The 205000-nt window shown below is 44.2% G+C and overlaps 4 protein-coding genes across 15 annotated transcripts in view; all 4 read right to left on the minus strand.

Annotated features, from left to right (window-relative positions):
• The window catches only part of LOC139556022 (coiled-coil domain-containing protein 85C-A-like), a 107528-nt gene extending 99073 nt beyond the window's left edge, over window positions 1–8455 (minus strand). For both annotated transcript variants that reach the window (XM_071369489.1, XM_071369488.1), the window contains exon 1: window positions 7118–8455. In XM_071369489.1, the coding sequence (XP_071225590.1) occupies window positions 7118–7847 (730 nt within the window). In that variant the 5' untranslated portion in view covers window positions 7848–8455. The remainder of the gene's footprint in view (window positions 1–7117) is intronic.
• Window positions 8456–9976: 1521 nt separating this feature from the next.
• LOC139556019 (cholesterol 24-hydroxylase-like) lies at window positions 9977–25116 on the minus strand. 5 transcript variants are annotated; one of them, XM_071369482.1, is made up of 16 exons: window positions 24813–25116; window positions 24250–24373; window positions 23810–23887; window positions 23614–23695; window positions 23334–23407; window positions 23035–23121; window positions 22782–22920; window positions 22390–22503; window positions 21664–21826; window positions 17836–17901; window positions 17639–17711; window positions 16916–17000; window positions 16169–16279; window positions 11744–11832; window positions 11040–11106; window positions 9977–10865 (listed from the first exon to the last, which is right to left on the minus strand). In XM_071369482.1, exons 1-16 carry the CDS (start codon window positions 24847–24849, stop codon window positions 10710–10712), a joined length of 1545 nt encoding a protein of 514 aa, XP_071225583.1. In that variant the 5' UTR covers window positions 24850–25116; the 3' UTR covers window positions 9977–10709. The 5 variants fall into 5 exon arrangements, 4 of the variants coding, with proteins under 4 accessions (XP_071225583.1, XP_071225582.1, XP_071225585.1 ...); XM_071369481.1 differs by having other exon boundaries at window positions 16916–17036; XR_011671056.1 differs by lacking the exon at window positions 9977–10865 and adding an exon at window positions 12646–12745 and having other exon boundaries at window positions 11075–11106; window positions 16916–17036.
• Window positions 25117–35432: 10316 nt separating this feature from the next.
• On the minus strand, window positions 35433–60774 carry LOC139556021 (cholesterol 24-hydroxylase-like). 2 transcript variants are annotated; one of them, XM_071369486.1, is made up of 15 exons: window positions 60341–60774; window positions 57001–57078; window positions 56823–56904; window positions 56538–56611; window positions 56232–56318; window positions 55995–56133; window positions 55601–55714; window positions 55158–55320; window positions 54825–54890; window positions 52676–52748; window positions 52496–52580; window positions 49946–50056; window positions 41487–41575; window positions 36248–36314; window positions 35433–36059 (listed from the first exon to the last, which is right to left on the minus strand). In XM_071369486.1, the coding sequence occupies exons 2-15, from the start codon at window positions 57051–57053 to the stop codon at window positions 35904–35906; spliced, it is 1359 nt and encodes a 452-aa protein (XP_071225587.1). In that variant the 5' UTR covers window positions 57054–57078; window positions 60341–60774; the 3' UTR covers window positions 35433–35903. The 2 variants fall into 2 exon arrangements, with proteins under 2 accessions (XP_071225587.1, XP_071225586.1); XM_071369485.1 differs by lacking the exon at window positions 60341–60774 and adding an exon at window positions 57325–57777.
• A 3707-nt stretch (window positions 60775–64481) lies between these two features.
• Window positions 64482–201526, minus strand: LOC139555993 (serine/threonine-protein kinase MRCK beta-like). 6 transcript variants are annotated; one of them, XM_071369434.1, is made up of 40 exons: window positions 200740–201526; window positions 159693–159784; window positions 144395–144478; window positions 138160–138255; window positions 137921–138069; window positions 129941–130034; window positions 124589–124789; window positions 120357–120605; window positions 119199–119457; window positions 118960–119079; window positions 117744–117877; window positions 115837–116079; window positions 113371–113481; window positions 109371–109624; window positions 108685–108790; window positions 107983–108107; window positions 107676–107781; window positions 105942–106004; window positions 103714–103862; window positions 100407–100504; window positions 99156–99235; window positions 97928–97978; window positions 95971–96054; window positions 94633–94713; window positions 94306–94411; window positions 93462–93598; window positions 92984–93123; window positions 84876–84957; window positions 84208–84424; window positions 81246–81308; window positions 80158–80399; window positions 79198–79552; window positions 78311–78408; window positions 77867–77951; window positions 73230–73347; window positions 72637–72754; window positions 71582–71824; window positions 69047–69155; window positions 68838–68908; window positions 64482–66227 (listed from the first exon to the last, which is right to left on the minus strand). In XM_071369434.1, exons 1-40 carry the CDS (start codon window positions 200912–200914, stop codon window positions 66099–66101), a joined length of 5517 nt encoding a protein of 1838 aa, XP_071225535.1. In that variant the 5' UTR covers window positions 200915–201526; the 3' UTR covers window positions 64482–66098. The 6 variants fall into 6 exon arrangements, with proteins under 6 accessions (XP_071225535.1, XP_071225537.1, XP_071225536.1 ...); XM_071369436.1 differs by lacking the exon at window positions 105942–106004; XM_071369435.1 differs by lacking the exon at window positions 97928–97978.
• Window positions 201527–205000: the final 3474 nt, after the last annotated feature.

Genomic DNA, 205000 nt, shown 5'->3' on the forward strand with positions numbered 1-205000 from the left:
GCATGCAGAGCAGAATTAGGCCGATACCCGCTAATCATCCAAATCCAGAAAATATCTGTTAAATTCTACAACCACCTAAAAGGAAGATTCCCAAACCTTCCATAACAAAGCCATCACCTACAGAGAGATGAACCTGGAGAAGAGCCCCAGGACAGCAACACAATTAGAGCCAACCAAATCATGAGAAAACAAAAAGATAATTACTTGACACAATGAAAAGAATTCTCAAAAAAACTGAGCAAACTAAAATGCTATTTGGCTCTAAACAGAGACTACACAGTGGCAGAATACATGACCACTGTGACTGACCCAAACTTAAGGAAAGCTTTGACTACGTACAGACTCAGTGAGCATAGCCGTGCTATTGAGAAAGGCCCATGTAGGCAGACCTGGCTCTCAAGAGAAGACAGGCTATGTGAACACTGCCCACAAAATGAGGTGTAAACTGAGCTTGCACTTCCTGAACCTCCTGCCCAATGTATGACCATATTAGAGACACATATTTGTGACATCACAGCAGCAAGATTTGTGACCTGTTGCCACAAGAAAAGGTCAACCAGTGAAGAACAAACACCATTGTAAATACAACCGATATGTACATAAATGTATTTTCCCTTTTGTACTTTAACTATTTGCACATCGTTACAACAGTGTATATAGACATAATATGACATTTGACATGTCTTTATTCTTGTGGAACTTCTGTGAGTGTAATGTTTACTGTTAATTGTTATTCTTTATTTCACTTTTTGTTTATTATCTACTTAACTTGCTTTGGCAATGTTAACATATGTTTCCCATGCCAATAAGGCCCTTAAATTGAAATTGAATTGAGAGAGAGAGAGAGATTTGATTCTTATTATTTTCATATTGTAAACATGAGCTTGGCAATATGTACATTGTTACGTCATGCCAATAAAGCAAATTAAATGAAATTGAATTGAATTGAGAGAGAGAGAGAGAGAGAGAGAGAAAGAGAGAGAGAGAGTGAGAGACAGAGAGAGAGACAGAGAGAGAGAGTGAGAGAGGTCTTTGTAGGGTCAGGAATAGGGCTGGGCGGTATACCTTATTTTACTATATACCGGTATTGATGCACAGACCGGAGTTTTTACTTTACCTTCTATAGCGGTATTTCAATGTTTGGTTTGTTAAATGTGATACGCACATAGTCACGTAGTCAGATTGAACAGTGTAAATGAAGAAAGTCCCTTTGAAATCACTCATAATTTATGTTGACACCCTAGGGTCATGAACTACACTAGGGTCATGAACCACCCAGAAAGCCTACTTAGAACATGTATTATTCAGAAACATCAAATACTGTTAAATACCATCAAATATGTGACAAATATCATGATATGATATTTTGTCCATTTCGCCCAGTCCTAGTCAGGAGGCGTGGCCTGTGAAGGGACCATCCGTATTTGCATATCTGTGCTATTTCAACCCAGCAGCACTAAGACACAGAGACAGACAGGTTTAGAGAAATGTATTGGTCTCATCAGGTCTGGAGCCTTACAAAAATACAAACCAGACCTCAGGACAGAACTGTAGACACACACACACACACACGTACGCACACAGACACGCACACACACACAAAGTCAAGTCACCACAATGCACTGCAAGTCTTACTGTACATGTGCAACTCAACTGCATCATATTTCAGAGCCTTGGGTGGAATCCCATTCCAGATTCCAGACCACCAATGATATAAGTGAATGCAGACAGTGGCTCCTGGAAACAGAACACAAGTGACTGCTGTACTATACACACAGAGCCACGCAATATAACATCCATAAAGGCTACATAGTTTCTGTTCAGGCTCCACTCAATGCTCGGTGTCATCACCGAACCTAGCCAGCACACGCTGAAATCAGCATGTAGCCTATATGGATGGAAGGTTAGCCTAATGCAGGCACTGACTCCTGGACATAAAACAAAAGTCACGCACGGTTGTATACATAGGCACACGCAATGTACAGGCAGTATAGTTCCAGGCATAGTTTTAGTTCAGGCTTCAATCAATCAAAGATCTGCAATAACCTATCCCAGCAAAGATCTGTAATAACCCATCCCAGCAAAGATCTGTAATAACCCATCCCAGCAAAGACCTTTAATAACCCATCCCATCAAAGACCTTTAATAACCCATCCCATCAAAGACCTTTAATAACCCATCCCATCAAAGACCTTTAATAACCCATCCCATCAAAGACCTTTAATAACCCATCCCATCAAAGACCTTTAATAACCCATCCCATCAAAGATCTTTAATAACCCATCCCATCAAAGATCTTTAATAACCCATCCCATCATTTACAACCCATCCCAGCAAAGATCTTTAATAACCCATCCCAGCAAAGATCTTTAATAACCCATCCCATCATTTACAACCCATCCTATCAAAGATCTTTAATAACCCATTCCATCAAAGATCTGTAATAACCCATTCCATCAAAGATCTTTAATAACCCATCCCATCAAAGACCTTTAATAACCCATCCCATCAAAGACCTTTAATAACCCATCCCATCAAAGACCTTTAATAACCCATCCCATCAAAGATCTTTAATAACCCATCCCATCAAAGATCTTTAATAACCCATCCCATCATTTACAACCCATCCCAGCAAAGATCTTTAATAACCCATCCCATCATTTACAACCCATCCTATCAAAGATCTTTAATAACCCATTCCATCAAAGATCTGTAATAACCCATTCCATCAAAGATCTTTAATAACCCATCCCAGCAAAGACCTTTAATAACCCATTCCATCAAAGACCTTTAATAACCCATTCCATCAAAGATCTTTAATAACCCATCCCATCAAAGATCTGTAATAACCCATCACATCATTTACAACCCATTCCATCAAAGATCTTTAATAACCCATCCCAGCAAACAGAAGTCTGGAAAAAGAAGTTGCATGTAAAGCATCCATTGGTGTTTCAATACTTGTAGGCTAACCTCCATCTCTCCAGGTTAAGAAAGCTCAACTTTAGATGTGTGTGTATAGAGCTAGTTATCCCCAAGAGGAGAGAGGGAGTGTCACCAGACTCAAACTCACTAAAAAATGCAATTACACTGACACCCCCCCCCCCCCCCCCACTACTACCAAGCCTACCCACAACTTCACCCCAGCAATACCGCCACCTCTCCCTAGCCTAACCCCCCACCACCTCCCAGCCAACCCCCCACTACCAAGCCTCTTTGAAGGCCTTTTGTTTGCTTGCCTGTCTCGCGCCCCTTGCTTGCTCTCTCTCCCTCCTCTTTCTTATTAAGGGGTAGAGGAGCCAGAAATGTGGCGAGGGCTATGTGGGGGATCTTTTTGAGTGGAGACCAGGCAGAACAATAGTATTCTGTAGTTGTTGGTTGGATTCATTCTTTAAGAGGATGCCAGCTCTAGAATTCCCACTCCTCCCCTTCTTCCATCCATCTGCCCATCCTCCCACTCTGGCACAGTGGTCTCTCATTTAGCACCTCGGTAATGGTTTTAATGTTTGTCTGCTAAAGTCCCCAAGGCTTCCTTGGCATCTGGATGCCCTGACTGAAGCTACAGAACTCAGCATCCAGTCAGCAACTAACAACTGTTCCCCTTGGACTTCAAACAACAGATCTACACATCCCCTCCTCTCCTCATCCATCAGCTTGGCTCTGACTGACTGACTGGTTGACTGAGTCAGTCAGACTGACTGACTCTGACTGACACTGACTGAGTGAGGAGAGAGCTGGGATAGTGGAGAGAATGTCCCCATCAAAAAAGATGTCAGATTTAATTGAAAATATATATACATATTTTTGCATGTACAGATAGAGTAATCATTCCCTACAGTGAGTCTTGTGTTGACACACAGTCCATGCCAGTCATGGAGACAAGCTATGGAGATCCAGATTGTCTGACAGTGATGAGCATAGGGTTGTACAGTACAGTGTCAGCCCAGGGCATAGACGGACGGTTTGGTTCAGGGGCTTCGCAAGAACATCACTTAGCATAACATCAGCTTAGAGAGGCTAGAGAGGTGAGCCCTGCCCAGCCCCATTCCGCCACAGGCAGACAAGCACACACAATATTGCTGTTACGCAATGATGCACAAACATGGCCAAAAAATGTGTTTGTGTGCAGATTAAAAACAGCTCCGCTTGCTAACATGCTGCTAGGATACGGTATATCTACCTTCAGGGTTTTAAGATTCTAGAATTCCTGGAATCTCAAAAGACACCAGCTGTGGAATCCGAACATAGAAGGATATTTCCTTGAGGAAGTGCACCCGTGTAGCGTTCCTAAAACAAACGAATCAGAGGCTGGATTTAGGCGGCCTGTCTGTTTGTATGCTACAGCCAGAAACAGACTGTATTTATCCTAAAGAACAAATCATTGTGGTGTGTTTGTGAGTGAGTGAGTGAGTGAGTGAGTGAGTGAGTGAGTGAGTGAGTGAGTGAGTGAGTGAGTGAGTGAGTGAGTGAGTGAGTGCGTACGTACGTGAGCGTGGGTGGGGTAATGGTGGTGATGTGCAGATTAAACTCGGCTTAGCATCCTATTTCATTATGGTATTTCATCCAACACTCTGCTAAAGCCTGGGTATTTAGGTCTTAGAACAGCGCATTGATTTCTAGTCCGCTTGATGCATTTCAAATGTCCCCTAAGCAGAGAGACAGAGACCCTTAGCAGAGAGAGAGAGACCCTTAGCAGAGAGAGAGACCCTTAGCAGAGAGACAGAGACCCTTAGCAGAGAGACAGAGACCCTTAGCAGAGAGAGAGACCCTTAGCAGAGAGACAGAGACCCTTAGCAGAGAGCCAGAGACCCTTAGCAGAGAGGGAGACCCTTAGCAGAGAGAGAGACCCTTAGCAGAGACAGAGACCCTTAGCAGAGAGGGAGACCCTTAGCAGAGAGAGAGACCCTTAGCAGAGAGAGAGACCCTTAGCAGAGAGAGAGACCCTTAGCAGAGAGAGGAAGAGAGCGAGTACAGAGGCACAGAGAGAGAGACAAACATCCAATCGAAATACTGCATACAGAGTTTTGCAAGACTGTATTGCAAGTGCAAAGAAAAACTCATGTAGATCAGAATTGGGCCAATACCCCCTCCATATTTGAATAGAAAAAAAGAGCCATCAAATTGTACAACCATCTAAAAACAAGGGACCCCAAAACATTTCATCACACAGCCCTACAATGTCAAGAGATGGAACAAGAGAACAGTCCCCTCAGCCAGCTGGTTTTGAAGCTCACTTCACTAACCAAACCAACCACAAAGAGCCTCAGGACAGCACTCAGAAAATCTGGCCCAACCAAATCATCACAAAGCAAAAAGAAAAATATATCACCTATTGGAAAGACACCACAAGAAATCTAAGTAAACTTCAATGCTATTTGTCTCTAAACAGACAGTACATGGTGGCAGATTATCTGACCACTGTGACTGATAGAAAACTGAGGAAAACACTGACTAGGTACAGACTCAGTGAGAACAGTCTGGCTATAGAAACCGGTCGTCACAGACAAACCTGGCTGCCCAGAGAGGACAGGTTGTGCTCACTCTGCTCCAGGGGAGAGGTAGAGACAGAGCTGCATTTCCTATTACACTGTGACAAATACTCAGACATAAGATAATCTTTCTTTCCCCAAATTTTAATTAATTACAAAAAATGTGAAACTATAACAGCTGAAGAGAAAGAGAGAGAGAGAGAGAGAGAGTATAATATGACATTTGTAATGTCTTTGTTGTTTTGAAACTTCTGTATGTGTAATGTTTCCTGTTAATTTTTATTGTTTATTTCACATTTGTATATTATCTACCTCACTTGCTTTGGCAATGTTAACACATGTTTCCCATGCCAATAAAGCCCCTTGAATTGAATTGAATTGAATTGAGAGAGAGAGAGAGAGAGAGAGAGAGAGAGAGAGAGAGAGAGAGAGAGAGAGAGAGAGAGAGAGAGAGAGAGAGAGAGAGAGAGAGAGAGAGAGAGAGAGAGAGAGAGAGAGAGGGAGAGGGAGAGGGAGAGGGAGAGAGAGAGAGAGAGAGAGAGAGAGAGAGAGAGAGAGAGAGAGAGAGAGAGAGAGAGAGAGAGAGAGAGAGAGAGAGAGAGAGAGAGAGAGAGAGAGAGAGAGACAGAGAGAGAGAGAGAGCTCCTCAAGAGCCAAAGACAACAGTGATAATCAGTGAACTCATCCAAAATCAATTTGCCTGAGACCTTCTAAAAGCGATTAAAATAGTCTGCTCTTCTTCCTTCAGGGCCGTGATACTCAGTGACCTAATTCACCACACATCAATCTGATGGTAGGACACTGAAGAGGCTACTTAGGCATCCATTGTGTGTGTGTGTGTGTGTGTGTGTGTGTGTGTGTGTGTGTGTGTGTGTGTGTGTGTGTGTGTGTGTGTGTGTGTGTGTGTGTGTGTGTGTGTGTGTGTGTGTGTGTGTGTGTGTGTGTGTGCGAGCGTGCGTGTGTGCGTGCGCACATTACCTGTGTTACAATAAGCATCCCAATCATGACTTCATCTCAGGATGAGAAGAGGATTTAAACACAGCAACAGTGAGGTAATCACAACAATAATAATAGTTTAGTCCAACACATATGGTGCTGGCTGTCTGTCGGGGAGAAAAAAAACAGTCAGTCAGACTGTCATATGGCAGGTTGATCCAGTGCTGCCTTGACTGGATCCGTCTGGAGGAGGGAGGGGGACTCAGGCCTGGGCAGCATCACTGTCCAACGTCTCTGTGTTATGAAGTAGGTCTGTCTGTCTGAATGGTCAGTCTGTCTCAGAGTCAAATAGTGATGGCTCTGCTTCTTTAGTCCCTACTGCTGGTGGAACGTCTAATTCAACATTTAAAAAGTACTTAGTTTACAGCAGGTATTCAGTGCAGCGAAATGCTTACTTGCAAGCTCCCTCAACAATGCAGTACAAATATCAATACTGATCAATCCCCCCTTCTCCTATGCATTTAACATCCCAGCTCACGCCCGGCTGGTATGGACCATTGAGATGAGATGGCCTATGGACAGGTGTGTACAGGTGCATACAGATGTGTGGACCGATGTAGGCCATGACAAGTGTATGGCAGGTGTGTATGGCAGGTGTATATTACAGGTGTATTACAGGTGTACAAACTTACCATTGAGTCCATTAGGGATGCTCCTGTGATGGTGTGGCGCTGACAGGTCATCCATGGACCTCCTCTGGAAGGTGCTGCCCAGCTTGCCCTCCCTCTCTGCGGGCAGCTTGTGTATGTGGTTGTGGCTGTGGTGGTGGTCGGGGCTACCTGCGCTCCCCGTGCTGGAGGTACTACTGCCATCCCCGAAGTCCCGAACTATCCCTGTCCCGCCGTTCAGGTTGGTGAGGCTGGACTGAGAGTCTATGGAGCTCCGGGAACCGGCTCCGTTCCTCTCCTCATCCAGCATGAAGATGATCTCCTTCAGGTCCGTGTTCTCGCGCACCACTGTCTCCTGGTTGGCCTCGAGCTCTTTGAGCTTTAGCTGGTAGGTGCCCACCTCCTTCCACATGGCGTTCGCGGAGTACCGGCCAAACCGCTGCCACTCCCGGGACAGCTTCTTGCCCTTCTGCCGGTCGTCGTCCAGGAAGCAGCAGAGCTCGCGGAGCTCGTTGTTGTCGTCCTGGAGCTTCTGGTTGATCTCCTTCAGGTTGCGGATCTCGTGCAGGTGCACTTGCAGCCTCCGGTTAATGTCTTTCATCATGTTTCCGTGCTCGATCATCAGGTATAACTTCTCGCTGTCCACTCTCCTTAGCCTGTTGACCAGCTGCTCCTTGCCCCATTGCAGCAGCTCTTCGTCCGGTAGCTGATTCAGATCTGGCTCATTGGGTCCCTCGGACGGGTTTTTAGCCATGTCTCCGTCTGTGCTCTCTCCTCGGTCCAATAACGGTACGGAAATAAGCTGGATATTTAGGCTAAACTATCCGAGTCTCAATTGCGGAATTGTATTGAAATGTGAATACATGACAAGGAAATGATGCAAACAGTGGCACTTCGGATGGAAAAGTTCAATTAAACAAATTAAAATGGCAATGAGATGTTGGCTATTGCAACCATGCAGAAGACTGCACGCACAACTCTTTCAAAAAAATATCACTGTCGAATCTTTGCAGTGCTTCTTGGTATTTTTTCATTCGTTCATAAATTGTGTATATATTGTGCAAAAACAAAACATGCGAATGTTTACTGATCAAATCTCCATCACTCATCTGAGAACTGTCAGGAGACCCATGAGCATCCCACCGCATGTGCACATCGTGCTCCGCACGTTCCACAGTGGAAGAAAATAACGAAAATATCCACGAAAATAAATAATTATTCAGATAAAAATCCAACAGAAATGTTCGCTTGGAAGGAATAAAAAAACAACTATTAGCCCTATATTTACTATACCAGCATGTTGCTTTTCCGAGACAACGGAAACGAACGAATTTTACAACAGACACAGTGCTCGACCTATTTCAAAGATAAGCCTTTTTTCCCCGAAGTGGTGACTGGTTAGTGCCTTGGCAGCGGATTGAATCCCCGAGCTCGTTGGGAATTTGCACGGTCCTCCCCCGCTTCCGCAGACTGTAGAGTAGTGCAGACTCGGGTTTGAAATGGTACAGTAGAATCTCGGTCAAGACGGCCAATCAAGACGCAGGCAGATAGCGAGATGGAGAGCGTGCCAACTCCATGCAATGAATGGGCCAGGAAGGAACTTCACACGTTATGAGAGGTGAAAATACATGAATTATCAATAGAATTAATAAAATGGGTCTGTTTTAAAAACAGCAATCTGCAATTGAAATGGTCAGTTCCAGGTGATTTGAGACAGGAATAGAAATTCAACAGAATAATTATGAAAATAGACCACTAGCTATTATTTTGTATTTTTTTTCTAAAACAACATTGTCAGTGGTTCATTCTGAAAACTACATCATGATTATTTCAATGATTTTTATATGATCTGCTATAACCATGTCATAAACATGATGATACCAGAAACCGTAGTCATAGACTGTTCTCTCTGCTACCGCACCGCAAGTGGTACCGGAGCGCCAAGTCTAGGTCCAAGAGGCTTCTAAACAACTTCTACCCCCAAGCCATAAGACTCCTGAACAGGTAATCAAATGGCTACCCAGACTACTTGCATGATCTATTATCTATGCATAGTCACTTTAATAACTCTACCTACATGTACATATTACCCCAATTACCTCGACACCGTTGCCCACCCACATTGGCCCGCTATTGTTATTTACCGCTGCTCTTTAATTATTTGTTATTCTTATCTCTTACTTTTCTTTGGTATTTTCTTAAAACTGCATTGTTGGTTGCCTATAAACATGTTATTAAAGTAACACAATGAAGCACTCTCTTGCTTTTAGTCAACTGAATGGTATAGCCCTCTTAATTGCTATTCGCAAATGTTAGCTTTAGTCTACACATCCTTGCACTGGCATGTTGACCCAATTCCAACAATGGATACACCATTTCCAAACTTTGGACTAATTAATAAAGAAACATCAAAGCTGAGGCTACAGAGAAAAATAAATATCACACTTGAGATTGACTTTTCACAATGTCACCCATCATAAAAATCTAAGTAGAGCCCTTCCACTTGCTATTCAGTCAACAGGTGTCTAAAATGAGGTCATATGGGGCTGCAGGTAGCCTAGTGGTTAGAGCGTTGTACCAGTAACCGAAAGGTTGCAAGATCGAATCCCTGATCTGACAAGGTAAAAATCTGTCATTCTGCCCCTAAACAAGGCAGTTAACCCACTGTTCCTAGGTCATCATTGAAAGTAAGAATTTGTTTTGAACTGACTTGCCTAGTTAAATAAAGGTTAAATAAATATAAAAATGCATGTAAACAAGAAAGATACAAAACATGAGAATGAATGTTCTTGGTTTGTCTGCAGGTTCACAGCGACACCTTGTGGATAAAAGTATTCTAACCTTCAGGAGCTCAGTGATGTTTGGTCAATTATTTTATTAAAATACAGTAAATTCACCCCAACAGAGGCACTGTGGTAATGTTGGTTAGGAAGTTCATCAAAGTTAATATACTTTATAAAGCTCTTTATATTATGTGATAAATGGTATACTGCATAGTAACCTTTATATGATGTGATAAATGGTATACTGCATAGTAACAACATGATAAGGGTGTATTAAGCAACAAGGAATCAGTACAATAACAAACACTCCTATGTCAAGTCTGTCCTAGTAACTCTCTTCAACACATAGAACCGTTATATTTAAGATATTATAAACTGGGTGGTTCAAGCCCTTATGCTGATTGGCTGAAAGCTGTGGTATATCAGACCATATACCACGGGTCCGACAAAACATTTATCTTCACTGCTCTAATTACGTTGGTAACCAGTTTATAATAACAATAAGGCACCTCGGGGATTTGTGGTATATGGCCAATATACCACAGCTAAGGGCTGTATCCAGGCACTCCGTGTTACGTTGTGCATAAGAACGGCCCTTAGCCGTGGTATATTAGCCATATACCACACCCCGTCGGGCCTTATTGCTTGATTATATTATTTCACCATTGATACAAAAAATAAACAATTGTTCAAAATCGATTTATTAAAAATAGCTAGATATTTGAATAAGGTGCTTCATTGAAAGAAAGAGGTAATTTGCTCCACTAGGAGGTGTAAGGAATAAGACAAGTAAGTTATAGAGAAGTGCTAGTCATGTTCAGGCCCCAGTCAGGTCAGGCTGCGGGTGTCTGTCCTCTGTGTCTGATGTTACACACCACTCCACTCTTTGGTCTCAAAGACCCAGTGTCCAGGATGTCAAAGGACTGGCCAGGCAGCAGGCTGACGTCAAACCTCTGGAGCAGCTTGGCCATCACTACCTTGGCCTCCATCTGTGAACAACAGATCTCTTTAAAGGATGACAAATCTGGTGTGCTCAACTATAAAGAAGTCTATATTGGAGGCAGAAGTCCAGGAGTAATCTAACTAGAATGGATAATAGGATCCGCAGAGAATACTCCCAAATAAAGTTGTTTCAATGTATTTCATATGGACAGTCTGCTCACCTGTGCGAAGCTCTGTCCCAGACATGAGCGTGGTCCCAGGGAGAAAGGGTAGTAGCAGTAATAGGGTCTTCAGGACAGAAACAAACACAACATGTCTGGTAGCTCTTAAAGAGTGACTGAATGCACAGATTCCAAATGTGTTTTTCTGTTGCTCATTAAGAGAAATTAGGGGGGTGTATCCTCAAAATAGTCAGAATGAATCTAAGATAACTCAAGAAAGCTGTTATTAATTAGGGCATTTTTGTCGACAAGGTTTTAGTCGCGCAATTTTACATCTAGCTAAGGTGTTTGGTGCAGTATAAAATGCATAACTTGTTGTCTTATGTAAACAAAATCCGGTCCGCTGTGCTGCTGGGCAGGTCTGTCTCACTGTCTGTGTGTTGTGCCGTACCATTGGATGGAGCACAATCACCGCAGCTGTTTATCTCGTGTTAGTGGGAAATGTTGAAATCAAAACCCAACACACATGTAAGTAATGATGAACTCTTGTACACAAATCTCACAAAACTTATTTTTGGACGATACGGACTTAAATTAACCTACTTGCACTTTTTAGTCAATTTTGGTACTGGAAGAAATGTTTCTGGCTAATATCGATGTCACATATGCCGTTTTCAACGAGAGAAGTTGATTCTCGAGTTCAGTTCTGCCTTAATCAATTCAAATGTTGTAAAGAAACAATAAAAACTAATCTTGTGACTTACTTGGCAGCGTCTGGATGGAACCTCTCTGGGTCAAACTTCAGCGGGTCCTCAAAGAACTTATCCAACCTTCCACAGACATACGAATTGAACTGTAAACAGACAAGATAGGGGCAAACTGTCACCTTAGAGAGCCTTTTTATTTCTCTATTTGGTTAGGTCAGGGTGTGATTTGGGTGGGCATTCTAGTTTTCTATTTCTTTGTTGGCCGGGTATGGTTCCCCATCAGAGGCAGCTGTCTATCGTTGTCTCTGATTGGGAATCATACTTAGGCAGCCTGTTTTTCCCACCCTAGTTTGTGGGAAGTTGTTTTTGCACAGTAGCCGAGAGCCCTGCAGAACTTTACGTTCGTTTATATTGTTTTGTTGTTTTGACGGTGTTTCATTATTAAATTATCATGAACACTTTCCACGCTGCGCTTTGGTCTCACTCATTCAACGACGGACGTAACACAAACAAAAGATTTAAGACAGTTTAGTAAATAAAATGAGTGCTGAGGTGTTGACTACACTGTTAAAATGAAGGGAATTGTAACACCTAAACTAGTGGCAACTGAGCTACCACCAACTTGAAGGAGACAAAACCATATCTTTGCTGGAGTATTTAAACAAATCATCCTGAGATGTTTTGAAACATGACATGGTGTGTTGTAACAGCACTAAATCAAATATTGTGCAACACCTTGCCAGGGACTGGGAGCACTAACACTATTTTGGTGTTTCGAGTTCTGTCTAGTGCAGAACTAGATCCCTTTATCTGGTGTCTTAATGTTTAACATTGTGTTATGTATTTGATCATTTACCATGATACTGTATACCATTTTGGCATGCATTGTCAAGCACAGTGTTCAAACCACGAGCAGTAACTGGAGGTTGAACTGCAAGCACCGAGGACTCTGCAGTTACCTCTTCCTCTGAAACTCATGAATGTGGGAATGGGTGCTGTCCTCACTGAACGTCAAATTGTCTGGTTGGTTTCGATATCCGTTCATCATGATCCATTACACTGCACGGCACAACAAACTGCTTAATACCAATATAGAAATACAGTCTTCTTTCTTTAAACATGTAAACAACATTGTGTGAAAGAATCATAGTCTAAAAATGTTGAATTACCCACAATCCTCTAAAAACAGTCACGCTTCAAGATAAATGAAAGGTGATCAAAGCCAAAGACTTCCAATGGGTTCAATCAATATATTGTCTCTCACTTTGGTTATCCTCATAAAAGATAATTACATTTTGAGTAACATTAAATCAAATTTGTCACATGCGCCGAATACAACAGGTGTCACGTTCCTGACCTTATTTCCTTTGTTCAGTCTTGTTTAGTTGGTCAGGACGTGAGCTGGGTGTGCATTCTATGTTATGTGTTTCTATGTTTGGTTTAGGGTTGTCAACTAGCCTGATATGGTTCTCAATCAGGGGCAGGTGTTTTACGTTTCCTCTGATTGGGAACCATATTTAGGTAGGCTGTTCTCACTGTTTGTTTGTGGGTGATTGTTCCTGTTCATTGCGTTCTTCGTTGTCTGTATGTTCACATGTTCAAGTCTGTAGCGTCGTTAGTTTAATTTTCTGTTTATTGTTTTGTTCGTGTTGTTAAGTGTTTCCAATAAATATGGAAATGTACCACGCTGCGCTTTGGTCTTCCTCTCTTCCACCTAACGACGAGCGTTACAACAGGTGTAGTCCTTACCGTGAAATGCTTACTTACAAGCCCTTAACCAACAATGCAGTTAAGAAATAGAGTTATTTACTAATTAAAGTAAAATGAATCAAATCAATCTAAAAGTAACACACTATGAAAAGCCAACTGACATTTACTCCTGAGGTGCCGACTTGCTGCACCCTCGACAACTACTGTGATTATTATTATTTGACCATGTTGGTCATTTATGAACATTTGAACATCTTGGCCATGTTCTGTTATAATCTCCACCCAGCACAGCCAGAAGAGGACTGGCCACCCCTCATAGCCTGGTTCCTCTAGGTTTCTTCCTAGGTTCTGGCCTTTCTAGGGAGTTTTTCCTAGCCACCGTGCTTCTACACCTGCATTGCTTGCTGTTTTAGGCTGGGTTTCTGTACAGCACTTTGAGATATCAGTTGATGTAAGAAGGGCTATATACAGGGGTTAAGGTAGGGCTACTGAGTCAATGTGCGGGGGTACAGGTTAGTCAAGGTCATTTCTAAGTGATTATGCATAGATAGTAAACAGCAAGGAGCAGTGTAAAAACAAAGGGGGGATCAATGTTAATAGTCCAGGTATATTAATTGTTCATTAAATTGGATTTACATTGGTGAAATGAAATGAACAAATCCTTGAAAAAACTTGGGGGTATTTTTACTTTATTGAGACGGTTCTGAAATTACAGAGGGGATACAGACAATTGGGAGAAACAGATTGAAGGGTTGGGGTGGGGAATTGAACCCTGGTCTACAGTGGGGAAGGAGTGACCTGTCTTAACCAGGTGTGTTACCTCTAGATTACAGGCTCTGCATTACTTATATTCATTTTTATTAAATATATGTTGGCAGTTTTTTAGTTTCAATTTCAGTTCAGCCCAGAATAATTTTTACAGTGTGGCCGAGTGGTTAAAATTTCAACTAAATGTACCATGTATTTTTATTTATTATTAACTTTTTACCCCTTTTTCTCCCCAATTGGTAGTTACAGCCTTGTCCCATCGCTGCAACTCCTGTACAGACTCGGGAGAGGCGAAGATCGAGACCCATCAGTCCTCCGAAACACGACCCTGCCAAGCCACACTGCTTGCTTAACCCGGAAGCCAGCCGCACCAATGTGTCTGAGGAAACACCGTCCAACTGGCGACCGTGTCAGCTTGCAGGCGCCCGGCCCGCCACAGTAGTCGCTAGAGCGCGATGGGACAAGGACATACCGGCCGGCGAAACCCTCCCCTGACGACGCTGGGCCAATTATGCGCCGCCTCATGGGTCTCCCGGTCACGGCTGGCTGCGACACAGCCCGGGATCAAACCCGGGTCTGTAGTGACGCCTCAAGCACTCCACTCTGGAGCGCAAAATGTGCCATGTTACTGCCCCTCCTGTTTCTAACCTGTCTAAGTAAAGCATTAAAAGAAAAGAGGTGGAATGCCACCCCAAAAAATTATCCATAGGCCCTTATCATCAATCAATATTTAGGCTATAAACCATTTGTATTACTAAACCATTGATTGTATGAGAAACACAGTTTTTGAGTTTTGATGCTGCCTTTCACATGAAACCACAAAAAGTGTTTCACACCAATATTCAAGTTGAAAAACCACTTTGGTTGTTTCAGAGTTCCTACAATTCTGTTTTAAAACACATTCTGTGTATTAAAACATTTACATTGGGTTCACATTCAAAACACACAGATCTCAGATTAGGTGCTCTACCTGTCATAGTTCCATTACACAATCAGGGTGTTTTGAGACATTTTATGTTTACAGTGTAACAGAAGAAAAGTCAATGATAGAAAAGTTCTAAATCTATCCATTAAATAAATGGGAGCCATACTGGCTTAGAGAAGGCTACTTCATTCCTTTACTACATTGAGGTATGAGCCATACTGGCTTAGACAAGGCTACTTCATTCCTTTACTACATTGAGGTATGAGCCATACTGGCTTAGACAAGGCTACTTCATTCCTTTACTACATTGAGGTATGAGCCATACTGGCTTTGACAAGGCTACTTCATTCCTTTACTACATTGATGTATGAGCCATACTGGCTTTGACAAGGACACTTCATTCCTATGCTACATTGAGGTATGAGCCATACTGGCTTTGACAAGGATACTTCATTCCTTTACTACATTGAGGTATGAGCCATACTGGCTTTGACAAGGATACTTCATTCCTTTACTACATTGAGGTATGAGCCATACTGGCTTTGACAAGGCTACTTAATTTACTACATTGAGGTATGAGCCATACTGGCTTAGACCAGGCTTGTCACGGCTGTTGAAAGATGAGGACCAAGGTGCAGCGTGGTGAGCGTACATTTTCTTTTCTTTTAAAAAATTACGCCGAACAAAACAATAAACACTACAAAAACAAACCGTGAAGCTTAAGGCTAAGTGCCATCAAACAAAGTCAACTTCCCACAAAGACAGGTGGAAAAAAGAGCTACCTAAGTATTGTTCTCAATCAGAGACAACGACAGACAGTTGCCTCCGATTGAGAACCACACCCGGCCAAACACAAAGAAATAGAAAAACAAAACATAGAATGCCCACCCCAAATCACACCCTGACCAAACCAAAAAGAGACATAAAAAGGATCTCTAAGGTCAGGGCGTGACAAGGCTACTTCATTCCTTTACCACATTGAGGTACCACAGCGTATCACATGTTAACACCACAACTAAACTTAGAGATATTATCATACAACAACACTCATCCACATTGTTTTTGAGGTGACTACTCACGAAGCATGAGACTCCTGCTGGGATGGGGATGCCGTTGATGACGATGTCGTTGGGGATGAAGCGAGAAGTGCCTGGTGCTGTAGGGTACAACCTTAGAGTCTCCTTCAAAACCTGACGTGGGGAGATGATATGAATCAAACACAACATGCTGATTAATTAACGATGTGAAGAGTTACCTGACCCGAGACTTGAACACTTGCGTTAGCTCCCTGAGGTACATTCCACTGGGCACAGACGTCAATTCAACGTCTAGTTTCGATTTATATTTGATTTAGTTGTAAACATGAATTAAACGTGAAATCAACAAAACATTTCACCATGTCATTGGATTTGAGTTAAAAGTTGGGTGCAAAAAGACGAAATGGCCTTATGTCTTTTTGCAAATCCAATCGGTTTTCCACGTTGATTCAGCGTCATCGCATAGATGTTTTTTAGTTGAAATGACGTGGAAACAATGTCGACTGAACCAGTTGTTGCCCAGTGGGATGTAATAGGCTTTAGTTCAGCCGGCTAAAACAGTCTTGTAGCATTCAAACGAACCGGGTTAACATCCAGTTGGTCACACAGTTAACTGCAGTTAATATAGTACAAGTATAGTTGAGATGGCACCGACAGAAATGGCAGCTCTGCTTCTAGCTCCTAAGCAACTTTGCAGAATTGCTTTTTTGTACAGTATGAAATAGTATACTACATAATTAGTAATGACAAGACAACACAAAATTGACATGGGACAGGTAGATAATTTACCTGACACAGGTAGGTCATTTCCCCCAGGTCGTCGAAGTTGATTTCCTGTTTCATCCCGAGGACGTCATCCACTTCCTGCCTCACCCTGGAGAGGGCAGAGACACTCACAAACTCAACCAACCTGTTTTTATTACAGAAATGATCAATAACCAAAATATAAATTATGAAAACAAGTCCTACTGTCACGCCCTGATCTGTTTCACCTGTCCTTGTGATTGTCTCCACCCCCTCCAGGTGTCGCTTATTTTCCCCAGTGTATTTATCCCTGCGTTTCGTGTCTCTCTGTGCCAGTTCGTCTTGTATGTTTCCAAGTCAACCAGCGGTTTTCCTGTTCTCCTGCTTTTTGCATTTTCCTTTTTCTAGTCCTCCCGGTTTTGACCCTTGCCTGTTTCTGGACTTTGTACCCGCCTGCCTCATCATTCTGCCTGCCTTGACCACGAGCCTGTCTGCCACTCTGTACCTCCTGGACTCTGATCTGGTTTTGACCTTTTTGCCTGTCCACAACCATTCTCTTGCCTACCCCTTTGGATTAATTACCATTTGTAAGACTCCAACCATCTGCCTCCTGTGTCTGCATTTTGGTCTCGCCTTGATAGTACGAACTAGCACGGAGAGACAGGAAACACAGGGATAAATACACTGGGGAAAATAAGCGACACCTGGAGGGGGTGGAGACAATCACAAGGACAGGTGAAATAGACAGGGCGTGGGCGTGACACCTACTTCGTCAATATCTCTGGCAGCCTTCCCAGTTCCATGACGGCAAAAGCTAGTTGATTGGCTGTTGTCTCTTGCCCTGTCAAGATTAAAACAACAAAAACACTGTCACTTTTGTTTCTTCAAACTTCAATTGTGCGGGAAAAACTATATTAGTAAGATGGAATAAAAGAAAGAATAGCGCTTATTTCAGGTAGACGTACCAGCAATGAAGAACGTCACAAAGTTGTCCAGCATAAGCTCCTCATCATCGTTTGCTATGTTTTCCTCTGAAATGATGGAAATATATCAGTTTACAGCATTGAGACAATAGTGCTACTCAGGGCCCGATTAAGAACTCATAGGCACCGTGCCAAACACACTTTTAAGACAATACGTTGGTGTTTCCTTTATTTTGGCAATTTCTTGTTTTTGCCTTATGTATGGGCTTAGGCTTGCAGCTTATTTCATTTTCTTTGTATTAATCAGTTATCCAATCAAGGCAGTTAATCCAATTAATCACGGTACTCCATTTTGTTTATCTGTCAGCCCCAGCCTCGAACTCAGGCCCTGTGTGTAGTTAACTGACCCTCTCTGCCCATTCATCGCCATTTTACCTGTTGTTGTTGTCTTAGCTGATTAGCTGTTGTCTTACCCGTTGTTGTCTTAGCTAGCTCTCCCAATCAACACCTGTGATTGCTTAATGCCTCGCTTTATGTCTCTCTCTGATGTCAAAATGCCTTGTATACTGTTGTTTAGGGTAGTTATCATTGTTTTATTTTACTACGGAGCCCCTAGCCCCACTCAACATGCCGCAGATACCTCTTTTGTTCCACCTCCCACACATGCGGCGACCTCACCTAGCATAACTAGTGCCTCCAGAGATGCAACCTCTCTCGTCACTCAATGCCTGGGTTTACTTCCACTGTACCCGCACCCCACCATACCCGTCTGTACATTATGCCCTGAATGTATTCTACCACGCCCAGAAATCTGCTCCTTTTATTCTCTGTCCCAACGCACTAGACGACCAGTTTTGATAGTCTTTAGCCATACCCTCATCCTACTCCTCCTCTGTTCCTCGGGTGATGTGGAGGTTAACCCAGGCCCTGTGTGTCCTCAGGCGCTCTCATTTTTTGACTTCTGTAACCGTAAAAGCCTTGGTTTCATGCATGTTATCATCAGAAGCCTTATTTTACTCACTGCTTTAGCACACTCCGCCAACCCCGATGTCCTTTCCGTGTCTTGAATCCTGGCTTAGGAAGGCCACCAAAAATTCTGAGATTTCCATACCCAACTACAGACATTTTCCGTTGAGATAGAACTGCCAAAGGGGGAGGAGTTGCAATCTACTGCAGAGATAGCCTGCCAAGTTCTGTCATACTTTCCAGGTCTATGCCCAAACAGTTCAAGCTTCTAATTTAAAAAATGTATCTCTCCAGAAATAAGTCTCTCACTGTTGCCACCTGTTATAGACCCCCCTCAGCTCCCAGCTGTGCCCTGGACACCATATGTGAATTGATTGCCCCCCATTTATCTTCAGAGTTCGTTCTGCTAGGTGACCTAAATTGGGATATGCTTAACACGCCGGCCGTCCTACAATCTAAGCTAGATGCCCTTAATCTCACACAAATTATCAAGGAACCCACCAGGTACAACACTAAATCCGTAAACATGGACACCCTCCTAGTTATATCCTGACCAACTTGCCCTCCAAATATACATCTGATGTTTTCAATCAGGATCTCAGCGATCCCTGCCTCATTGCCTGCATCCATTATGGGTCCGTGGTCAAACGACCACCCCTCACTACTGTCAAACGCTCCCTAAAACACTTCTGCGAACAGGCCTTTCTAATCAACCTGGCCCAGCTATCCTGGAAGGATATTGACCTCATCCCGTCAGTAGAGGGTGCCTGGTTGTTCTTTAAAAGTAATTTCCTCACCATCTTAAATAAGCATGCCCCTTTCAAAAAAATTGAACTAAGAAGAGATATAGTCCTTGGTTCACTCCAGACTTGACTAACCTTGACCAACACAAAAACACCCTGTGGCGTACTGCACTAGCATCGAATAGTCCCCACGATATGCAACTATTCAGGGAAGTCAGGAACCAATACACAGTCAGTTAGGAAAGCAAAGGCTAGCTTTTTCAAACAGAAATTTGCATCCTGCAGCTCTAACTCCCAAAAGTTCTGGGACACTGTAAAGTCCATGGAGAATAAGAGCACCTCCTCCCAGCTGCCCAGTGCACTGAGGCTAGGAAACACTGTCACCACCAATAAATCTACGATAATTGAGAATTTCAATAAGCACTGGCTACCCCAACCCCGGCCAACAGCTCAGCACCCCCCGCAGCTACTTGCCCAAGACTCCCCAGCATCTCCTTCACCCAAATCCAGATAGCAGATGTTCTGAAAGAGCTGCAAAACCTGGACCCGTACAAATCAACTGGGCTAGACAATCTGGACCCTCTCTTTCTAAAATGAAATGCCTCCATTGTTGCAACCCCTATTACTAGTCTGTTTAACCCGTTCTCTGATTCTTTGATCCACCTCTACGCAGATGACACCATTCTGTATACATCTGGCCCTTCTTTGGCCACTGTGTTAACAATCCTCCAAACGAGCGTCAATGCCATACAACACTCCTTTCGTGGCCTCCAACTGCTCTTAAATGCAAGCAAAACTAAATGCGTGCTCTTCAACCGATCGCTGTATATATATTTTTCTATTGTTATTGACTGTACTTTTGTTAATTCCATGTGTAACTCTGTGTTGTTTTTTGTCGCACTGCTTTGCTTTATCTTGGCCAGGTCGCAGTTGTAAATGAGAACTTGTTCTCAACTGTCCTACCTGGTTAAATAAAGGTGAAATATATATATATTTTTTTTCATCTGTGGAGATGGGAGAACCTTCCAGAAGGACAGTCATCTCTGCAGCACTCCACCAATAAGGCCTTTAAGGTAGAGTGGCCAGAACGAAGCCACTCCTCAGTAAAAGGCACATGACAGCCCGCTTGGAGTTTTCCAAAAGCCACCTAAAGACTCTCAGACCATGAGAAACAAGATTCCCTGGTCAGATGAAACCAAGACTGGACTATTTGGCCTGAATGTCTAGCGTCACGTCTGGAGGAAACCTGGCACCATCCCTATGGTGAAGCATGGTGGTGGCAGCATGTTTTTCAGCGGCAGGGACTGGGAGACTAGTCAGGATCGAGGCAAAGATGAACGGAGCAAAGTACAGAGATATCCTTGATGAAAACCTGATACAGAGTGCTCAGGACCTCAGACTGGAGCGAAGGTTCACCTTCCAACAGGATAACGACCCTAAGCACACAGCCAAGACAACGCAGGAGTGACTTCGGGACAAGTCTCTGAATGTCCTTGAGTGGCCCAGCCAGAGTCCAGACTTGAACCCGATCTAACATCTCTGGAGAGACCTGAAAATAGCTGTGGAATGACGCTCCCCATCTAACCTGACAGAGCTGGAGAGGATCTGCAGAGAAGAATGGGAGAAACTCCCCAAATACAGATGTGCCAAGCTTGTAGCATCATACCCAAGAAGACTTGATGCTGTAATTGCTGCCAAAGGTGCTTCAACAAAGTACTGAGTAAAGGGTCTGAATACTTATGTAAATGTGATTATTTAAATTTTTTAAATTAGCAAACATTTCTAAAAACCTGTTTATGCTTCATCATTATGGGGTATTGTGTGTAGAATGATGAGGGGAAAAAACGATGTAATCAATTTTAGAATAAGACTGTAACGTAACAAAATGTGGAAAAAGTCAAGGGGTCTAAATAATATATAGTGTATATATTTTTTGTTGAAAATATAATTAATTTTTTATTTTGCTGCCTCTTGGGCCCCCCATGGGCCTGGGCCCAGGGCCTTAAGCCCCAGTAAGTCCCTGCATTAACCTGGTGCTACTGAACCTCATCAATAACATCACTGTTTTAGCAAGTCACATGCAGAGTCACAGGTAAAAGGTCTCCAATGTTAGCCTGGTCCCAGATCTGTACAGATCTAGGATCAGGCTACTACAACATGCCTTTGCCAGCCGTCTTGAGGATCTGTGTGAGGATGTCTTTTGGAACGTCTGCTCCGTTTTGGATGGCCATTTTCCTCTCGTTGATCCACTGTCTGCCTGTCAAACGCAGCAGCTGACAAGACTTCTTCACCTCGTTGATGAACTTCTTGTTCTTTGGGTAGAACTACATATGTAGGATCTTAATTTGATTACTCCTTTTAAATTATGTGAATTTTCCTGCACAGCAGGAAATGCAAATGTGTGTATTGAATGTTTAAAGAGGCTTGTAAAGTTTGTAATTTCCACTTAAAAATGTCAGACTTGATATGCCCTGATGTAAAATGTATCAACCCCTACAAAAACAAAAAATGTCCATTAATTATAATCCACATAATAATTCACATTTCTGTTGCTGCAGGATTATTTTCCTGCTGTAGCAAACGGGCTCAAAATAAAATCCTACATCTTTAGAGATATGACATCCGACCATTTATTTAAATCCCATCTAGGGACTGTGACGCTGTAAAACGCATTATGGTGCATTTAGCCACATCTTACAGGCTTCCTACATGGAAGGATGACAACAAGAGACTAGAACAAACTGTTCATGAGTGTCAATGTTTTCACTGTATTTGTTTCCTATAAAATAGGACTGTATCTGATGAAACTGTAGGATTTCAAATAGATAAATTCAATAAGCCATCGTTCTGGAGAAGCATCACTAACATACTTGATGTCATTATTTACCTGGAAGGTGAAGTCTCTGAGATAGTGGATCGCTCCCTTCAGACACATCTCTATAGCGTTGGGGAACGGAGAGTCCCTCTCCTTCAACAGATCCAGCTCCACTCCAAACGCCACCTACAGATGATATAAAAACAGAGGATTGACAACATCTTACAACATGATAAGGTAAAACTCCTGGTTCTAGTTATGATAATTATAGCTAGCACATTGGCTTGGTGAGACTAAATTGTATATAGCTTAGGTAATGAGTGTGTTATCAGTTGTCATAAGCAAAAAACTGCCTGTTATGACAATTTTACTGTCAGATATACAAACAAATGTAGCTTTATAAAATAAAGAATAAAGCATAAAGGCAGTGTGGTGATCTGAGGGGAACAGGAAGTGACCGTTACCTTAGTGATGACATCCAGTGTCACACAGTTGAACATGTGTTGCATGTTGGCAGCTGTGTTGGTGTCAGCCATGTCTGCCAGTTTATCCATCAGCTTCTCTGCCCTCTCGTTGAACGCACCCATCTGACCCCGCAGGTACCTAACAATACACAGCAATGATGGATGGATGAACAGATGGGTGGCTGGATGGAGTGATCAATGAGTCGATTGATCAATTGATTATTACACCATGTGAAATGGATAAGTGACTTACAGACTGCTAAAGGCAGGGTCCATTATTCTTCGCTGTTTGTACCACTCATCATGATTCTGTGCTGTGACCAGGCCACTTCCCAAAAACCTATGAAGAAGAAGGACAACAGAGTATTTACCCTAAGACTGAATTAACTGACCAAGTTGTCCCGGTTGAATGTCTATATGCTCTGTAGGCTACACATGCGATAACCAGCATTAGAAGGGATTGTGTTGAGAGTTTGTACCAACCAAAACATTGACACAATAAGTAGTAGTAGGAAGTATATTTAGATAACATTAATTATACAGAGGACTCACCTCTGTCCAAACAGGTTGAAGAGACGCTTGTAGAACAGTGGGGCTTTGGGGTACTTAGGTGACATCAGGACTTCCTGTGGAGACAAAGCAAAGTGTCAGATTGAAGGGGAATTGGGGTAATGGGTTATTTTACAGCACTTTAAGTTCAGAAATTAACATGGTAAAATGTATGATTACACTAATCTTGGTTAACCCAGAACTAAAATCTTGCTTAATTTGGTCAGGTGTTTACGTAGTCAGTCCATCAGAGATTATAATTATAGTAATCTCACAGGTTTACCTTGGTGGTATCAGGACAGGTCACACACAACATCACAACATGCATACCGTTGATACGGTACACCGGTCCATATGTCTCAGCCCTGTCAAAGATAGAATAGATCTTTATTGTCAATGGGAAAAACAACACCTGATCATGTGTATGTGTGTGCGTGCGTGCATGTATGTCGACTGCTGCTCAATAGCATTCAACTCACCATTCCAGGAATTTGTCGTGGATAACTCGATCATTGCTCATCTCCCTCTGAATGGTTGGTAAATGTCCAAATAAAAAACTGGGGAGAACAAGAGACGAATTAATCCATAAATGAAAAATAAGGGGGATTGGAAATGATGCAGACAATTACATTGATGGAAGCAACATTCTTTCCGCAATAATAAACTCATCCACCCCCCAAAAATTGTATTTTATTTTTATTTTTTATAAATAAAATTAAATAAGTACTTTATGACATGAGTGATACCTTCACCTAGTGAAAATGAAAATGCAGGTGAAACAGCGACCCTGACTGTTGAGGTTAACTTTCACCTAGTTCCTTATCAACAAATCCGATGCGTTGTCACTCGATATAGTTGAAAATAACTTTTAGGTACAGCATTTTAAAATAAATATTAAAGTTACATCATACTGACTCACCTATCCCTTGGTGGTCCCGGTATGTGATCATATTTCAGATGAATATATTTTATGTAAAGACAAAAACAGAGAAATCCGATTAAAATCAATCCAAGCAGGCAAATAAGCAAATAACCGATCCAACCTGCAAAGAAAGAGAAAAGTGCCATATTACCAAAGACTAGATAGCTCGCGGTGACCCTGCAAACCAGTTATGTGGTCGTTTTTTTTTTTTACGGAATTTGGTCACCCGTAGTACTAGTAGTAGAGAGGCATATGTGAAGCGAGATGGTTTACTCTGCATAAAATATGTCCACGTTAAGCAGATCGTTAATTATTCATTAGTTTTGGAGTGGCTGCGGTTCCGCATTTTCTGGAACCCCACTTGTATGGAGCAAGATAGCTGCCAAAAGGTTGAATATACATATCGTTAGGAATGTAAGAAAATCCATATGTAAATTGTTAGGATTGTAAGAAAAGCCATGCATGAAACATGAAATGTATACGTTTACATATCTGTTTTAACGTTCAAAACCCTATGTTCCGACTATGAATTAACATTTACACGTTACATTCTTACTTACCCTTCACTCGGTAATAGATCTTATAAATACAGTGCATTCGGGAAAGTATTCAGACCCCTTCCCTTTTTCCACATTTGTGACCCGTTTCAGGAAACTAGGCATATGTCGCAGGTCACTACTTAACAGGAGAGCCGTTTGAACGTAAACTTTTAATCAAAATGCGTTTTGGGGCAGAAATGCCTTCTTGAATATGTGAACTTTCATGTGCCTTACAAACAAACTTGTATGCCATCTGTAAATACGAATAAAATTGTTAAATTACGAGCCTAGTTGGTTTAGCCACAGAAAAAGTTGACAAGCTTCCCGCAAGCCATGATAGGCTGAGATAATGAGTGGGCTGGACATGCCGAGAGATGAGTTTGGATTGGTCTGCCAAATAGCTCACTTCTGTCTATTTGAGCTGGTCAGCATGTCTAGGTAATCCTGTCTAACGCAGCTTTTTTACATCTATACATCTATTGTGTAATAAAACTGCTTACGTGTTGCTCTCCACTTTCTGGAGTACCATGTTTTGAAATTAGTGATAATCAAGCATGATAGCTAAAGAGTTGGAGAAAACACCTGTCTCCATATTCCATCTTCAAACTAAGGGTAACCATGGCATCTGACAGGAGATGTGTCCATCCATGAATGATGTGCACGGGTAAGATAGTCTAGCTAGCTACATTTTCAGATATTACACGTTTCTAATTTTGACAGAAAGTGGTTTCATTTCAAGTTAAAGTGTACTGTTAGCTAGCTAGCTAACGTTAACTGGCTGGCTCGCTAGATAACGTTACATGTATGATCGTATTATTTGTATCTCAGAGCCATTTGCTTGGCTAGCTGTAGCCTAATGTTAGCTAGCTAACATTGAACCTGGTTGTTAGCTACCTGCAGATTCATGCAGGGTAGTAACATCATGAGTTGGGATTACTCTCGTCTGAGTGTGCCAGAGCACAGAGTAACTGTTGAATTTATGAACACTCAACACACGTTCAATATGGCCGGTGTCAGTAAACGTCGGCAAAAAGCGTAATTCAATTGTTGCCAGCAGCACAGTTACAGGCACCAATGCTCTGGTGTGTTCTCTCATTTGTGTCAGGAAGTAGTTAGCCAGTTAGCTTGAGTGCTGTTATGAGGTCAGAACGTTTGGTGTACGGTGTGCGCTCTGAACGCTCCGAGAGCTAAACGCTCTGAATTTACGAACGGATAATCTGACAGCACACTTGCAGTCACCAACGTTCTGGATAACATAACAGTTTAACCAGCTCTGCTGGGGCGAGTTATGTTCATTGAGCTGTTGTCTCATTTGTGTCTGGAAGTAGCTATCAAGTTCGCTTGGGTGCTTAACTGCTGTTGTTAGTACAGAATGCCCAGAACAACCCTTAAAGAGATGGGTGGGGCTAAATCTTAAGAGGGTGTGAACGATTTTGTAGCTCTGAGTCTACTTTTATCCAATGTAAAAAACACAATTTAATTTGAGCCGGTTGGTCACATTTTGTTACGTTACAGCCTTATTCTAAAATGTATTAAATTAAATGTTTTCCTCATCTATCTATACACAATACCCCATAATGATGAAACGAAAACAGTTTTTTAATGTAAAAAACCCCAGAAATACCTTATTTACATATAACTGAGCTCAGGTGCATCCTGTTTCCATATGCCATGCTGTTGTGTTATTTAATGACCATATCATTTCATAATATATTTTTATAGCCGTGTAGGGATACTGTGGTGATCATGTAAACTAATGAATCACACACTTTGTCCAATATTTGGGAGCACGGACTGTTGGCCTTATATTAGGCCTTTTAGACTGTTGTATTAGTGAATTCCACTCTGTATGTAGGCTCGTTATAGCCATTTGCGTTACACAACCCCATCACAAAGAGGCTATATCCATATCAATAAATGAGACAAAACTAAATATCAATTAAGTCTTGGCTATAACCTGTCCTGAGCCAAATAGCCAAGTGGTCCCAAATGGTCAAGACTATCTACAGCCTATTCTTATTGCCAGATTAGTTTCCCCTATCAGCCACTGCACGTACGTCTTTCACTATTTTGTTAAAAATGTATTTAGAGGCAATATTTAGAGGCCTGTGAGCTAGGGTCTCTTTTTAAAGAGAGCCCTATAATAAAAACACAAATAGAGTTCTAAAATTGTTCCTCAATACACCAGTCCCCAAAATGATAGCCTAAATTGCAATGCCTACAAGTTCAAGGCCTATTTTTTTTATTTGGATAGGCCTAAATTGAACATTAAATTATTAAAGTTATAGGCTAAAGAAATTTGGGGAATTTAGATAATTTTGAATACGCACATGGATTTCAATAAACACATGGATGCATGTCTTCAGAAGGACATCTTCTGAGACTGAGGGGTGCTTTTCCAAAGGCGCATGGTGCTGTGGTGCTGCATGGAGATCACAAGCTCTTCAACTGGACAGCGATGGAGGGAATAGCCTATATATGGAGACTACCTAAGACCACTGCAACAGAGTTAATGTAAGCTTATGCCAGACTTAGCCAACGTTTAACCTCTCCCTTATGTTCATGACCCAATTAATATAAATCATGTCAAATAATTTTTTAAGTAATTTGAACCCACCTACAGATTATGCTTTGGCAAGATTTTGAGTGATGAAATTATATTAAAATATTCTGTAAAAAAATATTAAGAGTGACAGACTCCAGGGGTCATACATAATTAGTAGATTCACTAAACATTTATTATAATTCTGTTTCATTATTCCTGGTAGATACTACTTGTTATGATTAATTATTCCTGGTAGATACAGTTGAAGTCGGAAGTTTACATACACCTTAGCCAAATACATTTAAACTCAGTTTTTCACAATTCCTGACATTCAATCCTAGTAAAAAATCCCTGTTTTAGGTCAGTTAGGATCACCACTTTATTTTCAGAATGTGAAATGTCAGAATAATAGTAGAGAGAATGATTTATTTCAGCTTTCATTTCTTTCATCACATTCCCAGTGGGTCAGAAGTTTACATACACTCAATTAGTATTTGGTAGCATTGCCTTAAAATTGTTAAACTTGGGTCAAGTTGGGTGAATTTTGTCCCATTCCTCCTGACAGAGCTGGTGTAACTGAGTCAGATTTTTCGCACACGCTTTTTCAGTTCTGCCAACAAATTTTCTATAGGATAGAGGTCAGGGCTTTGTGATGGCCACTCCAATACCTTGACTTGGTTGTCCTTAAGCCATTTTGCAACAACTTTGGAAGTATGCTTGGGGTCATTGTCCATTTGGAAGACCCATTTGCGACCAAGCTTTAACTTCCTGACTGATGTCTTGAGATGTTGCTTCAATATATCCACATACTTTTCCTACCTCATTGCGGTTGCGAACCGTAGTCTGGCTTTTTTATGGCGGTTTTGGAGCAGTGGCTTCTTCCTTGCTGAGCGGCCTTTCAGGTTATGTTGATATCGGACTCGTTTTACTGTGGATATAGATACTTTTGTACCCGTTTCCTCCAGCATCTTCACAAGGTCTTTTGCTGTTGTTCTAGGATTGATTTGCACTTTTTGCACCAAAGTATGTCGATCTCTAGGAGACAGAACGCGTCTCCTTCCTGAGCGGTATGACAGCTGCGTGGTCCCTTGGTGTTTATACTTGCGTACTATTGTTTGTACAGATGAACGTGGTACCTTCAGGTGTTTGGAAATTACTCCCAAGGATGAATCAGATTTGTGGAGGTCTACAATTTGTTTTCTGAGGTCTTGGCTGATTTCTTTAGATTTTCGCATGATGTCAAGCAAAGAGGCACTGAGTTTGAAGGTAGGCCTTAAAATACATCCACAGGTACACCTCTAATTGACTCAAATGATGTCAATTAGCCTATCAGAAGCTTCTAAAGCCATGACATAATTTTCTGGAATTTCCCAAGCTGTTTAAAGGCACAGTCAACTTAGTGTTTGTAAACGTCTTACCCACTGGAATTGTGATACAGTGAATTATAAGTAAAATAAATTGTTTAAGTGGTTGAAAAACAAGTTTTAATGACTCCAACCTAAGTGTATGTAAACGTCCGACTTCAACTGTACCTCCTAGATGGGTAATTTTAGACAATGAGAATGACAGATCTATAACTCACATTTCTATGTGAATTTGGTCGAGTCGCCGAAAAAGTGACATATTGCAGCTTTAAAAGTGGACAAGTAGACTTCTAGCACAGATACTGGATATAATGATGAGATGCTTGCCTCTCCGGTCTAACAATGGGATTCGTTGTCCTTAGGGCGGAACGGAGGGCTGTGAAGCTCCCTCCTATTCCTATCTTTGGATTGGTGGATACATCTCGTTATTTTAATACATTTTTAAATATCCGACCAGCAGGCCACAAATGTGCATGTGTCTGCTCAAAGGTTCAGAAACAGACTCCATGAGGGCCCGACGTCCACAGGTGGGGGTTGTGCTTACAGCCCAACACCGTGCAGGACGTTTGGCATTTGCCAGAGAACACCAAGAGTGGCAAATTCGCCACTGGCGCCCTGTGCTCTTCACAGACGAAAGCAGGTATACACTGAGCACATGAGCACATGTGACAGACGTGACAGAGTCTGGAGACGCCGTGGAGAACGTTCTGCTGCCTGCAACATCCTCCAGCATGACCGGTTTGGCGGTGGGTCAGTCATGGTGTGGGGTGGCATTTCTTTGTGGGGCCGCACAGCCTTCCATGTGCTCGCCAGAGGTAGCCTGACTGTCATTAGGTACCGAGATGAGATCCTCAGACCCCTTGTGAGACCATATGCTGACACATGCACATTTGTGGCCTGCTGGAGGTCATTTTGCAGGGCTCTGGCAGTGCTCCTCCTTGCACAAAGGCGGAGGTAGCGGTCCTGCTGCTGGGTTGTTGCCCTCCTACGGCCTCCTCCACGTCTCCTGATGTACTGGCCTGTCTCCTGGTAGCGCCTCCATGCTCTGGACACTACGCTGACAGACACAGCAAACCTTCTTGCCACAGCTCGCATTGATGTGCCATCCTGGATGAGCTGCACTACCTGAGCCACTTGTGTGGGTTGTAGACTCAATCTCATGCTACCACTAGAGTGAAAGCACCGCCAGCATTCAAAAGTGACCAAAACATCAGCCAGGAAGCATAGGAACTGAGAAGTGGTCTGTGGTCACCACCTGCAGAACCACTCCTTTATTGGGGGTGTCTTGCTAATTGCCTATAATTTCCACCTTTTGTCTATTCCATTTGCACAACAGCATGTGAAATTTATTGTCAATCAGTGTTGCTTCCTAAGTGGACAGTTTGATTTCACAGAAGTGTGATTGACTTGGAGTTACATTGTGTTGTTTAAGTGTTCCATTTACATTTACATTTAAGTCATTTAGCAGACGCTCTTATCCAGAGCGACTTACAAATTGGTGCATTCACCTTATGATATCCCTTTATTTGTGTTCCCTTTATTTTTTTGAGCAGTGTGTATATAGATATATATATATATATATAATGAGGTGAGTAATGTAGGATATGTAAACATTATTAAAGTGGCGTTATTTAAAGTGACTCGTGATACCTTTAAGTCAGTTTATTTGAGTCTGTATGTTGGTAGTACATTTACATTTACATTTTAGTCATTTAGCAGACGCTCTTATCCAGAGCGACTTACAGTAGAGTGCATACATTTTATTTAAAAAAAAATTACATACTGAGACAAGGATATCCCTACCGGCCAAGAGCAGACGCTCTTATCCAGAGCGACTTACAGTAGAGTGCATACATTTTATTACATTTTTACATACTGAGACAAGGATATCCCTACCGGCCAAACCCTCCCTACCGGCCAAACCCTCCCTAACCCGGACGACGCTATGCCAATTGTGCGTCGCCCCACGGATCTCCCGGTTGCAGCCGGCTGCGACAGAGCCTGGGCGCGAACCCAGAGACTCTGGTGGCGCAGCTAGCACTGCGATGCAGTGCCCTAGACCACTGCGCCACCCGGGAGACAGTAGCCTCTCTATGTTAGTGATGGCTGTTTAACAGTCTGATGGCCTTGAGATAGAAGCTGTTTTTCAGTCTCTTGGTCCCAGCTTTGATGCACCTGTACTGACCTCGCCTTCTGGATGATAGCGGTGTGAACAGGCAGTGGCTCGGGCGATTGTTGTCCTTGATGATATTTTTGGCTTTCCTGTGACATTGGGTGCTGTAGGTGTGCTGGAGGGCAGGTAGTTAGTGATGCGTTGTGCAGAACCCACTACCCTCTGGAGAGCCTTGCAGAAATTCTTGGTTTGTGCAAACCCACTGTTGCATCAGCAGTCTGAGTGGCTGGACTCAGACGATCCTGCAGGTGAAGAAGCCGGATGTGGAGATCCTGGACTGGCGTGGTTACACGTTGTGAGGCCAGTTGGACGTATTCTCTAAAATGATGTTGGAGGCGGCTTATGGTAGAGAAATTAACATTACATTCTCTGGCAACAGCTCTCGCGGAAATTCCTGCAGTCAGCATGGCAATTGCATGCTCCCTCTAAACTTGAGACATCTGTGCCATTGTGTTGTGTGACAAAATAACACATTTTAGTAGCCTCTTGTCCCGGGCACAAGGTGCACCTTCGTAATTATCATGCTGTTTAATCAGCTTCTTGATATACCACACCTGTCAGGTGGATGGATTATCTTGGCAAAGGAGAAATGCTCACTAACAGGGATGTAAAGAAATTTGTGGACAAAATTTCTGCGAAATAAGCTTTTTTTACATATGGAAACTTTCTGTGGGATCTTTTTATTTCAGCTCATGAAACATGGGACCAACACTTTACATGTTGCATTTATATTTTTGTTCAGTATAGATCAAATAAACATCACCTATCAAATTGCAATACTTTTTTATATTGACTAAATTCGACACTCATTGTCACCCATACAAAAACCCATCACTTGCTTAATAATTTGCGCGTGGCTACAAAGACTGAGTTTTCGCCCCCGCCCTGACCCCTCCCGCCCCTAGAGGAAACCTCTTTTCTCAAAGCTAAGAATCCAGATCTTGGGAAAATATGAGGTGGGAAAATATGTTTTGAAAAGTCATCCAACTCAGAATTCCAAGTCGGGAACTCGGACCTCCTTTCTAAAGCTCCGACCTGAAGATCAATGACGTCATGATTCAACAGTTCCCAGTTGTCTTGAAAGCACCATACATCCAGAGAATGCCAGACTTTGATGACAAAATTTGCCCACGAAGGACCGTCACACCACCTTCCTGTTCAAGTGAGCACAGCACAACAAGGTGAGTCCAGAAATGTATTGTATGCTGCTGCATAAATGATGTAATATGACAGGGAGATATGTATACTGTAGCTAAGAAAGTAATACTAAGTGTATGTTAGTAGCCCATGTGCCTCACCCTAATAATTTGGTCCCTTTTCTCCTCATAACTTAACCTATTGTTCTGACTTGGTGGTGCACATTTAGCCTATAGCCTGTTTTAGAGAAATGTCATCGAATATTGTAAGAGCTTTCATTGTCTGCTTATATGCCCCCTTTATTTATCCTACCGCTCTGACTTGGTGTACAGGGAGAAAACTGTAAGAATGGCCCATGTTCTGAATTCTGTCACTGTACATTTCAAAAGTGCTGAAGAAATATTTATATTGACTACGTCCCTCCTAGCTCGCTCAATATTGTCTTAATTGAAATTGCCTCTTATCCGTTCGTCGTCCCTTATGCCATAGTTTGCACCTCTGAATTGTCAGTCGAAACCACATTTGTTTTAAGCAAGTCAGTCATATCTGCTATGTTACTGTATTTGTATTTATTATGGATCCCCATTAGCTGCTGCCAAAGCACCAGCTACTCTTCCTGGGGTCCAGCAAAATGAAGGCAGTTTATACAATTTTAAAACATTACAATACATTCACAGGTTTCACATCACACTGTGTGCCTTCAGGCCCCTACTCCACCACTACCACATACAGTGGGGCAAAAAAGTATTTAATCAGCCACCAATTGTGCAAGTTCTCCCACTTAAAAAGATGAGGCCTGTAATTTTCATCATAGGTACACTTCAACTATGACAGACAAAATGAGGGGAAAAAATCCAGAAAATCACATTGTAGGATTTTTAATGAATTTATTTGCAAATTATGGTGGAAAATAAGTATTTGGTCAATAACAAAAGTTTATCTCAATACTTTGTTATATACCCTTTGTTGGCAATGACAGAGGTCAAACGTTTTCTGTAAGTCTTCACAAGGTTTTCACACACTGTTGCTGGTATTTTGGCCCATTCCTCCATGCAGATCTCCTCTAGAGCAGTGATGTTTTGGGGCTGTTGCTGGGCAACACGGACTTTCAACTCCCTCCAAAGATTTTCTATGGGGTTGTGATCTGGAGACTGGCTAGGCCACTCCAGGACCTTGAAATGCTTCTTACGAAGCCACTCCTTCGTTGCCCGGGCGGTGTGTTTGGGATCATTGTCATGCTGAAAGACCCAGCCACGTTTCATCTTCAATGCCCTTGCTGATGGAAGGAGGTTTTCACTCAAAATCTCACGATACATGGCCCCATTCATTCTTTCCTTTACACGGATCAGTCGTCCTGGTCCCTTTGCAGAAAAACAGCCCCAAAGCATGATGTTTCCACCCCCATGCTTCACAGTAGGTATGGTGTTCTTTGGATGCAACTCAGCATTCTTTGTCCTCCAAACACGACGAGTTGAGTTTTTACCAAAAAGTTATATTTTGGTTTCATCTGACCATATGACATTCTTCCAATCTTCTGGATCATCCAAATGCTCTCTAGCAAACTTCAGACGGGCCTGAACATGTACTGGCTTAAGCAGGGGGACACCTCTGTCACTGCAGGATTTGAGTCCCTGGCGGCGTAGTGTGTTACTGATGGTAGGCTTTGTTACTTTGGTCCCAGCTCTCTGCAGGTCATTTACTAGGTCCCCCCGTGTGGTTCTGGGATTTTTGCTCACCGTTCTTGTGATCATTTTGACCCCACGGGGTGAGATCTTGCGTGGAGCCCCAGATCGAGGGAGATTATCAGTGGTCTTGTATGTCTTCCATTTCCTAATAATTGCTCCCACAGTTGATTTCTTCAAACCAAGCTGCCTACCTATTGCAGATTCAGTCTTCCCAGCCTGGTGCAGGTCTACAATTTTGTTTCTGGTGTCCTTTGACAGCTCTTTGGTCTTGGCCATAGTGGAGTTTGGAGTGTGACTGTTTGAGGTTGTGGACAGGTGTCTTTTATGCTGATAACAAGTTCAAACAGGTGCCATTAATACAGGTAACGAGTGGAGGACAGAGGAGCCTCTTAAAGAAGAGGTCTGTGAGAGACAGAAATCTTGCTTGTTTGTAGGTGACCAAATACTTATTTTCCACCATAATTTGCAAATAAATTCATAAAAAATCCTACAATGTGATTTTCTGGATTTTTTTTTCTCATTTTGTCTGTCATAGTTGAAGTGTACCTATGATGAAAATTACAGGCCTCATCTTTTTAAGTGGGAGAACTTGCACAATTGGTGGCTGACTAAATACTTTTTTGCCCCACTGTATCTACAGTACTAAATCCATGTGCATGTAAGTGCGTATGTTATCGTGTGTGTGTGTGTGTGTGTATGCATGTCTGTGCCAATGTTTGTGTTGCTTCACAGTCCCCGCTGTTCCATTTATCTGTTTTTTAAATCTAATTTGACTGCTTGCGTCAGTTACTTGATGTGGAATAGAGTTCCATGTAGTCATGGCTCTATGTAGTACTGTGTACCTTCCATAGTCTGTTCTGGATTTGGGGACTGTGAAGAGACCTCTTGTGGCATGTCTTGTGGGATATGCATGTGTGTCTGAGCTGTGTGCCAGTAGTTTAGACAGACAGCTCGGTGCATTCAACATGTCAATACCTCTCATAAATAAAAGTAGGGATGAAGTCAATCTGTCCTCCACTTTCAGCCAGGAGAGATTGACATGCATATCATTAATATTAGCTCTCTGTGTACATCCAAATGCCAGCCATGCTGCTCTGTTCTGAGCCAATTGTAATTTTCTTAAGTCCTTTTTTGTGGCACCTGACCACACGACTGAACAGTAGTCAAGGTGTGACAAAACTAGGGCCTTTAGGACCTGCCTTGTTGATAGTGTTGTTAAGAAGGCAGAGCATCGCTTAATTACAGACAGACTTCTCCCCATCTTAGCTACTACTGCATCAATATGTTTTGACCAAGACAGTTTACAGTCTAGGGTTACTCCAAGCAGTTTAGTCATCTCAACATGCTCAATATCCACATTATTTATTACAAGATTTAGTTGAGGTTTAGGGTTTAGTGTTTAGTGAGTGTTTTGTCCCAAATACAATGCTTTTAGTTTTAGAAATATTTAGGGCTAACTTATTCCTTGCCACCCACTCTGAAACTAACTGTAGCACTTTGTTGAGTGTTGCAGTCATTTCAGTCGCTGTAGTAGCTGACGTGTTGAGTCAAACGCATACATAGACACACTGGCTTTACTCAAAGTCTGAGACATGTCGTTAGTAAAAATTGAAAAAAGCAAGGTCTTATGGGTGTAAACAAGAAAGATACAAAACATGAGAATGAATGTTCTTGGTTTGTCTGCAGGTTCACAGCGACACCTTGTGGATAAAAGTATTCTAACCTTCAGGAGCTCAGTGATGTTTGGTCAATTATTTTATTAAAATACAGTAAATTCACCCCAACAGAGGCACTGTGGTAATGTTGGTTAGGAAGTTCATCAAAGTTAATATACTTTATAAAGCTCTTTATATTATGTGATAAATGGTATACTGCATAGTAACCTTTATATGATGTGATAAATGGTATACTGCATAGTAACAACATGATAAGGGTGTATTAAGCAACAAGGAATCGGTACAATAACAAACACTCCTATGTCAAGTCTGTCCTATTAACACTCTTCATCACATAGAAACGTTATATTTAAGATATTATTTCACCATTGATACAAAAAATAAACATAATTAATCGATTTATTCAAAATTGCTAGATATTTGAATAAGGTGCTTCATTGAAAGAAAGAGGTAATTTGCTCCACTAGGAAGTGTAAGGAATAAGACAAGTAAGCTATAGAGAAGTGCTAGTCATGTTCAGGCCCCAGTCAGGTCAGGCTGCGGGTGTCTGTCCTCTGTGTCTGATGTTACACACCACTCCACTCTTTGGTCTCAAAGTCCCAGTGTCCAGGATGTCAAAGGACTGGCCAGGCAGCAGGCTGACGTCAAACCTCTGGAGCAGCTTGGCCATCACTACCTTGGCCTCCATCTGTGAACAACAGATCTCTATAAAGGATGACAAATCTGGTGTGCTCAACTATAAAAAAAAAAATTAAAAAAAGTCTATATTGGAGGCAGAAGTCCAGGAGTAATCTAACTAGGATGGATAATAGGATCCGCAGAGAATACTCCCAAATAAAGTTGTTTCAATGTATTTCATATGGACAGTCTGCTCACCTGTGCGAAGCTCTGTCCCAGACATGAGCGTGGTCCCAGGGCGAAGGGGTAGTAGCAGTAATAGGGTCTTCAGGACAGAAACAAACATAACATGTCTGTTAGTTCCACATGTCTGTTAGTTCCACATGTGTTTTTCTGTTGCTCATTATGAAAAACAAGATTTCAGTTTTGTGGGTGTGATTCGATGTGACAGTTACTGATGTTTGTCCCCCATGAGACCAGGTGGTGTAAAGTACTTAAATACATCCCTACTGCCTCTGATTGGGTAGACTCACTAAACACAAATGCTTCGATTGTAAGTTACGTCTGAGTGTTGAACTGTGACCCTGGCTATCCGTAAATAAAAAAAATAAAAAATAATAATTGTCGTCTGGTTTGATTAATATAAGACATTTTATATGATATAAACTTTTACTTTTGATACTTTAGGACACTTAAAACCAAATACTTTTAGACTTTTACTCAAGTAGTATTTTACTGGGTGAATTTACTTGAGTCATTTTCTTTTAAAGTATCTTTACTTTTACTCAAGTATGAAAATTGGGTACTTTTTCCACCACTGCACAAAGCTAGTAGGGTACCAAAAAAATGTCTGCAGCATTGAAGGCACCCCAAGCCAGTATCACTTCCTCAAAATAATCCAAGTTAACTCAAGAAATCTGTAATTGTGTTTTTTGTCGACAAGGTTTTAGTCACGCAATTTAACATCTAGTTAAGGTGTTTAGTGCAGTATTTCTTAAGTAAAAAATGCGCGACATGTTGTCCGATCTACTGCGCTATTGGGCAGGTTTGTCTCACTGTCTCTGTGTTCTGCCATCGGATAGAGCGCAATCACCACAGCTGTTTATCCCGTGTTAGTGGGCGAAATCAAAACCCAACCCCCATGTATGTCATGACGAACTTTGACTTCATGACCAAAAGTAGCCCTTTCCTTCAATCACTGATCAAAAGTGCCATCTTTGGCCTCATGGGTGGAATATTATGAATATGTTTAATAATTTTATAATTAATATACACTACTGCTCAAAAGTTTGGGGTCACTTAGAAATGTCCTTGTTTTTGAAAGAAAATCTAATTTGTCCATTTAAAAGAACATAAAACTGATCAGAAATGCAGTGTAGACATTGTTAATGTTGTAAATGACTATTGTAGCTGGAAACGGCAGATCTTTTATGTAATATCTACATAGGCGTACAGAGGCCCATTATCAGCAACCATCACTCCTGTGTTCCAATGGCACGTTGTGTTAGCTAATCCAAGTTTACCATTTTAAAAAGCTAATTGATCATTAGAAAACCCTTTTGCAATTATGTTAGCACAGCTGAAAACTGTTGTTCTGATTAAAGACGCAAAAAAACTGGCCTTCTTTAGACTAGTTGAGTATCTGGAGCATCAGCATTTGTGGGTTCGATTACAGGCTCAAAATGGCCAGAAACAAAGAACTTTCTTCTGAAACTCATCAGTCTATTCTTGTTCTGAGAAATTAAATCTATTCCATGTGAGAAATTCCCAAGAAACTGAAGATCTCGTACAACGCTGTGTACTACTCCCTTTACAGAACAGCGCAAACTGTCTCTAACCAGAATAGAAAGAGGAGTGGGAGGACCCGGTCCACAACTGAGCAAGAAGACAAGTACATTAGAGTGTCTAGTTTGAGAAACAGACGCCTCACAAGTCCTCAACTGGCAGCTTCATTAAATAGTACCCACAAAACACCAGTCTCAACGTCAACAGTGAAGAGTCGACTCCGGGATGCTGGCCTTCTAGGCAGAGTTGCAAAGAAAAAGCCATATCTCAGACTGGCCCATAAAAAGAAAAGATTAAGATGGGCAAAAGAACACAGAGACTGGACAGAGGAACTCTGCCTAGAAGGCCAGCATCCCGGAGTCGCCTCTTCACTGTTGACGTTGAGACTGGTGTTTTTTTTAATGAAAATCTGGTGTCTCTGTTTTGTTATATTTCAGTCTTCTGTGATGTATATGCAGTGCAATATTGGGATGCAAACTTAAAATGTAATACACTTCAACTCTATATCTGATATGGTATAGGTGTCTTATTTTTATAAGCCCATAACCATGTGTGTGAGGTGTATACATTTGTTTTAAAGTACATTTGTTTGTTACTATCAAGAACCATTCTGTGTGACCCTGATTTAGCCAACTGCAGTAAAAGGTTAACCAACTTGCACTTTTTAGTTAATTTTGGCAATGGAATAAATGTTTCTGACTAATATCGATGTCACATACAGTGCATTTGGAAAGTATTTAGACCCCTTCGCCTTTTATAAATTTTGTTACATTACAGCCTTATTTTAAAATGGATTAATTCATTGTCTCCCATCAATGTACACACAATACCCCAAAATTACAAAGGAAAAAAAGCAAAGGTTTTTAGAAAGTTTTGCAAATATTACATTTAAATAAGTATTCAGACCCTTTACTCAGTACTTTGTTTAACTTTTACTTGGTACTCATCCCGGATCCGGGAGCACCCCCCACAGTAAAAAAGCTGACTAGCATAGCCTAGCATAGCGTCACAAGTAAATACTAGCATCTAAATATCATTAAATCACAAGTCCAAGACACCAGATGAAAGATACACATCTTGTGAATCCAGACAATATTTCAGATTTTCTAAGTGTTTTACAGCGAAAACACAATATATCGTTATATTAGCATACCACATGAGCTAACATCACCCCAGCATTGATTCAAGGCAAAAAGAGCGATAACGTTATCACCACCAAAATATATAAATTTTTTCACTAACCTTCTCAGAATTCTTCAGATGACAGTCCTGTAACATCATATTACACAATGCATATAGAGTTTGTTCGAAAATGTGCATATTTAGCATCACAAATCGTGGTTATGCAATGTAATCTGTCAAAACATGGCATGCATTCTGGCCGGCGCCATCTTGGAAAGGCACCTAAGTTTACGATTATTTATCGACTAGATTGACTAAAAAAATACAGGTTGGACAGCTAATGAAAGATGCATTAGTTATTAATGCAACCGCTGAGTTAGATTTTTTAAATTAACGTTACTAGACATACAGTGTGCGTTACAGCCAGACTAGTGCCGCAACAATGGCCGACAAATGCGTTTAAATTTTTCCACATAAATACGGAATAAAATCATAAATAGCTCTTACTTTTGGACGAGCTTCCATCAGTATCTTGGGCAAGGTGTCCTTTGTCCAAAAGAATCGTTGCTTTGTTGTAAAACGTCCTCTTCAACTTCGGAACTAGCAGCTAACAATAGCTACGTGGCACACACATGTCCAAATCCTCAAAGCGCAATACTACGAAAATTCCGAAAATAGCAATATACTCGCATAAACTGATATAAATCGGTTTAAAATAACTTCGTTATGATGTTTCTAACACCTATATCGAATTAAATCACAGACGGATATATCTTATCCCGATAACGAGAGCTTTTGAGCATGCCATTCTGATGTCCTCTCTTGCGCCTTGACGAGCGTCCAAAAGAACGTACATGTCACTCCATGGCGTTTTGTAACTCTGAGAAATACGTAGAGACTCCATTCCACTTCTCATTGGTTACTAACATCCAGGGGAAGGCGGGTGCAGTTAATTTCGACCCATAGGGCACATACAGAGTTTTAAACTGATCTCAGAACAGAGCCTAGTTTTCAGACCTTCGCATGTCCTGTCATGATTTTCGCTGTAGAAAGAGTTCTGGTTCACCCACAGACATAATTCAAACGGTTTTAGAAACTAGATATTTTTTTCTATCCAATAGTAATAATAATATGCATATTGTACGAGCAAGAATTGAGTATGAGGCAGTTTAATTTGGAGACGATATTTTCCAAAGTGGAAACAGCACCCCCTGTATTGAGAAAAGGTTATTAAGCACCTTTGGCAGTGATTACAGCCTTGAGTCTTTTTGGGTATAAGCTTGGCACATCTGTATTTGGGTAGTTTCTCCCATTCTTCTCTGGAGATCCTCTCAAGCTCTGTCAGGTTGGATGGGGAGCGTCATTCCACAGCTATTTTCAGGTCTCTCCAGAGATGTTAGATCGGGTTCTAGTCCAGGCTCTGGCTGGGCTACTCAAGGACATCAAGTCACTCCTGCGTTGTCTTGGCTGTGTGCATAGGGTCGTTGTCCTGTTGGAAGGTGAACCTTCGCTCCAGTCTGAGGCCCTGAGAGCTCTGGAGCAGGTTTTAATCAAGGATCTCTCTGTACTTTGCTCTGTTCATCTTTGCCTCGATCCTGACTAGTCTCCCAGTCTCTGCCGCTGAAAAACATCCCCACAGCATGATGGTGCCATCACCATGCTTCACCGTAGGGACGGTGTCAGGTTTCCTCCAGACGTGACACTTGGCATTCAGGCCAATGGGTTCAATCTTGGTTTCATCAGACCTGAGAATCTTGTTTCTCATGGTCTGAGTTTTTTAGGTGCCTTTTGGCAAACTCCAAGTGCGCTGTCATGTGCCTTTTACTGAGGAGTGGCTTCCGTCTGGCCACTCTACCATAAAGGCCTGATTGGTGCAGTGCTGCAGAGACGGTTGTCCTTCTGGAAGGTTCTCCCATCTCCACAGAGGAACTCTGGAGCTCTGTCAGAGTGACCATTGAGTTCTTGGTCACCTCCCTGACCAAGCCCCTTCTCCCCCGATTGCTCAGTTTGGCCGGGTGGTCAGCTCTAGGAAGAGTCTTGGTGGTTCCAAACTTCTTCCATTTAAGAATGATGGAGGCCACTGTGTTCTTGGGGTGCCTTCAATGCTGCAGACATTTATTTGGTACCCTACCCTACCCTAGATCTGTGCATTGACAGAATCCTGTCTCGGAGCTCTATGGACAATTGCGTCAACCACATGGCTTGGTTTTTTCTATGACATGTACTGTCAACAGTGGGACCTTTTATATACAGGTGTGTGTCTTCCTAAATCATGTCCAATCAATTTAATTTACCACAGGTGGACTCCAATCAAGTTGTAGAAACATCTCAAGGATGATCAATGGAAACAGGATGCACCTGAGCTCAATTTTGCAAAAATGTCTAAAAACCTTTTTTTCCTTCGTCATTATGGGGTATTGTGTTTAGATTGAAGAGAGAAAGTGTTTTTTTAAATACATTTTAGAAAAAGTGAAGTGGTCTGAATATTTTCTGAATGCAATGTATGCCAGTTTCAACGAGAGAAGTTCTGCTTTAATCAATTCAAATGTAAAGAAACAATAAAACAATAAAAACTAATCTTGTGACTTACTTGGCAGCGTCTGGATGGAACCTCTCTGGGTCAAACTTCAGCGGGTCCTCAAAGAACTTATCCAACCTTCCACAGACATATGAACTGAACTGTAAACAGACAAGATAGGGGCAAACATAAAAGATTTAAGACAGTTTAGTAAATAAAATAAGTACACCCACACCCAAAATAGTTAATGAGGTGTGGACTACACTGTTAAAATTAAGTGCATTGTAACACCAAAACTGTTTCAAAATGCTTTGTGTTGTAGTCACGACAGACAAAGATATATAGTTAAGCAAACTTTACTAGGCATGTTGTCAACCAGCACATTAATAAAGTAAGTAAAAACTGGTTTCCGTTTCCTGTGTAACATCAATATTGCTACACAAACTAGTGCCAACTGAGCTGCCACCAACTTGAAGGAGACAAAACCTTATCTTTGCTGGAGTATTGACACACATGACATGGTGTGTTGTAACACCACTAAATCAAATATTGTGCAACACCTTGCCAGGGACTGGGAGCACTAACACTATTTTGGTGTTTCGAGTTCTGTTTAGAGCAGAATTAGATCCCTTCTCTTTTGTTGTCATTTCCTTTGTCTGTGGGAATGGGTGTTGTCCTCATTGAATGTCAAATTGCCTTACAGTTTTGATATCCGTTCATCATGATCCATTACACAACAAACTGCTTAATACCAATATAGAAATGTAGTATTCCTTCTTCAAACATGTAAACAACATTGTGTGAAAGAATCATAGTCTAAAAATGTTGAATTACCCACAATCCTCTAAAAACAGAGTCATGCGTCAAGATAAGAAATGCAATGTGATTAAAACCAAAGACTTCCAATGAGTTCAATCAATCTATTGTCTCTCACTTTGGTTATCCTCATAAAAGATAATTACATTTGGAGTAACATATTAAGTTGGATTTACGTTACTTTGTTAAAATTAAATTAACAAATCATTGAAATGACTTGCATTTGTAAACCATTGATTGTATGAGAAACACAGTTTTTGAGTTTTGATGCAGCCTTTTACATTCACTGAACCCCCAAAAACAGGTTTTCACAACGCTCTCTTAACACCCATATTCAGGTTGAAGAACCACTTTGGGTGTTTCAGAGTTCCTACACTTCTGTTTTAAAACACATTCTGTGTATTAACATTTTACATTCAAACACCCAGATCTCAGCTTAGGTGCACTACCTGTCATGGTTTCATTACACATTCATGGTGTTTTGAGACATTCTATGTTTACAGTGTAACAGAGAAAAAGTCAATGATACTACATTGAGGTATGAGCCATACTGGCTTAGACAAGGCTACTTCATTACTACATTGAGGTATGAGCCATACTGGCTTAGACAAGGCTACTTCATTCCTTTACTACATTGAGGTACCACAGCGTATCACATTTTAACACCACAACTAGAGATATTAAAGGATACTTTCCTCCAGAGTCAGATGAACTCGTGGATACCATTTGTATGTCTCTGTGTCCAGTATGAAGGAAGATAGAGGTAGTTTCCCGAGCAAATGCTAACTAGCGTTAGCGCAATGACGAAGTCTATAGGTATCTGCTAGCATGTATCATTTTAACATATGTTAGGATTTATGTTTATGCACTATAGCCTGCTACCATATTGTATAAAGATGAATATTGTTTTGTTACACACACAAACAATGCAGATGTATTCCTGGTATTCCAAGATGGCGTAGCAGTCGGACGTGTGTTTGTCTTGTCCCGTGTAAATAGTCCTCGTTTTTTTTTCGTATGCATTTCGTATATATTTTAATTTCACTTTCCATTTAGGAACTGAATATACATTCCGCCTCACCCAATGTGGTACGGATCTGCTATTTCTTTTATACTTTAGAACCGTAACCCAATCAGAAGCTAGCCAGATAACTAGCTACTAGCTAGTTTTTTCTTCTACTTCATCACCGGATTTCAGCCGCAGGCTCTGGACATTTCACCTTGATTTCGCAGCTAGCTAGCTGCAAACCGTGTGTCTATTGGCTTACGTCGATCCCGGAGCAAACGTAATTTATTCCGGAGCTAGCTGAGGAGCTCCATCAGCCATTCCTGGGCTACAGTCACCTATCCGGACCCGTTTTTTTTGTTATTTTTTTGTTTGTTGTTGCTGCAGATACGGAGCCCCACCGGGCCTTCACGACTGACTGCCGACGTTATCTGCCCGAGGGAGTTATCCAACTGGCACCCCCGTCCCGACGTTACCTGAACGCTCATCTGGGGCCCGCTAATCGTTAGCTGTCTTATCGGCTGCTATCTGAATAAGTATATCGGACAATTATTATTATTATTATTATTTATTTTATTTTTTTCTTGGGCCACTATATCTATTTTGCCAATTTGGATTGATCCCCTCTACCACACGGAACCCCACTAACCTACCGACGGAAACGCACGAGGTATCTACAATTAGACCTCCATCCTATGCTATCTTGCTACCGATAGCCTCTACCCGGCCTACTGTCTGGATCGCCGTGACCCCAACCAACCTCTACTCACTGGACCCTTATTGATCACTCGATTAAGCATGCCTCTCCTTAATGTAAATATGCCTTGTCCATTGTTGTTCTGGTTAGTGTTTATTGGCTTATTTCACTGTAGAGACTCTAGCCCTGCTCACTATACCATATCCAACCTCTCAGTTCCACCACCCACATATGCGATGACATCACCTGGTTTCAATGATGTTTCTAGAGACAATATCTCTCTCATCATCACTCAATACCTAGGTTTACCTCCACTGTATTCACATCCTACCATACCTTTGTCTGTACATTATTCCTTTAAGCTATTTTATCGCCCCCAGAAACGTCCTTTTACTCTCTGCTCTAGTAGCTCTAGATGACCAATTCTCATAGCTTTTAGCCGTACCCTTATCCTACTCCTCCTCTGTTCCTCTGGTGATGTAGAGGTGAATCCAGGCCCTGCAGTACCTAGCTCCACTCCTATTCCCCAGGCGCTCTCTTTTGATGACTTCTGTAACCGTAATAGCCTTGGCTTCATGCATGTTAACATTAGAAGCCTCCTCCCTAAGTTTGTTTTGTTCACTGCTTTAGCACACTCTGCCAACCCGGATGTTTTAGCCGTGTCTGAATCCTGGCTTAGAAAGACCACCAAAAATTCAGACATTTTCATCCCCAATTACAAGATTTTCAGACAAGATAGAACGGCCAAAGGGGGCGGTGTTGCAATCTACTGCAAAGATTGCCTGCAGAGTTCTGTTTTACTATCCAGGTCTGTTCCCAAACAATTTGAACTTCTACTTTTAAAAATCCACCTCTCTAAAAACAAGTCTCTCACCGTTGCCGCCTGCTATAGACCACCCTCTGCCCCCAGCTGTGCTCTGGACACTATATGTGAACTGATTGCCCCCCATCTATCTTCAGAGCTCGTGCTGCTAGGCGACCTAAATTTGAACATGCTCAACACCCCAGCCACCCTACAATCTAAGCTTGATGCCCTCAATCTCACACAAATTATCAATGAACCTACCAGGTACCACCCCAATTCCGTAAATACGGGTACCCTCATAGATATCATCCTAACAAACTTGCCCTCCAAATACACCTCTGCTGTTTTCAACCAAGATCTCAGCGATCACTGCCTCATTGCCTGCATCCGTAATGGGTCAGCGGTCAAACGACCTCCACTCATCACTGTCAAACGCTCCCTGAAACACTTCAGCGAGCAGGCCTTTCTAATCGACCTGGCCGGGGTATCCTGGAAGGATATTGATCTCATCCCGTCAGTAGAGGATGCCTGGACATTTTTTTTAAATGCCTTCCTCACCATCTTGAATAAGCATGCCCCATTCAAGAAATTTAGAACCAGGAACAGATATAGCCCTTGGTTCTCTCCTGACCTGACTGCCCTTAACCAACAGAAAAACATCCTATGGCGTTCTGCATTAGCATCGAACAGCCCCCGTGATATGCAACTTTTCAGGGAAGCCAGAAACCAATATACACAGGCAGTTAGAACAGCCAAGGCTAGCTTTTTCAAGCAGAAATTTGCTTCCTGCAACACAAATTCAAAAAAGTTCTGGGACACCGTAAAGTCCATGGAGAATAAGAACACCTCCTCCCAGCTTCCAACCGCTCTGAAGATAGGAAACACTGTCACCACCGACAAATCCACTATAATTGAGAATTTCAATAAGCATTTTTCTACGGCTGGCCATGCTTTCCACCTGGCTACCCCTACCCCGGACAACAGCACTGCCCTCCCCTCTGCTACTCGCCCAAGCCTTCCCCATTTCTCTTTCTCCCAAATACAGTCAGCTGATGTTCTAAAAGAGCTGCAAAATCTGGACCCTTACAAATCAGCCGGGCTAGATAATCTGGACCCTTTCTTTCTAAAACTATCTGCTGAAATTGTGGCCACCCCTATTACTAGCCTCTTCAACCTCTCTTTCGTGTCGTCTGAGATTCCCAAAGATTGGAAAGCAGCTGCGGTTATCCCCCTCTTCAAAGGGGGGGACACTCTTGACCCTAACAGCTACAGACCTATATCTATCCTACCCTGCCTTTCTAGGGTCTTCGAAAGCCAAGTCAACAAACAGATTACCGACCATTTCGAATCCCACCATACCTTCTCCGCTATGCAATCTGGTTTCATAGCTGGTCATGGGTGCACCTCAGCCACGCTCAAGGTCATAAACGATATCTTAACCGCCATCGATAGGAAACAATACTGTGCAGCCGTATTCATTGACCTGGCCAAGGCTTTTGACTCTGTCAATCACCACATCCTCATCGGCAGACTCGACAGCCTTGGTTTCTCTAATGATTGCCTCGCCTGGTTCACCAACTACTTCTCTGATCGAGTTCAGTGTGTCAAATCGGAGGGTCTGTTGTCCGGGCCTCTGGCAGTCTCTATGGGGGTGCCACAGGGTTCAATTCTTGGACCGACTCTCTTCTCTGTATACATCAATGATGTCGCTCTTGCTGCTGGTGATTCTCTGATCCACCTCTACGCAGACGACACTATTCTGTATACTTCTGGCCCTTCTTTTGACACTGTGTTAACAACCCTCCAGGCGAGCTTCAATGCCATACAACTCTCCTTCCGTGGCCTCCAATTGCTCTTAAATACAAGTAAAACTAAATGCATGCTCTTCAACCGATCGCTGCCTGCACCTGCCCGCCTGTCCAACATCACTACTCTGGACGGCTCTGACTTAGAATATGTGGACAACTACAAATACCTAGGTGTCTGGTTAGACTGTGAACTCTCCTTCCAGACTCACATCAAACATCTCCAATCCAAAGTCAAATCTAGAATTGGCTTCCTATTCCGCAACAAAGCATCCTTTACTCATGCTGCCAAACATACCCTTGTAAAACTGACCATCCTACCAATCCTCGACTTCGGTGATGTCATTTACAAAATAGCCTCCAAAACCCTACTCAATAAATTGGATGCAGTCTATCACAGTGCCATCCGTTTTGTCACCAAAGCCCCATATACTACCCACCACTGCGACCTGTACACTCTCGTTGGCTGGCCCTCGCTTCATACTCGTCGCCAAACCCACTGGTTCCAGGTCATCTACAAGACCCTGCTAGGTAAAGTCCCCCCTTATCTCAGCTCGCTGGTCACCATAGCAGCACCTACCTGTAGCACGCGCTCCAGCAGGTATATCTCTCTAGTCACCCCCAAAACCAATTCTTCCTTTGGACGCCTCTCCTTCCAGTTCTCTGCTGCCAATGACTGGAACGAACTACAAAAATCTCTGAAACTGGAAACACTTATCTCCCTCACTAGCTTTAAGCACCAGCTGTCAGAGCAGCTCATAGATTACTGCACCTGTACATAGCCCATCTATAATTTAGCCCAAACAACTACCTCTTTACCTACTGTATTTATTTATTTATTTATTTTGCTCCTTTGCACCCCATTATTTCTGTCTCTACTTTGCGCTTTCTTCTACTGCAAACCAACCATTCCAGTGTTTTTATTTTTTATTTTACTTGCTGTGTTGTATTCACTTCGCCTCCATGGCCTTTTTATATTTTTATTTATTTATACATATATTTGTTTGCCTTCACCTCCCTTATCTCACCTCACTTGCTCACATTGTATATAGACTTATTTTTTTCACTGTATTATTGACTATATGTTTGTTTTACTCCATGTGTAACTACAGTGGGGAGAACAAGTATTTGATACACTGCCGATTTTGCAGGTTTTCCTACTTACAAAGCATGTAGAGGTCTGTCATTTTTATCATAGGTACACTTCAACTGTGAGAGACGGAATCTAAAACAAAAATCCAGAAAATCACATTGTATGATTTTTAAGTAATTAATTTGCATTTTATTGCATGACATAAGTATTTGATCACCTACCAACCAGTAAGAATTCCGGCTCTCACAGACCTGTTAGTTTTTCTTTAAGAAGCCCTCCTGTTCTCCACTCATTACCTGTATTAACTGCACCTGTTTGAACTCGTTACCTGTATAAAAGACACCTGTCCACACACTCAATCAAACAGACTCCAACCTCTCCACAATGGCCAAGACCAGAGAGCTGTGTAAGGACATCAGGGATAAATTGTAGACCTGTACAAGGCTGGGATGGGCTACAGGACAATAGCCAAGCAGCTTGGTGAGAAGGCAACAACTGTTGGCACAATTATTAGAAAATGGAAGAAGTTCAAGATGACGGTCAATCACCCTCGGTCTGGGGCTCCATGCAAGATCTCACCTCGTGGGGCATCAATGATCATGAGGAATGTGAGGGATCAGCCCAGAACTACACGGCAGGACCTGGTCAATGACCTGAAGAGAGCTGGGACCACAGTCTCAAAGAAAACCATTAGTAACACACTACGCCGTCATGGATTAAAATCCTGCAGCGCACGCAAGGTCCCCCTGCTCAAGCCAGCGCATGTCCAGGCCCGTCTGAAGTTTGCCAATGACCATCTGGATGATCCAGAGGAGGAATGGGAGAAGGTCATGTGGTCTGATGAGACAAAAATAGAGCTTTTTGCTCTAAACTCCACTCGCCGTGTTTGGAGGAATAGAAGGATGAGTACAACCCCAAGAACACCATCCCAACCGTGAAGCATGGAGGTGGAAACATCATTCTTTGGGGATGCTTTTCTGCAAAGGGGACAGGACGACTGCACCGTATTGAGGGGAGGATGGATGGGGCCATGTATCGCGAGATCTTGACCAACAACCTCCTTCCCTCAGTAAGAGCATTGAAGATGGGTCGTGGCTGGGTCTTCCAGCATGACAACGACCCGAAACACACAGCCAGGGCAACTAAGGAGTGGCTCCGTAAGAAGCATCTCAAGGTCCTGGAGTGGCCTAGCCAGTCTCCAGACCTGAACCCAATATAAAATCTTTGGAGGGAGCTGAAAGTCCGTATTGCCCAGCGACAGCCCCGAAACCTGAAGGATCTTCAGAAGGTCTGTATGGAGGAGTGGGCCAAAATCCCTGCTGCAGTGTGTGCAAACCTGGTCAAGAACTACAGGAAACGTATGATCTCTGTAATTGCAAACTAAGGTTTCTGTACCAAATATTCAGTTCTGCTTTTCTGATGTATCAAATACTTATGTCATGCAATAAAATGCAAATTAATTACTTAAAAATCATACAATGTGATTTTCTGGATTTTTGTTTTAGATTCCTTCTCTCACAGTTGAAGTGTACCTATGATAAAAATTACAGACCTCTACATGCTTTGTAAGTAGGAAAACCTGCAAAATTGTCAGTGTATCAAATACTTGTTCTCCCCACTGTATGTGTTGTTGTATGTGTCGAACTGCTTTGCTTTATCTTGGCCAGGTCGCAATTGTAAATGAGAACGTGTTCTCAATTTGCCTACCTGGTTAAATAAAGGTTAAATAAATAAATAAAAATAAAAAATGTGTGTGTGTGTAAAGACTGAGCAACAGAGTGACTTGCTACAAAAGCTGTGGTCAATCTGGAGAGGGGAGGGGTGCACATCTCTAAGCCAACCAGGGAGGGTAGGGCACTGGACAATACCATATTAGGAACTGTTTGAGTGTAGAATCGACGGGGAGACACAAGACGGATCTAATCTACCCAACAACCAGATGTGGACAGATGTGAGCACCAAGGGACTTGGACAAGTCTGAGTGCCAGCGATAGGCTGAGCAAAGTTTAAACCGCGCTCAGCCTCTACTATGATAGGCCAACGGACGGGTTGGAACTAAAGCTGTCATAGTATAAAAACTGTTGTTTGAGCACATTCCACAGTTCTCTGATCTATCCTGCGCAGTGATACAGTGAACCCGTATATACGAAAATTGCATTTACCATTTATCGCTTGAGTTTAATTAAAATACTTAAAGTATATTCGGTGACTCTGAATCACATTTTGTCCTGATACCAGATTTGAACAGACGCAAATCTCTTTCACATACAACAACACTCATCCACATTGTTTTTGAGGTGACTACTCACGAAGCATGAGACTCCTGCTGGGATGGGGATGCCGTTGATGACGATGTCGTTGGGGATGAAGCGAGAAGTGCCTGGTGCTGTAGGGTACAACCTTAGAGTCTCCTTCAAAACCTGACGGGGGGGAGATGATATGAATCAAACATAACATGCTGATTAATTAACGATGTGAAGAGTTACCTGACCCGAGACTTAAACACTTGCGTTAGCTCCCTGAGGTACATTCCACTGGGCACAGACGTCAATTCAACGTCTAGTTTCGATTTATATTTGATTTAGTTGTAAACGTAAATTCAACTTGAAATCAATAAAAATTGTCACCATGTCATTGGAGTTAGGTTAAAAGGATTTGTGCAACTCCGATCTGTTTTCCAAGTCATAACATAGATTTTTTTTGGGTTGAAATGAAGTGGAAACCTACGTTGATAATGGGATGCAATGCCTAGGCTTTAGCTCAGCCGGCTAATACAGTCTTGCAGCATGCAGACGAACCGAGTTAACATCCAGTTGGTCACACAACTGCTTTTAATATAGTACAAGTATTGTATAAAATAGTATATTAGTATACTAGTAATAAGTATCAAATAAAAAATTTCACATGCGCCGAATACAACCGCTTACCTTGAAATGCTTACTTACAAGTCTTTAACCAACAATTTAGTTTCAAGAAAAATATGAGTTGAGAAAATATTTACTAAATAAACTAGTAAAAAAAATAAAAGAGTAACAATAAGTTAATGAGGCTATATACAGGGGTTACCAGTGTAACAGTATAACTTTATGGCGTCCCCTCGCCCCAACACGGGCGCGAACAAGGGACCCTCTGCACACATCAACAACAGTCACCCACGAAGCATCGTTACCCATCGCTCCACAAAAGCCGCGGCCCTTGCAGAGCAAGGGGCAACACTACTTCTAGGTTTCAGAGCAAGTGACGTAACTGATTGAAACGCTATTAGCGCGTACCCGCTAACTAGCTAGCCATTTCACATCCGTTACACTCACCCCCCTTTCAACCTCCTCCTTTTCCGCAGCAACCAGTGATCCGGGTCAACAGCATCAATGTAACAGTATAACTTTAAACCGTCCCCTCGCCCCGACCTCGGGCGCGAACCAGGGACCCTCTGCACACATCAACAACGGTCGCCCACGAAGCATCGTTACCCATCGCTCCACAAAGGCCACGGCCCTTGCAGAGCAAGGGGAAACACTACTTCTAGGTTTCAGAGCAAGTGACGTAACTGATTGAAACGCTATTAGCGCGTACCCGCTAACTAGCTAGCCATTTCACATCCGTTACACCAGTACAGAGGCAATGTGTGGGGGTAAAGGTTAGTCAAGGTAATTGTGGTAACATGTACATGTAGATAGGGGTAAAGTGACTATGCATAGATAATAAACAGCGGGTCAAAGTAAATAGTCCGGGTGGCCATTTGATTAGTTTAGTAGTTCAGCAGTCTTATGGCTTGTGGTTAGAAGCTGTTAAGGAGCCTTTTGGTCCTGAGCTTGGTTCTCTGGTACAGTTTGCCGTGCGGTAGCAGAGAGAACAGTTTACGACTTGGGTGACTGGAGTCTTTGACAATTTTTTGGGCCTTCCTCTGACACTGCCTAGTATATAGGTCCTGGATGTCAGGAAGCTTGGCCCTAGTGATGTACTGGGCCGTACACACTACCCTCTGTAGCGCCTTCTGGTCAGATGCCGAGAAATTGCCATACCAAGCGGTAATGCAACCGCGGTAATGCAAATGCAAGCGGTAATGTAGAACTTTTTGAGGATCTAGGGACCCATGCCAAATATTTTCAGTTTCTTGAGGGGGAAAAGGTGTTGTCGTGCCCTCTTCACAACTGTCTTGGTGTGTTTGGACCATAATAGTTTGTTGGTGATGTGGACACCAAGGAACTTGACACTCAGGACCCGCTCTACTTCAGTCTAGTCAATGTTTGTGTGGCCTGTACGGCCCTCCTTTTCCTATAGTCCACGATCAGCTCCTTTGTCTTGCTCACATTGAGAGAGAGGTTGTTGTCTCTGACCTCCTCCCTATAGGCTGTCTCATCGTTGTCAGTGACCAGGCCTACCACTGTTTTGTCGTCAGCAAACGTAATAATGGTATTGGAGCGGTGGGTGAACAAGGAGTACAGGAGGGGACTAAGCACACACCCCTGAGAGGCCTCAGTGTTGAGTATCAGCATTATATCCTTTGAGTCCATCTCTTTAAAGAAAAAATCTTCATCCAGTTCGAGGGGAGTAATCGCTGTTCTAATATCCAGAAGCTCTTTTCAGTCATAAGAGACGGTGGTGGAAACATTATGTACAAAATAAGTTACAAAGTGAAAAAACACACAAAGTAGCACAATTGGTTGGGAGCCTGTAAAACGGCAGCCATTTCCTCCAGCGCCAATCTATCAGCCATCGTACAACATCGTATAACGTACAATATGGTTTCTGTTTATAGATGTCATAGAGACCTGGATCTGGTTTGTAGCTCCATTGCTGTCGCTGTCAGGCCAATGACAAGACAGCACAAACGGACCTGGGACAGGTAGATCATTTACCTGAGACAGGTAGGTCATCTTCCCCAGGTCGTCAAAGCTGATTTCCTGTTTCATCCCGATGACGTCATCCACTTCCTGCTTCACCCTGGAGAGGGCAGAGACATTCACAAAATTAACCAACCTGTTTTTATTACAGAAATGATCAATAACGAAAATAGAAATGATGAAAACAAGTCCTACTTCGTCAATATCTCTGGCAGCCTTCCCAGTTCCATGACGGCAAAAGCTAGTTGATTGGCTGTTGTCTCTTGCCCTGTCAAGATTAAAACAACAAAAGTACTGCCACTGTTGTTTCTTCAAATTTCAATTGTGCGGGAAAAACTAGATTACTAAAATGGATTTATATATATACAGTTGAAGTTGGAAGTTTACGTACACTTAGGTTGGAGTCATTAAAACTAGTTTTTCAACCACTCCACAAATGTCTTAACAAACTATAGTTTTGGCAAGTCGGTTAGGACATCTACTTTGTGCATGAAACACATTTTTCCAACAATTGTTTACAGACAGATTATTTCACTGTATCACAATTCCAGTGGGTCAGAAGTTTACATACACTAAGTTGACTGTGCCTTTAAACAGCTTGGAAAATTCCAGAAAATGACGTTATGGCTTTAGAAGCTTCTGATAGGCTAATTGACATCATTTGAGTCAATTGGAGGTGTAACTGTGGATGTATTTCAAGGCCTACCTTCAAACTCAGTGCCTCATTGTTTGACATCATGGGAAAATCATAAAGACATCAGCCAAGACCAAAGAAAAAAAATCGTAGACCTCCACAAGTCTGGTTCATCCTTGGGAGCAATTTCTAAATGCCTGAAGGTACCACTTTCATCTGTACAAACAATAGTACGCAAGTATAAACACCATGGGACCACGCAGCCGTCATACCGCTCAGGAAGGAGACGCGTTCTGTCTCCTAGAGATGAACGTACTTGGTGCGAAAAGTGCAAATCAATCCCAGAACAACAGCAAAGGACCTTGTGAAGATGCTGGAGGAAACAGGTACAAAAGGATCTATATCCACAGTAACACGAGGCCTATATCGACATAACCTGAAAGGCCGCTCTGCAAGGAAGAAGCCATTGCTCCAAAACCGCCATTAAAAAAAAGCCAGCATACGGTTTGCAACTGCACATGGTGACAAAGATCATACTTTTTGTAGAAATGTCCTCTGGTCTGATGAAACAAAAATAGAACTGTTGGCCATAATGACCATCGTTATGTTTGGAGGAAAAAGAGGGAGGCTTGCAAGCCGTAGAACACCATCCCAACCGTGAAGCAGGAGGTGGCAGCATCATGTTGTGGGGGTGCTTTGCTGCAGGAGGGACTGGTGCACTTCACAAAATAGATGGCATCAGGAGGCAGGAAAATTATGTGGATATATTGAAGCAACATCTCAAGACATCAGTCAGGAAGTTAAAGCTTGGTCGCAAATGGGTCTTCCAAATGGACAACGACCCCAAGCATACTTCCAAAGTTGTGGCAAAATGGCTTAAGGACAACAAAGTCAAGGTATTGGAGTGGCCATCACAAAGCCCTGATCTCAATCCCATAAAAACTTTGTGGGCAAAACTGAAAAAGTGTGTGCGAGCAAGGAGGCCTACAAACCCGACTCAGTTACACCAGCTCTGTCAGGAGGAATGGGCCAAAATTCACCCAACTTATTGTGGGAAGCTTGTGGAAGGCTACCCGAAACGTTTGACCCAAGTTAAACAATTTAAAGGCAATGCTACCAAATACTAATTGAGTATATGTAAACTTCTGAGCCACTGGAAATGTGATGAAAAAAATAAAAGCTGAAATAAATCTTTCTCTCTACTATCATTCTGACATTTCACATTCTTAAAATAAAGTGGGGATCCTAACTGACCTAAAACAGGGAATTGTTACTAGGATTAAATGTCAGGAATTGTGAAAACTGAGTTGAAATGTATTTGGCTAAGGTGTATGTAAGTTTCCAACTTACATTTACATTTAACATTTAAGTCATTTAGCAGACGCTCTTATCCAGAGCGACTTACAAATTGGAAAGTTCATACATATTCATCCTGGTCCCCCCGTGGGGAATGAACCCACAACCCTGGCGTTGCAAGCGCCATGCTCTACCAACTGAGCCACACGGGACCACTTCAACTGTGTATATATATATATATATATATATATATATATATATATATATATATATATATATATATATATATATATATATATATATATATATATATATATATATATATATATATATATATATATATATATATATATATATATATATATATATATATATATATATAAAAGGTATAGGACTTGTTTCAGGGAGACGTACCCGCAATGAAGAACGTCACAAAGTTGTCCAGCATGAGCTCCTCATCATCGTTTGCTATGTTTTCCTCTGAAATGATGGATATATATCAGTTTACAGCGTTGAGACAATAGTGCTACTCAGGGCCCGATTAAGAACTCATAGTGCTACTGAACCTCATCAATAACATGACTGTTTTAGCAAACACTTGTCTCACAATGTCACATGCAGAGTCACAGGTAAAAGGTTTCCAATGTTAGCCTGGTCCCAGATCTGTTTGTGCCGTCTTGTCTTGAACAGTGGCAGGAGTTGTCAAGACAGCACAAACAGATCTAGGATCAGGCTACTACAACATGCCTTTGCCAGCCGTCTTGAGGATCTGTGTGAGGATGTCTTTTGGAACGTCTGCTCCGTTTTGGACGGCTATTTTCCTCTCGTTGATCCACTGTCTGCCTGTCGAACGCAGCAGTTGACAAGACTTCTTAACCTCGTTGATGAACTTCTTGTTCTTTGGGTAGAGCTAGAAATATGACAGCCGACCATTTATTTAAATCCCATCTAGGGACTGTGACGCTGTAAAACGCATTATGGTGCATTTAGCCACATCTTACAGGCTTCCTACATGGAAGGATGACAACAAGAGACTAGAACAAACTGTTCATGAGTGTCAATGTTTTCACTGTATTTGTTTCCTATAAAATAGGACTGTATCTGATGAAACTGTAGGATTTCAAATAGATAAATTCAATAAGCCATCGTTCTGGAGAAGCATCACTAACATACTTGATGTCATTATTTACCTGGAAGGTGAAGTCTCTGAGATAGTGGACCATTCCCTTCAGACACATCTCTATAGCGTTGGGGAACGGAGAGTCCCTCTCCTTCAACAGATCCAGCTCCACTCCAAACGCCACCTACAGATTATATAAAAACAGAGGATTGACAACATCTTACAACACGGTAAGGTAAAACTCCTGGTTCTAGTTATGCTAATTATAGCTAGCACATTGGCTTGGTGAGACTAAATTGTATATAGCTTAGGTAATGAGTGTGTTATCAGTTGTCATAAGCAGAAAACTGCCTGTTATGACAATTTTTTACTGTCAGATATACAAACAAATGTAGCTTTATAAGAGAAAGAATAAAGCATAAGGGCAGTGTGGGGATCTGAGGGGAACAGGAAGTGACCGTTACCTTAGTGATGACATCCAGTGTCACACAGTTGAACATGTGGTGCATGTTGGCAGCTGTGTTGGTGTCAGCCATGTCTGCCAGTTTATCCATCAGCTTCTCTGCCCTCTCGTTGAACGCACCCATCTGACCCCGCAGGTACCTAACAATACACAGCAATGATGGATGGATGAACAGATGGATGGCTGGATGGATTGATCAATTGATTATTACACCATGTGAAATGGATAAGTAACTTACAGACTGCTAAAGGCAGGGTCCATTATTCTTCGCTGTTTGTACCACTCATCATGATTCTGTGCAGTGACCAGGCCACTTCCCAAAAACCTATGAAGAAGAAGGACAACAGAGTATTTACCCTAAGACTGAATTAACTGACCAGTGACCAAGTTGTCCCGGTTGAATGTCTATATGCTCTGTAGGCTACGCATGCGATAACCAGCATTAGGAGGGATTGTGTTGAGAGTTTGTACCAACCAAAACATTGACACAATAAATAGTAGTAGGAAGTATATTTAGATAACATTAATTATACAGAGGACTCACCTCTGTCCAAACAGGTTGAAGAGACGCTTGTAGACCAGTGAGTCTTTAGGGTACTTAGGTGACATCAGGACTTCCTGTGGAGACAAAGAAAAGTGTCAGTTTGGTTTGAAGGGGGAATTGGGGTAATGGGTTATTTTACAGCACTTTAAGTTCAGAAATTAACATGGTAAAATGTATAATTACACTAATCTTGGTTAACCCAGAACTAAAATCTTGCTTATTTGGCCAGATGTTTACATTGTCAGTCCATCAGAGATTATAATTACAGTAATCTCACAGGTTTACCTTGGTGGTATCAGGACAGGTCACACACAACATCACAACATGCATACCGTTGATACGGTACACCGGTCCATATGTCTCAGCCCTGTCAAAGATAGAATATATCTTTATTTATTGTCCCAGGATAAACAACATCTGACTCAATGTGTGTGTGTGTAGCATTCAATAGCATTCAACAAACCATTCCAGAAATTTGTCGTGGACAACTCGACCATTGCTCATCTCCCTCAGCATGGTTGGGGAATGACCAAATATAAAACTGGGGGAGAACAAGACACGGTTTAATAACTGAAAAGTAAGAACGTTATGACATGAGTGATACTTTCCCCAAGTGAAAAGTTAAAGAAAAAGACAGGTGAAACAGCGGCTGTTGAGGTCAACTTTCACCTACTGTAGTTCCTTAACAACAAATCTGATGCGTTATGTCGTCACTCCATATAGTTGAAACTAACATTTAGCTAAAGCATTTTAAAATAAATATTCAAGTTACATAATACTGACTCACCTATCCCTTGGTGGTCCCGGTATGTGATCATATTTCAGATGAATATATTTTATGTAAAGACAAAAAATTAGAAACGCGATCAAAATCAAACCAAGCAGGCACATAAGCAAATAACCGATCCAACCTGCAATCAAATGAAAAAGTGCCATATTTCCGAAGACTAGATAGCTCGCGGTGACCCTGCAAACCAGTTATGTGGTCGTTGTTTTGGACGGAATTCGGCCACCTGTAGTACTAGAAGCAGAGAGGAAGAGACGAAGCGAGAGGGTTTACTACGCCTAAAATGTGATCATAAATTATTATGGAGTGGCTGCTTGACAAGATTTTCTGGAACCTGATTTTCAGTGGCTATTGATACGGAGATTTCTGCGCATGAGCGTTATGTTTTTTTGTATGTACTGTAGCTGCTGTCCACTCTGCTGTTTAGGTAGCTTCTGTTCAGTGCTCCCAGAGTTCGGCTGCCCAGAGGTTGAACTGGTTGAACTCGTGCGGTACTTGCATGATCATTGAGTGGTTAAAGCGCATATTGTTTTTTTTGCCCCTTTGCAAAACTTTTTGCAGGAATTCATGCTAGTGGTTACGATATGGCGGCAACTATAATGAGTAGCCTACATCATCACACAAAATTCTATTTTGCCCTGTTCTATCAAACGTGTTGTAAAAACTTGTCAATAATCATTTGGCTTTCTTGATGTCTATAGTATTCTCTCTGGTATGCAATCAGGTTTCAGCTCCAGGTCATGGATGTGTCCCTGCAACCTTAAAGGTCATAAATGATGTCAACATTGCCCTTGATTCTAAGCAATGATGTGCTGCTATTTTTCGTGACTTGGCCAAAGTTTTTGATACAGTAGACCATTCCATTCCTGTTGGCCGGCTAAGGAGTATTGGTGTCTCTGAAGGGGGGCTTTGGCCTGGATTGCTAACAACCTCTCTCTCTCAAAGAGTGCAGTGCATAAAGTCAGAACATCTGCTGTCTCAGCCACTGCCTGTCACCAAGGGAGTACCCCAATGCTCAATCCTAGGCCCCAGGTTCTTCTCAATTTACATCAACAACATAGCTCAGGCAGTAGGAAGCTCTCTCATCCATTTATATGCAGATGATACAGTCTTATACTCAGCTGGCCCCTCCCTGGAATTTGTGTTAAAAGCTCTACAACAAATCTTTCTTAGTGTCTAACAAGCTTTCTCTGCCCTTAACCTTGTTACGAACATCTCCAAAACAAAGGTAATGTGGTTTGGTAAGAAGAATGCCTACTTGTGTGATTACTACCTCTGAGGGTTCAGAACTTGGGAGTATGGCTAGATGGTACACTGTCCTTCTTAGTACATATCAAAGCTGCAGGCTAAAGTTAAATCTAGACTTGGTTTCCTCTATCGTAATTGCTCCTCTTTCACCCCAGCTGTCAAATTAACCCTGATTCAGATGACCATCCTACCCATGCTAGATTGCTAGATACGTGCTAGATACGTAATTTATAGATCTGTAGGTGTGTGCCTTCGAGCGGCTAGATGTTCTTTACCATTCGGCCATCAGATTTGCCACCAATGCTCCCTATAGGACACATCACTGCACTCTATACTCCTCTGTAAACTGGTCATCTCTGTATACCCGTCGCAAGACCCACTGGTTGATGCTTATTTATAAAACCCTCTTAGGCCTCACTCCCCCCTATCTGAGATACCAACTGCAGCCCTCATCCTCCACATACAACACCGTTCTGCCAGTCACATTCTGTGAAAGGTCCCCAAAGCACACACATCCCTGGGTCGCTCCTTTTTTCAGTTCGCTGCAGCTAGCGACTGGAACGAGCAGCAAAAAACACTCAAACTGTACAGTTTTATCTCCATCTCTTCATTCAAAGACTCAATCATGGACACTCTTACTGACAGTTGTGGCTGCTTTGCGTGATGTATTGCTGTCTCTACCTTCTTGCCCTTTGTGCTGTTGTCTGTGCCCAACAATGTTTGTACCGTGTTTTGTGCTGCTACCATGTTGTTGTCATGTTGTGCTGTTGTCATGTTGTGTTGCTAGCATGTTGTTGTCATGTTGTGCTGCTGCCATGTTGTGTTTCTGCCACCATGTTGTGTTGCGAGCATGTTGTGTTGCTTGCATGTTGTTGTCATGTTGTGTTTTTACCATGCTCTGCCCCACCTGCACGGAATAATGGGTCGCCAATGATAGGCACGAAGATTATATTTACGACAATATCTAGCCTAATAAAAATAAACACTCAACCTTTGCACAGTGACCAGACTGTACAAATGTACCTAGGTAGTACAAATGTACCTAGGTAGGTAGGTAGACAGTATCTACCTACAGCCATGTCTATCAGGCATGCTTAGGCACATATTTTGTATAGTAAAATCAGTGTCAGTTTGAGATTTACATCAGTAAATAGTTGTATTAATGTTTCTCCTCACTGTTTTTTGTAAACTTAGCTAGCTTGCTGGATGTGCAATACTTGTTATTGACATCTGTTTGGAATCTTATCTTGCATCACGCCTATAATTTAGTGAGATTGGAATGCATCCCAGGTCATAATCATAACTAATGTCAATCCTCGTAAATTATGTTACATAGCTAACCAGTAAAATTATTTACAGTTGCTGAAGTTACACGTTTGCTAACAAGTTACAAATGTGAGGCGTGGCACATAACATGTTAGCAGACTAGCTAGCCAACTCCAGTCATGTGCTAACGTTTGCTGGTAAACCTAGCTTTAGGTGGCTGGTTGTAATGTTGTAGCTTGCTGTTTAGTAGCCATATCTATGACTAAAAAGAAAACAGGTTTTACAATCAAGATACAAAAGATCTCTGATTGTAAAACCTCTTCCATTTTTAGTTAGCTAGCTACATAGTTAACCAGCTAAGTTAGCAAACAGAACAATTATTTGATTTCCCCCACTGTAACACAGTAATATATTAGCCAGCAATACACAATATGGGTTTCAGTAAATAAGCTGAAGTTAGCTAGCTAGCTAACGTAGGTGGCTTGCAGGAAAAATAACTTACTTAGCTAGGCACCGTATTTGTCATCTGCCCTCTTAGTGCTGGCATCGGCTTTAGCTGAGTTTCTAACGTTAGCTAAATCCTACTAGGGTTCCAGAGTGGAGCAGCGGTCTAAGATACTACATCTCAGTGCTAGAGGCGTCACTACAGACCCTGGTTCAAATCCAGGCTATATCACAACCGGCCGTGATTGGGAGTCCCATAAGGCGGTGCACAATTGGCCCAGCGTCGTCTGGATTTGGCCCGTGTAGGCCGTCATTGTAAATAAGAATTTGTTCTTAACTGACTTGCCTAGTTAAATAAAGGTAAAAAAAACATTTGTTTTGAATCCTCTTAGCTATATTCTGGTTGAAACATGTATGGAGGAATGTCACCATTTAGCTAATAGAGCATCAGTAAAATGCTCCATGGTCGAATTCGTGTTGATGAGAGGAATCATTTGAAGCCATTGTTGTTAATGTCCGCCTGCTTTTCAAAAAAGCCTGCCTTCGGGGAGGGACGGGGGCCAGAGCAAAAAGCACCTCCGACACAAGTTGTAGTCTTTCGGAGACTGAAACAAATGTGTCTGTTTGAATATTTAGCAATGAATCCACCAAAAAGAACACAGCTAAAAGACGTCCAATGGCTCTATCGAACAAGGACAACCATATCGACACCCACAAAAACGTGTTTTGCGATCAGTATTTAACATAGTGCCTTCCCGAAATGCCCCATCACACCGGAAGCCGTCATAGGGTGTATCATTCAGTGTGCAAAACTCTGACCCACCTTCCTCCTGGGCAATTATGTGTGAACCACATTTCACTGTCCTAGAAATACCTCAGACCTGATGAAGACAAGCCCAGATTTCCCCCAGGGTGAAATTCCCCTTTAAGAATAGCAGTAGGTGTTAAGCTTGGAGCTGTGTAGATTAATTAAATACTACAAAACTAGTAGTTCAATTCAGTGTTCGAATTCAAGTGAATTCCTTGGTGTCCATAAGACAATGAATCTGAAACACTGGTAACGTGCATTATGTTTCTGTAGATATGGCCTTCCTGTGTGTCTCCACTGTAAAATGAATGGTTACACACAAAATCAATGAACATAGTCACTTTATTTTTAAATAACAGGCATAGTAAATTAAACCAAGTTAAACCAGTGTATCACACCAGTATGTGTGTGAATTGTAAATGCAGTCTCAGCAGTGGGAGAACATGACAAAGTGCATGTGCGGTCTAAGTCGTACCGTTGGGCCTGGTACAGGTGGGAGCACTTTGAGGCTGTAGGAGGTCAGCTCCTGGTGGGAGCACATTGAGGCTGTAGGAGGTCAGCTCCTGGTGGGAGCACATTGAGGCTGTAGGAGGTCAGCTCCTGGTGGGAGCACATTGAGGCTGTAGGAGGTCAGCTCCTGGTGGGAGCACATTGAGGCTGTAGGTCAGCTCCTGGTGGGAGCACATTGAGGCTGTAGGTCAGCTCCTGGTGGGAGCACATTGAGGCTGTAGGTCAGCTCCTGGTGGGAGCACATTGAAGCTGTAGGTCAGCTCCTGGTGGGAGCACATTGAGGCTGTAGGAGGTCAGCTCCTGGTGGGAGCACATTGAGGCTGTAGGTCAGCTCCTGGTGGGAGCACATTCAGGGGCTCAGCCTCATCACTCTCTGTCTGGACTGCTAGATGGACCTGGTGGCTGGGTGGGAGCTGCTGGTTGTCTAGGTGGTAGCATATCGCCTGTCGTTAGCCTGTTCTCAAGTAAGGGTGTGAGGAACCTCATGACAGCCAAGAATTTCCCGGGCCGATGGTCTGGCACGTGACCCTCTCCTACTCCTCTTTTTTAAAAGTGACCCTCAGGTTCTTCTATTTCTTTTGGCAAGTGTTAGCTAATGAAAATAAGCAAAACAATTCACAACATTTCATTGAATCACACAATATATGTCAAAGCCACAATGTATTTTACCCAGAGTACCCATTCATGTGAATTACAGTCCTATGTACACTGCATTCGGGAAGTATTCAGACCCCTTGACTTTTTCCACATTTTGTTACATTACATCCCTATTCTAAAATGGATTAAATAAAAAAAATTCCTCAATCTACACACAATACCTCAATGATAAAGCGAAAACAGGTATTTAGAAATTGTTGCAAATGTATTAAAAACAAATGTTTTTGCAGACCCTTTGCTATGAGACTCGAAATTGAGCTCAGGTGAATCTTGTTTCCATTGGATTCAGGTATTAAATAAGGTATTTCTTTTTTATAAAACCTGTTTTCGCTTTGTCATGTGTACAGTCGTGGCCAAAAGTTTTGAGAATTACACAAATATTAATTTTCACCAAGTCTGCTGCCTCAGTTTGTATGATGGCAATTTGCATATACTCCAGAATGTTATGAAGAGTGATCAAATGAATTGCAATTAATTGCAAAGTCCCTCTTTGCCATGCAAATTAACTGAATCCCCCAAAAACATTTCCACTGCATTTCAGCCCTGCCACAAAAGGATCAGCTGACATGTCAGTGATTCTCTCGTTAACACAGGTGTGAGTGTTGACGAAGACAAGGCTGGAGATCACTCTGTCATGCTGATTGAGTTTGAATAACAGACTGGAAGCTTCAAAAGGAGGGTGGTGCTTGGAATCATTGTTCTTCCTCTGTCAACCATGGTTACCTGCAAGGAAACACGTGCCGTCATCATTGCTTTGCACAAAAAGGGCTTCACAGGCAAGGATGTTGCTGTAAGATTGCACCTAAATCAACCATTTATTGGATCATCAAGAACTTCAAGGAGAGCGGTTCAATTGTTGTGAAGAAGGCTTCAGGGCGCCCTAGAAAGTCCAGCAAGCGCCAGAACCGTCTCCTCAAGTTGATTCAGCTGCGGGATCGGTGCACCACCAGTACAGAGCTTGCTCAGGAATGGCAGCAGGCAGGTGTGAGTGCATCTCCACGCACAGTGAGGCAAAGACTTTTGGAGGATGGCCTGGTGTCAAGGGCAGCAAAGAAGCCACTTCTCTCCAGGAAAAACATCAGGAACAGACTGATATTCTGCAAAAGGTACAGGGATTGGACTGCTGAGGACTGGGGTAAAGTCATTTTCTCTGATGAATCCCCTTTCCGATTGTTTGGGGCATCCGGAAAAAAGCTTGTCCAGGGAAGGTGAGCGCTACCATCAGTCCTGTGTCATGCCAACAGTAAAGCATCCTGAGACCATTCATGTGTGGGGTTGCTTCTCAGTCAAGGGAGTGGGCTCACTCACAATTTTGCCTAAGAACACAGCCATGAATAAAGAATGGTACCAACAAATCCTCCGAGAGCAACTTCTCCCAACCATCCAGGAACAGTTTGGTGACAAACAATGCCTTGTCCAGCATGATGGAGCACCTTGCCATAAGGCAAAAGGGATAACTAAGTGGCTCGGGGAACAAAACATTGATATTTTGGGTCCATGGCCAGGAAACTCCCCAGAACTTAATCCCATTGAGAACTTGTGGTCAATCCTCAAGAGACGGGTGGACAAACAGAAACCCACAAACTCCAAGCATTGATAATGCTAGAATGTGCTGGCATCAGTCAGGATGTGGCCCAGAAGTTAATTGACAGCATGCCACGGCCGATTGCAGAGGTCTTGAAAAAGAAGGGTCAACACCGCAAATATTGACTCTTTGCATCAACTTCATGTAATTGTCAATAAAAGCCTTTGACACTTATGAAATGCTTGTCAGTATTCCATAGTAACATCTGACAAAAATATATAAAGACACTGAGGCAACAGACTTTGTGAAAATTAATATTTGTGTCATTCTCAAAACTTTGATTGATGATGCATTTTTTTAAATAAGGCTGTAAAAGTAACAAAATGTGGAAAAAGGTACAGGGGTCTGAATACTTTCCGAATGCACTGTAAGTCATCAATTTCGGCATCAGGCGTGACTATAGTCTCTCCCTGCAAAATTACATGAATCGCACTATCAGCAGAATTCTTGTTTTTCAATACCATTCCATTTTCCTAGCAAGGTTCTTGCATTCAATTCTCCTTAACTTTTCACAATATTTCTTTCTTTACTTGATGCATCACAAAAACAAAATCTACATTCATAGCATCAACATTGTGTGTTCTGAGCTGATAACAATACTGTATATAAAAACAACACACAAAGCACACAGAGACAAGAGAAGCACAACAGATACTCTTTTATTGTCTGTTCAAATGTTTGTTGCTAACAATTCAATAATTACAAAGATTCCAACTGGTGATTTTTTTTTTTTTAAGAGGAAAAAAAAGCAGTAGTGTTTCGAAGAGAGAAAAAAAAAGTCCCGTCTTCGGAGAGCTGAACAGAAGTCCGGGAAGAATAAAAGGAACGAGAACGATCACTGACACAAAATCAAAAGATGATATTCCTTGGACTAAAACATGTGCAAGTTTAATACAGTGTTTCTGAAAAAAAAACCCTCTCACCGATAGCCTGCAGGTTTAAAATCACTTCGGGAATTGATCTGAACGAGGTGCTATAAAACAAAATGGCACTGAAGGCACACTAGAGTGATTAAACTGGATATGCCACACATGCCTGTACTGTATCTCATACTTCTGTACAATGAAACATCCCACACTGGAGGAAAAACTATTCAGACACCCCCCTGTGGCGGTACGGCGCAATGACTGTACACCACCGCTAATGCTTCCCACTCTCATGATTGAACGATTTAAAATGCGAGGGCCTTGGCCAGGGGGGTTCTCTCTATAGTGAGCAGGCCTTCACACACATACCTATTTATTTATTTAAACATAGCACACGAAAGCAGCAGCAGCTTGTGAAGGACTCTTATTAATAATCCTATGAGTAATGTGGTCCTTTTCGCTATGTTCAGATTCCCACCACTTATCAACTTAAAACCGCATATCGAGAAATTAAAGTCTCATGATTCTGTTTTTATTTCTTCTTCCATTTCTGGTTGCTATGGCGCCAACTATACGTTTTCTGGCAAAAGATCCAAGTTAAAAACAACGCATCTTACAAAGGCTGGCAGGAGATGTAAAAGCTATAAAATATGCCCACTAATTTAGCTTTACACTAAAACCCCTGCAGTCAGTTGAGTTGAATGGCAGCTCGTCCCCTAGGAAGGTACAGCTCTCAAAATGGTCCGGGAACAGCTTAATAGGATTACAACGCCAGTACAGAAGGGGCTGGGAAGTGTGTGTGTGTGTGTGTGTGTGGGGGTTATGGTTCTTGAAAAAAGTCTGCCATTTCTTTCACCGTTCTGTTTTGTGTCCGCAAAGTCGAGCTCAACATGTCCGTGTAAAATACTATACGCTTTAAAAACAACAGTTATTTCCCTCTCGTCTTTGTTAAAAAAAAAAAAAAAACGTATACCTATGATTAGGACAGTTCATCATTAATGCTTTTTCTGTGAGTCCCCCATCAGTAATCTCTGTTTTTAATTCAGCCCCATCTCACCTCTATGTATTGATCATTTCAACTAAGTAATAATAACCTTAACTCGTAGGAAACATTTATGGCCTGAAATGAATAAAAACAAAAACAAATCTATACTGGCTGATTTGTTGTTGTTTTTTTAGCGTTAGCTTCAAATACCATGTGCCCCTCCCTTTTTGAGGGTCTATGCTCGTCACACGCAGAAAAGGCTTCAGCGGTGGCATTTTGTCCACAAAGTCTGTTCTTGGCACTTTGCAGCGATACCCAAGTTCTATGTCGAATGTAGGTGTTGAGTGATTAAGCACGCATTATATGTGTGTGTGTGTGTAAGGTGTGTGGGTGGGGGGGTGGTCCTCAGCCGTCCAGGGTGTGCTCCAGGCCGTCCAGTGTTAGCTGGCTGCGGTGGGGGGAGTTGGGGCTGGGGGGGCTGCTGGGATCGGAGCTGTTGGAGAGGGTGGAGTGCTTGGTGGAGTCGGAGTCCGGCTGAGGGAATACAGAGTGTTTTTATATATCAAAGCTCTATTAAAGAAGTTCAGTTGCTAATTCTTTGGCTCAACTGTTGGCTGGGTGGTTCATATACATATAAAATAAAAATATGAATCTCAGTTTTTAAATCATGAAACCACACATATCCTTAGTTTTAAATAGACAATATAACATTTTGCTCATCGGTGTTGAGAGATGTATCCATTTCTATCAAACATTTTTAGACGATATTTCTGTCTATTTAGGGGACGTTTTGGATAAAGAGCACCCCTGAGGTAAAAGTTCCATTTAGCCTCTTTAATGATAAACAAACTTTAATTATTAATGTTTGCTTTGGCAATGTAAGACAACTTATCATACCCAGGAAGCGAGTTGCATTAAATTGTATTGAGAGAAATTGATTGAATGTGTGTGTACAATCAGTATGGCTGGGACGATACTACGGTCACGATACTTGTTAGTAGTGTGGCAAGAACACAAAGCGGATTTAACTTCTTCAGGAAAACAGCCCTAATGTTGGAAACAAACATCATTATGTCGTCATCCAGAGTCACATGGATTTATTTTCCAAACTACAGCACAACATATGTTACATACAGCAGGTTTTTAAAGGACCAAAGAGTTCTGTCTGCTTCGTGTTCTCATTTTTGCCCTGGAAAAAAACATTACGATACTGCTATCGTCACAACCCCAACAGTCAGTGTGTGTGTCAGGGTTTCCGTTAGCTGGTAATTAACAGCTTTTGGTCGATAAATAAAATGGGAGACGATTTCAACATCCTCTCACTACTTGTGCCTGATGCTGAGGAGAGAGCGAGAGAGGAGCCTAGGCTACTGTCGATTACAAAAATTGAGACCTTTTTCATTGACATAATACTAAAGTTAGAGAACATGCCTCTAAGTGAAAAGGGGAAAGTCCTACTTATGGACAAGTTTTTATATTGTATTGGACAAAGATGAGAAGAAAGTTGGCCCGGCCAAATGCAGGCTACTGTGCAACTTGTTATTGAGGTAGGATGCAATTTTGGATTTTTTTTTCTTTTTTTCTCGCATTTATAATAATTTGTTTTATCATTATTATTATTATTGTATATCATTATTATTATTATAGACCTATTTATTAATCTAAACTATTATTTTTTTTTTTAAATATGCAAAACATTTTCATTGGATACATGAAGTTTGATCTGTGCGCTTTAGTTTAAGATAGGTCTTTTGAAAAATATATAATTAGCCTATAGCTGTCATCTGTTTGGTACAGTAGGCACTAATCTTTAGTTTTGTTTTTTCCTAACCTTTTCTGAAGGTTTAAACCAGTTCGCAGTGTTTTGTTTTATTCTGTTACAACTGTAATGTTGTGTTTGTATCTTGCTCGTATCTTCCCTATAAACAACGGCTTGACTTACTTTATATATTACACTAATAAAGTTTAGAAACTTTTGTGAAGGTTTGGTGTTGCTACTAACCCTTTATTATTACTATTAACCTATTACACTGCAGGCCTATGTAACAGTATAACTTTAGACCGTCCCCTCTAACTAGCTAGCCATTTCACATCCGTTACACCTATGCACTGGCCATCCAACTGACTCCGAAGTTGAACTTGAGGTGAGGAAAAATGTTTTAGGCTTACCAGAGTTACTCCTATAATATCTAACAACATAATGCTTATCATTCAACAACAAAAAATTCACATATAAAATGTACAAATTAGCCTCCTTCTGTATGCCTATATGGGTATAGCAGGCGATGTAGCCTACCTTAAAAGAAAATGACTGAAGTAAAAGTGAAAGTTACCCAGTAAAATACAAAAAAAGTCTAAAAGTATTTGGTTTTAAATATACTTAAGTATCAAAAGTAAATGGAATTGGTAAAATATACTTACGTATCAAAAGTATTCATCATTTCAAATTCCTCATATTATGCAAACCAGATGGCACAATTATATTGTGTTTATTGGCACAATTATATATATATATATATATTTTTTTTTACATTTACGGATAGCCAGAGGCACACTCCAACACTTAGACATTAATTTACAAACAAAGCATTTGTGTTTAGTGAGTCCTCCAGTTTAGAGGCAGTAGATGACCAGGGATGTTCTCTTGATAAGTGCGTGAATGACCATATTTCTGTCATAATATAATGAGTACTTTTGGGTGTCAGGGAAAATGTATGGAGTAAAAAAGTACATTATTTTCTTTAGGAATGTAGTGAAGTAAAAGTTGTCAAAAATATAAATAGTAAAGTACAGATACCCCCAAAAACAACTTAAGTAAAAATACTTTAAACTGCCATTTTGAGAATTTGATTCTCCCTGACTGTTTAGTTTTTATTTTGGTGACTGTTAGTTCTTAAAGATGATCTAATTTTAAACTACATAGAACCATGATCTTTTATATCTAGTTTTAGTCGTTCAAGTTCACATTGAAAACGTTTTACCATTCTGATTAATTTTTGTAAAAAAAAGTGGCGGATATAGGGGAAACACCGGCACCCAAAGCATACGGACCACCGGTACATTTCTTAAATGTCCGATAAAATCTTCCCGGTCACTTTCCTAACGGAAACCCTGGTGTGTGTGCACTGTGTTGGGGTTCTTTACCTCTCTCTCAAAGTCCCCGTCTGGGTCGGAGATGTTCCGAGACGATCCTGCTCCTCCAAAGTCTGCACCTCCTTCATGACACAACACACACAGAAACACACACACAGAGCATAGCATCAATGACAGAGAGAGAGATAATGGATTTACTAAAGTGTGTTTGTTGAAATCAGTGTTCACATGCAGAAGGTGTGTGCTCGGGGTCCTCTCACCAGAGGCCGTGCGAGTGATGTGGGTCATGCTCCTCTGTTGCCGGGAGATACTGGAGAGTGGGCGGGGCTTGTCCTTGGCCGGGTCATCCTGAGAAGAATGCATCACACTCTGTACCCCCACGCAGTCGCCAAGACACACACACACACACACACACACACACACAGTAAGACAATGACACATATGTGACTATATGGGTGAACAGGTTTGTGTTCATTAGGACACACAACAGAAAACATTTGTAAACATTTTGCTACGAAAATGAGCGTTTCTTATTGGACAAGTCCCAGTTTGGACATAGCCATTTCGTTGAGTTTAATTTCATTGGTTGCCTAATGAACACAACCCCAGGTACATGATTGGACACGGTCAAGACATTTAGATGGATGCTTATGCACACACATGAAACCAACAGCCTTGTACACGCACAGTGATAAACTCCACAGCAAGTCACTCGTTTGACTGAAAAAAGTCACACTCACGCTGGTATGTTTTTGCAAAATTCAATGGGAGAACAGTCACGGAGAAGTCTCTACATTACTTTGGTGGCCGTCTACTAATAGAATAAACCTTCTAGGGAGCTTTTCCAATTTGCTGTGCCCCATTTTTAAAAAGCACTCTCTCTCCATTGAACCCTATGCGAAGCTTATCAAGCGTGTTGCCCTGTTTTAACATGACAAATAAGCAGAGATCACACAAAGCATAACCACACTGCAGCCAGTACAGAAAAACACTCACTATGACGTCAGCCGAAATAAAACCACCCCAGCTTCTGAAAAACTCACTGCACTCGAGAAAACTTAAAAAAGGAACCGTGAGGAAGAATGGGAAGGAGAGAAAAAGGGGTGAGGGGGGTGGGGGGCCTGGAAATATGACCGATCCCAAGTCGACCCAAGCACCTGCTCCCTATTCACTGGTGGAGATGGAGTAACGGTTAAATATAGACACCTCCATTATTATTGGCACCCTTGATAAAGATGAGCAAAAAATAATATAACATTTATACAAATACTGAGCTATAATTTTACAACATTTTTTTGGGGGGGGGGGGGTTGTTTTATACAATTGCTTAGAGTTTAAACAAGTAATTATTTATTTTCTCCAAACGAATAGCACTGTTTCTAATACTTTTTGCATCTTCTCCTTGCTAGGATAATGGCACCTAGCCTTTATCCTGAGTGTTCTATGAGATTAGAGAACACATCTGGAGGGATCTTAGACCATTCCTTTGTCCAGATAATTGATATCCTTTGGTCTGATCTGACTGCCATCTTCAAATCAAACCACAGGTTTTGAATGGGGTTCAAATCCGGAAAACTGACGTGGCCATTGCAACACTTGTATTTTGTGGTCAATTAACCATTTCATTGTCTTTCTGGAAGATCTACAGTTCATTCGGAAAGTATTCAGACCCCTTGACTTTTCCCACATTTTGTTAAGTTACAGCCTTACTCAAATGGATTCGTTTTTTCCCCTCATCAATCTACACACAATAACCCATAATGACAAAACAAAAACAGATTTTTTGATTTCTTTGCCAATTTATATATTCTTTTTAACACGAAAATATTGCATTTACATAAGTATTCAGACCCTTTACTCAGTACGTTGTTGAAGCAGCGATTACAGCCTTGAGTCTTCTTGGGTATGACGCTACAACCTTGGCACACCTGTATTTGGGAAGCTTCTCCCGTTCTTCTCTGCAGATCCTCTCAAGCGCCATCAGGTTGGATGGGGAGTGTCGCTGCACAGCTATTTTCAGATCTCTCCAGAGATGTTTGATTGGGTTCAAGTCTAGGCTCTGGCTAGGCCACTGAAGGACATTGAGACTTGTCCCGAAGTCACTCCTGCGTTGTCTTCATGCACCTTCGCCCCAGTCTGAGGTCCTGAGCGCCCTGGAGCAGGTTTTCATCAAGGATCTCTCTGTACTTTGCTCCGTTCATCTTTGCCTCGATCCTGACTAGTCTCCCAGTCCCTGCCACTGAAAAACATTCCCACAGCATGATGCTGCCACCACCATGCTTTACCGTAAGGATGGTGCCAGGTTTCCTCCAGACGTGACACTTTGCATTCAGGCCAAAGAGTTAAATCTTGGTTCATCAGACGAGAGAATCTTGTTTCTCATGGTCTGAAAGTCTTTAGCGGGCTGTCATGTGCCTTTTAGAGTGGCTTCCATCTGGCCACTCTACCATAAAGGCCTGATTGGCAGAGTGCTGTTTATAGACATCTCAAGGATGATCAATGGAAACAACTGAGCTCAATTTCGAATCTCATAGCAAAGGGTCTGAATACATAAAAATGTATGTACAGTAGTAGTATCCCAGACCTCCAGGCTCGGATTCAACAACCAGTACTCCAGACCTCCAGGCTCAGATTGAACAACCAGTACCCCAGGAATAGAGGCTAGATCACTAGGTGACAAGGGCTACTGCGGGTGTCGATTTGGGATTGTGCAAAAGAGGTGGTGGTGGTGTCAAAAGGAGGAGAGTGGGGGAAGGGGGGGAGAGGGAGGAGGGGAAGCGTCAGGTCAGGCCTACCCTTCCTAGGGAGGAGGTGGAGGGAGAGGAGGAGGAGGAGGATGAGAGCTGGGGCATGCTGCAGTGCTGCAGCGAGGAGGTGGAGGAGGAGGTGGCGGAGGAAGAGGCGGGCTCTTTCTGCAGGTAGAGGCCGGCCGACACAAGGCTCATGTGATAGACGTGCTCAAAGTTGCTCGGTGGGGAGATCAGGGCGTGGTGGCGGGAGGATGAGGGGGAGGGGGTGGTGGCGGCGCTCTCGCTCTGCTGCTGGGCCGGGCGGGGAGGGGGGTGAGAGAAGGAAAGAGAGAGCGGAAACAAAGGACACGAACAAGACAGATGGAAAAAAAGAGAGGGAGGGGAGGAGAAAGTGAAAGAGGGCGTGAGGGAGGGACTACAGGTCATTCTCAAAAAAGAGTAGGAAGAGGGGCAGAGGTGATAAATAGGTAGAGAAAGGTGACATCTAGAAGGTAGGATAGCAGTGCTATTCTGTGGAGTTAGGATGGTAGGATAGCAGTGCTATTCTGTGGAGTTGGTAGTGGGAGCTGCTAGTGTCAGAAAATGCAAGGAGACACCATTTTGGCTCCAGCAGGTGTCTTGCGATCGTTAAAAAACAGCTGTTATGGCTCCTGTTTTGATATGTTTTAAGGAAGGTTAACACAGGGTGGACATTTTGGTTCCTGCGATATCAGTTAGGTTATTTGCAGTAGCTGTCCTGGGTACAGCAAATGTCAGTTAATTTGCAATAGACAGCCACTTTGGCTGCTACAATATCAGTCAGGTTATCATGGGGTTGGGAAGCCATTTTCCTTCCTATAACGTAAGTTGGGTTATGACAGAGATGGAAAGAGGTCCTATCTTTGTATCTGTGCCATTAAGGCGTCTGTGACAGCATGGGCAGCGCCATTAAGGCTATCTCCATTTTAAAGTACATTTTCTTCTCCTTTTGATGTTTGAAAATGTGCCTCAATGACAATGTCCATGCTAAAACGGGTTATATCCAAGTTGAGTCCTTTAACTATCTCCTATGGGTTATGAATACAGTATGAGGCAGCCATTTTGGCACTAGCTGTGCTTACCAGAGGCAAATCCATGAGGACCTGCTTGCCGTCGCCGGGGCCCATGTGTGCCACGTGGTTAAAGTTGATTGGGTTGGAGATCAACTTGGACCTCAGCTCAGGGTCCCTCAGCATCTCTCTGTCAACACAACACACATGGTTACAATGGTCAGTGTGTATTATTGTGAATAGTTACATTTTAGTCATTTTTGCAACATCTTATTCAGAGCAACTTTGGGTTAAGTGCCTTGCTCAAGGGCACATTGACAGATTCTTCACCTAGTCGGCCCGGGGATTCGAACCAGCGACATTTTGGTTACTGGCCCAACCACTAGGCTACCTGAAGTTGTACTGGGTGAGTGTACTTACAATGGTAGTAAACAGACTAAATTCTGACAATCATCTCTTTATTTAAGTCAAACGTATAGTTATAGTGATGTCACCTCCACTGGAGTCTGATCGAGTGATGCCCCCCTGGCAACGAGGGTTCAAGCCCCGACTCAGACTCCCTTATCTAAACACCTATATTCTGTCTCCCCTCGCTACATTACTGCTGTACAGTCCAAAAGTCAAGAAAAGTATAAATGGGGATTGTGGGGGGAAAAAAAGGTTACCTCCTCTGCTGCAGTCTCTCCTCTTCCGGGACCTTGAAGAGGAACTTCCTCTTGCTGCGCGTTCTCACCATCAGCTTCTTACTGTTGTCAGATGTCTCAGGGATGGCCAGGTCACCTTCTGCAGGACGGACAGAGAGAGAGAAAAATTTGAGATATAGGTAAGTGTATTGGGGTAAATATATGTAGTGAGTATATTGAGATATACACTACCGTTCAAAAGTTTGGGGTCACTTAGAAATGTCCTTGTTTTCCATGAAAACATACATGAAATGAGTTGCAAAATGAATAGGAAATATAGTCAAGACGTTGACAAGCTTATAAATAATGATTTGTAATTGAAATAATAATTGTGTCCTTCAAAAAAACTTTGCTTTCGTCAAAGAATCTTCCATTTGCAGCAATTACAGCCTTGCAGACCTTTGGCATTCTAGTTGTCAATTTGTTGAGGTAATCTGAAGAGATTTCACCACATGCTTCCTGAAGCACCTCCCATAAATTGGATTGGCTTGATGGGCACTTCTTATGTACCATACGGTCAAGCTGCTCCCACAACAGCTCAATAGGGTTAAGATCCGGTGACTGTGCTGGTCACTCCATTATAGACAGAATACCAGCTGACTGCTTCTTCCCTAAATATGTATTGCATAGTTTGGTGCTGTGCTTTGGGTCATTGTCCGGTTGTAGGAGGAAATTGGCTCCAATTAAGCGCCGTCCACAGAGTATGGCATGGCGTTACAAAATGGAGTGATAGCCTTCCTTCAAGATCCCTTTAACCCTGTACAAATCTCTCACTTTACCACCAAAGCACCTCCAGACCATCACATTGACTCCACCAGGCTTGACAGATGGCGTCAAGCACTCCTCCAGCATCTTTTCTGCGTCTCACAAATGTTATATTTTTTGATGTGAACACCTCAAACTTAGATTCATCTGTCCATAACACCTTTTTTCAATCTACCTCTGTCTAGTGTCTGTTCTTTTTCCCATCATCTTTTATTTTTGTTGGGCCAGTCAGGTATGGCTTTTACATTTGCAACTCTGCCTAGAAGGCCAGTATCCTGGAGTAGCCTCTTCACTGTTGACGTTGAGACTGGTGTTTTGCGTGTACTATTTAATGAAGCTGCCAGTTGAGGACTTGTGAGGTGTCTGTCTAGTTAGAGAAACTTTCTAATGTACTTGTCCTCTTGCTCAGTTGTGCACCGGGGCCTCCCACTCTTTCTATTCTGGTTAAAGCCAGTTTGCGCTGTTCTGTGAAGGGAGTAGTACACGGCGTTGTACAAAATCTTCAGTTTCTTGGCAACTTCTCACATGAAATAGCCTTCATTTCTCAGAACAAGAATAGACTGACGAGTTTCAGAAGAAAGTTCTTTGTTTCTGGCCATTTTGAGCCTGTAATCGAACCCACAAATGCTGATGCTCCAGATACTCAACTAGTCTAAAGAAGGCCAGTTTTATTGCTTCTTTAATCAGAACAACAGTTTTCAGCTGTGCTAACATAATTGCAAAAGGGTTTTCTAATGATCAATTAGTCTTTTAAAATGATAAACTTGGATTAGCTAACACAACGTGCCATTGGAACACAGGAGTGATGGTTGCTGATAATGGGCCTCTGTACGCCTATGTAGATATTCCATTAAACAATCATCCGTTTCCAGCTACAATAGTCATTTACAACATTAACAATGTCTACACTGCATTTCTGATCAATTTGATGTTATTTTAACGGACAAAAAATTTCCTTTTCTTTCAAAAACAAGGACATTTCTAAGTGACCCCAAACGTTTGAACGGTTGTGTATGTAGTGAGTTTATTGTGGTATAGGTGAGTGTATAGTGTATTGGGGTATATGTAGTCAGTATAGTGTTGTATAGGTGAGTGTATTGGGGTATATGTAGTCAGTATATTGTGGTATAGGTGAGTGTATTGGGGTATATGTAGTCAGTATAGTGTGGTATAGGTGTGTATAGTGTATTGGGGTATATGTAGTCAGTATATTGTGGTATAGGTGAGTGTATTGGGGTATATGTAGTCAGTATAGTGTGGTATAGGTGAGTGTATAGTGTATTGGGGTATATGTAGTCAGTATATTGTGGTATAGGTGAGTGTATTGGGGTATATGTAGTCAGTATAGTGTGGTATAGGTGAGTGTATAGTGTATTGGGGTATATGTAGTCGGTACAGTGTGGTATAGGTGAGTGTATTGGGGTATATGTAGTCAGTATATTGTGGTATAGGTGAGTGTATTGGGGTATATGTATTTTTTTTAATTTTTTATTTAACCTTTATTTAACCAGGTAGGCAAATTGAGAACACGTTCTCATTTACAATTGCGACCTGGCCAAGATAAAGCAAAGCAGTTCGACACATACAACAACACATAGTTACACATGGAGTAAAACAAACATATAGTCAATAATACAGTGAAAAAAATAAGTCTATATACAATGTGAGCAAGTGAGGTGAGATAAGGGAGGTGAAGGCAAACAAATATATGTATAAATAAATAAAAATATAAAAAGGCCATGGAGGCGAAGTGAATACAACACAGCAAGTAAAATAAAAACTAAAAACACTGGAATGGTTGGTTTGCAGTGGAAGAAAGCGCAAAGTAGAGACAGAAATAATGGGGTGCAAAGGAGCAAAATAAATAAATAAATAAATACAGTAGGTAAAGAGGTAGTTGTTTGGGCTAAATTATAGATGGGCTATGTACAGGTGCAGTAATCTATGAGCTGCTCTGACAGCTGGTGCTTAAAGCTAGTGAGGGAGATAAGTGTTTCCAGTTTCAGAGATTTTTGTAGTTCGTTCCAGTCATTGGCAGCAGAGAACTGGAAGGAGAGGCGTCCAAAGGAAGAATTGGTTTTGGGGGTGACTAGAGAGATATACCTGCTGGAGCGCGTGCTACAGGTAGGTGCTGCTATGGTGACCAGCGAGCTGAGATAAGGGGGGACTTTACCTAGCAGGGTCTTGTAGATGACCTGGAACCAGTGGGTTTGGCGACGAGTATGAAGCGAGGGCCAGCCAACGAGAGTGTACAGGTCGCAGTGGTGGGTAGTATATGGGGCTTTGGTGACAAAACGGATGGCACTGTGATAGACTGCATCCAATTTATTGAGTAGGGTTTTGGAGGCTATTTTGTAAATGACATCACCGAAGTCGAGGATTGGTAGGATGGTCAGTTTTACAAGGGTATGTTTGGCAGCATGAGTAAAGGATGCTTTGTTGCGGAATAGGAAGCCAATTCTAGATTTGACTTTGGATTGGAGATGTTTGATGTGAGTCTGGAAGGAGAGTTTACAGTCTAACCAGACACCTAGGTATTTGTAGTTGTCCACATATTCTAAGTCAGAGCCGTCCAGAGTAGTGATGTTGGACAGGCGGGCAGGTGCAGGCAGCGATCGGTTGAAGAGCATGCATTTAGTTTTACTTGTATTTAAGAGCAATTGGAGGCCACGGAAGGAAAGTTGTATGGCATTGAAGCTCGCCTGGAGGGTTGTTAACACAGTGTCAAAAGAAGGGCCAGAAGTATACAGAATAGTGTCGTCTGCGTAGAGGTGGATCAGAGAATCACCAGCAGCAAGAGCGACATCATTGATGTATACAGAGAAGAGAGTCGGTCCAAGAATTGAACCCTGTGGCACCCCCATAGAGACTGCCAGAGGCCCGGACAACAGACCCTCCGATTTGACACACTGAACTCGATCAGAGAAGTAGTTGGTGAACCAGGCGAGGCAATCATTAGAGAAACCAACCAATGTAGTCAGTATAGTGTGGTATAGGTGAGTGTATTGGGGTATATGTAGTCAGTATAGTGTGGTATAGGTGAGTGTATTGGGGTATATGTAGTCAGTATAGTGTGGTATAGGTGAGTGTATTGGGGTATATGTAGTCAGTATAGTGTGGTATAGGTGAGTGTATAGTGTATTGGGATATATGTAGTCGGTACAGTGTGGTATAGGTGAGTGTATTGGGGTATATGTAGTCAGTATATTGTGGTATAGGTGAGTGTATTGGGGTATATGTAGTCAGTATAGTGTGGTATAGGTGAGTGTATTGGGGTATATGTAGTCAGTATAGTGTGGTATAGGTGAGTGTATAGTGTATTGGGGTATATGTAGTCGGTACAGTGTGGTATAGGTGAGTGTATTGGGGTATATGTCGTCAGTATAGTGTGGTATAGGTGAGTGTATAGTGTATTGGGGTATATGTAGTCGGTACAGTGTGGTATAGGTGAGTATTGGGGTATATGTAGTCAGTATAGTGTGGTATATGTGAGTGTATTGGGGTATATGTAGTCAGTATAGTGTGGTATAGGTGAGTGTATAGTGTATTGGGGTATATGTAGTCAGTATATTGTGGTATAGGTGAGTGTATAGTGTAGTGGGGTATATGTAGTCAGTATAGTGTGGTATAGGTGAGTGTGTAGTGGGGTATATGTAGTCAGTATAGTGTGGTATAGGTGAGTGTATTGGGGTATATGTAGTCAGTACAGTGTGGTATATGTGAGTGTATTGGGGTATATGTAGTCGGTATAGTGTGGTATAGGTGAGTGTAGTGGGGTATATGTAGTCAGTACAGTGTGGTATAGGTGAGTGTAGTGGGGTATATGTAGTCAGTATAGTGAGGTGTATTTGCACCTGTGGAGTTGTTGCTGAAGTAGATGAGGCGCGGTTGTTCAGAGCCCAGCAGGTTCAGACTGCCCTCCACATTCAGAGGCCTTAACTGAGGGGCAGAGACATGGGTTACACCAATCCACTCTATAGATCAGGGTCATATATACACACATGCACACAGACACTCCTTTCATTTATTCATACACATTCACTCACCCCCACACACACGAGATTAGAACATGCATCCTCACATTCACCAAGACACCCCATTATGGTTTGTTAGACTGAACCCAGACTGTTGTCCCAAGACACCCCATTATGGTTTGTTAGACTGAACCCAGACTGTTGTCCCAAGACACCCCATTATGGTTTGTTAGACTGAACCCAGACTGTTGTCCCAAGACACCCCATTATGGCTTGTTAGACTGAACCCAGACTGTTATATGGGCAGGACAGCCCTGCTTTTACCTTCCTCAGTGAAATTGTCTGGATCCACTCAGTGGTGTGTATGTCAAACACATCCACCCCATACTCGCTGTACACCGTAAGGTAGGAGGAGTTGGAGCCTGGCGGACACACAGGAAAGACATGCTGAGGATTCACAGAGGCCTCCACAGCTTGATACATTTGTAGGACACAATATACTAGATACAGTTTATGTTAGCTTCTTTTATAAAGTGAACAATATTTAATTTGTGTCTCAGTGTCCCTTCAAAAGAATATTGTGCATGCAGCACTTACCAGGAGGCCTTCGGAGTTGGATAGCTAACAGTTTCTGGGTGTAAAGTAGCCTAGTGGGGCGGCAGGTAGCCTAGTGGTTAGAGCGTTGGGTCAGTAACCGAAAGGTTGCTGGATTGAATCCTTGAGCTGACAATGTAAAAATGTGTCGTTCTGCCCCTGAACAAGGCAGTTTAACACGCTGTTCCCCGGTAGGCCGTCATTGTAATAAGAATTTGTTCTTAACTGACTTGCCTAGTTCAATAAAGGTAAAAAAAATTAATATATATGTTTTTTGAAACGTATTGTGAATGTATTCACTTCCAATGATAGAGATTGTTAGGGTTGGGCAGTATGCAGATTTTCATACCGTCATACCGGGGTATACGGTATTACTTGAAGTGCACACAAGGGGCGCTATTCAAACAACAATAACAACAAAAACCCACACAGACCATGCAAGTCAGGGGTCCCAACCTATGAAAGACAGAGAGATGTTGTGTCCAAGGACAGTAGGCTGGATTCCAACCTATTCAGACATGTGCCGGAGATTTCGGCATTACCGCTAGACCAGCCGCATTTCTTCTCCAAAACTTTCATAACTCAACCACTCAAAACAAAACCAAAGCGTGACGTACTGCAAGCAAGCGGCGTGGCGGGCCACATCAGCTCCTGGGCCCTGCTCCTCTTCCCAGTGGGGTCCACATAGATACCCAGCTGGCTGAAGCAGAGTAACAGCTCGGTCGTGCCCACCTCCAGGGCGTGCAGCGCGTCCAGGGGCTGCTGGGCCAGGAAGGCTAGCGACGGGTCCCCGGGGCTCACCAGGCTGACGGGCGACGACTCGCCTTGGAGGGCCAGCAGGGCAAAACCTGAGGGGTAGCCCACGCACAGTCGCTCGCGCACCATGCCCAGCCACTGGGCCACCCCCGGGGCTTGCACCTCCCACAGCTTGCGGTGGTGCGGCTTGGCCCGGGTGATCTCATAACACAGAACCTGGTGAAGGGGGAGAGAGGAGACGTTACTACTGACATTCTGGCAAAGCAGCAAACGGAAAGGACCTTTTAAAATCAGCCTTGATGTAACTAGCAGGGGTTTGAAAGGACCTTTTAAAATCAGCCTTGATGTAACTAGCAGGGGTTTGAAAGGACCTTTTTAAATCAGCCTTGATGTAGCTAGCAGGAGTTTGCTTGGGCTCCCGAGTGGCACAGCATCTCAGTACTAGAGGCGTCACTACAGACACCCTGGTTCGAATCCAGGCTGTATCACAACTGGCCGTGATTGGGAGTCCCATAGGGTGGTACACAATTGGCCCAGCGTTGTCCGGGTTTGACCGGTGTAGGCCGTCATTGTAAATAAGAATTGTTAACTGACTTGCCTAGTTAATTAAAGGTTACAGTGCTTATGAAGACTTAATGAATGCTCCCTTTATAAGTTGTTTGTTTTGAAATGGGGTCAATATGAGATTTATTCGGATTTAAGTCACAAAACTTCAACTACACGCGTCATGTGACATGTATTGTATTGGAACTCTTATTTTTGTGTTTGGCATCGTTTTTCACTGCATGTGTAAATAGGTAAATCAATAAATGAATAGTGACCTGGCGCTTGACGGCGGCCAGCAGGCAGGCGGGTCCCCCGGGGCGTAGCACGCCCGTGGTCAGTGCCTGGCAACCCTTGGTCTCTGTCAGCTTGATGTCGAAGGCCGCCTCGGCCCCCTCCAGCACCCCCCAGGGGTGCAGGTGCACGTGTCGGTTGCGTCCACACAGCAGGGCCACCATCTTCTCTTTGGGGATCAGCTCCATCTGGTGCACCTTCTTGCAGTCGGCCGCCCGCACGATCACTGAAGGGGGGGAAGAGAAGGAGGAGTCAACAGGGGCAAATGACACAGAGAATCGTAGTGTTTTGAAAGAAATCACAAATTATGATTTGTGAGTCGATATGTAAGATAGTTGCTTTCCGATTGGTCGAAACGCTTTCTCTCCTTGATTTCAACCCCCCCTTTTGAAAAACCAAATGGAGGAGAAGGTACAATGAAAGGGACCTTGGATTCTCCTCCAATGCATTTTTAGAAGGAACCGAAGAGAGAGGAAGCGAGGAGAGAGGAGGCGAGGAATCGAGGAAAGACCATGGAGAAATAGTCTTAGGATGAAGAAAGAAATCGGAGACAATATACCACAAAATAAAATATGACATGTTGACATCACGTGATCACACATAAGAAACATGTTGGAAATGACAGAAATCTAAAAACTTGACCTTTGTTCTGCATGGAGGAGTCTGCATGTTGTTATCTATCATATGAGCCTCTATGGGGGGTGTCACATATCCCTGTATGATCCAGATCCTGGAGCATTTGGTACCCTGATGATCTACACTATAGAGCATTTGTGAAACGTAAACGAACCCTGGCTGTAACAAATCTTGGACCCTGGCCAGGTGGTGGGTCTAAGATCCAGTACCAGAGTACCATGTATTGTGACAATTCAGCGCAAGTCGCATGGAACTTTCTCACCCCGTTTTAAAAAAGTTAGTTGGCTAACGTCATGTGGAAAGTGAATATTAGATTTTTTTTTTAAGGCAAAATATATTTGTTTGAATTTTCAGAACCATACCAGGGTACCGAATGTCATATGTGAAAACGCCCTATGAGTGGATATGACCAGACGTGGGATAGGTGTGTTCTTACCATCTCTGGTGACCTCCACCACAAACAGGCCTTCCTCTGTTCCCAGGGCGATACGCTCTCGATCTGCAGGGAGACAAAGGAGCAGTCAACACAGTCTTCTCTCTCTCACTGCCATCCTCCACACACAACAACAACACCTATCGCAAACACACACACACTTTGAGTAAACGCACCATAACATTTGAAATAATTGGAGATCTCAAACAGCAATTTGCAATTGCATTCTGTGTTTCGCGTGTATCCACTACAAAAACAACAAAACTTCCTCCTCACGGAAATTGTCACAGAAAAGTTACAACATTACTTACACCGCAGATGATAATTCCCCTCATCCAGTACAGATGATAATTCCCCTCATCCAGTACAGATGATAATTCCCCTCATCCAGTACAGATGATAATTCCCCTCATCCAGTACAGATGATAATTCCCCTCATCCAGTACAGATGATAATTCCCCTCATCCAGTACAGATGATAATTCCCCTCATCCAGTACAGGTGATAATTCCCCTCATCCAGTACAGGTGATAATTCCCCTCATCCAGTACAGGTGATAATCCCCCTCATCCAGTACAGATTATAATTCCCCTCATCCAGTACAGGTGATAATTCCCCTCATCCAGTACAGGTGATAATTCCCCTCATCCAGTACAGGTGATAATTCCCCTCATCCAGTACAGATGATAATTCCCCTCATCCAGTACAGATGATAATTCCCCTCATCCAGTACAGATGATAATTCCCCTCATCCAGTACAGATGATAATTCCCCTCATCCAGTACAGATGATAATTCCCCTCATCCAGTACAGATGATAATTCCCCTCATCCAGTACAGATGATAATTCCCCTCATCCAGTACAGATGATAATTCCCCTCATCCAGTACAGATGATAATCCCCCTCATCCAGTACAGGTGATAATTCCCCTCATCCAGTACAGGTGATAATTCCCCTCATCCAGTACAGGTGATAATCCCCCTCATCCAGTACAGATTATAATTCCCCTCATCCAGTACAGGTGATAATTCCCCTCATCCAGTACAGGTGATAATTCCCCTCATCCAGTACAGATGATAATTCCCCTCATCCAGTACAGGTGATAATTCCCCTCATCCAGTACAGGTGATAATTCCCCTCATCCAGTACAGGTGATAATTCCCCTCATCCAGTACAGGTGATAATTCCCCTCATCCAGTACAGGTGATAATTCCCCTCATCCAGTACAGATGATAATTCCCCTCATCCAGTACAGATGATAATCCCCCTCATCCAGTACAGGTGATAATTCCCCTCATCCAGTACAGGTGATAATTCCCCTCATCCAGTACAGGTGATAATCCCCCTCATCCAGTACAGATGATAATTCCCCTCATCCAGTACAGATGATAATCCCCCTCATCCAGTACAGATGATAATCCCCCTCATCCAGTACAGGTGATAATCCCCCTCATCCAGTACAGATGATAATTCCCCTCATCCAGTACAGATGATAATCCCCCTCATCCAGTACAGATGATAATCCCCCTCATCCAGTACAGGTGATAATCCCCCTCATCCAGTACAGGTGATAATTCCCCCTCATCCAGTACAGATGATAATTCCCCTCATCCAGTACAGATGATAATTCCCCTCATCCAGTACAGGTGATAATTCCCCTCATCCAGTACAGGTGATAATTCCCCTCATCCAGTACAGGTGATAATTCCCCTCATCCAGTACAGATGATAATTCCCCTCATCCAGTACAGATGATAATCCCCCTCATCCAGTACAGGTGATAATCCCCCTCATCCAGTACAGATGATAATTCCCCTCATCCAGTACAGATGATAATCCCCCTCATCCAGTACAGGTGATAATCCCCCTCATCCAGTACAGATGATAATTCCCCCTCATCCAGTACAGATGATAATTCCCCCTCATCCAGTACAGATGATAATTCCCCTCATCCAGTACTAATGATAATTCCCCTCATCCAGTACAGGTGATAATTCCCCTCATCCAGTACAGATGATAATTCCCCTCATCCAGTACAGATGATAATTCCCCTCATCCAGTACAGATGATAATTCCCCTCATCCAGTACAGGTGATAATTCCCCTCATCCAGTACAGGTGATAATTCCCCTCATCCAGTACAGATGATAATTCCCCTCATCCAGTACAGATGATAATTCCCCTCATCCAGTACAGGTGATAATTCCCCTCATCCAGTACAGATGATAATTCCCCTCATCCAGTACAGATGATAATTCCCCTCATCCAGTACAGATGATAATTCCCCTCATCCAGTACAGGTGATAATTCCCCTCATCCAGTACAGATGATAATTCCCCTCATCCAGTACAGATGATAATTCCCCTCATCCAGTACAGGTGATAATTCCCCTCATCCAGTACAGGTGATAATTCCCCCTCATCCAGTACAGGTGATAATTCCCCCTCATCCAGTACAGGTGATAATTCCCCTCATCCAGTACAGGTGATAATTCCCCTCATCCAGTACAGGTGATAATTCCCCTCATCCAGTACAGATGATAATTCCCCTCATCCAGTACAGATGATAATTCCCCTCATCCAGTACAGGTGATAATTCCCCTCATCCAGTACAGGTGATAATTCCCCCTCATCCAGTACAGGTGATAATTCCCCCTCATCCAGTACAGGTGATAATTCCCCTCATCCAGTACAGGTGATAATTCCCCTCATCCAGTACAGGTGATAATTCCCCTCATCCAGTACAGATGATAATTCCCCTCATCCAGTACAGGTGATAATTCCCCTCATCCAGTACAGATGATAATTCCCCTCATCCAGTACAGATGATAATTCCCCTCATCCAGTACAGATGATAATTTCCCTCATTCGGTCTATCTGAAATGTTACGATGCGTTTGCTGACAGCACAGGTGTGTGTTTGCGAGAGGGAAAACAGCCCACAATTTCTTCAGTAGTTCCCCAACTCACCGACGATGGCGGCGCAGAGCGTGGTCTTGATGGCGGGCAGCGAGGAGTCGTAGGCCTCGTGCAGGACGTGCACCACGCGGTTCCTCAAGCGGTTCTTGGCCAGGATGCTCTGCAGGCTCTCCAGGATGCCCATCCACTTCTTCTTCTCTACCTCGCTCTCAGCCAGCACCAGCAGGGAGACGGCACCGGCCGGCGAGCTCAGCAGGGACGACGTCACCTGACGGAGGTTTATAATGCGTTATGATTCGTTTCTGTGTCGTTACTCGATCCTTGTCGATCCTTGGGTTAATAATAATAATAGCAACTTTATTAAGTCTCTTTGGGTCCTTGAAAAGTGCTATATAAAACCCATGTAGAGTTACTATTTCACGTTTCTCACATAGGAAACATCATCCCATAGTAGCAATAGACTGTAATAAAAAACGACAGTAATCAATATAACGTTTTTCACATAAAGGGTTATAATGCGTTACGATACACCATAACCGTACGTAGTAACTCACAAATATTATTTACATCCATTAGATGTAACTTAATTTCAAGATCATTTATTAGGTTCTCTCACATCAGAAAGATCATATTAGGAATAGATACCAATTAAATAATACATGGGTCAATATCCTAACTTTAGTCAGATGGTATTTTTCACACAGCAGTTGAAAGCTTACCCTGAATATGCAGGGGACGTCTTTGCGGGTGGCGTGGATGACGTCCGAGGCCAGGACAGAGCTGACGGAAAACTCCTCATCTCTGTGGACATACACAGAGCACAGTGTTACAAACACACACACCCCAAACACACCCCCCCACCCCAAACACCCTCACCTCAAACACACACACACCCCAAACACACACCCACCCCAAACACACACATCCCCACCCCCACCCCAAACATACACACACACACACATCCCCACCCCAAACACCCTCACCCCAAACACCCTCACCCCAAACACCCTCACCCCAAACACCCTCACCCCAAACACACACACCCCCACAAGGGCTGCAACGTTATGGAATTTTGGGTAACCGTTATTTGTCAGGCAAATGTCCATGGCCATCAAATAGCAAAATGAAGCCATGATGATTTTCTCCTTTACTCTCAGTCTGCTTTGCAGCAGCACATAGTCAAATATTTGGATAACTAACTCAAGATAGACCAGAACCTGTCATTTCTAATGGGAGCCAATTAATCATAGTGGGCAGAGCAAGAGAACAGTGGGCAGAGCCAAGCACGAGCTAGTGAGATCCTATTGGCGCGTTCTAGCATATATTTGCATATTTCCCTTAGGGAACGCCTACTGTGTGAAGGGGGGCCACTGGGCTTCCTCTCATCACCATATTTGGTATTGAGTGTAAACACCAACCGGATGCTTCACATTTATAAATCTGGTGAAATATCTAGCTCATTGTTCTCTCTCTTAGTGTTCCGTTGCCTAGCAACCACAGTAAACAACCATCAGGCAGTGGTCACGCAGCGGCGGCAACGCATTATATGCTCCCTTAGCCTAGCATGGATCTCAAATCGGGTATATCATCGCTGTCTCGGATTCACATTCACTTTAGATGTCCACGCTCACCAAGAATTACATTTTGTAGTTCATTTCAAGAGAGATGACGGCTTTTAACATAATTTTAACATCTTTGTAAACCGGATCAAACGTATCGCCAGAACACTCTGTATAGTAGGATACAGATCATGCTAACTCCACAGCATCAAAGGGAGTGTATTTTTAAAGGAGAGCGTTGAAGGAGGCAGCAGATGGGAGTCACGGATTAAAACAATTGTTTATAATAATCATTCATTTACACTACTGCTATTGTGTCGGTATGGGATATATTAACTTAAAAATAAAGTTGATACAAAAATAATCTAAACTGAATGCATTAGAGCGGTAAGGAAAATCATTTTATTCACGTCTTCATCCATAATTGTCAGTTACATGGTTATGCCATTATCGTGCCAGCCCTCCCACACACCCTTTCACCTACCACTCCCACACACCCTTTCACCTACCACTCCCACACACCCTTTCACCTACCACTCCCACACACCCTTTCACCTACCACTCCCAAACACCCTTTCACCTACCACTCCCAAACACCCTTTCACCTACCACTCCCAAACACCCTTTCACCTACCACTCCCAAACAACCTTTCACCTACCACTCCCAAACACCCTTCACCTACCACTCCCTAACACCCTTCACCTACCACACCCTCCACCTACCACACCCTCCACCTACCACACCCTTCACCTACCACACCCTTCACCTACCACACCCTTCACCTACCACTCCCTTCACCTACCACTCCCTAACACCCGTCACCTACCACTCCCTAACACCCGTCACCTACCACTCCCTAACACCCGTCACCTACCACCCCCTAACACCCGTCACCTACCACCCCCTAACACCCGTCACCTACCACCCCCTAACACCCTTCACCTACCACCCGTCACCTACCACTCCCTACCACCCTTTCACCTACCACTCCCTACCACCCTTTCACCTACCACTCCCTACCACCCTTTCACCTACCACTCCCTAACACCCTTTCACCTACCACTCCCTAACACCCTTTCACCTACCACTCACTAACACCCTTCACCTACCACTCCCTAACACCCTTCACCTACCACTCCCTAACACCCTTCACCTACCACTCCCTAACACCCTTCACCTACCACTCCCTAACACCCTTTCACCTACCACTCCCAAACACCCTTTCACCTACCACTCCCAAACACCCTTTCACCTACCACTCCCAAACACCCTTTCACCTACCACTCCCAAACACCCTTCACCTACCACACCCTTCACCTACCACACCCTCCACCTACCACACCCTTCACCTACCACTCACTAACACCCTTCACCTACCACTCCCTAACACCCTTCACCTACCACTCCCTAACACCCTTCACCTACCACTCCCTAACACCCTTCACCTACCACTCCCTAACACCCTTCACCTACCACTCCCTAACACCCTTCACCTACCACTCCCTAACATCCTTCAACTACCACTCCCTAACCTACCACTCCCAAACACCCTTTCACCTACCACTCCCTAACACCCGTCACCTACCACCCCCTAACACCCGTCACCTACCACCCCCTAACACCCTTCACCTACCACTCCCTACCACCCGTCACCTACCACTCCCTACCACCCTTTCACCTACCACTCCCTACCACCCTTTCACCTACCACTCCCTAACACCCTTTCACCTACCACTCCCTAACACCCTTTCACCTACCACTCCCTAACACCCTTTCACCTACCACTCCCTAACACCCTTTCACCTACCACTCCCTAACACCCTTTCACCTACCACTCCCTAACACCCTTTCACCTACCACTCCCTAACACCCTTTCACCTACCACTCCCTAACACCCTTTCACCTACCACTCCCTAACACCCTTCACCTACCACTCCCTAACACCCTTTCACCTACCACTCCCTACCACCCTTTTCACCTACCACTCCCAAACACCCTTCACCTACCACACCCTTCACCTACCACACCCTTCACCTACCACACCCTCCACCTACCACACCCTCCACCTACCACACCCTTCACCTACCACTCACTAACACCCTTCATCTACCACTCCCTAACACCCTTCACCTACCACTCCCTAACACCCTTCACCTACCACTCCCTAACACCCTTCACCTACCACTCCCTAACACCCTTCACCTACCACTCCCTAACATCCTTCACCTACCACTCCCTAACCTACCACTCCCAAACACCCTTTCACCTACCACTCCCTAACACCCGTCACCTACCACCCGTCACCTACCACTCGTCACCTACCACTCCCTACCACCCTTTCACCTACCACTCCCTAACACCCTTTCACCTACCACTCCCTAACACCCTTTCACCTACCACTCCCAAACACCCTTCACCTACCACACCCTTCACCTACCACACCCTTCACCTACCACACCCTTCACCTACCACACCCTTCACCTACCACACCCTTCACCTACCACACCCTCCACCTACCACACCCTCCACCTACCACACCCTTCACCTACCACTCACTAACACCCTTCATCTACCACTCCCTAACACCCTTCACCTACCACTCCCTAACACCCTTCACCTACCACTCCCTAACACCCTTCACCTACCACTCCCTAACACCCTTCACCTACCACTCCCTAACATCCTTCACCTACCACTCCCTAACCTACCACTCCCAAACACCCTTTCACCTACCACTCCCTAACACCCGTCACCTACCACCCCCTACCACCCGTCACCTACCACTCCCTACCACCCGTCACCTACCACTCCCTACCACCCTTTCACCTACCACTCCCTACCACCCTTTCACCTACCACTCCCAAACACCCTTTCACCTACCACTCCCAAACACCCTTCACCTACCACCCACCACCCTTCACCTACCACACCCTTCACCTACCACACCCTCCACCTACCACACCCTCCACCTACCACACCCTCCACCTACCACTCACTAACACCCTTCATCTACCACTCCCTAACACCCTTCACCTACCACTCCCTAACACCCTTCACCTACCACTCCCTAACACCCTTCACCTACCACTCCCTAACACCCTTCACCTACCACTCCCTAACACCCTTCACCTACCACTCCCTAACACCCGTCACCTACCACTCCCTAACACCCGTCACCTACCACCCCCTAACACCCTTCACCTACCACTCCCTAACACCCGTCACCTACCACCCCCTACCACCCGTCACCTACCACTCCCTACCACCCGTCACCTACCACTCCCTACCACCCTTTCACCTACCACTCCCTACCACCCTTTCACCTACCACTCCCAAACACCCTTTCACCTACCACTCCCAAACACCCTTCACCTACCACTCCCTAACACCCTTCACCTACCACACCCTTCACCTACCACACCCTCCACCTACCACACCCTCCACCTACCACTCACTAACACCCTTCATCTACCACTCCCTAACACCCTTCACCTACCACTCCCTAACACCCTTCACCTACCACTCCCTAACACCCTTCACCTACCACTCCCTAACACCCTTCACCTACCACTCCCTAACACCCTTCACCTACCACTCCCTAACACCCTTCACCTACCACTCCCTAACACCCTTCACCTACCACTCCCTAACACCCTTCACCTACCACTCCCTAACACCCTTCACCTACCACTCCCTAACACCCTTTCACCTACCACTCCCTAACACCCGTCACCTACCACTCCCTAACACCCGTCACCTACCACCCCCTAACACCCTTCACCTACCACTCCCTACCACCCGTCACCTACCACTCCCTACCACCCTTTCACCTACCACTCCCTAACACCCTTTCACCTACCACTCCCTAACACCCTTTCACCTACCACTCCCTAACACCCTTTCACCTACCACTCCCTAACACCCTTTCACCTACCACTCCCGAACACCCTTTCACCTACCACTCCCTAACACCCTTTCACCTACCACTCCCTAACACCCTTTCACCTACCACTCCCTAACACCCTTTCACCTACCACTCCCTAACACCCTTTCACCTACCACTCCCTAACACCCTTTCACCTACCACTCCCTAACACCCTTCACCTACCACTCCCTAACACCCTTCACCTACCACTCCCTAACACCCTTCACCTACCACTCCCTAACATCCTTCACCTACCACTCCCTAACCTACCACTCCCTTCACCTACCACTCACTAACACCCTTCATCTACCACTCACTAACACCCTTCATCTACCACTCCCTAACACCCTTCACCTACCACTCCCTAACACCCGTCACCTACCACCCCCTACCACCCGTCACCTACCACACCTACCACTCCCTACCACCCGTCACCTACCACTCCCTACCACCCTTTCACCTACCACTCCCTAACACCCTTTCACCTACCACTCCCTAACACCCTTTCACCTACCACTCCCTACCACCCTTTCACCTACCACTCCCTAACACCCTTTCACCTACCACTCCCTAACACCCTTTCACCTACCACTCCCTAACACCCTTTCACCTACCACTCCCTAACACCCTTTCACCTACCACTCCCTACCACCCTTTCACCTACCACTCCCTACCACCTACCACCCCAAACACCCTTCACCTACCACACCCTTCACCTACCACACCCTTCACCTACCACACCCTCCACCTACCACACCCTCCACCTACCACACCCTTCACCTACCACTCCCTAACACCCTTCACCTACCACTCCCTAACACCCTTCACCTACCACTCCCTAACACCCTTCACCTACCACTCCCTAACACCCTTCACCTACCACTCCCTAACACCCTTCACCTACCACTCCCTAACATCCTACACCTACCACTCCCTAACCTACCACTCCCAAACACCCTTTCTCCCAAACACCCTTTTTCCTACCACTCCCTAACACCCGTCACCTACCACTCCCTAACACCCGTCACCTACCACCCCCTACCACCCGTCACCTACCACTCCCTACCACCCGTCACCTACCACCCCCTACCACCCGTCACCTACCACTCCCTACCACCCGTCACCTACCACTCCCTACCACCCTTTCACCTACCACTCCCTAACACCCTTTCACCTACCACTCCCTAACACCCTTTCACCTACCACTCCCTACCACCCTTTCACCTACCACTCCCTAACACCCTTTCACCTACCACTCCCTAACACCCTTTCACCTACCACTCCCTAACACCCTTTCACCTACCACTCCCTACCACCCTTTCACCTACCACTCCCTACCACCTACCACTCCCAAACACCCTTCACCTACCACACCCTTCACCTACCACACCCTTCACCTACCACACCCTCCACCTACCACACCCTCCACCTACCACACCCTTCACCTACCACTCACTAACACCCTTCACCTACCACTCCCTAACACCCTTCACCTACCACTCCCTAACACCCTTCACCTACCACTCCCTAACACCCTTCACCTACCACTCCCTAACACCCTTCACCTACCACTCCCTAACATCCTACACCTACCACTCCCTAACCTACCACTCCCAAACACCCTTTTTCCTACCACTCCCTACCACCCGTCACCTACCACTCCCTAACACCCGTCACCTACCACTCCCTACCACCCTTTCACCTACCACTCCCTAACACCCTTTCACCTACCACTCCCTAACACCCTTTCACCTACCACTCCCTAACACCCTTTCACCTACCACTCCCTAACACCCCTTCACCTACCACTCCCTAACACCCTTTCACCTACCACTCCCTAACACCCTTTCACCTACCACACCCTTCACCTACCACACCCTTCACCTACCACACCCTTCACCTACCACACCCTTCACCTACCACACCCTTCACCTACCACTCACTAACACCCTTCATCTACCACTCCCTAACACCCTTCACCTACCACTCCCTAACACCCTTCACCTACCACTCCCTAACCTACCACTCCCAAACACCCTTTTTCCTACCACTCCCTAACACCCGTCACCTACCACTCCCTAACACCCGTCACCTACCACCCCCTACCACCCGTCACCTACCACTCCCTACCACCCGTCACCTACCACTCCCTACCACCCGTCACCTACCACTCCCTACCACCCTTTCACCTACCACTCCCTAACACCCTTTCACCTACCACTCCCTAACACCCTTTCACCTACCACTCCCTAACACCCTTTCACCTACCACTCCCTAACACCCCTTCACCTACCACTCCCTAACACCCTTTCACCTACCACTCCCTAACACCCTTTCACCTACCACTCCCTAACACCCTTTCACCTACCACTCCCTAACACCCTTTCACCTACCACACCCTTCACCTACCACACCCTTCACCTACCACACCCTTCACCTACCACACCCTTCACCTACCACACCCTTCACCTACCACTCACTAACACCCTTCATCTACCACTCCCTAACACCCTTCACCTACCACTCCCTAACACCCTTCACCTACCACTCCCTAACACCCTTCACCTACCACTCCCTAACACCCTTCACCTACCACTCCCTAACACCCTTCACCTACCACTCCCTAACACCCTTCACCTACCACTCCCTAACACCCTTCACCTACCACTCCCTAACACCCTTCACCTACCACTCCCTAACATCCTTCACCTACCACTCCCTAACCTACCACTCCCAAACACCCGTCACCTACCACCCCCTACCACCCGTCACCTACCACCCGTCACCTACCACTCCCTACCACCCTTTCACCTACCACTCCCTACCACCCTTTCACCTACCACTCCCTAACACCCTTTCACCTACCACTCCCTAACACCCTTTCACCTACCACTCCCTAACACCCTTTCACCTACCACTCCCTAACACCCTTTCACCTACCACTCCCTAACACCCTTCACCTACCACTCCCTAACACCCTTTCACCTACCACTCCCTAACACCCTTTCACCTACCACTCCCTAACACCCTTTCACCTACCACTCCCTACCACCCTTTCACCTACCACTCCCTACCACCCTTTCACCTACCACTCCCTACCACCCTTTCACCTACCACTCCCTAACACCCTTCACCTACCAATCCCTAACACCTACCACTCCCTGACACCCTTTGACCTACCACTCCCTAACACCCTTTCACCTACCACTCCCTAACACCCTTTCACCTACCACTCCCTGACACCCTTCACCTACCACTCCCTGACACCCTTCACCTACCACTCCCTAACACACTTCACCTACCACTCCCTAACACCCTTTCACCCCAACATAGTGGTCTTACCTCAGGTCCAGGACCTGACTGGTCACCACACCTGGCTGGGTGGACTTGCCCTCAGGCACCTCGTACAGGAAGAGTTTACAATCACACACCACGGCGTACGCCCGCTGCCAGCCCTTCTTCACCCCCGTGGGCTTGGGGATCTGACGGAGAGGGCAGAGCAGCAACTTTTCAATTGAGAGGTCTGTTCTTGTTGTTAATATCCAATCAACTGGACATCACACGTTCCTATCTTGTTAAGCTGAACAGAATTGCAATGTCTTGATTACGTCAAAGCAACAACATTCAAGGAAGATATTAGCGTATCACCATGAAAAGACCATGATGTAATCATAGAACTAGAATGACTAGAATGGGGGGAGGGGGAAACAAAAAGACCTGGCGGCACACTTAAGGGTACACTCAATATGGCCGCAGGAACGCAAACTGTAGTCATTCTATTTCCACGGTGATAACTGGTTACTAAGTGCGCGGTGCTCACCCTGACGAAGCCCTTGTAGGCGGTGCCGATGCCCCTCTGTACGTCGATGCCCAGAGGCCTCTTGGCCTGCTCAGGGGGGATGGGGCACACCTGGGGGGCATTGTCCTTACAGGATACATGGCAGATGAAGGAGCACACTGGAGAGAGGGGAGGGGAGAGAGAAAGAGGGAGAGAGTACTCGTATACACAAGGATACATGCAGTCCAATCATAAGTGGTGTGTCTGCGGGATGAAAATGCTGCACCCAATCTCCCCAGTCCCCCCAACTAGCCGGCACAATCTCCCCAGTCCCCCCAACTAGCCGGCACAATCTCCCCAGTCCCCCCAACTAGCCGGCACAATCTCCCCAGTCCCCCCAACTAGCCGGCATAATCTCCCCAGTCCCCCCAACTAGCCGGCATAATCTCCCCAGTCCCCCCAACTAGCCGGCACAATCTCCCCAGTCCCCCCAACTAGCCGGCACAATCTCCCCAGTCCCCCCAACTAGCCGGCATAATCTCCCCAGTCCCCCCAACTAGCCGGCATAATCTCCCCAGTCCCCCCAACTAGCCGGCATAATCTCCCCAGTCCCCCCAACTAGCCGGCATAATCTCCCCAGTCCCCCCAACTAGCCGGCACAATCTCCCCAGTCCCCCCAACTAGCCGGCACAATCTCCCCAGTCCCCCCAACTAGCCGGCATAATCTCCCCAGTCCCCCCAACTAGCCGGCACAATCTCCCCAGTCCCTCCCAACTAGCCGGCACAATCTCCCCAGTCCCCCAAACTAGCCGGCACAATCTCCCCAGTCCCCCCAACTAACTGACACCGGTGACAGAGAGCGTGGTCGTGTGTGTCTGACGCTCACCTTCGCAGGCGTAGCCCTGGCGGATGAGACCCACCATCAAGGAGGTGCAGTGCGTGCACTGGTGTGGGCTGGAGAAGGTCTTGATGCTCAGCTGGTGAGCTTTGGGCTGAAAACACACACACAAGAAGAGAGAGATAAGAACACTTAGCCAAGTGTTAGAGACTAGCTGACGGCGTGTGTGTGTGTCAAATTATTCTATGAGTATGAGTGGTAGCACATATGCGGGAGCATGTTGTTTTCATTGTGTGAGAGCGGTGTGTGTGTGAGTGAGAGAGCGCTGTGTGTGTGTGAGAGAGAGCGCTGTGTGTGTGTGGGGCCAGGCGGTACCTTTGGTGTGGTCAGCAGCGATGTTGGATAGACAAGGGAGGGGACGGTAGGGGTAACAGCAGGGGGCTTGGGGACTGGCTCCTGTGGGAGAGGGGTCAAAGTCAAAAGGTCAACAGGTCAGACTGGGGAGAGGACAGCGCTGGGTTCATTAGGTACCAAATGGAAGAACATTTACTAAAGCAGGGAGGGACTACATTGAGTTACCCAATAAGAAACAAATAGTTTTCCGTTGCAAAACGTTTTCCCTTGCGTACCTTAATGAACGTGACCCTGGTTCTATAATGTGAAAACATGCACTATGCTTTACTGGGGATAAGAGTCATTAAATTAGCTAACAATCAGGAAGGGGGTCAAGAGAGTATTTTAATTAGCTAACAATCAGGAAGGAGGTCAATTGTTACTTCTGAAGATACATTTAATTAATTCGTTGTAAAAATTGCCCTGCATTTCATCTCTTCTCCTATATTGACAGTGAGTTTCAACCAATGATGTGTATAAACCCTGGATTGCTGATGCTATGTATTGGCCATTGAGAGGTTTTCAATTAAATGTTTCAAGGACCATATTACATCTATTTGTGTTGTAGTGAGGACAGTAACATTCGTAATCTTAAAAAATGATACTTTAAGGAAATATGATTGTTAAGTGTTTATGTTGAGTTCACATTAGGGGCGGCAGGTAGGTTAGTGGTTAGAGTGTTGATCTAGTAACCGAAAGGTTGCTAGATCGAATCCCCGAGCTAACAAGGTACAAATCTGTCGTTCTGCCCCCTGAACAAGGCAGTTAACCCACTGTTCCTAGGCCGTCATTGTAAATAAGAATTTGTTCTTAACTCACTTGCCTAGTTAAATAAAGGTTAAAAAAAAATCATATAATTTAAGTGTGCATTAAGATGTCAGTAATAGAATAAATATGGGAAAAATATATATTTTTCTACAATGGTGGGGGAGGTAGTGCCAAAATGGAAAGGACCGTGACTTCAACACGTGACTTCAACCAGTTATCTAGTGTATATATAAATCATTGGTTACAATGCACCTAAACCCTGTTAAAATGAACAATAGCCCTTGTGGATCATAGTATACATTAAAATATTAAATTGTACAATGGTGACCAATAATTTATTATTATTTATTACTTTTCTATTATTTCTCTATTTTCTCTCTCTCTTACATTGTAAGTTAGCATTTCACTGTTAGTCTACACCTGTTGTTTACCAAGCATGTGACAAATAAAATGTGAACCGGGATGAGACATAGGGAACCGTCTGGAGAAAGGATGTCTGGGAGGGATGTGCGAAATGGACGGACGTGTGTGTGTGCGCGATGGAACACTCACATCCTGCTCAGAGGCCACGGAGGGCGACGAGGAAGGGACGTCTGACTTCTGGGGCGTGGCATCTATCTCGCTGACAGAGCTTGTCTGGAGGAGGGAGAGGGATGACGGGACAAATGAGTTTGTGTGTACTGGGCGGAAATGTTTGCGTTTGCTATAGGCTGAGACATATACACTAGGGTCACCAGAACTGACAACTATAGCACTAGGTGGCATGCTTGAGGTTGCACTTATCCACAGCTCTAGAATCAGACTAGCCAATCTCCAATCCATTAGGGAGTTAAAATATAGCTGACCCTGTATCAGTGATTCATTTCTATCTGAAGGGCTGAAAGGAGCATTAGGCAGCCAGTAGGTGGTGCTAAGTGCACATCTCTCGATGCCTCCTTGAATATTTGCGTTCCCCATGTACAAAATTGTGTTTTGATAAAATTGAAGGGAACACATCTCAACAACACCTGCATCAACTCATACACATTGGAACTGCCTATGCTATATTTAAGCAATAAGGCACGGGGGGGTGGGGGGGGCTATATGGCCAATATACCACAGGGCTAAGGGCTGTTCTTGGACATATACCACAAACCCACGAGGTGCCTTATTGCTATTATAAACTGGTTACCAACATAATTAGAGCAGTAAAAATACATGTTTTGTCATACCCGTGGTATACGATCTGATATACCACGACTATCAGCAAATCAGCATTCAGGGCTTGAACCCTCCAGTTTATAATAATAATATATATGCCATTTTGCAGACTCATAGTATTTCACCATCATGAAGGCATACTCGGAACAGGTATCGAGCTGAAGTGGTTTTGTGAATAAAACCAAAATACAAAACAAGCCCACTTTTAACATGTCACAATCCTAATACGAGCAGTATACTGTTTTACACACAAATCATTTAATCATTCAGTATTTTCATGGTCTACTAGACTGTTGTAAGAAACCTTCAGTGTACGGTCCACTTAAGAGTTTAACAATGAGATAACTGATGACACATTGAAATTATAAACAATACTTACCATATAAACAGTTATTTTAAATGTGATTCTTTACATCGACTCAAATGTTATGTAGCCTACATCAAACACTTATAGCCTAACAATATTACTGATAAGGTTTTTACTTAAAAAAATACAACAAAAAAGATTGACAAAATTAGGAGAAATCATGGAGGTAATTTGGGATCCTACGCTAATCATCTTTTAATTAAACTAAAATGAAGGCAGGTTCTACATCCTCCCAACCAATCACTGGCTAAAGACACACACACTGAAAAGGTCTAGATCATCAATATTCTCAGTGTGCTGTCGTAGGGTTAGTATGTTTTGTTTCTCCGTTAGTTGTGTAGGCAGCTAACAAATATGCTAATGGTTAACAGGGTTTTGTGAGGTGACTGGTTATACTACTGAGGAATTCTGACGGACGTTAGCAGTATTGGCGGTTAGAGGGGGGGGGGTTAACGCTAACATTGGGGATGCTAATGCAGAAGCACGTTCCAGAGGAGATGCTCGCAAACCTTTTAGCGCCCAACATAAGCTAATGCTAACATAGGGGAAGGTTAACTACAGGAGGAGAGTGCCACCAGCTGTGAAAAGGTCTATTTTAGCATAACTTTAATCCTTCTAGCTAAATTAGCATTAGCTACAACCTGTGCTACTCACAGTCATGTTATTCAACTAAACGTGTAGCAGCTAGCCTGTTCACAATAGTAACAATAGAAATACTAGGAAAAGTTTAAACGATCATGCACACTACCATAAGAGACAAGAAGCTAAAGTATTAGCCCGTATTAGCATGCTAATGGGTAACTGCTAATTGCTAAAAACAGGGCAACACACCTGGCGAAACCTCTATTTTCTCCCAACCTTTTTGTATGCTGGCAGCACAACCCCCCTGGGTTAGGGATTAACTGAGAAAATGGGGGAAGGAGCTCTGAGGAAACCACTTACTTCATCCCAAAACGCTAGCAGAGAGGACGCGGACGAGGAAGAGACCGATTCCTTTTTTGGAAGGGTGACACACGTGGGGGACAAAAAAAGCACAGGTTTTTGGGGGTTTATGGTTTATCTTTCGGGGTTTATGGGGTTCTTTTGCAGAATAAGAACACAATGGGGGCCAGAGTTGATAAGGTCATTCAACAGGGTTTACTGCGAGGACATGCTTAGACCACCGCTTCCGATGGTTTATCGTGTGCCAATTTATGGCCCTGAGAAAATTGAGGGAACTAAGACAAAATGGCCCCTTCACCACAAGCCGTTTCCTCTGAAACAACACTGAATCAGGTCTTCTGGGGCCTTTATGCTGACCTAGCGGCTTCAATGCTGACTAATCCCTATTTTTACAACCTTGAGGTAGCCAGGTGGTGAAAAAAAAACAGGTTCACGGTTGCGCTGAGCAGCAAGATCTTTCGACCACAAAGCAGCGTGCGCTAGTGGTGTTGAAAGTGAGAAGCAGTTAGCAGCTGATAGTTTTGTCCATCTTCTCCCTCTCATTAAGTTCAGGTCATGACAAGCTTTCTTGTACCTCTGCTTACTCCGTTGCAGTTCCTTTGCGGCCTTGAGCCCTTCTCATAACGTTGTCCCATTAGCTGCAGATCCTGTCCAAACCTTGGCAGCTGCATCAGGTTACCGTGTGCGGATGGGTAAAATTACCCCAATTTATTCCATGGGTTGGAGGGTCAGGAGGTATTTTTCTGCTTGCTCCCCCCTCTCCGTACCTTTGAAGTTCTTTGTGGTGATGACCTGATTGAGTACATCAGAGGACATGGTGATATAAACTCCGGAGCTTGGCCCTTTCGCACTTTGAACTGTGTGTACCTCAATCCGGGTCTCTCTTTTTAAGGATTTCAGTGTAAGTGTGTATAAATGTGTGCATGTCTGTTTATAAATTGTGTGACTATGCGAGTGTGACAAAAGCGCTAGCCAGCCAGTCTGTGTGTGTGTGTCTGTATGCATTTAACCCCAGCGGTGCCGTCTGCAATGCCGTCTCCATTCTGACTCCTGTCTAGCAGGGTGCTCTATGGGACACCAGCCATGCCAAGTCCTCCACCCTCTATATATTTATCAACTCCCACCGGCCTGTCACCACCGATACACACAGAGACTGCGAGAGAGTGGCTGTTAAAGTTTGTTACGGACATGTGACGGGGGAGAGAAAGACGTGCAGAGAGACACTCACTCTGAACGTCAGGTCGTGGGCCAGTGGAGAGGTGTTGAAGTACTCGAAAATGGAGTCCTGGAAATCGGGCAGTTTCAGACCTGTATTTAGAAGACAAGGACAGTCTGAGCATAGCCTGCATTTATACTATTCTAAAGAGGAATACTCCTTCACATAAGTACAGTTGAAGGGAAACATGTAACTGACAATACTAGAGAATGAAATGAAATGTTTCTCTATGAGAGGTAATCATTAATAGTTATGGATGAATGGACCAAAAGGCTAATCAACAGCTTCTACCCCCAAGCCATAAGACTGCGGAACAATTCATAAAATCGCCACCGGACAATTTACATTGACCCCCCCTCTCTTTTGTACACTGCTGCTACTCGCTGTTTATTATCTATGCATAGTCACTTCACCCCCACCTACATGTACAAATTACCTCAACTAGCCTGTACCCCAGCACACTGACTCGGTACCGGTGCCCCCTGTATATAGCCTCCACACTGACTCGGTACCGGTGCCCCCTGTATATAGCCTCCACACTGACTCGGTACCGGTGCCCCCTGTATATAGCCTCGTCATTGTTATTGTGTTACTTTTTATTATTACTTTATATTTGAATCTACTTGATAAATATTTCCTTACCTCTAGTTGAACCGCACTGTTGGTTAATGCCTTGTAAGTAAGCATTTCATGGTAAAGTCTACACATGTTGTATTTGGCGCATGTGACAAATAAAGTTTGATTTGATGAATGTGTATCTCCAATGATCAAATAAAACCAAAAACAAACGTTTCGTATCCGTACGAACAAAACCAATTATACATTTGTGTTAGGTAGAGAAACGAACAACCTATTTCTGTACTTTGACATTTGCCAGGGACAGTTGAGAGCAGGGATAATCAACTAGATTCAGCCGAGGGACGATTTCTTCTTGAGCGGATGGGTCAGGGAGCCGGAAGATAACTACAAATAATTTGCAAATTGACCGCAAGATGCCCGAACATATATATCTGACTAAAACATAACAATTTCAAACCTTGTATGTAAATATATACAACTTTAAACATCTGCTTCTATTATGCAAATGGGAATACTTTTTAAAAAATGACTTCGAGCTGATTAGCTGTTTTTTTTTACAGTCTTATGTGAAGAAGAAGAAAAAATTGTGGGACAAATAAAATCACCCGCGGGGAAAGTTCATCTCGCCAGCTGTGGTACCCTGTTTTAGGGTAAGAACAAGGGTTAAGAGTATGGCCGACCAACCTTTGTCTGAGCGGGAACGGCTCTCTTCCAAGTCCTTCTTCATGACCTCCAGCTGCTCCACCATATCCCTGCTCCTGGACTCTGAATCCTTCAGTTTGCTGTGTGTGTGTCAAGGAAAGAGAGAGGGGAAAAAGTGGGTTATGATTCATTCTCTTCCCTCTTTCCCATTTATGCCCACTTAAAACTGAAATAAAACTTCACCTTTGCGTCAATCAGCATGTAGCTAGCTACCTAACCTGCACAAGCTCTTTCACGCTAGGGGCCAACCGTGTGGGGTGGTGAATGTCTGTGTCTAGGTATGTGGGGTTAGGGTCAGGGTCTAGGTATGTGGGGGTTAGGTCACTGGGCAGCTCGCGGCTGGGTTTCCCTTACCGATTACAAGCATACCCATAACATGATGCAACCACCATGCTTGAAAATATGGAGTGTGTTTGAATTTGGTTGTATTGGCACCAAACATAACACTTTGTATTTAGGACAAAAAGTGAATTGCTTTGACACATTTTTTGCAGTATTACTTTAGTGACTTGTTGCAAACAGGACACATGTTTTGGAATATTTTTTTTCTTCTCCTTTTCACTCTGTCAATTAGGTTAGTATTGTGGAGTAACTACAATGGTGTTGATCTATCCTCAGTTGTCTCCTATCACAGCCATTAAACTCGGTTTCCTCCCTCTCCGGCAACGGCGTTAAGCAGGATACCTGTATCTTTGTGGTGACTGGGTGTATTGATACACCATCCAAATGTAATTATTAACTTCACCATGCTCAAACGGATATACAATATATATTTATTTACCCATCTACCAACAGGTGCCCTTCATTTCGAGGCATTGGAAAACCTCCCTGGTCTTTGTGGTTGAATCATTGTTTGAAATGTACTGCTCGACTGAGGGACCTTACAGATAATTGTAATGTGTGGGGTACAGAGATGAGGTAGTCATTCAAAATTCATGTTAAACACTATTATTGCACACCGAGTGAGTCCATGCAACTTATTATATCATTTGTTAAATTTAAATTTGAACTCCTGAACTTATTTAGGCTTGCCATTACAAAGGGGTTGAATACTTTTTGACTCAAGACATTTCATCTTCTCATTTCTAATTGATTTGTAAGAATATATATTTTTTTTTAAACAATTCCACTTTGAAATTGAGGTATTGCGTGTAGGTCAGTGACAAAATAATCGCTATTTAATCTATTTTAAAATCAGACTAACACAACAAAATGTGGATAAAGTCGAGGGGTTTGAATACTTTCTGAAGGTACTGTATGTATGTATGTATGTATGTATATACACACACACACACACATACATACAGTGGGGAGAACAAGTATTTGATACACTGCCGATTTTGCAGGTTTTCCTACTTACAAAGCATGTAGAGGTCTGTCATTTTTATCATAGGTACACTTCAACTGTGAGAGACGGAATCTAAAACAAAAATCCAGAAAATCACATTGTATGATTTTTAAGTAATTAATTTGCATTTTATTGCATGACATAAGTATTTGATCACCTACCAACCAGTAAGAATTCCGGCTCTCACAGACCTGTTAGTTTTTCTTTAAGAAGCCCTCCTGTTCTCCACTCATTACCTGTATTAACTGCACCTGTTTGAACTCGTTACCTGTATAAAAGACACCTGTCCACACACTCAATCAAACAGACTCCAACCTCTCCACAATGGCCAAGACCAGAGAGCTGTGTAAGGACATCAGGGATAAATTGTAGACCTGTACAAGGCTGGGATGGGCTACAGGACAATAGCCAAGCAGCTTGGTGAGAAGGCAACAACTGTTGGCACAATTATTAGAAAATGGAAGAAGTTCAAGATGACGGTCAATCACCCTCGGTCTGGGGCTCCATGCAAGATCTCACCTCGTGGGGCATCAATGATCATGAGGAATGTGAGGGATCAGCCCAGAACTACACAGCAGGACCTGAAGAGAGCTGGGACCACAGTCTCAAAGAAAACCATTAGTAACACACTACGCCGTCATGGATTAAAATCCTGCAGCGCACGCAAGGTCCCCCTGCTCAAGCCAGCGCATGTCCAGGCCCGTCTGAAGTTTGCCAATGACCATCTGGATGATCCAGAGGAGGAATGGGAGAAGGTCATGTGGTCTGATGAGACAAAAATAGAGCTTTTTGCTCTAAACTCCACTCGCCGTGTTTGGAGGAATAGAAGGATGAGTACAACCCCAAGAACACCATCCCAACCGTGAAGCATGGAGGTGGAAACATCATTCTTTGGGGATGCTTTTCTGCAAAGGGGACAGGACGACTGCACCGTATTGAAGGGAGGATGGATGGGGCCATGTATCGCGAGATCTTGACCAACAACCTCCTTCCCTCAGTAAGAGCATTGAAGATGGGTCGTGGCTGGGTCTTCCAGCATGACAACGACCCGAAACACACAGCCAGGGCAACTAAGGAGTGGCTCCGTAAGAAGCATCTCAAGGTCCTGGAGTGGCCTAGCCAGTCTCCAGACCTGAACCCAATAGAAAATCTTTGGAGGGAGCCGAAAGTCCGTATTGCCCAGCGACAGCCCCGAAACCTGAAGGATCTGGAGAAGGTCTGTATGGAGGAGTGGGCCAAAATCCCTGCTGCAGTGTGTGCAAACCTGGTCAAGAACTACAGGAAACGTATGATCTCTGTAATTGCAAACTAAGGTTTCTGTACCAAATATTCAGTTCTGCTTTTCTGATGTATCAAATACTTATGTCATGCAATAAAATGCAAATTAATTAATTAAAAATCATACAATGTGATTTTCTGGATTTTTGTTTTAGATTCCTTCTCTCACAGTTGAAGTGTACGTATGATAAAAATTACAGACCTCTACATGCTTTGTAAGTAGGAAAACCTGCAAAATTGTCAGTGTATCAAATACTTGTTCTCCCCACTGTATATATATATATATATATATACATACACACACACAATATATATATATATATATATATATATACATATATATATATATATATATATACATACACACACACACACAATATATATATATATATATATATATATATATATATATATATATATATATATATATATATACACATATATATCACACACACACACACACACACACACACACACACACATATGTGTGTGTATATATATATATATATATATACACAGCGTTGTGGTTAAAATACCAGTGTCCACCTTTCCTACTGTACTCCCCACTTACCCATCTTCCTCTCTGTTTCCATCTGTCTAAACCAAGTGTACAATGTGGGGGGGGGGAGGGGTCACGGTTGGAGTTGTGGGGGCAGGGCTGACCTTTCGAAGGAGATGTTGGAGGCCTTGACCTTGCGAAGCTCCTCCTGGACCAGCTGCTTGGCCCGTATCTCGGCGTCCAGGGCAGACTGCAGCTCCAAACGGGCCGACATGTCCAGCTTCTGGCTGCGTCGCACCTTCCACAGGGGGTCCTGGGGACGAGAGCAGGATTACTGTATTGTATTCAGGGGGGGGGGGGGTTGATGTGATAACATTCATCAGTGGCCAATTATTGGGTGTGATCGATTGAAGTCGCTCTGAACATGGGGTGTAAACGGTGCAGGCAACGCCAGGAACGTGGTTTCGATTCACCGATTGGCCACAAATCACTCAACTGATTCCTTTTAGAGGTGACTGGCAACAAATCACTCAACTGATTCCCTTTTAGAGGTGACTGGCAACTGGCCAATGCGGTTAGTTCCACTGTGTATTGAATCTGCTTCTGTGTTTGTATGCTCTCCTATAGATCGTCTTGTGACTGTCACGCTGTGATGTAATAGTCCCTGTGTAATGCAATAGAGTGTATAAGATGTAGGAATCCATTCAACTAGAAAAAAAAGCTAACTGAACATGCCCTCAAGAAAATGGCTGTCCAATCATGTCAGCTAAACCTCAAAACACAACCATATCGTCCCAACTCAAATACAATTCAGCAGGTGCAAAAAATATTTGAGATTTCATCATCTCCACCGTACCCTCCCTTACACACACACACACACACACGATGGACATCTTTTATCGAGCGAATGAGGGAGCCAATGACAAATGGACTTTTCTGGAAGCTGAGATGACATTCCGCGGATGCTGGCGGATCGCGGGGGACAGGAAACGGGACAGGAAATGAGGCATCATATCCTCTAACCCAGCCCGTCGCACTACGCCCCCCCCCCCCATACCTAATACCTATTCCCCCAGACAGTCTGACTGAAATTCTAGCCAGTCTCGTACGTTACAGGAGAGAGAGAGATGAAAGAGAGCGAGAGAGAGAGATGAAAGAGAGCGAGAGAGAGAGAGAGAAAAGAGAGCGAGAGAGAAACCGAGAGAAGAAAGAGCAAGAGAGACAGCGAGAGGAGAGTGTGAGAAAGAGAGACAGCGAGAGGAGAGTGTGAGAAAAGAGAGAGAGGATCCATAGTGCTCCTGCACAGCACAAATGTGGATCTCTTTGTACTCTAAGGAGCTCCCTACCCCCCCCATCCTAAGGAGCTCCCTACCCCCCCATCCTAAGGAGCTCCCTACCCCCCCCATCCTAAGGAGCTCCCTACCCCCCCATCCTAAGGAGCTCCCTACCCCCCCCATCCTAAGGAGCTCCCTACCCCCCCCCATCCTAAGGAGCTCCCTACCCCCCCCCCCATCCTAAGGAGCTCCCTACCCCCCCATCCTAAGGAGCTCCCTACCCCCCCCATCCTAAGGAGCTCCCTACCCCCCCATCCCAAGGAGCTCCCTACCCCCCCATCCTAAGGAGCTCCCTACCCCCCCATCCTAAGGAGCTCCCTACCCCCCCCATCCTAAGGAGCTCCCTACCCCCCCATCCTAAGGAGCTCCCTACCCCCCATCCTAAGGAGCTCCCTACCCCCCCCATCCTAAGGAGCTCCCTACCCCCCCATCCTAAGGAGCTCCCTACCCCCCCCATCCTAAGGAGCTCCCTACCCCCCCATCCTAAGGAGCTCCCTACCCCCCCATCCTAAGGAGCTCCCTACCCCCCCATCCTAAGGAGCTCCCTACCCCCCCATCCTAAACTTAACCATTAGGGTGATGGAAGAATATATGAATATCAGTATTTAAGGGCAACTTCTACTAACCCGCTCCCCTGAAATGTATTCCTAGGTTCTTGGTTCTTGTAAGCAATGGAAGCATCTTATAGTATCCGTCTTGTCTGAAACACATGTGGCCCCTTCAAACTCCTCAGATAATTTACACCCCGAATCCAATTTTGCTTTCTAGGTCTCCGAATGCTTCAAAGCAGTGCCAGTATTTTTAAATACTCACTATCTGGGGACGTCAAACCCACTTTCAAACGGGCCTAAAATATCATGTTAGAATTCAGATCACGCTGGCTATTCCAGGTCATTTTTTCTCTCAAGAAAATCAAAATCACCAATCGGTATTAAATGGGCCATATGAGTGACAGACTGGCGACACAATCGGCATGAGAGCAGTCCTCTGCACTGCCTACGGCGGAGCGTCACATCCGCAGTGATTGGAGGCTGGCTTTGATTGAAGGACGCACTCACCCTCTTGTCCCCCCCAGCTGAGGGAAAGGGCTTCAGGGGAGGAGTGGCCACTCCTGAGCCTTGCTGGGGGCGGGAGGTTAAAACAGAAGAGCACTCAACGCAACTCACAGACACTTCAACACTTCACCAGAGTACACCAACACAACTTTGCAAAGGAAGGAAATGATTGGCAACCAAAATATTTTTCTACAATTTCTCCATCATTGGGGAGTTTAATGCTCCCCCCCCCTTTGTTTTGATTGCTTGAGCAAATCTACTACTATGTAGAGAACAGGGTGCCATTTGGGATGATCACAACGTTACTCCACTCTTAAAACAGTATCAGCAACAACAGCGGGTATAGCCTTTCTCCGTCTGGTGAGCACTATGCTTCCAAAAGTACCCAGACAGACACCAGGAGCTAATATCATTAAGCTAACGCTACTAATGCTAAGTCTACCATAAATAGCCCTGTCTAATGGGAATGGATGGAGGTGAGATGACAGGTGTGCCAACATTGCTGCTAACGCTAGCTAAATAGCCCTGTCTAATGGAAATGGACAGAGGGGAGATGACAAGTGTGCTAACGCTAGCTAAGGGAACTGCACTCAAGGTCACGTTTGATGTAATATTCCTCTCCCTGTAACCAGGTTAAGGCAGAAAATAAGAGGAAGATGGACTCCCTACACACACAGAATAAACTACAGAGTTATATCTAAAGAGATTATAATGGAGCCAGACAGACGATCTCTCAACAGGTGACTAATTATGTATTGATACAAATGCATTGTGAAATATAGTAGATATGCAATATTTAAGAACAAATTACGTGATTTCTAATTCATTTCACATTGATTGCTAAAACCAATTTGAAGTAAAGACTACCATGTCTGATACAACACCTTTCCATCCATAGAAAGTACTGCACAAGGCCCAAGGCTTTGTGGAAAGATATCGTGGCGCCGGGAGGCTACAGTGGGGCGCCGGGAGGCTACAGTGGGGCGCCGGGAGGCTACAGTGGGGCGCCGAGAGGCTACAGTGGGGCGCCGGGAGGCTACAGTGGGGTGCCGGGAGGCTACAGTGGGGTGCCGGGAGGCTACAGTGGGGCACCGGGAGGGAAAGGCTACAGTGGGGCGCCGGGAGGCTACAGTGGGGCACCGGGAGGGAAAGGCTACAGTGGGGCGCCGGGAGGCTACAGTGGGGCGCCGGGAGGGAAAGGCTACAGTCGGCCAAAGTTACATGTCCAGTGTAGCAGACCTGTCTGGCTGATTGCCTGATACAAAGTCCATAGGAACGTATGGGACTCCATTTTCATAACTTGGTCTCGTTATTATATAATATTATGATACTGCACCTTGGCAGTAATGCCATAGGGTGAAATGAGTAGACTGGGTGCTGCCTCTACACAGCTTGTGGGGCATGGCCTATATACAGCTGCTGTCCCCTCCAGTCAGGCACCTGACCTGGATCTCTTCAATTTACATCCAGCTGCACTGTGTCAATGGACTGTGTGCAATATGGGATAAATGCAATGTGTTCAGCAGAGGAACATTAGAATCACCACAACAAGGGAAGTACCGTGTGATGTGGTGGTATCCCCTAATTACGCCTGTGCTCAGACCAGGGGCCCTAATTTGACAGTTGGACCAAGGTGTATGTGTGTGGGGCGAAGGTCTGTATACATCTAAGTTTGCGTGTGTTTGTTAGATTAGTATACGTTTAAGTGTGTGTGTGTGTGTCTGTAGTGTATCTTACCAGGGGTCGTGGGCCCAGGCTGGAGCTGCGGAGAGACTCCAGCTCCTCAGTCATCTTGGAGGCCAGGGCCTGCAGGTAGCCGCGGGCATCCTTCTCGTCGCTCACCCTACGGGTTCACACACACACACCACACACACACACACACACACCAGTTTAGGAAAGGTTTCATAAGCATCTATACAGGCCTTACACAGTTCATATTCATTTGGGCACACCATGGCAAAACATTTTACAACGGAAAAGGAAAAGGAGCTATCCCATTGGACAAGTCCTCGGCCCTGTACAGCTAGCTGCCTTTGCCACTGACCACTGGATGATCTCAGCGATCTGGGCCTCCCAGTGAGCCACGCTCTCCTTCTTAGAGGCCAAGTCTTGCAGCTCATCCTCCAGCTGGCGGTTCTGAGCAGTCAGCTTGTCCACAAACGTACACAGCTGAGAAAGAGAGACGCAGAGGAGGTAGATAGGGAGAGGGGGGAATAGGTAGATAGGGAGAGGGGGGAGGTATAGATAGGGAGAGGGGGGGAGGTAGATAGGGGTGAGGTGTAGACAGGGAGGGGTGAGGTGTAGATAGGGAGGGGTGAGGTGTAGATAGGGGGGAGAGAGGTAGATAGGGAGGGAGAGAGGTAGATAGGGAGGGAGAGAGGTAGATAGGGGGGGGTGTAGATAGGGGGGAGAGGTGTAGATAGGGAGGGGGGAGGTGTAGATAGGGAGGGGGGAGGTGTAGATAGGGAGGGGGGAGGTGTAGATAGGGAGGGGGGATGTGTAGATAGGGAGGGGGGAGGTGTAGATAGGGAGGGGGGAGGTGTAGATAGGGAGGGGGGAGGTGTAGATAGGGAGGGGGATGTGTAAGGGAGGGGGATGTGTAAGGGAGGGGGATGTGTAGATAGGGAGGGGGATGTGTAGATAGGGAGAGGGGGAAAGAGAGCAAGTCAGAGAGAGCAATTAAGAGTCCATTCGCAACACCTGTCTTTCCCACAGTGTGTAAACTCTACCTATGTGTGGGCCTTACCCTGTCAGCCTCTGTGGTCAGCTTGCGGTTCTCCTCAGTCAGCATGCTGCGCTCACGCTCGTACTTGTCCTTTAGAGCGCCCACTGCCTCGTCTGTCTCGGTTTGTCTGCGCACACACACACACACACACACAAAGGATGAGATCTCAAGTCTGCAGTTCAAACAATAACACAGGCACCCCACCACCTTTTTGGGTAAACAGCTTAAGGATGGGGCAGGAGAAATGTAGCCACTCTTTAACTCATAGATGGTTCATGGATGAGAGGACTGACCAGCCATGAGAAATCTAAATGAGTTTTAACCGAGCTATACAGTCTTTGTTCACATTTATGAGTAAAACAAGCTTATATTTTGGGTTCTGATGGGGATTGACAGTAAACTCATGAGGCATTTATAAGTTATATTCTTCAAGAATCAAAAATGGGGTATTCATCATTCATTTTCATGTCCAAAAATGGATGTAGCAATCGCAGATTTCCACTTTAATGTAGAAATGTAAAGGTCTGGACAATTCTCTTTAGAAAAGCTCCCTCTAATCCTGAAGAGATTCTCATACTTGACCCCATAGCTCAAGTCTTCCATTAATGGGTAGTTACGCCATTTTAACTTTAGCCACATAGTGGATGCTAGCCTAACCTACCTCTCAATCTCGGCAAAAGCCTAAATCTATCCTATCCTAAACCCACCTCTCTCTCTTGGCTTTCTCCAGCTTGTCCTTGAGCATGAGCAGCTCCTTGTGGAGAGAGAGCTGCTGGCCCTCTGAGTCGTGGAGCTCCTTCCGGAGGCCCTTGAGCTCGCTGGTGTGGGAGGCCTCGCGGCGCACCAGCTCCTCCTCGTAGAACAGCACCTTCTTGTCCAGCTCCGACTTCACCTTGGACAGCTCCTGCTGCAGCTCGGGGCTGCTGCTTCCGGCCCCTCGCCCGCTACCCTGCTGCTTCACCTGGGAGGAGAAAGACACAGTATTGTTTCTATAGGGGTTTTAATGTGTTTTTAAATCATGAGTTAGAAATTAGCATAATTTTGTTTTTTATAATCTCAAATGGCAAATAAACTGAAAACTTGACATGTATTTATTTATATATATACACACACAGTATATTATTATTATATTATTACTAGTAGGGCTATAATAATAATAAGTAAACAGTTAAGGAATCCTGATGTAGAGGAAAGAGGCGTAGAATAACAGGAGTATGTTATAGGGGAAAGGAGAGTGGGAGGGGGGAGACAGGAGGGAGGGGGAGGAGGTGAAGAAAGGGTGACAAGGGTTTAAAGGAGGACAGACAACAGAAACAGTGAGTGGGGACAAAGGACAAAGAAAAACATCTGCAAAAGGAGGACAAAGTGACAGACAGGCTAGTAGCCTGACAAAAACAGCAAACAAGAAGGTCTTGAACATTTATCTTATTTCTGCTCTTATCATTATAGCAAAGGGACCTCCCAAACCAGCCCTCACTGAGACTCAGCCTGCCCTGCTTTAGAGGAGATGGGAGGGAGGGGAATGGGATTGAGGTGGTGGAGGGGAGAAAGAATGTAGAGAGGAGAGACAGGGGAGCATAGAAAGAGAAAGTAGGAGACAGGTGAATGAGGAGAAAGAGGAGGGTGGAGAGAGGAGAGCTACTAGAAGGGCTAGGTAGAGGAGGGATACTAGTAGGGCTAGGTAGAGGAGAGATACTAGTAGGGCTAGGTAGAGGAGAGATACTAGCAGGGCTAGGTAGAGGAGAGATACTAGCAGGGCTAGGTAGAGGAGAGATACTAGCAGGGCTAGGTAGAGGAGAGATACTAGTAGGGCTAGGTAGAGGAGAGATACTAGCAGGGCTAGGTAGAGGAGAGATACTAGCAGGGCTAGGTAGAGGAGAGATACTAGCAGGGCTAGGTAGAGGAGAGATACTAGCAGGGCTAGGTAGAGGAGAGCTACTAGCAGGGCTAGGTAGAGGAGAGCTACTAGTAGGGCTAGGTAGAGGAGAGCTACTAGTAGGGCTAGGTAGAGGAGAGCTACTAGTAGGGCTAGGTAGAGGAGAGCTACTAGTAAGGCTAGGTAGAGGAGAGCTACTAGAAGGGCTAGGTAGAGGAGAGCTACTAGCAGGGCTAGGTAGAGGAGAGCTACTAGCAGGGCTAGGTAGAGGAGAGCTACTAGTAGGGCTAGGTAGAGGAGAGCTACTAGTAGGGCTAGGTAGAGGAGAGCTACTAGTAGGGCTAGGTAGAGGAGAGCTACTAGTAGGGCTAGGTAGAGGAGAGTACAGTACTAGTAGGGCTAGGTAGAGAGAGAGCTACTAGTAGGGCTAGGTAGAGGAGGGTGGAGAGCTACTAGTAGGGCTAGGTAGAGGAGAGCTACTAGTAGGGCTAGGTAGAGGAGAGCTACTAGAAGGGCTAGGTAGAGGAGAGCTACTAGTAGGGCTAGGTAGAGGAGAGCTACTAGTAGGGCTAGGTAGAGGAGAGCTACTAGTAGGGCTAGGTAGAGGAGAGCTACTAGAAGGGCTAGGTAGAGGAGAGCTACTAGTAGGGCTAGGTAGAGGAGAGCTACTAGTAGGGCTAGGTAGAGGAGAGCTACTAGTAGGGCTAGGTAGAGGAGAGCTACTAGTAGGGCTAGGTAGAGGAGAGCTACTAGTAGGGCTAGGTAGAGGAGAGATACTAGAAGGGCTAGGTAGAGGAGAGATACTAGTAGGGCTAGGTAGAGGAGAGATACTAGTAGGGCTAGGTAGAGGAGAGATACTAGTAGGGCTAGGTAGAGGAGAGATACTAGTAGGGCTAGGTAGAGGAGAGATACTAGTAGGGCTAGGTAGAGGAGAGCTACTAGTAGGGCTAGGTAGAGGAGAGCTACTAGTAGGGCTAGGTAGAGGAGAGCTACTAGTAGGGCTAGGTAGAGGAGAGATACTAGTAGGGCTAGGTAGAGGAGAGATACTAGAAGGGCTAGGTAGAGGAGAGCTACTAGAAGGGCTAGGTAGAGGAGAGCTACTAGTAGGGCTAGGTAGAGGAGAGCTACTAGTAGGGCTAGGTAGAGGAGAGCTACTAGTAGGGCTAGGTAGAGGAGAGCTACTAGAAGGGCTAGGTAGAGGAGAGCTACTAGTAGGGCTAGGTAGAGGAGAGCTACTAGTAGGGCTAGGTAGAGGAGAGCTACTAGTAGGGCTAGGTAGAGGAGAGCTACTAGTAGGGCTAGGTAGAGGAGAGATACTAGAAGGGCTAGGTAGAGGAGAGATACTAGTAGGGCTAGGTAGAGGAGAGATACTAGAAGGGCTAGGTAGAGGAGATATACTAGTAGGGCTAGGTAGAGGAGATATACTAGTAGGGCTAGGTAGAGGAGAGATACTAGTAGTGCTAGGTAGAGGAGAGATATTAGTAGGGCTAGGTAGAGGAGATATACTAGTAGGGCTAGGTAGAGGAGAGATACTAGTAGGGCTAGGTAGAGGAGAGATACTAGAAGGGCTAGGTAGAGGAGAGATACTAGAAGGGCTAGGTAGAGGAGAGATACTAGTAGGGCTAGGTAGAGGAGAGATACTAGTAGGGTGGAGTAGAGGAGAGATACTAGTAGGGCTAGGTAGAGGAGGGTGGAGAGAGGAGAGATACTAGTAGTAGAGGAGAGATACTAGTAGGGCTAGGCAGAGGAGGGATACTAGTAGGGCTAGGCAGAGGAGAGATACTAGTAGGGCTAGGTAGAGGAGAGATACTAGTAGGGTTAGGTAGAGGAGAGATACTAGTAGGGCTAGGTAGAGGAGAGCTACTAGTAGAGCTAGGTAGAGGAGAGCTACTAGTAGGGCTAGGTAGAGGAGAGCTACTAGTAGGGCTAGGTAGAGGAGAGCTACTAGTAGGGCTAGGTAGAGGAGAGCTACTAGTAGGGCTAGGTAGAGGAGAGATACTAGTAGGGCTAGGTAGAGGAGAGCTACTAGTAGGGCTAGGTAGAGGAGAACTACTAGTAGGGCTAGGTAGAGGAGAGCTACTAGTAGGGCTAGGTAGAGGAGAGCTACTAGTAGGGCTAGTAGAGGAGAGCTACTAGTAGGACTAGGTAGAGGAGAGCTACTAGTAGGGCTAGGTAGAGGAGAGATACTAGAAGGGCTAGGTAGAGGAGAGATACTAGTAGGGCTAGGTAGAGGAGGGTGGAGAGAGGAGAGCTACTAGTAGGGCTAGGTAGAGGAGAGCTACTAGTAGGGCTAGGTAGAGGAGAGCTACTAGTAGGGCTAGGTAGAGGAGAGCTACTAGTAGGGCTAGGTAGAGGAGAGATACTAGAAGGGCTAGGTAGAGGAGAGATACTAGAAGGGCTAGGTAGAGGAGAGATACTAGTAGGGCTAGGTAGAGGAGAGATACTAGTAGGGCTAGGTAGAGGAGAGATACTAGAAGGGCTCGGTAGAGGAGAGATACTAGTAGGGTTAGGTAGAGGAAAGATACTAGTAGGGCTAGGTAGAGGAAAGATACTAGTAGGGCTAGGTAGAGGAGAGATACTAGTAGGGCTAGGTAGAGGAGGGTGGCAGTAGAGGAGGATGGCGAGAGGAGAGAAGGATGGCGAGAGGAGAGAAGGATGGAGAGAGGAGAGAAGGATGGAGAGAAGGATGGAGAGAGGAGAGAAGGATGGAGAGAGGAGAGAAGGAGGATGGAGACAGGTAGAGGAGGATGGAGACAGGTAGAGGAGGATGGAGAGAGGAAGGGAACAAAAACTGGAAGATGAGTAAGAAAGTAGTGTATGTGACCTCTAACCTTGAGGGTCTCAAGCTCCATCTCCAGCTGTTTAGAATAGACTTCGCTGTGGTCACGCAGCTTTCGCTCCTTAGATGCCTCTGCCTTGGCATCCTCCAACTGGGCCTCCAACTAACAAACACACGGAAACAAAGCAGAGGTCAACATCACACACTAAAGTTTCATATCCCTTTACCAGGATAGATTTACCCATACATATAACAGGTATGGGTAAATCTATCATCTATGAACGTTTGAACATCTTGGCCATGTTCTGTTATAATCTCCACCGGGCACAGCCAGAAGAGGACTGGCCACCCCTCAGAGCCTGGTTCCTCTCTAGGTTTCTTTCCTAGGTTCTGGCCTTTCTAGGGAGTTTTTCCAAGCCACCGTGCTTCTACAACTGCATTGCTTGCTGTTTGGGGTTTTAGGCTGGGTTTCTCTACAGCACTTTGTGACATCAGCTGATGTAAGAAGGGCTTTATAAATAAATGTGATTGATTGATTCTCACATTGGCTTATCACCCTGCCATCATTGACCCCCTCTCTCTTCCTTTACTAGAGTCCCCATCCCTGACCCCATGAACTTTAGCTGGGGTCACCAACAACCATCTGGACCCTGTTAGCGCTTAGCGTTTAGCTCTGGGGTCACCAAGAACCATCTGGACCCTGTTAGCACTTAGCTCTGGGGTCACCAACAACCATCTGGACCCTGTTAGCGCTTAGCTCTGGGGTCACCAACAACCATCTGGACCCTGTTAGCGCTTAGCTCTGGGGTCACCAACAACCATCTGGACCCTGTTAGCATTTAGCTCTGGGGTCACCAACAACCATCTGGACCCTGTTAGCGCTTAGCTCTGGGGTCACCAACAACCATCTGGACCCTGTTAGCATTTAGCTGGGGTCACCAACAACCATCTGGACCCTGTTAGCGTTTAGCTCTGGGGTCACCAACAACCATCTGGACCCTGTTAGCGCTTAGCTCTGGGGTCACCAACAACCATCTGGACCCTGTTAGCACTTAGCTCTGGGGTCACCAACAACCATCTGGACCCTGTTAGCACTTAGCATTTAGCTCTGGGGTCACCAACAACCATCTGGACCCTGTTAGCGCTTAGCATTTAGCTCTGGGGTCACCAACAACCATCTGGACCCTGTTAGCGCTTAGCTCTGGGGTCACCAACAACCATCTGGACCCTGTTAGCGCTTAGCTCTGGGGTCACCAACAACCATCTGGACCCTGTTAGCGCTTAGCATTTAGCTCTGGGGTCACCAACAACCATCTGGACCCTGTTAGCGCTTAGCTCTGGGGTCACCAACAACCATCTGGACCCTGTTAGCACTTAGCTCTGGGGTCACCAACAACCATCTGGACCCTGTTAGCACTTAGCATTTAGCTCTGGGGTCACCAACAACCATCTGGACCCTGTTAGCGCTTAGCATTTAGCTCTGGGGAAGGATAGAGGGTGTGGGTTTGTAGGCCTGGGGATCATCTCAATAGTCTCAATTGGCCTCCATTCCTTGTTCAGATTAGAGCAGATGAGGGAGAGGAGACACTACAGCAATATGGAGAATGCCTACTAGGAATTCGTGTTCAACTGCCGAGCGACAATGCAGACAGCACCAGACAGGCGAGGCCCTCAAGGGAATACTGGCATTCAAATGGAGAAATGAATGAATAGATAACAAGAGAAGTTGTTCTATGCTTTCTGAATGACAGGAGAAGCCATAGCACCAGAACTAGTTGTGTGTTGAGTTTGAAAGTCTGGAATTGTTATACATGCATAGACACACTCATATAGGCAGACACACCCACCACTGGAATGTAATAATACAGATATGCCCTCGTCACAGAAAGCTAAAGTAGCTAAACGTCGCTAACACACTGCCACTTTGCCTCCAGCTTTGACAGCCCCTGACAGCTAACTTCAATCACGATTGTTAGCATGCAAAGTGTTAGCAAGCTAAATGTTAGCAAGCTAAATGTTAGCATGCAAAGTGTTAGCATGCAAAGTGTTAGCATGCAAAGTGTTAGCATGCAAAGTGTTAGCATGCAAAGTGTTAGCATGCAAAGTGTTAGCAAGCTAAATGTTAGCATGCAAAGTGTTAGCAAGCTAAATGTTAGCATACAAAGTGTTAGCAAGCTAAATGTTAGCATACTAAATGTTGGCAAGCTATGTGTCATACAGCTGAGTGTCATACAGCTGAGTGTCATACAGCTGAGTGTCATACAGCTGAGTGTCATACAGCTGAGTGTCATACAGCTGAGTGTCATACAGCTGAGTGTCATACAGCTGAGTATAACCAAGCTGAGTGTCATACAGCTGAGTATAACCAAGCTGAGTGTCATACAGCTGAGTATAACCAAGCAATGTGTTAGTTAGCTAAATATTAGCAAGCTAAGTGGTTAGTTAGCAAGCTAAATGCTAGCACGTTACGTGTTAGCAATAGCGAGCTACACTCTGCTAGACAACTTTTACAACTCACCTCCTTGCGGGCCTTCTCGGTCTTGCGGATGTCCTGGCGCATGGCGTCCACCTTCTGCACAGCAGCGTCCATCTCCTCCTCCTTGTCGCGGAGCTGGCGTGAGAGGCGTTGCTTGGTGGAACGCAGCTCAGCCATGCGCTCGCTCAGCTCAGAGAACTCCTGTAGGGCCAGCTTCCGCTGGCTGTGGGCCTCCTTCAGCTCCTTGGTCTGGGACTTGAGGCGCTCCAGGGACTCCACCAGTTGCTGTTGGTGGTGATAGGAGAGGGAAGGAGAGAGCGAGGGGAGAGAGAGACAAAGAGAGAGGGGGTGCGAGAGGGTGGGAGAGAGTGGGCGAGGGAGGGGGGAGAGAGTAGATGAGGGAGGGGGGAGAGAGTAGATGAGGGAGGGGGAGAGAGTAGATGAGGGAGGGGGAGAGAGTAGATGAGGGAGGGGGAGAGGGGGGGTAGGTGAGAGGGGTGGAGAGTGGATGAGGGATGGGGAGAGGGGGGAGGTAGGTGAGAGAGGGGTGGAGAGAGTGGATGAGGGAAGGGGGGGTAGGTGAGAGAGGGGTGGAGAGAGAGTGGAGAGTGGATGAGGGAGGGGGAAGGTAGGTGAGAGAGGGGTGGAGAGAGAGTGGATGAGGGAGGGGGAAGGTAGGTGAGAGAGGGGTGGAGAGAGAGTGGAGAGTGGATAAGGTAGGGGAGAGAGGGGGGGTAGGTGTGGGAAGAGAGAGAAAGGAGGAAGCGAGAGAAGCAGCGAAATAAAAGAGAGCAGAGGAGGCACGAGACATGGGGAGAGGGAAAGACAGAATGACAGGCGTGGAGATTAAGTGAGAGGGAGAGAGAACGTGTGAGAGAGAGAAAGGAGGACAGCAAGAGTGACAGAAAGAGACGAGGGAGGAAGGAGGAGACCAAGAAAATAAAACAAGTCAGTAAACTACCAATTCTAAACTTGACTTCCACTACAAAAGTACACACAGAAAATTTGCCACAATCAATTGTATCACACAGAAAAAAAAGGAAATTCTACCCTTTTCAACATTAAATACATTATCTCCAGCACCACCCCAACGTGTGAAAATGATGGGTTCCTATGGCCGTGTCCGAGAGCATCAAATCCTTGATGAATTGTGGGTAAATGGTGACCGACTGACTGCTCTACAAAAAATTATGAGCAGTTGTTTATGACGCACGGGGATTTGCATCTCAGTCAAACAAGCCCTTTGTTGTGAAGTAAACAAGATACAAGACAAGTATTTCTGATGACATCATCTGGGCTGATGACATCATCTGGTGTGCATCATGAGATTTGAACAACTACGAGCAGGCAACGGTTTTGTATAGTCAACTAAAAACAAACACTATCCCAGGGTAAAAGGAAAGAGGATGGGGGTCAAATAGTTTTGCTAATGGAATTAGACAGAAATGTGGTGTTTCTGTCCAGAACCCTGACTCCAGCTAACCCATGACATGATGGAATTAATCACAAGAAAAAAGGTCCCAGTGTTTACACACCGTGGTGATCCAATGATCTGAGGATATTAGGTTAGGCTGTGTGTGTGTGTGTGTGTGTGTGTGTGTGTGTGTGTGTGTGTGTGTGTGTGTGTGTGTGTGTGTGTGTGTGTGTGTGTGTGTGTTAAAGCCTAATGCGTCACGAATGATAAAATGAGACCTGACACACAGAGAGACGACCTCTATGCAGTGAACAGACGACGGTGAACTAACATTGGTCCTTGAGAGTAACAGTGAATCATGTCATCTCTAGTTATGCATTCACCTGACTGAATACACCGCATACGTCGTATTCACTAGACACCAAACAGAAGGAAGCGGACCGGACCGGGAAAGGACTGACAAAACTTGTCCAATAACAAATGCTTGTTTTCATTTTCCTTTGAAAAATAGTGGGTGGGGGGGGGGGGGGTTTACCTTGTGGATATCCTCCTTCTCCTGTCTCAGGGCTTTAACCTGTTTGTCCAGGGCCTTCAGCTTGGAGGAGGAGCTCTCGTAGTCCTGGCGCAGAGTCACCGCCTCCTCTAGCTGGTGCTCCAGCCTATCAGAGTCTGAGGGGGGGCGAGAAGGGGAGGGACTTCCTGGTTAGTGGGATGGTGAAAGGTACTTGTGCTGTGCTGGAACAGCCCCAAAAGTGCAAACTGTGTGTTCGAACCAGGCCTGGTTTAAATGATGTGTGTTCGACCGAGGACTGGTTTAAATGATGTGTGTTCAACCCAGGCCTGGTTTAAATGATGTGTGTTCGACCCAGGCCTGGTTTAAATGATGTGTGTTCGACCCAGGCCTGGTTTAAATGATCTGTATGTTCGACCCAGGCCTGGTTTAAATGATCTGTATGTTCGACCCAGGACTGGTTTAAATGATCTGTGTGTTCGACCCAGGCCTGGTTTAAATGATCTGTATGTTCGACCCAGGCCTGGTTTAAATGATCTGTGTGTTCAACCCAGGCCTGGTTTAAATGATCTGTATGTTCGACCCAGGCCTGGTTTAAATGATCTGTATGTTCGACCCAGGCCTGGTTTAAATGATGTGTGTTCAACCCAGGCCTGGTTTAAATGATGTGTGTTCAACCCAGACCTGGTTTAAATGATGTGTGTTCGAACCAGGCCTGGTTTAAATGATCTGTATGTTCGACCCAGGCCTGGTTTAAATGATCTGTATGTTCGACCCAGGACTGGTTTAAATGATCTGTGTGTTCGACCCAGGCCTGGTTTAAATGATCTGTGTGTTCGACCCAGGCCTGGTTTAAATTATCTGTATGTTCGACCCAGGCCTGGTTTAAATGATCTGTGTGTTCAACCCAGGCCTGGTTTAAATGATCTGTATGTTCGACCCAGGCCTGGTTTAAATGATCTGTATGTTCGACCCAGGCCTGGTTTAAATGATGCGTGTTCAACCCAGGCCTGGTTTAAATGATGTGTGTTCAACCCCGGCCTGGTTTAAATGATCTGTATGTTCGACCCAGGACTGGTTTAAATGATGTGTGTTCGAATCATACCTATTTTAAATGCCCAGACAGTAGTTGACCTGTGTGTTCGACTCAGGCATGGAGTAAATGCCCAGACAGGGTTGGGTTGCCAGATGAGCCGACTAGTGGTGCGTTGCCAGATTGGGTTGCACAGAGAGCACTGACCTGCCAGTTTCTTCTTGAGCCGGTCGATCTCCTCGTTGAGCTTCTTCATCTCTTTGTCCCGGCCCAGGGTGCTGGCCCCGCGGCCCGGCCCGTGGAGAGACTGCACTGCTTGAGTGGACTCTGGAGGGAACAGAAGGGGCAACACACTGGTTAAGGGTCAGAGGTCATGTCCACATTTACACTCAGGGTCACAGAGGTTGTTTGTGTGTCTCTTTGTCCTCTACCGCCCCCTAGCTCACCCTGCAGCTTGCGGTTCAGCTCCTGCTTCTCCTGCTCCAGCCGGCGGATCCTCCTCTCAAAGGCTTCCACCTCCAGCCCCCCCTCCTGGTCCGGGGGAACCCCCTCTTCTCCTCCCCCATCCTGGGAGCTCCCATCGGACAGGCCGGCCCTGTTGACGCTGCCGCGGTCCGAGAAGCAGCTGTCCGTGGTGTAGGTGAAGCCCACGAAGGGCAGATGCTGGCCGGTGAAGCCGCTGTGTGTGACTGGAGGAGCGATGTCCTGTTGGATGGGGGGTGAGAGAAAGACACACAGAGACAGAGAGAAAGCCAAGGAGGGGGCATCAGATTAGTTAGAGTGGAACAGCCAAACAGACCAAGAAAACAGACAAGTAAAATGTTTACAACAGGAAACACCAGTTAGCTCTGGGCCGTTCAACTGAGGAACTGGATGGCCCAAACAACTGAGGAACTGGATGGCCCAAACAACTGGAACTGGATGGCCCAAAAAACTCAGTTTATTCTTCCCTTCTAATCAGAGACCTACAACTTCAGGTGGATTATCAGTTATATTGATTGATCTATTACTATCTATTAAAAAAGAAAAACAGAAGTATTTTGTTCCTCGATGGCTGGAAGTTGAATAGTCAACATTAGCTTGCTGGTTTCCAGGTAGTGTTGGCCAGCTAGCTGTTTTCTAGTTAGCCAACTAGCTGATATTTTATTTTCTTCTAATTAGTGTTTGCTAGCCAGCTCGTTTCCAGTTAACATGAGCTAGCCAGCTCGTTTCCAGTTAACATGAGCTAGCCAGCTCGTTTCCAGTTAACATGAGCTAGCCAGCTCGTTTCCAGTTAACATGAGCTAGCCAGCTCGTTTCCAGTTAACATGAGCTAGCCAGCTCGTTTCCAGTTAACATGAGCTAGCCAGCTCGTTTCCAGTTAACATGAGCTAGCCAGCTCGTTTCCAGTTAACATGAGCTAGCCAGCTCGTTTCCAGTTAACATGAGCTAGCCAGCTCGTTTCCAGTTAACATGAGCTAGCCAGCTCGTTTCCAGTTAACATGAGCTAGCCAGCTCGTTTCCAGTTAACATGAGCTAGCCAGCTCGTTTCCAGTTAACATGAGCTAGCCAGCTCGTTTCCAGTTAACATTAGCTAGCCAGCTCGTTTTCCCCAGTACACCCACCGGGTTTTTAAGAATATCGTCGTCCACGTCAAAGTTGGAGGTGTCAGATGGGGAGCTGACGTCGGGGATGTAGGGCGCCTCAGTGGAGCGGATGTGTTCCCAGTCGATGCCGGCGAAGAAGGGGTGATCCTTGAAGTCGCCGATGCCATTCTGGCCCAGGCGACGCTCGCGGCCGCAGATTAGGCGCGAGATCAGGTCCTTGGCGTCCTCCGACACGTCACAGATGTTTGAGGGGAACTGGAAACGTTCCTGTGAGAGAGAAGGGTGGAGAGAGGGAGGAGAAGAAGGGGATGAGAATTAGATGTTTTTTTAAGTTCCTTTATTGGGTCATTAGCACACATTACACAAACATCACATTTCCCCCCTAACACACACACCAGCAAAATAATCAGGAAGTGGGGGATGAGAGAGAGAGAGAGACACGGACGGTGGAGCAAGAGACGGGGGCGAGAGAGAGGGAGCGAGACGAGGGCGAGAGAGAGGAAGAGATGGGGGGGCGAGAGAGAGGGAGAGAGACGGGGGCCGAGAAGGAGAGAGACGGGGGCCGAGAAGGAGAGAGAAGGGGGCGAGAAGGAGAGAGACGGGAGCCAGAGAGAGAGAGAGACGGGAGCCAGAGAGAGAGAGAGACGGGAGCCAGAGAGAGAGAGAGACGGGAGCCAGAGAGAGAGAGAGACGGGAGCCAGAGAGAGAGAGAGACGGGAGCCAGAGAGAGAGAGAGACGAGAGATAGAGAGAGAGAGAGACGGGAGCGAGAGAGAGAGAGAGATGGGAGACAGAGAGAGAGAGAGACGGGAGCCAGAGAGAGAGAGAGACGGGAGCCAGAGAGAGAGAGAGACGGGAGCCAGAGAGAGAGAGACGGGAGCCAGAGGGAGAGAGACGGGAGCCAGAGGGAGAGAGACGGGAGCCAGAGGGAGAGAGACGGGAGCCAGAGAGAGAGAGACGGGAGCCAGAGGGAGAGAGACGGGAGCCAGAGAGAGAGAGACGGGAGCCAGAGGGAGAGAGACGGGAGCCAGAGGGAGAGAGACGGGAGCCAGAGGGAGAGAGACGGGAGCCAGAAGGAGAGAGACGGGAGCCAGAGAGAGAGAGACGGGAGCCAGAGAGAGAGAGACGGGAGCCAGAGAGAGAGAGACGGGAGCCAGAGAGAGAGAGACGGGAGCCAGAGAGAGAGAGACGGGAGCCAGAGAGAGAGAGACGGGAGCCAGAGAGAGAGAGACGGGAGCCAGAGAGAGAGAGACGGGAGCCAGAGAGAGAGAGACGGGAGCCAGAGAGAGAGAGACGGGAGCCAGAGAGAGAGAGACGGGAGCCAGAGAGAGAGAGACGGGAGCCAGAGAGAGAGAGACGGGAGCCAGAGAGAGAGAGACGGGAGCCAGAGAGAGAGAGAGACGGGAGCCAGAGAGAGAGAGAGACGGGAGCCAGAGAGAGAGAGAGACGAGAGAGAGAGACGGGAGCCAGAGAGAGAGAGAGACGGGAGCCAGAGAGAGACGGGGGTTTGACAGGGACGGGGGTTTGACAGGGACGGGGGTTTGACAGGGACGGGGGTTTGACAGGGACGGGGGTTTGACAGGGACGGGGGTTTGACAGGGACGGGGGTTTGACAGGGACGGGGGTTTGACAGGGACGGGGGTTTGACAGGGACGGGGGTTTGACAGGGACGGGGGTTTGACAGGGACGGGGGTTTGACAGGGACGGGGGTTTGACAGGGACGGGGGTTTGACAGGGACGGGGGTTTGACAGGGACGGGGGTTTGACAGGGACGGGGGTTTGACAGGGACGGGGGTTTGACAGAGACGGGCTATTAACAAGTAATAGCTGAGAATGAGACAGAACCCGAGACAGAACGTGTTCGATAAGGCATGACAAGCACCGGTTTAGATACTGACAGAGACTTTGATGAAAATAGTTGTTAGAAAGTAGGCTAGTGTTTCAGGAACTGGACCCTTGAGAAGGAGCATTAGCCTGGATATCTTCAGGAAGTAATCAGACCATGTAGGTGGCCAACTTGTTAATAAAACACCCCAGTACCTACACCACCAAACAATCACAAACTTTTGGAACAGGCAACACAAGTCTACACCCGTTGTATTCGCCGCATGTTACAAATACAATTTAATTTGATTAGACTGAAGGGCATCAAATCAACAGACTTACACTACATATACAAAAGTATGTGGACACCCCCTCAAATTAGGATTCGGCTATTTCAGCAACACCCGTTGCTGACAGGTGTACAAAAATCGAGCACACAGCCATGCAATCTCCATAGACAAACATTGGCAGTATAATGGCCTTACTGAAGAGCTCAGTGACTTTCAATGTGGCACCGTCATAGGATGCCACCTTTCCAACAAATCAGTTTGTCAAATTTCTGCCCTGCTAGAGCTGCCCCGGTCAACTGTAAGTGCTGTTACTGTGAAGTGGAAACATCTAGGAGCAACAACAGCTCAGCCGCAAAGTGGTAGGACACACTAGCTCACAGAACAGCACCGCCGAGTGCTGAAGCACATAGCGCGTAAAAATAGTCTGTCCTCGGTTGCAACACTCAATGCCGAGTTCCAAACTGCCTCTGGATGCAACGTCAGCACAAGAATTGTTAGTCGGGAGCTTCATGAAAAGGGTTTCCATGGCCGAGCAGCCGCACACAAGCTTAAGATCACCATGAAAAATTCCAATCGTTGGCTGGAGTGGTGTAAAACTCGCCACCATTGGACTCTGGAGCAGTGGAAACACGTTCTCTTGGAGTGATGAATCACGCTTCCCCATCTGGCAGTCCAACGGATTAATCTTGGTTTGGCGGATGCCAGGAGAACGCTACCTGCCCGAATGCGTAGTGCCAACTGTAAACTTTGGTGGAGGAGGAATAGTGGTCTGGGGCTGTTTTTCATGGTTCGGGCCCCTTAGTTCCAGTGAAGGGAAATCTTAACACTACAGCGTACAATGACATTCTAGACGATTCTGTGCTTCCAACTTTGTGGCAACAGTTTGGAGAAGGCCCTTTCCTGTTTCAGCATGACAATGCCCACGTGCACAAAGCAAGGTCCATACAGAACTGGTTTGTTGAGATCGGTGTGGAAGAATTTGACTGGCCTGCACAGAACCCTGACCTCAACCCCATCAAACACCTTTCGGTTGAATTGGAACATCGACTGCGAGCCAGGCCTAATCGCCCAACATCAGTGCCCGACCTCACGAATGCTGTTGTGGCTGAATGGAAGCAAGTCCCTGCAGCAATTTTAAAATGTTTATTAAATGGAACCTTTATTTAACTAGGCAAGTCAGTTAAGAACAAATTCTTATTTACAATGACGGCCTACCAGGGAACAGTGGGTTAACTGTCTTGTTCAGAGGCAGAACGACAGATTTTTACCTTGTCGGCTCGGGGATTCGATCCAGCAACCTTTCGGTTACTGGCCCAATGCTCTAACCACTAGGCTACCTGCCACCCCTATGTTCAAACATCTAATGGAAAGCCCTCCCAGAAGAGTGGAGGCTGTTATAGCAGCAAATGGGGGACCAACTCCATATTAATACCCATGACATTGGAATGGATGTTCGACGAGCAGGTGTTCAACATACACGACCAAAAGTATCTTGAAGTAAACAATCCACATGAACAACTATTTCAACCGATTAATAATCCAAAAGTTTGTTATATTTAATAAGTGTAGCATATAATTAACTGTGAAATACTGTACATTTGGACGCAAACAATCAATAAATCATGAAACAAAATAATTCATTATTAAAATGTTTGGAATATTTAGCACTTATTGCTGGCCCATAGATTTGGTATAGGCTAGCTCTTCTGGTCGCTTTGAGTTGTCAGTTTGTGGAGCATTCCTTTTTTCGACATGCATAATAGAATATATGCATATTGCTTGTTACCAAGGCAGTTTGGATGCTGATGACACACACAAGCTAAATTCCCGACATCTACATTGTTGCAAGCTAGGCACTAGAGACCCCTGGCTTTGTTCTGCCTCAGAGGTACACTACATGCTTGTCCCTACACCCGGACCTATGATCACATTTCCCTATCCATACCTGTGGCTAGTGGCACTCTCCCAATTCTCTTGCATGACATCCTATCCTCGTTTCCTTTCCTTAATGACTACTTTTTTCATGAATGGACGCTAATTGAAATGGTAGAGACGTTTTAAGAATCGTTTTCCACTTTCCCTCGCAAGGTTGTCACCACAACCTAAAAACTTTTCCCCTAAATGTCCGCCAGTTTACCTCGTGGTTCATGATCTTGCCGTAGGTCTCCACCAGGGACTCTGCGTAGAAGGGCGTCTCCCCGTAGAGCATCTCGTACATACAGACCCCCAGGGACCACCAGTCACACTCTGGACCGTACTTCCCCATGCCGTCCTCCATGGCCTGCAGGATCTCAGGGGAAATGTAGTCCGGAGTGCCTACAGCCACAGATGACTGGACCTGGAAGAAGAAAGAGCGGGAAGAGTGAGGTTAGGAACTACAAATGAGAGGGTTGAAGTAAAGTGAACTCAGAGAAACATTTTATGTTGTACATGTAAATAAAAAAAAAATGGTCCAAATCAAATCGTATATGTCACATGCTTCATAAACAACAGGTGTAGACTAACAGTGAAATGCTAACTTACAGGCCCTTCCCAACAATGCAGAGAGAAAAAGAGAAATAGTAGAAAGTATATTTCGGTTTTGAAAATAATAACACAAGGAATACATAGAAAAATAATAACTGTGACAGAGGTGTGTGTGTGTGTGTTTTCATAATAAGAGTATTAACTTATTAAAAACCGATTGAGTTTGCTTTGACCTGGATTCAAATATTTTGCTTTAGCCTGTATAGAGTGTCAGATGGGAGGGTTTGGAGTTTTGAGATTATTCTATTTGTCCATTAAGCCAGGCAAGCTCAATCAAGCACAGATTAAGTATTTGAAATGATTTCAAATAATATTTGAACCCAGGTCTGGAGATGAGAACTATAGTGAATAGTATTTGAACCCAGGTCTGGAGATGAGGGCTATAGTGAATAGTATTTGAACCCAGGTCTGGAGATGAGGGCTATAGTGAATAGTATTTGAACCCAGGGCTATAGTGAATAGTATTTGAACCCAGGGCTATAGTGAATAGTATTTGAACCCAGGGCTATAGTGAATCTTGCTATACTCCCCCTTAGGCCTTCAATCACGTCATCAAATTCTACCGGTTGGGCTACACATTTGACATCACTACCAGACCCCTTTCACTAAAACCCTGAACCTCCATACATCTGACAATTCACCTCAGGTCAATTTCTGTCTCAGACAAAAATCCATTTTCTTTCACACAAACAGCTGAGTAGTACAAAGGGGCTCTGTGGTAGAATCTCTGAGCGATGAAAAACGAATGAGAACTTAGCACGAGAGGGCAGAAAAGGAGTTGAGCCATAAAGTTATTTAATAAAACAGTGTGAACCCTCTATTAATTCACACTATAAAAACCATTAGGATCCATGAGAGCCCTTGAATAAGTCCCAAATGGCACCCTATTCTCTTAACCAGGGCTGCCCAACCCTCTTCCTGGAGATCTACTCTCCTGTAGGTTTTCAGTCCAACCCTAATTTAACACACCTGATTCAGCTAGGTAAGATCTTGTTGAGCAGCTAATTAGTAGCATCAGGTGTGTTAAATTAGGGTTGGACTGAAAACCCAAGAGGACAGTAGATCTACAGGAAAAGGGTTGGGCTGCCTTGCTCTAGATAGGGCTCTGGTCAAAAGTAGAGCACTACGTTACCCATAGGGCTCTGGACAAAAGTAGTGCACTATGGCAATGTAGTGTACTACTTTTGACCAGAACCCTATGGGTAACGTAGTGCACTGTAGCAAACGGGCTGTAAATCCCAAATGTCACCCTTTCTTTACATTTTACACCCTCTGAATTCAAAGGGCATATCATGTCTTTGACTTTCTTTTTTTATTTTCCATTTACAGTAGTGCAATAAGGACGGGGATAAATTTGAGCTATGTTTTTAAGAGGGAGCTGGAGTAAAACAAATGAAGTCTCCTTTGAGATGATAAGTTGGTGTCGAAGGCCTGGACTGTCCTTAATCTTTGTGTAAGAAGTTTATATCACAGACTATAGACATATAGTCAATGCTGATTACAAATCTAAATGTTACTTCATGACTAAACCCTAATTGAGCATATTTATTTTTGTCATTTAATCAGGGTCTGTGAAAAGGCCACAGTGAATCAAATCGTTTTATCATCGTAGAAAAGGCCACAGTGAATCAAATCATTTTTATCATCGACAGCCCCCTACGAGACTGAACTCTGATTATATAGCCAGCATTGTTATTTTAATCCACTAAAACTGGATAATGATGATAACGATAGCTGTTGTGTAATCTGTTCTGTAGACATGTCCTCGTTATTGCTCATTGGTTTAAACCCGTTCCGAGTGTAGTAGGTTGAAATTGCCCTGGATGCTGATCTGGTTAAGTTTTTCATTTCCCCCACTAATAGTTAAGGTTAGGATTGGGGCAGGAGATTTGTTCCTAGTGGAAACTTCACCCCCAGAGCGCGGCCGTTGTATGAACGTTGGTTTTACGTCTGGTAGTCATTCTCTTCACCGTTGTTCAGTTCCTTGTTGTACGGACAGAATTAGAATATTCAAATCTCAAGTCCTTGTATTTCTATAGTTGTATGTATTTACTCTAAGTCACTCATCATTGACCTGAGTAAAGTGTGGGAGAGCCTCTTTATTGGCCACTGACTGACTCTGCATCCCAAATGGCACCCTATTCCCTATATAGTGTACTACTTTGGACCAGAGCCATATGGGTCCTGTCTAAAAGTGGTGTACTAGAGAATTGGGTGCCATGTCCTCTATTTTAGCGGTTGCGACAAACAGAGTGGGTCTCAAACAAAGTGGGTTTTCGTCCTACAAATGTGGCTCTAAGTCTTTGAACGGTAGGAGCTTCTAGCTATTATGACCCCATTTCTGAAAAGGTAAGATTCGTGAACACGCACATTTAAAAAAATGTTTTTGTTTCCCTCTGCAATGCTCACCGGCCGCGTAGGAAAATGTTACAAGGGACTGTGACAAAACCACAATTAAAAGCAATGCAGATGTTCTCTACACAAACAATTGTTAGGCTGATGAGCTTAGCTGACGTGTTCCTGAACTTTCCAATACTTTTCTGATGCATTTCAGATACATACTGATGTAACCACAAATTTGAAAACTTTCACGAAGGCTACTCAAGTGATTTGACATATTTTCTTATTAGCCTTTATGCATATAAAAACTTGGTGCAGTTTATGCTACAACTAGGTAAAAAAATACATTATTTATATTACAATATAAAGTGCCTTCAGAAAAGTATTCATACCCCTTGATTCTATATTTTGTTGTGTTACAGCCTGAATTCAAAATGGATTAAATATATTTTTCACCCATCTACACACAATATCCCACAATGACTAAGTGAAAACATGTTTAGACATTTTAGCACATTTATTGAAAATGAAATCTAGAAATATCTAATTTACATAAGTATTGACACCCCTGAATCAATACATGTTCGAATCTCCTTTGGCAGCGATTACAGCGGTGAGTCTTTCTGGTTAAGTCTCTAAGAGCTTTCCACACCTGGATTGTACAACATTTGCCCATTATTCTTTAAGCTCTGTCAAGTTGGTTGTTGATCATTGCTAGACAGCCATTTTCCAGTTTTGCGATAGATTATCAAGCCGATTTAAGTCAAAACTGTAACTAGGCCATTCAGGAACATCCAATGTCAGGTTATTGTCCTGCTGAAAGGTGAATTTTCTGTTTATTTTTATCAACAAAAAAAAAACTCCCTATTCCTTGCCGATGACAAGCATACACATAACATGATGCAGCCACTACCATGCATGAAAATATGTAGAGTGTCCGTCAGTGATGTTGTTTTTGTCCCCAAACATAACGCTTTCTTTTCAGGACATAAAGTTCATTTCTATGTAATATATTTGCAGTTTTAACTTATTGCAAACAGAATGCATTTTTTAATTAACATTTTTACTCTGTACAGGCTTCCTTCTTTTCACTCTGTCATTTAGGTTACTATTGTGGAGTAACTACGATGTTGATCCATCCTCAGTTGTTTTCTCCCATCACAGCCATTAAACTCTGTAACTGTTTTAAAGTCACCATTGGCCTCATGGTGAAATTCCTGAGCGGTTTTCTTCCTCTACGGCAACTGAGTTAGGAACGACGCCTGTATCTTTGTAGTGACTGGCTGTATTGATACACCATCCAAAGTGTAATTAATAACTTCACCATGCTCAAAGGGATATTCAATGTCTGCCTCTTTTGTTTTTGACCCATCTACCAATAGGCGCCCTTGTTTGCGAGGCATTGGAAAACCTCCTTGGTCTGTGGTTGAATCTGTGCTTGAAATTCATTACTCGACTGAGGGACCTTACAGATACTGTAACTGTATGTAGTCATTCACAAATCATGTTAAACACCATTATTGCACACAGAGTGAGTCCATGAGTCATTGCAACTTTGTATGTGATTTGTTAGGCAAATCTTTACTCCTGAACTTATTTAGGCCTGCCATAACAAAAAGGGGCTAAATACTTATTTAAATTGTTTATTAAATTGTAAAAATAAAAACAAAATCAACATTACTGACATTATGGTGTGTAGGCCAGTGACAAAAAAAATAGCAATTTAATACATTTTTTAATTCATGCTGTAAGATCAAAAAGTGGAAAAAGTCAATGGGTGTGAATACATTCTGAAGACACTGTAGGTAAAACCACTATTGGCGAAACAGTGATCAGATATAGGCTTGTAACATGTTGATAGATTCTTCTAAATATTATTGTAATAGTAGGCCTATCGACACAGTAACCTCATATTCCAGTTACTGACCACCATCCATTGAATTAATAACAAGAAGTATTGATTATTTGGCCTCAGGGAGAAGCAAAAATAGCCACGGGAAGGGGTGCTGCAGATCCATTTAAATACATTTGCAAAATGTATATAATTACTCCTATCTGTAGATAAATACATTAAATCATTGAAATAGACCAGGAATAATGACGACCAATAGCTTATTTATGTTATATATATTTTTTTAAATGCTGTGGGTTGTGTTTTATCACGACTAGTGCATGTAGGACTACAGTTGAGAAGCCAATTGGGCAACAGGCCTGGTAAATATCAAACCCCTGATTGTTGAGTAGTGGCTGTCAGGGAACAGCAGGCAGCAGCTAGAAGGCCTTTCGCAATATTTCAAAATACTATTGCTGGAAAAACAGTTTGAAAAGCAAATGGCTAGTCTAATCTGTCTGTGTCAGTGTAGCCTGTAATTTTGGTAATTTGTGTGGTATTAAAAAATAATATACATTTTGAAAAGGACATTTTTCTCAGAACCACAAATAAGATGATAGAAACATGCAACACTATTATACAGGTGGGATTTTTCCACAAAATAATATTTGTGGCGTGTCTGGGGTGGGGCGTGTGTGGAGCGTGTGTGGGGTCTGGGGTGTGTATGGGGTCTGGGGTGGGTGTGGTGCATGGGGGGTCTGATGTCTGGAGTGTGGGGTCTGTGTTGCTCACCGTGCCGTCCTGCATCATTTTCAGGCAGGAGCCAAAGTCGGCCAGGCGGATATGACCCTTCATGTCTAACAGCACGTTGTCTGGTTTGATATCTCTGGAGGGAGAGAGAGAGACAAAGAGCGAGCGAGACACAGAGAGAGAGAGCGAGCGAGACACAGAGAGAGAGAGCGAGCGAGACACAGAGAGAGAGAGCGAGCGAGACACAGAGAGAGAGCGAGCGAGAGAGAGCGAGCGAGCGAGAATGACAGCGAGAGCGAGCGAGCGAGACACAGAGAGAGAGAGAGAGCGAGCGAGCGAGAGACAGAGCGAGCGAGAGACAGAGCGAGCGAGAGACAGAGCGAGCGAGAGCCAGAGCGAGCGAGAGCCAGAGCGAGCGAGAGCCAGAGCGAGCGAGAGCCAGAGCGAGCGAGAGCCAGAGCGAGCGAGAGACAGAGCGAGCGAGAGACAGAGCGAGCGAGAGCCAGAGCGAGCGAGAGCCAGAGCGAGCGAGAGACAGAGCGAGCGAGAGACAGAGCGAGCGAGAGACAGAGCCAGAGCGAGCGAGAGACAGAGCCAGAGCGAGCGAGAGACAGAGCCAGAGCGAGCGAGAGACAGAGCCAGAGCGAGCGAGAGACAGAGCCAGAGCGAGCGAGAGACAGAGCCAGAGCGAGCGAGAGCGAGAGACAGAGCGAGAGCGAGCGAGAGAGAGCGAGAGACAGAGCCAGAGCGAGCGAGAGCGAGAGACAGAGACAGAGCCAGAGCGAGAGCGTGCGAGCGAGATTGCGAGCGAGAGAGATTGCGAGCGAGAGAGATTGCGAGCGAGAGAGATTGCGAGCGAGAGAGATTGCGAGCGAGCGAGACAGAGAGAGAGCGAGCGAGCGACAGAGAGAGAGCGAGCGAGCGACAGAGAGAGCGAGCGAGCGACAGAGAGAGAGCGAGCGAGAGAGAGAGAGAGAGCGAGCGAGCGACAGAGAGCGAGCGAGCGACAGAGAGAGAGCGAGCGACAGAGAGAGAGCGAGCGACAGAGAGAGAGAGAGAGCGACAGAGAGAGAGAGAGAGAGCGAGCGACAGAGAGAGAGAGAGCGAGCGAGCGACAGAGAGCGAGCGAGCGACAGAGAGCGAGCGAGAGAGAGAGAGCGAGCGAGACACAGAGAGAGAGCGAGCGAGAGAGAGCGAGCGAGCGAGAATGACAGCGAGAGCGAGCGAGCGAGACACAGAGAGAGAGAGAGAGCGAGCGAGCGAGAGACAGAGCGAGCGAGAGACAGAGCGAGCGAGAGACAGAGCGAGCGAGAGACAGAGCGAGCGAGAGACAGAGCGAGCGAGAGACAGAGCGAGCGAGCGAGAGCCAGAGCGAGCGAGCGAGCGAGAGCCAGAGCGAGCGAGCGAGAGCCAGAGCGAGCGAGCGAGAGCCAGAGCGAGCGAGCGAGAGCCAGAGCGAGCGAGCGAGAGCCAGAGCGAGCGAGCGAGAGCCAGAGCGAGCGAGCGAGAGCCAGAGCGAGCGAGCGCCAGAGCGAGCGAGAGACAGAGCGAGCGAGAGACAGAGCGAGCGAGAGACAGAGCGAGCGAGAGACAGAGCGAGCGAGAGACAGAGCGAGCGAGAGACAGAGCGAGCGAGAGAGAGAGCAAGAGCGAGCGAGAGACAGAGCCAGAGCGAGCGAGAGACAGAGCCAGAGCGAGCGAGAGACAGAGCCAGAGCGAGCGAGAGACAGAGCCAGAGCGAGCGAGAGCGAGAGACAGAGCCAGAGCGAGCGAGAGAGAGCGAGAGACAGAGCCAGAGCGAGCGAGAGCGAGAGACAGAGACAGAGCCAGAGCGAGAGCGTGCGAGCGAGATTGCGAGCGAGAGAGATTGCGAGCGAGAGAGATTGCGAGCGAGAGAGATTGCGAGCGAGAGAGATTGCGAGCGAGAGAGATTGCGAGCGAGCGAGACAGAGAGAGAGCGAGCGAGCGACAGAGAGAGAGAGAGCGAGCGAGCGACAGAGAGAGAGAGAGCGAGCGAGCGACAGAGAGCGAGCGAGCGACAGAGAGAGAGAGAGCGAGCGAGCGACAGAGAGCGAGCGAGCGACAGAGAGAGAGCGAGCGACAGAGAGAGAGAGAGCGACAGAGAGAGAGAGAGCGAGCGAGCGACAGAGAGAGAGAGAGCGAGCGAGCGACAGAGAGCGAGCGAGCGACAGAGAGCGAGCGAGCGACAGAGAGCGAGCGAGCGACAGAGAGCGAGCGAGCGACAGAGAGCGAGCGAGCGACAGAGAGAGAGCGAGCGACAGAGAGAGAGCGAGCGACAGAGAGAGAGAGAGCGAGCGACAGAGAGAGAGCGAGCGACAGAGAGAGAGCGAGCGACAGAGAGAGAGCGAGCGACAGAGAGAGAGCGAGCGACAGAGAGAGAGCGAGCGACAGAGGCAGACAGACATGCAGAAAGAAAGACAGACAGAGACAGACAGAGACAGACAGAGACAGAGAAAGACAGAGAAAGACAGACAGAGAAAGAAACAGACAGAAACGGGTTAGGATAAGGTAAGTGCATAAAACCAACCTCTCCACCAATATAAAGCCCCGTTTATCACTATGTGACATTGAATCAGATTCACTCTAAGACAATGTACAGTTCAATAACACATAGCCCTCCTTAACATTTCTCTCCCGGGTGGTTCTCTGAGCTGAACAGCTTGTCATTGTTCATTCACCCTCCCTCTCCTTTCCCTCTCTCCCGATCCCCCTCTCCTCACGCTCCCTGGCTTGACACAGGCCACACACACTGTGCCCTCTGTTGTACTAACCCTGGCACCACGCTGGGCACAGCGGGCACGGAGTAAACACCTAAACACAAACACGCCCAGCCCAACGCAAAGTAACGGGCCACACACACACACACGTGCGCAATAGTGTCATTTACAATATCACAACCACACACAGAACATTTCATTCATACGTCTCTCTCATACAGGAGACCCACACACACACACACACACACACCCCTTTGTTTATACATTACTCTTTACACACTCAGTCACTCGCACAAACCGAAGCATACACACAAACTCCCAACCACTAGTGTAAGATGTGTTTGTCAATCAGTGCACTAAACCAATCTTCCAAGGCTCCCCTAATTTCAGACTAGAATTCTCATCCATCCTTACTCCTTTCTTACCTTCATTGCTTCCTTCCTTCCTTGATTAATTCACTGATCAGCTATTTCTGAGACGGCAATAGGACGGAAACCATCCAAACATATACAGATCAGTGTTGACTTCAAGGAAGGAAGGAAGGAAAGATAGAAAGCTGTATTCAAAATATTGGAACAGGGCCGCAAGGCTGTTTTGATATATAGACTTGTCTCTCTGTTTTGTTAGGCACTGGGCTTGAGTACAACCAGACTATAAACACTGTCAGTGTGTGTGTTTGTCTCAGAGAGAAAGTAGGCTTCCCGACTCTTTCGTTCTGTTGCTCCGTCTCTCTTGTTCACACTCCATCTCTCTCATCAATTCCCTTCTATCCCACACTCCATCGCTCTCTCAGTTGATTCATCTCGTCTCTCCACTATTTCGCTACAGTGCATCCCAGAAGGCCCCATTCCATTTCGTCTCCTAGCCCCCTGTCCAGTGGAATCTGAAAGGATGTCATGAGATAGCAGGGAGTGAACGCCCTGTACAATGTGGAGAAAAACAGGACAATTCAAGAAGGTGCTACGAAATGAAAGTCAAAACGTAATGACTCATTAGATTGTTCTCTACAATATTGACAATGTTGATGAAATTAAAACGTATATTTGCTGTGACCGTCGCTGGCTTAGACTTTCAGCCACATTGTTGCCAATTACACCTGATCCATCCCATTCAGATGGGGTAGGCACTGAGGGAAAGGGACTGTAGGTCAAAATGGTACCAGACTCTTCCGTCCTCTGGCTGCGGTCCAATTCTCTCCCTGTTCCGTTCCTTCTCAAGGATTCCAAAGCATTAGATTGCTGTAAGCATGGGGGCTTAGAGGGAGTGTTCACCACATTCATCAAATAAGTCCTTCCTTTCCCTATTAAATCCATGAGGGGGAGTAAACAAGTGAACACTTCAGAGAAGGGTACTATGGAATGGGAGAGCAGCCCTGGTCTGTGGCTAGAGCAGGAAGGAAACAGACAGGATTGTTGGCCAGGACTCCGTTTCCCAGGGGGCATTGCTGCCAGGAAGAGGCCCCTCCATATCCCACATCCACACAAGGCTGGCTGGTCAGTCATCTGGGTACAGGGTCAGTGACGTGGGGAGAGACTCCCTAACACACACACACACCAAACCTGCCAACCTTGAAGAATTTTTATGAGTATCACTTCAGCACGGCGACAGCACCCACTGCGCCCACACTACCCAAATCATATGCAAATGCAAATGTTTTAGACTAATAACAATGTTGGTAGAAGACTGGCTCAGTATTATCAGTAGGTTACAGACTTATGTATACTTGGTAATTTCCTGCTCCTCAGTAGCTAACTAGAAATACATTTACACTGAACAAAAAATATTAAACAACATGGAAAGTGTCGGTCCCATGTTTCATGAGCTGAAATAAATAAAAGCGTATTTCTCTCAAATGTTGTTGCACAAATGTGTTTACACCACCTAACAGGTGTGGCATATCAAAAGGCTGATTAAACAGCATGATCCTGACACAGGTGCACCTTGTGCTGGGGACAACAAAAGGCCACTAAAATGTGCAGTTTGCTGAGGAGTATTTGTCTGTAATAAAGCATTTTTTGGGGGGGGAAATGTATTCTAATTGGCTGGTTGGACTGGCTCCCAAGTGGGTGGGTCTATGCTCTCCCAAGCCCACCATTGGATGTGCCCCTGCCCAGTCTTAGATTAGGGCCTAATTTATTTCAACTAACTGATTTCCTTACATGAACTTTAACTCTGCAAAATCTTTCAAATTGTTTAATGTTGCGTTTATATTTTAATTGAGTATAAATGTACAATCTGGGCTCTCCCTAGGATTTTCTGACAAGGTGGTGTTGATGTAGGCCTAAGGTTGGGGGGGGGGGGGGGTCAGTCAACTTCCCCCTCAGGAAGTTGGAGCATTTAGAAAAACCTGTAACTGCCATTTCCTGAAACCTAGAGCCATAAATTATATCAAGCAATGTAGTGAAAACTGAAGTGCTGGGTTTGATCCTAAATCAAATGGAGGTGGGCTCAATGACTATTTTCTAGAACATGCAACTACTGTCAAAGGACAACAGGGCTCTAAAAGACATCAGACATTTCAGGTGACAGAGACAGAAAGAGGGAAAATGTAAATATGCAACAACTAGGATGGGTTGCTAACGCGACTAGGGTGGGTTGCTAACGCGACTAGGGTGGGTTGCTATCGCGACTAGGGTGGGTTGCTATCGCGACTAGGGTGGGTTGCTAACGCGACTAGGGTGGGTTGCTATCGCGACTAGGGTGGGTTGCTATCGCGACTAGGGTGGGTTGCTATCGCGACTAGGGTGGGTTGCTATCGCGACTAGGGTGGGTTGCTATCGCGACTAGGATGGGTTGCTATCGCGACTAGGATGGGTTGCTATCGCGACTAGGATGGGTTGCTATCGCGACTAGGATGGGTTGCTATCGCGACTAGGATGGGTTGCTAACGCGACTAGGATTGGTTGCTAACGCGACTAGGATGGGTTGCTAACGCGACTAGGATGGTGCCTATGACTTCTGGACAACGAAAGAAAGTTGAAAACCAGTAGAACAGGAGAGAAAAACCAACTTTTTGGGGGAGTTGCTAGTTTAGCTGTTTGCTGCTGCTCCTCCCTCTCCCACCGGTCCCTGCCAAACACACGCACCTCTCCCTCCACACACACACCCCCTCTCTTTACACCCCCCCTCTCTTTACACACACTCAGAGCAAGACCTGCCTATTATAGATCAGTCAGACACACCAATCACGGTTAACCCAGAACTAGTCTTCCGTTATTGGTCAGCTGCTCGACTAAGTTCAGGGTCCGTAAAAGAAGAGATTAAGAGATGTTAGAACGAGGAGCTCTCTCCCCACTCCCTCCCCAAGTCTCCTCCCTCATTCGAAAGATGCGAACACCTGGGAAATCGTGATTGGTCCTAATAAACCCAAGCAGCGGAAACTATTGTTGCTCGTTAGCCATCAGTGCCCATAGCAAAAATACTTAAAAACTGGGTGGTTTCGAGGCCCTGCATGCTGATTGGCTGACAGCCATGGTATATCAGACCGTATACCACGCGTATTACAAAACATGTATTTTTAACAGCTCTAATTACATTGGTAACCAGTTTATAATAGCAATAAGGCACCTCAGGGGTTTGTGACCAATATACCACAGCTGTGAATATACCAAGAATGTGAAATGTCAGGATAATAGTAGAGAGAATGATATATTTCAGATTTTATTTCTTTCATCACATTCCCAGTGGGTCAGAAGTTTACATATACTGAATTAGTATTTGGTAGCATTGCCTTTAAATTGTTTAACTTGGGTGAACGTTTTGGGTGGCCTTCCACAAGCTTCCCATAATAAGTTGGGTTCTATAAATAGGATGAGGTCAGGGCTTTGTGATGGCCACTTCAATACCTTGACTTTGTTGTCCTTAAGCCATTTTACCACAACTTTGGAAGTATGCATGGGGTCATTGTCCATTTGGAAGACCCATTTGCGACCAAGCTTTAACTTCCTGACTGATGTCTTGAGATGTTGCTTCAACATATCCACATAATTTTCCTCCCTCATGATGCCATCTATTTTGTTAAGTGCACCAGTCCCTCCTGCAGCAAAGCACCCCAACAACATGATGCTGCCACCCCCGTTCTTCACGGTTGGGATGGTGTTCTTCGGCTTGCAAGCTTCCCCCTTTTTCTTCCAAACATAATGATGGTCATTATGGCCAAACAGTTCTATTTTTGTTTCATCAGACCAGAGGACATTTCTCCAAAAAGTACAATCTTTGTCCCCATGTGCAGTTGCAAACAATAGTGTGGCTATTTTATGGCGGTTTTGGAGCAGTAGCTTCTTCCTTGCTGAGCGGCCTTTCAGGTTATGTCGATATAGGACTCGTTTTACTGTGGATATAGATACTTTTGTACCTGTTTCCTCTAGCATCTTCACAAGGTCTTTTACTGTTGTTCTGAGATTGATTTGCACTTTTTTCACCAAAGTACGTTCATCTCTAGGAGACAGAACGCGTCTCCTTCCTGAGCTGTTTGACGGCTGTGTGGTCCCATGGTGTTTATACTTGCGTACTATTGTTTGTACAGATGAACGTGCTACCTTCAGGCGTTTGGAAATTGCTCCCAAGGATGAAACAACTTGTCAAGGTCTATAATGTTTTCTGAGGTCTTGGCTAATTTCTTAATTTTCCCATGATGTCAAACAAAGAGGCACTGAGTTTGAAGGTAAGCCTTGAAATATATCCACAGGTACACCTCCAATTGACTCAAATTATGTCAATTAGCCTATCAGAAGCTTCTAAAGCCATGACATCATTTTCTGGAATTTTCCAAACTGTTTAAAGGCACAGTCAACTTAGTGTATGTAAACTTCTGACCCACTGGAATTGTGATACAGTGAATTATAAGTGAAATAATTTGTCTGTAAACAATTCCTGGAATAATTACTTGTGTCATGCACAAAGTAGATGTCCTAACCGACTTGCCAAAACTATAGTTTGTAAACAAGAAATTTGTGGAGTGGTTGAAAAATGAGTTTTAATGACTCCAACCTAAGTGTATGTAAACTTCCGACTTCAACTGTATATGTTGAAGAGGGTGGGGCTTAAGCTGCATCCCTGTCTCACCCCCTGGCCCTGTGGAAAGAAATGTGTTTTTGCCTATTTTAACCTCACACTTGTTGTGTACATGGATTATATAATGTTGTATGTTTTTCCCCCAATACAACTTTCCATCAATTGAATCGAAAGCTTTTCTGAAATCAACAAAGCATGAGAAGACTCTGCCTTTGTTTGTCAATTAGGTTGTGCAGTGGAGTTCTCACTCACCCACCTCACCCACCCTTACCTGTGCACGTAGTGTTGTTGGTGTATAGAGTGGATGGCCAGCACCATCTCTGCCACATAGAACTTGGACATGTCCTCTGGGAGACGGTCCTCGAACTTACTGAGCAGGGTCAAGAGGTCACCGCCCACATAGTAGTCCATCACCAGGTACTGCAGAGACAGGGTAATACTGTGGGTTATACTGTGTACACACACCCGCACACAGAGTATACACAAGTGTGTGTGCGTGTGAAGCTGTACCAGGAAGTTGTCGTCCTGGAAGGCATAGTGTAGGGTGGTGATCCACTGGCAGTCTCCGTTCACCAGAACATTCCTCTCCTCGCGGAAACACGCCGTCTGAGGGGCAAATAATGGTATCAACTATAACATACTCCCACACACACACAGGCTACAACCTTAACACACACACACTCTCAGTAAAAAACACTTTTAAAAAGGTCAATTTAATTCAGGTCAGATTTAACTTGGAATTCTTGATAAATCACCAAAAACCACATATTTGACCCTTCTCATCTCAGTCACTAAGTTTGCCGTACCCTTAATCTCACTCCAGTAGTCTGTCCCTGGCATACAAACCATCATTCATAGCCCCCCCCCCCCCCCCCCTCGCCCCTCCCCACCTCTCACTCACGCTCCCTATTAGATGACAAGACTGATGTCACGTGGGAAAACTGGACTAGCGGTATGTTGCTTCAGGAATCCTCCAACCAGTATTTCCGAAAAACCTGGAAACTTTGGGAAAGCTTCCGGAACGTTGGGAAAGCTTTTTGTAAATGTTGCAACCCTACTTGGAATGTGTCTAAAAAGACTCAGCATTTATAATTCCCTACTCTGTCAATTTAGTCCATATTATCAAAATAGTTCACCAAATCATTTACGTTAAATGCCAACATTATAAAGCAAAAGTTGCAGCAAACGTTATTTTTATATTTTACGGGAAGGTACTACCTAAACTAAGAACTCCGTGACCTTGTGGTTTAAGTATGGAAGGTTGGGAGTTTGATCCCCGGGACAAGTCATACCAAAGACTGTAAAAACGGCACCCGATGAGTCTCTACTTGGCACTCAGCGTTAAGGAGATAAATTGGGGAGGGAAGGTCCAGGAGGTGTACTTGTACATCAAGCTGCCTCCCGCTACAGAAACAAGAGCCAGTCCAGCTCGCACAAGCCCATGATCGTACAAGGTTACATATAGTGCATTTCGGAGAGTATTCAGACCCCTTGACTTTTTCTACACTTCGTTACGTAACAGCCTTATTCTAAAATGTATTCAATTGTTGTTTTCCCCACATCAATCCACACACACAACACCCCATAATGACAAGGCAAAAACAGGTAAAATTTTTCACAGATTTATTCAAATATAACTGAAATATCACATTTATTCAGACCCTTTACTCAATACTTCGTTGAAGTACCTTTGGCAGCAATTACAGCCTTGAGTCTTCTTGGGTATAACGCTACAAGCTTGGCACACCTGTATTTGGGGAGTTTCTCCTATTCTTCTCTGCAGATCCACTCAAGCTCCATCAGGTTGTAAGGGGAGCATCGCTGCACAGCTATTTTCAGGTCTCTCCAGAGATGTTCTATCAGGTTCAAGTCCGGGCTCTGGCTGGGCCCTCAAGGACATCGAGACTTGTCCCAAAGCCACTCCTGCAATGTCTTGGCTGTGTGCTTATGGTCGTTGTCATGTTGGAAGGTGAACCTTCGCCTTCCAACATGACAACGACCATAAGCACACAGCTTAGGTTCTCCCATCTCCACAGAGGAGCTCTGTCAGACTGACCATCGGGTTCTTGGTGAAGTCACTGACCAAGGCCCTTCTCCCCCGATTACGCCGTTTGGCCGGGCGGCCAGGTCTAGGAAGAGTCTTGGTGGTTCCAAACTTCTTTCATTTTAGAATTAGGAACCCACTGTGTTCTTGGGGACCTTCAATGCTGCAGACATTTGTTGATACCCTTCCCTAGATCTGTGCCTCGACACAATCCTGTCTCTGAGCTCTACGGACAATTCCTTCAACCTCATGGCTTGGTTTTTGCTCTGACATGCACTGTCAACTGTGGGACCTTATATAGGTGTGTGCCTTTCCAAATCATGACCAATCAATTGAATTTACCACAGGTGGATTCTAAACAAGTTGTAGAAACAAAGATAATCAATGGAAACAGGATGCACCTGAGCTCAATTTCTAGTCTCATAGTAGGGTCTGAAAACAAGGGTCTGAAAACATATGTAATATGTTTTCTTTTTTTTCTCTTTGCCATATTTTGTGTAGATTGACGAGGATGTTTTATTTATTTATTTAATGGATTTTAGAATAAGGCTGTTACGTAACAAAATGTGGAAAAAGTGAAGGGGTCTGAATACTTTCCGAACGCACTGTACTTTACTACCTGAACTTGACCAATAAGAAAACAGATTTTAGTTTACCATTGCAAAACATTTTGCTACAGTCTGCCATACTGAACACGCCCCTGGTGTTATTACCTTCTCTGTTCCACAGCAAATAAAACAAAGGAAAAGTTATGTTTAATAGCTTTTTTTAAACATATTTTTTTATTCCCCTTTGTAAAGTAACTGAACAGGTTCAGATGCTTACTAAAATCTATCCCTAGATTTACAAAAACTCAACCTATTGGGAAATGGGCATACTCACACAACTGATTGTTGTGACAGTACATCTACGATCTAAATACCAATTTATTTACCTCTCCATCTAGCTATTCATCTATAAAGACTGAACATTCCTCCTCTGCTGCTGGTTGTAATGCCATGCTGCAGTGCTGTATGTAACAGTAGAGTCTAGTCCAAGGGTACTCAACTACTATCTGAGAGGTCCAGTGACACAAATTTCCCAGGTGGCAAAGGTCCAGATGGATTTCGTCCTTTACCGGCGCTGTGGTACAGCGTAGTAACAAACATGTTGTTATATAAAATGTACATTCAAATATATTAAATGAGACTAAGAATTTGAATTAATTACAAGTTCTTTTGAATGTAAACACGTGCAACATTGCATCAACATTACTGAAGAACAAAAGTGGTTGCATGATGGTCTGTGCAGGAAGTGCACTGTGAACCACTACACACGAGTCATGAATTATTATGTTTTTGATATAAAATAATGTTTTCTTGAGAACAAAGGAGAGATGAACAGAAAGAATACTCTGAATGCCCAGATCATCACTGTGGGCCGTGCAACAGCCATGTATCAGTCACTGTGGGCCGTGCAACAGCCATGTATCAGTCACTGTGGGCCGTGCAATATTCATGTATCAGTCACTGTGGGCTGTGCAATATTCATGTATCAGTCACTGTGGGCAGTGCAATATTCATGTATCAGTCACTGTGGGCTGTGCAATATTCATGTATCAGTCACTGTGGGCAGTGCAATATTAATGTATCAGTCACTGTGGGCAGTGCAATATTCATGTATCAGTCACTGTGGGCTGTGCAATATTCATGTATCAGTCACTGTGGGCAGTGCAATATTCATGTATCAGTCACTGTGGGCAGTGCAATATTCATGTATAAGTCACTGTGGGCTGTGCAATATTCATGTATCAGTCACTGTGGGCAGTGCAATATTCATGTATCAGTCACTGTGGGCAGTGCAATATTCATGTATCAGTCACTCTTGACCGTGCCCTGCATTAATGCCCTCTCTTTTATACTGCTGCTACTCTGTTTATTATCTATGCAGTCACTTTAACTCTCCCTACATGTACATTTTACCTCGACTAACTGGTGCCCCCGCACATTGACTCTGTACCGATACCCCCTGTATATAGCCTCACTATTGTTATTTTACTGCTGCTCATCATTTGCTACTTTTTTAATCATTTGCTACTTTTCAATTTTTACATAACACTTATTTTTCTTTCAACTGCATGGTTGGTTATGGGTTTGTAAGTAAGCATTTCACTGTTAGGTCTACAGCTGTTGTATTCGGCGCAGGTGACAAATAAAATTTGATTTGATTTCATGAGAGAAATTCGATTTTTCCAACAACCCAGGCTATCCTCAGTGAAGAATCCATTGCACGTTGTTGGGCAATCAGGGAATTGATAAGGACTTTGGTGGACCTCTCATATTGGGATTTTAAGTTGGTTAATCTCGTTTGATCTCACCTCAGTGTTCAGGGGATACGTCTGATTGAATTTACTATACCTGGTGTCAAAATGGCACTTAACATTGGCACTTTTCACGAGAGCTACGAACACCCTGCATATCAGGCACATTGGTTTTGTGCTAGTTGCGGGGAGAATTAATAAATACTGTTCCATTGACTCGTCTTTGAACATAGTTTTCAGTCAACTTAAAAAAATAAAAATAAAAATTTAACAAGCCATATTAACAAAGATACTGGTAACTAAGCTCCTCCTATCTGTGATATTTACAGTTGAAACCATGGTCAAATCTTTGTTTATTTCTGCCTGCTTGTCCCAAGGTTCCGCGGAGGATATTTGGATTAATGTGATAAGGTAAGTTAATGTGATTGATGCGGAGTTAGAGGCCGCTGCGCCCGGTTGATTATTTAAAAGCTGGCTAAAAATAATATATTGACTTTTATAACAAAATGCATTGTTGTCCGGTCCGGATTGACCTGGGTCCGGACCCGGACCGCGATCCGCCAGTTGAGTTTGGCTGGTCTAGCTATCCATCTGTCCGTCCGTCTGTCTACACATCTATCCATTCATCTTTAAAGACTGCTTTCCTACTTCGCTGCAGGTTGGAATGCCACGCTGCTGGTTGGAATGCCACGCTGCTGGTTGGAATGCCACGCTGCTGGTTGGAATGCCACGCTGCTGGTTGGAATGCCACGCTGCTGGTTGGAATGCCACGCTGCTGGTTGGAATGCCACGCTGCAGGTTGGAATGCCACGCTGCTGGTTGGACAGGTTGGAATGCCACGCTGCAGGTTGGAATGCCACGCTGCAGGTTGGAATGCCACGCTGCAGGTTGGAATGCCACGCTGCAGGCAGTGCTGTGTGTACGGTAGAGTCGTTAACTCCTCCCCTCTGTATTGCCCAGGCTGCACAAACACTGAGGGATTGTGGGATGGGGATTACTGACCATTACTGACAAAAGCTCTGGCGATGCGGTGTGCCAGGCCTCAGGCCACTGTCAGAGCCCATTGGGCTAAAACTAGGTCAAGAGGTAGAGAACAGCACAATAAAAGAAGATGGCCGTCCTGCCCTGCCCTGCCCTTAGTCAGTCTCCACTCTCCAGCTAGAATACCGGCGTACGGTAAACTAAACATTTCCTCTATATGCTGATCTTGGATCAGCTTCCCCTTCCCCAATACTAATCTTAACCATTAGCGGGGAAAATGCAAAACTGACCCAAGTTCAGCATCTAGAAGCAAATTCACCCAACACCAGAATCCAGAGGCTGACCAGAACTAGGTTCAGCTCAATTTTCTTCATCACAGTTTTAGGATCAGTTGTTTAGGATCAATCCTAACCTTAAGCATTTCAGGGATGAATTAATATGTGACCGTGGGTCAGTGGTTAGGGGCAGCGTTGCAGACTATACTCAGGGCAGTAGTATTACACTAAAGCCAATACTCTAAGGGTAGTCCGCGGTACCGTGAAACCCATTTCCCTTCAAAATGGTTGCAAGGGATGCAACAAAATAAAACTGATTCCCACAAAGTGCCCAGGTTTTTCAGAAATACAGGTTGGAGGATTCCCGGAACAAGCAGGGAATAACCAGCGAGGGAAACCTTCCTGGAACCAGGAGCAGGGAATAACCAGCGAGGGAAACCTTCCTGGAACCAGGAGCAGGGAATAACCAGCGAGGGAAACCTTCCTGGAACCAGGAGCAGGGAATAACCAGCGAGGGAAACCTTCCTGGAACCAGGAGCAGGGAATAACCAGCGAGGGAAACGTTCTTAGAACCAGGAGCAGGGAATAACCAGCGAGGGAAACGTTCTTAGAACCAGGAGCAGGGAATAACCAGCGAGGGAAACGTTCTTAGAACCAGGAGCAGGGAATAACCAGCGAGGGAAACGGTCTTGGAACCAGGAGCAGGGAATAACCAGCGAGGGAAACGGTCTTGGAACCAGGAGCAGGGAATAACCAGCGAGGGAAACGGTCTTGGAACCAGGAGCAGGGAATAAATCATCCAACCAGGATTTATAAAATAAAAAAAAATTTAAAAACACACTCGGGAACGTTTCTGGGACTATGCCTAACCAGGGAATTTGGTCTAGACTGTATTTAGGTACATAGGAAATCTCATGAGTGGATAGGTGATCGTGCACGTCTGGGTGAGCGTGGCTAACAACCATTGTCGACCATGCAAATGAAGCCTTGAGCACTTTTTGGCAGCAAAGTCAGTAGACGGGTATGGTTCTTCTCTACGGCATAGAAATAGAACATCCAACCTTGACTTGAGCAGGAGTGTACGCTCTAGAACTCCTATTTCTTTGTGTCAAATGGTAGATTCTACAGTCCCATTATGATCCTTACCTCGGCTCTCTTCAACATCTCCCACTTGTTCAGGATCTTCATGGCGTACACCCGTTCCGTGTTTTTCATCTTCACCACCGCAACCTAGAGGGAGAAGGATGGAGGGTGAGATGAAAAAAGGGAGAGGAAGGAGAAAGGGAGAGAGATCATTACACAATTAAAATGCAGCGTAATTAAGAGAGCTGAGAATTGCGGACTTTTCCTTATTGATGTTTCCATCCCCCTCCTACTAGCCTAGTTACTGTAAGCCCGCAGCAGTCTCCCCTAGGACCCACTGCTTTCTATGATTAGTGGATGTGTCTCACTTAGCACCTAGTCAAAAGTATAGGGTGCCTTTTGAGACGCAGGCAGTGTTGTGATCCTTAACCCTCATGTACATTCATCAACATCCAGCATGTATTGGGTGAATACAGGCTTGTGTTCATTACTTACCAAACGGATGAAAACAGACTGAAACAGGAAGGGACTTAACACTAAGTGGACTGTGTAATAAGAAACACTCATTTGGGGTTTTATTTCAATGTAAAAAAGTGCAGTTGCGTGCCCTAATGAACATGACCCTCTGTTCCCCCTAGATTATTTTCCAGGCGGGGTGCAATTACGCCTCAAATCAACAGCCAAAATGTTGAAGTCAAATAATTGTAGATGGGGGGGGGGGGCAGAGCTTATTGGGAGGGCCCACCGCCTTATTTGAACAATGGTAGGGGAAACACTGTAGTACGCTGGCTTGTGATTCTGGTCGGTAAAACAGTTCTGGGCCTAGACATGTATATGAGAGCCGTCACACTGAGCTATGATTATAATGCATTATAAACTAAGGCTTTCAGATGCACATTCAAAACCGTACACGTATTTCTTAGAGGCCAAATACAGCTAAGCCAGCAGTAACGGTGCTTCAGACACACCCCAGGACAGGGCTTAGTAAAAGGGATAATCCACCCAAAACCACTCACTCCTATAATTTACTGTGAAATACCACTAATATGTGAGAACAATACTGCCCTACCAAGCAAAAAAGGCAGTAACTGCTCAAAGCGTGAAACTGAGAAAAATTGCTTTTATTTACCTTGGTTTCACAGTAACTTTATGCAGTTACTGCTAACATGACCACCATTTTCTACAAAACGAGGCAGGACACTTGTACATGATTAAGCATGTATTTAATGAAGCAAAAATGACGACCTAATTTTCAACCAAATGAGCAGTTACTGCCTTTTTGCTTGGTAGGGCAGAATAGTTGTTGTGAACAAATGTTTCATTTTGTCTTATAATACGGTTGGTAGCAAATCGACAATGCAATGCTTTCTCTATGGGCTGGCTGGCTAGCAAGCAAACGTAGCTACACACAATATTACCAAAGTCAATATCAGCATGTGAAGTAGCAAGTTAGTGCAGTCGGTTTAGGCGATTTTAGAGCTATCCATTTAGGAGTCTACAATCTCACCATGTCCAACATGCAGATCGATGTGCCTCGCAGAGTGGAGGTATGCAACGGCACCATGCAATGCACCCTGGACTGAAGAGGCAGACAAGTTACACATTTCTCGAAGGTAGGAATTAGAGGTCGACCGATTATGATTTTTCAACGCCGATACCGATACCGATTATTGGAGGACCAGAAAGGGCCGATACCGATTAATAGGCCGATTTTTTTAATTTACTTGTAATAATGACAATTACAACAATACTGAATGAACACTTATTTTAACTTAATATAATACATCAATAAAAATAAATTTAGCCTTAAATAAAATGAAACATGTTCAATTTGGTTTAAATAATGCAAAAACAAAGTGTTGGAGAAGAAAGTAAAAGTGCAATATGTGCCATGTAAAAAAGCTAACGTTAAAGTTCCTTGCTCAGAACATATGAAAGCTGGTGGTTCCTTTTAACATGAGACTTCAAAATTCCAAGGTAAGAGGTTTTAGGTTGTAGTTAATATAGTATTTATAGGACTATTGCTCTCTATACCATTTGTATTTCATATACCTTTGACTATTGGATGTTCTTATAGGCACTTTAGTATTGCCAGTGTAACATTATAGCTTCCGTCCCTCTCCTCGCCCCTACCTGGGATCGAACCAGGAACACATCGACAACAGCCACCCTCGAAGCATCGTTACCCATCGCTCCACAAATGCCGCGGCCCTTGCCGAGCAAGGGGAACTACTCCAAGTCGCAGAGCGAGTGACGTGACCGATTGAAACGCTATTAGCACGCACCCCGCTAACTAGCTAGCCATTTCACATCGGTTACACCAGCCTAATCTCGGGAGGTGATAGGCTTGAAGTTATAAACAGCTCAATGCTTGAAGCACAGCAAAGTGCTGTTTGAATGAATGCTTACGAGCCTGCTGCTGCCTACCACCGCTCAGACTGCTCTATCAAATCATAGACTTAATTATAACATAATAACACACAGAAATACGAGCCTTTGGTCATTAATATGGTCGAATCCGGAAACTATAATTTCGAAAACAAAACGTTTATTATTCCAGTGAAATACAGAACCGTTCAGTATTTTATCTAACGGGTGGCATCCCTAAGTCTAATTATTGCTGTTACATTGTACAACCTTCAATGTTACGTCATAATTACGTAAAATTCTGTTGCATATACCGACTCTGCGTGCAATGAACGCAAGAGAAGTGACACAATTTCACCTGGTTAATATAGCCTGCTAACCTGGATTTATTTTTGCTAAATATGCAGGTTTAAAAATATATACTTCTGTCTATTGATTTTAAGAAAGGCATTGGTGTTTATGGTTCGTGGAGTGAAATGAGAGGCAGGTGGTTAGAGCGTAGGACTAGTTAACTGTAAGGTTGCAAGATTGAATCTCCGAGCTGACAACGTAAAAATCTGTCGTTCTGCCCCTGAACAAGGCAGTTAACTCACCATTCCTAGGTCGTCATTGAAATTAAGAATGTGTTCTTAACTGACTTGCCTAGTTAAATAAAAGGTGTAAAAAATATATATTCATTGTTTTTTTTGTTTTTTAATCGACAAAATCGGTGTCCAAAAATACAGATTTCCGATTGCTATGAAAACTTGAAATCGTCCCTAATTAATCGGTCGACCTCTAGTAGGAATACCGCAAAAAATATGATCAATGGCTCAATCGAGAGAAGTCAACGTCCCGCATTATGACGTCAGCCAGTATTGTAATCTGACATGTATGATAGACGTTTTCACCATCTAAAAGTCATATTCCTATGAACTTCCAGTGAGAAGTGAGAAAGACTATCACAGTGCTACGTCATACCGGCCAAATTTCTGCCTGCACGAACGGCAATAGCTCAGAAACACGTGAAATGACACATGAAATGTCCCAGGAATCGATAGAACATCACTCAGAGATGCACGAAAACAAATCTAACATTCAAAATGGGTGAATCTTTCCTTTAATGAGAAAATATTTTCCAGGGCAACTGAGGCACTAATACATAATAAGGCAAAGGATCACGTGTGTGTGTGTGTATGTGTGTGTGTGTGTGTGTTTCCTGAACCTTGGCTTACTCCACGCCACAAGTGACATGGTGTGTGTTCACCCAAGTGAACTGCCAGAGAGGAGGTGTGTCAGAGGGACACACTTGACTGGACTGGAGGCCGGTATGCTGCCTAAGCAAGCCAGGAGACCAGACAATCACACACACACGGGTAGGCAGACACACACACACACCCGGGCAGGTATAGAGGCAAATACACAGGCGCACACACAAAAATCACACACTTTGGCAGAGAGAGGGACAGGGAGACCCCCATCCACCACACACACACAATATTTCTCATCTCCAGACCTGTGTTCAAATATTACTGGAAATATTTTCAAATATTTTATCTGTGCTTGATTGAGCGTGCCTGGCTTAATGAACCAATAGAGGAATAAAAAAAGTGGCAAAACTGACCAATCTGGCAGACTCAAAGACTTCAAATTTTATTTTAACCCAGATCTGTCTCACAATAACAGCAAGATACCACATAGCCAGTAGTCAGTCAACGTAAACAGATCAAAACCACACAGCCAGTAGTCAGTCAACGTAAACAGATCAAAACCACACAGCCAGTAGTCAGTCAACATAAACAGATCAAAACCACACAGCCAGTAGACAGACAACGTAAACAGATCACAACCACATAGCCAGTAGTCAGACAACGTAAACAGATCAAAACCACACAGCCAGTAGTCAGTCAACGTAAACAGATCACAACCACCTAGCCAGTAGTCAGTCAACGTAAACAGATCAGATAAGAAGCGGAGAGGAAAGAGAGGACAGAACATACATTCACACAAACATAAACAATACAAGATGTACTAACTAGCAAGCACACACAATCAGGTTAGGCTACAACACAGGGACATATAGACATAGGTTGTATACACTGAGTGTATACAGGACTGGTTAGAACACAGCGATAAACCACACCCCGGACTCTTTATCACTCCTCCCGACCACACCAGATAAATGACCTCTGACCTAGAAAAACAAACCCAACCCTTGGTGCTCTGAATCCTTATCCCCCCCTCCCTCTTGTCCTATTTCCTCCTCTCCTTTTTTAGACACAGATTTAGACGGAGGCAGTCAGGCTGACCTGATTCTACAGCAGGAGGAAGATGGTGGGAGGCGTGCGATGGCGGGGCCTCACACACACACACACACACATCACTGGAGCTCTTTGACATTTTGCCGAGAGCTTGTCAAACGCACACACACCCACACAGCCACCGTGGACATGGTCACACTTCCAGGGTACATCGTGTATTCAAAAGATTCAGGATTTAACTCATATATGGAAGGACATGCGTCGCTACATATCGAGAGAGAAAAGCTGTGTGTGTGGAGATCAAGGAGTAAGAGACTTGACAAGGGCCTTTCAATACATTCTAATAGAATTCGCATCAAGTCCGTCAATGATTGACTGGGTGGAAGGAGAGGGGAGTGGAGAGCTTCCATTGGGTCCGCTGTCGATGATTGACTGGGTGGAAGGAGAGAGGAGTGGAGGGTCTGCTGTCGATGATTGACTGGGTGGAAGGAGAGAGGAGTGGAGGGTCTGCTGCCCGGGTTACTAATTGACTAGAGGGTACAGAATCGCTCTGTGCCCTCCAGCTATAGGGCTGGAGGTGTGGAGTATTTGGGTACGAGGTTCTCTCCTGTGTTAGCAGCAGCAGCCCTGTGGGTGAATGTGTGCGCGTGTGGTGGGGCTGGAAGAGTGCACTGCAGTAGTGTTGTGTATACAGCGCATTCGGAAAGTATTCTTTTTGTTACGTTACAGCCTTATTCTAAAATGGATTAAATCATTGTTTCCACCTCATCAATCTACACACAATACCCCATAACGACATCACAATACCCCATAACGACATCACAATACCCCATAACGACATCACAATACCCCATAACGACATCACAATACCCCATAATTACAAAGAGAAAAAATGTTTTAAAAAATGCAAAAATGCAACAACAAAAAAAACGGAAATATTACATTTACATAAGTTCTCAGACCCTTTACTCAGTACTTTGTTGAAGCACCTTTGGCAGCGATTACAGCGTCAAGAATTATTGGGTATGACGCTATGAGCTTGGCACACCTGCATTTTGAGGAGTTTCTCCCATTCTTCTCAGAAGATACTCTCAAGCTCTGTCAGGTTGGATGGGGAACGGCGCTGCACAGCTATTTCCTGGTCATCAAGAGATGTTTGATCGGGTCCAGGCTCTGGCTGGTCCACTCAAGGACATTCAGAGACTTGTCCCGAAGCCACTCCTGCGTTGTCTTGGCTGTGTGCCCCAGTCTGAGGTCCTGAGTGCTCTGGAGCAGGTTTTTGTCAGGGATCTCTCTGTACTTTGTTCTGTTCATATTTCCCTCAATCCTGACTAGTCTCCATCAGGTTCTTGGTCACCTCCCTGACCAAGGCTCTTCTCCCACGATTGCTCAGTTTGGCCGGGCGGCCAGCTCTAGGAAGAGTGTTGGTGATTGCAAACTTCTTCCATTTAAGAATGATGGAGGCCACTGTGTTCTTGGTGACCTTCAATGCTGCAGAAATATGTTGGTAGCAGATCTGTGTCTCAACACAATCCTGTTGTCTCTGAGCTCTACAGACAATTCCTTCGACCTCATGGCTTGGTTTTTGCTCTGACATGCACTGTCAACTGTGGGACCTCACAGGTGTGTGCCTTTCCAAATCATGTCCAATCAATTGAATTTACCACAGGTGGACTCCAATCAAGTTGTAGAAACATCTCAAGGATGATCAATGGAAACAGGATGCACCTGAGCTCAATTTCGAGTCTCATAGCAAAGGGTCTGAATACTTACGTAAATAAGTTCTGTTTTATTTTTATAAATGCTCAAAAACCTGTTTTCACTTTGTCATTATGGGGTATTGTGTGTAGATTAATGAGGGAAAAAATAATAATTTAATACATTATAGAATAAGGTTGTAACAAACAATGTGGATAAAGTCAAGTGGTCTGAATTCGTTCCAAATGCACTGTATATACTGTATGTGTGACAAAATGGCTACAAAATGGGATATAGTCTAGGGCCTATGCAGGGATCTTTTTGAGGACCAGTTGCAGTGAATATGGAAAGCAAGTGGTATTGTAGATAACGATCATAATGACGTCGGTGCCCATTGTCTTACGTCAGACAGCGCGTCGATTAGGCCTCCAATGATCTGTCTCGTATCAGTCGCATATAGGGCTGGGCGGTATACCGTATTTTACTATATATCAGTATTGATGCAGGTGTAACAGTATAACTTTACGTCCGTCCCCTTGCCCCGACCCGGGCGCGAACCAGGGACCCTCTGCACACATCAACAACAGTCACCCACGAAGCATCGTTACCCATCGCTCCACAAAAGCCGCGGCCCTTGCAGAGCAAGGGGAACCACTACTTTAAGTCTCAGAGAAAGTGAAGTCACCGACTGAAAGGCTGTTAGCGCACACCACCGCTACCTAGCTAGCCATTTCACATCGGTTACATTCACCCCCCTTTCGACCTCCTCCTTTTCCGCAGCAACCAGTGATCCGGGTCACGGCACCAATTTAACAGTATAACTTTACGTCCGTCCCCTCGCCCCGACCCGGGCGCGAACCAGGGACCCTCTGCACACATCAACAACAGTCACCCACGAAGCATCGTTACCCATCGCTCCACAAAAGCCGCGGCCCTTGCAGAGCAAGGTGAACCACTACTTCAAGTCTCAGAGCAAGTGAAGTCACCGACTGAAAGGCTGCTAGCGCGCACCACCGCTACCTAGCTAGCCATTGCACATCGGTTACACAGGGACCGATTATTTTTTCTTCTTTACCTTCTGTACCAGTATTTGAATGTGTGGTTTGTTAAATGTGATACGCCATGTGTAATGTCGTTTTTTTATAGTTTACTTTGCTACTCTAGAGTCATCTCTTGCTCTGCTCTTTCTCTCCATACAACTTTCCACACAGACCTAGCCACGCCCCCTGTCACTTAAGGAGCGCATTTGATGTTCCTCAACCACGAGACACTAGCGTTCAGTCTGCCTGGTCAATGCAGCACATACAATGTTGATGACAACAATGTTGCTTTCACTTTGCTCTTAATATAAATCCACTAACGTTCTATAATGACACTATTAGTTTGTGTTTCTTACATCAGCAAACCGCTAGTTTGTCTTTTCTTAGCAAGTTGCCCTGAATCTTGTTAGCCGCTAATGCTAATAGCTAATAAAGGTACTGAGTAAGAGCAAACGTAGCAAGCTAATACAGCCTGATAATTCCAGTGACGGTGTAGACCTAAATCAGCATGTTGTTTGTGCAACAGTATCTTCTAAATCAGAGGAATATGCAAAGCAAGAATATGTTAGCTACATGAAGTAGCCAAGAGAAAACATGCAATGTAGCCAAAGCTTATTGGGTCCCCTAGGAAACACTTAACACTTTAGTTCCTACCATGTCACAATAACTCCTCCCTGGCATTTTAAACACTCAAACACATCTCAAACACTGTATTCAAAGTGCCCACTATTATATTCTAACTATAGAATTAGAATAGTCATTCTATTTCCATGATTCCAACAGTTTTGCTCTAATTCGCAAGTCAAATCGCATTTGCAACATTTGGTTAAAAATAAGTCCTAGATTATTTGCCCATATCGTGCAGCCCTACATGGCAGTGTGGAAATTCTCTCTACTGAGCAGTGGTGTAAAGTACTTAAGTAAAAAATACTTTCAAGTACTACCTAAGTCGTTTTTTTTTTGGTATCTGTACTTGACTATTTTTGACAACTTTTACTTTACTACTACATTCCTAAAGAGAATATTGTACTTTTTACTCCAAACATTTTCCCTGACACCTAAAAGTACTCGTTACATTTTGAAAGGTTGGCAGGACAGGAAAATGGTCCAATTCACCCACTTGTCAAGAGAACATCCCTGGTCATCTACTGCCTCAACTGGAGGACTCACTAAACACAAATGCTTTGTTTGTAAATTAATGTCTAAGTGTTGGAGTGTGCCTCTGGCTATCCATAAATAAAATAAAATGGTGCCATCTGGTTTGCTTAATATAAGCAATTTGAAATTATTTATACTTTTGATGTACTTTTTAAGTACATTTTACCAATTACATTTACTTTTGATACTTAAGTATATTTAAAACCAAATACTTAGACTTACTCAAGTAGTATTTTACTGGGTGACTTTCACTTTTGAGTAATTTTCTATTAACATATCTTTACTTTTTCCACCACTGCAATTGAGTGCAGGAAATGCAGAAATGATAAGTGCTGAAATGTGTTTTGGTTGAATTGAACAGTATAAAACAATCAGAATGGAGAAAGACCCATTGAATTCACCTAGAATGTGGGTTGTCACCCCTAGGATCCCTCCCTACTTATGAAGCAAATGTAAAACTTTTAGTATTCAAAAACTAAAAATACCGTCATACCGGCCTTTTTTTTAATATACCGTGATATAATATTTTGGCCATATCGCCCAGCCCTAGTCTCATATCGTGTCAGTCTCGTATCTCACAAAGGGTAATGCGATAGATCAAAAGTAGTTTGGCTACAACGTGCTGTCGAACATTCAAAAATATTACGTTATTGACATCGTCCACTGAACCCCATTTCTGCCTCAAAATAAATCTGAATTAATATAAACTAGAACTAATCATGTTGACGTTTTTCTGTTGAGGAAGTCTTCGTCCCACCATTTTACATCTAGCTAAGGATTTGTGTGTTTCATGGAGCATTATTTCTAAAGTTAGGCCCGAAAGCTTGCATAAATTTATCCAACATTCAGCTTGCTAGCTGAGCCAGTAACTGAAACGATGCTGACTAACCAGCTACCTACTTAGCTAGTGCTGCACACACGCAATAGTGAATGCTTCCAAACTAAAGCTAGCTAGTAAGCTACTGTAGTAGTGCTATTGCTACACATTATTATGTGTTTTCATGATGCAGCTGTTTCTCTGTGAGTCACTGCGGTAGCCTCCTGAGTCAGCCGCTGTATTCAGCTGACAATGATACAAAGTTATGCGATAGCGGAGAAACATGCCAATATACGGAGAGATTTCTGATTACAATTCCTCCTAACTTTAGGGCTGCATATCGACAACTTCAGGGCAAGGTTTCCGTTAGCTGGTAATTGCTTGCTTTTTGCCGATAAAATAAATGAAAAGCCAAGAAATAAAATTGTAGCTGGACAAATTATCCGGGGCTGCCCTGCTGCTGAGGAGAGTGAGAAAGCGAGAGAGGATCCTTGGCCTAGGCTACTGTTGATTGCGAAGATGGGAGGCCTTTTTCATTGAAGTAAAACGAAAGTTGGAGAGTATGTCTATAGTGAAAATCCTATAAGGCAGGGCTCCACATAAAGGCCAGACTGAGGTCATTTAGTTGTATTTTGCGACCCTTTCGACTTGGCTGTACAGTTACATTGGTGTGGGCTGCACATTCATTCACCTCAATAAAAACGTACTATTTTTTTAGGAGGCTAACACCATGATTTGGTCAAACAGTAAAGTACATTATCCTCATGATTCCTGTATTAAAAGTGTCTGCATGCCTGCCCCTGTTTCGCTGGGGCCTGCTGTTGTGTCCAGCGAGCCACTATTTTCCCTGAGGGAAAAAAGCTCTGGGAGAAAGAAAAGTGTTCTGATTGTATAAACATTTTAAAATCTGGGAAAACACAGCTATCTTGTCACAGACGTAGACAGGATGTTCTCAGTTTTCTGTAGGTATAATTTTAATTTCTCAACTATCAGTTATGAGCTCAATAACAACTATTTTACAAAGATGTCTGATATATGACTAAGATACGGAACGATATAGACCGTTCAAAACATTTGTCAAGGTTTAAACCAGTTCGCAGTGTTTTGTTTCATTCTGTTACAACTGTAATGTTGTGTTTGCCGCAATATAATATCTTGCTCGTACCTTCCCTACAAACAATGGCTAAACTTACTTTATATATTAAACTAATAAAGTTTTTAAACTTTTGTGAAGGTTTTGGTGTCGCTATTAAACCCATTACACTGCAGGCCTATGCACTGGCAATCCAACTGACTCAGAAAATGTTTTAGGCTATGATATCTAACAATATAATGCTTATCTTCATAAAACATATTTGAATTTAAAATTAACCTCCTTATGTACGCCTATATCTGTATAGCAGACGCAGTAGCCTTTCTAACAAGTATAAAGAAATTAATGTCGGTGTCGTGGCAAAATATTACTACAATACAGTGGACGCCTAAGCTTATAGGCCTATGCATGCAATGCTCTGATTAATTTAGTGCTCAAACCTCCGACAGCTGAACCGTGAGGTGGTCAATATACCTAGTTTATTGATGGCGCTGGCTGTGTAACCTCATGGGTTATACACCCAATGCATAAGAAGGACTTGTCAGATAGATTAAAATCTTCCCAGTCATGTGTCCTGCGGCAAATTTACCTGACGGAAAACCTGCTTCAAACAGGCTTGGAAAGCTTTTAATATCTGTTAAAAAGGTAGAGTTAGCTAACTAACGTTAGCAATGCTGCTCATTAAATCACTGCGTTGCCGACCGACGTCCTTGCACACAATGTGCATGTAATAGCCACCACTTGGCTTTGTATTTTCTCTCAATTGCAAACTATTAAATCAGTTAAAGTTGTTCATAATTCTGCTAGTTATTCTGCCTATTTCATGGAGAGTTTTATGAGAGTGCAGTGATATAAAAATGGACGAGCTTCGCGTAGGAGTGACACCATCTGATGTAAGACAGTGGTTGGTGCCACTACTAACTGTTATGCGTTGATAAACTCAAAAATGAACAAAAAAACTCACAAATTTGAGCCAAGATGGTAACATGGTGAAATGTAACAGTAACAGCTAGTTTTCAGACACATTCAATGATTGAGCCTTGCGTGCTTCTCCGAAATCCATCTCCCCACTTCCCCTCTACCGTCCATCGCACTTCACCTTCTCCCCTCTACCGTCCATCTCACCTCTACCGTCCATCTCACGTCACCTTCTCCCCTCCATCTCACCTTCTCCCCCTCCACCGTCCATCTCCCCCTCTACCGTCCATCTCCCCCTCTACCGTCCATCTCCCCCTCTACCGTCCATCTCCCCCTCTACCGTCCATCTCCCCCTCTACCGTCCATCTCCCCCTCTACCGTCCATCTCCCCCTCTACCGTCCATCTCCCCCTCTACCGTCCATCTCCCCCTCTACCGTCCATCTCCCCCTCTACCGTCCATCTCACCTCTACCGTCCATCTCACCTCTACCGTCCATCTCACCTCTACCGTCCATCTCACGTCACCTTCTCCCCTCCATCTCACCTTCTCCCCCTCCACCGTCCATCTCCCCCTCTACCGTCCATCTCACTTCACCATCTCCCCCTCCAACGTCCATCTCACTTCACCATCTCCCCCTCCAACGTCCATCTCACCTCTACCGTCCATCTCACTTCACCTTCTCCCCTCTACCGTCCATCTCACTTCACCCCCTCCACCGTCCATCTCACGTCACCTTCTCCCCCTCCACCGTCCATCTCACGTCACCTTCTCCCCCTCCACCGTCCATCTCACGTCACCTTCTCCCCCTCTACCGTCCATCTCACTTCACCATCTCCCCCTCCAACGTCCATCTCACTTCACCATCTCCCCCTCCAACGTCCATCTCACCTCTACCGTCCATCTCACTTCACCTTCTCCCCTCTACCGTCCATCTCACTTCACCCCCTCCACCGTCCATCTCACGTCACCTTCTCCCCCTCCACCGTCCATCTCACGTCACCTTCTCCCCCTCCACCATCCATCTCACGTCACCTTCTCCCCCTCCACCGTCCATCCCACTTCACCTCCTCCACCGTCCATCTCACTTCACCTTCTCCCCCTCCACCGTCCATCTCACCTCTCGGTCTATCATCTTTCATCTCATCCTTTATTTTCTCTCCAATCATCGTGCTCTCTCTCATTTGTAATCGCTCTTGTTATTGCTCTCCCTTGCTTTCTAAGTCCAGCGAGGGTGAGTTTCTGGGGGGTGAGCTTTTTGACAGCGAGCCAAGGTCCACGGAGTAGTTGTCTGGAACAGTCTGTACTCAGAGGGAGGGTTCTCCATCAGTCCCTCAACCTCCCTTTCTCCCCGAAAAGGACGTTGTTGAGCGAGGAGAGAGTGGGGGAGAGGAGAGAGACACCACCCATCATAAACAGGAAATGCAGGCCCAACACTTATCTGGAAAGGCATCCTGTAACTTAAGAGCCCACAGGAAACTGCAGAGGGAGCAAGGGAGGGCTGAGTCGACAGCAACAATGGCTAACAGGACGTAGCTGGAGAGTCGCAGTCTTGTTCACACACAAAAACACACAATGAGAAAACTCAAAGTAGCAAGTATGTGTGCGTGCGAGTGACCAAGCTATTAGAACTAGGCCTAATTTGTTGAAATCGACAATAACAATGATTATTTTTGATTTGTGTGAATTTAGCAAAAACCGACACGGGGCATTGGTTTCACACAGTACGATATTAAAGTTAGATTTTTTTTGCAGAGTCACCACCCTTAAACCAAACAAACCACATCCTAGCTACCAGCTAAAGCACTGAACTGAACCCAAGAGGCAGAACAAGTGGCCCTGCCCAGTTTGCAGGAAATGGCACATTCTCGGTGTCTGTGTGTCTGGTGAGCAACACCAAGTAGTAGTCCAAAACCAAGGAGGTCTAGGGATACACACAGACAGGGATACACACAGACAGGGATACACACAGACAGGGATACACACAGACAGGGATACACACAGACACTGCTGGCTCAGACTCTCGGTCTCTCAGTCTCCATCTGAGGGACAGAGCAGCTAATGGTCTGACCATTTATTAACTTTGTGCCTCATTGATCAGTTCTGCTTCATTTACGTGGAGAGGCCCTCACCTCATTAGACCACAATCACTTCACTGATGGGGAAACGTTACGGGAATGTTCCCCGAGAACGTTTGTGGAGGTGAACCAACTTCACACAATGTGGTGTTAAATCACAACGATGTAATGCCAAGCAGTTAAATGTAATGCCTACCTGGTTAAATAAAGGTTAAATAAAAATGACTGATGACACCTATCGTCAAAACGATAAATGGGGAATGCTCAGAAGGATGCAACGTTACAAAGTTTCAAAAATACATTCATTCTGTTGAACAGATACGATTCCCTGTCATGTAGAATTGGGCATCATGTCATTACATATGTGCAATGTTCTGAACGTTTCAGATCACTACAGACCTGGTCTTTGCTCTTCCAGTCATTATTTGACAGTATATCTGACTAGGACAGCCATTTCCCTAATCCAGATTGAAACAACGCATATGTTTTTTAACCTTACGATCATCAGACATTTGATCGTCTCTCTGTTCACCTTGTGTTGACATCTGGAATTAAAACGGGAAACATTGCGTTAAAACGACGGACACAAAAACATATGTTTTCTTTTCTAGGAATAGTCCCATACAGAGGGGCTGGCAGTTGGATCCGCATAAAGATACGATTTAATTAACTTTAAAAAGGAACAGAATGTCAAGGCCATCTTTACAACAGAAATTACTTGAAGAAAGATTTCAGTCTTTTAAAGGACACCGTAATTTCTGGAAGAAAAAAAAATATGGGTAAATTTCAATATTGACCCATAAGGACTGCAGGCAGAGCTGTACATTGAACAGACCAAAGTGTGTGTGCGCATTTGTGCACGTTTGTGAAGCACAGTCAGGGGACAAAGCAGATTGCACCTTTATTAAGGAGTCAAAGAGGAGACAGTCAGAGCCACTGACATTGTCGTCAGGACAGAACTTGTTAGCAATATGGTAACATGCACATACCACACGAAAAAAAAATAAAACGCCCTGATTTGTCCAGGCCCAAAATGGCACATCTTTGCCAGACCAACACCCTTCAGGAACTTGGAGGAGAAAGCATTAGAAGACAGGGAGGATGAAGCAGAGAGATAAATTACTATTTTCGGGAAGGAGAGAAGACGGTTTGAGGGTAGCTGAGCGTCACATCTCTCTTCAACATGCCGACTTCGAACAGGTGAATTATAGTTGAATTAAACTTTGATGCAGAGCCGTAAAGATACTTCTACTGTACGCATTTTATTTGTATTTATTTAACCAGGCAAGTCAGTTAAGATGAAACTATTTTTTACATTTACCCCTGCCAAACCTGGACGACGATGGGCCAATTGTACGCCGCCCTATGGAACTCCCAATCACGGCCGGATGTGATACAGCCTGGATTCAAACCAGGGACTGTAGTGACACCTTGCACTGAGATGCAGTGCCTTATACCGCTGCGCCACTCGGGAGGCACATTATTTACAATGCCAGTGCAACAAAAGAGTCAGGACTACTGAATACTGTTACATCTCAGGATATTATTTTTGGCAATATTATTTTTGTGCTAACGTTGTTATCAGCACTTTCATTTCCACGACTGAACAAAATTTGTTTACTCATGGTTCGATCTTGTTCCTGTGCAGGAGACATACGTTTGGGACATCGAACCACAATACATATAGAATTGTGAGAATGAATTATCATGATATCGTATCGTGAGGTCTCTGGCAACTCCCAGGCCTAATGTAATATCTACAAAATGGCCCTGGGACTTCTCTCAACACATAACCACTCTTGACGTCTGAAAACATTTCACAAACTTCGGGAAATACCTCTTCTCAGGCTCTCAGGTTTTCCACTCAGTATAGTGGGAGATTAACCCATGTATTTAATGCCAAGAAAGCTCTATACTGAATTGAAGAGTGAACGGAGGGTTCAGGCAGTCTTACCTCGCCAAATGCTCCCCTGCCGATCACCTTGAGCATCTCGAAGTCGTCCCTGTGCAGACGCATCTCCTTCACGGTGGTGGTGAACGGCTTCACTGCAAGAAACAAAACAGGAATCAAGAAACTTTAGGCCTACGTCCAAACAATGTCTCACATTACACCATGATATAATGTCCCTAGTTTTTCATATGTTAGGTTTTAGCCTAAAGGTTACGTTACGAGACTTGCTACCGTGTGTATGAAGCACGAGCAGTAGATCTGTGTCCCTCAAAAGGGTTCTCAAAATATAGGATGAACCTGTGTGGCTTATCCACGCGTATTGTTACACAATCATATCAAAAGACCATGATGTTTCTTACTGCCATTAGTCAACACTATCCAATGAAATGAAGGTGTCAACTTCCAGGAATACATGTGTATGTTATACTGATGTGTTTCGTACAGTGTGATCAAGGAGGGTCTGCAGCAATGTTAGTAACGGCCGGGAAAAATTTAACTTAGGCTTTTAAGTGCTGCCACTTCATTGTGTTTATATGTCTGAACTTCATCATAAACTATTTGGGCAAGGGCAGCCAAGTATATTTGTGTATGTTTATTTACAAAATAAACCTGTCTCCATCGTGCACTGGTCAAGAGAGAGGAACCAAACAGCATGTTGGTCGTAAGGCAGTAGTATGGCTGGTCAAGAGAGAGGAACCAAACAGCATGTTGGTCGTAAGGCAGTAGTATGGCTGGTCAAGAGAGAGGAACCAAACAGCATGTTGGTCGTAAGGCAGTAGTATGGCTGGTCAAGAGAGAGGAACCAAACAGCATGTTGGTCGTAAGGCAGTAGTATGGCTGGTCAATAGAGAGGAACCAAACAGCATGTTGGTCGTAAGGCAGTAGTATGGCTGGTCAATAGAGAGGAACCAAACAGCATGTTGGTCGTAAGGCAGTAGTATGGCTGGTCAATAGAGAGGAACCAAACAGCATGTTGGTCGTAAGGCAGTAGTATGGCTGGTCAAGAGAGAGGAACCAAACAGCATGTTGGTCGTAAGGCAGTAGTATGGCTGGTCAATAGAGAGGAACCAAACAGCATGTTGGTCGTAAGGCAGTAGTATGGCTGGTCAATAGAGAGGAACCAAACAGCATGTTGGTCGTAAGGCAGTAGTATGGCTGGTCAATAGAGAGGAACCAAACAGCATGTTGGTCGTAAGGCAGTAGTATGGCTGGTCAATAGAGAGGAACCAAACAGCATGTTGGTCGTAAGGCAGTAGTATGGCTGGTCAATAGAGAGGAACCAAACAGCATGTTGGTCGTAAGGCAGTAGTATGGCTGGTCAATAGAGAGGAACCAAACAGCATGTTGGTCGTAAGGCAGTAGTATGGCTGGTCAATAGAGAGGAACCAAACAGCATGTTGGTCGTAAGGCAGTAGTATGGCTGGTCAATAGAGAGGAACCAAACAGCATGTTGGTCGTAAGGCAGTAGTATGGCTGGTCAATAGAGAGGAACCAAACAGCATGTTGGTCGTAAGGCAGTAGTATGGCTGGTCAATAGAGAGGAACCAAACAGCATGTTGGTCGTAAGGCAGTAGTATGGCTGGTCAATAGAGAGGAACCAAACAGCATGTTGGTCGTAAGGCAGTAGTATGGCTGGTCAATAGAGAGGAACCAAACAGCATGTTGGTCGTAAGGCAGTAGTATGGCTGGTCAATAGAGAGGAACCAAACAGCATGTTGGTCGTAAGGCAGTAGTATGGCTGGTCAATAGAGAGGAACCAAACAGCATGTTGGTCGTAAGGCAGTAGTATGGCTGGTCAATAGAGAGGAACCAAACAGCATGTTGGTCGTAAGGCAGTAGTATGGCTGGTCAATAGAGAGGAACCAAACAGCATGTTGGTCGTAAGGCAGTAGTATGGCTGGTCAATAGAGAGGAACCAAACAGCATGTTGGTCGTAAGGCAGTAGTATGGCTGGTCAATAGAGAGGAACCAAACAGCATGTTGGTCGTAAGGCAGTAGTATGGCTGGTCAATAGAGAGGAACCAAACAGCATGTTGGTCGTAAGGCAGTAGTATGGCTGGTCAATAGAGAGGAACCAAACAGCATGTTGGTCGTAAGGCAGTAGTATGGCTGGTCAATAGAGAGGAACCAAACAGCATGTTGGTCGTAAGGCAGTAGTATGGCTGGTCAATAGAGAGGAACCAAACAGCATGTTGGTCGTAAGGCAGTAGTATGGCTGGTCAATAGAGAGGAACCAAACAGCATGTTGGTCGTAAGGCAGTAGTATGGCTGGTCAATAGAGAGGAACCAAACAGCATGTTGGTCGTAAGGCAGTAGTATGGCTGGTCAATAGAGAGGAACCAAACAGCATGTTGGTCGTAAGGCAGTAGTATGGCTGGTCAATAGAGAGGAACCAAACAGCATGTTGGTCGTAAGGCAGTAGTATGGCTGGTCAATAGAGAGGAACCAAACAGCATGTTGGTCGTAAGGCAGTAGTATGGCTGGTCAATAGAGAGGAACCAAACAGCATGTTGGTCGTAAGGCAGTAGTATGGCTGGTCAATAGAGAGGAACCAAACAGCATGTTGGTCGTAAGGCAGTAGTATGGCTGGTCAATAGAGAGGAACCAAACAGCATGTTGGTCGTAAGGCAGTAGTATGGCTGGTCAATAGAGAGGAACCAAACAGCATGTTGGTCGTAAGGCAGTAGTATGGCTGGTCAATAGAGAGGAACCAAACAGCATGTTGGTCGTAAGGCAGTAGTATGGCTGGTCAATAGAGAGGAACCAAACAGCATGTTGGTCGTAAGGCAGTAGTATGGCTGGTCAATAGAGAGGAACCAAACAGCATGTTGGTCGTAAGGCAGTAGTATGGCTGGTCAATAGAGAGGAACCAAACAGCATGTTGGTCGTAAGGCAGTAGTATGGCTGGTCAATAGAGAGGAACCAAACAGCATGTTGGTCGTAAGGCAGTAGTATGGCTGGTCAATAGAGAGGAACCAAACAGCATGTTGGTCGTAAGGCAGTAGTATGGCTGGTCAATAGAGAGGAACCAAACAGCATGTTGGTCGTAAGGCAGTAGTATGGCTGGTCAATAGAGAGGAACCAAACAGCATGTTGGTCGTAAGGCAGTAGTATGGCTGGTCAATAGAGAGGAACCAAACAGCATGTTGGTCGTAAGGCAGTAGTATGGCTGGTCAATAGAGAGGAACCAAACAGCATGTTGGTCGTAAGGCAGTAGTATGGCTGGTCAATAGAGAGGAACCAAACAGCATGTTGGTCGTAAGGCAGTAGTATGGCTGGTCAATAGAGAGGAACCAAACAGCATGTTGGTCGTAAGGCAGTAGTATGGCTGGTCAATAGAGAGGAACCAAACAGCATGTTGGTCGTAAGGCAGTAGTATGGCTGGTCAATAGAGAGGAACCAAACAGCATGTTGGTCGTAAGGCAGTAGTATGGCTGGTCAATAGAGAGGAACCAAACAGCATGTTGGTCGTAAGGCAGTAGTATGGCTGGTCAATAGAGAGGAACCAAACAGCATGTTGGTCGTAAGGCAGTAGTATGGCTGGTCAATAGAGAGGAACCAAACAGCATGTTGGTCGTAAGGCAGTAGTATGGCTGGTCAATAGAGAGGAACCAAACAGCATGTTGGTCGTAAGGCAGTAGTATGGCTGGTCAATAGAGAGGAACCAAACAGCATGTTGGTCGTAAGGCAGTAGTATGGCTGGTCAATAGAGAGGAACCAAACAGCATGTTGGTCGTAAGGCAGTAGTATGGCTGGTCAATAGAGAGGAACCAAACAGCATGTTGGTCGTAAGGCAGTAGTATGGCTGGTCAATAGAGAGGAACCAAACAGCATGTTGGTCGTAAGGCAGTAGTATGGCTGGTCAATAGAGAGGAACCAAACAGCATGTTGGTCGTAAGGCAGTAGTATGGCTGGTCAATAGAGAGGAACCAAACAGCATGTTGGTCGTAAGGCAGTAGTATGGCTGGTCAATAGAGAGGAACCAAACAGCATGTTGGTCGTAAGGCAGTAGTATGGCTGGTCAATAGAGAGGAACCAAACAGCATGTTGGTCGTAAGGCAGTAGTATGGCTGGTCAATAGAGAGGAACCAAACAGCATGTTGGTCGTAAGGCAGTAGTATGGCTGGTCAATAGAGAGGAACCAAACAGCATGTTGGTCGTAAGGCAGTAGTATGGCTGGTCAATAGAGAGGAACCAAACAGCATGTTGGTCGTAAGGCAGTAGTATGGCTGGTCAATAGACCTCACAGCAGAGCCATAGTCTGAGCGCTATACTCCATCCCTCTACCCCTCCTCCCTGTTTTACAAGGCTCTGCGGGGGGGGGGGGGGCTAGCATGGCCTGCGAGTTGCCGAGCAGCAGCACTCCTCGCCATATGAGGACATGCAGACTGTCTCCCTGAGCCTGTGAAGAGGGTGTTTATCACTCCCAAGGTGATAAACTCTAAAACACACAAGAGCGAGACGTGTGTTCCCCCTCCATGGGTGGAGGGGGGGGGGGGGCAACGGTGTGGGTTGGGCATCAGCTGCTCTCACTGGGCAGATCCTTCAAGCGCCTACACACAGACTGACGGGTTTATGACTCTGCGATGGGGCTCACGAAAGGGTCGCGATACGCCCATGTGTTGTAATGGCTACCGCAAAATGATCCATGTTCGTCAAAAAAATATACATAATCCCTGATGTGATTGATCCGGCAGGTAGCCTAGTGGTTAAGAAGTTAGGCCAGTAACCAAAATGTTGCTGGTTCGAATCCCTCTGTCGATGTGCCCTCGAGCAAGGCACTTAACCCTAATTGCTCCAGATCAGATGTCTAAAACGAAGGGGGAAAATTGTGTTTTTTTTTTTACAAAATGTACTGTTCAACTGAAGCCTCACAGCACGCAAGACACATTGGGTGAGGTGTTGAGGATTTCCTTAACCCATACAAATGTGTGTAGGCATTGTCCCCTTGACAGAGCAAAGTAGCTCTGGGCCAAGCGACCATCCACCCATCACCCACAATCTAAAGCTGGTCACGCAACAAACACCTTGACAAAGTCTATGGGTCTTGTTCTATTACCGAAAGGCAAGAATTACTCACAAAAAACACTTAAACAACATTCAAGAAAACCAAGTGATGCAGAATTCATTAAGGGAGACTATCATACAATGATAGGGGAAACACGTTCAATAAAAAAAAAAAATGGCATAACAATGGGTGGGGGAGGACCATTGAGGACTAGCCCAGCCATGCAGTCTGACCATATGACTCTGGGTTCACTAGCTTGTGTAGGCTCAGTGCTCTGGGAGGATATGGCATTGATGGTCTGAAAGATTACGTAAACCAGCATTCCCGAAATGAGAGCCGATTCTAAATCCCATTGGATGCCCTGCATATATGCATACCAAGAGAACGACAGTGATAGGCCTACATAGTGGCCTTGGTAGAATAAGGAAAGACAACCAAAATGATTGACACACACTAGTGTCTTTGTACAAGCACCGGGCATCCCATGTCGACTGAAGAGCCAACCTTGTTACTCCAACAAAGCCCCTTAGAGACAAAGACCCGTCTTTCATATTCTGTGTCGCAGGGGGTGTTTCATATGTGTAATCTGATAATCCTCTCAGCCTAAATAACGTGGCATTTCTATGATTTCACAAACGCCCAGTCTTCTCAATTACAATAAAATCCCTCTGAATGATTACGTGCCCGAAAGTGGGGGGGGGGAAAGGTGCAGAAGCTTTATCTGGACATTTGATCATATGTACTTTTTATATGACTCGTGTTCCACTGCAAATGTAGCACCTAATTTCTGCGACTGAAATGAGTGGTGTTTATCAATAAAAGTACTTGCAGTTTTTTCTCCTCGCAAACATCACAACGGCGTGAATGGAATTGTAAAGCGCTGCTCGTGACTTTTTCATTCATAGCTCAAACTCTAATTAGGCTTACAGACCGAGCGCGGCTTTGGCAGAGGTCTTCAGCACATATATCTACTTCGCCACTTCTATCAGCCAGTGTCTGTCTGAACTATTTGAGTAGTTGGCAGTTCCTTTGGCCACATTATGCTCAGAATTCAGTTGGTGATCCTCGTTCTTCTGGCTCACATCTGCCAAATGGGATGCAGTAGGACGCCTGCAGTTTTGACAGCTGCTTTAAGCTCCCTTACAGATCCAGAGGGTATCCGCTTGGCACAGCACGGAGTGCCACTTGGAGAAGGGGCAGGGGGCAGTAAGAGGCATCAGCTGCTCACACTAATAGAAAGAAGAACCATTGTCTTTTAATTAAATAGATGACCGTTAGCCCTATAAATGAATGCCATTCATGTCAACGCAATGACGATTTGTGGACATGCAGTGCAATATGTTAAAAAAGGAAGCTTGAATTTCAAGTAGGGCTGGGCGATATGGCAAAAAATATCATAGCACAATATTTTCCACTTGACGGTATTTTAGGTTTTTGAATATTAATAGTTCTAAATATGCTTTATGAGTAGTGCGTGACCCTAGGGGTGGCAACACACACATTCTAATTGTTTTTTTAAAATGGGTCTTTCTCCATTCTGATTGTTTTATACTGTTCAATCACACTTCAACCAAAATGTTGAATACAGTGGGCACTTTGAATACAGTGTTGCTAGGCATGACAACGAATGAAAAAAGCCAGGGAGGGGTTATTGTGACAGGGTAGGAACAAAAGTGTTGGTCAGTGTTTCCAAGTGGACCCTAATTAGATGTTACATGAACATTTTATCTTACTTGATGTAGCAAAAATACTAATGCCTCACCTATTTCTCAGATTTAGAATTGACCATTGCGCAAACATGCTGATCTAGGCATACATCAGCACTGGTTTCATGCTGTATTAGCGAGCCATGTTTGCAGTGACTAAGTACATTTACCTAGCTAGCCAGCTAACTAGCAAGTAGCATTAGCAGCTAATAAGATTTATTTTAGCCACAACTTGCTAAGAAAACAAACTGTTTGCAGCCAAGATGCACAAACTAATAGTGTAATTATAGAAAGCTCGCCAACAATATTTCAGTGGGAATCGCTTTCGGCTCCTTGATTTGTCGCTAGATAACGTTCTGCAGTTGTTGTGAGGACACAGCTGCGGTCCCCCAAACAAAGACTTTTCACCCTCTCTCCTTGTGCTTTTCAGCCTGTGTGTGCACCGTTGCTATGACTTCTGTAGCAGACAGCTTCTCCCACTCTCGTTTGCGGCAGAAGAGTCGGAAAAGTCTCTAAAAGCTATCAAAACCATCCAAACTCTGACAAAACTCCCCAAAGGCAGCCTGAAATGTAGATTAATTTGTCGCTAGCCTCTTTTACCAAAGTTGCTAAATTGGCAACACTATGTGAGTGAACAGCAAAAAGCGGTTGTGACTAGAGGTTGACCGATTATGCTTTTTCAACGCCGATACCGATTATTGGAGGACCAAAAAAAGCCAATTACAACAATACTGAATGAACACTTATTTTTAACTTAATATAATACATCAATAAAAATAAATGTAGCCTCAAATAAATAATGAAACATGTTCAATTTTGTTTAAATAATGCAAAAACAAAGTGTTGGAGAAGTAAAAGTGCAATATGTGCAATGTAAAAAAAGCTAACGTTTAAGTTCCTTGCTCAGAACATATGAAAGCTGATGGTTCCTTTCAACATGAGTCTTCAATATTCCCAGGTAAGAAGTTTTAGGTTGTAGTTGTTATAGGAATTATAGGACTATTTATCTCTATACCATTTGTATTTCATATACATTTGACTATTGGATGTTCTTATAGGCTCTTTAGTATTGCCAGTGTAACAGTATAGCTTCCGTCCCTCTCCTCGTCCCTACCTGGGCTCGAACCAGGAACACATCGGCAACAGCCACCCTCGAAGCAGCGTTACACATGCAGAGCAAGGGGAACAACTACTCCAAGTCTCAGAGCGAGTGACGTTTGAAACGCTATTAGCGCGCACCTCGCTAACTAGCTAGCCATTTCTCATCGGTTACACCAGCCTAATCTAGGGAGTTGATAGGCTTGAAGTCATAAACAGCTCAATGCTTGAATCATGGCGAAGAGCTGCTGGCAAAACGCACTAAAGTGCTGTTTGAATGAATGCTTACGAGCCTGCTGGTGCCTACCACCGCTCAGTCAGACTGCTCTATCAAATCATAGACTTAATTATAACATAATAACACACAGAAATACGAGCCTTAGGTATACGAGCCGGAAACTATCATCTCGAAAACAAGTCGTTTATTCTTTCAGTGAAATACGGAACCGTTACGTATTTTATCTAACGGGTGGCATCCCTAAATCGAAATATTCCTGTTACATTGCACAGCCTTCAATGTTATGTCATAATTACGTAAAATTCTGGCAAATATGGCAGCCCAAACTGTTGCATATACACTGACTCTGCGTGCAATGAACGCAAGAGAAGTGACACAATTTCACCTGGTTAATATTGCCTGCTAACCTGGATTTCTTTTAGCTAAATATGCAGGTTTAAAAATATATACAGTGGGGAGAACAAGTATTTGATACACTGACAATTTTGCAGGTTTTCCTACTTACAAAGCATGTAGAGGTCTGTAATTTTTATCATAGGTACACTTCAACTGTGAGAGAAGGAATCTAAAACAAAAATCCAGAAAATCACATTGTATGATTTTTAATTAATTAATTTGCATTTTATTGCATGACATAAGTATTTGATACATCAGAAAAGCAGAACTGAATATTTGGTACAGAAACCTTAGTTTGCAATTACAGAGATCATACGTTTCCTGTAGTTCTTGACCAGGTTTGCACACACTGCAGCAGGGATTTTGGCCCACTCCTCCATACAGACCTTCTCCAGATCCTTCAGGTTTCGGGGCTGTCGCTGGGCAATACGGACTTTCGGCTCCCTCCAAAGATTTTCTATTGGGTTCAGGTCTGGAGACTGGCTAGGCCACTCCAGGACCTTGAGATGCTTCTTACGGAGCCACTCCTTAGTTGCCCTGGCTGTGTGTTTCGGGTCGTTGTCATGCTGGAAGACCCAGCCACGACCCATCTTCAATGCTCTTACTGAGGGAAGGAGGTTGTTGGTCAATATCTCGCGATACATGGCCCCATCCATCCTCCCCTCAATACGGTGCAGTCGTCCTGTCCCCTTTGCAGAAAAGCATCCCCAAAGAATGATGTTTCCACCTCCATGCTTCACGGTTGGGATGGTGTTCTTGGTGTTGTACTCATCCTTCTATTCCTCCAAACACGGCGAGTGGAGTTTAGAGCAAAAAGCTCTATTTTTGTCTCATCAGACCACATGACCTTCTCCCATTCCTCCTCTGGATCATCCAGATGGTCATTGGCAAACTTCAGACGGGCCTGGACATGCGCTGGCTTGAGCAGGGGGACCTTGCGTGCGCTGCAGGATTTTAATCCATGACGGCGTAGTGTGTTACTAATGGTTTTCTTTGAGACTGTGGTCCCAGCTCTCTTCAGGTCATTGACCAGGTCCTGCTGTGTAGTTCTGGGCTGATCCCTCACATTCCTCATGATCATTGATGCCCCACGAGGTGAGATCTTGCATGGAGCCCCAGACCGAGGGTGATTGACCGTCATCTTGAACTTCTTCCATTTTCTAATAATTGTGCCAACAGTTGTTGCCTTCTCACCAAGCTGCTTGGCTATTGTCCTGTAGCCCATCCCAGCCTTGTACAGGTCTACAATTTATCCCTGATGTCCTTACACAGCTCTCTGGTCTTGGCCATTGTGGAGAGGTTGGAGTCTGTTTGATTGAGTGTGTGGACAGGTGTCTTTTATACAGGTAACGAGTTCAAACAGGTGCAGTTAATACAGGTAATGAGTGGAGAACAGGAGGGCTTCTTAAAGAAAAACTAACAGGTCTGTGAGAGCCGGAATTCTTACTGGTTGGTAGGTGATCAAATACTTATGTCATGCAATAAAATGCAAATTAATTACTTAAAAATCATACAATGTTATTTTCTGGATTTCTGTTTTAGATTCCGTCTCTCACAGTTGAAGTGTACCTATGATAAAAATGACAGACCTCTACATGCTTTGTAAGTAGGAAAACCTGCAAAATCGGCAGTGTATCAAATACTTGTTCTCCCCACTGTACTTCTGTGTATTGATTTTAAGAAAGGCATTGATGTTTATGGTTAGGTACAGTCGTGCAGCGATTGTACTTTTTTCGCAAATGCGCTTTTGTTAAATCATCCCCCGTTTGGCGAAGTTGTCTTCACAGTTCGCAACGAGTCATGTTAGCAGGCAATATTAACTAAATATGCAGGTTTAAAATATATACTTGTGTATTGATTTTAAGAAAGGCATTGATGTTTATGGTTAGGTACACATTGGAGCAACGACAGTCCTTTTTCGCGAATACTCACCGCATCGATTATATGCAACGCAGGACACGCTAGATAAACTAGTAATATCATCAACCATGTGTAGTTAACTAGTGATTATGATTGATTAATTGTTTTTTATAAGATAAGTTTAATGCTAGCTAGCAACTTACCTTGGCTTCTTACTGCATTCGCGTAACAGGCAGTCTCCTCGTGGAGTGCAATGTAATCAGGTGGTTAGAGCGTTGGACTAGTTAACTGTAAGGTTGCAAGATTGAATTGAAAGCTTACAAGTTAAAAATCTGTCATTCTACCCCTGAACAAGGCAGTTAACCCACCGTTCCTAGGCCGTCATTGAAAGTAAGAATGTGTTCGCAACTGACTTGCCAAGTTAAATAAAGATATATAAGGAAAAATTTAAAAACGCCCAACTCGGTGTCCAAAAAATCATATTTCCCATTGTTATGAAAACTTGAAAATCGGCCATTCCGATTAATCGGTCGACCTCTAGTTGTGACTTGTGGTATCCTTCAGTGACGGTGCAGGGCTTGGTGTGTGTGGAAGGAGAGAGACGACTCAAGTACCAAACAGAGTAAACTATAAAAACTAACAATTACACAAGGCGGAATGGCTTAACATAACAAACAGGTAATAAATCGCACATGTCTCACAATAATATAGTCTAGACCAGGTATTCCCAAACTGGGGCAATGCCAAATAAAAAAGTAAAATATATATTTTTTTTTATATATTTTGTTTTTCTTCACATTTTCAAACAGTCCATTTATATTTTCCACGAAGCTATACATTTGGGTGAGTTTTTTGTCCTCGCATGAGTAGCCTCGTTTCACTGCCAAAAATACAATTAAACCATAAAGTGTACAGCGAAATAACAACACAATGTCAAAAACAGTTAGCCTAGTCAAATAATTAACATCTAATCACATTAACCGTTACTCTCTCGCGGGAATTCCACTAACGGTCCGTATGTAGCCAAACGTAGCTGCTGCTCATTCCGTTTGCACGAAAATTCATAAATGGTTAAAAAAAGTAAGGCCCGCGTCCATAGAGACACATACAAGCTCTACTGGTAGTACAACTACTACCAGCAGTACTACACCTGCACCTGTCAACGACACAAGTTGTTCTGCTTCCACCAGCACATCCAATGCTAGCATCAGTAATTCTACATTTGTTGTTAGCCCAGCTAGCATGGACACTGACAGTTGTGAATCTGATGCAGCCGAAGAGCTACTGCCTCTTACCCAGGTAAGCACCGAACAACAGACAGGGATGTTGGACCACGAAAGAGGAGCAAATATGATGAGAACTATATTGATTTGGGGTTCACTTATATTGGGAGTAGTGCCTTTCCTCAGCCACAGTGTGTTATACATGCAAAAGTACTCAAACACAACTCAATGAAACCTTCACTCTTGAGCAGACATTTAGAAATAAAACATGCCAATTTGAAAAATAAGCCACGGGAGTTTGAGCGAGAATTAAGACATAAAAGCAACAGATACCATTAATAAGAAGGGGCTAGAAGCAACTTATATGGTGAGCTACCGAGTGGCTAGGACTATGGACTACTATGGAGGACTTAATTCTTCCTGCTGCCACGGATATGGCAGGGACAATGCTGGGGAAAAAGGCCCCAAAAACTATACAGACAATGCCTTCATTAAACAACACTGTTTCACGACGCATCAGTGACACGGCAGAAGATGTTTTGAAACAATTACTGCTTCGCATACAAGCCAGTGAATTCTATGCGTTACAGCTGGATGAGTCAACAGACGTGGCGGGCCTGGCACAGCTCCTGGTATATGTCCGTTATGTTTATGCGGGGTCAATTAACCTCTGGGGTAGGGGGCAGTATTTTGACATCCGGATGAAAAGCATGTCCAAAGTAAACTGCCTGTTACTCAGGCCCAGAAGCTAGGATATGCATATAATTGGTAGATTTGGATAGAACACTCTAAAGTTTCTAAAACTGTTAAAATAATGTCTGTGAGTATAACAGAACTGACATGGCAGGCGAAAGCCCGAGGACAAACCAACCCCCCAAAAATATTTCAACGTACTACTTTTTTCAATGGCAATTACTTTAATTATAAGGCCAAGTCCTCCCAGATTGCAGTTCCTAGGGCTTCCACTAGATGTCAACAGTCTTGAGATCAAGTTTCAGGCTGCTTTTTGGAAAAATTACACAGAAATTGTAGTTTTTCTAGGTGGCTCCCATTTTGGCTGTAGTGTTTCCAAGCGCGTGGAAGAAAGCCCGTTCTTTGGTATTTTTCTCCGGTAAAGACAATAACGATTCTCCGTCTTAAATTTGATAGTTTATTTGCATATTAGGATAGTTAAGGTTTGATTATAAACGTTGTTTGACTTGTTTGGAAAAGTTTATTAGTAACGCTTGGGATTCATTTTGTATGCATTTTGATGGAGGGAAAATGGGTGGATTATTGACTGAAGCACGCCAGCTAAACTGAGTTTTTATGGATATAAAGAAGGACGTTATCGAACAAAAGGACCATTTGTGATGTAACTGGGACCTTTTGGAGTGCCAACAGAAGATGATCATCAACGGTAAGGCATTTTTTATATCGCTATTTCTGACTTGTGTCGCACCTGCCTGGTTGAAATAAGATTTTCATGTGTTTGTATGCGGGGCGCTGTCCTCAGATAATCGCATGGTTTGCTTTCGCCGTAAAGCCTTTTTGAAAGCTGACACGGCGGCTGGATTAACAAGATGTTAACTTCTTGCGACTACAGGGGGTGCTGTTTTCTCATTAGCATAATTGCATTACAGATTAAACGGCTTCCTACTAAATTCTTGCTCGTACAATATGCATATTATTACTATTATTGGATAGAAAACACTATCTAGTTTCTATAGGCGTTGGAATTTTGTCTCTGAGTGGAACAGAACTCATTCTACAGCAATTTCCCTGACATGGAGTCAGATTTCACACATTTTGGCCCCTGATCTGGAGTCAGTTTAAAGGCCACTGTGAACGCTATCAGGATACGGACACTGCTTACGTCTTCCCCTGGATGCCTTTACGTGATGACGATTTGAATGGTATCGATTGCGCAATCACAGCCCCTATAAAACAAAAACACGTGTAGGTAGGAACTCTTTTCCAGATGCGTCGGGCGCGCGGTGGACACCGACCTGCTCTTTTTCCAAGCATTAGTGTAGCCAGTTATATTTCTCCGGTCATGTTTCTACTCGTTATAGGAGTTAAAAACATCATAAGGTAGTTAATTTAAACCGTTTTATAGCAATTTATATCCGTTTAGTGCGATTTTGGGACATTTATTTCTGAGACACTGTGAATCTCTGGGCACGGTTCCAGTTCATGCCGAACGCAATGGGCATTTCTACATGGCAAGAGGACAGCTTTCGACCAAAAGACGATTAGACCCAAGAAAGGATTCTTTGCCCAAGATTCTGATGGAAGAACAGCTCAAAGTAGGAACAATTTATTATGATAAATCGTGTTTCTGTCGAGAAATGTTAATCGCTTATGACGCCATTTTGTTTGACGTAGCTTCGCTTGGCGCAAACTGTATTGAAAAGTAAGGATAATTAAAAAAATGTAAATCAGCGATTGTATTAAGAATTAAATTGTCTATCAATCGCTGTCCACCCTATATTTTTTAGTCACGTTTATGAGTATTTATGTATACGACTAGATCACTGTCTAATATGGCGCACGACATTGTCTGACCAGCTGGGCAACTTTTGTCATTGTCTAACCATGATTTTGGTGGCTAAATATGCACATTTTCGAACAAACTGTATATGTATGTTGTAATGTGATGTTACAGGAGTGTCATCTGAAGAATTCTGAGAAGGTTAGTGAAAAAATTAATATATTTTGGCGATGTTTACGTTATCGCTCTCTTTGGCTAGAATCAATGCTCTGGTAACGTTTGCATATGTGGTATGCTAATATAACGATTTATTGTGTTTTCGCTGTAAGACACTTAGAAAATCTGAAATATTGTCTGTATTCACAGGATCTGTGTCTTTCGATTAGTGTATGCTGTGTATTTTTACGAAATGTTTGATGATTAGTAATTAGGTAAACACGTTGCTCTATGTATTTATTCTAGTCCATTTGTGACGGTGGGTGCAATTGTAAACTATGATATCTACCTGAAATATGCACATTTTTCTAACAAAACCTATCCTATACCATAAATATGTTATCAGACTGTCATCTGATGAGTTTTTTTCTTGGTTAGTGGCTATCAATATCTTAGTTTAGCCGAATTGGTGATAGCACCTGATGGAGTAAGAAACTGATGGAGTTAGAAAAGTGGTGTCTTTTGCTAACGTGGTTAGCTAATAGATTTACATATTTTGTCTTCCCTGTAAAACATTTCAAAAATCTGAAATGGTGGCTTTATTCACAAGATCTGTATCTTTCATTAGGTGTCTTGGACTTGTGATTTAATGATATTTAGATGCTACTATTTAATTGTGACGCTATGCTAGGCTATGCTACTCAGTGTGGGGGGGGTGGGGGGTGATCCCGGACCCGGGGTAGATACTCGTGAAAGGTTAAGCTTTATTTTGATGTACAGCACATATTTTCAAGAATGTTAAATACTTGAATTTAGTATTTATGAATTTCGCGCTCTGCAATTTCACTGGATGTTGGCCAGGTGGGACGCTACCGTCCCACCTACCCTAGAAAGGTTAAGGAAGACATCCTCTTGTGCAAACCACTGGAAACCAGGACAACAGAAGAGGATATTTTTTTAAAGTACTGGACAGCTTTGTGACATCAAATGGACTTGTGGTCAAGATGTGTTGGTATCTGTACTGATGGCGCAAAAGCCATGACAGGGAGACATAGTGGAGTGGTAACGTGCGTGCAAGCAGTTGCTCCCGATGCCACTTGGGTGTCACTGCAGCATCTACCGAGAGGCTCTTGCTGCCAAAGGAATGCCTGACAGTTTGAAAGACGGACACTACAGTGAAAATGGTTAACTTTGTTAAAAGCAAGGCTCCTGAACTCTCCTGTATTTTCTGCACTACGAAATGATATGGGCAGCGACCATGTAAACACTTTTACAACATGCGCTGGTTATCAAGGGGCAAACTATTGACACATTTCTTTCAATTGAGAGATGAGCTTAAAAGTTCTTTACTGACCATAAATTTCACCTGTCTGACCGCTTGGATGATGAGTTTCTCAAACGACTGGCCTATCTGGGTGATGTTTTTTCTTGCCTGAATGATCTGAATCTAGGATTACAGGGACTCTCCGCAACTATATTCAATGAGCGGGACAAAATTGAGGCAATATGATTAAAAGGTTGGAGCTCTTCTCTGTCTGCAATAACAAGGACAACACACAGGTCTTTCCATCATTGCATGATTTTTTGTGTGCAAATGAACTCAAGCTTACGAACAATGTCCAATGTGATATAGCGAAGCACCTGAGTGAGCTGGGTGCGCAATTACGCAGGTACTTTCCCGAAACGAACGACACAAACAACTGGATTCGTTATCCCTTTCATGCCCTGCCTCTAGTCCACTAACCGATATCTGAACAAGAGCCTCATCGAAATTGCAACAAGCGTTTCTGTGAAAATTGAATTTAAAATCAGAAGCCACTGGCAGATTTCTGGATTGGGCTGCGCTCAGAGTATCCTGCCTTGGAAAATCGTGCTGTTAAGACACTGATGCCCTTTGCAACCATGTACCTATGTGAGAGTGGATTCTCGGCCCTCACTAGCATGACAACTAAATACAGGCACAGACTGTGTGTGGAAAATGATTTAAGACTGAAACTCTCTCCAATACAACCCAACATTGCAGAGTTATGTGCATCCTTTCAAGCACACCCTTCTCATTAACCTGTGGTGAGTTATTCACAAATTTCGATGAACAAAAAGTTTTTTTCATGTAAGATGGCTAAATAAAGAGCAACATTTTATATTTTTATTATTATTTGAGCCCTGGTCCTACAAGAGCTCTTTGTCACTTCCCCATGAGCCGGGTTGTGACAAAACTCACACTCATGCTTATGTTTAATAAACGTATCGTATAGTGTGTGTGTGGCAGGCTTACAATGATGGCAAAAAAACAATATTTGAGTGTGCGCTGACCCTGGTGCTAGAGGGGGTACGCAGCTGGAGGTTGAATGTTTGAAGGGGTACGATACTATAAAAAGTTTGGGAACCACTGGCCTAGATAGAGGGAATACTGACAAAAGTCAGCCAGTCCTGTATGACGCCGGAGTAATGACATAGGCTACCGGTGACGGAGCACAGACGTGAGGATAGAGTCCACAGGGCATAGATTGGGGACTGGCAGCCCTATTCAGAGTCCGACCCTGACGGATGTGCAGCACTACCCAAAGTGAACCCAATAATCTCAAGTCTCTCCCCTGCTCCCCCGCAGTATGAGCCAGACTGTCCAGCCCCATTCATCATCATTACCAAAGCATGGGTTCTCAGACGGAATACTTTCACACAATAAGCTGGGTCAGTTGTCATTTTGAGGACAGACTGCTGTACCCGAAATAGAATCGTCCATCATTGAGATATTTCTAGGACTTTGTTATACCTAAAGTCTCTAGTTAGTGGATAATCTTCAGTTAAGTCTTTACGATATCTTCAACCCTTGTACATGGCACTATTTTACAGTCTTAACACTTGCCTCAGTTTGAATGAATGGCTCTTTATGTAAATACTTATCAGAATTAAACTGAATAACCTTTCATCAAAATGGCAAACGACTTCCTGTGTTTTGCTCAACGTACAAAACAGCCACCAGTGGCAACCGCTCTCAGCTCACATCAAGTCTGGGACTGGGTGGATGTGATCCAACAACACTTCTCCCTGAATCACTAGATATAAATATGTCTCCACAAAACAGCCGTTTCCCCAGAGGCTCAGGGCAGACGTTATTACAGACAGACATTGAGCAGGAGACCACAGGACAGAGAATGGTGCTCACGGTTTTCAACTGCCATTCAAATTACACCCCTGGTTCAACCATGGTGGGATTTGAATAAAAATGCATTAATAACTGAATATCTGTGTGAGAGAGTGGACGATAAGGCCTCTTTTGTCCTGAACTCGTCAGGGGGGAAAGGCAGTGGTCGCTGGTACTGTGTTAACACTGCACACACTGTTCATCTGTCCACATAGGGTCAGTCATGGAGACCAAGGGCACCATCGTTTGGCTTGGGGCTGGGACAATGTTGTTGACCCTGTTGTGCATTTGGACCACTCCTGAGGGCCATGTTAGGTCAGCGTTGTTAACATTGGCAGTTTGTCGGAGGCTCGAGGGGTAGGAGGAGGGAGAGGAATGCATTAGACCAAGAAGGACAGTCTGAGCTCAGTTCCAGGCACTGAGATGTAAAAAAATAAAAAATAATCTTCATTCATTCAGATGAAATGTAGCAGTACATTTCCTCAGCCCCCATACTTGTTTCACTATCTATTATGTCTCTGCTCTGCAAGCTGTGCCAACATTAAATGGATGCCACTGCTAATGCAGAATACACTAATTCAACAGAATGGCTGATGGGTTCCTGACTACTTATAAGTAGCATTCATACTTTACATTTTATTTGCCACTTTGCAGTTAAAAGTCAGAGCTTTAAATCCTTTCAGATCCCGTTCCCTGTTCTGACTTGTAGCCTAAACATAGTGAATACACCAGACACTAAAACCATGCAAATGGCAACCCAGCTCCAGTGGCTGCTTCTTCCTTGTGAAACAGTCAAAAACATTCTATTCATCTTTTATTTATCAGTTTGCTTGGCAGGCGCCATTATCTAGGGCGACTTGGTCTACATTTTGATACACTGTGCTGCTCTATCATGATAGGCTTTCCCTTGCTTCCTGGCACATGGCTCTCAAGACAAACCAACTGAAACGGCAAGACTAAGCACTTCTGTGCATGCATATGGAATACTACCCGACAAGCGATTTTGAAACCGATTATTTGTAAGTAAGGGAATTGCATGGAGATTCCATCTGAATTCCCGACATGTCCGCAGTGATTGGCAGGGTATCTGAGGTCCTGTAGAGCATGCTGAGAAATTCTTGGGAATGAGTGACATGGGAAGGGGTTCCATAGCTGAGACTGTGAGGCCAGGGGAGGGGGTCTGTGAACAAGAGGTGATGTGGTGTCGCCATGAAAACGTGCCTGATACAAACTCACAAAGTATGCATGAGCAGATGTTCATATCACTCCCAGGTTTACAACCAGATGCAGATTGGTTTCCATCTCAGGCAGTGGAAAGCACTAAGATTAAGGCTTTTACACGTTCCAAAAATTATCATTTTCCTTTCCCTTAGCCTCGAGTAAGAAACCTCTGCTGTTTGCATTACACTTTGTGCCATCACTTCTGACTTAGATGTTTGCAAAGACCCCTTTTCCATCTGTTTGAACAGAAATCAAAGCCTTTGCATATTCCTAATATTTAGGATTGAAAATGGTTGAAAAATGTACACCTTAAAAAAAGGTAGGAAGCATAAACATAACCACACGTAACATATGGATTGCAAAGTGACCTCACTTTTCTATTTACTGAGTTATTACATGAAACTTATCAGAATTCGGAAGAATGTGTGATGTAATACAGAGAGGACCCGGCAAGCCAGCCTATTCCCTATAATGTAAACATGAACAGAAATAACTTCAAAAAGTACAACATCAAATTAAACCAAATCATTTGCACTCATGACTACTGGTTTCAATTACATTTTTCAGCCAACTTACAAGTAAATACTTTATGAATGTATTGTTACAAATCAGCTTGCAAGGTTGCTAGCCAACTAGCCTGCTAACGTTAGCCCTACTAGCACTGTATGAGTCAGCCAGTTGCTATCAACTCATAGCTTACATCAACATTAACAGCCTTTTACTGCAGTGGGCTAAATCAGGGCCACACAGAGCGTTTCTTGTTAGTCTTAAATCTACTTTGAAATGAAAGTATACACCTCACACACATGGTTATGGGCTCCAAAACAAGAAAACACCTGTACCATGTCAGATATAAAGTTGAAATGTATTACATTGAGTTTGCATCCCAATATTACACTTTATATCCATCACAGAAGACTGAAATCACCCCAAAAATCATTTGACATAGAAATAATGTTTATTAATTATAAAAGTATGAAAAATATTAATAACATTCCACCCATGAGGCCACTATTCATTTGACTGCAGGAAAGGTAAAGTAAACCAACATTTTAGAAATACATAACACCATTAACCAATAATCAAAAACAATTACTGGTATATGCAGTTCTCTTAGCCAGCAAGCCAACCAGCTAAATTTTGTTATTTTAGCCTGCTAGCTACCATAGCCAGTTAACTAGCCTAGCCAGCCAACCACCACGGTCAACATAGCGAATTAGCTGATGGCTGAGTTAGCTACCAAAGTCAAAGAAGATTCAAGAACAGCCTTTCAGGAGGGAGAGTCAGCTAGCTAATCCAATAGCGATAGTGAGGCAAATTCACATTGAATTCACCCGGTTTATCGCCATCACTGCTGACATTCATGATGTACCGGTAGGTCGGTAGGAAATAGAGGAAGCAGGCTTGGCACAGCACCTGGTTTCAGTCAGAGTCTCATTCCAAATCCTCACTTCCACTGGTAATACTAAGCTATCGAAGTACTCTGAGGTGAAATGCGCACCGCATACAGTAGACATGTGCATAGTTCCCATACACCAATCTCCTTGCGTCAACCGGAAAAAACATTCCGACTTCCAAACTTGCATCTCATTTTTGGGCCACAAATTAGTCGTAAGCCCATCCTTGTGGGTATTACTGTACTGTGGGTATTACTGCACTAGCTACAAATGACAGAAAACGAGAAAAAAAAAAAAACTTGTTCAACTGCCAAAAGCACAGGAGAAGAGTTGCCGTTTTTTGCATTAACCTTTTCTCAATATAGGGGGTGCTGTTTCAACGTTACCATTTATCGTTCCCAAATTAAACTGCCTCGTACTCAATTCTTGCTCGTATAATATGCATATTATTATTACTATTGGATAGAAAACAATCTCTAGTTTCTAAAACCGTTTGAATTATGTCTGTGGGTGAAACAGAACTCTTTCTGCAGCGAAATTCATGACAGGAACTGCGAAGGTCTGAAAACGAGGCTCTGTTCTCAGATCAGTTTAAAGCTCTGTATGTATCCTATGGGTCGACATGAACTGCACCCGCCTTCCCCTGGATGTCAGTAACCAATGAGAATTGGAATGGAGTTTCTACGTAGATCTCAGACCTTATAAAAGGACATGGCATGGGGGGTGCGCTCCTTTCGATGTTCGTCAAGACGCAATGGAGGACCTCAGGATGGCATGCTCAAAAGCTCTCGTTATAGGCCTAAGTTATATCCGTCTGTGATTTAATTCGATATAGGTGTTAGAAACATCATAACGAAGTTATTTTAAACCGAGTTATATCAGTTTATGCGAGTATATTGCTATTTTCGGAATTTCCTTAGTATTGCGTTTTGAGGATTTGGGCATGTCTGCGCCACATAGCTATTGTTAGCTGCTAGTTCCAAAGTTGAAGACGACGTTTTACAACCGAGCAACGATTATTTTGGACAAAGGACAACTTGCCCAAGATTCTGATGGAAGTTCGTCCAAAAGTAAGAGCTATTTATGATGTTATTCCGTATTTATGTGGAAAAATGTAAATGGATTTGTCCGCCATTAATTGCGGCACTAGTCTGGCTGTAACGCACACTGTATGTCTAGTAACGTTAATTTAAAAAAAATCTAACTCAGCGGTTGCATTAATAACTAATGCATCTTTCATTTGCTGTCCAACCTGTATTTTTTTGTCAAGTTTACGATTATTTATTGATTAGATTAGGTGCCTCTCCAAGATGGCGCCGGCCAGAATGCATGAACTGTTGCTACTGATCACATTGTATAACCACGATTTGTGCTGCTAAATATGCACATTTTCGAACAAAACCTATATGCATTGTGTAATATGATGTTACAGGACTGTCATCTGATGAAGTATATCAAGGTGAGTCCAATTATATATCTTTTGCTGGATTGTTACGATCGCTAACCTTTGCTGCTGGTAAATGCGGTTGTGTTTCTGGCTATTGTGGTACGCTAATATAATGCTATATTGTGTTTTCGCTGTAAAACACTTAAAAAATCTGACATATTGGCTGGATTCTCAAGATGTTGGGCTTTCATTTGCTGTACGCTGTGTATTTTTCAGAAATGTTTTATGATGAGTAATTAGGTATGACGTTGGTCTCTAATTATTCTGCCTGCATCGACGCTATTTCAGATTGCAGCTGCAATGTAGAACTGTGATTTATACCTGAAATATGCACATTTTTCTAACAAAACATATGCTATACAATAAATATGTTATCAGACTGTCATTTGATGAAGTTGTTTCTTGGTTAGTGGCTATTTATATCTTTATTTGGTCAATTGTGATAGCTACCTATGCAGGAAAAAAATGGTGGAGAAAAAAAAGTTGTGTCTTTTGCTATCGTGGTTAGCTAATAGATTTACATATTGTGTCTTCCCTGTAAAACATTTTAAAAATCAGAAATGATGGCTGGATTCACAAGATCTGTATCTTTCATCTGGTGTCTTGGACTTGTGATTTAATGATATTTAGATGCTAGTATTTACTTGTGGCGCTATGCTAGGCTATGCTAGTCAGCTTTTTTTACTGATGGGGGTGCTCCCGGATCCGGGATGAGTACTAAGTAGAAGTTAATTTAGATGGTTTCTTCTTCGTGGATGCTCACCAGTGCCAACACTTGGTTTGAAATGTAATTACATGCTAGCACAGCTAATAGCTAACTTTAGCCAGCTGGAACTAGCTAGGTAGCAATAGTGCATTGTGGGTAGCTTTTAATATATCCGTAATGAAGTTAATATGTAAAAATGCTAAAACATAACTATGTTTGTAGTTATAGGTAACCAGACTGCTCATCCACATACTTACATGTACATATTCTCATTCACCCCTTTAGATTTGTGTGTATTAGGTAGTTGTTGGGGAATTGTTAGATTACTTGTTAGATATTACTGCACTGTCGGAACTAGAAGCACAAGCATTTCGCTACACTCGCATTAACATCTGCTAACCATGAGTATGTGACAAATAAAATTTGATTTGACTAAAACTAAGTTAAAGTTTTTGACCACACAGTTGTTACTTTGGTGAGTAACCTTTAATAAAAAAATATATATACAATCTCGGCTTTCATTTGACATGCTCCTGTAAACTACACATTGGTGCTCATCGGTTCTTTTTACATGGAAATGCCTGAATCATTTTATTTTTTAAATGTAAAGATCCAAATATGCTACATAAAATATTCACACATTTAAATTGATATATTGGAAAATACCTTATATAAAATTCCCCAACGCCATTGAAAACCCCAGCTGTTCCTCCAGCAGCATCAGGTCATGAGAAAACTCCTTTAACTCTATCTAGGAGGGAGCAGTCCCTCAAAGACAGCACTTGTCATATTGGAGTAGTGACCCTGATGACTCACACAAGCCTGTCTGGATGCATTGCCACTCACTTCACCAGCCATGCCATCAAAATCATTCAACCCCAGTTAACCATCTCCTTCCCCTACCAGCCAATGATTCTGGCAGGCACAACATGGCTAACATAAACATTGGTGGGGTTGTCTAATTGAGACGGCCATGCCAGGAGCAGGGCCTAATCTGTGTTTAAAGGCCCAGTGCAGTCAAAAATATTTCATATATATGGTTTCCACACTATAAGTTTGGAATAATACTATATTTTAGTTTAAGAGCTGTTTGAAAAGAAATGATTTGATTGAAATGATTAGATTTTTAAAACGGCTGCATTGGACTTTTAAGCAGAGGGTGGGTGGGGTGGAGGTGGCTGGTAGCAGGAGGTTAAACCATCAGGGCTCCTCCCAGGGTTAATCTATTATCCAGCACCAGCTGCCACACATCCCCCTGCCCCCACCACACCGGCCATTTACAAGCGGCTCCATGCTTGGCCTACTGCTCGCTGTGCACTCGGCTAAGCCACTGGGACCGTAGCACCGGGCATCTCGGTGTACCCTACTGGGGAGCATCCAGGCCCAGGGATCAGGACACAGGTAGTGTGTCACGGAAGACAAAGCCGCTGTGACGAAGAAGGACACACGCAGCAGGGACCTCCAAGACTCAGTGGGATTTGCCTCAGGGTTCTGTGAGGGATAGCTGCTGTGTTGCAAGGTGAGCTTCAGAACGTTGAGAAACCATGAAAACCTGGTCTGTTCTCTTTCTTTGCAACATTTTGAATTTATATTTCATCAAGTCCCCGACAGCACTGTCCCACCCCTGAAATGTTGTCTTGAAGGTGACTGTAGGTTCATGGGTTCAATTTGGTACCGTCCTTCAGGCCTTGATCGGTCTTGACACCTTGGCAAAGGATGACAAATGGCCACAGCCCTTCCTGGACAGGCCTCTTACCCAGCAGGCCTTTAAACCTCCATTAACCCACTTCCTCCATTGCTGCCTTTAAGACGCCAATTGTTTCTTATGTGGTTTCCTCTTCTTCGTCTGCACTGATAGAACAAAACAAAAAAATCTCATTCCCAGCTGGCATCTACCAAATTGCATTTACAGATCAGTGCAGATGAATGAGAGTGAACAGAGGGAGGAACAGAAGTGAACAGCCCTGAACAAACAGGAAACTGAGGTGACAAGGTTCCCTATGACCTGGACCATCTATGGGCATGGTCTCCACAAATTTGCCTGCATGAATAGTCACATGATGCTTGGAAGATTATAATTATAAGGACCTGATAGATTGTATTCAGATTTGTATTGGTGTTACTCGCATACTCTTGCTATATAACAAAAGACAAGGACAGCAAGTTAATGGCAGCTTTACTCAGCCATTGTTGTGGTAGTCATAGATACAGGGATAAGCGCACATGCACACAACGATTACGAAACTGACCATGTTCATATCACATGACTGATTCACTAATTTCTCTCAAGTTATCAGGTAAGTAATAGTGAGTGTTTCAATTAGGGCAATAAAGCAACATTGTAAAACTGTGGTAGTCATAAATACAGTTGAAGTCGGAAGTTTACATACACCTTAGCCAAATACATTTAAACTCAGTTTCACAATTCCTGACATTTAATCCTAGTAAGAAATCCCTGTTTTAGGTCAATTAGGATCACCACTATTTTCAGAATGTGAAATGTCAGAATAATAGCAGAGAGAATGATTTATTTAGGCTTTTATTTCTTTCATCACATTCCCAGTGGGTCAGAAGTTTACATACACTTAATTAGTATTTGGTAGCATTGCCTTTAAATTGTTTAACTTGGATCAATTGTTTCAGGTAGCCTTCCACAAGCTTCCCACAATAAGTTGCGTGAATTTTGGCACATTCCTCCTGACAGAGCTGGTTGTAACGGAGGTTTATAGGCCTCCTTGCTCGCACATGCTTTTTCAAATTCTGCCCACAAATTTTCTATGGGATTGAGGTCAGGGCTTTGTGATGTCCACTCCAATACCTTGACTTTGTTGTCCTTAAGCCATTTTGCCACAACTTTGGAAGTATGCTTGGGGTCATTGTCCATTTGGAAGACCCATTTGCGACCAAGCTTTAACTTCCTGACTGATGTCTTGAGATGTTGCTTCAATATATCCACATAATTTTCCTACCTCATGATGCCATCTATTTTGTGAAGTTCACCAGGCCCTCCTGCAGCAAAGCACCCCCACAACATGATGCTGCCACCCCCGTGCTTTACAGTTGGGATGGTGTTCTTCGGCTTGCAAGCCTCCCCCTTTTTCCTCCAAAAATAACAATGGTCATTATGGCCAAACAGTTCTATTTTTGTTTCATCAGACCAGAGGACATTTCTCCAAAAAGTAAGATCTTTGTCCCCATGTGCAGTGCAAACCGTAGTCTGGCTTTTTTATAGCGGTTTTGGAGCAGTGGCTTCTTCCTTGCTGAGCGGCCTTTCAGGTTATGTCGATATAGGACTCGTTTAACTGTGGATATAGATACTTTTGTACCTGTTTCCTCCAGCATCTTCACAAGGTCTTTTGCTGTTGTTCTGGGATTGATTTGCACTTTTCGCACCAAAGTACGTTCATCTCGAGGAGACAGAACGCGTCTCCTTCCTGAGCGGTATGACGGCTGCGTGGTCCCATGGTGTTTATACTTGCGTACAGTTGTTTGTACAGATGAAAGTGGTACCTTCAGGCATTTAGAAATTGCTCCCAAGGATGAACCAGATTTGTGGTGGTCTCCAATTTTTTTTCTGAGGTCTTGGCTGATTTCTTTTGATTTTCCCATGATGTCAAGCAAAGAGGCACTGAGTTTGAAGGTCGTCCTTGAAATACATCCACAGATACACCTCCAATTGACTCAAATGATGTCAATTAGCCTATCAGAAGCTTCTAAAGCCATGACATCATTTTCTGGAATTTTCCAAGCTGTTTAAAGGCACAGTCAACTTAGTGTATGTAAACTTCTGACCCACTGGAATTGTGATACAGTGAATTATAAGTGAAATAATCTGTCTGTAAACAATTATTGGAAAAATTACTTGCGTCATGCACAAAGTAGATGTCCTAACCGACTTGCCAAAACTATAGTTAACAAGAAATTAGTGGAGTGGTTGAAAAACAAGTTTTAATGACACCAACTTAAGTCTACGCAAACTTCCGATTACAACTGTACATGGATAAACTGGTAGTTATATGACGACTGATTCACTCTTATTTCTCTAAAGTTGTAAGTTAAGTAATAGAGTGTTTTCAATTAAGGCAATAAAGCAACATTCTAAAAAGTAGCCTAGTATCTTCCAGTAAAGGTTACCCTTCACACAACACCTTACACAGAAGTGAAACTGCCCACAATAGACTTCTTCATCTCAGACTTTCACTAGCTAGCACAGTTCCCACAGCTTCCCTTTCGCAAGAGTGGCATTCACACTTCCTTTTCCTGTGGGTTTGTGAGAAACCTCAGATGAGACCACAGAGTTCCACGTCACCCTGGCTTGTCCCACCAGCTGCAGACACAGTGCCCTTTGGGTGTGTTGTCATCCGAGATGGGGGGGCTGTAGGGTGACATCACTTGGGGCTGCAGCACTTAATGTTGACAATAGGGCTGGGACAATACCAGTATATACAGTGGGGAGAACAAGTATTTGATACACTGACAATTTTGCAGGTTTTCCTACTTACAAAGCATGTAGAGGTCTGTAATTTTTATCATAGGTACACTTCAACTGTGAGAGACGGAATCTAAAACAAAAATCCAGAAAATCACATTGTATGATTTTTAAGTAATTAATTTGCATTTTATTGCATGACATAAGTATTTGATACATCAGAAAAGCAGAACTGAATATTTGGTACAGAAACCTTTGTTTGCAATTACAGAGATCATACGTTTCCTGTAGTTCTTGACCAGGTTTGCACACACTGCAGCAGGGATTTTGGCCCACTCCTCCATACAGACCTTCTCCAGATCCTTCAGGTTTACGGGGCTGTCGCTGGGCAATACGGACTTTCGGCTCCCTCCAAAGATTTTCTATTGGGTTCAGGTCTGGAGACTGGCTAGGCCACTCCAGGACCTTGAGATGCTTCTTACGGAGCCACTCCTTAGTTGCCCTGGCTGTGTGTTTCGGGTCGTTGTCATGCTGGAAGACCCAGCCACGACCCATCTTCAATGCTCTTACTGAGGGAAGGAGGTTGTTGGTCAAGATCTCGCGATACATGGCCCCATCCATCCTCCCCTCAATACGGTGCAGTCGTCCTGTCCCCTTTGCAGAAAAGCATCCCCAAAGAATGATGTTTCCACCTCCATGCTTCACGGTTGGGATGGTGTTCTTGGGGTTGTACTCATCCTTCTATTCCTCCAAACACGGCGAGTGGAGTTTAGAGCAAAAAGCTCTATTTTTGTCTCATCAGACCACATGACCTTCTCCCATTCCTCCTCTGGATCATCCAGATGGTCATTGGCAAACTTCAGACGGGCCTGGACATGCGCTGGCTTGAGCAGGGGGACCTTGCGTGCGCTGCAGGATTTTAATCCATGACGGCGTAGTGTGTTACTAATGGTTTTCTTTGAGACTGTGGTCCCAGCTCTCTTCAGGTCATTGACCAGGTCCTGCCGTGTAGTTCTGGGCTGATCCCTCACATTCCTCATGATCATTGATGCCCCACGAGGTGAGATCTTGCATGGAGCCCCAGACCGAGGGTGATTGACCGTCATCTTGAACTTCTTCCATTTTCTAATAATTGTGCCAACAGTTGTTGCCTTCTCACCAAGCTGCTTGGCTATTGTCCTGTAGCCCATCCCAGCCTTGTACAGGTCTACAATTTATCCCTGATGTCCTTACACAGCTCTCTGGTCTTGGCCATTGTGGAGAGGTTGGAGTCTGTTTGATTGAGTGTGTGGACAGGTGTCTTTTATACAGGTAACGAGTTCAAACAGGTGCAGTTAATACAGGTAATGAGTGGAGAACAGGAGGGCTTCTTAAAGAAAAACTAACAGGTCTGTGAGAGCCGGAATTCTTACTGGTTGGTAGGTGATCAAATACTTATGTCATGCAATAAAATGCAAATTAATTACTTAAAAATCATACAATGTGATTTTCTGGATTTTTGTTTTAGATTCCGTCTCTCACAGTTGAAGTGTACCTATGATATAAATGACAGACCTCTACATGCTTTGTAAGTAGGAAAACCTGCAAAATCGGCAGTGTATCAAATACTTGTTCTCCCCACTGTATATATATATTTTTAAATTTAACTAGTCAAGTCAGTTAAGAACAAATTCTTATTTACAATGACGGCCTACCCCGGCCAAACTCGGACGACGCTGGACCAATTGTGCACCGCCCTATGGGACACTTAATCACGGCCGGATGTGATATAGCCGGGATTCGAACCAGGGACTGTAGTGACATCTCTTGCACTGAGATGCAGAGCCTTAGACCGCTGCGCCACTCATGATACTCGTTATTAGTATCGTGGCAAGGAAACAAAACAAGAAGCGGATTGGGAACAAAACACTATTGTTCAGAGGCACATTTATTTATTTTCCAAGCTATAGTGAACAATGAGTATTTACTCATGCTCCGAGTGCATTCTTCAACAACGTGGCTAACTAGTAATTATTCGTGGCTAGCTAGTTATCCAGTTAACCCTACTGACTTACTATGGACTTGGGACTTATTCACTGAACTGTCCTCAAGCCAGGACAATGGCAAGAGGCAAAACAATACACAAAGCAACCATTTTACTTCACAACTATCAGCTAGCTCTATGAGAATCGTAATAATGTAGCTAACCAGATAGTTTAACAGGCAAAAACTGTTATTTATTTTTTTACATGGTTTACATATTTTTTTTTGCATAGTTTCCGTTGAAGCTTGCACGCTTCAACATATTTACAAACGGAGTAAAGCATTCAAGAAGAGCCCTCTGTGCTCCGTTTCGCAAACTTTGATTTGGTCTCATACTCCGACCCTCCCGTGCTCTAATTTGCGTGCTTGGAGCACAGTAGTATGCATTTTGAGAAACAAAATACACACAGCAGGTTTTTAAAAAGGACCAAAGAGTATGGTCTGCTTTGTGTTCCAATTTTTGACATGGGAAAAAAATATTGCGTTACAAGTATCGTCACAGCCATGGTTGACAACATTGTTCTAATGGACCAGTGGAGTGTAAATGTATCGGGGACCCACATTTTTGTTGTGGTGCTGAGGTGGTTTAAGTACTTCTTTGATGTTCCAAAAGTTGTCAAATTTTGTGACTGCTGTGTTATTTGTGTTATTTTCACCTCAAACGTGGAAACTAGAGGTCGACCGATTATGATTTTTCAACGCCGATACCGATTATTGGAGGACCAAAAAAAGCCGATAGAGATTAATCTGCCGATTTTTTTTGGGGGGGGGGATAATGACAATTACAACAATACTGAATGAACACTTATTTTAACTTAATATAATACATAAATAAAATCAATTTAGCCTCAAATAAAATGAAACATGTTCAATTTGGTTTAAATAATGCAAAAACAAAGGGTTGGAGAAGAAAGTAAAAGTGCAATATGTGCCATGTAAAAAAGCTAATGCTTAAATGTCTTGCTCAGAACATGAGAACATATGAAAGCTGGTGGTTCCTTTTAACATGAGTCTTCAATATTCCCATGTAAGAAGTTTTAGATTGAGGTTATTATAGGAATTATACTATTTCTATTTCTATACCATTTGTATTTCATATACCTTTGACTATTGGATGTTCTTATAGGCACTTTAGTATTGCCAGTGTAACAGTATAGCTTCCGTCCCTCTCCTCGCCCCTACCTGGGCTCGAACCAGGAACACATCGACAACAGCCACCCTCGAAGCATCGTTACCCATCGCTCCACAAATGCCGCGGCCCTTGCAGAGCAAGGGGAACAACTACTCCAATTCTCAGAGCGAGTGACGTCACCGATTGAAACGCTATTAGCACACACCCCGCTAACTAGCTAGCCATTTCACATCGGTTACACCAGCCTAATCTCGGGAGTTGATAGGCTTGAAGTCATAAACAGCTCAATGTTTGAAGCACTGCGAAGAGCTGCTGGCAGAACGCACAAAAGTGCTGTTTGTTTGAATGAATGCTTACGAGCCTGCTGCTGCCTACCATCGCTCAGTCAGACTGCTCTATCAAATATCAAATCATAGACTTAATTATAACATAATAACACACAGAAATACGAGCCTTAGGTCATTAATATGGTCGAATCCGGAAACTATCATTTCGAAAACAAAACGTTTATTCTTTGTGAAATACGGAAGCGTTCTGTATTTTATCTAACGGGTGGCATCCCTAAGTCTAAATATTGCTGTTACATTGTACAACCTTCAATGTTATGTCATAATTATGTACAATTCTGGCATATTATTTACAGTCTTTGTTAGGAATAAATGGACTTTATTCCTTTGTAGGAATAAATGGACTTTATTCCTTTGTTAGGAATAAATGGACGTTCGCAACGAGCCAGGCGGCCCAAACTGCTGCATATACACTGACTGCTTGCACGGAACGCAAGAGAAGTGACACAATTTCCCTAATTATAAGAAATTCATGTTAACAGGCAATATTAACTAAATATTCAGGTTTAAAAATATATACTTGTGTATTGATTTTAAAGAAAGGCATTGATGTTTATGGTTAGGTTTGGTGCAACGACAGTGCTAAGTCATCACCTGTTTGGCGAAGTAGGCTGTGATTCGATGAGAAATTAACAGGCACCGCATCGATTATATGCAATGCAGGACACACTAGATAAACTAGTAATATCAACCATGTGTAGTTAACTAGTGAATGTGAAGATTGATTGTTTTTTTATAAGTGTAATGCTAGCTAGCAACTTACCTTGGCTTCTTGCTGCCCTCGCGTAACAGGTAGTCAGCCTGCCACGCAGGCTCCTCGTGGAGTGCAATGTAAGGCAGGTGGTTGGACTAGTAACCGGAAGGTTGCAAAAACTAATCCCCGAGCTGACAAGGTAAAAATCTGTCATTCTGCCCCTGAACAAGGCAGTTAACACATCGTTCCTAGGCCGTCACTGAAAATAAGAACGTGTTCTTAACTGACTTGCCTAGTTCAATAAAGGTGTAAAAAAATATATATATATAAAGAAATTATTATTTTTTATTATACATTTTTATTTATTTATTTTTATTATTTTTTTAAATCGGCGATAAAAAGTGTTATGAAAACTCGAAATCGTCCCTAATTAAATCGGCCATTCCGATTAATCGGTCGACCTCTAGTGGAAACAGCTCAACCACCAAGTGAAATGTCATACGCCGACTCTTTCAGCTTTGTAGCCAAGAGGAGGTCCGTGGTGACAAACTCCAAAAGCTGTGGAGGAAAGTGCTCGGTAAATGTACACCACAGTTCTCTAAACAAGTTAGTGGCACAACAGCAAAGACTACACAGGTCTGACAGAACATTACAATATCTCTCACTGGACTGTTTTCACTCAGGGGGAAACGGTCTCTCTGTGTGGTGTATGGAAACAGTCTTCTAGTTCAGGTACCTTCGCTTCTTGGATACAGAAACAATGGTGGACATCTTAAAACAAAAAATGGGGACAGCAGACTGGGATAGGGAGAAATTGAATATGTCCATAAACACTCCAGCCAGCTGGTCTGCGCATGTTCTGAATGCCGGCAGCCTTGAGGGTGTTAACAAGCTTTAAAATGTCTTACTCACATCAGCCACGGAGAGCGAGAGCTCACAGACCTCGGGGGTGGCCTGTGTCAGCGGCACCGTGTTATTCTCAAAGCGGGCGAAGAAGGTGTTTAGCTTGTCCGGGAGCGAGACAGTGTCGGCGACGTAGCTGATTTCCCCTTTATAACACGTGATTGTTTGGAGTCTCTGCCACATACGTCTCGTATCTGAGCCGTTGAATTGCAACTCCACTTTGTCTCCGTACTGACGTTTTGCCTGTTTGATTGCCTTATGGACGGAATAACTCAGCTCGGAGGCAACACAGAACACATCCCAGCACGTGTGATAAAAACAGTCTTGAAGCATGGATTCCGATTTGTCAGACCAGCGTTGAGTAGACCTTAAACAGGAAGTACCCGAGTATCTGCCTATAGGAAGTGAAGGGAACAGAGTCGTGATCCGATTTGCCGAAGGGAGGGCAGGGGGAGGGTCTTGTAGCCATCCTGGAAGGGCGAGTGACAATGGTTGAGAGTTTTTGAAGCGCGAGTACTGCAGGCGATGTGTTGATAGAACTTTGTAAGCGTTTCCCTACTGATTTGCTTTATTAATAACCAACATTTCAGTCAAATCGTTCAGCACTACAGCCTACATTTTCAATACATTTGGTAGAAATATGTAAGGGTGCAACAGCAAATCTGTAAAAGTCATGGGGCACAGCTAAGTTTATAGCTAAGTTTTTAAGCTGCCACCATGTGACCATTGTGTTTCAATTCAGAAATGAGAGGGTATTGACTATAAAAGGTCTCTCCCCTGGAGAGTCAGAATATCCACAGTGGGCCCTGAAATTACAACAGATATGTGAAAAACTGTGTCCACACCACATTATAAATATTTACGCTGTAAATAAATGTACATAGTATTTATTTTTAATTACCATTTAATTTACTTCTCACTTCCTTCCTCCTATGGACATTACCAAACTGACTCGTACCCTGCGCACACGACTGTACATATTAATATTTACTTTATCTAATTCACTTTTATTTATTTTACTTTTTCATTTTACCTGCTCTGTTATAATTTCAGGGTACAGTGAAAATGATATGCCTCCCTGTGACTAATAAACTATCACTGTGAAATTCCAAAAGAATGCCAAAACCCTGTTCATCAACTATTCCTCACTGCTACACAGAGTCGTCACACACAGGGCCAGTTGAACAGCTGAGAGGCCAAACCAAAACGTTGGTAATCAATGTCTTTGGGGGCACCGGGTGTGACGGATCCAAATGTGTGTGGCACGTGGTGACCTTGAGCAAGGTCCCATCATCCCACCAGCATCACTTGGCAACAGGGCCACAATCGCAACAGAACTACATTACCCATCCAGGTGCATGGGGATGTTAATACCACACTGAGCCATTTTCCACTGTGGAGGCCTCATGCCTGTGAGGAAGGCTTTGAGGGAAATGCTTGGGAGCCAAACGGCTAGGCCTAATCTGTGTCATGCCTGCAGCCTAGCGCCTGGGAGCAGAGGAGGGGAGAACGCCCACACGTCTGGTGTTGGGGGAGGATATTAGCAGGAATGAACGGAATTCTCTATGGTCATGCCATGGCTGCAAGCCAGGAGACTCCTGTTCCCCTGTGACATTAACTTTACAAAACAGACCTTAGCTAAACAAGTAAGATTCCATTTCAAACTTGCCAAATATCTCATTAGTAAGCAAAAAAGACAGGGCCGTAAAGTAAGAATGAAAGACAGAGGAATCCCTTTACAAACACTGCCTTTGTTCCAGTAACATCACTCCTCTTGTTTAGCTGCATCAATGGGAGTTAGCGCTTGAATATCCTCCATTCTGAGAGGCATTCCTGAATCCTGACAAGCCCCGTCCTGTCTCTGTTCAGTCTGCCTGTGAAGAGTGGGGTGTACGCGTGTGACGCAACAGCCCTGTTTGTGAGGTATGTTTTGAGTCAGGGTGGCCCTGGGAGAGAAGATGCCTCATGCAATAAAACACACCGAGCCAGCCGGGCAAATGTGAGTTGTCAGGCAGCAAAAACTAAACATGGAGAACAGAGGACATACCAGACATATCCTCAGTAATAGGAGTCGCCGCCTCCCTTTCTGCGGATTCCTTACGCAGTACAGACCTCCTAAGCTCAACCATTATGAAGCAGACGCGGAAAAGAGCACCTTCATTTCCCTGAGATTGGGCCTCAAAAGACTTACATTTGTCAGTGTTGTAAGTCATTGTATGAAATGGATCATTATGGATAGGCACCTCAAATGTAATAATGATCATGGGCTAGGTCTATGATGAGAGTTGTTCCAGAGTGACTAACTGATAGGAATGATGATCGTATCCTGGCTCTGAGTAGCATTCATTTGCTACAGTAAGAGGGTGTGGCCTGTTAACATTTGGCTTGGCATGCTGGCACAGCGGAGCATTCTGAAAGGTAAGCAAGAAACCACACTTAACAATACTACCCCTCCCCAGGACATCCACAACGAGTGTGGTCACAATATTTAACGTATCATTAAAAAAAGGGGAAAACAGCACGCGTTACACAATATCTTGATTGAATTGAGGCTTATAAAAGTAAAGGTATTCTGAAAGTGGGTGAGGCAAGTACAGTTAATGGCAGTCTAACATGGAGGCATATTATTATTATTATTATTGTGTTATTATTGTTATTAGTTATTGTTATGTATTAGTTATTATTATTATGATATTATTATGTTGTATGGATGTATAGATGTTGATGCAATGTAAACAGTAGTAACACTTCCAGAGTGTAAAGGGCTGTAGGGAGCAGCTGTTCCACAGAAGGGGGACAAAGAATGAGAAACTCAGGATGTGTAGTGCAATCATGATTTTCAGAAGGCAATCACCGACTATTATGTTGGCCTATGCCCAAATTAAAAACAACCCTAGTTTAAATAAAATCATCCATTTAAATTCCAAATCAAAAAGGTGATGCTTATGGGCCTCCCGGGTGGCGCAGTGGTCTAGGGCACTGCATCGCAGCGCTAGCTGTGCCACCAGAGACTCTGGGTTCGTGCCCAGGCTCTGTCGGAGCCGGCCGCGACCGGGAGGTCCGTGGGGTGACGCACAATTGGCCTAGCGTCGTCCGGGTTAGGTAGAGTTTGGCCGGTAGGGATATCCTTGTCTCATCGCGCACCAGCGACTCCTGGCGGGCCGGGCGCAGTGCGCGCTAACCAAGGGAGCCAGGTGCACGGTGTTTCCTCCGACACATTGGTGCGGCTGGCTTCCGGGTTGGAGGTGCGCTGTATTAAGAAGCAGTGCGGCTTGGTTGGGTTGTGTTTCGGAGGACGTCTCTCCCGAGCCCGTACGGGAGTTGTAGCGATGAAACAAGATAGTAATTACTAACAATTGGATACCACGAAATTGGGGAGAAAAAGGGGTAACATTATTAAGTTTAAATAAAAAGGTGATGCTTATTTTGTGTGAGAGTGAGGATGCACAAGAGGAGACGCAGCGGTAAAAGGGAATATGGCCAATATCATTTCACAATATTTTTGCCTGTATTTTTAGTTTCTGAATAATACAAGTTCTAGATTTGCTTTAGGAGTAGTGAGTGATCCTAGGGGTGGCAACCCACATTCTAGGTGATTTCAATGGGTCTTTCTCCATTCTGATTGTTTTATACTTTTTAAATCAAATTTAAACCAAAAATAAATCAGCATTTATCAATTTTCAGCACTCATTTGAGATTATTTCCACACTACCGCGTAGCATACTACCAGATACCTATAGACCTCCAGTCACTGCATTAATGTTACTTAGCATTGGCTAAGCATTGGCTAGCAAAAGTACCTCTAACTTCCTTCATACTGGACACAGACATAAAAATGGTATCCCCGAGTTCATATGACTCTGGTGAACTAACTAACTGTACCCATTTTGTGTCTCAACTCCTCAAATTGCAGGAAGAGCAGAACCTACTAAAAATGAGAGCATTGATTCTGGAAAATGTATGCTCAGTTTGACGAGCTCAGCATTGCGATACCACATACCGCTAGCAGCTTTTTAGCCAAAGACTGTTAAACTAGCTGTCTAGTCTGTTGTATAAATGTGCAATGAGCATATAAAAAAACTATTATATAAGGAATGGGCAACTCATTCTCATTCTGAAATAAGGTAGGTCACTTGATTTCAACATCTGAACAAAGTGGACAGGCTAACATGCTGTTCAAACAGTTGGAGACGGACAGAAGGGTGTGTACAATTCAACTGCTCTACCTTGATAGTTAGCAAATAGTTCCAAGTTTGCTAGACTTAAAATATAAAGACTAGCTCGCTACTCACTAGCATGTTGGGTTGTGCTTAAGAGATTGTTTATGAGATCTCTTAAGCACAACCCATTTTCTATAATGCCTCCTACAAAAAGTGAGTCATTATTAGTGAATACACATTATACATGGTTCTGGTTACATTTGTAACAAAAAGTGCATTTTAATAGACTGCCTTGAAAGCCAGATCACTGATGATTGCAAAAAAAAGCAGGTTAAACTATTTTGATAAAATAATACAATTATTAGTGGTTCTTGTGATTGTGGAAGACTTATGTAAAGTGACAGTCCCATGTTTCATGAGCCGAAATAAAAGATCCCAGAAATGTTCCATACGCACAAAAAGCTACATTTTCTCAAAAATGTTGTGCACAAATTTGTTTACATCTGTTAGTGAGCATTTCTCTTTTGCCAAGATAACCCATTCAAAGCATATCAAGAAGCTGATTAAACAGGGTGATTATTACAAAGGTGCACCTTGTGCTGGGGTCAATAAAATACCACTAAAATATGCAGTTTGTCACAACACAATGCCACAGATGTCTCAAGTTGAGGGAGCATGCAATTGGTATGCTGACTGCTGGAATGTCCACCAGAGCTATGGCCAGATAATTGAATGTTCATTTCTCTACCATAAGCCGCCTCCAGTGTAATTTTTGATTATTTGGCAGTACGTCCAAACAGCCTCACAACGTGTACCCACGCAAGCCCAGGACCTCCACATCCGGCTTCTTCACCTGCGGGATCGTCTGAGACCAGCCACCCGGAGAGCTGATGAAACTGTGGGTTTGCACAAGCGAAGAATTTCTGCACAAAGTGCCCCATGGTGGCAGTGGGTTATGATATGGGCAGGCATAAGCTACGGACAACAAACACAATTGTATTTTATCGATGGCAGTTTGAATGCACAGAGATACTGTGACAAGGCTCATTGTCGTGCCATTCACCCGCCGCCATCACCTCATATTTTAGCATGATAATGCACGGCCCCATGTCACAAGGATCTGTACATAATTCCTGGAAGCTGAAAATGTCCCAATTCTTCCATGGCCTACATACTCAGACATGTCATTCAATGAGCATGTTTGGGATGCTCTGGTTAGATGCGTGCGACAGCGTGTTCCAGTTACAGCCAATATCCAGCAACTTTGCACAGCCATTGAAGGGGTGTGAGACAACATTCCACATGCCAATATCAACAGCCCGATCAACTGTGAAGGAGATGTGTCGCACTACATGAGGCAAATTGTGGTCACACCAGATACAAACTGTTTTTCTGATCCACGCCCATACCTTTTTTTAAGGTATCTGTGATCAACAGATGCATATCTGTATTCCTAGTCATATGACATCCATAGATTAGGGCCTAATGAATTTATTTCAATTGACTGATTTCCTGACATGAACTGTAACTCAGTAAAAACGTTAAAATTGTTGCATATTGCGTTTACATTTTTGTTCAGTGTAGACAGAAAGATAATCGCCCATAAATTTGAGAAAAATTATCAGCCAGGACTAGTAGGAACCAACGTTTTGGTCAGTGTTTCCCAGGGGACCATTTAGTCTTCTTCCTAAAATGTATTATTTTACTTCATGTAGCTAACATATTCATGCTTTGCCTATTCCTCTCTGATTTAGAATATACTTGCACAGACAACATGATGATTGAGGCCTACACCAGCAATGGTATCATGCTGTATTAGCTAGCTACGTTTGCTACGACTCAGTACATTTATTAGCTAGCCAGCTGATTAGCTATTAGCATTAGCAGCTAAAACTATTTCATTTAGCCACAACTTGCTTAGCAAAGACAAACTAGATGCTTTCAGACAGTAAGATACACAAACTAATAGTGTAATTATAGAACGCTTGTGGATTTATATTAGGAAGCAAAGTTTAAAGCAGCAACTGTTGTCGGCCACATCTTTCTGCATCTGCTGCATTGACTATGCAGACTGAAGACAACTGCAAGTGGTTTCGTGGTCAAGCAACAACGACACTCCTTGAGTGACAGGAGGCGGGGCTTAGCGAGAGAGAGTGAGAGCGACGAATCAAGTAGCGGAGTAAACTATTTTTTTTTTATTTTTTAAATGAACGTTACACACAGCGGAGGGGTGTATCACATTTAACATACCAAACATTGAAATGCTGTGCATCAACCGGTCCGTGTATCAATACGCTTTATATAGTAAAATACGGTATAAGCTTACCGCCCAGCCCAGGTTTGGAACTGGCAAAGATACACTAGCGCCGCTCCCAAGGGTGCTTGCTGGAAATCAAGTCGCAGCAGAATCCTATGCTGATACTCACCACTGACTGCAAATAATAATTAATATTTTTATACCGTCTTATCCTCCATGGAGTTGGCTGCAATAGCCCTCTTGTCCGAGTGGCAGTGGGGCAATAAACACCTGCACAGCAGTCTCCTTCTCCCACTGACCTTGGCAGCTAATTCACTCAGCTAACAGTTCTTGCTGCACAGGTGCACAGGAATCTGGGCTCTCCTTGGGTATACTAATGGGAGAAGGCCACTTCAAGCATGTCAACTTAATAACGCCATCGATATACAACACACAGGTTGGTGGTTGTAAAGTGTGTACATATGTTGAACGCAGAACATTCACAAGACCTGAATTTCAAAAGAAAATTGTTGGTGAAGCAAACTGCAATTCATCAACATCTGCTATTCAGCAATTCTTCAAGGGGACTTTCAGGCTAAATATGTGATGTGGCCACTGGAATTAGGAGAGTGGAGTAGATTCTGCCAGAAGGTTACAGTGTGAAGTAGATTCTGCCAGAAGGTTACAGTGTGAAGTAGATTCTGCCAGAAGGTTACAGTGTGAAGTAGATTCTGCCAGAAGGTTACAGTGTGAAGTAGATTCTGCCAGAAGGTTACAGTGTGAAGTAGATTCTGCCAGAAGGTTACAGTGTGAAGTAGATTCTGCCAGAAGGTTACAGTGTGAAGTAGATTCTGCCAGAAGGTTACAGTGTGAAATAGATTCTGCCAGAAGGTTACAGTGTGAAGTAGATTCTGCCAGAAGGTTACAGTGTGAAGTAGATTCTGCCAGAAGGTTACAGTGTGAACTTGCTGCACTGGTCAATATTAGAGTGTGAGGCGCGGTCAATATGTCTGTCACTGATAATGAGGGGCAGATCACACCGCTGCTCTTCAGTGAACTAGCTAGACTCCCAGCCCTTGACCAATGTATTTGCTGAGATCCAACTTTGCTTTGTCAGTGCCAGAGTAATAAATATATGAACCTTGGTGGATATCAAAGGTCCAATACACTTTTCTTAACATGGCGGTGTAAAAGGATGGGAGGACTGAAAAACCACAAACCTCCACTAAGCTATTTAGCCTGTTGGGCAGATGACAGCCTCCTTTTGACAGAGTAGAATCTTCATGGTTTGTGTTAAGTAGGACAAGACGTGGGCAAAACATTTGCTACAGAAAACTAAAATAAGTATTTTTCTAGGACAACTTTGAGTAGGCTAGTAAGCTAGCCTACCTCCCCATTTGAAAACACTTTTACCCATTTTGTGTGGACTGAACACAACCCTGATGTGTTGGATCAAACCAAAACCACAGACACAGATCAGTCTCATGGACCTGCCTGTCACAAATCATGTGTAGGGCTTTGGGAACTGTTCATTATGCTACAGTGTCATTTGGCAGTCCTGGTTGAGTTCTCAAAGGACCATTCACACACAGGCCAAGGCTGGACCATTCACACACAGGCCAAGGCTGAACCAAACGAGCCCAGAGGTCAGGCAGGTAACTGTGTTGTTCAGGCTAGAGGAGAATTGGTCTTGGACAGTCAAAACCGAGTTGTGGCACCTGCTGATGATAGCTCCGAGGACAGCAACAGTCTTACATTTTACATTATAGTAATTTTGCAGACGCTCTTACTCAGAGCAATTTACAGTAGCAATTAGGGGTAAGTGCCTTGCTCAAGGGCACAACGAGAGATTTTCACCTAGTCAGATCGGGGATTCGAAACGATCTTACTCAGAGCAATTTACAGTAGCAATTAGGGGTAAGTGCCTTGCTCAAGGGCACAACGAGAGATTTTCACCTAGTCAGATCGGGGATTCGAAACGAGCGACCTTTCGGTTACTGGACCAATGCTCTTAACCGTAAGACTACCTGCCGCCCTACATCTTCTCAGGAGCAGACACACTGGGGTGTAATCTCATTACTGACGTCAATGAAATGCCCAGGGAAGAGAATCCTCTCATTGTGTTGGATGACTGCAGCCCAAAGGCCAGGTTGGACTACGTGTCTGGATTGGAGCAGATTGTGGGGAGGGGGGGGTGGTACTGTGAGCAGCCTAGGTGAGCCATGGTGCATAATAGTAAAGACTGTTTCACAAGTTATGTCCTGATATAAAACGTGAGGAATTCTGGCACTAAAAAAAAGGTTGCTTATTATTCATTCTGAAAAATAACAAGCAGCCTAGTAGGCTAAATTAATAACTTTAGCCTCAAATTGGAACAGTCCTCCATTAACCTCGACCTGGAAAGTATAAACCTAAGGTTATGAGCCTCATCACCTGATTCTAAACACCAGTCCTTAGGCTCAACCTGGAGATGGTTACATTTGTATAACAGCTCTGACAAGCAAAAAGTAAACAATACCTGATAGGACAGAAGAAATGACAAAAATAGGCAACTGGTTTCTTTAACAAACACAATCTTTTTGAGTTGCACACTGTTTGTAATCTGAGTCCAAGCACTGAGTCACAGTAGATAGTCCAATAAACAGTACATTCACCTCTGTAAGAGAATATTAACCAGGCAACAGTTCAGAAACCACTGTTTAGTGTTAAGAGATTTCAAGAACAAGGAATTGTAATGAAGGTATTGGTTATTCCACAAAGTATATGCACAAGGTATCATTACTTGTAATATAAGTAGGTAGGCTAATAACTTTAGAATTGATTAATGGAAATGTTGCTGTTTGCTGTCATTTCATTGTTCCAAATGATTGACTAACGTTACTAGGCCATCCCATTTTCAGAAATGGGGTGAACTAGTCAGCTAGCTATCTGTCTACTGTACATACCTAGCATAGCTAGGATTACAAGTAATGGATCATTGCACATAGATTGTACGGGCTGTGATCGCTCGTACTGTCATATAACTTGTTATCAAATCTAACAATTTAACTTACCCCATTCCAGAAAGTCTGTCACGTGCTTCTCCCGTTTTAAAGGAGAGTTGCTGCATTCGTTGTACAAACATATCAATATATCCAGAAGGGTCTCGACGCTCAGTGAACTTGCATTATTTGGAGTTCCGTCCACTAGCAATTGCTCCAACTTCTTCAGGCGCACCTTCGCTGACATTTTTCTATCAATTAGCTACCACTCCCTTCGCCGAAGAATCGCTCCCCGAGTTAGTATGGGAGAAGAAATCGAGCTAACCCTGCCCCCTTCAAGCGCAACCGAAAATACTTATTTGGCCAATATTGGAGCACTGAAGTCCGAGTCTCCAACTTGCTATCTAGACGTGTACTAGTAGCTAGCTAGCTAAAAAAATAAGACCGACATGTTGTATAGAAAATGCTTTGTTTTTAGCGTCGCCACTGTGTTCCCTTCACTCAGATTCGAGGCCCAGTGCGTCCCATTTGCTTTAATCCCGACAAATCTGTACTTTCTACCTAGAAAATGGGATGTCGGGTTTCCCCCAGTCGAATCTCAGGTTGACCGGTCGTCCATTCTCTCCTTCGGATTATCTACTCGCTCGCATGCCCGATATATGTTCTTCAACACTGCTAAATAGAGGTATGTCCACCAAAATTGGGGAGTGGCTGTCTTTTCGTAGATGAATCCCTTTTTCTTACTAGCTTCTACTAGTAGCTAGCTGGTGTCTCTCACTATTGAGCGTAATATGGCAAAATTCGTGTCCAGCCTTGTCTCTCCCTACCTTCCAAAAGAATCTAGACCGGGGACTATGGAGTACCCGCCTACCCACACCGGAAACGCTATGGATAGGTGACGTCATTCGATGATTGACAGACACTGGGAGTAAACTGGCACTGACCTCACCAGCAGAACGCCATCATTATTATAGTATCGGTGTGTGGATAACACTTACCGGCACATATATTAGATAAATAAGTTGAAGGATGTGTGTTAAAGGCATACCATACCAAAAACGAACAATATATATGTATATATATATGTGAATGTGCAAATAGACAATTAAACTATAATCTTTCTACCAATAGTGTTTATGCTTTGGGAATTGCAAAAACATTTTAGTATTGAATGACAGGACAAAAAACATACTGAATAAAGTCATCATCATCCTATAGCTGTGTGGTTGACTGGAGAGTATAATGGTATAGTTGATGGGGAGGGAGAAGAGGACTAGGGATTGTTGGATTCATCTTAGGGTGGTAGTGGTGGAGGAGGAGAGGGACATGCTGGGGTGGTAGTGGTGGAGAGGGACAGGACATGTTCGGGTGGTAGTGGTGGAGGAGGAGAGGGACATGTTTGGGTGGTAGTGGTGGAGGAGGAGAGGGACAGGACATGTTATAGTGGTAGTGGTGGAGGAGGAGAGGGACAGGACATGTTATAGTGGTAGTGGTGGAGGAGGAGAGGGACAGGACATGTTAGGATGGTAGTGGTGGAGGAGGAGAGGGACATGTTAGGGTGGTAGTGGTGGAGGAGGAGAGGGACAGGACATGTTATAGTGGTAGTGGTGGAGGAGGAGAGGGACAGGACATGTTAGGATGGTAGTGGTGGAGGAGGAGAGGGACATGTTAGGGTGGTAGTGGTGGAGGAGGAGAGGGACAGGACATGTTATAGTGGTAGTGGTGGAGGAGGAGAGGGACAGGACATGTTGGGGTGGTAGTGGTGGAGGAGGAGAGGGACAGGACATGTTGGGGTGGTAGTGGTGGGGGAGGAGAGGGACATGTTGGGGTGGTAGTGGTGGAGGAGGAGGAGAGGGACAGGACATGTTATAGTGGTAGTGGTGGAGGAGGAGAGGGACATGTTGGGGTGGTAGTGGTGGAGGAGGAGACGGACATGTTGGGGTGGTAGTGGTGGAGGAGGAGAGGGACATGTTGGGGTGGTAGTGGTGGAGGAGGAGAGGGACAGGACATGTTAGGGTGGTAGTGGTGGAGGAGGAGGAGAGGGACAGGACATGTTGGGGTGGTAGTGGTGGAGGAGGAGAGGGACATGTTTGGGTGGTAGTGGTGTAGGAGGAGAGGGACATGTTGGGATGGTAGTGGTGGAGGAGGAGAGGGACATGTTAGGGTGGTAGTGATGGTGGAGGAGAGGGACATGTTGGGATGGTAGTGGTGGAGGAGGAGAGGGACATGTTAGGGTGGTAGTGGTGGAGGAGGAGAGGGACATGTTGGGATGGTAGTGGTGGAGGTGGAGAGGGACAGGACATGTTAGGGTGGTCGTGGTGGAGGAGGAGAGGGACATGTTGGGGTGGTAGTGGTGGAGGAGGAGAGGGACATGTTGGGATGGTAGTGGTGGAGGAGGAGAGGGACATGTTAGGGTGGTAGTGGTGGAGGAGGAGAGGGACATGTTAGGGTGGTAGTGATGGTGGAGGAGAGGGACATGTTGGGATGGTAGTGGTGGAGGAGGAGAGGGACATGTTAGGGTGGTAGTGGTGGAGGAGGAGAGGGACATGTTGGGATGGTAGTGGTGGAGGTGGAGAGGGACAGGACATGTTAGGGTGGTAGTGGTGGAGGAGGAGAGGGACAGGACATGTTAGGGTGGTAGTGGTGGGGGAGGAGAGGGACAGGACATGTTAGGGTGGTAGTGGTGGAGGAGGAGAGGGATATGTTTGGCTGGTAGTGGTGGAGGAGGAGAGGGACAGGACATGTTAGGGTGGTAGTGGTGGAGGAGGAGAGGGACATGTTGGGGTGGTAGTGGTGGAGGAGGAGAGGGACAGGACATGTTAGGGTGGTAGTGGTGGAGGAGGAGAGGGACATGTTTGGCTGGTAGTGGTGGAGGAGGAGAGGGACATGTTAGGGTGGTAGTGGTGGAGGAGGAGAGGGACATGTTTGGCTGGTAGTGGTGGAGGAGGAGAGGGACAGGACATGTTAGGGTGGTAGTGGTGGAGGAGGAGAGGGACATGTTTGGGTGGTAGTGGTGTAGGAGGAGAGGGACAGGACATGTTAGGGTGGTAGTGGTGGAGGAGGAGAGGGACAGGACATGTTAAGGTGGTAGTGGTGGAGGAGGAGAGGGACAGGACATGTTAGGGTGGTAGTGGTGGAGGAGGAGAGGGACAGGACATGTTAGGTGGTAGTGGTGGAGGAGGAGAGGGACATGTTTGGCTGGTAGTGGTGGAGGAGGAGAGGGACATGTTGGGGTGGTAGTGGTGGAGGAGGAGAGGGACATGTTTGGCTGGTAGTGGTGGGGGAGGAGAGGGACAGGACATGTTATAGTGGTAGTGGTGGAGGAGGAGAGGGACAGGACGTGTTAGGGTGGTAGTGGTGTAGGAGGAGAGGGACAGGACATGTTATAGTGGTAGTGGTGGGGGAGGAGAGGGACAGGACATGTTATAGTGGTAGTGGTGGAGGAGGAGACGGACATGTTAAGGTAGTATTGGTGGGGGAGGAGAGGGACATGACATGTTAGGGTGGTAGTGGTGGAGGAGGAGAGGGACATGACATGTTGGGGTGGTAGTGGTGGAGGAGGAGAGGGACAGGACATGTTGGGGTGGTAGTGGTGGAGGAGGAGAGGGACATGACATGTTAGGGTGGTAGTGGTGGAGGAGGAGAGGGACATGTTAAGGTAGTATTGGTGGGGGAGGAGAGGGACAGGACATCGCGGCCCTCCACTGGACAGCTCCCATAGTTGTCTCTCCAAGACGATGTACGCAGATGCATTCCTCACAGCCTTAGCTTGCATGCATTACATACATACACACACACAGAAATGGAAAGGGCAACGAAACGTCACAAACACAAATGTAGAACATGTACTGTATTATGTATTTTCGGTGCATTCGGAAAGCACTCAGACCCCTTGACTTTTTCCACATTTTATTACATTACAGCCTTATTCTAAAATGTATTAAATTGTTTTTTCCCCTCATCAATCTGAACACAATACCCCATAATGACAAAGCGAAAACAGGATTTTATCATTTTTAGCAAAGGCACATGACAGCCCGCTTGAATGCCAAGATTCACGTCTGGAGGAAACCTGGCACCATCCCTACGGTGAACCATGGTGGTGGCAGTATCATGCTGTGGGGAAATTTTTCAGCAGCAGGGACCTAGTCAGGATCGAGGGAAAGATTAATGAAGCAAAGTACAGAGAGATCCTTGATGAAAACCTGCTCCAGAGTGCTCAGGACATCAGACTGGGGCGAAGGTTCACCTTCCAACAAGATAATGACCCTAAGCACACAGCCAAGACAATGCATGACTGGCTTCGGGACAAGTCTTTGAATGTCCTTGAGTG

Source organism: Salvelinus alpinus, chromosome 27, assembly GCF_045679555.1.
Source record: "Salvelinus alpinus chromosome 27, SLU_Salpinus.1, whole genome shotgun sequence".
NCBI lineage: Eukaryota > Metazoa > Chordata > Actinopteri > Salmoniformes > Salmonidae > Salvelinus > Salvelinus alpinus.

Bases quoted from the DNA above. Each gene is read 5' to 3' on its own strand.
- LOC139556021 (XM_071369485.1), bottom strand. From the start codon at position 57,473: ATGGCACTTTTTCATTTGATTGCAGGTTGGATCGGTTATTTGCTTATG. The intron at 57,079-57,324 runs GTGAGTCAGTAT...GTTCTCCCCCAG, and splicing joins CCGGGACCACCAAGGGATAG to TTTTATATTTGGTCATTCCC. The intron at 56,319-56,537 runs GTGAGTCCTCTG...TCTTCTTCATAG, and splicing joins TTCAACCTGTTTGGACAGAG to GTTTTTGGGAAGTGGCCTGG.
- LOC139556019 (XM_071369481.1), bottom strand. From the start codon at position 24,849: ATGCACTGTATTTATAAGATCTATTACCGAGTGAAGG. The intron at 23,696-23,809 runs GTGAGTTGAATG...TATCTTTGACAG, and splicing joins CACGACAAATTCCTGGAATG to GGCTGAGACATATGGACCGG. The intron at 23,408-23,613 runs GTAAACCTGTGA...TTGTCTCCACAG, and splicing joins CCTGTCCTGATACCACCAAG to GAAGTCCTGATGTCACCTAA.
- LOC139555993 (XM_071369434.1), bottom strand. From the start codon at position 200,914: ATGTCAGCGAAGGTGCGCCTGAAGAAGTTGGAGCAATTGCTAGTGGAC. The intron at 96,055-97,927 runs GTAAGTGGTTTC...TCCCTCCTCCAG, and splicing joins TGCTAGCGTTTTGGGATGAA to ACAAGCTCTGTCAGCGAGAT. The intron at 78,409-79,197 runs GTACGTCACGCT...TGTGTCCGCCAG, and splicing joins CGCCACGCCGCTTGCTTGCA to GCTCCAACTCCTCCTACCTT.